The sequence below is a fragment of the Quercus robur genome, chromosome 4, assembly GCF_932294415.1.
Source record: "Quercus robur chromosome 4, dhQueRobu3.1, whole genome shotgun sequence".
NCBI lineage: Eukaryota > Viridiplantae > Streptophyta > Magnoliopsida > Fagales > Fagaceae > Quercus > Quercus robur.
Window position 1 is genome coordinate 46,081,878 of NC_065537.1, and position 288,358 is coordinate 46,370,235.

Consider the following 288,358-nt stretch of genomic DNA (forward strand, 5'->3'; position numbering starts at 1 on the left):
ATTTTGGGTTTGACTCCCTTCTTATTGAAAAGGGCAAGACTTAGGTATAGTACTTAGGTGTTGTTCCTTAGGTTCTTCTTTTAAAATTTTGTCATGTATATTTTTTCTCATGGGATGGAAGTGTATTTTTTAGTTAAGTAGCCACATGGCTAAATCTTAAGAGGGGAACCCAAGGAAAAACACCTAAAGTACTGTATCTAAGTTTTGTCCTATTAAAAAAATTCTCACATTCCTCCCATTTTAAAATAGATTTAAGAACCTAGACAAACATTAAATCTACTGGTGAGGAAAGAGACCTACCCAAATCTATTTCCTTGTAACTAGCTAGCACTTACCCAAAGCATTTACCCAAAACAAAAAGTTACCACTATGAGGTAAATTCTTATCCAATGCCTCTACAAATTTTTACCATATTAAAATTCAATTCAATGTCAGTTACCCAACAACGCTCTTGGTGAAAATGGCCAAATACCACCATTTTCAAAAATTTATAGCAAAAAAGCACTATTTCGGAACTAAATGGGAATCTATCACTTTTTATGTACTCGAGCTCACTAAACTCGAGTTCTAAACGGTACTCAAGTTTAGTAAACTCGAATTCCTAGTTTTATTCCACCATGGCGCTGCTGACCTGGAATTCGTGCAATAAAAAAATGTGGTACTTGAGCTTGGTAAACTTGAGTTCCTTGTAATATGGAACTCGAGCATACCAAGCTCGAGTTCTTTGTAAATAAACTGCTCGGTATTGTTTCTCTAAGGTACTCGAGCTCACCAAGCTTGAGTTCCTTACAATTTATTTATTTTTGGATAATCAACAAATAAACATAAACATAAAAATAAGTAATATGGAACTCAAGCTTGGTAAACTCGAGTTCCTTAAATTTTTTTTTTTTGGATATTCGACAAATAAACATAAACATAAAAATAAGTGGCATAAAATTATTTTATGTTCAGCATTATTTAAAAAATTGTCCACTCTCTTTTCTGCACAAATTATTTTATGTTCACTATCTAAAAAATTGTTCATTGTTTTCTCATAAAAAAACCTAGTGAAAATCGTGATTTCTCAATTTAAAAGTCAAATCTGAATGCTTTTTCATGTTTAAATTTCACAATAATCGAATCTATTTTATTGCATTGATAAAATCCGTTTCTACAATAATAAAATTTTCTATCTGCACATCATGTTTATTGTATATTCAAATCTGCTTACTGCGTTCATAAAATCTGTTTTTTGCATTAATTAAAACTGTTCATTGTTTTCTCATAAAAATTGTTCACTATTTTCTGCATAAACTATTTCTAGGATTTTGCATAAAATTATTTTCTGTTCAGCATTATTTAAAAAATTGTTCACACTCTTTTCTGCATAAATTATTCTCTGTTCACTGCATAAATTGTTCACTGTTTTCTCATAAAACACCAAGTGAAATCATGTTTTTTAAATTTAAACACCAAATCTGAATGCTTTTCCGTGTTTGAATTTCACAATAATTGGATCTATTTTTCTGCATAGATAAAATTTGTTTCTACATTAATAAAATTTGCTCTCTACACATCATGTTTACTGCATATTCAAATCTGCTTACTGCATTCATAAAATATGTTTTCTGCATTAATTAAAACTATTAATTGCTTTCTCACAAAAATTGTTCGCTGTTTTCTGCATAAACTATTTCTAGAATTTTGTATAAAATTATTTGCTGTTTAGCATTATTTAAAAAATTGTTCACTCTCTTTTCTGCATAATTTATTCTCTGTTCACTGCATAAATTGTTCACTATTTTTTCAAAAAATTCCTAGTGAAATCGTGTTTTCTAAATTTAAACACCAAATCTGAATGCTTTTTCATGTTTAAATTTCAAAATAATCGAATCTATTTTTCTGCATTAATAAAATTTGTTTCTACATTATTAAATTTGCTCTCTGCACATTATGTTTACTACCTATTCAAATCTGCTTACTGCATTCATAAAATATGTTTTCTGCATTAATTAAAACTATTCATTTTTTTTCTCATAAAAATTGTTTGCCGTTTTCTGCATAAACTGTTTCTAGGATTTTGCATAAAATTATTTACTATTAAGCATTATTTAAAAAATTGTTCACTCTTATTTTTGCATAAATTATTCTCTGTTCACTACATAAATTGTTCACTGTTTTCTCATAAAACACCTAGTGAAATCGTGTTTTCTAAATTTAAACGCCAAATCTAAATGCTTTTTCGTGTTTGAATTTCACAATAATTGGATCTATTTTTTTGCATTGATAAAATTTGTTTCTACATTAATATAATTTGCTCTCTGCACATTATGTTTACTGCATATTCAAATCTGTTTACTGCATTCATCAAATATGTTTTTTGCATTAATTAAAACTATTAATTGTTTTCTCTTAAAAATTGTTTGTTGTTTTCTGCATAAACTGTTTCTAGGATTTTGTAAAAAACTATTTTCTGTTCAGCATTATTTAAAAAATTGTTCACTCTTTTTTCTACATAAATTATTCTCTGTTCACTGTTTTCTCATAAAACACCTAATGAAATCATGTTTTCTAAATTTAAAAGCCAAATCTGAATGCTTTTTCATGTTTGAATTTCACAATAATCGAATCTATTTTTCTGCATTGATAAAATCTGTTTCTACATTAATAAAATTTGCTCTTTGCACATCATGTTTACTGAATATTCAAATCTGCTTACTATATTCATAAAATCTGTTTTTTGCGTTAATTAAATTTGTTCATTGTTTTCTCATAAAAATGTAAATTGTTTTCTACGTAAACTATTTCTAGGATTTTGCATAAAATTATTTTCTATTCATCATTATTTAAAAAACTGTTCACTCTCTTTTCTGCATAAATTAATTTCAGTTTACTATTTAAAAAACTGTTCACTATTTTCTCATAAAACACCTAGTGAAATCGTGTTTTCTAAATTTAAACGCCAAATTTTAATGCTTTTTCGTGTTTGAATTTCACAATAATCGAATCTATTTTTTTGCATTGTTAAAATCTATTTCTACATTAATATATTTTGTTCTTTGCACACCATGTTTACTGTATATTCAAATTTGCTTACTACAATCATAAAATCTATTTTCTGCATTAATTAAAATTGTTAATTGTTTTCTCGTAAAAATGTAAACTGTTTTCTGCATAAACTTTTTCTAGGATTTTGCATAAAATTATTTTCTATTTAGTATTATTTAAAAAATTGTTCACTCTCTTTTCTGCATAAATTATATTTTGTTCACTATTTAAAAAATTGTTCACTGTTTTCTCATAAAACACCTAGTGAAATCGTGTTTTCTAAATTTAAACTCCAAATCTAAATGCTTTTTCTTTGAATTTCACAATAATCAAATATATTTTTCTACATTGATAAAATCTGTTTCTACATTAATATAATTTGCTCTATGCACATCATGTAAACTGTATATTCAAATCTGCTTACTGCATTCATAAAATTTGTTTTTGCATTAATTAAAACTGTTCATTGTTTTCTCATAAAAATTGTTCACTATTTTCTGCATAAACTATTTCTAGGATTTTGCATAAAATTATTTTCTATTTAGCATTATTTAAAAAATTGTTCACTCTCTTTTCTGTATAAATTATTCTCTATTCACTATGTAAAAAATTGTTCATTGTTTTCTCATAAAACACCTGGTGAAATCATGTTTTCTAAATTTAAACGCCAAATCTGAATGCTTTTTCGTGTTTGAATTTCACAATAATCGGATTTATTTTTCTACAATGATAAAATTCTTTCGTACATTAATAAAATTTGCTCTCTGCACATCATGTTTACTGCATATTCAAATCTGCTTACTGCATTCATAAAATATGTTTTCTACATTAATTAAAACTATTCATTGTTTTCTCACAAAAATTGTTTGCTGTTTTCTGCATAAATTATTTCTAGAATTTTGCATAAAATTATTTGCTGTTCGGCATTATTTAAAAAATTGTTCACTCTCTTTTTTGCATAAATTATTCTCTATTCACTGTATAAATTGTTCACTGTTTTTTGATAAAACACCTAGTGAAATCGTGTTTTCTAAATTTAAACGCCAAATCTGAATGGTTTTTCGTGTTTGAATTTCACAATAATCAGATCTTTTTTACTGCATTGATAAAATTTGTTTCTACATTATTAAAATTTGCTCTCTGCACATTATGTTTACTGCATATTCAAATCTGCTTACTGCATTCATAAAATATGTTTTCTGCGTTAATTTAAACTATTCATTGTTTTCTCATAAAAATTGTTCGTTGTTTTCTGCATAAACTATTTCTAGGATTTTGCATAAAATTATTTTCTATTCAACATTATTTAAAAAATTGTTCACTCTTATTTCTGCATAAATTATTCTCTGTTCACTGCATAAATTGTTCACTGTTTTCTCATAAAACACCTAGTGAAATTGTGCTTTCTAAATTTAAACTCCAAATCTGAATGCTTTTTCGTATTTGAATTTCACAATAATCGGATCTATTTTTCTTCATTGATAAAATTCTTTTCTACATTAATAAAATTTGCTCTCTGCACATTATGTTTACTGCATATTCAAATCTTCTTACTACATTCATAAAATATGTTTTCTGCATTAATTGAAACTATTCATTGTTTTCTCATAAAAATTGTTCACTGTTTTTTGCATAACTTGTTTTTAGCGTTGGCACAGTTATTGCACTTAAATGGTTTTTGAGTTTTTTAAAATATGTAACCATATGAATAATGGACAAGCTCCATGAAGGAAAAATGAATGATTCGTATAAATCACCTTATGGTAAATGCCTCGAATAATTCGAATTTGTAAAAAAGTTCTAATTAGTTGAATGTAGAAATTCGGTAAAAATCGATGGGAAATCAAAGAACGTACCAAATTGTGAAGGTGTATATAATATGTATAGATAGTCTAGACTTGTTGAGAAATTTGACTTCGTTCAAAGTACAAAATAATGAAAATTCAATGGAAAAGAATGTACATTAGTTGTACAGATCATATGAATTTGTTTAAAAATTTGAATTTATTGAATGTAAAAAACCTTGAAAACTCTAGGAAAAATTGTGTACATTCGATGTACAGATAGTACGAATTTGTTGAAAAATTCAAATTCGTTGATTGTGTAAAATTGTGAAAATTCAAATGAAAATTGAAGAACATACCAAAATGAGTAAACTCAATGGAAAATTAATTACATTAGATGTACAGATCGTCCAAATTTGTTTCCAAATTTGAAGTCAACAAATGTACAAAATCATGAAAATGCAATTTAAAACTGTGTACTAATGTACTAATCATCCTAGTCAGGGCTCAATAGTGTCGAGCTGTTGAGCAGCACATCTAGAATTGTTTATTATCTTTGGTCATTTTCAAGGATGCTAGTCAAAACGCTCTTCCCATAATTTGTGACTACTGGTTAGAAGTAATAGCACAAGGGTACTTCTAGTCAGGGCTCAACAGTGCCGAGCAGTTTATTATCTTTGGTCATTTTCAAGGGTGCTAGTCAAAACACTCTTCCCATAATCCGTAACTACTGGTTAGAAATAATAGCACATGGTAAAGCCATCTTGAACCTTGAAACTGAGCTTTCAAACAATCACATCTCATAAATATGTACATTAAAAGCATCGCTTTGCTCTTAGAACCATCACTCTTACAAATTAAGCAGCCCCACAGCCTGAAACATTGAAATATCTCTTGTAATTGTAGCCAATTACTGTTATGCTTCAGATTTTGAATACATATTTACTCAATTGTTCGATCAAATATCGTGGTCATATACGTTTGATTATGGGAGCTAATGGTGGACACAACTCACCCCAAAAATTGGAGCATAAACTTTCCAGGGATGCTCTGCATCCTTGAAAACGGTGCATTGCAAAGGGTTGCATATCTGTGTATTCACGTGGTGAGTCCTTGCTTTAGGAGCCATATGGTTTTTTTGTGAAAGAGTGGTTGGTCTGTGTGGTTTGGATGAGTCTGTATGTATTGAATCTATTAAATTTTGCTACAAGTAATGTACAATAAATCTAATTTGCGTGATAAGTGTTATGTGTGTAACATTTCAAATTACACAAACAGAATATTGAAAACATCAACATATCTAACTGGAGGCATTTCACTTCCTAAGGTGTTTCCTACATTACAAAGCAGAGGACATTGTCCAACCAAAGCACAAGAATCATATGTAGCAACAAAGAATAACAAGGAAAAAATGAGCAAGTGATTTCATATAAACTTAGCCAAAACTAATGAACAGTTAATATTTAGATTTGCAAAAGTTAAATGTACATAATCATCAGTTGTCAGACATTAACAACAACATTTTGTATTGCACAGAACGTGTAGACATTAACAACAATGTCTAATGTTCGTATATAGAAATTTTTGGAAATCATCATTGCTTGAATCTGAGAAATCTGAAATATCTCTTTCATCGTCTAATGTAGTAGCTTCATTAATAGACTTGATGGCTCGCTCTTGCACCTTCTCCTTTAGATGCTTCCTAGCTTTTTGGATTGCATGAAAATGGTCTACTCACCTTTGCATTTGATTGTTCTTAGCTGAGCATGCCTTAGGAACTAGAAACTCATGCCATCGACAATACACCTCTAACTCACACCTCTTCTCGTATAGGGTTGACCATAGTGGTTCTGCTACGGTGAACTCTATTGTGGTGGTATCTATACTTAGTTTTGTAGGTTTGCCAACCATGATGTGCCCAACGCTTCCAAGACTCTTCTACGTGTATATTGGCATATTAAGGAAATCTCTCTTCTTTCCAACCCATTTCCCTCGATAGTGGTTTGTGTATGTCTATAGTTGTTGATTTGTTAGAATTTGTGATAATCCATTCGTTGAAGTAGATCTAAACTTGTTTCGCATTGTATGATTTGATGTTGAGGCGTTGCGGCTCATAGCTTAGTCAATCTACGAAGTTAGTGGGGTAGAAATAAGATCATTATTGTGGTGCATTTATAACCCCATTTCATGTTCCAAGCATTATAATTTTAGTTAGTAGGGCTTGTCATGTCAATACAGGCTAGAAAAACACTACATGAATAGGATTTTAAATGTTCCCAATGTCACAGTGAGATTTGAATATGTGGGCGGTAGTTGCAGTGTTCTTGAACAGAGCATCATATTTAATTGACACAGTGCTATGTCCTTGGCACTAGGGTATGATTATTCATATATTTAAGTATTGACATGAAAGTGGATGATGTGACTGGACAGTGTGTGAAATCGTGTCGAGCTGTTGAGCAACACGTGTGAAATAGTGGTGTTTGTTGGCGCATGTGGTTCGTATGACTACAATTGGTGCTACAGTAGCGGGCTGGTGACGTGTCTTCAAAAAACTACTCATGCCATAGTTGGTGCTACATCATGTTCACTATTTTCTCATAAAAATTGTTCACTGTTTTCTGCATAAACTATTTTTAGCATTCTACATAAAATTATTTTTTGTTTAGCATTATTTGAAAAATTGTTCACTATTTTTTCTGCATAAATTATTCACTGTTCATTAGGTGTTTTATGATCCGGATGCTCTAATACCAATGACTACCAAGGAGAGAGCACAACAATAATATGGAAGCATAAACAATGATAAAATAGATAATAAAGAAGTAAATAGCAAAATAGATATATTCAAAATAAGGTTAAAATGGAGTATGAAATATGAAAATAGAAACTAGTAAAATCTTATTTGAATAAAAACTTCAGTCTTTGATAAACTTGAAAACAAACTGCTGTCTTTGATACAAGCTTGAAAATAAAACCGTCTGAAGAGAAAGGTTACAAGATTACAAGAGGGGGAGAAAGTACAAAAGTCTTTCTGAGGGAGAGGGAAGGCTATTACAAAAGGCCTTCTAGAACTTGGAACTTAAAAGCTTAGAATCTTAGAAACTTGTCTTCTGTCTTCATATTTTGTTTCTTTTATAGGTGAAATGAACCATGGTAAAGTAACCTAAGTAGGTAAATTTAACTCAAGTTAATCTGTTGGTGGTATGGAAATTAGTACTGATGAGTAGTGGTCTGTTTGCGTTTGTCTGGGAATCTTTCGATTATTGTGAAATTCAAACACGAAAAAGCATTCAGATTTGGCGTTTAAATTTAGAAAACATGATTTCACTAGGTGATTTATGAGAAAATAGTGAACAATTTATGCAGTGAACAAAGAATAATTTATGCAAAAAAGAGAGTGAACAATTTTTTAAATAATACTGAACAGAAAATAATTTTATGCAAAATCCTAGAAACAGTTTATGTAGAAAACAGTGAACAATTTTTATGAGAAATCAATGAATAGTTTTAATTAATGTAGAAAACAGATTTTATGAATGCAGTAAGCAGATTTGAATATACAACAAACATGATGTGTAGAGAGCAAATTTTATTAATGTAGAAACAGATTTTATCAATGCAGATAGATTCGATTATTGTGAAATTCAAAAATCAAAAAGTATTCAGATTTGGCTTTTAAATTTAGAAAACACAATTTCACTAGGTGTTTTATAAGAAAGCAATGAACAATTTTTTAAATAGTGAATATAAATAATGTACGCAAAAAAGAGAGTGAACAATTTTTTAAATAATGCTGAACATAAAATAATTTTATGCAGAATGCTAGAAATAGTTTAAGCAGAAAACAATGAACAATTTTTATGAGAAAACAATGAACAGTTTTAGTTAATGCAGAAAATAGATTTTATGAATGCAGTAAGTAGATTCGAATATACAGTAAACATGATGTGCGTACTCTTGGAGTATTCAATAATTTTCCATGTATGTATGTATGTATGTATGAATAATTTATCTTTTGCCTTTTTTCTACCTTTGCCCTTCTAATAAAATGGTTTCTTCAAACTAGACGCATTTGGAATTATGTTATGTATATAGCTAAAATAAATCACTAGAAAAATGTAGTGTTCTTTCCATATGTTAAAAAAGCCTATAAAAAAGGTTATAGGTATATCACATATAAAATTATTATTTTGAAGACAACATTTAAATTAACAAAAATAAAAATGAAATTTTTTTTTTTGAAACAAAATAAGCATTAACATCAACATATATAGAAACATGAGAATAATTTTGTACTCATGAATATCTTTGTTTTGTAAAAATACAAACATTAGAAGACATGAAATTTATTCCATCAACATTTGAATATATTATTCTTTTTTAAAAATTGATAGGCCTCTTTGGGATTTTATTTGAATATTTTATGACATCAAGATATGAGAGGAAATAGTTTTTTCTATATTTGGCTATTTTGACCAGGGGCGGCTCTACCCTTTGTTCAGAGGTTCAAATGAATCCCATGACTTCAATATATATATATATATATATATGTATTTATAATAATTTTTTTGTTAGTTTAATACTTTAATTTATTCTTAAAAATATTTTTGCACACCCTAACTTAAATCTTATACACTCTTATTACAAATATTGCCAACTCTAAGAGTATAAGTGTTTGTGAACTGTAAGTGTAACTCTTTACTATAAATTTATATTATATGTGTGTGAGTGTGTCTAATATTAATTGTGTGCATTACTTTTTGTTATAATGTTATTTGTGTGAATAATGTGTGTGTGGATATTTGTGTGTAAAGTAGAAATATAATATAATGTAATATAATATAATTTAATAATTAGGAAATAGAAAGGGTTTATTACATGTATGTGTATTGTTATCACGTTATAATAACTTTTTGTTATAAAGTCAGAAAAATTCAAGGAGAAAAATTGTAAAGTTAGTGATTGTTCAAGAATTTAATTGGTTAAGTAGACACGTAATGTATTATTTTATGGATGAATGAGTGTGGTTGTGTGCGTCAATAATTAATACAAAGCCAATGAGTTAAATTTATTCATTTAATTTAAAATATTTTTACAAAAATAGTGACAAATTAATAGATAAAAAGAACAACTTATTTTTATGTTTATGTTTATTTGCTGATTATCCAAAAAAAAAAAAAATATTAAGGAATAGTTTTATGCAAAATGCCAGAAATAATGCTGAACAAAAATAATGCTGAACCAAAAAAAAAAAACTAATTTTAAATAGTGAACAGAAAATAATTTATGCAGAAAAGAGAGTGAACAATTTTTTAAATAATGCTGAATAAAAAATAATTTTATGCAGAATGCTAGAAATAGTTTATGCAGAAAACAGTGAACAATTTTTATGAGAAAACAATGAAAAATTTAATTAATGCAGAAAATAGATTTTATGAATGTAGTAAGCAGGTTTGAATATATAGTAAACACGATGTGTAGAGAGCAAATTTTATTAATGTAGAAACAGATTTGATCAATGCAGAAAAACATATTCGATTATTGTGAAATTTAAACATGAAAAAGCATAAAAATTTGGCTTTTAAAAGCATACAGATATGGTTTTTAAATTTAGAGAACGCAATTGTAGGAGGTGTTTTATGAGAAAACAGTGAACATAAAATAATTTATGCAGAAAAGAGAGTGAACAATTTTGTAAATAATGCTGAATAGAAAATAATTTTATGCAGAATGTTAGAAATAATTTTATGCTACTTATTTTTATGTTTATGTTTATTTGTTGATTATCCCAAAAAAAAAAAAAAAATTTACAAGGAACTCGAGTTTACCAAGCTCGAGTTCCATATTACTTATTTAGATGTTTATGTTTATTTTTCAGTTATCCAAAAAAAAAATAAATTGTAAGGAACTCGAGCTTGGTGAGCTCGAGTACCTTAGACAAACAATACCGATCATTTTATTTACAAAGAACTCGAGCTTGGTATGCTTGAGTTTCAACTGAACTCGAGTTTACCAAGCTTGAGTACCACATTATTTTTTTTATTGCACAAATTCCAGGTCAATAGCACCACAGCGGAATGAAACTAGGAACTCGAGTACCATTTAGAACTCGAGTTTAGTGAGCTCAAGTACATAAAAAGTGATAGATTCCCATTTAGTTCGGAAACAGTGTTTTTTTGCTACAAATGTCTGAAAATGGTGGTATTTGGCCATTTTCACCACTATGTCTCATATTCCGGCTAAAAGCTTCTACATCCTTCATCTGCAAAATGGGAGCAATATTACGGTACATTTGCAGCAAAAATTCAAGTATTCTTTCCACTTCCTTCATCTTGTTAGTAATGTTATGAGAAGTGAGAACATCGTATAATTGAAAGAAATTCTCCATTCTCATAACATTAGAAGAAGTTCTCATGACATCACTGACAAGATGAAGGAAGTGGAAAGAATGCTTGAACTTTTGCCGTAAATGTACCATCATATTACTCCCATTTTGCCGATGAACGATGTAGAAGTTTTTAGCAAAAATATGAGAGATAGAAGGATCGTTGAATGGGAGGAGAAGTGCGCATTGTTGGGCAGTTGATATTGAATTGAATTTTAATGAGATAAGAATTTGTAAAGGTATATAGAGGATAAGAATTTGCCTTATAACTTGTTTGGATGGAGGGGGAGTAAAGGGAGGGAGAGTAAGTTAAATTACTTTATTTGGATGTTTTTTAAGGGAGGAGGGGGAGGGATTTGGAAGGGTTTGGAGGGGTTCTAACTACTTCTAACCCCTCATTTTTAATTCCCCCAAATTGGAGAGTTTTGGAGAGAGAGTAGAGCATAAAAATGCTTGATTAAATGAATTACCAAATTTACCCTTACCATATTAACAAAATTACAAACTATTGAAAAACTAATTATTCTCCTCCCCCTTACTTAATTTTAAAAACATTGAAATAAGGTGGAGAATAACCATTCTTCTCTGCTCTACTCTCCTCTCCTCTACTCTCCTCTCCCTCCAAACTTCCAAACATAGCATTAGAGTGATAACTTTTTGTTTTCAGTAAGTTCTTGTTACAAGGAAATAGATTTAGGCAAGTCTTTTTCTTGGCCCTTAAATTTAATTCTTGACTAGTGTTTTGAATTTGCTTAAAAATGAGAGGAATGGGAGAGTTTTTCAATGGGAGGGAAGCCGGACTCATAACTTTTATAGTATTATACTAGCTTTTGAGCACACACTCATGCGCGTGCTTCGAGGATTATCACACTCCTAAGTATTTTTGTGACTGAAAAATGTAGTAATTCTAAGTTATAATTGGTACAAATTATTAAATTTTATCCAAAAAATAAAAGAGCCTCTCACGCGCGTGCTCAGAGGCTAGTTTACTTAATTAACTTGAATCAATGCACTTTTTTGGTGCATTACTAAAATTAATTTTTACCTTTTAGTCTTTAACCCATGCAATCTTGATACAATTCATTATCAATATTTACTTTGCATAGTTGTACTGGACAAATTAATATTTCATAGATAAAATTAAATTTTGTATTCAATACAATTTCATTTGCAAAGTGCTATCGCATCTCTTGACTTAGCTATTGAAATAATCTCCTCTTATACATAACACATGGAATATTACTTTAAAAATTCACTTGGATGCAAATTCACTCGGATGCAAATGCGTTTGGTTGCAAGCTCACCTGGAATATTACTTTAATGACTTAGCTATTGAAATTATCTCCTCTCATACATAACACTTGGAATATTACTTTACAAATTCACTTGGATGCAAATTCACTTGGATGCAAATGAGTTTTGGATGCAAATTCACTTAGAATATTACTTTAAAAATTAAATTGCTAGTTTTCAAATAAGTTACTTTTCCTTAATCAATCTATTCTTTAATGCAGATTTTATTTTAGGAAATGGTTTTGTTCCAAATCGAATTGGTAGAATTTTTCTCAAACTCACTATGTGGCAATTGAAAAAAATTATCCATGTATAATTTTATTTATATGACTATTTTAATGAATCGTGTGATTTATTTAAATAATATATATGGATAGCATTTTCACATGTTTTATGTACTTTTTGTGAGTCTCACATTATTCTTTATCTCAACTTTATTTCAAATAGTTTATGTTTCAATTTTTTGGAAATAAGCCAGTTTTTTTTTTTTTTTTTTTTTTTGGTCTCATATAAGCAAATAAACTATATGTCCGAAATAAGTAATTCTCAAACAGACACTATAAAATAATTTTTTTTTTTAAAACTATTGTACCTTTCATGATTAACTTCCTAAATCTCTCAAAAAAAAAATTAATAAAAAACTTCCTAACCCTCTACACGTGAAGAATTATCCTATGCAATTGTGTATTACCACCCAAATCCAAGTTTTCAACAACTCCATCTGAGGGGGAAAAAAGAAGATGCATTTAGTTGGTAATCTAGTGGAGCCCCAACAATATTGACAAATTCATATTGAAAGAAAAAATTTTGGGGTCCCAAGCATGTTGCCTTATTTTGAAAATTGAAATATATACACAGTTACAACTTATAACTTATACATCACAATCGTTCTTCTTAATCTTCTAGATCAACCTGCTGGAAAATTTATTAAAAAAACTTATAAATAAAGAATATAATTCAACAACAATAGATGAAGATATAAAAATAAAAAAGTATATGTCTCATACTCCTTTGCATTCATCTAGGCTCTTTAATAAAGGCTTATGTAATCTAATCACTCAATGGTAATCTCTTCCAAAATGCGTCTTCTCTCTATCAAAATACATAAATAAAAAAAACCTTTAAAAAAATTATATCAATATGACTCATGAAATATTAAAAAAAAAATTTGAAAATGAAATTAAAAGTAAGAGAGTGTGAGAGGAAAGAGAGTTACCTAATTGTGATTTGTGAGAGGGTGGATTAACTATAGAGTACCATTTAATCTCTTTCAAAATGTGTCTTCTACCTATCAAAATGTATCAATAAAAAATATCCTCCAGTGTTAGAAATATTGAATGCAATAGTATTGTATTTCTCAAATGAAAGAATATACATGAGTGCAGTACAAGTAAGAGTGTAGTACAAGAATGTGTACTATATAAGTACAAGTAAAAGTGTAGTACAAGAATGTGTGCTATACAAGTAATCTAGTTGGGCCTAAAACCCATAACACTATACACGTTAACAGCCCCCCTCAAACTCAAGGTGGATGTGAGACCAACTTAAGGTTGTCAACTAAAGTACGAAGGTGTCCTTTAGGATGTGACTTAGTGAAGATATCTGCAAGTTGATCTTTAAAGGAGACTGAGATTAGCTTGAGAGCACCATGGATAAGATGATAACGGATAAAATGACAATCGATCTCGATGTGTTTAGTCCGTTCATGGAAGACATCATTGTGAGCAATATGAATGGTACTCTGGTTGTCACAATAAAGAGGAGCAGCAGAGGATATAGACACACCTAAGTCTTTGAGAAGCCATCGTAGCCAAAGGAGCTCAGATGTGGTATCAGCAAGGGCACAATATTCTACTTCAGTATTAGAGCGGGCTACATGGGTTTGTTTCTTACTTAAACCAAGAAATCAGAGAAGAACCAAGAAGAAAACAATAAATAGTGGTGGACTTGCGATCAGTGGGATCTCCTACTTAATCAGCATCAGAAAATGCATGGAGAATAAGAGGAGACTAAGCAGAGTAGAAAAGACCATGGAAGAGAGTGCCCTTCAGCTATAGAAGAATGCACAGAACAATAGCATAGTGAGTCGATCGTGAAGCAGACAGATACTGGCTCACCTAGTGAACAGCATAGGAAATGTGATAGTGAGATAAACTAGGCTGCCAATCAAGCGTCTGTAAAGAGAGGGATTAGACAATGGTTTCCCCCCTGAGGGAGTCAGATGTGCATTAAGCTTAATTGGAGTGTCAACAGTCTTGCTATCAGTGAGTCCAGCTCGAGACAAGAGTTCAGAGGCATACTTGGCTTGAGTAATATAAAATCCATCTGTAGAATGAGTGATTTCAAGACCTAAGAAGTAGCTGAGATGTCCAAGATCTTTTATCTCAAATTGCTGACTGAGAAAATCCTTGAATTCTTGAATGCCATTGAAGTCATCATCAGTTATGATCATATCATCCACATACAAAAGAAGTAAAATAGTGCCTTTATCAGTGCAACGAAGAAATAAGAAATGCATTTTTGACATCCATTTGAAAAAGATCCCATTTACTGGTAGCAGCAACAACTAAGAGGGCACGAATAGATGAGATACGAGCAATCGGAGCAAAGGTCTCTTCATAATCAATCCCATACTCCTGTGTAAAACCTTTTGCAACGAGACGAGCGCTCAATGGACCCATCAGAGCTAGTCTTAATCTTGTAGATCCACTTACAACCAACCACAGATTTCCCAGGGGGGAGTGTCACCAAATCCCAAGTATAGTTTTTAGATAATACATCAAGTTCCTCTTTCATTGCAATCTGCCATAAAGGGTTAGTGGAAGCCTCACGATAAGTGTGAGGCTCGTGTAGTGTAGTAAGGACAGTGTAACAATGATAGTCAAGTAAATGTGCAAGAATGGATCTTACCCGAGTTGAGTGATAAGGTGGAATGTCTTGTGCAAGATCTTCAGGTGGAGTAGGAGTAGGGGACCCAAGCTTAGGGTTGGGGTTAGGTAGCTCGTCTTCGACCTGTTCATTAAAGGGTGAACTAGGAAATGGATCAATGATATCTAGTGGTTGGACAGAGAAGTCTACAGGAGAATCAAGAGCAACTATAGGAGGATTAAGAGCAGCTATAAAAGGAATATGTGTCTCATCTAGAAAAAGATCTAAGACAGAGGAGGAAGATAGGGAGGCACAGAAGTGAGAGAGCTCGACAAAGAGGCGATGTTCCCAAAAGACAAAATTGCTGGAGATACGAAGACGATGAGAGATAGGATCATAACACTGATACCCCTTTTGAGTTTCGCCATAGCCAAGTAAACAACAAAGCCTTGACCAAGACTCAAGTTTGTTATGCTCATGTGGCTAAAGAAGAACGAAACAAGCAGAACCGAAGGAGCGAAGGTGGTGATAGTCTGGAGGTGACCCAAAAAGGCGCTCATATGGAGTTTTATTTTGGATAATAGGACTTGGAATGCGATTAATAGTATGAACAACATGAAGAGCAGCTTCGTCCCAAAAAAGAGCAGGAACTTTGGTAGAGAGAAGGAGAGCACAAACAGTGTCAAGAATATGACGAAGTTTTCGTTCGGCTCTACCATTTTGCTGAGAGGTACTTGGAAAAGTTAGTTGATGAATAGTGCCATAGGAATGCAAAACAGCTTGGAAAGCATATTGAGTGTACTCAAGAGCATTATCAGATCGAAAAATTTTGATGTGTTTGGAAAATTTAGTTTCAACCATTTTTGCAAAATTAGAATATAATTGCAATAATTCAGAACAATGTTTTATATTAAAAAGCTAGTTATAGCGAGAGTAATCATCAACAAAGACAACAAAATATCGAGACCCACCAATACTAGAGACAGAGGAAGGCCCCCAAACATCAGAATGAATAAGCTCAAAGATATTAATGGATATTGATTCACTAATATTGAAAGCCAAAGCTGGTTTTTTTCTTAACTGACACGAGACACAATCAAAATTTTCTATAGACACTGAACCTAACAAACCTCTAGAAGCCAATTGTTGTATGCGAGAAGAAGATGCGTGACCAAGGCGAGCATGCCAAAGTGCAAGGGAAGGAACAGAAGAAATTGTAGCAGCTGTAGCAACAGAAACAGGAGCAACAAGTGGAAGATGAAGGTTATCTACGGGAATCATATGCCCAACTTTGGGACCGATCCCAAGCTCCTGTCCTGTCCTTGGATCTTGCACAATACACCTAGAAAAATTAAAGATAATGCGATAACCCAACTCAGCTAATTGTCCCACAGAGAATAAATTGTAAGAAAGGTCAGGAACATTAAAGACCCCAAGAACAGAGAGGTTAGAGGTCGAAACGGAATCTATATTATGACTAGACATTGTGGAACCATTTGCTATGCGAATATTAAGAGGGTGTGGTATAAGTTTAAGTTCAGAAAATAAAGACGAGTGAGGTGTCATGTGATTGCAACAAGCAGAATCCATAAGCCAAGAGGTAGGAGACATACCAGATAAAGCTGAAAGAGAAGAGGAATAAGATGCATTACCAACCATACGAATGACATTAGTGATGATGTTTATAAGGTCATCTCTGGAAATGGTGAAAGTGGATCCAGAAGACTAAAACTATGTAGAGACTAGAGCCATTGGTTGGACACTCTCAGTGTTAACAACAGTAATAGCAGAAATTGAAACAGCTGATTTGTTGCGATGATAGCAAGTCTCAATACTGTGGCCAAAACGTTTACAAAAATTGCAAAAACGTTTACTAGATTGTTGGCAACGATTGTTGCAAAAGGAAGAAGCCTTGTCCTTATTCTTCATTTAGAAGCAAAATATGCAAAAATGGACTGCAAAAATGAAATCTACACGAAAAACTGGGTAAGAAGCACCTGAACTGCAAAAAGTCAACATTGAGAAAAAGTCAATGGTCAACCTTACGAAAGCCAACAATCAAACCCTCAGAAGTCTAACAATGACGTTAACGGTTGACGCAAGCAAGTGACGTTAGCAATGACGCAACTAGGTCTGATATGGATGACGTCAGCGGGAGGGTTGCGGCGTGTGAGGGGTGGGTTTCCTGAAGATGCGGAGCGTGGGAGCGCGTGAGGAAAAACCTAAATGTGCAGTGGCGCGTGGGGCGTATGAGTTGCGGATCAGAACTTTTGAGCGGCGCGTGGTGGAGCGTGCAGTCTCCGATGGCATCGAGGCTTCCACGAGTGTGTAGATCGGCACAAGACGATCTCAGTGATAGCTTCACAAACGTAATCGGAGCAATATTTGTAGTGGTGATGCAAAGGGCAGTGGTTTGTGCAGTGTGAAACTCCTTAACGATGACGATTGTAAGTCCGGAACCCAAGGACAACTACTGGAAGATGTCGGAGGTTCAACATTGAGAGGTTGCGGTGGCTGCTGTGATGGCGGAAGCGATGTTAAGAATGGAGTCACACTAATAAAGACAAGACTACTAAGAAAAGGTCAAAGCAGTGGCTCTGATACCATGTTAGAAATACTAAATGCAATAGTATTATATTTCTCAAATGAAAAAATATACATGAGTGCCTTTATATAGAAGGCATATGAGTGCAGTACAAGTAAGAGTGTAATACAAGATGTGTGCTATACAAGTAATCTAGTTGGGCCTAAAGCCCACAACGCTATACACGTTAACATTCAGAAAAATGCATCAACCAAAAATAACTATAAGAAAATTTTATCAAAAATGACTAAAGAAGAAAAAAACTTGAAAATGAAATTGAAAGTAAGAGAGCGCAAAAGGAGAGAGAGTTACCTAATTGTGATTTGTGAGAGGGTGGATTAACTATGGAGTACCTTTTTTCTCTTTTTTCAAATCAATCAATTTTGGCACTTTCTGTTGAAAAAAAATGATGAATATATATAAATGGAAAATTTTTAGTAGTTATCTTAAATACAAACTACTGAGTTTAGTGGGAGGTGAAAGAGAGGAAAATGGATAAATGGATTAGTAGGATAAAAGAGAGGGAAACGGAGAAGTTTTAATGATTTATTTATTTATTTACTTTTATACGTGATGCAGTGGGTTTTTGGTGGAATGTTTGTTATTATTAGCTAGTAAGAATTTCGGGTTTTCTGAAATTTGGTAGTGTTTGACATTGAGTTTACTTATAAAAAATGCTAAATTTTAGGTACTAAAAAAATGAACATGTAGAAAAAAAATTCCAGATTTTAGGAGTGCTCTGTTTGTCTATTTTACCATATTATTCTTTAGTTTTGTCCCTACTTAAATCTAGGAAAATAGGGGTATTTTGGAACCAAAAAAATCCGATCCAAATAGGGGAAGCCCATTAAATAGTAGTATATATTATATATAACTCAAACATAAAACATGTCTCTAACATAATTTAACATATGTTTTTTTTTTTTGATACATAATCAAAATATTTACATTAAATTAGTTTTTAATTTATACGGTTAAATATTTTTTATCTAGTCATTTGTAAATTGTGAACTATCTATTAAGTCATATTGATAAGGATTAATATTCTTTTAACATTTTAGATCAAAACTTTTTGTTAAATAAATTTGAAATTAAACAATTAGAGTATATTAATATTTTTAAAAATTATGAAACATATAAAAATTTAATCAATTTTAAAATAATGCAAATCTTAAACTTCACTTTATAATAAAGGCATAAACATATACAAGTTAAATAAGAGAAATATAACATTAGTATAAATTAATGAAATACCTTATTTTCATAGATGACAAATGCAGTAAGAATCTCAAACTCCTACCCACAAAATTCACAAATTTTATTTTTTTCTAAATTAAAATAAGAAAAACATAGTGTTCAAATCACTAAATCTCCAAATGCAAAATAAATAAATTAATTTTGGGTAAACTACATTTTTTTTTTTTTGATTGGGGTAAACTACATATTTGGTCCCTATCTTTTATAGCATATTTCAATTTGATCCCTAACCTTTCAATTGTGTCAATTTAGCCCTTAACCTTTCAATATCATATCAAAAAAAAAAAAAAAAAAAAGATTGATTTATCTTTCTATTTCTAGGAATAAATTTCCTTAATATGCTTTGGTTTAATGAGATACTAATATATATACATTTTTTTTGAGAAAATAATGAGATACTAATATTATAAGAGTAATAAGTATAGAAAATATTTCATTAGTCATTTATATAAACTTATATATTTTTAGGAATATATGTGTTGAATGCATTTTGAATTTTGATTTGATCAGCTATGTATGGTAATAATAAGAGGGAAATAATAATGTAGTATCATTTAGATAATTGTGGTATATCTTTTTTCTTCAAAATAACAATGTTTTGAAGTAAAATATTTTCAAACGTAAATTATTTTACATGTAAAAATTTTTCAGTAAAATTATTTTAAGTGTTTGATATGACATGTAAAATTTTTCAAGTAAACCCCCACCAAAGCCACTAGTGCTGGAGGTTCGATGACCAAACTATAGGGACTAGCATATGAAAATGGTGGCTCCAACAACACTTGAAAATAAGAAAATACTTTCAAAAAATATTTTACTTCAAAACAAACAGAGTGATAAAATAGTACACATGGTAATCATGTAGAATACTTATTTGGAACAACCTAAGCTTTTAAGTCCCAAATTTTATTATATAACTAGATAATTTTCTGTGCGATGCGCGAATACTTTGCAAATTCATTTGAAATAATTTTTATGCTATTTAAAACCTATTTTTAATACTCATTTTGTTGTATAATATTTATGTTTTACCACAATATTGTTGAATGCATTGAAACTCAATTTTCTTAAATCATATTTTATATATAAAAAAATTGTTATAGAATTGGTTTTCGAATATTGAGTAAAATTGCTCTACTAATCTCAATTTTTGAGGTTGGAACAGCCAAGATTTTTGGAGATTTCTAGGAGACTAACATATTATAATAGATGTAGACTTTATTTTTTAAATTGATTAAATGATTTTGAAATTTGAAATTTAAAAATTTAAAAATTCAAAGTATAAAATACTTTCATATCAGTGACTCACTATTAATAATCTCTCCTTCTCCTTTCTTTTTAGGTTTTCACACCAATTCTCTCTCAATCTTCAAGAGTTCCTCTTGTCACCTGTTCCTTTCTAGTATCTATACAAGTGCGTGTTTGGATCTTGGGGTAAGTAAGTTAGTAACTCCTCATTGGAAGGTTGAAAATATATGACATCATTCTTGGTTGTGATGCATTTAAGATGTGATGACATGAAGGATTATGAGCGTGTATATATAAAGGAGTAGAAGTGCAAGAGGTTATTAGTATGAAATATTGATCCAAAGAAAATAAAGAGTCAATCCTTATTCTTTAGTAGGAAAAGTCTTAAAAGTAGAGTTTGTGGTGTGTCTTTGTGTTAGAACCTTTGTTTTCCTCTCCATTGTGTGTGTGTGTTTCTCTTAAAAAAAAAAAAAAAAAAAAAACAAAAGTTTCTATATATATATTTTTTCCTTATCTTGTTGTTTTAAAGATTATTTAAATTATCTTCTCAAAGAGAATGCCACATGACAGAACTTCCACATGAGACCTTTGCTTATATGTATTATTAATTATTGATTAAGACCAAAATAATTTATGAAAGGTATTAAAAATTGTAAGCACGTGGCCTAACTAATAAGTCAAGCTCTAACCCATATCGATTAAAACCCATATACTTTATTATTGTTATTAAAAATTGTAAAAGCACATGGCCGAACTAATAGCTATAACCCGACAAAGCCGATTAAAATATATACCTATCATCTTACTTAAAAAAAAAAAAAAAAAAAAAAAAAAGTAAGAAGAATATGATAGTTACAATGCAAATGAGGATTTAAACGTGGATATTTCAGTTGGAAATAAAAAAATGTGGCTACAAGCTCTAAGAAAAAACTAAATTAAATTCAGACTTTCATTTTAAATGTGGGGTACAATTGTGGGGCAAACTCAAGTTATATTACACGATTCAATATTTTATTATTAGATGTGAAATTAAAAAAAAAAAAAAAAATCATTGTTAGATTAGATTAGATGTGAAATTGATCTAAGATTAATAACTAAGTTATATATCAAATGTTTAAATTTCAAACTTCTGTATTTAAAATTGCATATAAAATAGGTTCTTAGATTGAGTAGTAAATAGTATTCTATTGATAACAAACTTGGTATGTGTGTTTAGATTATAAAGAACTTGAATCCAATAGTGAAAATTTTGAAATTTTAATCCAATAAAAAGTTATCGGATAGAGTAACATTGGGTTCAAATCAGACCTTATATATTGTTTGTTTGTTTGTTGAAGGAATAGTGGAATACAGTTGCAAGAAAAACCCTAATATTTTGAATGTGGAGGTACAGGTACAACTGGGATATAAAGAGGAGTTAAAATTTGAGAACGGGGTAGAGCTGGAATAAAAAAAAGAGAAAGAAAGAAAACTTGGATAAAACTAAGAAACTACTACATAAAGGAAAAGAAGCAAGATGGATTCGAACCCAAAGGAAAAAGAGTTTTAACACAATGGAGCCCACCTCTTATGTGAGAGGAGGGAGCATGTAAGAATTACCATTCTTAAAGAAATGAATGAAGAAAACAAGGGAAGACCAGCAACTTGATTGATGTGTGATGGCCAAGAACCCTAGTTGATGTTCAACTCATCTCTCCTATAGTCCTATAATTACATTCCTTTTTTCTTTCTATGCTCTTTTAGATGTATTCCAGCTCCAAATACAAACAAAAACTTGACATTTTAGCCATTTTTCAAAATTCTTGACCTAAGTCACCAAACCAGTCATTATACGTAGCTTGGTAAGATTGACGTGGACAGGGGTGGTGATACCAAATCTAATGTAGGAGTTTCTGGAAAGCATCTGTTGTAGTATTGAGGAAGACCTAGGATTAGGGTTTTAAAGTGAAAAAAAGAAAAAAGAAAAAGAAAAAAAGAGGTTAGATTAAGGTTTACTTACAGAGTAACATGATGAGTATGCTCTGAAGCTCAAAACAGGTGATTTATTGAAGATCAGATCTGATATGGGGCTGCAAACAGTAAATCAGAACTCTACTAGATCTGGTTTTGTGAGCTTGGAGGCTAATAAAAGGTGGGTTGTGCTAGGCTTTTAACTATAATCTATAAAGTTCAGGGTTCTAAGAGTGAGGAATCAAGGTCTGGTTACAAGGTTTACACTTCAAGAGAAAAGTTTCTAGGTATTAAAGGTCGTTTTCCTAAGCATCAAGCTCAGGGTGTCCTTGGCATCACACCTCATAGAAGAAGGGTTGCATCACATAAACTTCAAAGCATACTTGCTACAATATTCTCATACAACTTGTTCTGTCCATTGAATGAATACTATAACATCAATATATGTAGCCATCAATATATGCCATCAATCTTGGTTCTATACTTTTGTGATCTTGTAATATAATTTTTGTGATTCGCTTCGATATTAATGATATTATTACTTTATGTCTTGTTTCCTCTGTTCTTGGTTGATTTGTAATTTCCAATCCCGCTCAATTTTCCCATCATATATTAAAATTTCAAAATCAACAGAAATAAATTTCAACTGATAGTTGATAGGTAGATGTTAGAATGGTTTCATTTCATTTTATTCTCTGAAAAAATAAAAATAAAATAAAGCTTGACAGGAGAAAGTGACATTAATGATGGCGTTGAGATTTATAATTGGTGATTGGAATGCTGCCAGGGAGTTCCTATTGGCCCTCCCCATAAAATAAGTGCAAAAATCGCAATTAGGGACAAGACGGCTCTTCACATTGCTGCTGAAGCTGGACATATGCATATAGTGGAGGAGTCGGTGAACTTGGAAAATTTGGAAATAAGAGATGACGACGGTCTCAGAGCTCTAGCTCAAGCATCTTTATTTGTCGTGGATTTAAATTTTCAAGAATCTGTGTAATTAAAAAAATAAAGGAAAGTGGAACGCCATGTGTGTCAAGTCATTTTTTTTTTTTACGGCCGCACGCGTTTTAAGGTTTGATATTTGAACAGCTAAGAAATTTCCAACCTCGCTCTCTTTTCCCACTATTTTTTCTCCTCATGCATACCTAACCCTTTTTTCTAAACCTTTCTTCCTTGGTTCTCTCTCAGTGACTCTTCATTAATCTCTCCTTCTCCTTTCTTTTTTGGTTTTCACATTAATTCTCTCTCAATCTTCAAGAGTTCCTCGTCACCTGTTCCTTTCTACTATCTATACAAGTGCATCTCTCTTTCTACTTTCTTTCTTCGTTGGTTCCCTCTCAACCTCTCTCTTTCCCCTTTATTTATTCCCCACTAGTGTTTCTCTCTCTCTTTACATCAGTGACTCACTATTAATAATCTCTCCTTCTCCTTTCTTTTTAGGTTTTCACACCAATTCTCTCTCAATCTTCAAGAGTTCCTCGTCACCTGTTCCTTTCTACTATCTATACAAGTGCATCTCTCTTTCTACTTTCTTTCTTTGTTGGTTGCCTCTCAACCTCTCTCCTTCTCCTTTATTTTTTCCCAACCAGTGTTTCTCTCGCAGTGACTCTTCATTAATCTCTCCTTCTCCTTTCTTTTTGGGTTTTCACACCAATTTTCTCTCAATCTTTAAGAGTTTCTCTTGTCACCTGTTCCTTTCTAGTATCTATACAAGTGCGTGTTTGGATCTTGGGGTAAGTAAGTTGTAACTCCTTATTTTTGCACACTACCTACATTCTTGTATTATTCTTTACATAGTTACAATAAATACAATAAATAGTCTTTTTGCTACCATATTTTTTTTTTTTGACCATACTACAATATTATTGGACATATGAGATAATCAAAATAAAATTTTTATTTGGTTTGTAAATCAAGAGAAAATCAAATACAATATGTAACCTGTTGATAATAAAATATTTTAGGATAAATTCCATTAACTACCCCTGAGGTTTGGGCAAATACCAAACAAGTCCAATTTTTTTTTAAAAGTAACAAATTTGGTCTCTCAGCACAGTTTAGTCCTAAACGGTGTCAAACGGACGTTGCTCTCTAACTCTCTTTTCTCTCTCCTCTCTTATCTGTCATCCCTCTCTCATGGATCTCAGACTAAAAATTAAAACCCACAAATCATCCCTAAGCCCCTTCACATACTCCACCATTAGAACACAAATTTGCTCAGCCAAGTCGTCCATCAGGTCCTCCACACCACTCTCCACCGAGCCTAACACCATGGCAACGTTCTTGAAGTCGATTAAGAGGAGCTTGAGGGAGATGCTCTCTGCAATGGACGTCGGCGATGGTCTCCGCAAGGTTGTTGCGGCGAGAGTTGCTTGCAAGTTACCACCACGATCTGCTTTGAATCTTGGTTTCTCTACTCTATGGTTGAGGATTGTCTGGGTATTTGTTGGGTTTGGTTGCTGTGTTGATTTGGTATTTCTCTATGGGTTGGTTTTCTTTTTTCTTTTTGAAATGGTGGTGGTAGTCTTCTGTTTGGGGGTCTTGTTGATGATGGGTTTGGGTTTGAGAAGAGTTGCGTTTTGATGAAATTTCTGGTGTTTCTGGGTGTGGGCTTATGAACGGTGTGTGTGTTGTTTGGGTGCTGTGTATTTCCTGTTTATGTGAACAATTCTTTGTGGGTATGAATTCAAACTTGGCCTCTTTTCTGCTTGGATGCTGTCTGTGTTTGAATTTGCCGGGTGTCCTTTCAGATCTGCATTACTGGGTGGCTGGAATTGGTTTAGTGTGGTTTGGTTTGGCCGTGGATTTTGAGATTGGTTTGATTTGGGTGGCTGTAAGCGTGGGTCTGTGGGAATTCTGATTTATGATTTTGGTTTGATTTGGGTGGCTGTGAGCGTGGCTTTGTAGCGATGGTGGTGAGGTACTGAGGTGGTGGTTGTGGTATCAACTAGCAGATCTGTGGGCTGTGGGTTTTTTTTTTTTTTTTTTTGTTTTGTTTTGTCTGAGATAGAATGAGAAAGGGGCAAGAGAAGCAACAAAGGAGGAGAGAGAGTCGAGAATAGTTAACGTTTTTTACGCCGTTTAGGACCAAATAGTGGCCAGGGATCAAGTTGTTTAGTTTTAAAAAGTTTGGACCTACTTGATATTTGCCCAACCTCAAGGGTAGCTAATAAAATTTACCCACTATTTTAATATGTGAATTTTTCAAAAGAAAAAAATATAAATTATTTAAAATTCAATGCTAGTGATCGATGCAGCTCTGCCAACCACTAATATCCATGTATCCCAATCTCTAAACATTTCGACATCTCAATTCCAAAAATTGTTGATACTGACTTCAAAATTATTATCAAACAAAATTTTAAAAAGTTGATATTAATGCCATGATAATTTGTTAACACCATGCTAAGTTGCATTGATTTCTTTTTTTCACACTTCGGCCTCCTCAATCAAAATCCTGGTTCGTCCCTGGTTATTGTTACAGAAACACATATAGTTCTCAAGGAATTCGTAGCATATACGATATAGCCAAATCTTCATTTATTTTCTTTCAGACACAATTTGGTTATATTGACAGATCAAACATGGAAACAAAGCCTGCCTTCAGTGCAGCTGTTGTTGAAGTTCTTAAACAAGACAATTATCTGGATTGGAATGTTCGGGTGAAGACATCTTTGATGGCTCAAGGTCTTTGGGACATTGTTGAATCAAGGAGCGGTTCTCCTACACCAGAAAATGAAGCTGTCTTTAAGGTTTGGAGCATGACGAATGCCATGGCTTTGCATGTGATCCAGAATTCATGCGGGCCGGACACATTTTCTGATATTAGGGAGATTACTTCGGCCAGAATTGCTTGGGAAACCTTGGCAGGAAAGTACAAACCTAAAGGTCCTGACCCAAGTAGCAGGTAATTTAGATAATTCAATTCGTTAAAAGTCAAGTATCTCTCTCTCTCTCTCTCTCTCACGCGATTTTAAAAACCGGTTTTACTTCGGACAGCATGGCTTCGGTTCCTTTAGAAGAAGACAATCTTGACTCAAATACTAAGTCAGGTACTATCCAGATTTCATCTGATATTAGGGAGATTACTTCGATGGCTTCAGTTCCTTTAGAAGAAGACAAGCTTGACTCAAGTACTAAGCCAGGTATCTCTCTCTCTCAGTCTCTTTTATTTTGTGTGTGTAAAATAGGCTGAAAGATAACTAAGACGACGACAAACTTCAGAAAAAAAGAAAAGAAGAAGAAGAAGCTTAAAAGCATTTGTCAAAAGTAGGGGAAAAAAATGTATATGGAAAAAAATGCATTTGTCAGAAAAAATGTATATTGCGAACCGAACAGTGGATGAGCTTATATATGGAACATTTGAAGACAAATTAGTCGTGTGAGCTTATGCAGTTTAGGATGTGTAGCTTCAGTGCTCTACGTAGAGAGGCAAAAAATGTATCATATTGTCTAGCTAGATAGCATGCATTGAATAGAAAACCAGTGGGTGGCTAAGTTTAACTGCCCACCTTTACTCCTAGCTGACTTGTGCTATAATTTAATAAACATGAGATTATCTTGAAAGAAAGAATGAAAGCATCTATTTTTTAAGTATACGGGCATTTTTTCTCCCCTAAATTTTCTTAAAATTTCTTGAAAGTGTATTAAATATTGGGAGTTTTAATAGTCACTATTATAGTGAGAGTATTATCTCCCGTTTAAAAGATAAACCCAACAATGCATTTTCTATCATCCATAATTCCATATCTTTAGCCCTTTCATTATTGCTATATCCCAAAAGTTTAAATTCTTTGAAAAGTGAATAAGGCAATCTAACGTTAAGTGTAAAAGTTTCAATTAGCAATAATTCTATTAGCAATCTTCAAAAGTGTGCTAACTATTTAACCAATACCAAAGAGAATGTCCTCCATTGTACGGGTTAGATAACTTAGGTTTTTAACCAAACTATTTAACAATTTTGGGTTTACTTTTTCTTCATCGGTTTGACAGGCTATAAGCCCAATTGCATACACAAACCATTGCTTACTTATTTATTTATTTATTGAATTATTCGAACATATTTGGTTCGATGCTTGTCAAATTAAACCATTTACATAAATAATAATTAAAAAAAACAATCAATAAAGATATCTCAACTCATGTGTCCTACAAAGTATGTTACATGGAAATGTATTATTCAAGAGTTTGGAGTGTTTGCTTAAAACACAACTGAAAGTGCACTTTTATTTGTATTTAAAAAATGTCCTCCATCTACTCAAACTTACTCACACACTTTCCGGCAAGGCACTTCTTTCTCACCCACTTTCCAACAAGGCAATGCCTTAACTCAGAGAGCGAGAAAGTCATCTCCTTTATTGGTATTAATGGAGTCTGTTTCTTCTGACCTTCATGATTGTTTTACTAAAGATTTTACTTCTATGAAATAAAACAGACAACAGTCTTTCTTCTAAAAAATTAAAAGAAAAAAGAAAAAAGAATCGTCTGCCATCTACTCAAACTAGCATTGACAAAGATGATTTACTGACTTAAAAAGAGAGTCATGAAGGTGTGTAAAAAAACTCTAATTTCCACTACTGAGGCTGTTCTTCAACCTTACTACCCTATATGAAAATTCTTAGCCTAAGCTGTCCTCTATAACTTCTTGAAATTTAGAGGATATTTCTATTATTTGTTAAAGCTTTTGTACTATTTCTGTTGTTAGTGTTCCTTTAGAATGTTTCTCTTGTTTCTCATTTTACATATATGTGAACTCTTAATTCCGTTTGAGAGTATAGCCCATGGCAACAAAGTAGAAAAACACTTTGTTAGGTTTTAAAAGTTTAGAACAATTGGTAAACTGTGAATACAAACTTGTCTAGATATATATTACTAAGTCTATAGGGTATATTAGATAATACTCAAGGTGTTACAAATTAGAACACAAAAACAAGGAAACTGCAAGTTCAAGGAATTCAAAACATGCCAAGTTTGACCGATCGAAACACGAATTTGTAGAATTTAATTAAGGCCTAACAACTCATTGAGGCCATCAAGTGACCAGGGTTTTAGATATATTTCACTAAGTATTTAAAAGAAACCTTAAAGCATGTTTTGTTATGACTTTGGAGGTGCTCTTTTGAGATAAAAAAGGTACCGTGCCTTCGCTTTTCAAAGTCACTACCGAAATTCCTTCTACACATCATTAGAATCGGTAGATCTGACGTTGCTGCAAACAAGATCAACTACTACTGATGATCTAAACTTTTGAGTGGGATCTCAAAGTCACAAACTGGAGTGTTTGTGTTCAACAAATTCATAATTGAAGAGTTTGTAGATTCAGAGATGCGTGTGGTTGCATGAGTAAATACTACGAGAAGTAGCATTAGATTTAGGGTTAAATCTATTGTAAACACTTCCATTCTATTAGTGAATGGTTGCCTTGTGGATTGTTTAGGTTAAATCCTCTCTAAGTTTTTTACCTTGAAACTGGATGGTTTCATTAGTTTTCTTGGGTCATCATATCGCTTGTCTTATTTAATTTTCCATTTTATGTGAAATGATTGTTATTGTTTAACTTAGATTTGCATAATAAACCTAAGTAATAACTTGGTTAATTAATTAGGTTAAACAATCTGAGTTCACAGGGGTCTAAATATACATAACACACTTCTTCTACTAGATAAGCATTCAAAAAGCATATTTATCATATATTTGATATCTATATATATATTTTATGCTATTCTAGTAATTATTAGTGGTATAATTTCCAAACAAGACACTAAGGCAAATATCTCATCCTAATTAATACCCAATGTTGGGCGTACCATTCTTGGTTTGTATCTCTCTAACTCCCCCCCCCCCCCCCTTTTTTTTTTCGACTCGTCTTCATCTTATACACCATTGTACATCAATAGCCTTTCTTCCATATAGCAAAGTTGTTACTTCCATTTATCATTTTTTTCTATTGCCTTGATCTCTTTGTTGATAACATTTAAATATAATTTCTTTATATCCTATTGGTCCTCAAATAGGAAAAAAACACATTTGATTATTGATATTCTCTAGTTGAATCATTGAGGTCTTGTATACTTCCCATTTACCATAGTATTTCACTAGAACTTCTTTCTAGTGATGATAATGAAAATATTTTTATGAATAGAGATGTTGGTGATGGACATGGATAGGATAGTTCTTCCAAACTTAATTAACATGTTCTTCTCTAGGTAAAGAAAAAAAACTAGATATTTCCATTCTTCTTGGGGGTTCCTATTTCATGTTGATTAATTGGTCCAATTACATGCAATGTCCAATTGAAGGTACAACTACATTGCTAGTCTAGAGTTAAGTGTACTAGAAAAAAAAATTGACATAGGAAATATGGTTACGATAGGAAAACCTTCGCAAGAATAACCTCATTGAGTGATATTTAGGTCACCACTCCTTGAATAATCCGCTAACAAATATTGAGTTTACGAGTACAAGAAATATTACCTAATCCTAAAGTACCTACCTACTTATAGTAGAACCTACTGACCTATCCAATCCCATATCTAACCTAGTTGGACTATTCTTTTTAGCTAACTTCTTCAATGTACACGAATCTACCAATGTGTGGTTGAATCTTACAACAATCCTTGATTGATGCAGTTGATTTGTGCAAAGTTCTTCACAGTAACATGCTCCAATAAAAATGGTAGTAGCTTAGTACAAAACCTTAGGCACACAAAGTTGTAACAACTTCTTAGTATGCTTGTCTCTTCTAAGTGCAGTAGAGATGCAAATTCAGCATTCTCAAGCAATTTCTTGAACAGTTTTCTTCATTCTTCAACCTGGATGTACAATACACTTTTGGACACTGAAAACATAGACTCAAAATACATATAAATTGCATTTTGTAATGGATTATTCAACACATACAATAATGACCCTAACACCATGTTATGCTCCTAAACACATGTAAGTCGAAACTGTATCTTTTGTCCGTTCTAATCTTGGATCATACCTCTTGATCATTTTAAGAATTTATCAAATCATTCTTTCAAGTTTCAGCTATGCCATTTTGATTTGCTGATCTAAGGACTTTTGAAGATGACCAATACTATTTGTTTCATAAAACTCTTTAAATTCATTTTATCTGAATTTGCCCTTCTATCGAATCACAAGGTCTTAATTTCATAACTACTATACCAATCTACTACAGTTTAAACTTTTTAAATAATTTTAAAATCCTCATAATTCTATTTTAGAAAAATAAATCATCCGTTTGACTAAAATCATCAATGAAGAGAAGCAAATAGTTATTTGTACGAAACAATGATGGTTTCGGTCCACACACATTGCAATGAATAAGCTACAGTGGCTTAGTTTCTCTCTAAAAGCTATTTCTTGATTGCTTAACAATGATATATTTTCATAAATTTGGTCAGATTTTCAATGGAAAACAATTCTCTCATCATTTTATTTTTTCATCATAAATTTTAAGTCCAGAAAAATTTAGGTAATGGAAACTGTAGTGGTTCTTTAGAGGGAACTGAGCCCCTAGAGATTAAGAGGGAGAATGAGAGAATTTAGAGACTTAGAATAGAATTCACTTAGTTCTTTATTGCTTAACTTCACTTGCTTAGAAACAACTTCTTCTAGAGTACCAACTGTTGTAATTAACTCTATCTTTCTCCTAACAGCTATCCAACTACTATCATAGCTCATACTAGCACGTGTCCTAATTCAGATAAGCATGTGACTTAATTGAAATAAGTGCGGATTACAATTAACCATATGCCACTAGTTGCACATTAACTACATGCTGTTAATGAGTTGATACTGCTGTTGTACTACTTGCTGCTGCACTGAGCTTGCTGCAACATTTACCCTACAGCAATTGTCCAATCAGTTCATTCTTGACATTTGGCCTAATCTTAAATAATAGTTTTCAAACTGAGCATTTTATTTTTGAGTAAATAGTAATATTTATTAGAACACACGAAAATAGTAATATTGGTGTTTTAAACTGAGTTTATAATAGACATCATAAATAAAATGGCGATCTATATTTTCTAAGCAACTATGAACCTTTACTTTTTGTTTTAAAGGAACTTCATTTGAGTTATTGAAACTTTGAAAGTAACATTTTCAGTTATTGGTTCATCAAAATCTAAAAAAAGCATTTTACTCCCACATATTTGGTTACTAATGCCAATGCCAAAGATGACATGTATCATTCTATTCTTTCTCTACTCTTTTGTATACTAACAACAAAGTCGACTCTACTTCTTTTTTTACGTCTATATCTTCAATATATATATATATATATATATATATAAACACTAAAGGAAGGCCTAAGAGAGAGGGGTTATTCTGGGATTTAGAATTTCATGATAGTTAATATATATAACTTAGGGCCCATAAAATTAATTTGGCTTTGACATTGCCCCTAGCTCTCTTTGTATATTGAAAGTTCTCTTGGCGTGTAAAACACTAGTGAATGTTTAGACCCCCTATTTCAAAAAAACCAACACAAACTTTTATTCAAACAATATATGTGCAGAAAGATAAATATAGCAATACCCAAATTAGCAAGACACTCTAAACCATAATTAATCACAAACACAACAGCAATTAAAAGGAATAGAGTAGGGAAGAGAGAAGCAAACACAAGGATAACACCGAGACGTGTTATCGAAAAGAAAATTGAAGAACTCGGCGAAAAATCTCTACATCGTCCTCCAAGCGGTAAAATAATCCACTAGAAAATTAGTTGGAATACATGAATAGCAATAGACCCTCCAAGCCTAATCTACCGATACACCTAAGTCTTCCAAGCTTTTTGCTCCAATAAGGTTAAGTCTAACCGTATCTTCTCTAACTTTCTGGATCTCGCAATAAGCTCCGTATTGTATCTGCCATCTTCGACTTCTTCCAATGCTTTCCAAACTCCAAAAACACTCTCAACACTTTGAATGAGTGTGGGTAGTGTTTGGATACAAATCTCCTCTCAATGAGTATAACAATGGGAGAAGAAAGGAGAAGAGACTACAAAGATTTCTCTCTAAATATGAGTAGCCCTCTCTCTAATAAGGTGGGTGTTTTGTAGAAACCTCTATTAGGGTTTTTCTCTCATTAGACTCATCTATTTTGTTTATGTGGATAATGAGGGTATATATAGTATGAGTACGAAAAGTTACAATTTTTAGTAAAGCAAGGGAACTTCGTGGGTCACTCATGACTGGTGCAAGTCGCGAATCCAAGTCACAAGTTAACCTCCTGGCCAGGTTGTATTGAGCTAGACACTTGGCTTGACTGTTCAACTTTCTGCATATGTTTCTCATGTAACCTTCAACTGTCTTGAACAAATTTTCATCACTTGATACTAAACTCATTACAAATAAATTCCACAAAAATACAAGAAAAATAAATTTATGCAATTACAACGTTTTTTGTCGTGGAATAAACCAACACTAATGTTATGAGAAAAATCATAACTTAATTTATACTACTTAATTATTCATTAGTAGCATTACATTTTTTCAGCCTTTCACATTTATGTAGATGTGATTCCTAAACACTAACTCATCTTCATAATTATCTTGTTAATAAGAATCATATTTAATCTCTTATAGATTTTTTCCCTCAAGTTTCACCATACTTTATAGGGATGTTTTAGGCTCATATTGCACTGGCTTTGACATGGTATGGCTCTTGTCTGTACTAAATCCAATGTCTCTAGGTGTTTAATTAGTATTGAAACTCAGAATCAACAAAAAATATTAACTGATAGTTGACATGCAGATGTCAGAATGGTTTCATTTCATTTCGTTCTCTTAAAAAAACATTTAATAAAATAAAGCTTGACAGGAGAAAGTAACAAAAAGGGGAACATTAATGATGGCGTCGAGATTTATAAGGACTTAAACAAAGCTTTGAAAATTGGTGATTGGAATGCTGCCAAGGAGTTCCTTAATCGCCATACGAATGCAATTAGTGCAAAAATCACAGCTAGGGACCAGACCGCTGTTCACGTTGCTGCTGAAGCTGGACATGTACATATAGTTGAGGAGTTGGTGAAATTAACGTCTGCAGAAAATTTGGGAATAAAAGATAGTATTGGTTACACGGCTCTGCATTGGGCAGCTAGTAATGGAAACTACCGTATAGCAGAATGTTTGCTTGGAAATAACCAGGACTTGACCAGTATTGCAACTAAGGCGGGAACTATTCCAGTTGTTATGGCTCTTTACAATGGGCATTTAGAATTGGGTCGTTATCTCTATTTGCTCACTCCATTGGAAATTCTAAAGGAAAATAATGGCACGAACGGGGCTTCCCTTCTTTGCGTGGCTATATATAGCAAAGCTTTTGGTAAGAATTAACTCTTCATCTTGACTATCCGTTGGGTGTTATTTCATATAATTCGAAATTTTCGCAATATAATTCTGTTTTATTGATTTATTTCTCTTTCCACATGGTACAACACAATAGATATTGCTTTGCATTTAGTCCAGCTTTGTCCACATTTGGCTGTTGCTCGAGCCCGAAACGGTAGCTCTCCTTTGCTGGAATTGGCTTGTATGCCTGATTGTTTACAAAGTGGATATCAGCTTGTATTTTGGAAACGATGGATCTACTCCGGTTAGTACCCCTTTACTCTTCTCTCTTGCATTTCAATTATATAAATTAGTTTTTAACTCCGTACATGTTTATGAATATACTTAAAAGATATATATTAAGATGCATATATGCTATATAGTATATTAATTCTTACGTATATAATTTAAATATTATTGATAGTCATTCTTATATATATATTTTTTAAGTCTTTAAAAAGTTTGTAAGAATATTATTAGGTAAAAAAATGTAAATTTTCCATTTTTTTTTAATTCTTAAAAAATAATTATGTTCATTAATTTTAAACTTTTTGATTTTCGTAAGTAATAACTTACTTGGATGGATATTTATGATGTGGGCTTATATTTGACTCAAAAATTAAGAAATAAAACTCTCTCTAAAAATAAATAATTTAAAAAACATAGCGCAAAATTAATCTTCAATTGCAGAATCTAATTGGATCTTTTCTAAACTTTATCTATTAATATATAGTAGCTTGTAACCTCATGCATATTCATTGATACATTTAAAGAAATACAATACGATGTATAATATAATTTATATATATATAATTTAAATATTATTGATAGTCGTTTTTATATTTTGTTATCTTTTTTAAAAATTTTGTAAGGATATTATTAGGTATAAAATGTAAATTGTCCATTTAAAAAAAAAATTTTGAAGCAATTTTTCTTTTTCTTTTTCTTTTTTATGATTCATTTATTCTAGGCTCTTTGGTTTTTATACTTAATAACTCACTTGAATGAATATTTATGATGTGGTCCCACATTTAATTCTAAAATTAAGAAATAAAAATCTTTTAAATTAAATAATTTAGGACACATTGCGCAAAATTAGAACTCTAATTTGGAATCCTAATTTGAGTTTTTCTCAGTTTCACCTATTTTTATTATAATATATATAGACTAGTTGCAACTCAACACGTTGCGTGAGATAATTTTTTAGACAAAATACTATTTTAGTCCATAAACTTTGTAGAGAGTTTTTATTTTTTAAATTAGTTTTATTATATTTTTCATGATCTAATCTATAACCTTTTTTTTTTACCATTATTTGGTTGATGATTCGCATAGCAATGACATATATATATATATATATATATATATATATAGAGAGAGAGAGAGAGAGAGAGAGAGAGAGAGAGAGAGAGAGAGAGAGAGAGAGAGATAAATGAAATGAAATTTTCCATCTTTATTTCTTATATAATTTCTATTATTACTAGAAAACATCTCATTTTTAGTTAGGATAGGAATATAATTTCCCTAGTTAGAGTTTAATTAGTTTTAAGTTTAAATTTTGTATTATTATATTTAATTAAGTCGATATAATGGTTGATTTTATTGCACTATAAACTTTTTAATGTCCTCTATATGGTCATCTCTATTTTATTTTTTTACTTTCTTGGCCACTTCTTTATTTTCCATTTAATGGTTACTAATTGACGTTTGATTTCATTTCTTTTTTTCTTCATTCATTTATTCTTTATAACTTTGTATGTTACTAATTTTTATGGTTATCTATAAGAAATAGATATCATGGATGTCTTAAATAGTTATAGATATAGTTACATTAGTGGTATGTGAAAGGGTTTTTTCTTTTCTTCATTTTCAAGAAAATATGAAAGACATTTCTCTTGTCTGGTCTTAATCAATTAAGACATCTAAAATATCTTAATGGAAGTAATAATGAGCCTTAATTTTTTTTTTTTTTTTTAACGTATGAAGTGGTGTGGTTAGTAGTATGTCAAAGTTTTTTTTTTTTTTTTTTTTTTTTTTTTTTTTTTTTTTTTTTTTTAAATCGAAGGAAATGTAAAAAGCCTTTTTTTGAAAACAATTTGGTGACAAGAGTAGGTATATGATTTTTTCTTTTTTATAATTATCTTGTTCATAGATTTCATTATTTAGTTATAAACATTTAAATTAAAGTCGATGAATATATAAATGCAAATTAAAGTAGATGAATATATAAATGCAAAATTATATGCAGAGTTACAACCGCACAAGATGGATATGTATACATAATACTTTTTTTTGTTTTTGATTCTTCATGAATCATTATTTCATTGTTTACTTATAAATATCTAAATTAAAGGGTTTTTTTTTTTTTTTTTTTTTTTGTGTTTTGAGAAAAATCTAAATTAAAGTAAATGAATATGTAAAGGTAAAATTATATGAAAAGATAAAACTACCTAAAATGAACGTTTAATCACTGGCAGATATATGTTTTTTGAAGACTAAAAGAATGGTTGATTGCTTTAACTAGAACTATATAACTATGCAAATATTGTTGTGAATGGTTTCACCCTTACAAAATAGGTAATTCATTTTGAAAAAAAAAAAAAAAAAAAAAAAAAAAAAAAAAAAAAAAAACCTTTACATGAACTCCTCTTTTGTGACAAACTTTTAAATTTTTTTTTTTTCTCTTTTAAATAAACAACTTAAGAATATTAATACTCAAGTTACCACATGTGGTAGCTGTAAAACACATTAATGATATAAAAAATAGAAAGGTTTAAATATTTTCTCAATATTTTATGTATTTCCCTTAAGATTGATATTGTTGACATCCTTTAAAGATGATACATTAATATTTTTGAGAAGAAGATGAAGAAGAAGAAGAAGCAAAGAAGATACAATTACATAATATAAAATTATTAAATTTGTGGCAAACAAAATTAGTATATCTAAGATAAAGGTTTTTATTTAAATCATATATAGTAGTCCGTATTCTTTTAGTCTTGATTCAAAAAGTACACTCTCAATATCCTTTTAAGTCTATAAATTGCTCAATCTATAGGCCTTGATACATTCAAAGAATGCTATCTAAATTATGAATTATATAACTCTTTATCACACAAATATTTTGATTTCCCTAATGTATGGTAAAGGAAGGCAAGTGTGTGTCTAGCCATTTTCTTGATATGTGCTACATAATTTAATGATATGGAGGAAGTGTCTGAATTTAAGTATTGATAAGAAAAAAAAGTAACAATAAAATATATAGCAATAAACATCAAATTTAGTCATGTTTTGTAATATAATAACATTATATTATTATATACTATATATATATATATATATATATATATATATAATGCAGTAGGATAATATTTAACAATCAAAGAGAATAAAAAAGATGACAACTTGAAATAAAAAACTGAATCGCATTAACCAAAAGTAGAGTTCTAACTAACAAAAAAACTTCATCAACCTAAAGTATGGATGTAATAAAAATAAAAAATAATACAAAAAATGAAAAACAAATTGAGAGAGAGAGAGAGGGGTAACCTTTTTTGTGTGAAAAATCCATGCATAGAATGGAATGAAAAATGTCAAATTTATAGTAAAATGATGAGAATAAGAAGAGTCAAAATAAAGGAAGATAAAAAGATAGTGCAGTGATATTAAAGTAGAAAGTTGTGGGGAGATAAAAAGGTAAAAGGAAGGGAGAAATGTTAGAAAAGTAATAATAAATATAATGGTTAAAAGAAATTTTAATTTTGAAATAATTGAGTTTTTAAGTCACCTTAAATGAGTAAATGTTAAAAATATATACATTGGGAAAATTAAAAAAAATTAAAAAATGATAATGACGTGGCTACTAATGTGGCTCAACTGAAGCGTAGTAATAATAAATGTTACTCTTTAGTTTTTAGATATATATAGACTAATTTGTAACCCTATTCATATGCATGGATATATTTAAAAAATATACATTAAGATGATTGATAGTCATTTTTATATTTTTTTTCAACTCTTTAAAAAGTCTTGTCAGAATATTATTAGGTAGAAAATGTAAATTGTTCATTCATTTTATGTTCATTAATTCTTAGTTCTTTGGTTTTTGTACACAATAACTCACATGGATGAATATTTATGATGTGGTCTCATATTTGACTTCAAAATTAAGAAATAAAATTCTTTTTAAAAATAAATAATTTAGAACGTATGACGCCAAATCGGACTTCGATTGTAGAATCTTATTGGATTTTCTCTAAGTTTTGCCTATTAACATATATATATATATATATATATATATGTATGTATGTATGTATGTATATAGATGGATGAACTATGTGATGATATCCCCTTGTTTAAATAAAATAAAAACCTATGAGAAAAGGGGCCCTTGAGGGCTAAGCACATCTATTCCATCTGTAGATCCAATCTAGCCCAAAATAGGGGATAAGAGAAGCGATGGTGCTCTAGGCATCACAAGAGGCCCATTTAAGAGGGAAGGGTAGGGAGGGGGTGTATTTGAATTTTTTTTTTGGGTGAATGTGTTTGAACTTTGAATCATCCAATAATTGGTTGAAACTTGGAATATCATATCTTTCCATTCTTTATATCCAAATTTACAAATCCATATCTTTTCCCCCCTAATGGGATGGTTACACTAGGGGAAGATAGATGTGAACTTTATATGTATCTATTTTTTAAAAATATAAAGAGGTGCTTCCAAGAGGCTTATAGCTTAATTAGTTGGCACCTTGGCACCTGAATACATTTGGGTTCAAACCCTCCATCCCTATTGTAACTACCAAATTAGGAAAAAAGAAAAAAAGAGATGCCAATTAATTAAGTTACAATACTCTTGGCTGTTAAACAACATATCTAATAGTTTGTAACACACAACATTATTAATACTGCATTAGGTAACACTTGTAGGGGTACTATAGTACCATTTTGACGTAATGAAAATGATTTTTATCAATTGCAATATAAATATATATATTTTTTGATAAATCAATTGAAATATGAATATATTTTAGATTATCCATGTCATTCATAAGCCAAAATACCAAATAAAAATTCTAAAAAATCAAGTAGTATTAACAGTCTTAAACATTATTCAAAATTTTTTTAAAAAAAGGGTAATATTTTACGTTAATAAATTTTTGATCTCTTTAATAGCATTATAAGTGAAAATTAGCATTTCAAAGAATGAATTTTGACGTGCTTATGGAAAAAATCATGCAAGAATTAGAAAAACTAAGAGGATTTTTTAAAGAAACTATTTCTATAATCAATAATTTTGTGTATCTATTTTGAAATAGAAATCCTAATTTAAATTTTTGGGAAAGATATTAATTTATTTAAATTAATATGTAATGTGAAATTTTTTTGGGGGGATAATTCGATAGTTACAACAAGCAGGGGAAATTTGAATCTTTGATATTTTGAAAATACCAAAATACTAACCAATTGAGCTAAAATGCTTTTGGCTTGTGAATCTTATTTTAAATTTGTTAGAATTCTTATAAAGACAGGTGAAATGACTTCATTTTCATTACCATATATCTATATGCAAAGTATTAGTTAATCCAAACTTAAATGAAAACTCAAAGAAAATATTTTAATAAAATATTTAAAATTAAAACATTAAATAGATAATAGAATTATAGAGTTAAAAATATAATTTACCTAATTTATTTAAATAATAAATTGTGTAAATTTTGCTTTTATCAAAATCAATAATTAGTGTATATTATAATTTATAATAAATTGTGAAACTTCTTTAAAATTCTTGATAGTTTTAGTAATTGAATTAGAATTAGAATTATATTTTACATTTCTTGAAAAATTTAAGTAGAATTTAATTTATAACAAACTAACTTAATAATTTAATGTTTATATAGCAATACATTGAAAAAGAACGTCTTACAATAGATAATACTTAAGTCAAGTCGCATGGTATAAGCACAATACCTTATTTTTATTATTAATACAAAAAATTATGATAAATGATCAAAATATTTTAAAATATACAAATAATTTTTTCTTTAGATATATAGAAAATTTTTATATTAGAGTTTTAATTAAAAAATCATTTTTAAATCTCTTATAACTTTTTTTAGGGGAAAATCTCTCATAACGTTGGTTAAAGAGTTTCTTTACTTTTATTTTTTCTGGATGAATGAGTTTCCATACCTTTAATGTGCTTATAGTGTGTACAAAATAATATTTTATATTTTATGACGTGTAACACTAACATTAATCGAAAATCAATATATAACATTCTAATAATTTATTATTTTTATAAATGTAAAAGAAAGTGATAGAGAATGTGAGTCAGCACATACAAAATATAACTAATATTAATTACTAATTAACTTGTTTATACCTTAACCACGCAATTATATCACTTTAAGAAGTATTTTTTTGGTTAAGTGTATTGCTTAAAAAGATGATTTAAAAAAAAAAAAAAAAAAAAAGTCACTTAATCGGTTATATTAATGTGTTTGTTTGATTTTTACTTATTATTATTATTATTTTTGATAATAGGAGATTTACTTATTTTAGTAGCTTATTTGTATAGTGTTTATCAAAAGTTATAGTTTTTCTAACTTATATATGAAATGTGCTACAAAAGGATACGGATATGTTGGCACCCGCTTTTTATGGGCTTTTTGCTAAAACTTATTTATTATTTATTAGCTCCAAGCGAGTCGCACAAAAACCCAAGCTTTTTGCATTTAGAGCATCAGCAGTGGGGCTTGTAAATGCCAAATGTTAAGAACATTTGGCATTAAGCCCCAAAACTACTCAACAGTGGGAAGGCTATATTGCATATGCCATTCTTAAATTTGGGATTTAGCTACAGTACCATCTCAAATGTAAGATGGTACTGTAGCTGAATGGTATAAAGAAAAAATATTTTTTAATGCTCACCAACGGTTTTAAACCCGGTAATTTCTCTCTCCTCTCTCATTTTTGCTCTTTCTTTTCTCTCTCTTCCTTCTCTGTTTCTCATCCCCTCTCTCTCTCTCGCCAAATCACCCAAGCCAGATCACCTCTCTCATTTTTGCTCTTTCTTTTCGCTCTCTTCCTTCTCTGTTTCTCATCCCCTCTCTCTCTCTCGCCAAATCACCAAGCCAGATCACCAAGCCAGACCGGAGCTCACGCCTGATCGGATTTATAGATCGGCGTGGTGGCGCGGCTGCGATGGGCGTGGTGGTTGGAAGTCAGCGCGGTGGAGATCGGCGTGGAGACCGGTGGTTGGAAGTCAGCGCGATGGGTTTGATGGTGGGTTTCGGTGTTTGCTGGGTTTGTTTGGGCAGAGGGTGGGTCTTCACCTTTTTCCGATGGGTTTGTTTGCTGGGTTTGGGTCGGATTTGGGTGGCGTTTGGGTGGTGTTTGGGTTGGCGTTGGGTGGTTGGATTTAGGTCCGGTGGTTGTGCCTTTTTTCGATGGGTTTGATGGTGGGTTTCGGTGCGTGCTGGGTTTGTTTCGGTGTTTGTGAATCATTTGTTGGGTTTGTTTGCTGGGTTTGTTTGCTGGGTTTGGGTCGGATTTGGGTGGCGTTTGGGTGGTGTTTGGGTTGGCGTTGGGTGGTTGGATTTAGGTCCGGTGGTTGTGCCTTTTTCCGATGGGTTTGATGGTGGGTTTCGGTGCGTGCTGGGTTTGTTTCGGTGTTTGTGAATCATTTGTTGGGTTGTTTGCTGGGTTTGTTTCGGTGTTTGTGAATCATTTGTGTGTGTGGGTGTGTGTTGGCGGGTCGTGGTGGAAATGGAGTTTGCTGGGTTTGTGTGTGTTGGCGGTGTTTGTGAATCGTTTGTGAATCGTTTGTGTGTGTGTGGAAATGGAGTCCGATTTTGATTTTAATTTTGTTAACCTATGGGTTTCTGGGTTTGGATGGCCATGAGTTTCTGGCTGGTGTTTCTGGGGTTTGAAGAAAATGAATAGTTTGGGTATGTTCTTCGTGGTAGTGGTGGCAGCAGTTGGTTGGGTTTTTGTTTTTATTTGGGTTTAAGGATATATTATTTTATTGTGTAAAAATATTATTTTAATGAGTAGGATAGGAAAATAAAAGTTGGGATGTTGGGTATATTGAAAAATGGTATGGTATAAGTAATAAAGTAGCTTTTTGGGATGGTAAAATAGGATAGGATTTGAGATCCGGATGTGGATGCTCTTAGCGTTCCATGTTACACGTATTCTACTGCAAAGTTTTGGTCACAAAGTCAGCTCCAATTAACTTTTTGTAGGTTTGATTTTATGTGTTTTGCTCAAAAAACCAAAGTCTCTTTTCTTTTCTTTTCTTTTCTTTTCGTTTATTGTGGGCCCTAGTGTCTCATTGTACTTTCTGCTGCCATACTTTTAGTAAAAAAATTGATCAGATTTTTGTTTTTATTTACGGTATTTTCAGTGTAAAATCTTTAGTATAAAACTAGATAAATTGTTCAAAACAGACATTAAAAGCTCATTTATTTTATTAAAAAAAATTTAGTTTATTTGCAACAAAAAAAAAAGTAAAAAATTTTGACACAAAATATAGGTCCTTTCTATATCTTCCCATATATGCATGGCTACTTTGAATGTAAATGGAGGGAGGGGAGTCTTTGGACTAATAATTTTAACCGAATTTAAAAGATGTCTGTCTTATTTATAAATTAATTGAGATAGTTAAAAGTACATGTTAAAAATAAAATGGATAACATTTTTGCCAAAAGTCTTGTGACTCGTTTCTTTTTATATTTCCAAAAAATCATTTTAGATTTAAGCTCTCCTTCAAACTATTCAGTTATAAAAAAAAACAAATAAAAATTAAACATAAAGTGGGTAGCACCCCAGAATTGTTAATGGGACGTTCCTGCCACAACGATAACTTATTTTTTTTTTTTAAAAAAAACACCGCAACTAAAACTTATGTCGCCTATAGATTTTAATATTTTTTACTGTATTACTTTGGATTCCAAATTTCTAATATTTAAACTATGCCAATCAATATTTTGAAGAAATCATCCCACTAATATAATTAGTAGCTGTCTTGATTCTATATGTGTTGCCTTATGAACATTGCAGTTTAGTAATTTAGTATAAGATTTTTTTTTTTTTTTTTTTTTGGTTGAGAATAATAAGAGTTAACTTTGTTGTATACAAACTATTTTATAGTTTTAAACACATCTCATAAGTTGGAAATCGTGATTTTATATCCTACTTTTTTGGATGTGTATAAAAGTGCATAAACCAGTTTTTATGTAATAAACTGTTAAACACTACTCCTAAAATAAAGCCAAATTGTAATTAATTTTATTTTTGAAAATATCAATTTATGCTAGGGCATATTGAAGCTTGAATTATATAATTTTGTGCCTTTTTTTTTTTTTCCTTTAAAGGTATTCATATTCAATCGGCTTGTCCCATTGAGGAAATTCGTTTGAACATTCAAAAACTAGCGGGAAACCGATGCAATGATAAAGATACTAGTGCATCAGGTATGTCACTGTCGAAAGCTCCTTTTCTCAAGATTTGGATTGTGAAAGAGCATGCCTTGTGTCTCCAAATTTTTCTCCAAAGTTTAGACAAGAATTTATTTTTCTTATTTTTGCTAACAATTTTTCAAAATATCAACTTCAAAATCCCAATTTTATAATTTATTTTATTTTAATTTTAATTTTTTTTATTCAACCCACTTTTCAAAATACCGTACTATAATTTTAAAAACAGGACTAGGCTAACTGAATCGGCAAGTTCAACCAAGAATCGAACTATAATTTGGTCTACTCAAAACCTCCAAAACTAGTCAAAAACTGAGAACTGATACATTTTCGGTTCTTTGATCGTTCCAGTTTTTAAAACAATGCAAAGCACCATTTTTTTTCCTAGTTATAAGAAAAAAAAAATATATATATATATATATATATATATAAGATTTTGAGAATAAACAATGCTTTCCTGAATCTAGAGAAGTATTGCATTCGTACCAATTCATGTAGAATAGCATAAAGTTCAACATATAGTCAATAAAGTCCAAAAATCAGCCATATCATATCATGAAACGGTTATGCAAAATATGATTTTGCTAGTGTGTTTGGGCAAATATAAAAGTAACTGTAGCTTATGCAAAACAAATTATTATTATTAATTTTTTTTTGGGGGGCTTTTTCCCAGGGTGAAGAGAGACAAAGTGGATGATGTCTTTTTTGTGTAAAGAGAGAGAATTTAAAAAATCAAGAACAATGATATTTCAATGAAATAATGTATAATAGAAAATTAGATGTGGATACTTTGAAAATAGTTAGCCAAAATAGTAAAAATAGGCTTTTATTCTAAAATAAACAGTAATTTCTGCATAAGTTGGTGTAAATGCTAACAAAATGTTTATTTAGGTGATGTGTAGGGGAGCCAATGTGAGAGTTTTTTTTTTTTTTTTGGGGGGGGGGGGGGGGGTGGGGAAGGAGCGTTCATTCTCTAAATTCTCTTATCCTATTTTAGGGAGACCAATGTGAATGCTAACATTGACAATCAAATTTTTTGATTTTTTTTTTCAGACCAATGTGAATGCTAACATTGACAATCAAATTTTTTGATTTTTTTTTTCAGACCAATGTGAATGCTAACATTGACAATCAAATTTTCTAATTTTTTTTTTCAATAATTACTACTCCATGATTCCCTTTCGTCATAGAAAACTGTAATGAAAGCATTTCATAACAATGTAAAACTATACAGTGGAAAATAATGAAATTTAAATTTTAGTATTTAATTTTAAATTAGGATTAAAATTTAGGGTTTTACATTTATAATGCTTACCGCGTTTCTTATTTTCATGAATATAATTTTCAAATTCACAATTTAGCTTACATTGCAGGGCTATCTTCGTTGAGCCGACTAGTTTCAAATCTCCGAACTCTCTTGGGTATTGTACTTTAGAACTCAATTTTTTTATAAATCCTTAGGTACAATAATTAGATTACATAATTAAATTCAAACATATAATTGTATTGAGTTATATATATATATATATATATATATATATATTAAAATAGTAACACCCTATTGTACTTAAATTTATTTGTTAATAACTATGGGATTAAATTTAATTAGATCACCCTAATGTACTAAACCTAAAAAACTGTATCTAATGGCCTGTTTGGAAGTTTAAAAATAGAGGGGGAGTAGAGTAGATGGAGGGAGAGTAATTTAATTACCTTATTTGGAAGTTTTTTAAAGAAGGAGGGGGAGGGGTTTGGAGGGGTTTTAACCAACTCTAACTTCTCATTTTTAATTCCCCCAAATTGGAGAGATTTGGAGGGAGAATAGAGTAGATAAATTATTGACTAGATAAATTTCCCAATTTACCCCTTCTAGATTAATAATAGACCAATGTTGGAAGTGTATTTTCAAATAGGGGTAAATTTGTCTATTTAAATCATTTTCTCTCCTCTCTATCTTAATTTTTAAAACATCCAAACAAGGTGGAGGGGAACCATTCCCCTCTACTCTCCTTCCCATTACTCTTCTCCCCTCTACTCCCCTCTACTCTCCTCCTTCTCTAAACTTCCAAACAGGCCATAAGTTTTGCACTTTAATTTAATTTCTTTTGTATGTTTGACAATACAAAATTCATAGACTGACATCAACTAAGAATAATATAACTAATTTTTAATTGTTTCTAGTTTGGATATTTTTTTATTAAAAATTTGTTTTATAATGGAAACAAACATATTTACTTAAATAACTAATTTTAAATTGTTATTATTTTTTTCAAAGTTACATTACATTCCCGTCATAATCGAAACTTAAAATTTGTTTCAAATTTCGTATTTCTACCTGAATTAATTTTATATTTGAAAATCTCACATTGCATTCCTTCCAATTGGTTCCTTTAAATTTACATTTCCTTCCATTTTAAAAATATTAACATCACATTCACTTTCATTGGTTCTTTATTACATTCCCTCCAATTTTAAATATATATATTTTTAAATATTTTTACTTGCTTATTTTCACCTAATGAAAATGAAGAATACAAGTGGATAGGATTTGTAGGTGTTAGTCTAAAGCTCACCTAAAAAATAATACTGTTAACTTATTAGGTAATTTTGTTACTTATTATATGCACAGGTACTTTCTCATATTTTGAGACTATTAAACTAAGTCATTTTAAGTACAGGAAGGAATGTTTTGTGTTTTTGTGTTTTAGTTTTAGTTTTAGTTTTTATATTTCCAAAAAGACATTCCAGATTGAAACTTTCCTTCAAACTATTCAATTATAAAAAATAAAAATAAAAAACTAAGTCTACGGGATCTGAAATTCTTTTCTTTCTGCTAAGTAAATGAAGGAGACGAAGTAAATGAGAGTTGTAGATATTATTCCCAAGCTCATCTTAAATTGGAGTGCTTTAATCTTTAAGGTAGCTTAGATAATTACGAGCAAAACAGATTCTTTTTTTCTTTTCTTTTTTTCTCTTTTGGTTTTGTTTTATAATATAGTTAAGTTGTCAATGTTTTGATTATTAACCCAAGGTATCAAGCATCTATATGAAATGAAGTTGGCCCACTTCCGATCCCATGAACTCCTGTGTCGCATGACAGACGCGATGTCGATTTCAAATCATCAACAAAGGGTAACTGGTAGGGTTTCTGATGCCATCCTCCGTGCAACCAAGGAAGGGAATTTTGAGTTTGTTTTTGAGATAGTGAAAGCGGATCCACAACTTGTGTGGAGCAATGGAAAAAACTCAAGAAACATTTTTTCGGTTGCTGTCCAACATCGTCATGCCAAAATCTTTAGCCTTATCTATGGTCTTGATTTGAAAAAGTCTTTGGTAGATTCTATAGATTCCATCTACCGTAATAACTTATTACATATGGCCAGGATGTTAGCACCTTCTACTTCACTTAATGACATCCCAGGTGCAGCTTTGCAGATGCAGAGGGAACTACAATGGTTTAAGGTTCTCTCTCTCACTTTCAATTTCTTGGTCTTTAACTATTGGCTATATGTTACACTTAAACTATTAAAGTTATTAAACAAGCAGTAATAGTAGGGTACAAAATATTACTGTGGCACTTGTGAATATTTTTTGGAGTAGTACTTTCGCTGGTACTGAAATTTACAAAATTTGTCTATATTTTTATGTAGATACTAGATAATAAGTTTTAATTCATTACTTCAAAATATAAATACAGAAAACTAAAACCATCCTAAAAAACACGATCAAAACAAAATATTTGAGAATTACACTAATATAAACAACAACCAAAATAAGAGTGCAACAACAAAGAAATGCTAAAACAATTAATAAAAACTATCAAATAAACTTACAGATTCACATGCAAAATTACAAACGCTTGAAACTTATAAAAGGCTCTTAAAATTTGATTTTGTACTACTTTTAAAATTTTAAAGGCGATTCTTAAAGTTGAGGAATAACCTGATTATTTTGAAAGTTCATGAGGAATTTTTGTTGTTCAATGGTCTTCAAGGGTTTCGTTTTTGTTTTTATTTTTTTGGAATAATTTTGGGAGGTTGTAGGGGCTTTTAAGTGATTTTAGAGATTTTGATGATATTTTAGTCATTGGAGATGTCAAGATTATTTTCACCATTTTGTAGGTTACTTTGGTTATTGTGTTTGGTTTAAAATTATGTTGGTTATTTTGAAGACATTAGGGTATTTTTTTTTTTTGGTCATTTAATTTTTTAGGTTTACTGGGTCTTAATTTAGAGGATTACAATTGGTATTTTTATCAATTTTGTGGTTTTAAGGGTATTTATCTTGAAGGTTTCAAGGGCATTTTGAAGGTTTTGAGAGTATTCTGTCATTTTGGATATTCTAAGGGGATATTTAGATTATTTGAAGGTTTGAGGGTTTTTGATCATTTTGAAGGTTAAAAGGGTATATGGTCATTTTGAAGATTTTAAGGATATATAACTTCATCATAACATCATCATTTTGGAGGCTTTTGTTGGGGGGAGGGGGGTGGATTTCCACTTGAGAGTTGAGATTGACAAATGTTTTAAACTGATTTATTAGGCCTAGAGTGAGAAGTAACACTAGTTTGTAAACCATTCGGGCAAGTGTAAAACATTTGTTAGTTTCAACTCTAAAGTGAACAACAAACTCCCCCCCCCCCCCCCCCCCCTGATTTATTAGGCCTAGAGTGAGAAGTAACACTAGTTTGTAAACCATTCGGGCAAGTGTAAAACATTTGTTAGTTTCAACTCTAAAGTGAACAACAAACTCCCCCTCCCCCACCCCCCCCCCCCCCCCCAAACAAAAAAAAGTTATCAGATCACAAAAACCTCCAAGATGACGGAGAGTTGGGACAAGTCTACTTTTTTGATAATTTGAAAATTTGGGATGATGTGATTTGAGTTCTAGATGTGTTCTTGAAAAAGATCAAGATGTGACAATTGAGTTACAAAACTTTTGGCATAAATAAAATAGTTATTGATCTTTAAATATTTTGAAATTTTGCAATCTTAGAGGGTCTAAGGAGATAATGTAGGCAAGAGCCTTTCGGCTTAATTTGCACCGCCTGTTATTTCCAATGAAGACGTCCACTATTCAAATTCTCCCTCATCTATTGTCATAACTATGAAATTATCCACAAAAAAAGAAAAAAAAGAAGAAGAAAAAGAGTCAATGTAGTATAATTAGTTTTCGAAGTAAGGCTTTTGCAGCACTTTCTCTTTTGAGATTGAGAATTACCTAATCCAACTTAGGTAATGATTTAGACCCTAAATCTTAAATTTATGCCTTAATTACTTTTAAGCTAAATTAAAAATTAATGCTGAATTTAAGTGATTTCAATGTTCATGGACATCAAGGTAAATAGTTGTCGAGGCCTGGTCTTGATCGTAACAGATTGTCGATGCCCGACCTCGATTGGAACGGAGCGGCAGAAAACCGTCGTCGTTGTCATGGGCCTTTGTTCGACCACCCATCATGGCGATAGCTCCTATGCACACAGGGCTTGTTGGAGGCCCCTCTTGATAATATGCTGTTGTTCACACGGAGCTTCGAGTGCTCTCTCTCTCTCTCTCTCTCTCTCTCTCTCTCTCTCTCTCTCTCTCTCTCTCTCTCTCTCTCTCTCTCTCTCAGTGGAGGAAGGTAGGTCTACATTTGGTTTTATGGTAGGAATTTAGGCCAAATTTTAAGGGATTGGCAAAGATAAGTGCAGTCGATACCATCATTGGGTTTTTCTAAGGTGTAATTGGTCACTTGTGTCTAGTTGATTTTATTACCAATCCTAGGTTAAGAAAAATGGAATTTTTCCTAATCTAATATGGGTGGCAAAAAGATCTTGATTCTTAGATCCGGAAGTTTGGTTACGTGTGGGGATGGTGTTAGGCACCCACAACGCGTGTCCAAGGACAGTCTTTTATTTTGATAAAACTTTAATTTTCCGAGATTGGCAGTGAAAACATGATTTCGACATTGGCTTTCGGGCATTGCATGCATAAGGGGCTTTGAGGTTTGGCTTTTGAAATGGCGTGGTCCCAATCTATACTTTCCTATGGCATTCGAGTTGAGTGCCAGATTTCCACGGTGAAAATTTGGCTACACATCACCTTACTTTTGCAGCGGAAATTAGGCATCGTTTGCCTTAGGTGACATGGACTGTAACGATCACACCGAAAGGGGCGAGCAGGTATATATACATACATAATGCACAATGCAAGCACGTAGAGCAGGAAAATAAATGCCTACATCCTTAGAGTATGGCCCAAAATATAAGTGCAAGAAAATAAACAGGGGTCGCCATACTTTAGAGATGAGAACGAATGGTACATGGCATGATATTCCTAATACAAACCATCTAAGAAAGAAAGGGAGGGGGAAGGATAGGGTTTAAATGAGTACATAACCAAATGGGAGAGGCTGAAATCCTAAATCTACTGACTACAGCCACTTGGCTTATATCTGCATGCTTGCATCCTTTCCTCTTTTTACTTGTGTTTGGGAGACCGTGCCCTTGCTCCAAGCGTCCTCGCTCCATGTGTATACATGCAAAGGCAAAGACAAGAAACCAGTAGATAAGTAACGGAAGGAAATCATGCAAAGTGCATATGAAGGAGGCATAAAGTAGATAAACATGATAGACATGGCAAGCATAGCATGTGGCAGGAGATAAGACAAGTAAGACATACAAACAAACAAAAAAGCAAGGTGACAAAAAGGTGAACATGCAAGAAAGCAAGCAAAAGGTAGTTTCCGCAAGGGACAAATGTGGGTTTGGATCGGATGTCCATAACTTCATTTTGTTGAAGCATGGACAACACACTAGCAAACAAGACTTATGCATGGACATGTACGAAGCAATCGACATCATGGCGATGCCTCCCAAATGGTTACATCCATACAAGGCCTCATGGGTGTCGGATGTAACCATACAACCACAAACCCGCTAAGGGTGTCAAACATGGCAAAGCCTATAACAAGAGAGGCTAACACAAGCATAGAGCATAGAAGCAAGCAAGCATAGACATGCAAATAGGAATGATCCAAACCGTTTTGATATGTGCCATGGTACATGGATGATGACAAAGACCATAGGGTCTAGATAGGGTCCGAACCATTAGGCCAAAACACAAGAAAATGCGATAAAAGGAACAAGAAGGCTACAATAGCACTTGGCATGACAAACAAATCCTAGGTCTAAGCATATGAACATGGCAGAGAGTGCACAAGCACATGGAAGATAGCACAAAACATGTAGAGAACATAGATCTGAGCACACAAGCATGTGAAAACATAGATCTAGACATATAGGCATAGAAACATGCATGTAAACATGTAAATGTACGTCTAAGCATGTGAATGCGAGCATAAAAGCATGGGAGAACTTAAATCCAAGTATATAAGCGTGTACGGATGTAGATCTAAGCATGAAACATGGCAAAAAGTGCATATACACATAAATCCGAACAAGACATAGCCAACAACGTCATACAAACATGTGAACATATAACCCTAGCATCAACCTAGAACAAAAGATGCATAAAACATAGGAAAGCATGGCATAAAACCCTAAGCATGTAGATCTAAACATATAAGCATGTAAAAGCGTAGATCTAAGCATGAAACATGACATAAGGTGTACAAGCAAAGAGATTTAAGCTAGAAACACAAATAAAGCGAGAAACATGCTAAAGAAAGCAATAAATCATGTTCTTTAAGCAAAAATAGGAAGATACATGCTAGAAAAAGATTTAGAAGGCTGGGGGTGTGGATGATAGCTAGAAAAGCTACATCCACACTCTTAAACCCCAAATCCAAAGTGTAGAACCAAGGAAAGGAAGATTGGGTATAAGAACAATACCTTGTGTTTTGGTGAAGAGAAAAGATTCAAGAAGCTTTGATGTGTTTTTAGGTGCTTTTTGTGTGTTTTTCGGTGTTTGGAAGAGAAAAAACGTGTAAAGAAACCAAGTAGAGAATAGAAATTCAGAAAAATGTGATCTCTTCCACGTCTAAGGGGTCTGTAGGGCTATTTATAGCCTCGGCACGTGTTTCGAGGCAGCAACCCTTGACTCAAAAGGCCTCTGATTGGGTAGAAAATCCAACAGTAGGATCAAAAGTTATGGCTCTTGGAAGTTAGTGGTGCATCGATCGGTGTGTCATCTCGGTTTTCATGATATTTTGGCTGTTCTAACTCCGATTTCGACCGATGAACAGTCGTTGGAATGAGAATTTTATAATCCTCACAATGGCATTGGTTTCAACCCGTTCTAATAGTTGGATCAAAATTAGGGTTTTTGGGCCTACGTGGGACGACTTCGGGTCAAACTTGGTCAAAGTTGTTAAAAATTTCCAAGAAGCTCGGGTTTGATGTAAAATTGTCAAAAATGTTGTTTTGTGAGGGTTTTGACCTCGTTTGACATTTGGTCAAACCTAGGGTTGATTAGGGCATTTTAGCCGAAAGTGACACTTCGGGTGCTTCGGTGCCTGAATGGGTTAGGCCATGTCATTCTAGATATTCTCGTGGCCTTGTAAAGAGAAAACAATATTTTTGGATTTTTCAGGATCTGACACGCAAATTGAGGGCAAACAAAATATGGTATCAACAACAATTAAAAGCATATGAAGTAACAAAAAGAAGTTGACCACGAGGGCAAAAAAAAAAAAAAAAAAAAAAAAAAACTACAAGATAACACCACATATATTATTGAAGAAAAAAACCCGGGAACTTGGCAATAAAACCTTTTTGCGGAATTTAATCTAAAAATGATCCACTATGAATACAAATTTGCAGTACAAATTCAATTCTTGAATCCTCAACACAAATAAAAAAAAAAAATGCAAAAAATGCAAAATACAAAATATTTAAACATGATTACAAGTAAATATGCCAACACAATACAAAACTTAACAACACACAAGTCAATTGTCTTGGACTAATTCAATTGTCTTCTTCTTCTTCTTCTTTTATTTTTTATTTTATTTATTCTTGAAGTATAAATCTTTCACTTTATAAAATCTCTCTCTCGCTCTCTCTCTCTCAAGGCTCAAGTGTAAATAAACTGATTTCTTATTCAGAAAAAGAATCAATTAAGATAAGATTACAAGAGGGACTCTGTTGCTATATCTATACTATTCCAAACTAGCTATGTCGTAGTATTATTTACACATGTACTATTACAAACTATGCCGGCAACCACTTGAGCCACGTGTTACTATTGGATTAGCCTTGGCATCACATGTGAGAAAGTCAGTTACAATTCTGTTATAACTCATGTCTAGTACTTTTCGAAACGACGAAGCTTTATCACACGTGTGGCTCGCATGGCTTACTTATTCTTTAGTGGAATGCAACCGTTTGGTGTCATGTGTATTTTGGCTTTATTAGAACGACATAGTTTGGCAGACATTTCTTTATTAACTTGAAACGAAGTAGTTTTTTTGGTATTGTTTACATCAAAGAAAAGATGTCATATTGATAATATATGAATGAGGTAAATTTTTGTCTTTCTAATGTTGCGATATTTTTATTTTGGTTTCTAAGATTTTGTTTAACAAATGTAGGAGGTGGAGAGCATTGCTCCTTCCAGGGCTCTGGGATTTTTAAACAAGGAGAATTTTACTCCCCGAGAATTGTTTACGAATAACCACAAGGACATGAGGAAAGACGGAGAGCAATGGATGAAGGACACAGCAACATCTTGTACTGTGGTGGGTGCTCTCATTGTTACCATTATGTTTGCTGTAATATTTACCGTTCCAGGTGGTAATGACCAAAATAATGGCTTCCCAATTTTTTTACATAAAAAATTATTTATGGTCTTTATAGTAGCCGATGCTCTCTCACTTTTTTCTTCCTCAACTTCAGTCTTGATGTTTTTGGGCATCCTCACATCTCGTTATGCAGAAGAAGATTTCCTTGAGTCCTTGCCGAGAAAGATGATAATAGGCCTTTCCACCCTTTTCTTCTCTATTGCAGCCATGATGACAGCCTTTTCTACTGCTCTTTTTCTTATGCTACATGAACAATCTTGGATTTTCAAACCTGTCATTTGTTTGGCTAGTATTCCTATCACCCTCTTTGTATTGATGCAGTTCCCCCTTCTTATTGACATGGCCAAATCAACTTACAGACCTAACATCTTCGATAGGAAAATGAAGCGTTGGTTTTGACATATTCATTAATTGTGCTATATGATGTATTGGTGTCCTGTTAATAATTGGCATATACTATCCAAACATGAAGATTTTTCTTTCTTATTATTATTTTTTTTCTTGGAAGTTTACTACTGTATGTTCATCTCCAATTACATACTTTGTGATTTTTTAGTCTTGTACATATTATAATTTCATTATATAAACCATACATCTATGTTATTGTTTAATATTTATTCTTTTAGTTACTTGGGGATGGATAGAATACTACTTAATATTTCAGTAGATTACCCCCTCAACATTAGGACTTTACCTAGGTTACAAGGTTATCAATGTCCATCATTTAAAAACTATTTTATTTATTTATTTATATAATAGGAATCTTTGATATCATATGTTGCTTATGGTCCAATTTGATATGCTACTATTCTCAATTTTAAGAGGTATTTTTTTATAATAGTTATAATGGGAAGGGAAAATTTGAACGTTGGAAGTGTCAACCAATTGAGGTACAAGGCTATTGGTAAGTCATTTACTAATTTAATGGCTACAAATTCACTTATTTGTTTGCTTTGGTTCATTGTGAAAAAGTTTAGACCCTATGTGATTTATTCAACGGAATTATTGAATTTAGTGATAAATCTTACATGATATGAATTAAACCACACCTATAAACAGTTGACCACATATATCAATATTAAATCTAAAAGTAATAAATATGAAAGCAATGTATGTAAGGCTCCAAATTTGATAACGAAGTAGAAAAACAAAAAACTTTTTCATTGGAAATACTACTTCGAGGACAAAATCTTGTAGAAAATTCACTATAGGAAAAGCAATTAAAATAATCAACTTACAAAATATTTGTATGGCTAGACTCTCTATTACAAACTCTGCAAATTCCCCACTTGCCTTTTTATCTTAGTGATCCTAAAACATCTACAGTCTTGCTAAGTGAATCTTCTCCATGAACTCTTTATTTGCGGAAATCAAAACAGACAAAACCTCTAGCACTCACAGAATCTCCTAGAAGATTTTGTTGCAGTGAACCTCACCATGAAGGATTTTAGTTTACAACTTACAAGAAGGTTTTTCTTAGTTAAGCACAAGGAGAGAAGACCCATGGATTTCTTTGAAAGCTCAATGTGTGGCTTCCTTTTATCTATAGAACAATCTTGCACAAACGAGTCTTGAACAAATGATAGGTGAAGTATCGAGTTACTTTAATATTTCGCATGACCGAGATTCACTCATTTGAGTGAACTATCTTTATCACTTGAGCAAAGATCCACTTTTACTAGAGCAAAATTCTCTATAATACATTTCTTCAAAGTTGCTTTTTAAGGCAATTTGTATCAAACTTCTACTTGAAATAAAATACAGTTCAGTTATTTATTTATTTTAATAAATGATCAGGATTTTACCCAGTGGATACGCAATTTATTAGTTGGGACATGGGCTCAAGTTAGAGTCAATTGTGTGTAATGTTAACAAGCTTAATTAAAGTTCCGACTTTTTCTAGTTGCTTGTTTTTGCGTACAGTGCGTTTTTTTTTTTTTTTTTTCTTTTTGGACAAACTAGAATTTGTTAAGCTGCATTTGAAAATATAACAAAAGTGTTTGTAGCTCCACTTACATCTTTTAGTGTTTTCAAGAAAGTTGTCCAAAGTTCAAGTTTCTTTCCCCAATTATAGTTGCTCCCAAGTTATATAAATAAATAAATTAAATATATATATATATATATATATATATATATATATTTGTAAGCACGCCACACCATTAAGAAATGGACTCCAATAATACATAACAAAAGCATTTGTAGCACATCAATTGATTGTTAAATTCACCTCTAGTAGAGGAAACTATTTTTACAATTATTCCTGTATTTCATTTCATTTTTTTTTTTAATTTTTTATATAACAATTTAATGTTTACGAAAATTTAGCAAAAGAATCCACATTCATTTGTTGGTCAAGACAAATTGGCCTCTTTCACAACTGAAATCCCTTCTATATAACAACATTTGCGGTAAATAACTAAATATAACAGGTACAAATATATAATGGATCACCACCAAACCAAAGTACACAGGCATTTTGTGAAAGAATGAAGACAGTCAAACTCTTATTCAGTAGTTTACATAGCGATTGCATACAATATAAACTGCTTTCTTTTTATTCTTTTCACCAACACCAACGTTTTCCAACAACAGGTAGACACACATCTAATTACCTATAATGCGGAGTAGAAGCATGACAATGTAAAAGGCACCTCTCGGGAACTGAACCACAACTCCCTACAAAAGGAGAGTGATGTGTACCACCAAAGCAGAGGTTAATGGCCCGTATCATCTTCATTTTCACAAACACAGAATGAGAAAGAGATCAAATCTACTGCTTGGGTTCATTCAAGTTCTTTCCCTCAAAAAATTCACCCAACATTCGTTCAATATCCTCCGCTCCGTACTTGATTTACTTTTGGGGTTCTTCCCACTCTCAACTAGAGGCCTGTAACACATTAAACATCCAAAAGAAAGTGTAAACTGCTATGACATATATGTTTCTCATGTTATAAAACATATGTCATGATTTTATGTAATTGACTTATCCTTTGACATAACACATTTTACTTGTATTTGGATAGATTTAGGATGTGTTTAAATACTTCAAGAAACCACGTTTCAAGATCAAGTGTTGAAACCTTCAAGTCTGTTCAAGAAATCAAGCGAGAGTGCAAATTCATTAAAGCTCGACAGTTGGTCAATAGCTTCTCGACACCTCCTATCTGTCGAGGTTTAAGAATTTCAAAATTCAACTATGATTTTCTTGGGATCCGTGAATCTATCTTTGGGTCTTCTTTTCTCCTAACCCTAGACATATAAATGGATTGTTTTAAGAGCCGTAAAATGGTATACAAGTTGCACAAGCATTGAGCAAACTCTATTCAAGCAAATTGTGACTGGAAACAAGGTTCTTGACCTAGTTCATCTCTTTCTCTTGAAGATGTTGCTGTGTATTTGCACCGTAGGGTTTTATGACCAAGCATCTTCCTGATCTTCTTCGTGTGGACGAACTGAAGAACTTTGCAGCCAACAATCTTTTCAGATTGGTGTTTTGAAGTCGCATACTGGGATCCGCGCAACCGTTAGTCACGTACTTTGGAGCCGTGTATCAGAAAGGGGAACTGTCACTGCAGAACAAATCCAATTGGGTATTGGGGTAAGGGTTTAACTATCAGTTGGTAAGGTACTTGGGATTCATTGCTTGTTACCGCTTGTTATGATAATAGTGGAGTTTCGGGAGTGGTGACCTGAAAATCACCCGGTAGGGTTTTTCTCGTTAGGTTTTTCCCCATTTGTAAATAAATCACTGTATCATTTATTTTCCGCTGCATAATTAGTTTATTGGTGATTTGTTTGTGCTACCACGCATTTGCATGATAAATTGATTAATTAATAACTTGGCCTAATTAATTAATTAATTTCTATCACAAGGGGTCATTCAATTTGTGGCCTATTAAGTGGTATCAAAGCGGGTACACTCTGATTAGGTTTAATCTTTGCTGTGTTGATCCATTGACCCCTGTTGTCATGGCTGTTACTGGCTTGAAAAGATCTTTGCTTTCAAATACATCTTGTTTTTCTAATCTCTATTTGTTTGAGTGTTTCAGAAAATACAAGTTTAAGAGTTATTTGAATTCTCTTCTAATGACCATTGGAAAATATCTCAGTTTGACTAAGAAGAAACTAGACTGTCTCAAAATGAAGATGTGCAAAGGAGTTTGTCCGAGAAGAGTGAAAGTTAAAGGCTTAGCTCATATAAGGCAGTTGAGGGAAAGTACCATTCCCACTGATTTGTCATCCAAGCACGAAGTGTGTTTTATGATGAAGTCTGCATTTAAAGTGATGGACACGTGTTTGTGGTACCTAGACAGTGGTTGCTGTAGACACATGACTGGAGACCGATCTCTCTTCAAGGTTTTTGAGTCTAAAAAGGGTGGCAATGTCACTTTTGGTGATGGGAGCAAATCACAGATTAAAGGAAAGGGAATCATCTCTCTATCTGGACTGTCGGACATTGTAAACGTTCTATATGTAGAAGGTCTAAGGGTGAACCTGCTGCGTATAAGTCAGATATGCAATCAAGACTTTATGGTGCTATTCTCCAAGGGAAAGTGTCTTGTCATGAATGAGTCTAGAAAGAAACTCATAAGTGGTGTTCGCACTCTTGACAACTGTTATGGACTAGTTCCTAATACTGATATTTTGTGTAATAGCATTCGTTTACCAAATGAAGATCTATGGCATCAATGGATGAGACATGCTAGCTACAAACATCTTTCTATTGTATCTAAGCATGAGTCAATGTTGGGGATACCAGAGCTTAGTAGAATGAGCAATGTGATATGTGGACCATGTCAGTTAGGAAAATAGACAAAAGCTAAGCATCCTGGCACTCAGACATCAACTACATCTAGACCATTGGAGCATCTACACTTGGATCTTATGGGTCCAACCAGAACCGGGTCTCTTGGTGGTAAGAGATACATCATGGTCGTTGTAGATGACTTTACTAGGTACACTTGGGTCATTCTTCTACGATCTAAGTTTGATGCTCCTGAGCACATTGAAACTTTGTGTACAAGACTGCAGAATGAAAAGAGTTTGAAAATTGATTGAATTCGAAGTGACCATGGTAAAGAATTCGAGAACTCATATATGGAGTCATTTTGCACAAAAAATAGGTATCTCTCAAGAATTCTCTACTTCTATTACTCCTTAGCAAAATGGTGTAGTAGAAAGAAAGAACAGGGTGATTCAGGAGATGGCCAGAGCCATGTTATACAATAAGAATGTGGCTAGAAACTTGTGGGGAGAAGCCGTTAACACTGCATGTCATATAGTTAACAGGGTGTATTTTAGACCCGGTACCAAGAAAACTCCATATGAGCTATGGAAAGGTAGGAAGCCTAATGTGAAGTACTTCAGGATCCTTGGAAGTACCTGTTTCATCCTAAAGGATAGGGAGAATGTGGGAAAGTTTGACTCCCGAAGTGATGAAGGAATATTTCTGGGTTATTCCTCCACAAGTAAGGCTTATTGAGTATACAACAAAAGAACCATGAAGGTAATGGAGACAGTGAATGTTGTTATTGATGAGTCTTCAGACTTCAGTTCTGAAAAAGGTATTGAGGAACTAACTAGAGAAATTATTCCTCTTGAGCCTAGAGTAGTTCAAGAAATTGTTGAACAAGAACCTGTATCTCCTAGTACTCTAGGTACTCCTAATGTTGTGGAAGATTCCGCAGATATAACCACTTCACCAGATTCTGAATCCCATGAGGAGAAAGGACCTTCCTCCAGGATTAAGCAAAATCATCCTCCAAAAGATATTGTGGGAAACATGAATGAACTCACATTAAGGAAATGTATAGTTGATAAATGTGTTGCTAACTTTGTGTCGTATTCTTGTTATTAGTCACAGGTTGAACCCACTAAAGTTGAAGAAGCTCTTCAGAATGAAAGTTGGGTTGAAGCAATGCATGATGAACTGCTTCAATTTCAGAGGAATGATGTCTGGACCTTGGTACCTAGACCGGAGGATGAACATATCATTGGCACAAAATGGATATTCCACAATGAGACTGATGATGAAGGCAATGTGATCCGTAACAAGGCTCGGCTTGTAACTCAAAGATACTCACAAATGGAAAGAGTAGACTATGATGAAACATTTGCTCCAGTTGCCTGTATGGAGTCCATCAAAATTCTCCTTGCTTTGGCTTGCCAATTGAAGTTCAAGGTTTATCAGATGGATGTAAAGACTGCTTTCTTAAATGGGCTTCTTAGAGAAGATATTTATGTGGCTCAACCAAAAGGGTTCATTGATCCACATTTTCCAGATCATGTATTGTATCTCAAGAAGGCACTCTATGGGTTAAAACAAGCCCCCAGAGCTTGGTATGATCGGCTTACACAATACTTTGTGTCACATGGGTTCATAAGTGGAAAGGCTGATCAAACTCTCTTCATCAAAAGAGAAGATGGTGAGCTGATAGTTGCTCAAGTATATGTTGATGACATCATTTTTGGATCAACTAAGGACGAACTTGCTCATGGTTTTTCAAAACTTATGCAGGCCGAGTTTGAGATAAGCATGATTGGAGAGCTGACTCACTTCCTTGGGTTGCAGATTCGTCAACAAGATTCAGGTATATTCCTATCTCAATCTAAATACGCTAAGAATCTTGTGAAAATGTTTGGCTTAAAATCTGCTAGTTCTATTAGAACCCCTATGAGTCCCAATGTTAAACTCACTGTTGACTTGTTAGGAAAAAGTGTTGATCCTTCTCTATATAGAAGTATGATAGGTAGTCTTCTTTACCTTACTGCTAGTAGACCTAACATTAGTTATAGTGTTGGAGTGTGTGCTAGATATCAGGCTAATCCCAAGGAGTTCCACATGACTGCTTTAAAAAGAATTATAAAGTATGTCAAAACCACTGCTGAGTTTGGTGTGTGATACAGCAAGGACACAAGTGATGTATTAGCTGGGTACTTTGACGTTGATTGGGCAGGGAATGCTGATGATAGAAAGAGTACTTCAGGAGGTTGTTTCTATGTGGGAAATAATCTTGTCTCTTGGATGAGTAAAAAGTAGAACTCCATCTCTTTATCTATTGTTGAAGCTGAGTACGTTGTTGCCGGTAGCTGTTGCACCCAACTCCTATGGATGCAAAAACTCTTCAATGATTATGGTATTTGTCAAGAGCATCTTACTATCTATTATGACAATACCAGTGCCATTAACATCTCTAAGAATCCAGTTCAACATTCTAGAACCAAACACATAGAGATTTGACATCACTTCATTAGGGAGCTTGTCGAAGATGGTACTCTCACTCTTGAGTTTATTCACACCGATAATCAGAATGCTGATTTGTTTACCATACTTCTTGACAGTAAACACTTCGAATTCCTTCTTCAAAACATTGGTGTTATCCCCATGGGATGATCTTTTTCTCTCCTCGTCTCCTCTCATGCATCTAGTTTTATGCTTTGCTTTGTTTAACATGTTTTTGTTTTTTTTTTTTTTTTCATTTTTTGTTTATTTTGTTTTTGATATAAAAATAAAAAAATTTGAAAAATCAGAAAAATACAAAAACAATGTATGTTTTGTGTACATTGGTACTTATGTACCTTGGATGGCCATTGAAACAAAGTTTTCTAAACTTTGTATCTCTTGTAACTTAGATGCGCATCTCTATGCACAACTAAGCAAGTGAGCTTTGTGGCTTTTGTTTGTGATGAGTAAGATTGAGTTGTCTCTTATACTTAACACTCGTATCACTCTTTTTGACGGGAATGACTAAAAAATCCTGAGAGAAAGGCATTAATAACCATCTCACCACTGTTGCCCGCCAATCTTGTATGACATCTGTATGTTTCGGCATAGCAAAAGTGTGATGTCAATGACATTTGTGTGCTTAGACATAGCAAAATTGGAATGTCAAATATCATTGGGTTCTTTTCTCTCACTAATAAGCCCATGTATGATAGACTTAAAAGAAAAATATGCAAAGAAAAATCAAAAGCAAAAAGATCAAAAATGCTTTTAAATATGATTGCAAGCGTGTATTCTAGGAGATGTGGGAGTTATAGGATGTACCTTGAAGGTGATAGTCCCCATCAAGCAGTTATGGTTGTGTGTGAGTTAAAGTGATTTTCTCATATCTCAAATCATTATAACATGTATACACTTATGCAATCTTGCGATGTTTTTTACACACAACACGCAATATTCTTTGCTATTCTTGATACACGTGTAGATACAATGTGATTTGGCCATCACAAGTTTTACATGTGTTAATGTATGCTCACTAAACTGTCTTAACTTGGTTTTTGAAATATAAAATTGGTTAGACTTGTTTAGTGTGTGTGTGTGTGTGTTTTGGAGATCCTTGTGCTCAAATTCTTTTAAATTGAGAGACTATTTTGAGAGATTATTGTGTTGATTGGATCATAGGTTGAGTTGTATGTTGGATTGCATTCATGTCTGTGTTTTTCTCCTCCCGAAAAACTGTTTTGAAAAGCTGGCTCGACACCTCCTCAATACCTTGCTATCTATCGAGCTTCTCAAGCCTTTTTCTTATCGCAAGGCCTAGTTCTTCCCACTAAACTTCCTTTAATTTTCTAATCTTGACAAGCTAGGCTTTTTCCTTTCTTCCCTTCATTTCATGGGACTTGAGGCCTGCCCTTTCATGGGTTCTGGGCTTTGAATCTTTTTTTGATGGACTTGGGCCATTCTTTTTCTCTTGTGGTGAGCTTAATCCTTTTATATGGGGTTCACTCACTGTGCTTTTTTTGGGCCTTGGTGTTATAACTTTTTAGACCTCAACAAACTTATACATCGCAATCATTCTTCTTAATCTTCTAGATCAACTTGCTAGAAAATTTATTTAAAAAAAAAAACCTTATAAATAAAAAGAATTACAATTTTTTTCTCACGAAATCCAACAAAGAATATAAGTCAACAACAATAGATAAAGATATAAAAATAAAAAATAAAAAAGTAGATGTCTCATACTCCTTTGCATTCATTTTGGCTCTTTAATAAAGGCTAATGTAATATCGTGTCTCTAATTCATCACCATCGTCAACTATTCCGCAATCAATCTAATCACTCAATGATAATTTCTTCCAAAATGCATCTTCTCTCTATCAAAATACATAAATAAAAAATAACATTTAAAAAAAATTATATCAATATGGCTCACGAAAAAAAAAAAAAAAAGAAATTAAAAGTAAGAGAGCGTGAGAGGAAAGAGAGTTACCTAATTGTGATTTGTGAGAGGGTGGATTAACTGTAGAGTACCATTTAATCTCTTTCAAAATGTGTCTTCTCCCTGTCAAAATGTATCAATAAAAAAATATCCTTCAAAGAATGCATCAACCAAAAATAACTATAAGAAAATTTTATCAAAAGTGACTAAAAAAAATTTTTGAAAATGAAATTGAAAGTAAGAGAGTGCAAAAGGAAAGAGAGTTACCTAATTGTGATTTGTGAGAGGGTGGGTTAACTATGGAGTACCTCTTTTCTCTTTTTTCATATCAATCATTTTTGGCACTTTCTGTTGAAAAAAAGTGATGAATATAAATGGAAAATTTTTAGTAGTTATCTTAAATACTAACTACTGAGTTTAGTGGGAGGTGAAAGAGAGGGAAATGGATAAATGGATTAGTAGGATAAAATAGAGGGAAACGGAGACGTTTTAATTAATTTTCTTTTTCGGATAGGAATGTAGCAGACTTTTGAATACTGGTGACGTGAACAAGCTTTTTTTTTTTTAATAAATTTTTTAAAACTTTTTATTTTACGTGATGCAGTGGGTTTTTGGTGGAATGTTTGTTATTATTAGCAAGAATTTCGGGTTTTTTGAAATTTGGTAGTGTTTGACATTGAGCCTACTTCTAAAAAATGCTAAATTTTAGGGACTAAAAATATGTACGTGAAGAAAAAAATTTCAAATTTTAGGAGTGCTCTATTTGTCTATTTTACCATATTATCCATTAGTTTTGTCTTTATTTAAATCTAGAGAAATAGAGGTATTTTGGAACCAAAAAAATCCAGTTCAAATAAGGGAAGCTCCTTAAATAATAATAATAATAATATATATATATATATATATATTATATAACTCAAACATAAAACTTGTCTCTAAGATAATTTAACATATGTTATTTTTTTTCGATACATAATCAAAATATTTACATTAAATTAGTTTTTAATTTATACAGTTAAATATTTTTTATCTAGTCATTTGTAAATTGTGAACTATCAATTAAGTCATAATAATAAGGATTAATATTCTTTTAACATTTTAGATCGAGACTTTTTGTTAAATAAATTTGAAATTAAACAATTAGAGTATATTAATATTTTTAAAAAATATGAAACATAAAAAAATTTAATCAATTTTAAAATAATGCAAATCTTAAACTTCACTTTATAATAAAGGCATAAACATATACAAGTTATATAAGAGAAATATAACATTAGTATAAATTAATGAAAAACCTTATTTTCATAGATGACAAACGCAGTAAGAATCTCAAACTCCTACCCACAATATTCACAAATTTTCCTTTTTTCTAAAATTAAAATAAGAAAAACATAGTGTTCAAATCTCCAAATGCAAAATAAATTTTTTTTTTCTGTTTTTTTTTTTTTTTTTGAAAATAAAGAACGTTTTTATTAAAGATTGATTTATCTTTCTATTTCTAGGAATATATTTCTTTAACATGCTTTGATTTAATGAGACACTAATATATTTTTTTTGAGAGAATAATGAGATACTAATATTATAAGAGTAATAAGTATAGAAAATAATTCATTAGTCATTTATATGAACTTATATACTTTTAGGAATATATGTATTGAATGCATTTTGAATTTTGATTTGATCAGCTATGTATGGTAATAATAAGAGGGAAATAATAATGTAGTATCATTTACATAATTGTGGTATATCTTTTTTCTTCAAAATAACAATGTTTTGAAGTAAAATATTTTCAAACGTAAATTATTTTATATGTAAAAAATTTTTAGTAAAATTATTTTAGGTGTTTGATACGACGTGTAAAATTTTTCAAGTAAACCACCACCAAAGCCACTAGTGTCGGAGGTTTGGTGACCGAACTATAGGAACTAGCATCTGAAAATGGTGGCTTCAACAACACTTGAAAATGAGAAAATATTTCAAAAAATATTTTACTTCAAAATAAACAGAGTGATAAAATAGTACACATGGTAATCATGTAGAATACTTATTTGGAACAACCTAAGCTTTTAAGTCCAAACTTTTATTATATAACTAGATAATTTTCTGTGCAATGCGTGAATACTTTGCAAATTCATTTGAAATAATTTTTATGTTATTTAAAACCTATTTTTAATACTCATTTTGTTGTGTAATATTTATGTTTTACCACAATATTTTTGAATGCATTGAAACTCAATTTTCTTAATTCATATTTTATATATAAAAAAATTGTTATAGAATTGGCTTTCGAATATTGAGTAAAATTGCTCTACTAATCTAAATTTTTGAGGTTGGAACAGCCAAGATTTTTGGACATTTCTAGAGACTAACATATTATATTAGATGTAGACTTTATTTTTTTAATTGATTAATGATTTTGAATTTTGAAAATAAAAATTTTAAAAATTCAAAGTATAAAATACTTTCATATCCTCAAATTAAAAAAATTCAAGCAACCTCCTAAACAGTTCTTCAACTACTCCATTTTCACAACCAAATATCAACCCACAAATCTCAAACACCCATTTCATTATCTCAACAAAAGGAAATCATTTGTTAGTATCGGCATATAGAGAATGTAATAAAATAAAGAAAAAGATGGTTAAAAACATTTCCATTTGTAAAGATTTGATTATCTTTAGCTAGACTTCCACATAAAATAAAATAAAATAAAATAATAATAACACGAAAAACACTCTAAAATCATCATTGACTTTCACTTTTATCATCATAGTTCATTTCAATATTGCACTAATCAACAGTAAAAAAAACTACCAAGAAACTTAAAAATTATGAGTTCTAAAATATAATGAAAAAATATGCAATCTAATCAATAATCAATTAGAATGTTTCTTTCTATTTCTTATTAGCTCTAAAACAAAATACAATTATGACATTCCCACACTATACACCTAAAGACTCAAAGCCAATCACATCCTTTACAGAACCCACAACATCTGACCTTAATATCAAAACAATAAGTTGTTATATTGTCACTCAATAAAAAAAGTAGGTCCTTTTCCTTGGTTATAGTCAACTCATATAGGTTAAGATTAGATGAGATGACGAAGTTGGAGCTAGATAGGTGTTCATTGGAAGGTTGAAAATATATGACATCATTCTTGGTTGTGATGTATTTAAGATGAGATGACATGAAGGATTATGAGCATGTATATATAAAGGAGTAGAAGTGCAAGAGGTTATTAGCTTGAAATATTGAATCAAAGAAAACAAAGAGTCAATCCTTATTCTTTAATAGGGAAAGTCTTGAAAGTGGAGTTTGTGGTGTGTCTTTGTATTAGAACTTTTTTCCCTTTCCCTTGTGTGTGTGTGTGTTTCTCTCCAAAAAAAAGAAAAAGAAACCAAAAGTCTCTATTTTTTTTTCCTTATCTTGTTGTTTTAAAGATCATTTCAATTATCTTCTCAAAGAGCATGCCACATGACAGAACTTCCGCATGAGACCTCTGCTTATAATATATATATATATATATATTTATATATTATTATTATTAATTATTGATTAAGACCAAAATAATTTATGATAGGTATTAAAAATTGTAAAAGCACATGGCCGAACTAATAGCTCTAACCCGACAAAGCCGATTAAAATGTATACCTATCATCTTAAAATAAAAAAAATTAAAAAATTAAAAAAAAAAAAGTAAGAAGAATATGATAGTTACAATGCAAATGAGGATTTAAGAATGGATATTTCAGTTGGAGATAGAGAGATGCTACGTCCACAACATTTTCACAACAAATCATAGGTGGTTAATTGTTATTGGTTCAAATTTGAACCTAACATTAAGATTACTTTTTTGCTCCAACAATAACAACTAGTAACAACCTACCACTTAGGATTTGTTGTAAAAATATTGTAAAGATGTTGTGGACATATCATTTTTCGTTGGAGATAACAAGATGTGGCAACAAGCTCTAAGAAAAAACTAAATTAAATTCAAAATTTAGTGAGCAACTGATTTTGTCACGTATGGGGGTAGGCAAACCAACATAAACTTTCAATTTAAATGTGGGGTACAATTGTGGGGCAAACTCAAGTTATATTACACTATTCAATATTTTTATTATTAGATGTGAAATTAAAAAAAAAAAAAATTATTGTTAGATTAGATCTTCTTCACATACTTTACATGCATGCAAAATTTCAAAATGATCTAAGATTAATAACCAAGTTATATATCAAATATTTAAATTTCAAATTTCTGTATTTAAAATGCGCATAAAATAGGTTCTTAGATTGAGTAGTAAATAGTATTCTATTGATAACAAACTTGGTATGTGTGTTTAGATTATAAAGAACATGAATCCAGTAGTGAAAATTTTGAAATTTTAATCCAATAAAAAGTTATTAGATAGTGTAACATTGGGTTCAAATTAGACCTTATATATTGTTTGTTTGTTGAAAGAATAGTGAAATACAGTTGCAAGAAAAACCCTAATATTTTGAATGTGGAGGTACAGGTACAACTGGGATACAAAGAGGAGCTAAAATTTGTGAATAGGGTAGAGCTGGAATAAAAAAAGAGAAAGAAAGAAAACTTGGATAAAACTAAGAAACTACTACATAAAGGAAAAGAAGCAAGATGGATTCTAACCCAAACGAAAAAGAGTTCTAACACAATGGAGCCCACTCCTCATGTGAGAGGAGGGAGCATTGCTCACAGAGCATGTAAGAATTACCCCCCTTAAAGAAATGAATGAAGAAAACATGGGAAGACCAACTACTTGATTGATGTGTGATGGCCAAGAACCCTAGTTGATGTTTAACTGATCTCTCCTATAGTCCTATAATTACATTCATTTTTTCTTTCTAAGCTCTTTTAGATGTATTCCAGCCCCAAATACAAACAAAAACTTGAAATTTTAGCCATTTTTCAAAATTCTTGACCTAAGTCACCAAACTAGTCATTATACGTAGCTTGGTAAGATTGACGTGGACAGGGTTGGTGATACCAAATCTAATGTAGGAATTTCTGGAAAGTATTTGTTGTAGTGTTGAGGAAGACCTAGGATTAGGGTTTTAAAGTGAAAAAAGAGAGAGAGGTTAGATTAAGGTTTACTTATAGAGTAACATGATGAGTATGCTCTAAAGCTCAAAACAGGTGATTTACTAAAGATCAGATCTGATGTTAGGAACCTAGAGGTTCCTAATGGGGATGGGTATGAATTGTAGGGGAATTGATGGGAATTGATGGCCATGTGCGTCAAGTCATTTTTTTTTACGGCCGCACGTGTTTTAAAGTTTGAACAACTAAGAAATTTCCAACCTTGCTCTCTTTTCCCACTATTGTTTCTCCTCATGCAGACCTAACCATCTTTTCTAAACCTTTCTTCCTTGGTTCTCTCTCAGTGACTCTTCATTAATCTCTCCTTCTCCTTTCTTTTTTGGTTTTCATACCAATTCTCTCTCAATCTTCAAGAGTTCCTCTTGTCACCTGTTCCTTTATAGTATCTATACAAGTGCGTGTCATTATATTATTATTTTTATTAATATTACAGGCGTACGTGTTTTGAACGCTAGGAAATTTCAAATTTCCAACCCGCTCTTTTTTCCCACTTTTTTTTTCCATATTATATACCCCACGCTAGGAAATCTCTCTTTCTACTTTCTTTCTTTGTTGGTTGCCTCTCAACCTCTCTCCTTCTCCTTTATTTTTTCCCAACCAGTGTTTCTCTCGCAGTGACTCTTCATTAATCTCTCCTTCTCCTTTCTTTTTGGGTTTTCACACCAATTTTCTCTCAATCTTTAAGAGTTTCTCTTGTCACCTGTTCCTTTCTAGTATCTATACAAGTGCGTGTTTGGATCTTGGGGTAAGTAAGTTGTAACTCCTTATTTTTGCACACTACCTACATTCTTGTATTATTCTTTACATAGTTACAATAAATACAATAAATAGTCTTTTTGCTACCATATTTTTTTTTTTTTTGACCATACTACATTATTATTGGACATATGAGATAATCAAAATAAAATTTTTATTTGGTTTGTAAATCAAGAGAAAATCAAATACAATATGTAACCTGTTGATAATAAAATATTTTAGGATAAATTCCATTAACTACCCCTGAGGTTTGGGCAAATACCAAACAAGTCCAATTTTTTTTTTAAAAGTAACAAATTTGGTCTCTCAGCACAGTTTAGTCCTAAACGGTGTCAAACGGACGTTGCTCTCTAACTCTCTTTTCTCTCTCCTCTCTTATCTGTCATCCCTCTCTCATGGATCTTAGACTAAAAATTAAAACCCACAAATCATCCCTAAGCCCCTTCACATACTCCACCATTAGAACACAAATTTGCTCAGCCAAGTCGTCCAAGAATAGTTAACGTTCTTGATGCCGTTTAGGACCAAATAGTGGCCAGGGATCAGGTTGGTTAATTTTAAAAAATTTTGGACCTGCTTGATATTTGCCCAAATCTCAGGGGTAGTTAATAAAATTTATCCAATATTTTAATATGTGAATTTTTCAAAAGAAAAAATTTAAATTATTTAAAATTCACTTCTAGTGATCGATGCAGCACTGCCGACCACTAATATCCATGTATCCCAATCTCTACGTCTCAATTCGACGTCTCAATTCCAAAAATTGTCGATACTGACTTCAAAATTATTATCAAACAAAATTTTAAAAAGTTGATATTAACGCCATGTTAATTTGTTAACACCATGCTAAGTTGCATTGATTTCTTCTTTTTTTCACACTTCGGCCGCCTCAATCAAAATCCTGGTTCGTCCCTGGTTATTGTTACAGAAACACACATATTATTTTCTTTCAGACACAATTTGGTTATATTGGCAGATCCAACATGGAAACAAAGCCTGTTCTTGAAGTTCCTTATGGCGGATTCAATTATTCGGAATGGAGTGTTTGGGTGAGGACAAATTTGATGGCCGAAGATCTTTGGGACATTGTTGAAGCAACGAACGAACCTCCTACAACAGAAAATGAAGCTGCTTTTAAGGCTTGTAGAAAGATGAATGCCATGGCTTTACGTGTGATCCAAAGTTCATTATGGCCAGATAGATTTTCTGATATTATGGAGATTACTTCGGCCAGAATTGCTTGGGAAACGTTGGCAGAAAAGTACAAACCTAAAGGTCCTGACCCAAGCATCAGGTAATTTAGATCATTCAATTCGTTAAAAGTCGAGTATCTCTCTCTCTCACGTGATTTTAAAAACCGGTTTTACTTCGGACAGCATGGCTTCGGTTCCTTTAGAAGAAGACAATCTTGACTCAAAAACTAAATCAGGTACTATGCAGATTTCATCTGATATTAGGGAGATTACTTCGGCCAGTATGGCTTCGGTTCCTTTAGAAGAAGACAAGCTTGACTCAAGTACTAAGCCAGGTAGCTCTCTCACTCAGTTTCTTTTATTTTCTGTGTAAAATAGGCTGAAAGATAACTAAGACGACGACAGAAAAAGAAAAAGAAAAAAAAAAAAAAAGAAGAAGCTTGAAAGCATTTGTAAAAAGTAGGGGAAAAAAATGAAATAGGCTGTGATTGCGTTAGAGCTAGCCTTGAGGTCACGTTTTATGAAGAGTCTCCCACCCAAAGAATTGGAATAGACAGTGACGTGCCACAACGAAATTAAGGTCCAAATAGTACCCATTGCCACCATCTTCTTTCATTGTTTTGTTCATTTGTTGGTTTTGTTTAGTGCAAATAATATTTTGCGCGCAGTTAATGGTTAAAACTTTGGAAGTCCTCTCCATTTAATTAGAAATAATTAGATTCTCATATATTTATTGTTATATAAACTGTTTCTTTATTTAAAATTTTAAATAATGTGATATTAAATATACTTTAAAATTTGTAATATTTAATGTGTGAAACATGAAATTGATCAATCTTAAATGATGTAATTTATGTGATTTACATAAATTAAATTTATTGATGTAAAAATTCAACTAATTGAAAGTTTAAAATAACCTTATTAATTTTTCATATATATTAAAAGAAAAACCCCATTTGGTTTTCAAGTTTAAATTTCACTTATTGTGAACCGTACAGTGGATGAGCTTATATATGGAAAATTTGAAGACAAATTAGTCATGTGAGCTTATGCAGTTTAGGAGGTGTAGCTTCAGTGCTCTACGTAGAGGCAAAAAATGTATCACATTGTCTAGCTAGACAGCATGCATTGAATAGAAAACCAGTGGGTGGCTCAGTTTAACTGCCCACCTTTACTCCTAGCTGACTTGTGCTATAATTTAATAAACATGAGATTATCTTGAAAGAAAGAATGAAAGCATTTATTTTTTAAGTATAAGGTCATTTTAATTTTTTAAAATTTCTTGAAAGTGTATTAAATATTGGGAGATTTATTAATAGTCAATATTATAGTGAGAGTATTATCTATCGTTTAAAAGACAAACCCAACAATACTCTTTCTATCATCCATAATTACATATCTTTAGCCCTTTCATTATTGCTATATCCCAAAAGTTTAAATTCTTTAAAAAGTGAATAAGGCAATCTAATGTTAAGTGTAAAAAGTTAAATTAGCATTAATTCTATTAGCAATCTTCAAATGTGTCCTAATAAGCGCATTCGGTTTCATGTTGTGACTTTTGAGGCCAATACCAAAGAAAATGTCCTCCATTGTACGTGTTAGATAACTCAGGCTTTTAACCAAACTATTTAACAATTTTGGGTTTACTTTATCTTCATCGTTATGACAGGCTATAAGCCCAATTGCATAGATAAACCTTTGCTTTTTTTATTTATTGAATTATTTGAACATATTTGGTTCGTTGCTTGTTAAATTAAACCATTTACATAAAAAATAAAAAAAATAAAAAAAATCAATCAAGATATCCCAACTCATGTGACTTACAAAGTATGCTACGTGGAAATCTATTATTCAGGAGTTTGGAGTGTGCGCTTAAAACACAACTGAAAGTGCACTTTTATTTGTATTTAAAAAATTTCCTCCATCTACTAAAACTTTCTCACACACTTTCCGGTAAGGCACTTCTTTCTCACACACTTTCTGACAAGGCAATGTCTTAGCCCAGAGAGTGAGAAAGTCATCTCCTTTATTGGCATTAATGGAGTCTGTTTCTTCTGACTTTCATGATTGTTTTACTAAAGATTTTACTTCTATGAAGTAAAACAGATAACAATCTTTCTTCTAAAAAATTAAAAAAAGTAAAACAAGAAAAAAAAGAGTCTGCCATCTACTCAAACTAGCATTGACAAAGATGATTTTCTTACTTAAAAAGAGAGAGTCATGAAGGAGTGTAAAAAAGCTCTAATTTCCACTACTGAGGTTGTTCTTCAACCTTCCTACCCTATATGAAAATTCTTTGCCTAAGCTGTCCTCTATAACTTCTTGAAATTTTGAGGATATTTCTATTATTTGTTAAAGCTTTCGTACTATTTCTGTTGTTAGTGTTCCTTTAGAATGTTTCTTATTGTAAATATATGTGAACTCTTAATTCCTTATAAGAGTATAGCCCATGGCAACAAAGTAGAAAAACACTTTGTTAGGTTCTAAATGTTTAGAACAATTGGCAAACCGTGAACAGAAAATTGTCTAGATATAGATTACTAAGTCTATAGGGTATATTAGATAACACTCAAGGTGTTACAAATTAGAACACAAGAACAAGGAATCTGCAAGTTCAAGGAATTCAAAACATGCCAGGTTCGACCGATCGAAACACGAATCTGTAGAATTTAATGCATAATTTAATTAAGGCCCAACAGCTCATTAAGCCCATCAAGAGACTAGGGTTTTAGATATATTTCACTAAGTATTTAAAAGAAACCTTAAGGTAGGTTTTGTTATGAATTTGGAGGTGTTCTTTTGAGATTTAAAAGGTACTGTGCCTTCTCCTTTCAAAGTCACTACCGGAATTCCTTCTACACATTATTAGAACCGGTAGATTTAAAGTTGTTGCGAACTAGATCAACTACTGCTGATGATGTAAACTTTTGAGTGGGATCTCAAAGTCACAAACTGGAGTGTTTGTGTTCAACAAATTCATAATGGAAGAGTCCGTGGATTCGGAGATGCGTGTGGTTACGTGAGTAAGTACTTCAAGAGGTAGCATTAGATTTAAGGTTAAATCTATTGTAAACGCTTCCATTCTATTAGTGAATGGTTGCCTTGTAGATTGTTTAGGTTAAATCCTCTTTAGGTTTTTTACCTTGAAACTGGACGGTTTCATTGGTTTTCCTACGTCATCATATCGCTTGTCTTATTTACTTTTCCGCTTTATGTGAAATGATTGTTATTGTTCAACTTAGATCTACATAATAAACTTAAGTAACAACTTGGTTCATTAATTAAGTTAAACATCTTGAGTTTGCAGGGGCCTAAATATACATAACACACTTCTTCTGCCAGATAAGCATTCAAAAAGCATATTTATCATATATTTGATATCTATATATTTATTTTACGCTATTCTAGTAATTATTAGTGGTATAATTTCCAAACAAGAAACTAAGGCAAATATCTCATCCCAATTAATACCCAATGCTGGGTGTACCATTCTTGGTTTGTATCTCTCTATCTTTTTTATTTATTTTTTACTTTATTTTATTTTTTCACTCTTCTTCATCTTATACACAAATACAATTGTACATCAATAGCCTTTCTTCCTTACAGCAAAGCTGTTACTTCCATTTATCATTCTTTTCTATTGCCTTGATATCTTTGTTGATAACATTTCTTTATATTCTATCGGTCCTCAAACAAGAAAAAAACACATTTGATTATTGATATTCTCTAGGTTAATCATTGAGATCTTGTATACTTCCCATTTATCATAGTATTTCACTAGAACTTCTTTCTAGTGATGATAATGAAAATATTTTTATGAATAAGAGATGTTAGAGATGGACGTGGATAGGATAGTTCTTCCAAACTTAATTAACATGTTCTTCTCTAGGTAAAGAAAAAAAACTAGATATTTCCATTCTTCTTTGGTGTTCCTATGTCATGTTTATTAATTGGTCCAATTACATGCAATGTCCAATTGAAGGTACAACTACATTGCTAGTCTCAAGTTAAGTGTTGTAGAAAATAAATTTGACATAGGCAATATGGTTACGACAGGAAAACCTTCACAGGAATAACCTTAATGAGTGATATTTAGATCACCATTCCTTGAATAATCCACTAACAAATATTGAGTTTACGAGTACAAGAAATATTACCTGATCCTAAAGTACCTACCTACCTATAGTAGAACCTACTGACCTATCCAAGGCCATATCTAACCTAGTTGGACTACTCTTTTTAGCCAACTTCTTCAATGTACACGAATCTACCAATGTGTGGTTGAATCTTACAACAATCCTTGATTGATGCAGTTGATTTGTGCAATGTTCTTCACAGGAACATGCTCCAATAAAAATGGTAGGAGCTCAATACAAAACCTTAGGCACACTAAGTTGTAACAATTTCTTAGTATGCCTATCCCTTTTAAGTGCAGTAGAATGCAAAATTCAGCATTCTCAAGCAATTTCTTGAAAAATTTTCTTCATTCTTCAACATGGATATACAATACACTTTTGGACACTGAAAACTTAGACTCAAAATACATATAAAGTTCATTTTGGAATGAATTTTTCAACACATACAAATAATGACCCTAACACCATTTTATGCTCCTAAACACATGTAAGTCGAAACTGTATCTTTTGTCCGTTCCAATCTTGGATCATACCTCTCGATCATTTTAAGAATTTATCAAATCATTCTTTCAACAGATAATAGTCTTTCTTCTAAATTCTTTTTAAAAAAAAAAAAACGTCTGCCATCTACTCAAACTAGCATTGACAAAGATGATTTGCTGACTTAAAAAGAGAGAGAGTCATGAAGGTGTTTAAAAAAGCTCAAATTTCCACTACTAAGGTTGTTCTTCAACCTTCCTACCCTATATGAAAGTTCTTAGCCTAAGCTGTCCTCTATAACTTCTTGAAATTTTAAGGATATTTCTATTATTTGTTAAAGCTTTCATACTATTTTTGTTGTTAGTGTTCCTTTAGAATGTTTCTCTTGTTTCTCATTTAAATATATGTGAATTCTTAATTCCTTTTGAGAGTATAGTCGATGGCAACAAAGTAGAAAAACACTTTGTTAGGTTCTAAAAGTTTAGAAGAATTGGCAAACCATTAACACAAACTTGTCTAGATATAGATTAATAAGTCTATAGGGTATATTAGATAATACTCAAGGTGTTACAAATTAGAACACAAGAACAAGGAATCTGCAAGTTCAAGGAATTCAAAACGTGCCAAGTTCAATCGATTGAAACACGAATCTGTAGAATTTAATGCAGAATTTAATTAAGGCCCAACAACTCATTAAGCTCATCAAGTGACTAGGGTTTTAAATATATTTCACTAAGTATTTAAAAGAAACCCTAAGACATGTTTTGTTATGACTTTGGAGGTACTCTTTTGAGATCTAAAGGGTACCGTGTCATCTCTTTTTAAAGTCACTATTGAAATTCCTTCTACACATAATTAGAACCGGTTGATCTGAAGTTGCTACAAACAAGATCAACTATTGCTGATAATCTAAACTTTTGAGTGAGGATCTCAAAGTCACAAACTAGAGTGTTTGTGTTCAACAAATTTAGAATAGAACGGTCCGGATTCGACAATGCATGTGATTGCGTGTGTAAGTACTACAAGAGGTAGCATTAGATTTATGGTTAAATCTATTGTGAACACATCCATTCTATTAGTTAATGGTTGCCTGGTGAATTGTTTAGGTTAAATTCTCCCTAGGTTTTTTTACCTTGAAACTGGACAATTTCATTGGTTGTCATCATATTGCTTGTCTTATTTACTTTTTCGCTTTATGTGAAATGATTGTAATTGTTTAACTTAGATCTGCATAATAAACCTAAGTAGCAACTTGGTTAATTAATTAGGTTAAACAATCTGAGTTTATTGGGGTCTAAATATACATAACACACTTCTTCTGCCAGATAAGCATTCAAAAAGCATATTTATCATATATTTTATACCTATATATTTATTTTACACTATTCTAGTAATTATTAGTGGTATAATTTCCAAACAAGAAACTAAGGCAAATATCTCATCCCAATTAATACCCAATGCTGGGCGTACCATTCTTGGTTTGTATCTCTCTACCGCTACATTATTTTTTTATTTTATTTTTTTTCACTCGTCTTCATCTTATACACCATTGTACATCAATAGCCTTTCTTCCATACAGCAAAGTTACTTCATTTATCATTCTTTTCTATTGCTTTGATCTCTTTGTTGATAACATTTCTTTATATTCTATAGGTCCTCAAACAGGAAAAAAAACACATTTGATTATTGATATTCTCTAGTTGAATCATTGAGATCTTGTATACTTCCCATTTATGATAGTATTTCACTAGAACTTCTTTCTAGTAATGATAATGAAAATATTTTTATGAATAAGAGATGTTGGAGATGGACGTGGATAGGATAGTTCTTCTAAACTTAATTAACATGTTCTTCTCTAGGTAAAGAAAAAAAACTAGATATTTCCATTGTTCTTGGGTGTTCCTATTTCATATTGATTAATTGGTCCAGTTACATGCAATGTCCAATTGAAGGTACAACTACATTGATAGTCTAAAGTTAAGTGTAGTAGAAAATAAATTTGACATAGGCAATATGGTTTCGATAGGAAAACCTTCACAGGATTAACCTCAATGAGTGATGTTTAGGTCACCACTCCTTGAATAATCCACTAACAAATATTGAGTTTACGAGTACAAGAAATATTACCTGACCCTAAAGTACCTACCTACCTATAGTAGAACCTACTGGCCTATCCAAGGCCATATCTAACCTTGTTGGACTATTCTTTTTAGCTAACTTCTTCAATGTACACGAATCTACCAATGTGTGGTTGAATCTTACGAAAATCCTTGATTGATGCAGTTGATTTGTGCAAAGTTCTTCAATGTAACATGCTCCAATAAAAATGGTAGTTGCCTGTCTCTTCTAAGTGTAGTAGAGATGCAAAATTCAGCATTCTCAAGCAATTTCTTGAACAGTTTTCTTCATTCTTCAACATGGATATACAATACACTTTTGGACACTGAAAACTTAGACTAAAAATACATATAAAGTGCATTTTGGAATGGATTTTTCAACACATACAAGTAATGACCCTCACACCATGTTATGATCCTAAACACATGTAAGTCGAAACTGTATCTTTTGTCCGTTCTAATCTTGGATCATACCTCTCGATCATTTTAAGAATTTATCAAATCATTCTTTCAGCTATGCCATTTTGATTTGCCGATCTAAGGACTTTTAAAGATGACCAATACTATTTTCTTCATAAAATTCTTTAAATTCATTTTATCTGAATTTGCCAATCTATCGAATCACGAGGTCTTAATTTTATATCTACTATACCTATATACATCAGTTTAAACTTTTTAAATAATTTTAAAATCCTGATAATTCTATTTTAGAAAAAATAAATCATCAATGAAGAGAAGAAAATAGTTATTTGTACCAAACAATGATGGTTTCGGTCCACACACATTGCTATGAATAAGCTACAGTGGCTTAGTTTCTCTCTAAAAGCTATTTCTTGATTGCTTAGCAATGATAGATCTCTCACCATCTTATTTTTCACCATAAATTGTAAGTCTAGCAAAATTTAAATGTCATCGGCTCCTTGATTATCACATTGTTTCCGTAGTCCCTAACCAACTACAATCCTTCAAGAGAATATCAATTTTTTTTTTAAAAGTTGGTTGTTAAGACCTTCCTTAAGGTCTTGGTGGTTTGCTGTTTAGGTAATAGAAACTGTAGTGGTTCTTTAGAGGGAACTGAGCCCCCAGAGATTAAGAGGGAGAATGAGAGAATTTAGAGACTTGGAAGAGAATTCACTGAAGTTATTTATTGCTTAACTTCCATGATTACAAGAACTAGCCTCTTATATACGACTAAAAAAGAGTATTTAACCTTATTAATTTATTTTAATAAATGATTCGGATACACAATTCATGTTGGAATCATTTGCATGAAACGTTAACAAGCCTAATTAAAGTTGCGACTTTTTCTAGTTATTTTATTTTTTATTTATAAATTCTGGTTGCTTGCTTTCGCTTACAGTGCATTTTTTTTTTTTTTTGGACAAACTACAATTTGTTTGGCTGCATTTGAAAATATCACAAAAGCATTTGTAGTTCCACTAACATCTTTTAGTGTTTTAAAGAAAAACTTCCAAAAATTCAAATCCACCATTATTATTACTACCGAACTATCAACCATAAAAAAAATAATAATAAAAAAACAAACAAACAAAATTGTAAGCACTCCAAAGTCCAAACAATTAGAAATGGACTCCAAAGAGTACATAACAAAAGCATTGTAGCACATCAATTGATTGTGAAATTCACCTATAGTAGAGGCAACTATTTTTACAATTATTCTTGTATTTCATTTGATGTAATATTTTTTTTATATAACAATTTAATGTTTCAGAAAATTTAGCAAAAGAATCCACATGCATTTGTTGGTCAAGACAAATTGGCCTTTTTCACAACTGAAATCGCTCTGATATGACAACCTTTGTGGAAAATAACTAAATAAATCTGATAAAAATATATACTTGGATCACCACCTGTCACACTCCAAACCCAAAAGGGTCCAAAGCATGAAAGTCTGAGCCTTCAAGAGGTATTGTAGTGAGTTTTTTTTTTTTTTTTTCTTTCCACTTGATAAAAATAAATAAATATATTGATCTCTCCACAATATGAGTCAAAGCTCTATAATCACACTTACAAACAATACAAACTACAAATCATGTGTCTCCAAATATACATGAAAATCCAAAGCTCCAAATAAATAAACACAAAATCACGATCCTTTCTAAGATATGTAATCTCAACAGAATCTAGGCCTATCATGCCCAAGGCTAACAAATCTCAAGAGCCCAATCTCCATTAGAAATAACTATGACCTCGAATAATTTAGTAAACTAAGCACCAACAATTTATGGCACAAATCTCCCACTTAGCATAGTACATTACAACAAAATGTATTATTAGTGACAAAATATGAATTTCGTCACTAATAATGAAAAAAATTATAATATTTAGTGACGAAAAATAAATTTCGTCGCTATTGTGATCTGAAAAATGGGCTTCGTGGAGGAAAACTTTGGCGCGAGTTTAATTAATCTTTAGTGATGAAATATTTCATCGCTAAAACTAGAAATTTTTAGTGACGAAATATTTCATCACTGTAGGTATTGCTGTGAATAGTATTAGTGACGAAAATCCTTTCGTCACTATAAGGAACAATTAGCGACGAAAAATATTCGTCACTAAAAATAATAATAGTTTTGCACTTATATGTTTTTAGTGACGAAATCACAATTCGTCACTAAAAGTATGATTTAGCGACGAAATATGAATTTCGTCCTAAAAATCTTAACAAAGCCTGGGTCTTTAGTGACGAAACTAAAATTTGTCGCTAAAAACTTAAAATCCTAATTTCAATACCCAACTAACCACAAAACATTTCAATACCCAGTATCATTTGGGTCAAAAAAAAAAAAAAAAAAAAGAGCCAACCAAAAAAACCAAAAAAAAACCGATTAAGTTGAATCGTTGCCAATGGAGCTGAAGCATCGCCGATTAAGCTCAATTGTCACCGACGGAGCTAAAGTTTTACTGATTAAGCTCAACAGTGATGCTCTAGCTGCCGATTGCGACGATTAAGCTCCGTTGGCGACGCTTCAGGTCGCTGATCATGACGATTCAACTCCATTGGCGACGATTCAACTTCGTTGGCGACGATTTAGCTCGCCGTTGGCGACACTTTAGCTCGCCAATCATGACGATTCAGCTCCGTTGGCAACGATTTAGCTCATTGTTGGTGATGATTCAGCTCTGTTGGCGACGATTTAGCTCCATTGGTGACAATTGGCGATGATTCAGCTCCGTTGGCGAAGATTTAGCTCGCCGTTGGCAACGCTTCAGCTCACCGACGATGCTTTAGTTTGCGACCCTTCATCTCCCCTTCGTGCTGGAGACCCTTCGCCTCCCCTTTGCATCGGTGACGGCGACGGCGACTGTGAGGTTCTTTGGTCTTCCTCTCTAACTGGTCTCTCTCACTTTTGCTTTTTCATTATTGCTATGGCTAGATTTGTTATGATTTTTGTGTTTTCATTCATTCAATGGAAATGGGTTTTTCTTTTCTGGTCTCTAATCCTTTTATGTTGTCCAAATTTATCTGCTTCATGTTTGACAAAATGCCTCACAGAGTTGAGTTTGTTACAAGTTGTGCTATATAGTTGAGTAATTGAGTTTATGTTAAATTGTCAGGTCCAACATGGTTTAAAATTTATATTTGTGTAGTACCCTTTGACAATTTTGTTAGAATGTAGAGAATTGTCTGGTTGTCATTTTGCAAGAGAAAAATAAAAATGGGTATTGGAGTTTTTTGACAACTCATACTTGTTTTCTTGGTAATGGTTTTTGTTAGTTTCAGAACCAATCATGTATATGAAAATCTAATCTAAGCAATTCAAACTCATTTTTGAATTAAGAAAAGATAAAATAGAAGCAAGCACCAGTACTACTCTGCTATTTTTACGAGCTTCTTCATAGTCTCATAGTTGATGGTTAAACTCATTGTGTAATGTGTACCTCTTTGAGATGCTAACATATATTTATATGCTTTTTAAATATCTTAGTTTAAAAAGCATAAAATTAGCAAACAAGAAATTAAAAATTTTAGGCACACCGGTGCGAAGGAAGTCAGTTAAGGGTCATATTCTTTGATTTGAATTACTACTAATGAGACTATTTTGTTTTTTTAGTTATATATAGTTGTTTGTAGCTATAGTAGATGGAACACAAAGCTCATTATGGAATCTGTACTAATTTGTTTGTTCAACTAATTAGTCGCTCCACCAATTATTACCATTATAGCAATTTCCACATTCCTTGTTTTTTCTTAACTACTTTTGAGTTTAGTCTTTAGAAAGAGCCAAACCCAACACTTTGTTTTGAAACAGACACAAGTGAAGTGATCTCAAATGTTGCTGTGAACAAGAACTGGACACTAGTTATATATAATCATAAAGGTAAGATTATTCATAGGTCTTTTTATGTTTTGCTTTTCTATACTCCCTTTGGTTGTTATGTACTTGTTATTGGTTTTGTTTGTGCTAAAGCTTAAGTAGGGGGCTAATTTTGGATGAGATTTTTTCTTTGGTGGGTTATCCATTTCTTAGTAAACTAAAAGTTTCTTTTTTTTTTTTCTTTTTTTTTTCTTTGTATGTGGGCTAAAGCTAACTAAAAGTTATCTTTCTTTTACTCCAGCTCTCTTTCTCTTTTGTGGCTGAAGAAATTGTGAGGAACAAGGTGAAGAACACAAGTTGACTTTGGATTTTTTCTGAAAGTTGCAAACTTAGCTTAAGCAAAGTAAGTAAATTCTAGTTGAAAACTTGTAAAACTCTATACTTGTGATGTTGGAAATTGGATTTGTGGTGGTATGTTGTATTAGAGCAAGCGGGTGGCTTGCATGGTGTTATAAGGTGGTTTAAACTAATATTGAGAGTGTTTTTCATTTCTTGCAAATGTGAATAGACCTTATTGATTAAATGTGATGAATAGTATTTTAATTGATTTTAATACTTGTAAACACTCTATACTTGTGATGTTTGTGATTGATTTTGTGGTGGGTTGTTGTGTTGGAGCAAGCGGGTGGCTTGCATGGTGTTATAAAGTGGTTTCAACTAATATTGAGAGTGTTTTTAGTTTCTTGCAAATGTGAATGAACCTTGTTAATTAGATGTGATGAATAGTACTTTATTTTAGCAATTGATCGACGCTACATGGTGTGACTACTTTTTTATAATGCATTATTTGAAACAAATTGTATTATATTACCCTTGAAAATCTATATTTGCTTTATAAAACTTATACATTAGGAGTTGTGATTTTAATTCATTGGTGTGGCTACTCTTAATGCATTATTAGAAATGTTTCTTATAACATAGTTAATGTTTTTACTTTACGATTTTAATGTAGTAATGTTTTTATATTTGTACAAATTTCTTATTGGTGGCTTTTAGGGGATTTACTTTTGGCATTACTTGAAGACATATGAGGACATCTTTCTTTAGTTCTAATTATATTATGCTACACTTTTTGTATTGTTATAAAACATCTTGAGTTATTGTATGTGTTGCAAACAATTATTGTATGGAAGGAGTTTGAATTGGATACTTGTTTTATTTTTTACTTGTGGAATGTATGGATCTTTTTTTATAAATGTGTTGTTGAAATAAATGTATTATTCAAATGTGAGATTTTAATAATGTAAAAACAGGTTACAGGTTAATATTAAAGCCATGAAAAAAATAAAAATGGAAAATCAGTTTTAGCGACAAATTTTTTCGTCACAAATATAGCAACAAAATTTTTTTTTTAGTGGCGAAATATTTCGTCGCTAAATGTAGCAAAATTTTGTAAGAAATGGTTTTAGTGATGAAAATTTTCGTCGCTATATGTACCCGAAAATAGTTTTGATGACGAACTTTTTCGTCACTATATGTACCCGAAAATAGTTTTAGTGATGAAATTATTTGTCACTAAATATGATTTAATAAACTAAAGTGTTGTTAGTGATGAAATATTTTCATCACTGAATAGTGTTTTTAGCGAGGAAAACATTTAGCGACGAAACTTTTTTGTCACTAAAAGTTTTTTTTTTTTTTTTTAAATCAAATCGGACTTTTAGTGATGAAATTTTTCGTCACCAGGACTTTTAGTGATAGGGTTTTAGCGACAAAATGAGTTTCGTCACTAAAAGTCCGATTTCATCACTAAAGGTCCTTAGTGACGAAAAACTGGACTTTTAGTGACAAATTTTTTCGTCATTGAAAATACATTTTGTTGTAGTGGTACTCTAATCACCACCAATAACTAAGCTTCATGCCTGACGTATAACTAATTTATCTGTAAAATTGTTGGAGAGTAGAATGAGCTAAAGCCTAGTAAGTAGCATAATTAATGGAGGTGGGAGAAATGCAAGTCTCATGATAATGGGCATTTTACAAAAATATGTTATACTTTGGGAATTTCAATGAAAATTTAGCAAATCCATTTCCATTGGTAAAATGACAAGAATGATTTAAACGATGTAGCACCAAACTTTCTCAAAATATTTTAACATGAAACTACATACTATTTATTGTGAGCTATCGAAACACCATTCCAAAACCTGAAAATCCAACCTAAGGCCACATGACATTGCCATCACAAAGACAGAACTCATCTGCTGACACAAAGCCAGAACTAATTTGCCCACACAAAGCCAAAATTCATCGCCGACACAAGGTCGAAACTAATCTGCCAACACAAAGCTGAAACTAATAACCATCACAAAGATGGATGCTAAGATACCAAGGTCACACAGACTATAGTATCTAGCTGCGTAATCACCAGGTAATCACATGTCACAATCCAAGGGTAAAAACATGAAAAGCTCACAGTTTAAATAAAATCAAAACACAGTTCAATTCCAAGTAGTTTCACAAAACCTTTGAAATACCCAGTATATTCACAAGGTTCTCAAATTTTCCAAAACCATTTCTTGTCAATAAGATTTTCAATCGATTTCCCAAATATCACAAGATAAACATATTTAGAATTTGCAAATAATGCAATAAATTCATAGAATCCATTCCCAAGAATTTTATAAAAGATGCTTATCTTTTCCAAGCTAATAAATCATGCATTTCCCCATATGCAATATAAACATGATGCGCTTTTCATATATAATCATATATAATAGGGTCACAACACAATAATTTTTAAGAAAACATAATCCCACAAATAATTTTCCAAAATGTGTTTGACTCAAAAATAACGTTTATGCAACAAGGTTATTTTCTAAAAGTTCCATTAAAAAGCTACTTACCTCGGGATGCCAACCAATTTTACCTTAACCGGGCACCATGAAATCAATCAATCCCATCACTAGGTCCATCATCAAAAATCTCGGAACCTAGAAGCAAAATGGTCAAGCCTATCAATAATAATGCCCCTCACAAAGTGCTATCAAGCTTGTCTCCATAGATCGAAAATGTCCCCTAAAATCAAATTGAGGGCCTAGAGCTTAACTTGACTATCTAAAGGCACTTATTCCCAAAGGATAATGAACAAGCATACAAATGGTCTAAAGGACCAAAACACAACCAAAGCATTTTAATACACTATTGCAAACAATATGCATTTATTAAATATCATAACATATCACTTTAAAAAATGAGGTAGCTAGTCTCAAGAATTTATTTTGGGTACTAACTAATAAAACCAAGCCAATATAACAATTTTTATAAATTCCCAAGCATTCACAACAAAACAACCATGTTCAAGTGCTACACTAACTCATGTATTAGTAATGTCAATACATATTACATCATATAGGGATCAACTATAACATCATCAAATCACTTTCAAAGTTCTAAAACTGATTATATACCTCACAAAGTCCAGCTTTGAATTGAATAAACAACTATAAACAATTAAATCCAACCTCATAACTCAATGAGGTAAAATATCAAACACTTGATGTGCAAAAAAGCACAACCTCAAGGCACTTAAACTTTCATGGTTAACACTTTCATTACCCACTAGTTTTAAAGCAAGTTCATAGCACCCAAACCATCAAAGTTTCACATGCGCACCTCTCCACAACTCCAAGACCTCCAAAACCCATTACCCAAGACAAATCGTGATTGGGTGAACAATAGAACCAATGACTCAAAACCAAACCAAACTCTTCATTCCAAAACTAATTTCTTACATAAACCCAATAAACCTGCTCTAGCATAAATTCCATAGCTAGATTTTACTTAGTTTTGTTAGGAAAATAGGAATTTTACCTCATATTCCTTGCTTGGCCAAAAGGGTCCCTCTCTTGCCGAAATCTTTTCTTCAAACTGGTGGTGATGGCTTGAAAAGAAACTCATGGCTGAAGTAGTTTTAGTGGAAGATCGTGGGGAGAGAGAGAGGAATTCGAGTGTGAGACAGGAAGAGGGGTGGAAGCTCAAGAGAGAGAAAGAGAGGGAGACACATGAATGTGAAAGTGAGAAGGGGGGGGGGGGGGTGACTTAAGTGGATGAAGCCTATTTCCAAGCTTGTCCCTCAAATCTCTTGCAAGTAAAATTACCAATTTGCCCATCGAGCTTCTTCCAAATTACAATTCACAACTAGGGTGTTACACCACTAAACCAAAGTACACAGCCATTTTGTGAAAGAATGAAATCTCACTCTTATTCAGTATTTTACATAGCAAATGCACGCAATATAATCTGCTTTCTTTTATTCTTTTCACCTACTTTTTCCAACAATAGGTAGACACATACATGTGATCACCTCTAATGCAGGGTAGAAGCATGGCACTGCAGAAGGAACCTCTCAGGAACTAAACCACAACTCCCTACAAAAGGAGAGTGATGTGTACCACCAAAGCAAAGGTTAATGGCCCGTTTCACCTTCATTATCGCTTAGGTTCATTCAAGTTCTTTCCCTCAAAAAATTCACCCAACATTCGTTCAAGATCCTCCACTCCGTTCTTGATGTACTTTTGAGGGTTCTTGCCACTCTTAACTAGAGGCCTATAAAACATCCAAAAGCAAGTGTAAACAAGAAAGTAATGACTAAGTAACGAGGAATCCTTAGACAGACAATGAAAAAATGATCCATCTACATGTATTTTGCATAGCTTTGGGTTCATGCCCTAAGTCATCTGTAGCTCTTACATTGAGCCTTTCTAGTATTTTAAATAGGAACAATTGAAAATTGTGAAAAATGACAACATTCAAGTGTTTCATTTATCCATTACTATTGTTCGAAAATTTCTAAATAGACCTCATTATTGACTTCGTAATAAACACATCATGAAAGAAACATCTTTTACACATGCACATACAAACACATGCTTGTGTGTAAGGTTTTGTTGTTATTACACACACACATGTTATTTTTAAGTATCAAGATGTTCAACAGGTACTCTCTTGTTTTGTATAGGGATACTTGTTCTTCAGTTCTAGAAGAAAGCCTTTGAAAATTGGGAGTTGAAAAACTTAGCAAAGAGGATGTTTAGAAGCTGCAATGGGAGGTTTTGGAGGCCAAAATTGGGAATTGGATTCATTTCATGCTTATTGTTGTAAGTAATTGTCTGGAATTTGAACAAATTTGGTAGTTTTCATGTTCTAAATATATGGTTATGCATGAACAGGTCAAACTACTTTACGCTGGAGAGCGCATAGTTTGTGATCAAATATTTGAATGCTTTGATTCTCTCATGAATAATATTCATTATATGGTCAGATCTGTGAGCAGGTATGTCATGTACATATTATCAGAATTCTTTTATAAACCTTGAATGATTTTCTTGCTTGTGAATATTGGTGCTTCTTTAATATCTGTTTTCAGGTCAGAAGCCAAGGATTTGTTAGGGGACGATTGGGTGCAGAGACACATGAGGATTGAGCAGCAACTTGCAAATCAATACAAAAGGAATGCTTGGGCAAAGGTAACATTCTACTGAATGAAACCACATCTGAATCTTCTGTTGATATGTCACGTTGCCTAGTCTTGCATTGATCTATTTCTGGAAAGATAATTTTATCATCTTATCTTTAAAAACATATGGCTTTATTTGGGGTGTGTGTTTGTGTTACAAATTTTTGGTCTGAACCCGTGTGAGCAACATTTTACACTAAAGTTCCATCTATCAATTTAATGTCTAAAGACTCTAAACTCTAAACCTTACATGTATGTAGAGTTTCTTTTCTTCTTTATTTGATAGACATGAGCATGGCTGTATGCATACAATAAAGCTCACACTGTTCTACTCATTGATCTGTGTATTTTTGTCAATTCCATCTTAAGTCATAATATATATGAGCATAGTATCACAGATATCTTTGATACATTTTTCTCTGGGATGAGTTGCCTTGTACTCTATATGAGGCAAACAATATATTACTTCTATGAAAACAATATAGTCCAAACTCAAAGAAATTCCTTCTTAACCGGAATACATTTGATTTAGTTTCATCATATGCACCAAAAGTGTTTAAAAAATTCCTCATTTTTTTTGTATTTTTATCTTAGTTAATTTGAGTTCAACAGTTTATTAATAAATGTCATAAGGCATCTGTTAATCATAGAGTCATTATAAAAGAAATTTTTTATATTTTTAAAAATTTAACAATATTATAAAAAATATATATATATTTGAAAAGAAAAGTGTAATAATTTTTTCAACGTTTTTTATATTTTCTATGAAAGGGTTGTTATAACTTTTCTAAAATGTTTTATTTACAAATAAACTAAGGTACCCGTTAATCCTACCTTAAAAATTAAAAAAAAAAAATCCCACTATATTCTAGTATGATTACTTGATATAAGTCAGTTTTAGAAATTTTTGAAAATTGCCATTTCATTTCAGAGCCGTGCACCCCCCCCCCCCCCCCGGTGCTTTCTAACTCATCTCAATGCTGTCCTGTCAACACTGTACAGTTCCTACTTTGACCAGGAAAGGTTAACTCTAATAAAAGAATTTTTTTTATATTTTTAGAAATTTAAAAAAATAATATTTGAAAAGAAAAGAATAATAAATTCATGGCAAAACTACAATGCAAGCTCCTAAAGTTTACCTGATGAGCGTAATTGGTCCCTAAAGTTTTAAGTGAGTGCTATTGGTTTTTAAAGTTTTAAAAATAAACATTATCGGTCTCTTTGTTAACTTCTGTTAGTTTTTTTTTACCTATGTGTCTAACAGAATAATGATGTGTCTTTTTTTAATGACATGGCAATTGTTTTTAGTATTAAAAAATTACATGTCAGCAAACACACCACTCACCTTATGCCAAGTTCTCTCCTCAGACTGCCACTACTTCAAGCCCGCCATAGTCTCCAGTGCCATTGCTAGATCCGGCCAATACTTTCATCCCCCTCCTCCTTGGGTCTCCACCCCAACCTGTCCTTGTCACCTACATCGGCAGTGTCTGGACCCAATACCTACAACCCCAATTTTGCTTACCGCACATTTCTTCTTTGGCCCCAAAAATAAAAGCCAAAAGCCCAATCATTTCCTATTCCGTCGAATCTTGTTCTATAATGTCTATTAATATTGCTATTGTTCAATATGCTAAACTAGCCACCGTCAATTAGGAGCAAGACCAAGTTAGCCCCCCAAAAAAAAAAAAAAAAATAGAGCAAGACCCACCTCTTCGTTTTGTGGTTTCGTGAGCTTAAATGTGTTCTCTAACAGACCCACTTCTTGGTTTCCACCATCTATTTTGTTGCAATTGGGGTTATTGAAAAATGGGTTTTGTAATTCAAGTTTAGATATTGGGCAAATTTTCATCTAATATGGATTTGAGATTGGAATCTGGGTACTATTTGAAGAAATTATTGAGTATTTTTTATGAGACTTATTAGAGATAATCCATATGAGGTCGCAGGAGGTGTCCACAACGAGGAGGAGCGCTTGGGGAGGTAAGTCGAGGAGGAGGACTAAGTGCTAGCTTGAGCTAGAGGTGGCGTCGGAGACAATGGCTGACTTGAGGGTGGTGTGTCTACTGGCAAGTAATTTTTTAATACAGAAAACAGTTGCCATGTCATTAAAAAAAGGCACACCATTGTTCTGTTTGACACATAAACAAAAAAACTAACAAAAGTTAACAAATGGATCAATAATGCTCATTTTTAAAACTTTAGAGATCAATAGCACTCATTTGAAAGTTTAGGGACCAATTGTGCTCAGCAAGTAAACTTTAGGGACTTACCGTGTAGTTTCACCTAAATTCTTCAATAATTTTTTATATTTCTTATGAAAGAGTTATTATAACTTTCCTAAAACGGTTTATTAACAAATAAACTAAGATACTCGTTAACCTATCCTTAAAAATAAAATAAAAAATAAAAAAATTTCCCTATATATTCTAGGATATTTACTTGATATAGGTTAGTTTTTTTGTATTAAAAAAAAGACAAAGTTTAGTTACAATATTGGTTGTGACTTAAGGTATAACTTTACTCAATATCATTAATATTATTACATATTTCAAAAATCTAATTGTTGGATTGCATGTTCTTTACGCTCTTAATACACGTCACATTTTGTGTTTATCGAATATTATTTACTCTATGATTTATAAGATTATATTTTATACATAATTTTAAACTACAAAAACTTGTAATTTAAATAACTTATTGATAACATAACTATTAATCTTTAATTTTCTAGAAATTTTGCAAGTATCAAGGATATAAAAAGAAGATGTAATCCAATGGTAGATTTCAAAATTCACCTCCAATAAAAAGATATTGAGTAAAATTGTAACTTTAGGCTACAACCAATTTTGTAGTTAAACTTTGTCCTTAAAAAAAAAAAAAGTATATATCTAGAAGCTATAGTTAAAATTTTTTTAAAAAAAGTTAAAGAAATTTTTTCCGCTAATTTTCTACCATATTTTTGGGTGACAAGTTATGATTGGATCTATCATTAATGCCATCAATCACAACAATCAAGAAATCAATCCACTGCCCAATAAGAGAGCCTTGTAGCTCAACAATTAGCACCTCCTAATGTGTCTATAATATTTGGAGTTTAAATCTTTCCTCTTCATTATAATTATTGAATTATCATTAAAATAAATAAAAGAAACAACCCGCATCCTCAAGCAACCAGGGGTGTAGTATATTTTGTAACTAATATTTTTAAACTAGCACACACATAAGAAAAAAAAAAAAGAGATAGAGAAAATATTTTAAATTCATTCCAATAGATCATAGTGTAAATATGGCAAGTCAATATAAATTTTTTATTTATTTTGTTTTTTTAATGTGCTTAAGAGTCAACTAGTTTATATTATTGTGTTATCAACTAGAGGGTTGAATATGTTGGGTATAATGCATGAAATATTTATTATTTGTCAAGAACAGTAAAATATGTTTATATGTGAATAAATAAACGAATAAATAAAACTTATAGACCGGAGGAAGACACAATGAGAAACTCAAATCTAATTAAGACTAGTATTTAATACTATGTTTTTAAGACATATTTCGTCTCTTACAATGGTGTTTTTTGACTCTTAGAAATCTATCTCCTAGGATGAAATAATCTATTACATACAGAAGCATCATAGCAATCTATGTACAAGAAAGGTGTTTCCTCTCTCTAGATGACTCTTATACAAGAAAATGAGAAAGGAAAAGTTGACTCGATTGAATGAGCGAACTCATATTTATACACATACGAGCACTAGTTCAGAATAGGGTCAAAGTGAATAAACATACTGTTCTAGAAAAAAAAAATACACACAATATACTGAAATTAAAAGTTAAAAAAAAAAAAATTACAAACCGACAACCAACGTAATTTGATGTGTATGGACAATGCATGTGTTGAGGGAGGAGGGGGAGAGGGAGGGAAATAGAAAACCCACTTATGTAGGTCCTCTCCCTTCCACTAAAGTGTAATTGATTAGAAAAATATCAACAAAACCATTATACCTGTATATAAGCCCAAAAAATGTGTATTTCATTTCTTATGTGAAATTCAAGTAATCTCACTTTCTACCAATGTTTAGGTAGACACTTTATGAGTCAGTTTCACATTTATTCCTTAACCGTTGAGAATAGGTGATTTCATGATATTATTCTCCTCATGAAAGAGAACACGACCCAACTCTAACTACCCTCAAAAGATGTGTGAGCCTCACTTTTATTTTAGCTCAAAGATGACCACACAAATAATTGCAAAACCCAATTTTTTCACAATCCCTCGCATTAATGGAAATTGATTGAAAACAATGTAAGTGATAGTGCAGACATAGAGATGGTAGATTGAAAAGTCATTGTTTTGGGAGAGATAGTTTCTGTTTTGAACCTTCCTTTTGAAAGATTGTCAAATTTATTGACTAACTAGTGAACATGATTTGTTGAACTATTTTGGTCATTTATGTAAACCAATATGATAGAATTCACATATTTTCTTTTCATAAATAGTTTGTTCTATGATTGTATTCATTTTAGTCCAAAACAACTCTTAAATTTAATAAATGCTCTAGAGAATTCAACCTTAAATTTCTCCACAGAGATATTACTAAGTTATCCAGAATTTGGTTGTCCCTTTGAACGCAAGTCTTGGGATCTCCAATTAGCTAGGTAGAGTTGCCATCATGGCGACTTTTAAGATAGTGAGTAGTTTACTTGCTATCTACTCAAACCTTTAGATAATGTATCTGCTACATTATCTTTTGACTTTATGCAGTCAAAGGATTTTATTTCTCTACAGTTCAAGGATTGTGCTTGATCTATGATGGTTGACATTTGCACCATTTGGGTCCGTTTGGATTGAACTTATTGTTGCTGAAACTGAAAACTAAAAACTGAAAACACTGTAGCAAAATAATTTTTAAATGTGTGAATAGTACCGTGGACCCATTTTTAATATTTTTTAATGTATGAACAGTGCTGCTAAAGTGATGAACAGTGCGTGAATAGTGATGAAACAGTGCGTGAACAGTAAAATTTGTCTCATGAACAGTAAATTTTGCTCCCTTAAACGCGTGAAAGCAAAAAAAAAAAAAAAAAAAAGGAAAACGTGACGCAGGATTCAGCGGAGTTTCCGCTGAATCCAAATGCTCACTTTATATTTCCCCTGGAAAGTTGATGCTTCTGAGTGAATATTCACTTCTTTCAGTGTTGGCTCCATGCCTTGGACTAAGGCCTCCGTTACCAAAAGGTCCTATATCCTTTATTATTAGGCTGGCCCAAAATTTATTATAATAAGTGGTTTAAAAAAATTAGAAAAAAGAGGTTGTGCGTTTATTTTCCTCACTTGTAAAAGGCCTCTAAAATATTCGATCAATAGAAATTCAATCCTATTAAAACCTTAAATTATTTGGGAAAACAAATGTTGCAAATGTGTTGAATTATCAATGATGATTAATTTTCCTTAACGGTTTGAGGGTTTAATTTTTGTATACTAATATCCTACACAATAGATTGTCAATATTGGTTATCTAAACTCTCACATGACCATACATTAAACAATCTCATATCTACACCAAAATCAAAAATTAAAAATCATACTACAACTTTACTTAACCATGCATCACCTTATCCAAGATAAAGTAAATCTCACTGTAAACACAAATTTTTCCCAATTGTAGAAAATTAAACAATTGAAAAGAAATATGGTCTACAAATAATAAATTGTATTGATAAATAATGAGTACAATCTCTATTTCAATTCTTGTACAAAAGAATACCTTCTGATTCTATCTTCATTGAACTTGACTAGAACAAGAAATCTTCTTGACTTTAGTTGAAAGATGGATTGAACGGTCCTCACAACAAATCTCTAGCTTTGAGCTTATTAGAGATTTATTGTTCTTCAAGTCTTTGAATATGAAGGCTTTTAGGTTGAAGTTCTTCGGGGCTTTAGAGGCTTGATCCGTTGAGCTTCAAGGATTTGAGGTTTATTGAAATTTATGGAGGCTTTTTCAGCTTAATTCCAATAGAACTTCAAAGAACTTATTTGAATGTTCTTCGTGTGTTTTTGAGGCAAAATTTCTCCAGAGCTTTGGCGTCTTTGAAAAATTCGTTCGTTATGAGAGGAGGTATGCCCTCTATTTATAGTGGTTTCAAAGGATGAGTCCCACTTGAGATTGACTTCCTTGTAGATAATTATCTCTATTTTTATTTATTTATTTTAATAGAGATAATGACTAACTATTATCATTCCAATTTAATTGAGATATTTATCTCTATTTAATTAGAATAATTATCATCAAGATATTTATCTCTATTTAATTAGGATAAATATCATCTTAAATGACACATGTCAACACATCATTTATCTAATTTAATGACATATTAATTTAAATTTTGTCACTAAATTTTGATGTGGCATTTTATGATTGGCTTAAAATTTTGCCTCCTACAAATGCCCCCTCGAGACTTGATTATATCCACAATTTTTAAGTGTGGAAAGTGACCAAGTCTCGACAAATTTCGTGCTTTGATGCAATTAATTTTAGCACCTTTCATACTTTCACAATGATCCCACTGTTGGTTCACGGCCCAAGTAGAGGTTGTCTAATGTAATAGTAGCCACATTCAAATCCGTTGGCCGAGGTATATCAAGACTTAAAAGAGCTCTAATGCATGCAAGAATCCACCCATATAATACATGCAAGACTCCACCATGCAAGAAGCCACGTTTCTTTTTCCTAGTCCAAGCTGAAGAAGAATTCCCTTCCCATGAGAAGATAACTTCAAGAAGGAATCGGTTTCCTAGCCAAAGTGGTCTTGATTGGATGAGTTTTAGTTGCAATTAAACTCTCTTTGACCAGCACTATATAAAAGGGGCAGCTCCGGCCGCACATAATTCACGATTTTCCTCGCATAGCGCATAAATTCGGGAATCTCAAGAAAACTTCTTGAAGAAGGCATAAGATTTTTTTCTTCTTTCTCAGTCAGGTAGCAAGGCATGATCTCTCTTTTTTTCTTTTTTCTTTTTTTAACCTCGTGTATATTATTTCTTTTTTTGTAAACCATGCTCATGATTCTTTTTCTTCTTGTAGCCTAACAATTTTCATTGTTTCTAAAGACCATCGCAACCATGTCAAATTTTGCACAAGTTCGATCATGGAACTTTCTCTTCGAGAGGTACATTCTTGTACTTAGTTTTTTTTTTTTTTTTTTTTTTTTTTTTTTTTTTTTTTTTTTTAATGCAATATTTTCTTTTGCATGTTGTGACTTTCTCTTGGCATACATACTTGAGATGCGGGACTTGGGTTATCCATCTCTCTCAAGTGTGTAGTTTTTTTTTTGAAAGTACTTGAGATGCGGGACTTGGGTTATCCATCTCTCTTAAGTGTGTAGTTTTTTTTTGAAAGTACTTGAGATACGGGACTTGGGTTATCCATCTCTCTCAAGTATTAAGATTTGAAAGTACTCACTTGAGATGCGGGACTTGGGTTATCCATCTCTCTCAAGTGTGTCCATCTCTCTCAAGTGTGTAGTTTTGAAAGTACTCACTTGAGATGCGGGACTTGGGTTATCCATCTCTCTCAAGTGTGTAGTTTTTTTTTTTTTTTTTTTTGAAAGTACTTGAGATGCGGGACTTGGGTTATCCATCTCTCACAAGTGTGTAGGTTTTTTTTTTTTTTTAAAGTACTTGAGATGCGGGACTTGGGTTATCCATCTCTCTCAAGTATTAAGATTTGAAAGTACTCACTTGAGATGTGGGACTTGGGTTATCCATCTCTCTCAAGTGTGTAAATTTTTTTGGAAGTACTTGAGATGCGGGACTTGGGTTATCCATCTCTCTCAAGTGTGTAATTTTTTATTTATTTTATATAGAAATAATTGTGAAAACTGACTTTTGTTTCTTTTCCTCTCTTTTTAGCGTGTTCAAGCCTTTTCCTTCGAAGATTCGTATATTGGCGATGAACCGGCCCTATTCGTTTATTCAGAGAAAGACAACAAGGAAGCGAAGCCTTCAACTCTAATCACCTGTCCTCCCATTATTGGAGAGTTTTCACCAAAATGGGATTGGGATGTATGTCCACCTAACTTGCCGCAATGGTCACAAGCTGCTCCCCAAAATGTTGATGCAAGTGCCACACTTCTACTTGCTTCCCACCACACAAACATTGTGAGTATGAAACCATACTCATCTCTGGGACGAGAAATAGCTGCAGGTCGAACAAACTGGGAGTATTCCTTCAACGTGAATGGAGGAATTTCCTATATTCCGTTATATTGGGAATGGTTGGAGGACATACTCAGTCGATGCAAGGAACCTCTTAAGGCTGCCAACCTTTATGAAGCTGTTTTTGCTTTCTTGTTCACATATGATTTCAATGAACATCTTGTGAAATCATTTTGTGAATGTTGGAGCCCAACAACAAATACTTTGCATACTTTGGTTGGAGAAATTTCTATTTCAACATGGGATTTGCATAAGCTTGGTGGGCTTCCCATTAGAGGACTTTTTTATGATGAAGTGGTTCCCACTGCAAAGGAGCTTGAAGGAGTTGATGATCAAGGGAAAAATTACTTGCCCCGAAGTTGTCGCTATTTGTTTATAGTCTACCATCATCTCCAACATCAAATGAAGAAGCAAAGTAAAGTTAACGTCAATAATTGGATTGCTTTTTGGTTTAAAGGAGATGAAAGACATCCTACTCCAAAGAAACAAGCTAAGAAAGGAGTCCATCCAAAACGCAGCCAAAATCCATCAGGCCTTATCCTTGACCGTGGGCCTTGGAAAGACAAAGAACACGTGGCTCTTTTTGATCTTCAGGTTCCTGAAGACCTTAAGAAAGAAACTCATTTGGCAGCCTTTCTTGCTTGTTGGCTTTGTGTATTTGTTTTTCCTATTAAGGACTTGGGTAGCATTCGTCCTAGTACTTTTAAGATTGCTAGTCTCATGGCTAGTGGTGAAATTTTTGGCCTTGCCGTTCCTGTTTTAGCAAGCATCTATCGAGGGCTCAATACAATCTTTAACAATCCTGTACCAAGCAAGTCTAGCAATGGCTTTGCTGTCCATTATGTCTATGCATGGATAGCGCACTTCTTCAAAAGCCATCGTGTTGTAAATGATGAACTGGGAAAGCCCGTGATGACAAGATATTCTAGAGTAAGCTATGAGGCACCGTTCGATGAAGTATCTGCACGTGACCGCATACTGTCTGGTAAGGATTTCTTTTGGCATGGTACTTCATTCAGGTCGGACCTTGACCTCGCTTTTGAGGATAATGAAGGACTATCTGTTCCAAGACTGGGTTATTTTATGTCTCTTCGCTCTGGATATTTATCTCTCCGATGTGAAGATCATTGTGTTGTAGAGTCTTATAGCCCTCATCGATTTAGTAGATGCTTTAGGTTCTACCAAAACATTCTAGGTGACCTAAAAAAAAGAATTCAAATTGGTACTTTAAAGGAGTTGTACCAATATTATCAATCATTCACCCGTTCCAACACATCTTCCATAGTGCTTATACCATCTTCGTCCACAGACTTTGAAAAGAGAGTTACTCGCAGCTACATGGATTGGTGGAAAAACATTTGCAAGGATGACTTTACTAAGGGTACTGATACATTAGCTAAGACTGCCCTTCTTCTTGCTAAACCACCAGCTAGTAAATCTCGCAAAGGAAAGAAGGAATAAGCAACTATGAGTCCTAGCCATCAACTTCAGTTTACTGAAAATCCTTCTAGCACTACTATCGCTGTTCAAAAGAGAGGTACTAAACGTTCAAGTAATATGCAACATGAAGATACACTTGTAGTTTCTGATGATGATGCAAGCAAGGATTCCGATGCTAACTGGAAACATACAAGAAAATCATCAAAAGGTATTAGTACAATGACCTTAGCTGACCATGTTCCTACTTCAACCCTCAACAAACCTTCTATTGTGAACTTGGAGACCAAAAAGCATAGGGTTAACAATGCTATGGCATCTCCTAAACCCGTGAATGACACAAACAAGGTTTCTTCACAACAAGAACAAGGGATGTCCATGAGTAAACAAGGGGCTTTGATGCTTGGAGACCTCCTTTTGTCACAGCTTTCAGACTTCCCTTCGAATAAGATCTTTCCCAAGGATGAGGTAAGCAAGATTTATCATGGGATACAGAATTTTGGGATTGACCCTCAACCATTGCAGGTGCATGTTGACAAATACTTAAAAGATGTTTCATATTTCATAGAGAAGGAGGACTCTATGAGTAATCATGTGAGTTTAGAGATTCAAACACGTCGTGTGAATGACACTGAGCTTCTTATTACAGAAGCATCGAGTAGGAAAGAATCTCTAGATGCTAAACTTCAAATTACCAATTCAAAGATTGATAACCTGAAGGCAAAGCTAGCTGAGTTAGAACAGTTAGTGCCACAAATAAAGTCCAAGCAGGCTGAAGAGGATGGCATCATAGAAGCTCTGCAAGCTCAACTTGAAAGCATTAAGTCCATTGCTGTGCTTAAAGACCAAGATGTGGAGGCCTTGAAGAAGATACAAAGCACCTTAGAGAGCAAGCGTTCCGATTTGAAGAACTTAAAGTGGATGCCTTGATTGTACTTTTTTTTTTTTTTTTTTTTTTAAGATAGGACATTTGTTTTGTTCAATTAGGTAGCTCAAGGAATTGGAGTTTTTTTTTTTCCTTAGTCATGATGTAGTTTGGAATTTTTCTTCAATATGATTGAACTTCTTAGTTAAAAACTAATTGCTCAGTTTGTAACATGTAATTGAACTGCTTAGTTAAAAACTAATTGATCAATTTGAAACATGTGATTGACTTCTTAGTTAAAAACTAATTGCTCAATTTGTAACATGTAATTGAACTTCTTAGTTAAAAACTAATTGATCAATTTGAAACATGTAATTGAACTTCTTAGTTGAAAACTGATTGCTCAAATTTTTTTTAACAGGCGACAGAACTTAGTATAGAATACCAAGCTCCTTACATACTCCTTGAAAGGGGTTCAAAGCGATGACATAATTCAAAGGGCTTTTGTTTTAACATGTGACTGAACTTAGTATGAAATACCAAGCTACCTACGTATCCCTTGAAAGGGATCAAGTCATCACGTAGTTCAAAAGGAGATTTTTTTTTTATTATTTGAAGATGTGACTGAACTCAGTAAATGATAGCAAGCTGCCTACGTACCCGAAAAGGGATCAAGTCAACACGTAGTTCAGAAGGAGATATTTTTTTTGAAGATGTGACTGAACTTAGTAAATGATACCAAGTTGCCTACGTACCTAAAAGGGGATCAAGTCAACAATAGTTCAAAAGGGGATTTTTTTTTGAAGATGTGACTGAACTTAGTAAATGATACCAAGTTGCCTACGTACCTAAAAGGGGATCAAGTCAACAGTAGTTCAAAAGGGGATTTTTTTTTGAAGATGTGACTGAACTCAGTAAATGATACCAAGTTGCCTATGTACCCGAAAGGGGATCAAGTCAACATGTAGTTCAGAAGGGGATTTTTTTTTTTTTTTGAAGATGTGACTGAACTCAGTAAATGATACCAAGTTGCCTATGTACCCGAAAGGGGATCAAGTCAACACGTAGTTTAGAAGGGGATTGTTTTTTTTTTTGAAGATGTGACTGAACTCAGTAGATGATACCAAATTGCCTACGTACCTGAAAGGGGATCAAGTCAACACGTAGTTCAAAAGGAGGAATTTTTTTTTTTTTTTTGTGCTCTAACTTTTGCCTAGGCCGCCTTTTTAAAGGTTTTCAACCTAGTGAGCTTTTAATACCCTAATTTTTGCTTAGGCCGCCTTATACAAAGGTTATCAACCTAGCGGGCCCCCTTTTTTTTTTTTTTTTTAAAGAACACTTTCAAGAGTAATGGGAAAATATCATATACCCTTTGAGTGTTAAGGTAGGCAGTTTAGGCTCTTACCAAGGAGTGTTTCAAATTTCAAGCATAGTAACGTTTCAAGAATTTGCCATTGATGGGGCCAATTCTCAAACCGTCTTCAGCAACCAACTTGTAAGCGCCATTTGTATAAGCTTCTTGAACAACATATGGTCCATCCCATTTTGACACAAACTTATTCTTGGTGCGATGAGTGATGATGATGGGTCTTCGCATAGTAAGAACCAAATCTCCAACTTGGAAAGATCGAGGACGAACCTTTTTGTTTAAAGTCCTAGAAATGCGAGCTTGATAACACTCAAGGTGTTTTTGTGCCTCAAGCCTTTTTTCATCCAAAGCTTCCAATTCTTCAAGTCGTAGATGAACATTGTCCTCATTAGGGAGGCCTTCTTGAATGGCAATTATTAATGAAGGGATTTGGTGTTCAAGTGGTAACACAGCCTCTACCCCATCAACAAGAGAGTAGGGTGTAGCTTGGGTAGGTGTTCGGTATGTTGTGCGATACGCCCACAAAGCTTCTTCAACTCTTTCACGCCAATCTCTTTTTGACTTCCCTACAACTTTTTTGAGAAGATTGCATAGAGTTTTGTTGAAAGCTTCTGCAAGACCATTAGCTGGAGCATTATACATTGAGGAGTTACGTTGCTTAAAACCAAAGTCACTGCAAAGCTTGTTCATTGACTTGTTGTAAAATTCTTTCCCATTATCAGTGATTATGTAGCGAGGCACACCATACCTGAAGATGATGTTTCTTTTGATGAAGTTCACAACAGTTTCTTTCTTCACTTCTCGAAATGCAACAGCTTCAGCCCATTTAGAGAAATAATCTGTCGCAGCTAGGATATATGAATGTCCACCAGAGGACTTCGAAGTCAATGGTCCAACCACATCTAATCCCCAAGCATCAAATGGCCATGAAGCTACAGTAGGGTGTAAAGGTTCTAGAGGTTGATAAATGAAATTTGAATGGAATTGACATGCTGAACATCTTTTTGCATAATCCATACAATCTTTGACCATAGTGGGCCAGTAATAACCCATCCGCTTAATTTGAAAATGAAGTTTGGGACCAGATTGGTGAGCACCACAAATCCCTGAATGAGCTTCTTTAAGTGCCTTGGCAGCTTCCTCATCATCCAAGCAACGAAGGAGAAGACCATCAAAAGAACGGTGATATAAAGTATTCTTATAATAAACAAAACGTGGAATTCGTTGCCGAATCTCTGTTCTATGTCGAGGATCATTAGGCAACTTCCCATGTTCTATGTAATCAATGATGGGTTGTCGCCAATCCTCTCTTTCTGTCTCAAACACTGAAATTGCATTAACTTCTTCTTCTATCTCATCTTCATCAAAGTTTGGAGGTATTACCCATGTTTGGCATATTGGAATTTTCACCTCAAGCTCTTGTAGAGTAAGAGCTGTTGCTAATTTTGCCAAGGCATCAGCTTACTTATTCTCATTTCTTGGGACATGTGTAATACTAATATGATCAAACCAACCCAAAAGTCTCCTAGCGTATTTGCAATATGAGATCAATTCAGGTTTCTTCACATCATAGTGCAGAAGCACTTGATTTATGACTAATTTTGAATCACCAAAGACTTCTAAATGAGTTGTTTTCGCATCCATTGCCATTTCCAGACCTAGGATTAATGCTTGATATTCTGCAACATTGTTTGAACAACATTCTGTAAGAGTAAATAAATACGGGAGCATATCCCCTTCTGGAGTTACAAACACTACTCCAACACCAGCACCACAACGTTGAGCAGCTCCATCAAAGAACATCTTCCAAGGTTGTGAAATTTCAACAACCATTACTTCTTCATCAGGAAGGTCATCGGACAGCTCCCAATCATTAGGGATAGGATGGTCGGCAAGGAAGTCGGCCAAAGCTTGTCCTTTCACTGCTTTTTGTTGAACATATATTATCTCAATCTCTTGCAGTAAGAGAGCCCATTTTGCTAGCCTTCCTAAGAGAATTGGCTTAGTCATGATGTATTTAATGGGATCTGCTCGTGAGATAAGCCGTATTGAATGGGCATGCAGGTAATGTCGTAGCTTTTGAATGGCAAACATCAAAGCTAAACACGTCTTTTCAATTGGTGAATAATTGAATTCAGCGCCATTTAGGGTTCTACTCAAGTAATAGAGAGCGTTCTCCTTTCCTTCTTCATTTTCTTGAGCCAGAAGCACTCCTAAAGATCGTTCTTGTGCTGCTATGTAAAAAATAAGTGGCCACCCCTGTATGGGTGCTCGTAGAACAGGGGGATTCAGCAAGTATGTTTTGATGCTCTCAAAAGCATTTCTACATGCTTCATCCCACTTGAATGGGACATCTTTCTTCATAAGGCGACTGAAGGGTTGACAGCGTCCGGCCAAGTTAGATATGAACCTCCTAATGTAGGCAAGTTTTCCTTGAAGACTTTTGAGCTCATGAATATTTCTAGGTTCTGGCATCTTTTGAATAGCATCAATCTTCGATCTATCAATTTCAATTCCTCGATGTCGAACTATGAATCCTAGGAATTTGCTAGATGTAACTCCAAATGCACACTTCATGGGATTCATTTTAAGTTGGTACCTACGAAGTCGCTCAAAGACTTGACGAAGGTCTTGCAGATGTTCCATTCTCTTCTTCGACTTCACAACCAGATCATCAACATAGCACTCTACATTCTTGTGAAGTATGTCATCAAATATTCTTTGCATTGCCCTTTGATAAGTGGCGCCCGCATTCTTTAATCCGAAAGGCATAACTTTATAGTAGTATATTCCTTTTGGAGTACGAAAAGCGGTGAGTTCTTCATCTTTTGGAGCCGTGCGAATTTGATTGTAACCAGAGAACCCATCCATAAATGAAAGAGCTTCATGGCCTACTGTAGCATCAACCATAATTTCTGTTAAAGGAAGAGGAAATTCGTCTTTTGGACATGCCCTATTGAGGTCAGGAAAGTCGACACAAATGCGGATTTGCCCATTCTTCTTTCTTACCGGGACAATGTTTGATATCCATGATGGATACTTGACTTCTCGAATAAAGCCAGCTTCAATAAGTTTGTTAACTTCACCTTCAATTTGGGAGATTAACTCAGGCCGGAACCTACGTTGCGCTTGCTTTGTCGGTCGTACCCCATGTCTTATTGATAAATGATGAATGACAATCTTTGGATTAAGACCGGGCATTTCTTTGTACATCCAAGCAAAAACATCCCTATACTCTTTGAGGAGTTCAACATAGGCATCTTCCTCTTCTAGAGATAAACTTGCATTTATAAAGACTGGCCTAGGGTCTTCGATGATGCCAATGTTGACTTCCTTCAATTCATCAACTGTAGCCTGTATGCCTTCTTCAAATGAGGGTGGAGCATCCTCAGTATCATCTTCAATTGGGGGCTCTTCTTTGGTGTCTTCAATGATTGTTATATGATTTACTGAGGTAACCACTTCATCTTCTAGTTCTTGCTTTGTAGTTACCATTGTACGCCTTTTTATAGTCAGGGCTTCTCCAGTATTCACTTCCCAAATGGTTCTACGTTTCATACGAGATGAAATGGAGCTTCGAAACTCATTTGAATCTTGATCATCGATAAGTGTGTTGTTAGCACCTCTAGGGGGGAGACTTGTTCTCTCATTCTGTTCTCACTTTGCCTTCAAATCTTTCGAGAGTCGAGAAGGGACTGCATGACTGAGCCTTGTGAAAACTGAACCTCGAGTGTCAACTTGAGAAGGAGTTGAGTAACCAAGTCTTGTGAAAATAGAGCCTTGACTACCAACCGTAGAGTTATCTCCTTGTGTCCCTAACCTATCCAAGACTGAGATATGGGAAATGGGTCTCCCAATGCGGTCGAAAACAGATGAACTCTTTGATAGGTTTGAAGACTGTTCTTCTTCCTCATAATTTGCTGAAATTACCGAAACATTAGCTTTTCGAATGGGAAAATGAACAGGAGACGATGGTATGTATCCAATTCCGGCCTTAGAACTTGTTATATTGAAACCTTTAGCCTTCAACACCTTATGTTCTTCTTTTTTAGAGGCTTCAGGGATGAGCTTACCCAAACTACTCGGCTTCTCGTGGTCATAACCAGCTTTAGCCATGAGTCTATATGTATTAGGGTCAAAACCCTCTTTGGTTCGTTTGGTGGGCAAAGTCCCATGTTCAACAATCGGTCCTTAGGATGGTCTTGTGAATCCTTTCAATGGTTGGCTTAAGATTTTTGATTTTGTGATTTTAGCAACTGGGAGAGTTAATCCTTGCAGATCTTCCAATACTGACTCTCCATCTCCTGAAAAAGGTGATTGGCCCTCTTTTCTTTTGGTGACTGGGACATAGTGTAACACAGGAGCTGCCTTTGTTGCTTTAGAAACTTGATGCTTCTTCTCTTTTGTGGAAGTCTTTGTTTGCTTGGTTTCCTTCTCCTCAATTGGCTTGGCTTCCTTCTCCTCAATTGGAGAGTCAATCCTTGAAGTTTTAGAGTGGAGGTTTCCTTCTTTGCTAGACGGTGAAAGAATGACTTGTGCTTCTTCTTGCGTATCATCTTCCAAGCAAAATTTTACATCAGCAAACTGTGATTGAGCTACAGTGAAGGGCTTGTGATCAGCTACTATCTTCTTAACTTTCCCATCTTAGAAATATTTAAAGCATTGGTGATACGTAGACGGCACGACACCATACTCATGCAACCATGGTCTTCCAATAAGCACTTTGTAAGTGGTCTTAGCATCAATGACATGAAAGAGCACACTTGATTCCATTTCACCAATAAGCATATGAAGTCTAATCTTCCCAATAACTCTTTGCCCACCCTGATTAAAGCCTTGAATCATCAATCTACTAGGAAGTAGTTCATCCGAGGAGATTTCAAGTTCTTTCAATATTTTGAGTGGGAGGATATTGACTGTAGATCCACCATCAATAAGGATACGATTGACTTCTTGTTCTCGAATGTAGCCAGTCACAAATAAGGGACGATTATGAATCTTGGATTCCAATAAATGATCATCATTAGTGAAAATGATTGAAGACCAACATGCTTTATACACAATAGCTCGCTCTATTTCTTCCTCACTATCTAAAGAGTCTTCTTCACCACTTACTTGATAACATGTAAGAGATGAAAAGATATAATTCTCGGGAATTGGCACTGGGGAGAAAGGTACTTTCACCTCAATAGGCTTAAATGAACCAAATTGAATGATGAAATAAGTAGAAGTAGTACTTGAGGCTACCATGGCTAGACTGGCAGTTGCAACTTCATCATCGAACATGATCTTTCCTTGACGAGCTAGCTCCATGATTTTATCTTTCAGCACAATGCATTACTCAATGGGGTGGCCTATGAGGCGATGATACTTACAATATTTGGGATCATTGGTTTGGTCAGCCTCTTCAGGACGTTTCATCTCTGGTAGTTCAATCAACTTCAACTCAAGTAGATGATCAAACATGTTGGAGATATCAGAATCAGGGAATGGATATTGCTTTTCTTGCATTTCTTGTAATGTTGGTCTTCTTCTTCTTTCTTGAGTGAAAGCAGATATATGTTCTTTTATCTTGGGTTTAACTGGAACTTTGAGAGGAGTAATAGTTACAATCAAAGACTGCTTGTTTTCCAGTTTAGGAGGGAATTTGCCGTCTTTGTGAGCATCTTGTCTTTCTCTCCCTTTGCGAGGTTCTTGAACAGGTAGGCCTTGGTAACCATTGGAAGCAATACTAAGCTCCATGTCATGGGTGCGTGTTGCTAATTCTTCAAATGTTTTAGGCTTTATTCCTTGAAGGATATAGCTTATAGCCCAGTTTATTCCTTGAATACACATCTCAATTGCGGACGCCTCAGATAATTGATCCTTGCAGTTAAGACTAAGGTTTCTCCACCGCTGAATGTAATCAATGACAGGCTCTTCTTTCCACTGCTTTGAATTGGTGAGTTCTATCATACTAATAGTACGTCGAGTACTGTAGAAACGGTTTAGGAATTCTCTTTCCATTTGATTCCAACTATCAATAGAGTCAGGTGCTAGATCAGTATACCAATCAAAAGCATTTCCTTTCAAAGAGCGAACAAATTGCTTGACCATGAGATCCCCATAAGTACGAGCATTGTTACAAGTTTCCACGAAATGAGCTACATGCTGCCTTGGATTGCCTTTACCTTCAAACTGTTGAAACTTTGGTGGTTGATAGTTTTGAGGCATTCTCAAGAGATCTATCCTTTGAGTGTATGGTTTGGCATAGGCAATGGACGATTGACTTCCACCCCCAACATGATCTTTGATGGCTTCCTTGATTAACTCCTTGAGCTGGTCAGGAGAGATAGACCCATCTGCAGAGAGTTTGAGATCTTTTGTTGAACTCTCGGGTTTGTCATTATGGGTTTGTTTTGATGAAAGCCTTCATCTTCACGATCTGTTCCAGATGTATTCCCCATCTTATTCATCAAGAAAGTTATTTGTGTGTCTCTCAATGCTTCCCTCTCTCTCATGGACTTCATTAGCTCTTCTAAGGTCTGGGCTATGGTCGAGACTTATTCCTCCAAAGATGTTGTGTTAGTCATCATGACTAGCATGGTAGATGAACTAATAGAGTGAGGGGATTCTCTAAGCTTGGAAGTAGGAATATTTTCTGAAAAAGAAAATTCAGATCCATCAAGTGATTCATCCTCTTCTTCAACAATTGGGGCTTCTTGTGTTGGCTCTGGTGACAAAGCTGGTTGAGACAACATTTCTTTGACGAGGCCAACTACATCTTTGCTTGCCCCCTGAGTAGATGAGGTTGTTTGTGACTTCTCAGTCTCAGAAGTGTTGAAAACAGACGAGGATTGGGGTATGGGTGTTGTTTGAGCATAGACTTCTGCAAGGCCTTTTATCCTTCCCTTTGTCATGGGTCCAGCATAGGGAATATCAGAGTTTGAATCAAGTGTAGGATCAATTTCACTTGTTCCAAAAAGAGGGTTGTCGATTTGAGTCTTCTTTGAAGCCATATGGCTTCAAAGGAAGTGACAAGTTGATGAAGAAGAGATGAGAGGTAGAGATTGTCCCACCGGGCGTGCCAAAAATTTGTAAACACAAATTTTTCCCAATTGTAGAAAATTAAACAATTGAAAAGAAATATGGTTTGCAAATAATAAATTGTATTGATGAATAATGAGTACAATCTCTATTTCAATTCTTTTACAAAAGAATACCCTCTGATTCTATCTTCATTGAACTTGACTCGAACAAGAAATCTTCTTGACTTTAGTTGAAAGATGGATTGAACGGTCCTCATAACAAATCTCTAGCTTTGAGCTTATTAGAGATTTATTGTTCTTCAAGTCTTTGAATATGAAGGCTTTTAGGTTGAAGTTCTTCGAGGCTTTAGAGGCTTGATCCGTTGAGCTTCAAGGATTTGAGGTTTATTGAAGTTTATGGAGGCTTTTTCAGCTTAATTCCAATAGAACTTCAAAGAACTTATTTGAATGTTCTTCATGTGTTCTTGAGGTAGAATTTCTCCAAAGCTTTGGCGTCTTCGAAAAATTCGTTCGTTATGAGAGGAGGTATGCCCTCTATTTATAGTGGTTTCAAAGGATGAGTCCCACTTGAGATTGACTTCCTTGTAAATAATTATCTCTATTTTTTATTTATTTATTTTAATAGAGATAATGACTAACTATTATCATTCCAATTTAATTGAGATATTTATCTCTATTTAATTAGAATAATTATCATCAAGATATTTATCTCTATTTAATTAGATAAATATCATCTTAAATGACACATGTCAACACTCCATTTATCTAATTTAATGACATATTAATTTAAATTTTGTCACTAAATTTTGATGTGGCATTTTATGATTGGCTTAAAATTTTGCCTCCTACACTCACTTTAAAAAAAATTTCCTTTTCTTTTTGTTAAATTTCCTACTTCAACCACGAAATTTGATTCTTTATATGAAATTAACCTTAATTTGGTTAGCATCAATTCATCAAATTAGTATTTAACTCATCAAATTAACCTTGGTTTGGATATTATTAAACAAAATTATTTAATTGATAGTTAAATATAAAAGATCACACTTAATTTATTGATATTTATTCCAGGATTAAAATTACTAACTAGCGTGATTTAATATTTCAATTAATATTTTTATGAACCAATTAAAATCAATCTAGGATAATCCTATGCATGCATGCCTATGGTAGGATTATGGACCAACTAATTAAATTTAAGCTTTAATAAAACGATGATATTTATACTATTTGATAAAATAAATAAGACTCATTATTCAATATTTTGGGAGCATCATAAATGTGTACTCCCCTCGTCTCACAGAATATTTGAATGGAATAATTTTGTGCTTCATGTCTTCTAGGATTAAAATTACTAACCAACATTATTTAATATCAATTAATATTTTTGTGGACCAATTAAAATTAATCTAGGATAATCCTATGTATGCATGCCTATGGTAGGATTATGGATTAACAAATTAAATTTGAACATTAATAAAACAATGATATGGATGCTATTTTGATAACATGAATAAGACTCATTATTCAATACTCCATAAGTGTCATAAATTTGTACTCCCCTCCTTTCACTAAATAGTGGGTCTCACTACTTTAATTCAAGGTGGATTCCACTATTGAAGTGAGAGAGGTTCACACTTTTATTGTGCTTTCGGAACGCTGATAATCACACTATAACTAGTAAACTTTCTCAAAATTACATTAAGACCATTTAAAGTAGGGAATTTATGGTTAAGGTCATTTTTTGGAATTTTTCACATGTGTAAAGTTACTATTTTGCCCTTGGTTCAAACATGATGAAACAAAAGAAATGAAGAGTTGCAAAATGGGGTGTTTATTACGCTTGTTTCTAGTGGATGCCTATTAGGGTCCACTCAACTTTGCTAGAGTGGGCTTGTCTCTACTCAATCCTTGCTTAAGCAAGGTAAATAAAGTGTCGAAAATAAAGTCTCCAATCAACATCTAAAGAATGTTGATTGAATTGCACACACACAGGCTTTGCTTAAGTGAGCCACTACAAAATTTAATTTTTATTTAAAAATTCTCTTCATCCTTTTACTTTTCAAAGTAAGATTACTTACACATATTACAACCAACATTTGCATATACCAATATACAAACAGTTGAGGCAATACTATTTTCTTAAACCCTATGGGTAAATAATGGTATGACTAAATTGGAAATTGCATCCTTAAAGTGTGGGGTAATTTTTATTTTTCCCCTAAATTTTTAAATTTTAGTTTACTCCCTCAATTGTTAGATAATGTTTGAAAAAAAAAAAAAACCTTTCGTTTATGTCCAATGTTGACGTATCCATTAAGAGCATCCACATCAGTGGATGTAAAACTTTGTAAAATGCAAAAACCAACCAATTTTACACATTTTGCCCAAAAAATCTTCCACATCAGTCTTTCTAAAACTATGTATATTTACACATTTGCTACAGTAACCGTGCATATATACATGGTTACTGTAGATGTGTATCTTATTATTTTATTAATTTCTCATTTGCACCTTTTTTTCTCTCTCTTCTCCATGCACAACGAACTCAGTGACTTCTCCTCTTCTCATCTTCTTTTTCCTTAGATGCACACAAACACACCCACACACAAACAAACCCACATGGACAAACCAATGGAGAGACAGATCGGTGCTTAATCGGAATGATTGGTGCTTGTGGGTCTTGCTTGATCAGTTCTTATAGGCCTTGCTTGAACGGTGCTGATCGATGCTTGTGGGTCTTGCTTCATCGTTATTTGTGGGTCCTATTTGATCGGAGCTCGTAGGTCTTGCTTGATCGGTGCTTGACTGAGAAGGAGTGGAGATTGGGTCTTGTTTGAGGAGTGAGTATGGGTCTTGCTGGTGAGGGGTTTGAGATGGCGGTGAAGCTGTCTATGGAGATCTGACTAAGAGGGAGAGTTGATTTGTGTTCAGAAATAGGTATAGAGATGTGTAGAGAGATGGGTATAGAGAGAGAGCAACAAATCAGAAAAAAATGTGTAGAGAGAGAGCGCGTATGGGTAGTTGAGAAAAATAATAAAAAAATTGAGAAAATTGATTATTCAAATGAAATAGATTGTAAAATAGATGGACTGATGTGGAGGATTTTGAGAAGTGAGTATGTAAAATAGAAAAAGTAGGTTTTTAGTGTAAAATAGATAGGAAATTATAGCCGAATTGATGCAAATGCTCTAAGGGCCACCTAAGTGCATGTGTTACATACTTACATTTGCTATTTGCCTAATGAAATCATGTCACCTCAATTTAATTATTCCATGTAAGTAAATAATCTAAACCAAAATTAAAAATAAAAATCTAATAAAATAAAATATAATATTTGGTTTTGCTGAATAAATAAAATAATTTATTTATTTTTCTGTTTCAGTCAAAATCCTTTTCACACTCCATTACATTACATACTACAAAAAAAAGTTTTTAAAAAAGTTAAAAAAAAAATTACCAAAATTGTACCAAAAACAATTTACACAGCTGCTCAGCCCCTTGACTGAAACAGATTCCTCAATTTCTTCCCCATCTGTCACCATGGAGCCCCTGTGACTCGGCTTGATTATCAAACCCTATTAATTTTTTCTTCCTCATTTTAAATATTCCCTGACCATATTCTGATGTTTCTTCCTCATTTATCACCATATTCAGAAACTCATATTCAAATAATTTTCAAACCCTCCTAGAATTAGACCTGGTTCTAATTCAGCAACTAAACATCTAAGAACTCATTGTTTAGTTGAGGGGGTTCTCGGAGATCAATTACCATCTTCACAAACTACTGATTTTTTTAACATAGCAAGAAATAGAAAAATTAGATCTTAGCCTTTAACTTCGTTGCAAAAACCTTATTTCAATTTATATTTATATATTTGTCTTGAATTCGTTGAACATTTTTTTTTTTCATAGTGCATCAAATTTTTCTTTGGGTAGAAAGTGCATGAATTAATACTATGATTCTATGTGCTCATCAACTAATACTTGTCTTGTCTTTTTCTCATGGGGATGCTCGATGATGATTGATTCAGAATTTATGGGGACTGTGTCATCATAGAGTGAGATTTTGAAAGAAAAAATTGCACGGACATCGCTAAGGTTTTTGTTATTGCATTCACTTTCTCTCTAGTTTGTAATACACTTATCTTACATCTAGTTTGGAATAAAATACCTCCCTTAAAATGCAAATTATTTGCAAAAACCTCCAAGATTAATTAACTTTAAAAAAGACTTTAAAAAATCATAAATTTCTTGTTTTACCCTCAACTTAAACGGTCATCCACACCCATTTTAATAGGAAATTTGGGATTTTTGAGGCCTTTTTATTTTGGAATTTTTAAAAACTTTTTCAGTCATTCAAGAAAGGTTAGTGTAAATAGTTTGCATTTCAGTCATCCAAGAAAGGCTAGAGGTAAGGGTTTTGTTCCAAACTAGAGGGGAGGTGAGTGTAATGAGAAATCCTTAAAGGAGGTTAGTGCAATTTTCCTGATTTTAAAATATGAAAAAGGATAGAGAAAAAATAAAGTGAAAAAAAAAAAAAAAAAAAACCAAGAAAAAAGCAACGTTAACAGAATATAAAATAATGTGGTAAATAATTTTTTTAATACTGAAATTATGTCATTTTGAGATTATGTGGCATTTAATGGCCACTTGATCATTAGCGGATACGAACAAAATGTTTTTTTTTTTTTTTTTTTTTCTCGAATGATATCTAACGTTAAAAAGTGCTCAAGATTTTGAAATTTTAAAGGAAAAATCAAAATACACTGAATTTGAGGGTATGATTTACAATTTAATCTAATGCTAAATTGAAACACCAAGATGTTTGTTCGAGAACAACCAAAATTCAAGGGTCGACATTTTGCAATTTTTTACCAAAATATGAAGTATCCACTAGTACGAATATTGTTAACACTGGATAATATATTACTAAAGTTTTGAATATCAATTTTTCACTAATAAAAATAAATTTATTTTCATCGACATTATGCAAATCTATAATCAAACTATCAGGGGCATAGTCAGAAATTTTTGGTTGGGGGCCGAGGTAATATTATCATATTAATTTGCAATTCAAGAAAAAAACAAAGTATGACATATATACATGTCTTCCTGCATTAGTTTTAGAAAAAAACAATAAATCTAACCAAAATTAGACTACATTTACAAGAAATAATACTTATAGAAATTAAATATAACAAAATTACTATAAGTAACTATAAAATAAATAGCAGTTAAATTCAACCAAATGAGACTACTATGATCAAAAATAAATTTAAAATCAATTTCATTCATCTTAACTAAATTCAAAATCAATTTCATTCCTACTAATTGTCTAATACTGCACCCTCACAGTCTCTCTACTCTCTAATGATAATTCCCAGACCAGTACAACATGTTTTTGAATAGCTATGGGATATGGCCTCACTCATGAAAAAAAAATGTAGAATATGGCTGACATATCTTAGAGAATGAAAGGAAAAGTCAAAAAGATGAAAAGTAGGAATTTGGGGTGGGGCAGTTTTATGGCTACGTATTGGAGGAGGGGCCAAGTTTTTACAAAGCATAACGTGCCTCCGCCCCAGGTTGTCGGATTCTTTGGGAATAGATATGGCACATGTAGTTTCTTTGTAAGGTATTTAGCCAAAAAAAAAAAAAAAAAAAAGTCTTTGTCAGGTTGTTATTTTTTTGATTACCTTGTCAGGCTGTTACATTCTTTAACCGAGTATGAAGAAAAGAATTGTAAAAGTACAGCTAAGCTAATAATAACTACCTCTTAAAGTGTGGAAAAGTTTAGAGCATCTTTCAAATGGGTATGAAGAAAAGAATTGAAAGGGTACATCTAATAGTTCTTCAGTCATTAAATTTTAGAAAAATTCAAAACTATTTCAATTACTACATAGTCGGTGAGTAGCTAGCATATATATGGAATTCGTAGCATATATGAGTGACCAAATCTTCATTTTATTTAGCAAATCAAACTACAGTAGTGGTCACTTAGTTTCTTTGTTAGGTTCTTAAATTCTTTAACCGAGTAAGAAGAAAAGAATTGTTTTTTTTTTTTTTTTTTTTTTTTGAGAAACTACAAGAAAAGAATTGTTAGTGTTAAGCTATTAAGCTATACAGTTTCTTCTTCCTTGAAGTATAACTAAGTTTAGAATTACTTTCAAATGGAAATGACACATCACTGTCTTAATTTGTTGGTACGTAATATTCTCTCTCAGTGACTCTCATTAATCTCTCATTCTCCTTTCTTTTTTGGTTTTCACACCAATTCTCTCTCAATCTTCAAGAGTTCCTCTTGTCACCAGTTCCTTTCTAGTATCTATACAAGTGCGTGTTTGGATCTTGGGGTAAGTAAGTAACTCCTCATTTTTGCACATTGCCCACATTCTTCTATTATTCTTTACATAGTAACAATAATTAGCCTTTTTGCTACAATATTATGGGACATATGAGATAATCAATATAAATTTTTTATTTGGTTTGTAAATTAAGAGAAAATCAAATACAATATGTAACCTGTTGAAAATAAAATATTTTAATATGTGAATTTTTCAAAAGAAAAAATTTAAATTATTTAAAATTCAATGCTAGTGATCGATGCAGCACTGCCAACCACTAATATCCATGTATCCCAATCTCTAAAGATTTCGACATCTCAATTCCAAAAATTGTCGATACTGACTAAAAAATTATTAACAAACAAAATTTTAGAAAGTTTATATTAATGCCATGATAATTTGTTAATACCATGCTAAGTTGCATTGATTTCTTTTTTTCACACTTCAGCCCCCTCAATCAAAATCCTGGTTCGTCCCTGGTTATTGTTACAGAAACAGATAGTTCTCAAGGAATTCGTAGCATATACGATATAGCCAAATCTTCATTTATTTTCTTTCATACACAATTTGGTTATATTGACAGATCAAACATGGAAACAAAGCCTGTTCTTGAAGTTCTTTATGACGAAGACAATTATTTGGAATGGAGTGTTCGGGTGAAGACATATTTGATGGCTCAAGATCTTTGGGACATTGTAGAAGCAACGAACGAACCTCCTACACCAGAAAATGAAGCTGCTTTTAAGGCTTGGAGAAAGATGAATGCCATGGCTTTACATGTGATCCAAATTTCATGCGGGTCAGACACATTTTCTGATATTATGGAGATTACTTCGGCCAGAAATGCTTGGGAAACGTTGGCAGAAAAGTACAAACCTAAAGGTCCTGACCCAAGTAGCAGGTAATTTACATCATTCAATTCGTTAGAAGTCAAGTATCTCTCTCTCACGTGATTTTAAAAACCGGTTTTACTTCGGACAGCATGGCTTCAGTTCCTTTAGAAGAAGACAATCTTGACTCAAATACTAAGTCAGGTACGATCCAGATGTCATCTGATATTAGGGAGATTACTTCAGACAGTATGGCTTCAGTTCCTTTAGAAGAAGACAAGCTTGACTCAAGTACTAAGCCAGGTATCTCTCTCTCTCTCTCTCTCTCTCTCTCTCAGTCTCTTTTATTTTCTGTGTGTAAAATAGGCTGAAAGATAACTAAGACGACGACAAACTTCAGGAAAAAAAAAAAAAAAAAAAAAAAAAAAAAAAAAAAGCTTGAAAGCATTTGTAAAAACTAAAAAGTGGGGGGTGGTGGGGAAATGAAATAGGCTGTGATTGCGCTAGCCTAGAGGTCACGTTTGAGGAAGAGTCTCCCACCCAAAGAATTGGAAAAGACAGTGACGTGTCACAATGAAATTAAGGTCCAAATAGTTCCCATTGCCGCCATCTTCCTTCATTGTTTTGTTCATTTGTTGGTTTTGTTGAGTACAAATCTTACAAATTACACTTTGCGCGCAGTTAATGGTTAAAACTTTGGAAGTCCTCCATTTAATTAGAAATAATTAGATTCTCATATATTTACTGTTATATAAACTGTTTCATTATTTAAAATTTTAAATAATGTGATATTAAGAGTCTGTTTGGATACAACTTATTTTGCTGAAAACTGAAAATAATGTAGTAAAATAATTTTTAAATATATGAAAAATTACTGTTCACTTTTTTTTTTACTATTCATATGCCTTGGTGCACTGTTCATGTCCCATGACATGAACAGTGCACCAGGCATTGGTCTTTAAAAAAAAAAAAAATGAAAACGCACAAAACGTGAAACGTGAATGTGGATCCAAACCGGCACTAAATATACTTTAAAATTTGTAATATTTAATGTGTGAAACATGAAATTGATCAATTTTAAATGTTGTAATTTATGTGATTTACATAAAGTAAATTTATTGATGTAAAACTTCAACTAATTGAAAGATTAAAATAACCTTATTAATTTTTCATATATATTTAAAAAAAAAAAACCCTATTTGGTTTTCAAGTTTAAATTTAACTTATTGCGAACCGTACAGTGGATGAGCTTATATATGGAACATTTGAAGACAAATTAGTCGTGTGAGCATATGCAGTTTAGGAGGTGTAGCTTCAATGCTTTATGTAGAGAGGCAAAAAATGTATCACATTTTCTAGCTAGACAGCATGCATTGAATAGAAAACCAGTGGGTGGCTAAGTTTAATTGCCCACCTTTACTCCTAGCTGACTTGTGCTATAATTTAATGAACACAAGATTATCTTGAAAGAAAGAATGAAAGCATTTATTTTTTAAGTATAAGGGCATTTTTTTCTCCCCAAAAATTTCTTAAAATTTCTAGAAAGTGTATTAAATATTGGGAAATTTAATAGTCAATATTATAATGAGAGTATTATCTCCCGTTTAAAAGACAAACCCAACAATGCTCTTTCTATCATCCATAATTCCATATCTTTAGCCCTTTCATTATCGCTATATCCCAAAAGTTTAAATTCTTTAAAAAGTGAATAAGGCAATCTAACGTTAAGTGTAAAAAGTTCAATTTGCAATAATTCTATTAGCAATCTTCAAATGCGTCCTAATAAGCGCATTCGGTTTCATGTTGCGGCTTTTGAGGCCAATACCAAAGAGAATGTCCTCCATTGTACGTGTTTGATAACTCAGGCTTTTAACCAAACTATTTAACAATTTTGGGTTTACTTTATCTTCATCGTTATGAGAGGCTATAAGCCCAATTGCATACACAAACCATTGCTTTATTTATTTATTGAATTATTCAAACATATTTGGTTCGTTGCTTGTCAAATTAAACCATTTACATAAAAAAAAAAAAAAAAAAAAAAAAAAAAAAAAAAAACAATCAATCAAGATATCTCAACTCATGTGACTTACAAAGTATGTTACATGGAAATGTATTATTAAGGAGTTTGGAGTGTTTGCTTAAAACACAACTGAAAGTGCACTTTTATTTGTATTTAAGAAATGTCCTCCATCTACTCAAACTTTCTCACACACTTTCCGGCAAGGCACTTCTTTCTCACACGCTTTCCGACAAGGCAATGCCTTAGTTCATGCCTCAGCACAGAGAGTGGGAAAGTCATTTCCTTTATTGGTATTAATGGAGTCTATTTCTTCTGGCCTTCAAGATTGTTTTACTAAAGATTTTACTTCTATGAAATAAAACAGATAACAGTCTTCTTCTAAAAAATTAAAAAATATATTAATAAAAAAAAAAAACGTCTGCCATCTACTCAAACTAGCATTGATGAAGATGATTTGCTGACTTAAAAAGAGAGAGTCATGAAGGTGTGTAAAAAAGCTCTAATTTCCACTACTGAGGTTGTTCTTCAACCTTACTACCCTATATGCAAATTCTTAGCCTAAGCTGTCCTTTATAACTTCTTGAAATTTAGAGGATATTTCTATTATTTGTTAAAGCTTTCGTACTATTTTTGTTGTTAGTGTTCCTTTAGAATGTTTCTCTTGTTTCTCATTGTAAATATATGTGAACTCTTAATTACTTTTGAGAGTATAGCCCATGGCAACAAAGTAGAAAAACACTTTGTTAGGTTCTAAAAGTTTAGAACAATTGGCAAATCGTGAACACAAACTTGTCTAGATATAGATTACTAAGTCTATAGGGTATATTAGATAAAACTCAAGGTGTTACAAATTAGAACACAAGAACAAGGAATTTGCAAGTTCAAGGAATTCAAAACATGCTAGGTTCGACTGATCGAAACACGAATCTGCAGAATTTAATTAAGGCCCAATAGCTCATTAAGCCCATCAAGTGATTAGGGTTTTAGATATATTTCACTAAGTATTTAAAGGAAACCCTAAGACACACTTTGTTATAACTTTTGAGGTGCTCTTTTGAGATCTAAAAGGTACTGTGCCTTTTTTTTTCAAAGTCACTACCGGAATTCCTTCTACACATCATTAGAACCGGTAGATCTAAAGTTGCTGCAAACAAGATCAACTACTGCTGATGATTTAAACTTTTGAGTGGGATCTCAAAGTCACAAACTGGAGTGTTTGTGTTCAACAAATTCAGAATAGAAGAGTGTGGATTCGGAGATGCGTGTGGTTGCGTGAGTAAGTACTACAAAAGGTAGCATTAGATTTAGGGTTAAATCTATTGTAAACACTTGCATTCTATGGGTGAATGGTTGCCTTGTGGATTGTTTAGGTTAAATCCTCCCTAGGTTTTTTACTTCCATTTATTATTCTTTTCTATTGCCTTGATCTCTTTGTTGATAACATTTCTTTATATTCTATAGGTCCTCAAACAGGAAAAAAACACATTTGATTATTGATAATCTCTAGTTGAATCATTGAGATCTTGTATACTTCCCATTTACCATAGTATTTCACTAGAACTTCTTTCTAGTGATGATAATGAAAATATTTTTTTATGAATAAGAGATGTTGGTGATGGACATGGATAGGATAGTTCTTCCAAACTTAATTAACATGTTCTTCTCTAGGTAAAGAAAAAACACTAGATATTTCCATTTTTCTTGGGTGTTCCTATTTCATGTTGATTAAATGGTCCAATTACATGCAATGTCCAATTGAAGGTACAACTACATTGCTAGTCTAGAGTTAAGTGTAGTAGAAAATAAATTTGACATAGGCAATATTGTTACGATAGGAAAACCTTCTCAAGAATAACCTCAATGAGTGATATTTAGGTCACTACTCCTTGAATAATCCACTAACAAATATTGAGTTTACGAGTACAAGAAATATTACCTGATCCTAAAGTACCTACCCACCTATAGTAGAACCTACTGACCTATCCTAGCCCATATCTAACCTAGTTGGACTACTCTTTTTAGCTAACTTCTTTAATGTACACGAATCTACCAATGTGTGGTTGAATCTTACAACAATCCTTGATTGATGCAGTTGATTTGTGCAAAGTTCTTCACAGTAACATGCTCCAATACAAATGGTAGTAGCTTAGTACAAAACCTTAGGCACACAAAGTCGTAACAACTTCTCAGTATGCTTGTCTCTTCTAAGTGCAGTAGAGATGCAAAGTTCAGCATTCTCAAGCAATTTCTTGAACAATTTTCTTCATTCTTCAACATGGATATACAATACACTTTTGGACACTGAAAACTTAGACTCAAAATTCATATAAAGTGCATATTGGAATGTATTTTTCAATACATACGAATAATGACCCTAACACCATGTTATGCTCCTAAACACATGTAAGTCGAAACTGTATCTTTTGTCCATTTTAATCTTGGATCATACCTCTTGATCATTTTAAGAATTTATCAAATCATTCTTTCAACTATGCCATTTTGATTTGCCGATCTAAGGACTTTTAAAGATGACTAATACTATTTGTTTCATAAAATTCTTTAAATTCATTTTAGCTGAATTTGCCCTTCTATTGAATCACAAGGTCTTAATTTCATAACTACTATACCCATCTACAACAGTTTAAAACTTTTTTAATAATTTTAAAATCCTCATAATTCTATTTTAGAAAAAATAAATCTTCTTTTTGACTAAAATCATCAATGAAGAGAAGAAAATAGTTATTTGTACCAAACAATGATGGTTTCGGTCCACACAAATCGCTATGAACAAGCTACAGTGACTTAGTTTCTCTCTAAAAGCTATTTCTTGATTGCTTAACAATGATACATCTTCATAAATTTGGTCAGATTTTCAAATGGAATACAATTCTCTCATCATCTTATTTTTTTCACCATAAATTGTAAGTCCAGCAAAATTTAAATGTCATCGGCACCTTGATTATCACATTTTTTCCGTAGTCCCTAACCAACTACAATCCCTCAAGAGAATATTAGTCTTTTTTTAAAAGTTGTTTGTTAAGACCTTCCTTAAGGTCTTGGTGGTTTGCTGTTTAGGTAATGGTAATTGTAGTGGTTCTTTAGAGGGAACTGAACCCCTAGAGACTAAGAGGAAGAATGAGAGAATTTAGAGACTTAGAAGAGAATTCACTTAGTTCTTGTAAGGTTGAATTTATTCAATCATGTGTTGGCTTTATTCCGTGCTAAATTTGCTTGTATTTTAGCAATTAGATACCCTGTATTTAGGTGGAAATTTTGTAAGGGTAGTGTGTGAGAGAGTATGAAGAAAACTCAAGATGTGTGCATTCAAAGGAGTCCCGCGACTGGATCTCGCAATTGGCAAGTCGCCAAAGTGGCACACGTGTGAAGCATGCAGGGAACTGAAGGGTCACGACAGTTGGAGCACTACATGACAAAATGTACAGTCTAGCCAGGCCGTTAGCTCGTGACTCAAACTCACGACTCGTTCCAGTCGCGAGGCCAAGTCGCCAGAATGCCCTATTTAGATAAAAACTGACTTTTCACATTTCTCACGTATCCTACTATAAATACTCTTATATCCACAGAATGTAGAGAGCTTCTAGAGAGAATTTTGAGAGAGAAAACCAAGATTAACTCATCCACAATCTTTGATATTTGATTCTCCAAATTCCTCTACTTTCATCCTCTCCATTGACATATCCTTGAGAGGTATATTAGCTAAATCCTTATCTTATCATATCCATATCAGTGAGGAGGTATTTTGGTGCTTGGGAAGCAGTTCAGAGAGGACCAACTTGCTTGGTTGATGCAATGGGCTGATTGCGGAATCCGGGAAGTTAAAGAAGATAAGGTTCGGCGTAACCCTGTTGGAGCAAGAAGCTTGGAGGGCTTAGGTGCATTGGGTAGATTAGGCTTGGAGGGTCTTCTGTTATTCATGTATCCCAACTTTATTCTTTAGTGGATCATTTGACCACTTAGAGGGTGGCGGAGAGGTTTTTCGCCGAGTTCTTCGGTTTCCTCTTCGATAACACGTGCCCGTGTTATCTTTGTGTTTGCATCTCTCTAACTCTTACTCTTGCCTTTTAATTGCTGCTGTGTTGTGATTAATTATGGTTTAGAGTAGTTTGTTTATTTGGGTATTGCTTGTACTTATCATTCCGCACATTTATTGTTTGAGTATAAGCTTGTATTGGTTAAATTGAAATTGGGGGACTAAACATTCATTAGTGTTTTACACACTAATTGAACATTCAGTTCTTTATTGCTTAACTTCCATGATTACAAGAACTAGCCTCTTATGCTCAAGGCCTGGTTAGAAACAACTTCTTCTAGAGTACTAACTGTCATAATTAACTCTATCTTTCTCCTAACAGCTTTCCAACTACTATTATAGCTCATACTAGCACATGTCCTAATTCAAATACGCATGTGACCTAATTGATTCAAGCATGTGCGGATTACAATTAACCATATGCCACTAATTGCACATTAACTACATGCTGTTATTGAGCTGATACTGCTGTTGTACTACTTGCTGCTGCACTGAGCTTGCTGCAACAATTACTCTACAGCAATTGTCCAGTCAGTTCATTCTTGACATTTGGCCTAGTCTTAAATAATAGTTTTCAAACTGAGCATATAAATATATGATAGATATCAGAAATAAATTGGCGATCTATATTTTCTAAGCAGATATGAACCTTTACTTTTTGTTTCAAAGGAACTTCATTTGAGTTATTGAAACTTTGAAAGTAACTGAAAGTTCAAATAGTGTATAAAACACCCTTGAAAGTTTAGACCCCCAATTACAAAATAACCAGTTCAAGTTTTACGACAAACAACTAGTGTGCGGAAAATGAACAAAACCTATAAACAAAATTGGTAAATAATCTAAGCCAATTAAAATCACAATCACAGCAGATAATAAAAGGGAAAGATAAAAGGGAAGGAAGATGTAAACACAAGGACAACACTCGATGTGTTATCGAAGAGGAAACCGAAGTCCTTGGCGTAAAACCTCTCTGCCGCCCTCCAAACGGTAAGTAATCCACTAGAAAATGTAGTTGAGATACATGAACAGCAATAGACCTTCCAAGCCTAATCTACTCAGTGTACCTAAACCCTCCAAACTTCTTGCTCCAACGAGGTTGCGCCGAACCTATTTCTTTTCTAGCTTCCCGGATTCCGCTACTTGACCATAGCATCAACCAATGTAGATTGGTTACTTCCTAACTGCTTCTCAGAACACCAAACAGCCCTCTCACAGTAATGGATATGGTGAGAACAGGTTTTGGTAAAAGATCTCTTAAGGGTTTAACAATGGAGAGGAAGAGAGTTGAGGAATTTGAAGAGACTCTTATGTAAAGATTGTAGATGAATCAATCTTGTTTTACTCTAGGGTTTTTCTCTCAAAATTCTCTCTGGAAGCTCACTTTCTTATGTAGGTATAAGGGGTATTTATTTTGGGTAAGAATGGAATGTGAAGAGTCATGTTTTTCAAAACAGGGGTGGCTCGCGGTTTGACCTCGCGGCTTGACTGAGTCGCGAGATCCAGCCGCACGATAACAAAACGGCCAGTTATCCTATTTTGTCCTGTAGTGTTCCAACTAGCATGACGCTTCAACTTCTGGCATGCTTGGCACGTGTGCTGCTTCTAGCAGCTTGAAGCCGTGAGTCACCTGCGAGATCAAGTCGCGAGTCTCTGTTTTCTTGCACACTCTTGAGCATTTCAACACTCTATCTCACTCACTACCCTTACAACAATCCCACCTAAATACAGAGTTACTAAATACTGAAATACAAGCAAATTTGGTATGGAATAAAGCCAACGTGATGGTTGATTAAATTCAACCTTACAGTAACATTTTCAGTTATTGGTTCATCAAAATCTAAAAAAAGCATTTTACTCCCACATATTTGGTTAGCAGTGCCAATGCCAAAGATGACATGTATCATTCTATTCTTTCTCTACTCCTTTGTATACTAACAACAAAGTTGACTCTACTTCTTCTTTTTTTTTTATGTCTATATCTTCAATATATATATAAACTAAAGGAAGGCCTGAGAGAGAGAGGGGGGTTATTCTTGGATTTAGAATTTCATGATAGTTAATATATATATATATATATAACTTAGACCCCATAAAATTAATTTGGCTTTGACATTGCCCCTAGCTCTTTTTGTATACTACTTAATTCATTAGTAGCATTACATTTATTCAACCTTTCACATTTATGTAGATTTGATTCCTAAACACTAACTCATCTTCATAATTATTATGTTAATAAGAACATATTTAATCTCTTATAGATTTTTTCCCTCAAGTTTCACCATACTTTATAGGGATGTTTTAGGCTCATATTGCACTTGCTTTGACATGGTGTGGCTCTTGTCTGTACTAAATCCAATGTCTCTAAGTATTTAATTTATATCGAAATTCAGAATCAACAAAAAGTGTCAACTGATAGTTGACATGTAGATGTCAGAGGTTTCGTTTCATTTCATTCTGTGAAAAAAAAAATTCTCTGAAAAAATAATTAAATAATCAAATAAATTTGGCAGGAGAAAGTGACAAAAAGGGAAACATTGATGATGGCGTTGAGATTTATATGGACTTATGCAAATCTTTGCAAATTGGTGATTGGAATGCTGCCAAGGAGTTCCTTAATCGCCATCCGCATGCAATAAGTGCAAAAATCACAGTTACGGGCAAGACCGCACTTTATGTTGCAGCTGAAGCTGGACATGTGCATATAGTGGAGGAGTTGGTAAAGCAAATGTCTGAAGAAAATTTGGAAATAAAAGATATTTATGGTTACACAGCTCTAACTCGGGCAGCTTGTAATGGAAACTACCGTATGGCAGAATGCATGCTTGGAAAGAATGAGCGCTTGATCAGTATTGGAGATGACAATGGAGATATTCCAGTTGTTCTGGCTCTTTTCAACGAGCATTTAAAATTGGCTCGTTATCTCTATTTGCTCACTCCGCTAGAAATTCTAGTGCCAGAAAATGGCACCATCGGGGCTACAGTTGTTTGCGAGGCAATATATAACAAAGCTTTGGGTAAGAATTAACTCTTCGTCTTAACTATCCATTGAGTATTATTTCCTACTTGAAATTTTTGCAATATAATTCTGTATGATTGATTAATTTCTCTGTCCGTATGGTACAACACAATAGATATTGCTTTGGATTTAGTCAACCGTTGTCCACGTTTGGTTGTTGCTCAAGACAGATATGGTGACTCCCCTTCTTATGCACTGGCTTTTATGCCTGATTATTTCCTAAGTGGAAATCGGCTCGTATTTTGGAAACGATGGATCTATTCCGGTTAGTACCATCCCTTTTACTCTTCACTCTTGTTTTTCGTTGACTTGTTTTAGTATTATGCAAACTAGTCGCTAACCCGTGCGATGCACGGGAAAGCTATTAATAACTTAATATGAATATATATATATATATATATATATATATATATCATGGTATAAATTATATACCAAACCAATAAAATCTATTATCTATATATTATATATATATAACCGAAACTTTTGAAGTTCCCACAATTTTCCACGTCAGCACAATATTAAAAAAAAAAAAAAAACTTTTTAAGATTTTTGGGTTTTTTTTTTAGTCTTAAATAGTTTTTTTTTTTTTTTTAATATTGTGCTGACGAAATTTTTGGTTTTAGCCTCTTTTTAGGTTTTGAGTTTTGTTTTTTAAGGGCTGAAATTTTTGGGTGTGTTTTTTTTTTTTCCTTTTTGATAATGCCGGTTTGAAATTTTTGGGTGTTTTTTTTTTTTCCTTTTTGATAATGACGGTATTTTTTTTAGTCTTAAAAAGTTTTTTTTTTTCCTTTTTGATAATGCCGGTTTGAAAATTTGGGTGTTTTTTTTTTCCTTTTTGATAATGCCGGTTTGAAATTTTTGGGTGTTTTTTTTTTTTTCCTTTTTGATAATACCGGTTTGAAATTTTTGGGTGTTTTTTTTTTCCTTTTTGATAATGCCGGTTTTTTTTTTAGTCATTTTGAAGTTCCCACAATTTTCCACGTCAGCACAATATTAAAAAAAAAAACTTTTTAAGATTTTTGGGTTTTTTTTTTTAGTCTTAAAAAGTTTTTTTTTTTTTTTAATATTGTGCTGACGAAATTTTTGGTTTTAGCCTCTTTTTAGGCTTTGAGCTTTGTTTTTTAAGGGCTGAAATTTTTGGGTGTTGTAAGCTCATGATTTGCGTGGAACCGCAGTTGGGTTGGGTTCGCGCGTAAATGGGCCCATACAATATCATTTGTAGAGAGTGGAATCGAAAGGCTAAGTCATGTTTACCCGGCTGTGGTTTTGTTAAGATATTTCTTCATGGTTCCAATCTCTTTTCCTTTGAAGCACCTTTTCTTTTCCGTGGGACTGGAGGCCCCTCCCTTCAGGTTACATATTTTTCTTTTATACTCGCATGCGTTCAATTTCCTTCGTCCACGTGTAGGGTCGACCCTTTCAAGACTGATACTTGTCCCATCAGTTTTAGACCTGAGTTGTTGGGGAGTGGTTGAGTAGGCTAAAGAAACACGACTCTGTGAGAGGCAAAGCTCTGTCTAGGGCAGGTAGTATGGGCAGCCTTTCCTAGATATTTCAGATTTCTTACAAGATTATCCCTATGCCACTTTTGCCCCTTTCCTTAGTGTAGTTCTGGGCCAGCCGAGGGCTGTACCCTCCTCGGCGGCTTCTCTGGCACATTGATGCTTTGCGTTATTGGGCTTGGACTACTATCTTCTTCGGCTTGGGCCTTAAGTCTTCCTGTGAACAGGTGGATCTGGTCCATCTGTTGTCGGGCCCCACAATAGCCCCTCAAAACCATGCTGTCCGACCCCTTAGTTGGATAGGAGGGTTTTGATAATACCGAGCATTTATAGCGGCTCAATAAATTCGGCCCTTGATCAACGTCGGCGACTTTTCACCTCCCCAAGGAATGCGCCGGTCCACGAGATGTTTCCCTCGATTTGCGCGTGATGCGTTTATACCGTTCGGTTATTCGTAGTGTGCTTTTAATATCTTCCTTTTACGAGGCCTCCCAAATCTTACGGTTACTGATAACGTGAGGGAATGGAATGAATGCGCATTTATTCGCAGATTTCTTTGAGGATCAGAGCGGGTTACGTGCCCCTGCTTTACTCCCTTATATAAAGAGAGAGATCCAGAGGTGATTCTTGCATATCTGAATCCCTTAGGCCCTTCTTATAGTTCACTTCTTCCATCTGGTTACTCCTAATCCAATAACACATCCACCATAGTAGTCGGCCATGAATGAATCCTTCCTTTCCCAGAAACGCCATGCCCTAACAAAACTTGAGATGGCTCGGTCAGGGCAAGGATGGCGGAGACTCAAAATTTGTCTCCCCATTCTTTTAGCCAAAATCCGAAGCAGGGACTCGTCACACCTTACTTCCGGTGTGACTGGGTCGGAAACTTCCCTTGTCATCTCCATCCGCTCTCTCATGAGCATACCTAATATGGCTCCCCTTCTCCCTCTTTTGCTCCTTTTACTTTCTTTTCATTGCTTCCCTCTTCTTCTCCTCCTTCCCGCTCATGTCCTCCATCTTCTTTTTCCCTTGCATTCTTCAGTGACAAGAGCTTGCTGAAGTGCTTCCATGTCTTCTAATTCTTCTTCCTTCTCCTTCATTATTTTTGTATAAGGATCTTCTCCTGATATGAACAGTTCTGAGGCATAGATTTCAGAGAGACTTTGAAGGCGAGTTCAGAAGACACTTGATGGTTTACTTATTTGTGTTACGGATGTCGTTACTGTTTTAGCAGTTCATTTTTTTGTATAGGCTTGTTTAAGCCCTTCCTTGTATGTTGTAACAATTTTTCATATTAATAAAAGTGATTGTTACTCTATTTCGTATGTCTTGTTTATATGTTTTAACAAATGTGAAAGCGCTGCTCGGCATAATAGTATAGCATTTGAATCAATAATAACTAAGGCCAAGGTAATCGTTCTTAAGAAGATGCCACGATAACTTTAACAAGATTATTATTCAACATAACAATCCGACCAGTGAGGAGTGAGACTTATCTTAAAATTAACCGTGATGGGCATTAAATGCTCGATAAGGTGTAAGAAGTAGTTATCCGAGGACACGTTACCCACCGGATGAATGGCCTCCTTAGGTTGGCGATCATTAGGTCGTTCTGCCATCTCCATGATACGCGAGCCTTAACCTTTTCCAGTATTTAAGCCGAGAAATTTCTTCATTCGGGCAGTTGACTTCCCAAGCAGCCTGAGTCCGAGGACTTTGCAAAACCTGGGTTTTGTTCAGGACGTATGCGTTTTATCTTATGTACTTGATTTTTCCCCTTAGGCTTGAGTCCGAGACTTGGGTTTTTATCAGTACTGGGTTTTCCCTTTTAGCTTGGGTCCGAGGACCATGCAAGCCTTAGGTTTTGTCCGAGACCAATGTCTGCATCAGTACTTGGTCTTCAATTTTAGCCTGAGTCCGAGGACCATGCAAGCCTTAGGTTCTGTCCAAGACTTCGAGTTCAGATTTTCCCTTTCATTAAGCATTTCCCGAGGTGCCAAACAGGGTGTCCCTGGGCCTTCACGCAAAGCGGGCCTAGGTCGCGAATTCAATGAGCCCGCGAATTAAGAGATATTTCTGCAATCTCTGGCCATGCAGTACTTCTCTGACGCCCCAGAGATCGAGGCGCGCCTTTACGAGGCTCCTTGAGTCTCTTGGCTACAGTTGACGTTGGAAGTTGAGCCAAGACCACTTTGTCTGTAGTGCTCCTTGGGACGCCGCGTGAGTTGACTGCCACTATTTTGTCTTTTCAAATAAATAGGAGGGAGAGAGGGTTGCTTTATATATACTCCCATCCTTTTAGTTTCCTCTCACATCACGCTCCCCATACCCGGAGTTCTCCTTTCTTGGCATAACATGTTGAAAGCGAGGGTTGGGAAGAAAGAACTTCCTCCGCCGCAGAAGCGCCGTGTCTTCATGAGGCTTATAACAGTAAGGTATGGGCACAGGAAGCACAAGTTCAGGAGAGTACTCCATCTCCACCGAGGGGGAAAGGAATCTTCCCCTCTTTTAGCCAAAATCCGAAGCAGGCTCTGTTCATGCCAGCACTTTGGTATGGCAGAAGAAAGATTTTCCTCCATCAGCGCCTCTGCTTTGCGGCAGGCGTATATTTAGAGAAAGCCCCACCACCTCCAACTCCCTGCACCTTTTCCTCAACGGTGTCAGGTTCAAGTTGGGTCTCTTTGGCTGCCTGAGTTATGGGCATGTAAGGGTGCGGGGGAAGAATAAGGTCTCAGAGCTGTAGCCAACCTTTCCTCCGACATACCTCCTCGGCTTTCTCCAGCTTTCTTGTGTTTTCTTTTCTTGCTTATGTAGTAAGCTTTGACGTAGGCTGATTCCAGCTTTTCATTTGTACACTGTACTATTTCTTCATCGTAATAAAAATGAAAATTGATTTACATGCTTTAAGCGTCGATCTAATGGGCAACACAACTTTGTGAACGAATGTGCTCTATATATGTGTTGCTTTGAGAATATTTGTGATAAAGCTACTTTGAAGCACAATCTAATCAAATCTCATCTGTCAGCTCTATCAGGCATTATACCGATAATTTGTAATAAATCAAACTTAAGAAGCTAACCGGGATATCAGTTGGACATTCTGTGATAAGCGCGTGAATGTCGTCCAAGGCTGATGATTTATAAATAATCCATCCGAGCAGTTGACTGGGAGTTAGGGAGCTCCGATGGCGCTTTTGTGTACTTGGTTTCCCCATAGGCTTGAGTCCGAGGACCATGCAAGGCCTTGGTTCTGTCCAAAACTTGTATGATTCTTTTTAAGTAGTTGGTTTCCCCAGAGGCTTGGGTCCGAGGACCATGCAAGGCCTTGGTTCTGTCCAAAACTTGTATGCTTCTTTTTAAGTAGTTGGTTTCCCCAGGGGCTTGGGTCCGAGGACTATGCAAGGCCTTGGTTCTGTCCAAAACTTGTATGCTTCTTTTTAAGTAGTTGGTTTCCCCAGAGGCTTGGGTCCGAGGACCATGCAAGGCCTTGGTTCTGTCCAAAACTTGTATGCTTCTTTTTAAGTAGTTGGTTTCCTCAGAGGCTTGGGTCCGAGGACCATGCAAGGCCTTGGTTCTGTCCAAAACTTGTATGCTTCTTTTTAAGTAGTTGGTTTCCCCAGAGGCTTGGGTCCGAGGACCATGCAAGGCCTTGGTTCTGTCCAAAACTTGTATGCTTCTTTTTAAGTAGTTGGTTTCCCCAGAGGCTTGGGTCCGAGGACCATGCAAGGCCTTGGTTCTGTCCAAAACTTGTATGCTTCTTTTTAAGTAGTTGGTTTCCCCAGAGGCTTGGGTCCGAGGACCATGCAAGGCCTTGGTTCTGTCCAAAACTTGTATGCTTCTTTTTAAGTAGTTGGTTTCCCCAGAGGCTTGGGTCCGAGGACCATGCAAGGCCTTGGTTCTGTCCAAAACTTGTATGCTTTTTCTTCCGAAGGTTTTGCTCCTCGAATAAGGTGGAAGAAGTCGGCCTGATGTTTGAAGCCCCTAGGCTTGCCCATGTCGTTGACACCGTGGAACGTAGCCCCTAGCAGGAGCCTACGTTGGAATAATAACAATGTGTCGCCAGTGGTACGGGCATCCTCATAGTCACTTGTTCGACAGAAACTCAACCTCGCCACCGCTCGAGCTAACACGCAAGCCATCCCCACAGACGGCGCCAATTGTAAGCTCACGATTTGCGTGGAACCGCAGTTGGGTTGGGTTCGCGCGTAAATGGGCCCATACAATATCATTTGTAGAGAGTGGGATCGAAAGGCTAAGTCATGTTTACCCGGCTGTGGTTTTGTTAAGATATTTCTTCATGGTTCCAATCTCTTTTCCTTTGAAGCACCTTTTCTTTTCCGTGGGACTGGAGGCCCCTCCCTTCAGGTTACATATTTTTCTTTTATACTCGCATGCGTTCAATTTCCTTCGTCCACGTGTAGGGTCGACCCTTTCAAGACTGATACTTGTCCCATCAGTTTTAGACCTGAGTTGTTGGGGAGTGGTTGAGTAGGCTAAAGAAACATGACTCTATGAGAGGCAAAGCTCTGTCTAGGGCAGGTAGTATGGGCAGCCTTTCCTAGATATTTCAGATTTCTTACAAGATTATCCCTATGCCACTTTTGCCCCTTTCCTTAGTGTAGTTCTGGGCCAGCCGAGGGCTGTACCCTCCTCGGCGGCTTCTCTGGCGCATTGATGCTTTGCGTTATTGGGCTTGGACTACTATCTTCTTCGGCTTGGGCCTTAAGTCTTCCTGTGAACAGGTGGATCTGGTCCATCTGTTGTCGGGCCCCACAGGTGTGTTTTTTGATAATGCCGGTTTGAAATTTTTGGGTGTTTTTTTTTTTTTTTCCTTTTTGATAATGCTGGTTTGAAATTTTTGGGTGTTTTTTTTTTCCTTTTTGATAATGCCGGTATTTTTTTTAGTCTTAAAAAGTTTTTTTTTTTTTTCCTTTTTGATAATGCCGGTATTTTTTTTAGTCTTAAAAAGTTTTTTTTTTTTCCTTTTTGATAATGCCGGTTTGAAATTTTTGGGTGTTTTTTTTTTTCCTTTTTGATAATGCTAGTTTGAAATTTTTGGGTGTTTTTTTTTCCTTTTTGATAATACCGGTTTTTTTTTTAGTCTTAAAAAGTTTTTTTTTTTTTAATATTGTGCTGACGTGGAAAATTGTGGGAACTTCAAAAGCTTCGGTTTTATATATATATATATATATATATATATATATATATATATATATATATATATATATATAGATAATGGATGAATTTAATTATATAAATGTGAATTATGTGATGATATCCCTTAAAAAAAATCGATGAAAAAGGGGGCTCTTGAGGGCCAAACCCATATTCTCGTTTGTAGATCCAATATAGTCCAAAAGAGAAGAGAAGAGATGCTGCAAGGCTCTAAGCATTACAAAAGGCCCATTTGACATATGGATTTAATTTTATTAAGGATTTTTAGGTAACATCCTGCAATAAGAGTTTTTGTTTATTTAAGAGGGGGAGGGGGGGTGCTTAATTGTTTCATCCAATAATGGGTTGAAATTTGGAATATCATATATTTTCATTCTTTCATATCTAAATTTACAAATTTTATGGTTTCTCAAAAAAAATTTACAAATTTTATGACTTTTTTTTTTCTCTCTCTCTCTCTCTTTTTATATTGTGATAGTTATAATAGGAAATGAGAGATTTGAACTTTAGATACCTCTATTTGAAATATAAAGAGGTGCTGTCAAGTGCTTTGTAACTTAACTAGTTTGCACCTTTGCACCTAGATACACTAGGGTTCAAACCTCCTCTCTCTTGTTGTAGCTATCGAATTTTTATTAAAAAAAAAAAACAAACATAAATAGGTGCCCATTGAATTACAAAAATCTTGACAGTTAAACATAACATATCTATAGGTTGTAACACCCAACATTATTAATACTACATCGGGTAACACATGTAGTGGTACTATACTACCATTTTAATGAAACTAATTTTGCTCAATTAAAATATGAATAAATTCTAGAATATCCATGTGATTCATAAGCCTAAATACAAAATAATAATTCTAAAAAATTAAGTTAAGATTAATAGTCTTAAACATTATTCGAAATTAAAAAAAATAAGATTTTACGTTGATAACTTGATCTCTTTGATAGCATTGGAAATGAAAAATAAGTATATCAAAATATGAATTTTGACATGCTTATGGAAAAAACATGCAAGAATTAGAAAAAGTAAGAGGATTTTTGTAAGAAATTATTTCTATAAGAGACTATTTCTACAGTTGGTAATTGCATGGATCTATTTTTGAAATAGATAATCCTAATTTAATATTTTTGGAGTGACCAATTGAACTAAAAGATTCTTGGCATATGATAAGTCATATTTTAAATTCGTTAGAATTCTTCGAAAATCATTACAGTTAAAGGAATACAAGTGAAATGACGTCATTTTCACTATTATAGTGTACATATGCTTATGCAAAGTATTGGTTAACTTATATGAAAGCTCTAGAAAATATTTTAATAAAATATTTGAAATTAAAAAAATAAATAGATAATAGAATTATAAGGTTTAAAATATAATTTTTCCAAATTATTTAAATAATATATTGTGTAAGTTTAGCTTTGATCAAAACCAAGAATTATTGTAGATTATAATTTATAATAAATGGTGAAGCTTCTTTAAAATTCTTGATAGATTTTGATGGTTAAATTTTAATTGGAGTCCTATTTTTTATTTTTTATTTTTTTTTAAATTTCTTCAAATTTAAGTGGAATTTAATTTATAAAAATCTATCTTAATAATTTTAATTTTATAGTGCAGTATATTGAGAAAGCACGTCCTACAAAGGATAATACTTAAGTCAAGTCGCATAGCACAAGCACAATGCCCAATTTTTATTATTAATAAAAAAAATTATTATAAATGATCAATATAAATTAAAATAAATAATGAATTTTTTAGATATATAGAATTTTTTTATAATAGAATTTTAATAAGAAAAGCATTTCTAAACCTCTTAAAGCTTTGATTATAGAGTTTCTATAATTTTAATGTGCCTATAGTGTGTACACACAGTGAAAGTATATTTTATGACATGTAACACTTACATTAAACCAAAATCATATTGCACAAGAATAATGTGTATCACCCAAAAAAAAAAAACCCCTTCTACTCATATATAACATTCTAATAATTTACTATTTTTAGACATGAAAAAGAAAGTGACAGAAAATGTGAGCCAGCACATACAAAATATAACTAAGATTTATTATAAATTATCTTGTTTATATCTTAACCTTGTAATTATATTACTTTAAAAAAATTTGGATAAATATGTTGCTTAAAAAGTTGATTCTCAAAATAATAATAATAATAATGATAAAAATATTCACTTAGAAAGTTATATTAATATGTCTGTTTGATTTGCTTATTTCTAGTAACTTATTTTCATAGTTTTTATCAAAATGTATAATTTTTGGTAACTAGCTTTTAAATTAAATGTGTTGTAAAAGGTTAAGGCTGCTTTTAACACCAGCTTTTTACTGGCTTTTTGCTGAAACTTATTTACTATTTGTGGGCCCATGCAAGTCCCACAAAAAACTCAAGCTTATTTTGGTTCAAGTTTTGGATTCCATGTTATATATATATATATATATATATATATATATATATATATATATATGTATTCTACTACAAAGTTTTAGTTAAAAAGTTAGCTACAATCAACTATCTATGGGTCCCATTTTATAATTTTTGCTCAACATACTAAGTCTTCTTTTGCTTATCGTGGGTCTAGTGTTCCACATTACTCTTTTGTTATAGTACTTTTTTCAAAAAATCAATCAGCATTTATTTATTTTTTTTTTTAGTTTTTAGCTTTTAGTTACAGTACTTTTAGTAAAAATCTTTCAACAACAACTTTTGTTCTTTTAGGTTTTAGGTTTTAGCTACAAAACTTTCAAAATTAATCTTTTAACAAAAAGCTAGATAAGTTGTTATCATAAAACAGACACTAAAAACTTTTTTATTTCAAAAAAATATAAAAGTTAGATTATTTGCAAAAAAATTGAGACAAAAAATAGTTTGTCTATATTTGCCCATATACGTAAATGGGTAACGTCATTGGACTGTATTAATTTTAACTGATTTTAAGAGACGTCTTAAAATCAATTAAAATTAATATAGTCCAATGACGTTGAAACAAAAGCGGGGAAAATCTGACCTCATGTTCTAGCTACAAGAACAGAGTTTCGTCATGCAATCCCCCCTACCCTTCCCCCCCCCCCCCCCTTACCACACAGACATCATCCTTCCCTCCTCTGCTCCCTTCTCTACCATTGCCTCACAACCAGTCAACTCCTCAATTCCCTGGATTCTTTCCTTTACCATTCCCATCACCTTTTGGTTTTTTGCCATACCACCCTATATGTCCACCTCTTACTTCTTCACTGTCCACCCCATCTTTCTCTGTCCTGCTGTTACAACCACCTTTAGTGCCTACACCAACCACTACCATTTCACCCACACCTCTTCCTAACAATGTGCCTCTCCCTAACTCAGCTCTCAAACCTTCTCCTCAGGTCGCCGGGGGGGGGGGGGGGAGAAAATGTTCTTTTCGCATTGATGGCGGGCGGGCTGATTCTTATGCTATACACGAAAGTCGTCGGAATATTAAAAGTTCCGTTTGGCTGAGTCGTAAGGGTTTGAAATGGATTCTCTCTTATTTTGCCGATATTCATGATTGGGTTCTAGGAAAGGATTTTTTGTACAAAAGATATAGAGAAAACAATAAGTTTTTCGAATTCTGGGGAAGGTCGAATAAGGCTAGTATTTTTGCGAACATAGCTGTGTTTTTTGGCGGAGCTCGATGTGGTTGTGTTATGGTTCCTGCGAGTTCAAACCGGGCTGGGTGGTGTTTGTTTTCAAAAGAATTAGATAGTTTCCTATCAGGTTCTAACATTGCTTGGGTGGAAGGAAGGACTTCCGTTGGAGCTACTGGTGGTGGTCCGACAGTCGGCGGTGGACATGATGGGATGAAATTTTTCAAAACTGGCAACCGGCGGAAGTTAAGGAAATTTTAAAATTCTAGTGTTATTTTAGGACATAACGTATTCAAGGGTGAAACTGTGACTACAGTTTCTATTAAAAATGGCAGACCCACGCATGATTTCATGTTTAAGTTGACTACTGACATTTTGGTGCTGAAGGTGTCTGTACCTGAAGGTGGTAAAAGAGTGGTTTCTTGGATAAACCCACAGAACTCTCATAAGTCCATTAAAAGTGGGAACCCAGAAGGTAAAAGGGTTATCTCATGGATGGATCAAGTGAAGTCACAATGGCCTATGGTAGTGGGGCCTGTGGTTTCTCAAACCCAAGCCCAAGCCTATGTCCAAGCCCAAGCCCAAGCCCAAGCCCACTTAGCTTTCTCGATTGTTAAAACCCATTTAGAGGCAGTTTGTACCTCCGATCCAAATGGGTTGAACGAGTCCTTGGTTTACGATTAGGGCATGAGTGGGTCAGGCGGGACCTTGATGGAACCCGAGGTAGCAGCGATGGAGCCAATGGTGGTTTCGGAGGCTTCGACGGTGGTTCCTGAGGCTCCAATGAAGGCTGAAAGCCTTTCTTGCCCTGTCCCGAAGGTCCTCGCCCCTATCTCGGTGGCTTCCCATTTTGATTGGGTGGTTGTGAGGCAGATCGGGGAAGACCCGAGGCACAAGGTGGACTTAAACAGTCCTGGGCAGCTCGAAGGAATAGAGATAGGTCCACACCTGGGGGTCTGTCGCCGTAAATCATTTCTGGAAGTGATGATCCTCTCCATCAGCATCAATGGAAGGTGTCCAATTAGTTTTCTCCACTGAAACTTTTGGGTAGGGAGGGGGACCCTTGGTCTGAGGAGGTGGAGAAGTATTTACGAAGGTTCAAAGCTTAAGTGATAGTGAGGGGTATGACTCCCAAACAGGTATGATAGCGTTAGTAGATGCGTATGCCGACGGTTTGCACATCTGTGAGTTTGAGGGGCTTAGTGGGGTTGACACCAGAGTTTTGGGTAATGGGGAGAACAACAGCAGTCCACTAGAGCATGTTCCGTTGTCTTGTTGGGTACCTAGGGTGGTTGAGGAAGGTGAGATTGTTGCATCAAAGGTGGAACACTTGAAATGGGTGTCTACAATGATGAAGAGCTTCTGCAAAATGGTGGGCTTTCCTATTGTAAAATATGAAGCTCAGTGTATGGCTTTATTTCGTTTATTAGAGCAGGAGTGTCTCGAGGTAGTCCAAGATGGTTGTTTTCGGCGACCTGTTAAAGCTGGATAGAAAGGTCTTAGGGAATTGCGGGGTTTGTTTTCTTCAGTAAATTATGATAGGACTTACTTTCGGAACAAAGGTTCGTCATCTGATTTAGGGGCTCTTGGTAGTTATCAATGTCCTTAAGACTTCTTTCTTGGAATGTTAGGGGGTTAAATAACCCCCAAAAGAGGGAGGTTTGTAAGAATCTTTTGAACGAATGGAGATGTGATGTTGTATGTTTGCAGGAAACTAAACTTGCTTCTTTAAATTCTGCTCTTGTGCGGAGCTTATGGGGTAGTCACTTCATTGATTGGGCTGTTCTGGATGCGGTTCAAACATCTGAGGGGGTTTTGCTGATCTAGGATAAATGGGTGGTCGAGAAAATTGATGTTTCTGTTGGTCAGTTCTCTGTTAGTGTTCTTTTTAGGGGAGTTTTGGACGGTTTTGAATGGGTCTGCATTGGTCTATATGGTCCTAATGCTGATCATAATAGGGCTATTTTGTGGGAGGAGTTGTCCAGGGTACGTGTGAGGTGGAACACAACTTGGTTTTTATTTGGTGATTTTAATATTATTAGATACCCATGTGAGAGGCTTGGTTGTCAATCTTTTAGCTCGCCATGTTTGCATTCTCGGACTTTATTGAGAGCAATTATCTAGTGGATTTACCATTGGATGGGGCTGCTTTCACCTGGTTTAGAGATGCTGAGTCGCAAGCTATGTCCCGTATTGACAGGACTCTAGTTTCTATGGATTGAGTGGATCATTTCAGGAATGTGTCTCAAAGGGTGCTCCCTTGTGTTATTTCTGATCATTGTTCGCTTTTGGTAGAAGCTGAGGGAGTGGGTAGGGGGTGCTGTGCTTTTAAGTTTGAGAATATGTGGCTCAAAGTTGAGGGTTTTGTCAAGAGAGTTAAACAATGGTGGGAGGGGTATAGCTTTATGGGCTCCCCAAGTTTCATTCTAGCTCAGAAATCAAAGTCTCTTAAAGAAGACCTTAAGAAGTGGAATAAGAAGGAATTTGGAGATTTGGCATTTAGGAAGAAGTGTTTGCTGTCTAAATTATTGGGTCTAGATGCTAAGGAAGAACTGTTGGGCCTCTCAAATGAGGAAGAATCCCGCCGAACTCAGGTTAAAGGTGATATTGCAGCTGTAGCCGCTTTAGAAGAGACTTTTTGGAGACAAAAGTCTCGTGCTTTGTATGTGAAGGAGGGAGATAACAACACTCGATTCTTTCATAGATTAGCGAACTCTCATAGAAGAGCTAATCACATTAGAAGCATCGAGTTTGATGGTGTCTTATATGAGGATGGGTCTTCTGTACAAGCTCAGGTGGTTCAGTTCTATCAAAACCTCAACACAGAGACAGATACGTGGCGTCCAACTGTGGATGGACTGGATTTTGCTTGCATTGGAGAGGATGTCCTTGGAAAGGGAGTTCTTTAAAGAAGAGATGACCCAAGTTTTGATGGAGATGGAGGGGGATAAAGCTCCTGGTCCAGATGGCTTCACCATGGCTTTTTTTCAAAAATGTTGGAGTGTGGTGGAGGTGGATGTCATGGTTGTTTTTGAGCACTTTCACAGGTATTCAGTGTTTGAACAGTCTTTAAATTCCTCGTTTCTCACTCTAATCCCTAAGAAAAATAATGCTATTGATGTTAAGGATTTTCGGTCTATTAGTTTGGTCAGGAGTGTGTACAAGCTGTTGTTTAAGGTGTTGGCAAATAGATTGAGGGTGGTGCTAGATAGTCTCATCTCTAAGTCTCAAAATGCTTTCATTGGTGGGAGACAAATTTTGGATTTAGTGCTTGTTGCTAATGAGTGCCTAGACAGCAGATTGAAGAGCCATGTTCCCAGGGTGGTTTGCAAATTGGACACTGAGAAAGCCTATGACCATGTGAATTGGGACGCATTGTTCTATATGTTGGATAGGATGGGTTTTGGGGTGAAATGGAGGGGGTGGATTAATGCTTGTATAAGTACTGTTTGCTTCTCTATTATTGTGAATGGTTCTCCAGTAGGCTTTTTTGGAAGCTTTCGTGGGTTGAGACAAGGTGATCCGTTGTCCCCTCTTCTTTTCCTTCTTATTATGGAAGTACTAAGTAGGATTTTGAAGAAAACTGAGGATTGCAGTCTGCTTCGTGGTTTTCATGTGGGGCTAACTAACTCTATAGGGGTACGCATTTCACACTTGCTGTTTGCAGATGATACCATATTGTTTTGTGATGCTTCTAGAGATCAGTTGTTGTCCATTAGGCTGTCTTTGACTTGCTTCCAAGCATTTACTAGTTTGAAAGTTAATGCGGGGAAGAGTGAGATTGTTCCGGTTGGGGAGGTTGGAAATTTAGATGCTTTGGCTACCATACTTCGTTGTAGGGTGGGTAGTCTGTCTATGAAATACTTGGGAATGCCGTTGGGAACCCCATACAAAACAGCATCTGTGTGGAATCCTATTTTGGAAAGGATGGAGAAGAAACTCTTTGGTTGGAAGCGTCTTTATTTATCGAAGGGGGGGGGGGGGGGGGGGAGACTTACCTTGGTGAAGAGTACTCTTTCTAGCCTTCCTACGTACTATCTACCATTATTTGTCATCCCTGTAGCCATGGCTGATAGATTGGAGTGGATTCAGAGAAATTTTTTATGGAGAACTTCAGAGGAGTGTTTCAAATATTCTTTGGTGGCTTGGGAGAAGATGTGTTTACCGATAGAGATAGGTGGTTTGGAGATCAGGAAGTTAGTGCATTTTAATAAAGCCTTGTTAGGGAAATGTTTATGGAGGTTTGGTCGAGAAGGAATTCATCTTTGAAGGAGGGTTATTGCAACTAAATATGGAGAGGGTCAAGGGGGGTGGACTACCAAAATATGTAGAAGGGCTCACGGATGTGGTCTATGGCGTGGTATTCATGATGGTTTGGAGAGTTTCTCCAACCATGAGGCCTTAGTGGTGGGTAATGGCACTTGTATTCTCTTCTGGCATGATAAGTGGGTTGGAGATAACTCACTAAAAAGGTTCTATCCTTAGTTGTATGTGTGTTCTAATGACAAGGAAGCTTGCATCTCGGATGTTTTATGCTACTAGGAGGGTGGTAATGTTAGAATTTGGAATTTGAGATTTCATAGAGATTTTCATGAAAGGGAATTAGAGGCTGCCTACTCTTTCCTTGAGCTCATTAAACCTCGAATCCCTAGGGGTGGAGGGAGTGACACTTCTCATTGGTGTCTCAAAGGGAATGGCAAGTTTGATACCTGCTCCTATTATAATATCATTAGGGGTACAGCTACCTCCATTTTTCCGTGGAAGGGTGTTTGGAAAGCTAAGATCCCTAAGAGGGTGGCTTTTTTTGTGTGGACAGCGATTCATGGGTAAATCCTTACATTGGATAATCTTATGCTTAGGGGGCGCATTTTGGTGAATCGGTGTTGTATGTGTCATCGGAATGAGGAAACTGTGGATCATCTTCTCCTCCACTGTCCTATAGCTCACTCTCTGTGGGTTTATATGTTTCAGATCTTTGGGACTCAATGGGTCATGCCAGGCTCTGTGGAAAGCTTGGTGTATTGTTGGAGATTTTGGCTGGGAAAATTTAATTCAGACATTTGGAACATGGTTCCTAGCTGTTTGATGTAGATTGTTTGGACGGAAAGAAATCGGCGCTCTTTTGAGGATACCGAGAAATCCTTGGTTCAATTACAAGCTCTATGCCAAAAGACTTTATTTGATTGGTCTAGGCGTTGGGGCTTCTCGGATTGTTCCACTATTTTGGAGTTTATTTCTTCTCTTAGTATTGCACTATAAGTTTTTTCTTGTTGTTTGTTTTTTTTGTTGCATTTCCTTGTGTTCACCATCATGAACACCTTGTATTTGCTTTCTTCTGTTTATAAGTTTGATTAATAATACTCTTTTTACTTATCAAAAAAAAAAAAAAAAAGAGACGTCTTATATAAATTAATTGAATTAGTTCTGTACCAAAAACAATTCCAATAGTACATGTTAAAATGGGTAACGTCTGGGCCAAAAGTCTTATAGTTTTGACTTGTACCTACTTATATTTCCAAAAAAGACAATTAAGATTTAAACTTCCCTCCAAACTATTAAATTATACAAAAACAAATAAAAATTAAACATAAAATGGGTAACACCTCACAAATGTTAATGGGACGTTCCTACCAGTACCACAACTATAATGTAAGTCCCTTACTTAAAGGTTTTAATATTTTTTACAGTATTACTTTTGTTTCCAAATTTCCAATATTTAAAGTGTGTCAATCAATTGTTTGAAAAAATCATTTCCCATTAATCCAATCCGTAGTTTTCTTGATTCTATATGTGTAGCCTTTTGAATGTCACTAGTAATCTAAGATAGTGGTTAAATTTGTTGTACACAAACTCAAGTCAGGATTCTAGTTAATTTTGGGGGTTTATTAAACTGTATAAAATAGTTTGTATGTAATAAACATTACTCCTAGATAAAGCCAAATTGCAATAGTTAGTGAAGCTTGAATTATATAATTGTGCACGTGTGTGTGTGTATATATTTCCAGGTATTCATATTCAATCGGGTGGTCCCATCAATGATATTCGTTTGAACATTCAAAAACCTGTGAGAAACGGAAGTCGAAGCAATGGTAAAGAAATTATTGGATCAGGTATGTCACTATACAAAGTTCATTTTCTCAAGATTTGGGTTGTAAGAGCATTCATAGTAATAGTGCTAAAAAAGCTAAAAAAGCTATTTTAGCACCCAATACACTAAAAATACCCACAAATAATGTTGTTTATTTGGTTCATGCGTGCTACTGCTTTTTCCTCTCTTTTCTCTTTTTTTACTTCTCCTCTGTTTCTAATTTTCTATCACCCACGCCTTCATGCCTAGCCTTTCCTCTTCTCCCTCTCGACTGAAATCAACTTTCTCACTCTATCTTGTCCCTCTCTCCTCTCTTGGGTTTGCTTGTGGCAGTTGAGTTGGGTTCTGATTGGATTTATGGTGGTCCGATCTGTGCTTCGATGGTCCGATCGGATTTATGGTGGTTTGATATGTGCTTCGGTGGGGCTTTGTGGGTCTAATTGATTTTCGTTTTTTCTTTTCTTTTCTTGAATAATGGTGGTGATGCGGTTGTGGATTTGTGATTTGGTTGTGATTTTGGTGGTTGGGGGTTGTGGTTCTAGGTGGTGGTGACAGTAGCAGTGGTTGTTGTGGCTGTAGTGGTGGTTGAATGGGTTTTGTGTCTAATGAATTGTGGTTTTTTTTTTTTTTTGGTGGTGATTGGTGGTTGAGTGGGTTTTGTGGCTAGTGGGTTGTGGTGGTTCGTGGTTGTGGTTTTTTTTTTTTTGGTTTTCGGTGGTGGTGGCTAGCGGTGGGTGTGGTTGTGGGTTTGCTAGGTTGAGAGCATTTGTTCATCCCAACCCTTTTGTATGAGAGTGAGTGCCTTAGTCTAGAGAAACAAATCTCTTCATCCTTTCTTCTCCTTTTCTCTCATAAATGACATATCCTTGAGAGAAATTTGTAACCTTCACCTCCATTACTAAACCTTGAGTGTTATGAGTTTCTTGAAGGGTTGGAAACTTAGTGAAGGCAAATCAAATCCAAATCCTTTTGTTGTTTTTTGTTGGTGGCTCAATGATGGTGACTCCAATAGGTTAGATGAAGAAAAGACTTGGTGAAGTTGGTTGCTAGCTGGAGCTTGGATGGCTCAAGTACACAAGGAGATATACACTTGGAGAATTTATAGTCATCCATGTACTGCACTGTTCATGCTAGTGGAGTTTTCCGACGAGTGGTCAGTGTGGATGCCGCAAAATTTCTTTTGGTTGGTCGCACATTGGGTCCTTGGCGACGTGACTCTTGTGTGCTTGTGTCTCTAGAGTAGGGGTATGTGTATGTCAGTCCCTTTTTCTTATTTTTATTTTAGGAGTCGCCACCAACCATTGGTTTTGTATCCAATGAATATTTACAAACAAGCATATGAGGTATATACATAGATAGCATGTGTGAGGATATACAAGAACAACCATATGAGTAGAATATTTAATACATAGGTATCATGTGAGTACTAGTTATTATAAATAAACAAACTACAACACACACACAAACAAAAAAATGGAGTTGGAAGAGTAGCACCTTGCTATCATCCACCATTTTCTCATTTTTGTCTTGCAAAAAAAGATGACAAATAAAATTCATTAGTGCTAAAGAAAGTGATAGGGTCAATGTAAGCTTAAATGATGTTCAAGGACTCAAGGGAACGAGCCATGAACACAAATCTGACTACTACTATTCTAAGAAAAGCTTTAGATTAGAATGTATGAAAAAAAAAAGCTTACCACGTTAACTTTTTATTGTTTTGAAAAAGCACATTTTTTTTTTGGAAAAGAAAAAACCTTTTTTTTTAAGGAATTCCATCGTGGTAAAGACTATTTATTATTATTATTTTTAGAAAAATTCTCTTTTATTTTCATATTTTTTAAAAAAAGGAAAGATAGTTTTTGAAAAATTCTTTTTTTGAAAACATTTTTCAACTTGGTAAAAACATATTTTTTGGAAACCCATTTTTTTATTTATTATTATTATTTTTTAATTAAAGGGCGGGGAAAACTTTTTTTGAGGGGAAATCTAATGTGGTAAAAATATTTACTAACGTGGTAAAAAAAACATTTTCCCTTTTTCTTAGCAAAAATTTCAGATTCCCTTTAGGAGGGAAGAGAAAAACAATTTTTTTAAGACAACCATTAGAAAACACCTTCTTTTTTTTTTTAACGTGGTAAGAACATTTTTTTTAAAAACAGATTTTTTTTTAGAGAAACATATTATTTTTAGAACACCTTTAAATTTTTAAGAAAAGAATGAAGGTAGATTTTTTTTTTTTTTGGAAACTTTTTTGAAAGGAAGAGTTTTTTTTTTTTTTTTTTTTTTTTTTAGCAAAGCATCTTTTGGAAAACTCTCTCTCTTTTTTTTTTTTTTTTTAAAGAAAACTTCATCATTCTTTTTGAAAAGGGTGAAAAGGATTTTGAGAAGCACATCCTTAGAATAGTTGGGTAAAAAAGTTGTTTTACCCAAACATATTTATTTTATGGCAACATTATTGACGAGAAAAATAAAAGGACAACAACAATAAAGTGCAGAAAATAAATTTCAAGGAAAGTAAAGTGCAGAAATTTTAATGGCATAAAAGTAAAGAGCTGAAATATTGTAAATGTTGATTGAAAATTTCTTTTTCTTTTTTCTCTCTTAAATAGATTTTAATCTCTTTCAAGCCCCATGGGTCCTTCATCATAAAAAAAATGGGAGTTCTAACTATTAACCATTCTTATTAGACATACCTGTATTGTGCTTTAATGGAGGTTTAAAAACCATTTAAGAGAGAGAGAGTAGAAAATATTTTTATTTATTTAATATATATATATATATATATATATATATATATAGACACACACATATATAAGTGCAATAAAGTAAAGGGGGATGGGGATTGTGCAAGAAAATTAAAGGGATGACCTAAATTTAAAGGGTAGGGGATTGCTTGGAAAATAAAATGGATGACATAAATATAAAGCAAGGAAAATAAAACCCTAGATGCCTAGGTGGGATGAGATTTCTTTTCCCTAAGGGTACTTGCCATACAAACCCTAGGAGATGGTCCAATACTTATCTAGGAAACAAGCACAATATCATAAACAAGCAATGGTAATATGGACATAATGATAAAGAGAGATATTTACACAATAACAAAACAAAGAGACAATAAAAAGGAAACCACTTCATATATAAATAAATATGATGTTTACAAGATAGTAAAAGGAAATGGGATGGGTGTAGTTATTAAGAAACTTCCCCATCTCTACAAGCTTACCCACAAAATTACAAGTAAAAAAAGGGAAGAGGCTTTTTCTATGGTGGGTCTCCTAGAGAGGGGGAAAAGAATTTTTTCAAAATTCTAGGGTATTTTTCTTAGAATTTTTCCACTCTTTCTCTATTTTTTCCTATTTTTCTCTCTTTTTCTCCCTATTTTTTCTCAAAAATGAGAGTATTTATAGGGGGTGAGGGAAATGGTGGGTTAGTTAGGTGTAATATGTTACACCTAAGCTAGGATGATATGTTGTCAACATAGTATATTTCATTAGGGATTTTCTTTTCCTTCATCATCCCATCGTCATTTACAATTTTCTTTAGAGTGAATGGAATTAAAAATTGTTTTAAGAGAAAGCCAAGTGGTGGTTGATTGAGCAAGAGTTTAAAAATTAGACTTTTATTTAGAAAAGAAAAGGGTAGACATTGGAGACTAGGAGAAGAGAAATGATACTGGGCTTGAGAATAACGAGCAAAGAGAGTGGAATTTGGCTTGGAATGAGAGCTACCACCACCACGTCCACAATTGAGCCTTTTTCTTAAGGAATTATCTAATGATCAAAACTAAGGACAATGCTGATGATGATTAGCTGAATCTCTCAAAGTTTCTTTGAAACGGCGGTTTTAGTGGGAAAATGTGCCAATGTGGCAAACTCCATCTCCCGCTTTCTCTCTTACGTGGGTTTGTTCTTGGTTTTCACACACTTAACCTTTTGATCTTCATATGTTCATCTTTTTATTTATTTTTATGTTTATAATGGTAAACGAACAAGTTGGGTAATGGAGGACTAACAAAAGTAATCTTAGCTAGGTAAAGTGATGAAGTCCAAACCACAAATAGGCACTACTAAAATGAGTCTAACCACAAGTTGGTTTACTATAATAACATTTTTTTTTCTTTACTTTTTGCTTTTCCCAAAGGTGAAGGAAGATAGTGAATAGTGGCTACTGTGTGTAAACAGAGAGAGAAACAATTAAAAAAATGTGAAAATACCATTTTGGTTTCTATATTTTGACCTTATTCCCATTTTGTCCATACTTTTTAATTTTACCACATTTAGTCTCTAAAATCAAAAAGTGATCTTGTTTTAGTTCCTACCGTCATCTCACTAACGGAAATTGTTTATGTGATAGACGGAGTACACTGTTGGCACAATAAATGCAGACATGGCCATTAAAATATTGCTTTAAAAAAATTTATTTGGCATTTTAAAAATTCCATGTCTACAATTTAATTTAAAAAATAAAAATAAAAAATTTCTAATTTCTTAGTTTTAATTTAAATTGAATTTTTTTTTTCAGTAGTAAAGATTAGGAAAAAATTGTTTGCAGTAACTTTCACAATTTTTTCTTAAGCTTTCTTGGTAACCAAACACATTATTAGAACTCAAGCTCATATTAACTTCTAGTCAAAAATTTGACCCAACACATATTTTTCAAGCTCTCTCTACGAAATTCTCCAAGCTCTCTCTTTCTCTCTACAGGCTGATTGAAGGTGAGTTCTCTCTCTCTCTCTAAATCCATGGCCAAAAATCCTACTCTCTCTCTCTCTCTCTCCCTAAATCCATGATTTAAAACCTAGCTCTCTATCCCTCTCTAAACCTAGGTGAAAACCCAACTCTCTCTCTCTCTCTCTAAATCTTGGCCGAAAACGCAACTCTCTCTCTCTCTCTCTCTCTCTCTCTCTCTCTAAACTTATGGCTGAAAACCCAACTTTCTCTATATAAATCCATGGTCAAAACCAACAGTGGCTTTCTCTCTAAACCCATGGACTAAATCAGTGGTGGCTTTCGGACTTGGGGTTGGAGGTGGTGTGGGTTGTTGTGTTTAAGGTTGTGTGGCTATTTGTGGTTTCTAATCTGAGGTTTTGTTCATTGATTTGCGATATGAATTTTGTGTTTGGTTTCTCAAAAAACATAGGAAAGTATGGGTTAAGTTTTGTATTTGGTTGCGCATGGAGTCTGAAAATTTGTGTTTGAGTTTTGTATTTTTGTGTTTGGTTTCAAAGCATAAGAAAATCTTGTTGAATGTCTTTGTGTTTTGTAAATTTTTGTGGGCATTTCTTTGTATTTTGTAAATCTAAGTAATTTTATGGGTTTGATTGCTAAGAAAATGCAAGAAAAGAAAAGAAAATCTAGATTTTTTAACTTTATGGGCAAGGTTAGTTGGGGAAGAAAATGAAGAACCTGATTTACTAGGAAGAACACATGTTCTGAGTTCTTCGGAAAAAGGAAAAAACTAATTTAATTATTTTCTTTTCTTTTTTAAAAAAAAAAATAAGAAGGTTAGAAATAATAATTATTATTTTTATCTAATGTGGCTTTTAAATTAAATTGTTAACGGGGAATTTTTAAAATTCTAAATAAAATTTTTAAAATATTATTTTAATGTTCACGTTAGTATTTACTTGTGTCAATAGTGCACTCCGTCTGCTGTATAGATAATTTCTGTTAGTGAGATGATGGTATGTACCAAAACGGGATTGTTTTTGTATTTTTTTATTTTTTTTTATTTATAGGGACTAAACATGGTAAAATTAAAAAGTATGGACCAAAATGGGAATAAAGTCAAGATGTAAGGATCAAAAAGGTATTTCCGCCTTTAAAAAAAATTATATTGAAATGAAATAGAGTATATGATAGAAATTAGATAATGTGGGTGTTTTGAAAAATGGTTAGTTGAAATAGTAAAAATAAGTTTTTATTCTAAAATAAACAGTAAGTTTTGCATAAAATATTGTAAATGCTAACAAAATGTTAATTTAGGTGATGTGTCGGGAAGTCAACATGAGATTTTTTGGGGTTTCATTCCCTAAATTGGTCTCTTGTCCTAGTTTAGGGAGACCAATGTGAATGCTAACATTGACAATCAAATATTGTGAATTCCTTTTTTTCCTCCGCAATTCCCTTTCGTCATAGAAAACTACAATGAAAGTGTGGGGCCCAATAGTTTAGGGGCCCGGCCCGCTCGCTTATGGGGAGTCCACAGGCTCCAAACTGAAGGAGGCCAGGGCCCAAGCTCAAAAATAGGAAGCCCAAAGTGGCCCGAGGATACAGCCGAGGACAGCTTAGTCCTCGGCAGACCCAAAGTCTCATGGATTAGAGTGGAATACAAGCAAACTTGAAAGATCAGAAAATATCTTGGGGAAGTTGTCCTTAATACCCTTCACTGATATGACACTGCACCTAACAGAGCCGGATTCTTAGGCTTTATTGATCATCTCCAACAATTTCGGGATTAGACTGATGGGACAAATATCTGTCCTGGAAAGGTCGACCCTACACGTGGACGAGGGACAACGAACGTAGGCTAGTATAAAAGAAAACGTTAGGTAACAAAGTAGGGGGATCTCCCATCTCACTTCCTGAGAAAAACTTCAGGAAGGAGAATGCCCGGATAATATATGCGCATCACCCCGAAAAACCCACCGTCGGGTAACCGGAGAAAACATTAGTGCTCCTCGGACATGATCCGAGGAGCCAAATCCCTCAAGTTACAAAGGTGTAAGGCCTGAATATCCAGACTAAAGCCTTTTCTTGTCTTGGTTCACCTAAAGTCCGGCCTGAACTAGCGCCCTGTGACCCAACGCTGGCCTTTCAAGCCCGCTCTCTACAAATATTATTGTGAGGGATTTTCTATGTGCGAGCCCAACATCGTTGTTGGGCCGCTAAAGATTCGTGTCCCTACAGAAAGCATTTCATAACAATGTGAGATTACAAGATGGAAAATAATGAAATTTAAATTTTAGTACTTAATTTGAAATTAGGATTAAAATTTAAGGTTTTACATATATAATGCTTACCTCATCTGTTCTTTTTATAGTATGTAATAATTTTCAAATACACAATTAAGCAAGGTTTTATCATTGTAGGGATATATTCATTGAGCCAGCTAGTTTCAAATCTCCGATCTCTCTTGGGTATTGTACTTTACAACTCAATTTATTATATTTCCTTGAGTTCAATAAATTAGATTATATAATTAAATTCAAACATATAATTATATCGAATTATGTTATTTTGAAAATAATAACATTATTTATATTTTATTAGTTAATATAAATGGAAACCTAGAAACCTAAAAAACTAGTATCTAAGTTTTTCACATTAAGTGTTTCACAATTCATATAATCACATCAACTAAGAATTGTTTCGCGTCTGTAGGTTTTTCTTTTGAAAACCCCATGACGGTGAAACAACTTGTTTGTCTCTTAGACAAACCATCTTTTTCTCAGTTTTTGGTGGAATCTTTATTTTTTATTTTTTTTTTCTCTTACTTTTTTGTCTACGCATGCTATGGATGACCTTCAAGGTAAATGGGCAAAGTTGTCACTCAATACAAAGGAAACCCAGACGGTAAACCTTTCTACTAACGTTGTGGAAAATAGTAGGGTTTTGGTGGCTAAGTTCTTTACCAACAAAGGATAAATTTGGAAGCTATTACGAGAACACTAAAGATCATATGGAGGTCTGGGGGAAGTTTTGATATACGCGACCTTGGGAACAATACAATTATGCTTTTATTTGATGATGAAGATTACCCAAAGCGTATATTGATGCAGGGACCATGGTCTTTCAATAAATACATGGTTGGCTTGTTTCATCCAGGTGAAGCTGCAATAGTGGAGGATACTAGGTTTGATACAACATCCTTTTGGGCACAAATTCGTGGGCTACAGATTAGATGTATGACAAGGGAGAATGTTGAGGCCATTGGAAGCACTTTGGGCAAGGTTGAATGCGTTGAGGAATCTGCCAAAGGTAATTGTCGTGGATGTTGTATGCGAGTCCGGATCAATATCAATATTATGCAACCACTGTGTAAAGGTCGGCTAGTGAATATGGGAGGTCCTAAACCACAATGGATCTTGTTTAAATATGTACGCATGCCGATTTTCTGCAATTGGTGTGGGATCATGAATCATGATGAGAAGGACTGAAGTTGTGGGTGAGTAGTCTAGGTACTTTACATAAGGAAGAACAACAATATGGGGCTTGGATGTGTGCCACCATAGAAAGGTTTCAAGTACACCATGTTGTGAAGAATAAGGAAGATTACAATCAAGAAACATCTGAATCTCACTATACGTGCAAGTTAGATTGTCAAACTTGTAAAGAAAGTGAGCTACAGGTCTAATAGTACATTTAAGTGTAAAAGCTCATGAATAATAAAAATGGGAAATTTAACACTTTAACATCTAAAGATTGTAAAGGCAAAACAAGGAAAGTATATATAGGAAGAACTGAAGCTATGGGTGAGTAGTCTAGGTACTTTATAGAAGGAAGAACAACAATATGGGGCTTGGATGCGTGCCACCATAGAGAGGTTTCAAGTACACCATGTTGTGAAGAATAAAGAAGATTACAATTGAGAAACATCTAAATCTCACCGTACGTGCAAATTAGATTGTCAAACTTGTAAAGAAAGTGAGCTATAGATCTAACAATACATTTAAGTGTAAAAGCTCATGAACAATAAAAATGGGAAATTTAACACTTTAACATCTAATGATTGTAAAGGCAGAACAAGGAAAGTAAAGAAGGCGTGTGACATTAGGAAGGGATGAAAAACCACGGTGAGTGAAGGACAAAATATTCTTCACTCTTTAAAGCTTTCTATAATGTGAAAGTTTAAGGTTTTACACATGGTGATGTTCTTCCCAAAAAGCCTCTCTTTTCCTCACTTTCCTACCCAACTTTCTACCTCTCTCTTTCTCTCTCTCTATCTTTCTGTCTCTTGTCCTAATTGCTCAACAACATGTTCCTCTTATAGTATGAGGAACGTTGTTAGGTACATAAAAACAGGTGTCAAGCTCTCATTCCTCTGTTCAAACCCTAATACAGCTACTATACTATACTATGGCTGCAGGAGAGAAAATTCGCCGATGTCAGGGAAGTGGGATGAAGGGTGGCTCTGCTACATCGTGAGGGACAAGTAATAGACAAGGAAAGGGACATTAGAGAGATTAGGAGTGATACACGCGTCCTCAATAGTGGTCTAACACAGCTTCAGCCAATGAGGAGTGTTCTACAGCCTCTAGCTATAGGAAGTTGCTATCTCCCTTTTATGCTGGTATTGGGTGTCCATGCCTGGCACGTACTTCACTCTCCCCAAGGGTAACCACGCCATTGGCATGAGCCTTGGATACCCTCTCTTTGCTAACGCCCCATTTTCTTTCCTTATAGCTTGTTCACGTGTAGAGTCTGGATTCAGCTATGTCAATACTCATGTTTGCCTTGGCTAGTGTACTATACACTCACCAACACACGCTGTCGTCAACAATTCCTCTCTTAGACGGAAGTAATAAAGTCGAAACACAAGCTAGTATACCTAGTAAAACATAGATAGTAAACTTTATGAAGAAATGGAGCCACCAAATGTCCCAATAAATAGAGAAATTCTAAAAAATCCAACACTTTTTTAGGCCCACTTCGAGGAAATTGATATGGACCTGGCTAACTCCCATCCAATTGGCCATGAAACCTCTAGGGATAATGTGAGAGGAAAGGAGAGGGACTCTACTACAAATGAAATTGGTAAAGATTTTGGAAAACCAATGGGGAAATATTGGTATGTTGGCAAGCCAAATGAAGGATTTTTCCCAATTTCAGGCACGTCCAGGAAATAAGAAAAGGAATACGGACCCACAAGTGGAGGGTGGGATGACTAGTGAAGGAGAATTTGGTTCTAGGCATGTTAAGACATTGCTAATGGATAGGAATAAGGATATCTCTACTTCGGACCAACAGAGAGGGAAGTGGAAGTGGTTGGCTCCAGCCAAACAACAATAGGATACAATGGAAGTTGAGATTGAGAGCCCAATGCAGAAGAGGAAATTGAACATAGATGGTGCGTTGAAGGAAACAGATGTGGTAAAAAAGAAAAAGATAGAGGAGGAAACAAAAGTTTTGGGCAAGTTAAGGGCTCAACATTTAGGATCGGCCGTGGCTGTTGTGCAGCACCGCCGGGTCCAATGAGTATCTTAAGTTGGAACTGTCGGGGACTTAGGAACCCCTGGATAGTTAGGGCTCTTAAATGAGCTCTGCATGATGAAGCTCCTAAACTCATCTTCCTTATAAAGACGAAGCTACCACAAGAAAGGATGAATTTTTTGAAACATGAGTTACACTCAGGGTTTAGCAGTTTCTAGTGATGTGGGCGAGTGGAGGCCTAACTTTACTTCAGAAACCGGAGTCGAAGGTGGATGTTTGAGGTCTTTCACATTGGTAATTGACTATGATAATAGTGATGAGGTATGGAGGTTTATAGGATTTTATGGTCATCCTGAGACCAACAAAAGGGAGGAAACATGGACTTTACTTGAGTCCCTCAAACACAATAATCAAATCCCTTGGTTGTGCATTGCAGACTTTAATAAGATTACTAGTAATTCTAAGAAGGCAGGCGGCAATATTAGACCAACTAGACAGATGGATAGATTTCATAGGGTCATACATCACTGTGCTTTCTAGGATCTGGGCTTTGTTAGGTCTTTATTCACGTGGTCAAAAAATAATGGTGACGAGGGGCGGATTTGGGTTAGGTTAGACTGAGCTTTAGAAAATAATAAATGGCAAACTAAATTTCAGGGAGCTACTTTACACCATATTTCTATGTCCACATCTGATCACTCTCTCCTCGCTTTACGGTTTCCACATATCAGATTCCAACCTCAAGGTGGTGTGAAATTGTTTAGATTTGAAGCAATGTAGCTTCGAGATCCACGGTGTGATGAAGTGGTTCAAGAAGCTTGGCAAGAGGGTCTGTATAGACCAGGTGGTTGCCAATTTTTAAATTCCCTAGATAGTTGCATAAATTACCTAAATAGTTGTAGGGATAGGCTTGTGTCCTGGAATAAAATGGAGTCCTTGCTGGGCGTAAGATTGCAGGTTTACAAAAATAGCTACAGAGCTTGGAACTTCAGAGTAGAGGTAATGACAGTAGAGAGCAAATTAAGGAAGTCTATCGTGCATTGAATAGTTGGTTGGATAAGGAATCAGTGATGTGGAATTAACGATGAAGAAATATGTGGCTGGTGGGGGGCGATCGAAATACTTGTTTTTTTCATGCAAAAGCTTCCAATAAACATCAAAGAAATTCTATCGAGGGAACATGTGATGCTAATAGTATTTGGCAGGAAGATGATCATCAGGTTGAGACTATTATGGTTGATTATTTTTCTAATATTTTCAAATCTAATAGAATAATTGATGCTTCGATAGTAGTGGAGGTCGTCCAACCCACGGTGATTGAGAGTATGAACAGGGGGTTAGTGCAAGAATTTCAAGCTACTGAGGTGGTCAAGGCTTTGATGCAAATGCATCCTAAGAAATGTCCAAGCTCCAATGGTATGTCCCCTTTTTTATCAATGCTATTGGTCTTTAGTTGGTAATTGTGTTACTCAGATTGTCCTTGATTTTCTAAACCATGGTATTATTCCCCTAAAATTCAATGAAACTCATGTAGCGCTCATCCTAAAAATAAAAAACCCAACGAAAATCACGCAATATAGACCCATCAGTCTCAGTAATGTTGTCTCTAGGATAACTTTTATGGTTCTAGCCCCGAGGCCACATTATTCCTTCATGGAGTTTGCACCAAGAGGACCCTCTCTCTCCATATTTATTTCTGATATGTGCAGAGGGTTTATCAACTCTTCTTAAGAAAATAGTAGATGATGGTTTATTGAAAGGATTAGCTGCATGTCAAAGGGGCCTTAAAATATCGCACCTTTTCTTTGCTAATGATAGCCTTATTTTTTTGTCGAGCCACAAAGGAAGAATGCTCCAACTTACAGAGAGTTCTAGAAACCTACGAACAAGCTTCTAGCCAACAGTTAAATCGGGAAAAGACTTCCTTATTTTTCAATAGCAATATACCACAAGATATTCAAGATTACATCAAAGATTGTTTTGGAGCAGAAGTAACATGGTAGCATGAGACTTATCTAGGTCTTCCTTCTCTAGTGGGAAAATCAAAGTGCAACACCTTTCGACAACTAAAAGAGAGGTTGGATAATAAACTGTCAGGGTGGAAAGAGAAGATGTTATCCCATGTGGGGAAGGAGATTTTTACCAAGGCAGTGGCCCAAGCAATACCTATGTACACTATGAGTTTTTTTAAAATTCCGAATACTCTATGTGATGAGATGACGAGCATGGTTCAAAATTTTTGGTGGGGGCATATGGATGGAAAAACTAAGATGGCATGATTTAGTTGGGATAAGGTTTGTACACCGAAGGAGGAGGGTGGCTTAGGTTTTCGAGATCTTAAAGCTTTTAATCTTGCACTTTTAGCCAAACAAGGTGGCAACTTCAAACAAATACGTCATCACTGGTCTGTGGAGTTTTAAAAGCTCGCTATTTCCCGGACAGTGACTTCCTTGGGGCTGCACTGGGATCTCAACCTTCTTTTGCTTGGAGAAGCATAATGGCAGTGCAAAAAATTGTCAAACAAGGCTGTAGATGGCAGGTGGGAAATGGAGCATCGGTTGGCATTTGGATTGATAAATTGTTACCTAAATCATCCACTTTCAAAGTGATCTCTCCGCCAAATAATACCTTTGAACTTTCCATAGTTAGTGACCTCATTGATCCCCTGAAGTGTGAATGGCAAACAGATTTGGTGAGGAAAGTTTTTCACCCACCCAATGTTCAATCCATTCTAAGCGTATTTTTAAGTTCTTGTCTGCCATGGGATTGGCTAGTGTGGGCATACACTCCAAAAGGAAAATTCACGGTTTGCAGTGCTTATAAAATTGCTTAGGATGAAGCCATGAATAGCGAGGTGGGTGAACCTTCAAATGGTGATACACAGAAAATTCTGGAGAAAAATTTAGAGCTTGAACATGCTGAATAAGGTGAAGTCTTTTGCCTGGAGAGCGTGCCGAAATATACTTCCCACAAAAGCAAACTTATGCAGAGTGTATGTGAAGCTTGTGGATTGGGTATAAAATCTAGTGGACATATTCTCTGGGAATGTGAGAAAGCTCGTGTAGTGTGGCTACTTTCAAGAATTAGTTTTGATACACAAGGGGTACGGTATTTGGAGTTCATGGATTTAGTGTGGTATTTGATCTTTGTCCAGAATGGTAGCAATGACATTTTGGAGATGCTTCTCATGATAGCTTGGCGCATGTGGTTAATAGAAATGCTATAAGACATGGTCACTCTCGACAATCTGCAGAAGAGGTGGTCTAGTTAGCTTAATTTTCACTAAATGAATTTCAAACAGCAAACCATACTGTTTCACAGGTAAAGGACAACTCGAATGATCCATGGACATTGCCTCTAGCTTTGAATTATAAGGTTAATGTGGATGATGCAGTTTTTGCTCAGGGTCAGTAGGTTGGTGTTGGGGTGGTGATTAGAGACCATGCTGGGAGGGTTATGGCAGCACTAAGCAAAATAGTCCACCAGCCACTGGGACCATTAGAGATAGAGGCCAACGCAATGGAGGAGGGAGTTACTTTTGCTTGGGATGTGGGTATAAGGGATGTGATTTTTGAAGGAGATTCAAAAATTGTCTCTGATGCTCTTATGGGGTTGGGCTCTCCACCGGAGGTTGAATCAAATATCTTAACTGGAGTATCTCAAAGGCTTCAAGGTTTTATGCCAAAGAAGTTTTAAATAGTGATAACTATGTAACTTGGATAAAGGAACATCCAACGCTGATTAAGTCGGCTTTAGCTTAAGATGTATTGAAATTATCTTCTTCTTAATAAGATTACAATCCTCCCATAAAAAAATAGTATAACTTTATTCCAAAAAGAAAAACTAAGAATAATATAACTAGTTTTTTTTTTTTTTTTTTTGGGCTTGGTTATTTTTTGATTATAAAATTGGTTTATGATGGGAAATTGGGAACAAACATATTTTCTTAAATAAGTATTTTTAAATTGTTTTTGTTTTTTAAAGTTACATTCCAGTCATAATTGAAAATTAAAATTTACTATTTCAACTTTCATATTTCTATCTGAATCTAATTTTACATTTGAAAAATTCACATTACATTCCCTCTGATTGGTTCTTTTAAATTTACATTTCCTTCCATTCTAGAAATATCAATTGGTTCTTTATTACATTCCCCTCCAATTTTTCAATTTTTTTATATTTTCACTTGCTTTCTGTCACTTAATGACAATAAAGAATACAAGTGGATAAAATTTATAGGTAATTTTGTTAAAGCTCACCTAAAAAATAATAATTTTAAGGGTCTGATTGATAGGAGGATTTTTGTTTTTGTTTTCAAAACAGTATAAAAACAATTTTCAAAAAATTGAACTTAAAACTAGTTTTCAGATAATAATTTTAATTTTTACGTGTTTGGATCCAACTTTTTATAATAATTTTCAAAATACTAAAAACAAAAAATAATTGTTTGGAAGACCATTTCTATTTTTGAAATTAAAAAAATATATATTTAGAAAAAGTAACATGTAAGAACTTGTAGATTATTATTATTATTTTGTGGGTAATGATAAGGGAATAGAGCTCATCTTTTTATTTATTTATTTATAATGATAAGTTTTAAATTTGAGGGGTAGGATTTTTTTTATTTTTTTATTTTTCTTTTTATATATATATCTTGAAAACACCCCCTTTAGCCATCTTCAAAGTCCTGTTTTAAACTAGGAAAATATGATACAGTTTTTTTAAAATTGTATTTAGAAATATATTAGTCAAACAATAAATTTAAGTGTGGGACTCACCATTTTATAGATTGCAAAACAAAAAACTATATTTAAATACTCTTACCAATCCGATCCTAACTTATTAGGTAATTTTGTTTTTTTATTGTAAGCACACATGCTTACTCACTTCTTTACACTATTAAACTAAGTCCATGGGATCCGAAATTGTTTTCTTTTTTACCAATTAAATGAAGGAGACAAGTAAATGAGACTTTAAGATATTAATCTCAAGCCCATCTTAAATAGAGTACGCTAATCTTTAAGGTAGCTTAGATAATTACAACTTTACAAGAAAAAGAGATTGTAAGGTTTTTTTTTTTTTTTTTTTTTTGGTTTAATAATTATATGTTCATCTAGTTAAATTGTCAATGTTTTGATTATTAACCAAGGTATCGAGCATCTATATGAAATGAAGTTGGCCCATTTCCTATCCCGTGAACTCCTCAGTCGCATGAAGGACCAGATAATGATTTCAAATGATCAACAAAGAACGACTGGTGGGGTTTATGACGCCATCCTCCGTGCAATCAAGGAAGGGATTTTTGAGTTTGTTTTTGATATTGTGAAAGCGGATCCACAACTTGTGTGGAGCCATGATGAAAAATCCACCAGCATTTTTTCGGTTGCAGTCCAAAATCGTCATGCCAAAATCTTTAGCCTTATCTATGGTCTTGATGTTAAAAGCGCTTTGGCAAGTGGTAGAGATTCCTCCAACAAAAATAACTTATTACATATGGCAGGGATGTTAGCACCTTCTACTTCAGTTAATGACATCCCAGGTGCAGCTTTGCAGATGCAAAGAGAACTACAATGGTTTAAGGTTCTCTCTCTCACTTTCAATTTCTCGGTCTTTAAATATTGGCTATACGTTCACTTAAACAACTATTAGTCTTTAATCAAGCAGTAACGGTAGGCTACAAAATGTTACTGTGACCCTATTGAATATTTTTTGTTGTTTGGTTGTAGTATTTTCGCTGGTACTGAAATTTTGCTAGAACATTTCTATATTTTTATGTAAATATTTTATAATAAGTTTTAATTCATTACTTTAAAATATTAATACAGAAAACTAAAATCAAAGTAAAAAAAAACACAATCAAAATAAGAGTACAACAACAAATAAATGATAAAACAATTAATAAAATCTATCAAATAAACTTATACACTCACATGCAAAATTACGAACACTTCAAACCTATGAAAGGACACTTGAAAATTGTTTTTGACCTACTTTTAAAAGGACAAAATTCAGCTACAAAATTGGCTACATCCTAAGGTTACAACCTTATTCAATAAAATAAACATTACTACATATTTGAAAATCTAAACGTTGAATTGCATGTTCTTTACACTCTTAATATACGTCAAATTTTGTGTCAATTAGATATTATTTACTATATGATTTATAAACTTATATTTTATGTATAATTTTAAACTACAAAACTTGTAATTAAAACAATTTATTGATGACATAACTATTGTTTAATTTTAAAAAAAAAATTTCAAGCAAGTTGGATATTGGAAGAATATGTAATTCAATAGTGGATTTGTCAAAATTTACCTCTAATAATAATAATAATATATATATATTGAGTAAAGTTGTACTCTTAGGTTACAACCAATTTTGTAGCTAAATTTTGTCTATTTTAAAATATTGGGGGTGATTTTTTAAGTTTTGAGGAATAGCGTGATCAATTTGAAGATTTCATGAGACATTTTTGTAATTCAATGGTCTTTAAGGGTTTTGTTTTGTTTTTTTTGGTGGTTGTAGGGGCATTTAAGTGATTTTAGAGGTTTTTGAAGGTTTTTTTTTTGGCCATTTGGAGGCTTCAAGAACATTTTGGTCATATTTTATAAGTTACTTTCATTATTTTGGATGTTTTTATTATTATTATTTGGTTATTTTGAAGATCTTAGAGGCATGTTAGTCATTTTATAGGTCTTATTCTAGAGGATGATTTCAGTGGGTACTTTTTTTTTTTCCCTCATGTATGTGGTTTTAAGAATATTTTGGTTATCTTGAAGGTTTTAGGGGGATTTTGAAGGCTTTGAGAGGGTAAACAAATAATTTTGGAAAATTTAGAGGAATTTTGTCATTTTGGAGATTTTAAGGGGATATTTAGATCATTTAAAGGTTTTAGGGAATTTTGATTATTTTGAAAATTAAAAGGGTATTTGGTGATTTTGAAAATTTTAGGCAATTGTCTAAGGCCCACAAGTAGAAAAAGCCCCCAAATTTTATTTTTTTACATATGAGATTATTAATTAACTCATATCTTACTAAGTCTTTAATTAATTGTCTGATAATATACTTATATTGGATCATGATCTCAAAAGCTTGAGTTTGAGCTTAAGCTCGGTTTGATTAATGAATCAAGCTAAACCAAGCCTAGCTTAAGCTTTTGGTATAAATAAAATTAGTAAGAGTCTATTGCTAATCCTTAAGCCAAGTTTGAATATTTTATAGTTGTTGCCAAGCTAAGCTTGAACATTCAACACTTCACAAAGCTCAGCTTGCGCCTTAATTTATAGCCCTACTTTCAAATAGTTGTACCAACTAATTAAAAAAAAAAAGTAGTACCAACTAGATACTAAAAAATAAAAAAACAAAAAAAAGGAGAAATTTTCTTACATTAAAAAATTTCAAGTAGGAGTCTTTTGCTAATCCTTAATTAGCAAGAATTACCTAATCCAACCTAAGTAATGATTTTAACCCCAAATTTTAAAGTTAGGCTTAATATAGGTTAAAATGCAAATTACGCCCTCTAAGTTTGACTGAAATAAATTTCAGTTCTCTAACTTCACTTTCATTTAATTAAGTCCTATTAGTTTTAAATTTATTTAATTCAAGCATTCCGTCCAATTTTGTTAAAAATTTTCCATTAAGGAATATTCTTCTCTCATGAAAATAATCTATAAAATTAATTAAAATATTTTATAGATTTTTTATGGAAGAAATTTTTTATCAAAAATTCTTTGCTATGTTCATTAATTAATTGCATACTTAAAAGTAATTTTTTAACGGAATTAGACAAAAGATCTTAATTGAATAAATTTGAAACGTAAAGGACTTAATTAAAGGAAAGTAAAGTTAAAGGCATGAAATGAATTTTAGTCAAACTTAGAAAGTGCAATTTGCATTTTATCCTTACTTTTAAGCTAAATTAAAAATTTATGCCCAAAGCAATCGAACTTTGAAGTCCAAATTTGAGTTTTACAATGATAAGTTCAACTGTATACAATTTTTTTTTTTCCCTTTTTAAGGGATGAATCATCATTTTTATCATTGCCGACAGAAGAAGGGAAGGAAGAGAGAGTGAGATGAAGGGAAGGGCTTCAAACTTAAAACCCGAAGAAAGTACAGAATAAAAGTATTGAGTACTACTAAAAATAAACCTTAAAGGTTTCGGCTTTATAGTGTGTGTATATGAATTATAGTTTATGATATTTAATTATGAAACTATTAAATATTAATGTTAATATTACTTTTCTTAAATTTCTAACTTCTTTAATGTTGCACTATTTTGGCTTCTAAGACTTTGTTTAACAAATGTAGGAGGTGGAGAGCATTGTCCCTCCCAAGGTTCATGCATATGTAGACAAAGATGGTTTGACTCCCCGAGAATTGTTTACAAAAAACCATAAGGACATGAGGAAAGACGGAGAGCAATGGATGAAGGACACAGCAACATCTTGTACTGTGGTGGGTGCTCTGATTGTTACCATTATGTTTGCTGCAGTATTTACCATTCCAGGTGGTAACGACCAAAATACAGGCTTCCCAATTTTCTTAAATAAAAAATTATTTATGGTCTTTATTGTATCCGATGCTCTCTCACTCTTTTCTTCCTCAACTTCAGTCTTGATGTTTTTGGGAATCCTCACATCTCGTTATGCGGAAGAGGATTTCCTTGAGTCCTTGCCTAGAAAGATGATAATAGGCCTTTCCACCCTTTTCTTCTCTATTGCGGCCATGATGATAGCCTTTTCTGCTACTCTTTTTCTTATGCTACATGAACAATCATGGATTTTCAAACCTGTCATTTGTTTGGCTAGTATTCCTATCACCCTCTTTGTATTGATGCAATTCCCTCTTCTTGTTGCCATGGCCATTTCAACTTACGGACCTAGCATCTTTAATAGGAAAATGAAGCGTTGGTTTTAACATATTCATTAATTGTGCTATATGATGTACTGGTGTCCTATAAATAATTGGCATATACCAAGCAAAGATGAAGTTTTTCTTTCTTTTTCTTTTTTTCTTGGAAGGTAACCGTTGAATGTTCAGCTCCAATTGCATACTTTTTTTATTTTTGGTTTTGGACATATAATAATTCCATTATATAAGTCGTGCACCTATGTTGCTATTCTTTAATATTTATTCTTTTAGTTACTCTGGGGAAGGATAGAATAATGCCTAATATTTCAATAGATTACCCCCTCAACATTAGGACTTTACCTAGGTTACAAGGTTATCAATGTCTATCATTTAATAACTATTTTATTTATTTATATAAAAGGAATCTTTGATATCATATGTTGCTTATAGTCGAATTTGATATGCTACTATTCTCAATTTTAAGAGGTATTTTCGATAATGAAATAGTTATAATGGGAACAGAAAATTTGAACCCTGGAAGTGCCAACCAATTAAGCTATAAGGCTCTTGGTATGTCATTTACTAATATAGTGGCTAAAAATTCACTTATTTATTTGCTTTGGTTCAATGAAGTTATTAAATTTAGTAATAAATCTTACACGAAATGAATTAAACTGCACCGATAAATAGTTAGCCACATATATCAATACCAAATTTAGAAGTAGTAAATATGAAAGCAATATAAGTAAGGCACAAAATTTGATAACAAATTGGAAAACTAAAGAACTTCTTTTGATGGAAATACCACTTCGAGGACAAAATCTTGTAGAATATTCACTATAGGAATAGCAGTTAAAATAATCTACTTACAAAATATTTGAATAGCTACTCTTCATTACAAACTCTGCGAATTCCCTGCTTGCCTTTTTATCGTAGCAACCCTAAAGCATTTACAATCTTGCTAAGCGAATCTTCTCCATGAACTCTTTATTTGCACAAACCAGAAACTCTAGCACTCCAAAGAATCTACTGAAAGATATTGTTGCAGAGAACCTCACCATAAAGGATTTTAGTTTACATCTTACAAGAGATAAGGAACTTGATTTTCTCTAAAAGCTCAATGTGTGGCTTCCTTTTATCTATAGAACAATTGTGCATAGTATAGATTAGGTACACAAAGTAAGGTAAAATACCTTGTTGGAAATTCTAGTCCAAATGGAAATAAAAAAACATGGTTTCCGCAATCTTACACAATATCGAGTTCCTTTATTATTTCGCATGACCAAAGATTCACTCATTTGAGTGAAGTATCTTTATCACTTGAGCAAAGATCTACTTTTACTAGAACAAAATTCTCTACAATACACTTCTTCAAAGTAGCTTTTATTTTAAGGCAATTTGTAACAAACTTTTACTTGAAATAAAAAACATCCTAATGACATGAATTAACCAATGTCATGGAGCTGACCAATATTGAAATCCAAACAATTTGGCTTCAATTGATTGTTAAATTCAGCTCTAGTAGAGGCAAATATTTTACAATTATTCCTGTATTTCATTTCATAATTTTTTCTAATATAACAATTTAATGTTTCAAAAAATTTAGCAAAATAAATCACATGCATTTGTTGGTCAAGATAAATTGGCCTTTTTCACAACTAAAACCGCCCATATATAACAACCTCTGGTAAATAACTAAATATATCTGGTAAAATATATACTTGGATCACCACCAAACCAAAGTACACAACCGTTTTGTGAAAGAATGAAGAGTCACACTCTTATTTAGTATTTTTCATGGCAAGTATTTTACACAGAAAATGCATACAGAATAATCTGCTTTCTTTTATTCTATTCACTAACATTTTTCCAATAATAGGAAAACACATACATGCGACCACCTATAACGCTGGGTAGAAGCATGGCACTGTAAAACGAACCTCTCAGGAACTGAACCACAACTCTCTACAAAAGGAGAGTGAAGTGTACCACCAAAGCCGAGGTTAATGGCCCGTAACATCTTCATTATCACAAACACAGAAGGAGAAAGAGATCAAATCTACCGCTTAGGTTCATTCAAGTTCTTTCCCTCAAAAAATTCACCCAACATTCGTTCAAGATCCTCTGCTCCGTACTTGATGTATTTTTGAGGGTTCTTGCCACTCTCAACTAGAGGCCTGTAAAACATCCAAAAGCAAGTGTAAACAAGAAAGTAATTACAGAGTAATGATGAATCATTAGACAGCCAATGAAAATACAATCTATCTGCATGTATTTTGCATAGCTTTGGGACAAGTACCCTAAGTCATTTGTAGCTCTTACATAAGCTTTTCTAGCATTTTAAATATGACCATTAAGTGTTTCATTTATCCATTATTGTTTGAAATTTTGTAAATAGACCTCATTATTGACTTTGTAATAAACACATCCTGAAAGAAACATCTTTTACACACACACATGCACAAACACATGCTTGTGTGTGTGTTACTTCAAGTATGAGAAAACGCACCCAAAACGTTTTACAAAGGATCTGTAGGCAGGCAACAACACTTCCGCAACTGCAAGCCTTAGAGACTCTCGCAACTCAGTGTCAGGAACTGTCCACTGAGATTGCTTTTGATGAAGTTCCTCAAATTGCATATTGAACGTCTTGAACCTGAGAAATCCCACCAGGTCAGAACATTTGTGACAAAAATTACTTGAAAAAATCCTATAAAGATTTAACTCATTATCGACCTGTCTTTCACCAATGCTCTAGAAACTCCACTACTATTTCCTCCATCACCACCTACTGAACTCCCACCCCCGGACGAGGTTAGGCCTTGGATAGTGAGGCACTGAAGAATCTGCAAAGGAAAAAAGCCCCTGCATTTAGCAATATGAAACCAAGTTCCTTTCCAGATCAATACTTTAAAGGGAAATAAGAGGCATTAAGCATAGTTAGGACAGGTTACATCGAGGGTGTTCTGATTTTCAACCATTAGGACAGCATAAGATGTCAAACTTCAAAGTAAGAACTCAAATTAATTATGACAAAAATACAACAAAATGAGGAATTTTTTAAACGCCTTTGGTGCATATGATGAAACTAAATCAAATGTATTCCAGTTAAGAAGGCATTTCTTTGAGTTTGCACTATTGTTTAAATAGAAGTAATATATTGTTTGCCTCATATAGAGTACAAGGCAACTCATCCCAGAGAAAAATGTATCAAAGATATCTGTGATACTATGCTCATATATATTATGATTTAAGATGGAATTGACAAAAATACACAGATCAATGAGTAGAACAGTGTGAGCTTTATTGTATGCGTACAGCCATGCTCATGTCTATCAAGTAAAGAAGAAGAGAAACTTTCATACATGTAAGGTTTAGAGTTTAGAGTCTTTAGACATTAAATTGATAGATGGCACTTAAGTGTAAAATGTTGGTCAAACGGGTTCAGACCAAAAAATTGTAACACACTGTCACACACACACACCCCAAATAAAGCCACATGTTTTTAAAGATAAGATGATAAAATTATCTTTCCAGAAACAGATCAATGCAACACCAGGCAACGTGACATATCAACAGAAGATTCAGATGTGGTTTCATTCAGTAGAACGTTACCTTTGCCCAAGCATTCCTTTTGTATTGATTTGCATGTTGCTGCACAATTCTCCTGTGTCTCTGCACCCAATCGTCGCCTAACAAATCCTTGGCTTCTGACCTGAAAACAGATATTAAAGAAGCACCAGTATTCACAGGCATGAAAATCATTCAAGATTTAAAAAAGAATTCTGATAATATGTACATGACATACCTGCGCACAGATCTGACCATATAATGAATATTATTCATGAGAAATAAATGGGTCAAAGCAGGATCTTTATACTGCTTAGATTTTCCATCCAAATTGGTTTGAAGAGCCTGCATTATTCTCATTGTTACAGAGGCCAACTGCGAACCTGTTTCATCTTTGTTATCAAATTCTAGGAAAAGCTGCTTCAAGGTTGATTGATAGCTGTAAAAATTTGGTGCATAATCTTAAGTCAATCATTTGATCGAGATTAGTAGTTAAATCAAAAAAATAAATAAACTGCTCAACTCTCCAAAGGCAAAAAATAAAAATAATAATAATAATAACCCAACATATAGGATTATGAAAAGATGAAATCTCATAAAAATATGTGATAATTTGACATATCTGAATTCTTTGTGGGCTAAAGTTCTAGGCCATGGGTCTTTAGTCTAATAGTATGTAAGCTCAGTAAATGAGCTTTCATTTAGCATTGTTTAGTTTCTCAAAGTTAAATAATTTTTTAATTAGAATCCTAATGTCATCTCTTTCTCTCTCTCTATTTTCTTTTCTTTCTTTTTCCCTACCCACCTATTCCCCCTTTAGTGTTACTTTTCACAGGCCTGGACTGCTTCCAGTTTCAGCCTTTTTCTTTCCCTCTTTGCAACCCCAAATCTCTCTCTCTCTCTCTCTCTCTCTTTTCTTCCCACCTATTCCCCCCTTTAATGTTTTTCACAGCCCTTCGACAGGCTCAATTTTCATCTCTCTTTCAACCCTAAATTAATCCCTTTTCTCCTACCAATTTGAAACCCTTAAGCTCCCTGCATTTTCACTACCCACTAGCCACCAAATAGCCCCTGATCATACTGTAGAACACTTTTTTACCCGTGTTTGAAACTATGAATTCTTCCTATATAAAAATGGTCGCCTGTAAATACCCACCCCAAAAAAAAAAAAAAAAAAAAAAAAAGAATTGTTGCTTGTAATTCAAGAGTTTTCCTTTCCACATATTTCTCAAAAACTACCAAAATTGCCCTTCAAGTCTCCTTTCTAGGATCTTCTAAAAGTATTCCTCACAAGGCTTTCTATTGAATTGTTATGTCAGTAAGAGAGAAGCTCTCAACCTTATTTTAAGGCAGTAGCACCTCCCAACATATTAGAACATGAAGCAAAGTCTGAGACAGCTAAAAAATTAAAAGTAAAAGAACAAATGTAAACAGATAAAAATAGAAAATAAAGATATAAACAATGAAAGATACTAATATAAAGATACATTTTTATTTTTCATAGGTGGATACATGTGAAATCATTACGGCTTTAATGGCTCAATCATCAACAACTAGAACAAAGTAGAATGTATGAAACTAGATTTTACCCTGCCACAAAGAATGGGATTATAGGAATAGGAAGAACAGTTAGCTGAACTTACTCAAACAGAAACTTCACATAGTTAATGACATAGCTTGTCAAAGGATGGACAGTTCCATCCAAGACAGCAGTTTTAGTTGCATCCTTTTCAACAGCTTCTTCAAAATCTCCAAAGGTCTCCTGAGCTGTCTGAGCGAGCCGTTTTGTCAAACCAAATGCGGAATCTCTTATTTCACTGCAAGCCTTACCTTTGAAAATCATTTCAATCTGCAAATAAATTCAGTTACCTAAGTTAATAAACTGATTTGTAGCACTATTGAAATATGACTGCATACAAAGGGCAACTGCTAATTAAGCATAAGAATCTGTTATACCTTGAAATCATTTACAAGTGAAATAAAAGGTAGATATTATGTACAAATGAAGAGATAAAATGATTTCATTGAGTATAATCACATACCCTGAATTAGGGTAATGTAGAAACTATACCATTCTATATAGGACCGAAACAAAAGGGAAGCTTGTGGGATGATTTCAAAATTAAAGAATATTTGAATTGGTATCTTTAAAAGATTAATAGGTAATGCCAAAGAATAAAAGGCTATCTGCAAAATTTATCTTCTTCTCCTACCCCTCAAAAATTGTAAATTTCTTTCTTCAGTTAAAAGAAAGGCATTTTGAATTTTTTGGGAATAATTTATATAATCAAAGAAAAGCAGCAGTCTAAAGAACCTAGTAAATACATCACATTTTAAGCAAAATTTATCCACCTCATATTGAATAACCTAGTAAATACAAGAAATTTCTTTAAAGAGGGATTCTTTGAAAACTATGAATGGATTACAATCAAAATGAGAGGGATTGTATGAATTATACAATAGAATGGATACCACTAGCTCCAAGGATCCTAGACTTTTCAAACAACAATCTCAAAAACAAAATTTTCATCTCCATCCAAAATAAAATGAAATAATTATGAATTGTCCCACCTAGCCTTGTCATCTACCCTAGTTCCAATGAGTCATAAGCAGCAATCTTAGTGCAGGTTTCTATGGATTAGTAATATCAACTATACCTCTGAGTGAAGCTCCCGCATTATCTCATACATGTCCAAAAGTACAAATAACTTCTCTGGTGACCTTTTGCTCTTGGCAATTGCATCCCCAAAACTAAGTAGCACTGAAACGCTGCTTGCAGTGACCTCACCAAAACACTGATCCCTGAGAGAATCAAAGCCTTCAAATATTTGATCACAAACTATCCGCTCTCCAGCATAAAGCAGTTTGACCTGTTCATGCATAACCATATATTCAGAACATGAAAACTGCCAAATTTGTTCAAATTCCAGACAAGTACTTACAGCAATACGCATGAAATGAATCCAATTCCCGATTTTAGCCTCCAAAACCTCCCATTGCATCTTCTGAACATCCTCTTTGCTAAGTTTTTCAACTCCCAATTTTCGGAGGCTTTCTTCTAGAACTGAAGAACGAGTATCCCTAAACAAAACAAAAGAGTACTTGTTGAACATCTTGATACTTAAACTTAAAAACGAAATGTGTGTGTGTGTGTATAAAATAACAACAAAACCTTAAGTCTCAAAATTCTGGAGTCCACTAGGGATCTTCAAAAGACTTATCTGGGTTGAACACATGTATTCATCTCCATCATTCTATGCTATCCAAAATCATATTTCTTTATCGCTTCCTTAACTAACATATCCTTATATTATTACTTTCTCCAATGATATGTGTACATCCAATTCTATGCCATATATATTAGAACGCATACGTCATATTGGATTAGATCAATGAGGGAAAATAACAATGCGTATATGTCGATTATCTACACATCATCTCTGTGAATAATCCAAATCCCTTAGAAGAGAATTGTAAATATTAGGTACAGCAGTTCACTAGCAAGCTTTGATATTAATGATATAATTACAATGCCAATGAAGGACCAAGCAAACAACATGGGAATTGCAAATTGGATCAGTTTTAATAATCCTAATATATACACAACCTTCTACTGCAAAACAAACTTAGATTTCCCAATATGAACTTAGCTAAGCATGGTCTACAATTCTCAAATTGTTATCACGGAGTCCTAGTAGTTTATTCCCCTTTTCTGGATTACATATTATTTTATTAGATACTCTAAATTCAGAGTCCTAGTAATCCTGAAGAATCCTATTAGGTAGTTTCTCAAATAAGGTTAATGGAATTTAGAGTAAGAAGATGATTTCCTTGCTCTATCTTCTCTACTCTTTGTTCTACTTCTTTTTTTATAATTCTTATGAAATCTCTATATATATATTTTTTTAAAGATAAACATAAGTCATGCTTCCATAAAAGAATGAATCCATAACCTCACACTCCATCCTTTGTTTATGGGAGAAGACATGTCAACATTCGATGCAGAACAAAGAGATTGGAGCACAGAATTCTTAAAGGGAGTTGCAGGAAAAACAAATAGAACAGGGGAAAAAAAAGATAGAGATAAAGATAAACCTAGGAATCAGCACTTGTGAATCTGTCCTGACACCTCCTTTATGTCTTGCCTAAGTCATTTTGTTTCTATTTTGGTGTTTTGTACGCTCTTATGTTTTATTCTGTTAGGTGCAATTTAATGAATTTCAGGTATGCATAATGGCTATTATGTGGGTATCGTTATGCTCTGCATGGCCTTTAGTAGTTTAAAGCTTAGACTAGTAGTTAACTTTCAAATTTTCTTTAGTTTATAAACCATATATCCTAGTCTGATCAATGATGGGTAAGAAATCAACTTTTCAGAAAACATTGCAAAGAATTTCCACCAGTTTTTTTTTTTTTAATTACTGAGTGTGATTGGTTTTTTCCAAAATCTGATTGCTAAAATAAAATAGATGTGATTTTTAGGTCTTTATATCATCATCCTCCTTTCCTTCAAAATTCCTTGCCAAACAAATCTGATTTGGTGGCTGCACCAAATTAACCCAGAACACTTTTTGTTTATTTATTATTATTTTTTTTTTGGATTAAGAAAAACCAAGAGAAATCAGTCAGATGGATTTGTCACCCTATGCCAAAGCAACTGAGAGCTCTTCCACAGGTGGAATTTGAAATTAGGGAAATTACACTTTAACAACGTAAACTATACCTCATGTTACACTTTGCAACCTAAACTTTTCGAATGCATGTTTTGCACCCTAAACTATAACTCCTGTTATACTTTGCACCCTGTCATTAAGTTTGCTGTTAACGTAGATGAAAATTCAAAATTTAGGATGCAAAGTGTAATAAGGAGTATAGTTTAGGGTGGTAAAATGTAATTTATCTTTTGTTTTTAAAACATTGAGAAGATGGGCAATTAGGTCTTTTCACGTGGTGTCATATTTTTCCATCCAAGTTAACAGTAAAGTGAGTAAACTTAATATCGGGGTGCAGAGTGTAACAAGAGTCATGGTTTAGGATGCAAAAAGTGCATTTGAAAAGTTTAGGGTACAAAGTGTATCATGAGGTATACTTTAGGATGGTAAAGTGTAATTTCCTCTCTGAAATTTGATGGGTCAACCATCACAGAGCATCCTGCTCTCAGATAGTCACATATTAGATATATGACAGAATTGTAATAAGATGGACATTAATTTTGAAGTGCCATAGGGGAGTTTGGTATTCAAAGTACAAGGTGGTCTGCACCTAATATTGCCAAAATGTTTTGCATTGCATTGGCTTGTGGAACCAAAGTACAATACCTTTTTCCTTATCTTACCCATTTTTAAGATAAAAGGCTCCATTTTATAAAAAAAAAAATAATGAAATTATTCCACATCTAAAAGCATCTGTATCTCTGCACTCAAAACTAAGTAGCAATGATCCAGGGAAAAAAAAAGTTGCAAACTTCAGCTGCACCATTACCACCTAAATACTGATGACAGGTGACAGCAGACAGCCTAGAGTTGTAAAGATATAAACAGAGAGGGTTTTCTTTTTTTTGGATAGGCAAAAGAACTTTTTAATTAGAAGAAGAGAAGCACACAAATTGTTCCTATGGTACACAGGTCATGTACCAACGAAAACAAAACATTAAGTAAAAGAACACAAATCTAAAAATTCCCAAAAAGAGGGGATATAAGGACCTCTCAATGCAGTCATCCAATCAAACAGAGTAAGCAAGAAAAACCATTTCAGTTCAATGATGGAATGTTCCTCCCCATTGAAAGTTCTAAGATTATGTTCTCGCGAAATAGTCCACATGATGCATTGTGGAATTGCTCCCCAAATAACTGCTGCCCAACACCTGCCACCCACCCCTCTATTCCAACAAACTAGTAGATCCACCACTTGCTTAGGCATCACTCAAGAAATCCCAAAGAGGCTAAACACAAACGTCCACAAATTATATGCATAAGAGCAGAAAAGGAGCAAGTGACCCACTGATTCCCAAATGTTCTTGCACATGCAACATCTGTTGACAATATAAATATTCCTTCTCAAATTATCCAAAGTGAGAATCTTTCCCCTAGGCTGTCCAAGTAAAATAAGCCACTCCAGAAGGAACTTTCACCTCCAAATACTTTTCCAAGGGAAGGTATGACTTCCTCCAGTCATTAGGGCTCTATAATAAGATTTTAACTTCTAAAGATCCATTATTTGCAGGCTTTTACACCATTTTATCAACCCCATTCCAATCAATATTAGTGGAATACAATAAAGCAAAGAAAGATTGTAAACTCTCCAACTTCCAATCTTGGATAGAATGAGTAAAATGAATATCCCAATGAATAAACCCATTCTTTCCACCCAAAACATCAGCTACAAATGCATCCTTCCTCTAAGCAATCCTATACAATATGGGGAAAGACACTCGAAGAGGAACGTCACTGCACCACTTCATCCCAGAAATGAATACGGGAGCCAGTTACCACCTCAAACTGTACACTGACAAGCTTCTTCTTTTTTTTTGGGGGGGGAAGATGTAAGGAGATATCCTTGAAAGGTAGAAATGATAATGTGGCTTCTTACATTCCTTGAAACTTTGCCAATTCCAATCCCATCATAAATCCCATTCCCCAAAGATTCCATAATTCTTAGCGCCATTGTTCTATTCTAAGGCAGTTTCCTCTCCCCATATTGAGTCCACCAACTGCCCTGAAAGCCACCAGTTGATGTTGGTGATGGGCTGTTGGTCGGTGTTGTTTGCTCTGCCCATCACCTTAATAGGTTCAATTTGGTTGACTAAAACTCTGATTTAAACTGACTACTTACAACCTTAGACCTATATCAAATATTGTTGAATGTTGCAACACATAATTGAGATTTCAACCTTTATTGTATTTGGGCATGGAAGGGACAACGGTTTTTTGTGTTAAAATCATCGCTCTCAATTCTTATATTCTGACTTACGACTCAAGTACATGAAATGTGTCATACAGTAGCAAAAATTTTATAAAGATGATTATTTAACAATAAAAACATAGGCTGCCTATGAAACCTAACCATCAAGAAAGACTTGAATGATAAATCTCTTCTCAAAAATATAAAATGACTAGATGACTACACAACAAGTAGCACATTATACCTGGGGACCAATGATAGAGCTTTTTACCTGTAAATTTTGAGTAACTGCTGTTGGTGACCAGCTTGAACCATTTGCTGAGCTAAATCATGCAGCAATGGCAGAATCCGTGGTGGTATAAGAGTTGGAGGAGTGTAAACAGCATTTTCTGAGATACTCTTTTGCTCAGAATGGTTATTGGAAGGATTCCTGCCACTAGATTCACCATTGGGCCCAGGAGATCCAGAAGATGGCCGCAGTGAATTTGGAAGGCAGTCAAAAAGACGGTCAGGCTCCACAGGCTTGCTGAAATTTTCACACCCAAAATAAAAGAAATAAATAAGTACTTTAATTGGAGCTTCAAGCAAAGCCAATTTAATTTTGATAAGGTAATTTGTCATAACCAAGTATCTTACACAAAGATCAATATCAATATGAAAGCAAATATGACATCTCAAAAAGGTAAATCATCTTTCAATCAAGAACTTATGTAGAAGAATTCGATTCTTTTAATGCAAACTAATTAATTAGAAACTCAGAATATAACACCCAAGAAAGTTCAAAGCACATGGGGAGCAGGATAAGTCAGTAACTAGATAAACAATTAATAATTTGGCTAGACAATATAAACTCGAATTTAACTGTAGCTTACTGACCTTCCAATAAATATTTTTATGCATAAAACAAATGCCAAAACTTTTTTTTGACATCATTAAAGAAAAAATAAATATATTAACAAAACCTATTCCATTTATGCAAACAAATCCTAGAAACGATCATGAAACTGCCCTACAGATCACTAATGTCAGCCTCAAGAGGAAGCTCGAGCAATCAATTGAATGGTTCAGCTTCCTTTCTATCTAAAAAAAAAAAAATCCAACAAAAATAAATGTCACTGAAAGGAAGAACCGGAGATGCTAAATTCCCCAAAAGTAACATTAAGGCATTGGTTGTTTATAGAAGCAAAAGAATTGGCAGTACCCAGGCAGAAGAACCAGAGGCACAATGCATGAGCATCAATGAGCAAGAAAATACAAACCTGTAAGACAATAATCGCTGCTTGAACTCGTCTTCTAGCTTTGAAATAGCTTTAGTGAGTAGATTATTTGAATTGTTGATCACTGCATCGCAACTTCTAAAGCTTTTTTTGCTGCTAAAAAATTGGATATTGCCTTTTAGCTGATCAATAGCTCCTAGATAACTCTCCAAGTCCTCATGTGGCCCTCTAAGTATTTTCGTCTCTGCCTGTTTATTTAAATGATAAGAATATCAACAACTATAAACTAGAAATAATACATCATAAGGAAACATAGAGTGATAGATCAATTAAATAATGCCTATGCCTCAAACATTATGAAGTAAGAAACTAAAATCAAAATTGACATTCACCCATTTTCCAATGAGCATAACTAAGTTCTTTAAAAACGAAATTTTGTACCAATGCAATAAATTCATTTCATTGCAAGGGCCTTGAGGACCATATAATTGTATCAACTTCATAAATGTGACATAACCTAGACATCCCCATCATATAAAAAAGTTTACATAAAGAATTAGTAAAATATTAATGGAAAGGCAACATCAGCACGACAATGGGATGAAAATGTGGTCACCTTTTTATTGCAGAAAGAATAGAGATGAAAATTTGTGAGAAAGAGTGCCCAAAATCACTGGAATAAGGAAAGCTTGTTTGCAAAGTGTAAAATTAGCTCATAGTGCTTGCTTGTCACTCACTGATAGTGCTTATCCATCAATATTTCTAGTTTATTATTTTATTTACTTTTCATATATAAATAGTGTTATAATAATATTATTGATTATTTTAATCAATTTACTTTTTTATTAATTTTATTCCCTTGTATATATATATATATATATATACACACACACACACACATTCTATTTACACATTGAGCACAAGAAAAGGTGGAAGATTTCAGTAGGTTGCCTGCTAGCGTAAAACCTAGTCATTCTATTATGAACGGATCCACACAAAATTTGGGACTTTAGCTTTTGTTGTTGTTGTACATAAATAGAATAATTATATTTTTTATATAAGTATTTGTTAAACTTATTCTATACACAACTATATAAAAAGTAGCAGGATTCTTCCAGAAGAGAGCCACCCTTTTTTTTTTTTTGATAAGTAATGTAAGAATAATATATTATTAATAATAGAAAAAGTGCCAAACCGAGTACATTGGGGATGTACTATGGGGGCACAAATCAAGAAACAAAAGTACAATGGTCAAGAAAAATAGGAAAGGAAGAACAAGAAAAATGAGAAAAGACCACACTCCATTCATAGAGAGTGTGCAAGAAAAAAGACTTAATCTCTAACAAAGAACGTTCACAACCCTCAAAACTTCTAGCATTCCTTTCACGCCAAATGCACCAAATCAAACAATGAGGCACCAATTTCCAAACATCAATGTGACGATGTCGCGCAAACTTTCCTTACCAAGCCTCAAACAACTCAAGAATAGTATGAGGCATAACCCATTGAATACCAAACAAGCAGAAAACCAAAGACCACAACTCCCAAGCTATGGAGCAATGAAGTAGAAGATGATCCACCGACTCCCCACAACTCTTACACAATAGCATCAGTCAAGCACTATCACACGTCTTTTACGAAGGTTGTCTGTTGTTAAAATCTTACCTAAGGAAGCAGACCAAGAAAAGAAAGCCACCCTTGGAGGAACCTTCGAGTGCCATATCATTCTCCAAGGGAAGGAAACAAGATTAGGAGGATAAAAGGAGCTATAATATCCTCTAACCTCAAAACCTCTATTCCTTGCAGGCTTCCAACAAACTTTATCTAGGCCAAACCCCGCACTGTCGAAGAATAGACCAGCCCCATAAACCAATCAAAGGCTTCTTCTTCCCAATCTTGTGGTGGATGACGAAATTGCACATTCCAGTGAAATCTCCTAGCAGACCAACTCATAACTTCAGCCACCGAGGAATCTTTTGACCACTTAGACAATAAAGCTCCGGAAAAGCCTCTTGGAAAGTACAATCCCCGTGCCACACATGCTTCAAAAATTTCACTGTGCTACCATCCCCCATATCAAATACAAGGAGTTTAGAGAAGTTCAAACAGCCACTTCTAATGTATCTCCATAGGCTGACCCCATAAGGACTTGTCACATTTTTTGTACACCAACCACCCCAAATATTCCCATATTTTGCCTCAATAACCCTCCTCCATAAAGCATCAGTCTCCATGCCATACCTCCACAACCATTTTCCTAGCAGGGCAGAATTAAAGCTTCCCAACCGTCTTATACCCAACCCGCCAACCTGCAAAGGCTTACAGACCTTGGCCCAATTAACTAAATGCATTTTAGGTTCACCACCAATCCCATTCCACAGAAAATCTCTCTTTAATTTCTCCATACGCTTTGCCACCTTACCCGGTAAAGGAAGAAGGGAAAGAAAGTATGTAGGTAAAGACGAGAGTGAGCTTTTAATGAGTGTCACCTTACCCCCTTTAGATAAATACATTCTCTTCCAACCTGCTAATCTCCTCTCCATTCTCTCTAGGATAGGATTCCAAATAGATAAATGCTTAAAATTTGCACCTAATGGAAGGCCCAAATATTTCAAGGGCAGAGAAGACTGCCCACACCCCAACAGAACAACCAAAGCCTCCAAATTGTGCACCCCACCAACAGGTACCAACTCAGATTTTCCCAAATTAATACGAAGCCCTAATACCTCCTCAAATCTAGCAAGAATCGCCCTCAAATTAGCAATCTGAGAAAGATCAGCATCACAAAAGATCAGCATGTCATTTGCAAATAAAAGATGAGACACCATCACTGATGGACCAGCTGTACTACCCACAGAAAAGCCTGAGAACTGCCCAGCAGAGGCAGCCACATCCAACATACGACTTAATGCCTCCATCACAATATCAAACAACAATGGAGATAATGGATTCCTTTGCCGAAGCCCCCTAGAGCTTCCAAAGAAATCAGACAGGCTACCATTGATCAGAATGGAAAACTTTACAGTTGAAATGCAATACCTTATCCATTTCCTCCATTTCTCTAAGAAACGACAACGCTGAAGCATATACATTAAAAAATCCCAACTCACATGATCATACGCCTTCTCCACATCCAATTTACACAACACACCTGGAACTCCTGACTTCAACCTACTATCAATACATTCAGAAGCAATCAATACGGAATCCAAAATATGTTTGACCTCCACAGCCACATGAATCACCCCTTCTGACCCATGCTATGGTGAACAGAGTTGCTGCAAAATGGAATATAACCCTCACACACAAAGATGGTCTGTGCCAAGATCCTTGTAGCTAAACTAGTTGACACTTCCTGATATTTCTAATGGAGACATCAACAGTTTGAATCCCCCTCCCAACTATTAATGTATCAAAAAAAAAAAAAACACAAAGATGGTCTGCAAAGACCAATCCTCCGATAGTAATACTTGCTAAGCCTTGGGAAACATTCTATGGTATGACCTACATCAATTGGAAAACAACAACCAGATAGAAGCAAACTTTCTCCAAACTAATCTGATACAACCTTAGAATCTTATACTAAGCCTCACTGTATTCAGTTCAGCATAAAACTCATCAACTAAGGATAAAGTTCAACTAAAAATAAAGATAATGCCGAAGCTTGACCTAAGTAGAAGAATTCTACAGCAACTGAATTCCTATTGTCAAAATGTAGCCTTTCACAACATTTTCATAATGTGAAAATGTTAGTTGGGCAACAACAATGACTGAATCAAACATGCTCCATTTCCAACCACGAGGGTGTGGACTAAAACGAAGTTGGTTTTTTCTTATTGGTGAGCACTACCCAACTAAAACTGAACTTCAAGTAATACTTATACGAAACCACAAATTACATTCAGATTCAATTCTTCGTTGATCTAACAAAAAAGCTGGAAAATGAACCAAACAGGAAAAACGAAATCTGGGAAACGGACCAACCTGACGAGAAAGATCGAATTTAGCAAGAATAACCTCAGCAGCCTTCAAAGTCCTATCAATATTCTCATGAGCTTTCCTAATAGAATGTGTCCTTATCTGTAAAAAAAACAACCAAACAAGATCTCAGATATTTGGTTTTTTTCACTAGTTTTGACAACAAACTAAAAGGGTAGTCAAAAAACATGGCTTTCACTAGTTTTGACAGTGTTAGATTTTGTTTGGTGGGATCTAAAAAAAAAGGGGGAAAGTTACCTGAGTGGGACGCATGGCGGTTTCAAGGGCGGAGAGGCGGTGGTCAAAGGAGCCGAGAATGGTGACGACGTTGTCAGTGATGGTCTGGCTTTTTTGCAGTGCCTCTCTCATCATCGCTGCTCTTTCGCTCATTGAATCTGAGCCCACTACTGCTACCCCCATCTTCTTCTTCTTCTTCTTCTTCTTCTTCTTCTTCTTCTTTCCTCAGCTGTGTTTTTTTTTTTCTCAGCTCTCTTCCTTTCTAGAGAGAGAGAGGGGAAGAGAGAGAAAGAGTTTTTGATATTTTAGAGTTAAAAAAATAGGGTGGGTGAGAGAAGAAAATAAAAAATGAGAAAAGTAAAGTGACAGTTATGAATGAGAATGAATATATAAATATTGAGCAGACATCACTCAATGTCCTCTTTCCTTTGACGAGGTGTAGAGTAAGTTTGAGTCTTTGAGTTGGTCTTGTCTTCTTTTATGTGTTTTATGTGTGTGTGTTTGTTTGTTGTTTGGGTCTCTGTTAAAATTTTCTTCTCTCATGAGGTCAGTTCTACCCTGCAGTAACTGTGGGATTTTTATTTATTTTTTTATTTTTTCTGATAATTGGGGGAGGGAGGATTTGTACTTTGTAGTTTGTATATGTCTTTATGCAAATATTACGGGCAGTTAAGTGTCAACTAATTAAATTACAAGATTTTCGATAAATATGAAATTAAACGATACTTCAACAACAATATGAGTGAGGTGTTTATCAATAAATTTAAGAATATAATTTTTTTCTTTTTATTTTTTGGGTAAAATATTATTTTGATTTCTCAATTTTACTAAATATATTTTTTATTCTTAACTTTGTAAAGAGTTTTTTTAATAATTTAGAAACAAAAAAGTGAATGAAAAAAAAAAACATTTTTAATAGTTTAGAAATGAAAAAAAAATATATATATATATATATATATTAAAGTTGAACGATAGAAAGTGAAACATTTTTAATAGTTTATAGATGAAAGACGAATTTTTTAATAGTTTAGAAACAAAAAACAAACTTTTTAAAAATTTATTGATGAAAAAAAAAAGTTTTGGTAAAGTTAGAGACCAAAATAATATTTTTATTTTTATTTTAATGGGGTAATTACACACCCTTCTCTTGAAGTTTTTATAAAATAATATTTCACCCCAAACTTGAAGGGAAATACCACTTTCCATAAAACCCTCTTCCTCCCAAAATATCCACTACAAGCTCTCCATGAGCTTGTCCATGAGTACATGAACCTTAACCCCTTCTCCTCTAACATATCCAAAAATAAAAAAACAGAAAACCAATATCCCTTTGAGTTTACTCGAAGTGAAACACTTAGGGTCTTCATATTACGCCCTTACTCACGCTTTATCATTTTCTATCATGGATAATGGAAGGACCGAGTTTGGATCATTGACCTAAAGGATGAACATGCTCAAGCCCAAAAAGCCCAAAACAATAAATTTGTAGAGAGTGAGTTGGAAAATTAGGCTAGAATGAGTTAGGTGGCAAACTAAGTGGATTCAAGTGACAAGAACAGAAAGATAAATGGATTTCAACTAAAGCAAGTCGTTCTCGAAGCGGTCCGAGGAGATAAATTCTTGTATCTTTATCTTAAGTATGATTACAAATTTATTTCCTGATTGCTATAGTGTTTCTCTTTTCATTTTTTTCTCCCCCTCTTTCATGGAGGGTCTCTTACATTATATAGTCCCCTTTAAACGATCTTGGTCCTCCACTTATTGATCATTTAAGCTACTACTTGAGTGCTTGTCTTATCGAACACCCCCTTAAGCCCTTTGTGAGTTGGGGTAGCCAAGACAACACTATTCAGGGGTCCTTTTCACATTAATGCAGCTAGAAAGTTAGCTACAAATTATTTAATGCGGTGGCAGTAGCCTTTCCCTCGATGTTTCTGGGCTTCCATTCCTCTTATACGTTTATAATGCACGTCACTGCTAGTGGAATTTCCTAGAAGATCACTTTGAATTATAGGTTATACACTTGACCTATGCTTGGCTTATCCGAGGAGACAATCCTCCTTGGACCACCTTTCCCAACCTTTTCACTTGCACGTTACTTATGGGACTCTGAGCTTAACGCCCTTACTACTGCTTATTCGTCCTTGGACACATCAACGTCCTCGGCCAAAGCCTAAGGCTCAATATACAATCCTGGACTCTTATCTTTACAGATAAATATATTGTTTTCATTCCTAAAGTTTGTATGAAATTTATTTTTTGTCCCTAAACTTAAAATTTATTTTTCATCCCTAAATTATTGAAAGTGTAACAATTTCTTTTTAAAAAGTTGATTTAAATAGTTTAAATGAGAAAATATGTACAAAAAATGACATTTTTTAATAGTATAGGGATGAAAAAGACTCTTTAAAGTTTATTGGCAAAAAATGTAACACCTTCAATAATTTATGAATGAAAAAGAACTTTTTAAAGTTTAGAGATGAAAATAAAAATGGATGCAAACTTTAAGGACAAGGATGATTTTTTAGAATTTCTCTTATTTACTGTAGTTGGTTGGCCTAGGGTTTGGGTTTGGAATTCTATAAATGTACTGGTAGCAGCAGAAGCCTATAATAACTTGGCCCATAAGTGATCCACAACTTAGGCGACACATGCCAGGCCCAATGGAGGAAGAAAAAGAACCTGCAACTCCACTTGAGATTGATGTCTATGACCTATATTTTTTGGGCTTCAAGGCCCTAAACTACAAAAGGCCCAAAATCACAAATTGATGAGAAATTAGGCCACTCAAGCCCAAAACTTGTACATTGAACAAGGAAACCCATTACATATGATTAAGTTAATGACGAAAGAAACCCCACAACAAAAAATAGCCTAAAGAAGGGCCCAATGACTCCCAAGATCACAAAGTAGCCCATGATGTGAGACTAATGATAAGCACCTAAACCGCTCATGAAATGTGGCCTAACTCACAGCCTAAGTGTATGATGGGCCCAACCCATTAATTTACAGCCCCAGAAGGATCAGTTTGGTTGGATTCTAAGTAAAATTTGAGTGGATCGTTGTTTGTCGCATGCCTATGGTTAGCTAGTTAAATGTGTTTGCTAGGGATACATGCACCAAAAGGGTCAAGCCCAGGTCACCCATTGTAGTGCATTTAGTATCCTTTTTTTTTTTTTTGAGAAGGTGCATTTAGTATCCTTGTACTCGTTAAATCCATCTCCCAAATGCACTCTCAACTACTTCTTTTGTCCGGTGAACCTAAGTTGAACCACTTCTAAATTTTGTTGTGACACTGTTCAATTTCGCTGAATGTATATTTCCCCTTACAGTTAGTGCAATGAATTACTTTTCCTCCTTAAATTGCAAATCTCGACAATAAAGCTTATGCCACAAAATTCATTTAGATGCTCATTGTTCTAGACAATTCAAACCAAAAGTGTGCTCCATGGATGGAACAGGCTTCCCCACCACTATAAAAAGGAGGAAACCATGATTTGAAAGAGTGTATACATTATTAGACATGAAACAATCAAAACCCAAAACTACATAATAGAAAATACGAAGTTTGAAAGAGTTCGTTTTCATATCTTGTATAAAATGTGATATAAATTAATTAGATTTTATTTGAATAAAGCATAATACCAAATATATGTCTTGGTGTGTAAATTTCAAGAGGATGTTGATTGTTGAGGCCGTTAACGAAGATATTTAGGCATTAAAGATTATTATATTAGCATGTTTGTTTATTTTTTATTTTCTTAAGTAAAGAAGAGGAAAACCAATGGTTGAAACCCTCCTTTGGTGTTGTTTCTTGAGGTCAATATCGGTCCTTTACAATGGGTTATATATAAATTTGGTGATATGGAACAACATCCGAAAATGCTAACAAGTTTTAGTTATACCATCCCAAATGATCAATTTATTTAATTCCTTTATTATTATTATTTTCTGCTAATGGGAATTTTTCTGCAACAAGGATATCTCTGTTTAATTTGACAATTAGTATGTCCAATCCTTTGGCAAACCTAGCTCATCAGAAAGCTGATGAGAATCCTCCTGGTTTTCCATAGCTTCCTTTCCGTTGTCGCGTTTCTTTTGATTTGCTGCTTGCCCCTTCTTCCCGCCTAAATGGAGAATAATAATATCAAATAAAACTTGTGTACAACTTTATATTTGTAAACATTATAAAATAAATTTAAAAATCAAATCTAAGTATTTTGCAACAATGTGAAAGAAAAAAAAAATTATCATTTAGTTATCTACATGATAATTTCAAGACTCTTTTTGATTTCTGTCTGATAGTGATTGGTACATTTATTTTTTTCAACTTTTTGAAAAAAAAAATGATTTAAAAAGCTGTTCATTGAAAGAAAAAAATTTTAATTTAACAGCATGGTTTTAAAAATTGGACTCTAAATGGTCTAGTAAAATCAGTCAAAAAAAAAAAACTTGACCAAATTCTAGTTCTTTGACCATTCTGATTTTTAAAATTATGTTTAAAATAATTGTACTTTTAAAAATGTAGTTTCAAATGAGATGTAATTAAAGGAGACCAATCAGATAATTAAGTGGATTGATCTCTAATGGAATCACAAGGTTTGAGTGTTATCTAACAAGCCAAATGATAGTGAAATAGTTAAATTTCTAATAAAGGCTCTATTTAATTTGCTAAAATTAATGTAAAACAATGGTTTTTTTTTTTTTTCCTTTTCCAATGTATACTTGAATAGTTAGTAGGGAATTTATATTTTAGTATCAATTCTGGTAATACAACTACCTATCCAAAAAGAATATAAATTCTAGTAGTACAACAAAAAATCTGTCATTGTAGACTTTTATTTCTTGATAAATGTAAATATAGTGTGGAAAAGTTGGGTCATTCTACAAAGTGGACGTTATAGGTTGAAATTATCTCTCAAAAAAAGTTAGGTCCAATTCGACCATACAATCCAAAAAGGATCATTTTAAAGGTTATTAAATAGGTCTTGGTTTAGTGGGTTCTAGTTAGCTCAACTGGTAAAGTCTCTAATGGTTGTATAAGAGATTTGAGGTTCAATCCCTGTCTACACCAAAAATTGATTGGTGTCTTGGTCTAATGATAAAAAACTATCATAAGGAGCAGACATATAAATTGAAACTCACTCAAAAAAAAAAAAAAAAAAGAGTCTTGGTTTGGACTCTGAGTAGATATAAGCCTGAGTTTGATGCTAAGTATGACATCTCTATCGAAAACACCCAAAACAACTTAAAATAAATCTAGAAATAAAATTTATTTTCACAATTATTGACGTGGTTTATTGTAATTAATGTTTAGGTGAACCAACTTAATTTAACAATAAATCCAATAACATGAATTTTTTTAACAATTATTGACTTAACTTACATAACATATTGTAATTTGTGTATAATAAAAGTGATATTAATTTTTTCAAAAAATAAGAAAAAAGTGATATTAATGATATGCCCATATAAAAGTGCAATTATTGCCATCACAAAATCCATATGCTTTTGGTAATACCATAACTTCTCAAAAACCATATTTTCTTCTATTATTAAAAAGAGTACTTTTATAAGTGCATATATAATTGGGTCGTGCTAATGGGTAATTTTAGGGTAATAGTTAATAATCAATTTTAGAAAAAATTTGACATCACTTTATGGAAAATGAAAAAATCTGTCAAAACATTAATTACTTTTTTTTTCTTTTCCCATAAAAAATTTCTTTAAATGGACTCTTAATCATTACTCTAAGGACATCTGTTAGCATTTCCTTATATAATTTAGGATACATAGCATGATCTCACCTTCCTTCCTCTAGAAAGAGGACATAAATTATTTAAATCATCAATAAATGAAATCAAGTCAAAGAGATATTACTAGATTGTGAAGATATCTCATTAATTAAATTCATAGTAAAGTCCACCATAAATATATGAGGAGAAAACATTATATTACCATATTCTGGAAATACTTCATAATTTTTCGGTAGTAATAAAAAAACTATTTAATACATGAGTACAAAAGGCTAAAAAGGCAACACAAAAATTAATGCAAATCTATTTTAGAATGAAAATCATTTGATTGAACAAAGGCACTCTAGAACTACAACCTTTATTATACCATTTTTTATAACTATCCTATGTAGCTGACTATAACAGTCTACGGTCTACTAAACATGAGCATTATGTATTAGGCCGTTTTAAGTTCTGAAGGCTACACAGCCAAGTATCACAAGTGGATTAATACAGGATAAAAAGAGAGTGAAACAGAAAGACATGCAGTTGTAATTGAGATTTAAGAACATATCAACTTCCAGCACATATAAGAGACATGATGTAATGATGAATCGAATTTGTAACTCACTCTTTTTCTTTTTGGCTTTGGTTATCCAAATTTGGTTATTAAGGAAAACCCCAGTACCTCTTGTTGTATCTTTAGGTCCCTTAGAAGAGTTAGTGAAACGGGGAAGAAAGAAACCAGTTCCTCCAGATTTTGCAACAAAGCCATTCACTTCCTCTCTAGCATTCACTGACCACGAGTTGTTTTGTTTCCCAGGAAAAACCGGGGCTCCTTTTTTCCCAAAATCCTAATGATGTAAGACATATAGTAGTGTGAGTACTTTTTCCTAAAAAATAAACCCCAAACAAAAAAAGAAAAATAAAGGGAATCAAGAAGGAAATATAGAACTGAGTTTTTAAAAGTGTTCCACCTGGATTTGAGTTGGATTGAATGAATCATATTGGTGAATATGGCCAGAAACTCGAGGATAGGCACCGTCCCAAGACGCGTAACCGTCAGAAGCTGGTACTCCATTACCAATTGCACCATTGCCATCTGGCTTAGTACCAAGGAAACTGTCATGAGGTTGCTGTTTTATGTGGGCAAATAGAGATGAGATCAGTTCCATGTATAAATCCAGTATGTATCATATAAAAAGAGGAAAACAAATGAAAATTGAAAAAGCTAGAAAAATAAAGGCAAAAAAAAGTACAACAAATATTAAGTTCACATGGAAGTTGCTTCACAACTCACATCAATGGTAACTCTTGATCATATAAGGAAAAAAAATTCAAGAAAAAATAGAATTAAAAAATGCTAAATCTGTGGTATTGTTAATTTGGCCAAACATAACTTAAATTACCACAAAAAAATTTAAGGAAGTTAAATAGTAAAATAACTTTTAGAAATAGAATTATAGTCGTGAAGAAAATGTATTATATTTTTTCCATTATCAATCATATTTACTGTTGTGACAGAAAAACAAATGAATTAGAAAGAAGAAGAGGGAAAAAAGAAAAAAAAAAAATGTGAGACCTCCAAGTTGGGCTGAATTGCAACAGGTCCAACATGATCATAAGTAGCATCATCAATGTCAGTAGAAACAATTTCATGTAAAACATCAGAAGGTATCCAGAGCTCTCCATCTTCAGGGTTTGGAGGAAAGTCGGCAATGGTTCTAGACATGGACAGAAAAACAAGGTACAAAAGGATGAGGTGTTCAGGACTTCGAAGCAGTATATAAAAGTACAGTCGTAACTGCCAAAGCTTTGTGATGAGAAAAGAGAGAAAAGTTTCAGTGTTACTCATATAGACTTTCGGTTGAATCACACTCACCCCTAATTTTTAAGTGAGCATCACACTATTTATTGGATGACTGGTGATTAAACTGAGTAAAAAACCTGTGTATTAAAAGAACTAGAGAGTTGAGAGAAGTCTATTAAAAAATATTATGTAATTTACTAAAAGACTAATTATGAGATAACATTTTCCTATTGTGTGCCGAAGCTTGAAATGGAGGATGCGAGATATAAACCCTAGACGTCATGAGCATACCAGAGATATATCTAATTATGTTACAAGATTCTTGACTAAGCCTATTGAAGTGTAAAACTCTAATGAAAAATAAAAATGTAATTCATGAAAAGTGATGAAAATACTAAAAACAATCTTTTTATAGCCTTTTTCAACTCTTATATGAATTAAAGGAAATTACAAACCACCCAGCTATAAACAAAGAACTCCTTAGAATGCATTTGAAATTGTCACATTCTAAACAAAGTAAATGTACGTAATCTAGAATGTACATTCTAGATTACGTACATTTACTTTGTGCCAAACTCAAAATTAATACTTCATTTTTTAAGACCACCTCATCCAATCATTTTTCTTAAAGAAAGAGAGAGAGAGAAGAAAAATGTCATAATCATATATATGTTTGGCCCTAAAATTCAATTTATTGAGTTTAGTGGCGGCACATATAACTGATGACTGAATCATGAGTGATCTCGAATTATAGTAAATGTGAAAAAGGAAAATAATAAAATATATGAGTGGTTGCCTGAATCAGTTACCGATTGCAATGTTTTGTGTGCATTGATACAGATGATGCAGAATCCCTATTTATGAAATAAATTGATAACGCTTAATGTAGACTACTTCATTTTGTTGTTTTTATAGTATCGTTTCTGAGAAGACGCTTTACTATACGTTACAACAAAACCTGACATTAGGTTACAAGACTAGACTTATATTTTGAGCAAACTTATTACTAAAATTAGGTAAATAACTCGTTCATTGCACAGGATGGGGTGCGTTTAGCAAAATATTTGTTGGTACTTTGTCTTCAAAATGGTTTTCAATATGGTGATAACTTTTAAATCAACAAATTTTCTTCTTGGGCATTGGATACATTTTATTCCTTCTATCTTCTTCTTTTTGGGGGGTAAGGATTATAATTTTATGGTTTGTATTATAAATAATTTTTATAGACTCCGAATATATAAATAATTTTATAAATACCTTCTTTGGATAGTTTACAAAGAGTCAAGAATTTGAATTTGACAAATCCACCAAGGATTTTAAACCTAAAATAACTTCTAAACCAATAGAATTTTAGAAATTTATATAACATACTTAAATATTTATGAATTTGAAATTAAGACATTTCAAATCCATCACTTTAAAATCCAAATCTAAATTCAAATATTCAAATTCAGCCTTCTAGTAGTTCAGCACAAACCCCTTGCTTGAAATATCCCCCCCCCCCTCCTCCTTTAAAAGAAATTCACCAGAATTATGATTTAACAATTAATAAAACTAGCGTTTAACCCGCGCGATGCGCAGAATCATTTAAAATCTCATAAGTAGAAGAAAATACAGGTAATTGCTTTACATATATATTATACATTGTTAAGACTCTTAGTCATTACAACTCTACTGTGTATAGCTATAAAAATGGTTTCATTAGAAGTAATAAAGTTGTAAGAATTAGATATTTTTATATTTCTTTTAAAATAAAAAGGAAGAGAGGAAAAGAACTGGAAAGAGAAATTATTTAATTTTTTATATTTCTTAGGTAAAACTCCATAGTGTTTTATTAAGCAATTGAGAAGGAAAAATAGCACAATTGACATTATAAGGGAAATTTTGATGTATTCAAGCAGATATATAACTGATCCAAACAGCCATAGTACAATTACATACACTATATTGACACACATAACTTTTTACTTTACAATAACAGAACAATAGGGGAAAATCTATTTATTTTAATAAAGCAAATCCTGTTGTCTACATTCTTCATTCAGCTTATACACTTTGAAATCAACCATTTTGGGCCATCACAGTGTCTAACATACCAAATTGTGAAATTTAATTACATTTTATAGTAACGTTGTTCTAATTTGTCAGTTTTAGTCAGTACATTCAGTTTACTCTTCTAAAGGCAAAAAAATAAAAATTAACAATACTATGAAATACGTAAAGAGTCCTAGAGTAAGGTAGTATATACAATAGAGTTCAGTTTTTTTTCTTCTTTGTAGCAATTTGCTTAGTACTTTTTTGACATTTTTGAAGCATTTGGAGCGGCATTCTTTCAGGTCTTTGAACAGATGTTTCTCCTATTTCTATTTTTTGATTGGCTGTGTACTTGTCCTTCCTTGATTTTCTTACAATTTCCTCCTTTGTTTCCTGCAATAATTTGCATTGTTATGTATCAGTTAGATATGTAAAGTAGATTATGTGTAGACTAATCTTTGAATCATATAGTAAGCAAGTTGAAGTAAGTATGTTTCAATCACCTGATGTTCTTCAACTTTACTTGAGTCTTTTTGCTTATGTAAAACTTCCATTTCCAAAATTTTTGAGACTGTGTAATTTTCTTTTCCATACTTCAAATTATATTCATCAAGATGCAATTGGAACAAATATTCATTGCCAATTATTTTTTGAATCTCTTTTGGTAAAGTATTCTCATCTAATTTCAACATCTGTATAAACAAAGTATCATTCTATTAGCAATATATATAAATATACATGCAACATTGGTAAGAAAGTATTAAAACTTCAGTTTTCAGAAAATAAATATATAGGACTGACATTTATATATGAAATTACCTCTTCTTGCATCTCTGCAAGTTCTTTTGCAGTTTTAGAAATAATTTTCTCAGCTCCTTTGTCAAACAATATGAATGTGGTTGATCCGGTTTCATCTTGTACTTGGACTTGTATTCTATAGCTGTTTTAGATACAAAGTTGTTAATAGAATGTTATATATAATTTGTGTGTGTTTTAGAATTTACAAATCAAATTTTTTTTTTTTTAATTACCTTGGGACTGCAAATTTTGGCTCATTTTTACAACGTTCACACCATAGAACTCCTTTGACCTGTTTCACTTTTGTCTTGCATATAAAACATGCAACATAATACCATCCATATTTGTTGTTGATATTAATGATTTTGGCATTGCATGTTACCGTCAAGTTCTATAATACAAAGATTAGTCAGTTTATAAAATTATATTTCATTATAAAATACATTGACAGTTAGTAATTACGATAAATTCATGATGTAAGAATATATTTGATACCTTTGCCTCTGAGTTCCATTCCAAGTTCTTTATTTCAGCAACTGTTTTTTTATTATGTAAGGCCAGTTCTGCATCTTGAATTTTAGTGAGTCCCTTTGGCAGTATATCTTTTACGTTTATGTCTTTTGTGCAATGATCCATGTCAGCAATGATCCATGTCAACATCAATATCTAATAATCAAAAGTGAATTGAAAGTATTATTTTCAAATTTTTATGAAGCAATGTTTACAGAATTTATAAATAGAATGTGGCAGAAAGAGAAACAAACCTCTTGATGCATAAAAATCCATATTTGTACCAGGTGAATGCAACATAGAGCAGTCATGAGTTAATGTTGTTCTATCCTTCTTGTTTTTTTTCCTCTTTTCAGCAATGACCATTTTCCTGGATTTCCTCACCTGGGTAAATTTATTCTGTAATATATTTTTTCCTCTTTTTAATCACGCTTGTTTTGCATTTTCCATTTTTTTTTAAACCCAGAAATGAGCTGCAACAAAATCATTTATAATTATTTAAATTTCAGAAAACATGGCAGGTTTATATAAATGAAATATATTACAAATCCTTTATTTAATTAAATATTCCTTCCTCTTGAATTTTATATAAATAAATGGAATTCATGAAACTTTTCACTCACTATTATGTAATCTTCTATTCATAAGATAAATAAATAAAACTAAAGCATCTATAACCACTCAATCCAAAACACTAAGATACACACAATAAAAATAAATAGGTAAACAAAATAAATAAAGCTAACAACAACATTTTAAAAAGCCTCCCAATAAACTGAGTGTAATAGTCTGAGCAGTACAAAAATTAAAAGAAACAAAGACTTATAAGCATTCTAGTAAATTAAAGACATATATCAATAAGGAAATAACAATAAATTTTACATTAAAAACTCAGTAATTAACATTAAAAATAAAAAATTTTACTTACTAAAAATTACAAAATAATTTTACTCCTCGAACATTCTGTTCTTAAACCATCCATCTTACTAAACGTAAAGACAATCAGAAAAGAAAAGTGAGATAAACGAAGAACCCAAGAAATGGCTCTAACAACCATATATAAAAGAAAAGCCAATAGGAAATAACAAAATGCTATTCTAAATAAGAACCAAGTAAAAGCATTGTTAAATATTATGTGTAAATAATTAAAGATTATAACTTGAGGCCAAAACATTGAATGAAAGAGAATAGATGTCCGGATTTTAATTCAATTTCAAATAACAAAAAATAACGTTGAGGATGTGAAATAAGAACTGAAATTAATGATTACATAATCATCACAAATAGAAATTCAAATCCTTCAAAACTAACATAATGTAATCATTGAGCTGCACTGAATAGTAAAATACCCAAAAAACTGATCCACATATCTTAAGAAATAGGATTGGATGATTTGCAAGTTTTGGCAAGTAACAAAAAATTATTTTGGTCCTTCGGGAATTTTAATCAAACAATCTGGACTCAAAAGAGAGTTTATCAATTAGGAACAGCTACCAAGTTAAATTCAGATCCAAATCCCGTTGAACAAATGTTACCCATTTACTAAGACACAAAAAAAATATATAAATACATGCTTACTAATTTCTTCTTCATCAACTGCTTTCGTTATAGTTTTTTTGTAACATAGACTTTTATCTATAATGAAAACATATAAACTTTTAAAATACCAAGACAAAAGAAAAGGTACAAAGGAATTAAAAAGTGAAGTTCCAAACTTTAAGAAAAATAAGACAAACAATACTTTTATAGGTCAATTTACTGAAGAAAAAAAAATTTAATTGAAACCAAATACTTCAAGAACAATTCTAACTATATTGTGCAAGGAAAAAACTAATTCAAACCCAAAGACATCAAATGAAAAAAACGTAACCCAAAAAAAAGAGAGAGACATTCTTCACGTATGTACTTCTATTCTCCAATAGATCATTCTTCAAAGCAATTAACAACATCATCTAACTATAAAGCTTTTTTGTTTTTTTTAAATAATAAGTAAACTATGATAACAGAGTATAATTTTTAAAAGAACATGCCAGATCAACTGGTTTCTCATTTGATTGAAACTTAATCACATGAAAAACCATATCAAGCTCAGATCAAATGCATAGCCAAACAAACTTCGGATTAGCCAAAAATAATTACAAATTTACTGAAAGAAATAAAAATAAATAAAATCAAAGAGAGTGAAAAAACAAATAGTGGATTGCTATTGGCAAAACAATGTGAGAGGAGATAGGAAGATTGCAAATCTGCATAGAAAAGTCATTAATTTAGTTGAAACTAAAAATAAATCTACAAAATTTATATAAAAAAAAGAAACTAATTATAATCAATTCAACGTTAAATATTTACTCAGAGGAGTTTGAATATGTACTAAATGATGAAGGCCGTGACATAAATTTATATGAAAATGCCTTTATATTGTAAATTAGAGATAAAAGGAGGGAAAGAAACACCTTAGAGGCTTGATGTCAAAGTTTTCATATAGTTCATTGCAGAGAGTTCATCTGCCTCTCAAATCTCTTGTAAACCACTTATGCTAGTGTATGATTCTAATAGAGCCATCTCAATCGACTTGGACATAGCTAAGACACTAAAACACTAATCAGCCTTAACATTGCAAGTAAAGTTGTGGCCCACTCTTAGAAGATATTTCTTCAGGGAGTAAGAAAATCAATTATGACTGTTCTGCCTATTAGAGTTTCTCAACAAAGCAACCAAATAAAAGCATGAGATGTTTCAATATTAATGGTTTGAAAGTATATTTACGTTTTTGGTGAGCTAACAATAAAGAATTAGATAAAGGAAACTAAATGTTACATACCTATTTCTACACCCCCCCTATTCTGCAAAATGCCAGAATAGCCATTAAGATTGCAAATTGTTCACTTTAAAATGGCTGGTTTTGCAAAGTAACCCACAATTCAACCAATAATAGTCAAATTCACAAATTCACAAACTCACAAATTCTTGGGAGCATATCACACTCTCAAAATACAAATTGACTTTAGAAACCAATAATAGACAAACTAAAAGCCAAATATCTAAAGTTGAATTGACTTTACAAATTTACTTTAGAAGTCAAATTGATTTTAAAACTGAATAAAGGTTAAAACGATTCAAAAAAAAAATCTAATGTTGGCCTTGCCATTGCCATTTAAAACAAAAGCACACCCAAACATAACTCTAAATGTTAACAAAAAGAATATATCAAGTATTGAGCACACACTTTACACTAAATTTTTTTGATGATATTATTCTTTCTTGAAACTTGATTATCCAATAAGTAGCTGTATTTTCTAAATTTGTCATAGTTCTATTTTCTCCTAGGCCTTTCCTAAACACATCTATTTTCAATAGGGCGATACTCCCAGTGCTATTAAAAAAAAAAAAAAAGAAGTAATGATGATATTTTGAGACCAAAGAATTCAAAGAAAAATACTAAAACCCATCTTTTTTTAAACTGTTTTTGTTTAAAGTTTTTTTTAATCAAACATTAACGAATGATAAAGAGATACAAATTAAAAAAAAGCAACAAAGGAAAATTAGGCTGGCCTGACCTTTATATTTAATCAAGTAGCTCTTCTTGAATAGATACCAACTGTCTTATAAGCCAGAGCAGAGATGATAGATCTACATTAGCACGTGAGGGAAAAAAAGTCATTGAAAATACAAAATTACTGAGAAGCAACAATGTAAATGAGGCCCTCGAAAATTTGGCATATTTATGAATTATTAGTACTTGACAGGAAAAACTCAGCGAATCTGAATTGCAACAAAAAATGAAAGGGTAAGAAGGTTTTTTAAACTGACAGAAGAGAAAGATGAAAGATAGACACACACCAAACAAATAACCAAAAAAAACGATGAAGATGTGAAATAAGAACTGAAATTAATGATTACATAATCATCACAAATAGAAATTCAAATCCTTCAAAACCAACATAATGTAATCATTATGAGGCGTTTGATCGTATTTAGCTTTGACGGATGCCGATTGTGATGCTCTAAGTCCGGCAGGGTATGGCAGTGGCCGGCCGTACGAATATCCACTGGTTCGCAGAGTCTGAAGAGAAGATCGATAGGGTTTTAATCGCTAAACAGATCTACAATATTCCGTAAATTGACGGAAACAGGAAAAACTTATCCCGAAATCACAGAGAAGTTTCAAAACCGAATCAAAACAACAAAAAATCATAGAGAGAAGGAGAGGGAGAGGGAGAGAGAAAAGAACGTACCTGGAAAACTTAAAAGGGGATAGCGATGATCAATCGAATCTCCACTGTGGCGCAAGTCTTTCTTTTTTTTTCTTTTCTCGTAGCGGAGTTTGATGTGAAAAGATCGCCTCTATCGTAGTATGGCTAGGATTTTTTTTAGAGAGAAAAAAAGTTAAGAAGACTGATGTGTAGAGAGTAGGTTTTTCCCCTTTTTCCCTTTCTCTTTCTCTGTATCGCAATATTGGCAGGGTTTTTTATTTTTTTATTTTTTTATTTTAAAGAAAGAGAAAATGTTAAGTATTCTGAAGAGATAGGCAGATATTTTAAAATTTCTGCGTTTTTTTTTCTTTTAACAGGTTTTTTTTTTTTTTTTTTTTTTTGTTAATATAAAAAAGTACAGCCAAACGGTGTTAATATTTTGAAACAATATAATGTATCGCTTTTTAAAGTTACACATGTCTAAATTTTAAGTAGGGACTTTTCCTATTTGTCATTACCTCCTTAATTCGAGGAACTCATTTTCTCTCAGCTTCTGCAATTATATATATATAGATAATTAATTGACCTTCTTTGGAGAAGGATGCACTTATTCTAACTATTTTGCTGCCATTGTTGTGCTTATATATGTTCTATCTCCAAGCCTCAAATTACCTGTTGTCAAAAGGTTGAATTTATTATTAAAATGAATAATTATATGTTTACATTTTACTAGTAATGTAGATCTTACATTGTAGACTAAATAAATTGTGCAATATAGTAAACATTTGTTTAGTCTATAATATGAATCTTACATAGCAAGTACAATGTAAACTAAGAATTTTCCTATTAAGTAAAAAGTGCAATATGAAAAAAAGAAGAGAAAGTGGTAGAGATTTTGAAAATGGACAGACAAAACAATTTTGGGGAAGTGAGAGGTATGCTGCAGTGAATGATCAGCTAATGCTTCAATTGAAAAATGGTAAGTACTCCACTTTCCTGAAACGACACCGTCTTGCAAAATTTAGTCTTATTGGAATAAATTCACCAAATTTATAAGAAAAAATAATTAATAATTAGGAACTTAAAGGTGGCCTTTTTTCACATTATTTACATGGAAATGTGCTTCTTTTTTTTTTTTTTTAAGTACAGGATCTATTGTGTACGTCCCTATGGGAGAGGCTATGCTAGGGTGTTGTGGTCGACACATTGGGAGTACCTATTGATGGAAGAAAGGCTCTAAGCAATCACAAGCAACAATTTTTCAAAGTGAAAGCCCTTGGGATCATTGAATGTAAATCTGTACACCCAAATACGACTTTTACTGAACTATTTAAGTCTGCATCGATGTTCATTCATCGTAGTGATCATCTAAAAAGGAAAGGTTTGGGAGCTTAATTATGCTTAACCTGCTTGCCATTGATCGAATGAAACGAAGGCCAGTGATTGTACTAGCCGATCTTGTTTGTTTATAAGTATAAAATATGGATTCTTTCATCCTTAACCCTTTTGTTCCAAAAGGAAAAAACAAGAAACAACACTAATTGGATGATAAATTGAGTCGGACTATATGTATGGAGTGGAGAGGGGAAACCTCCATTCAAACTTGTATAGGTTTTAAATCTATCTTACTAATAATAAGAAAGGACCAAGCCAAAACATACTCCTAAAAAGTTGTTGGCTTTTCAAGAGGTTTCTAGAAACCTTTTATAGTAAAAGAAAAAAGTAACTAACTTTTTTTACCGCTTTTAATTATATTTCCTGTAAAGGTAATATTAAAATTTTATTAAAATAGTCCATTAACAAATATTCTAAAGGTATCTGTTAATATGATCCTATATATAATTCTCTTTGACAAAAAATGACTTTAGGCATTCTTTCCTTTCAAGTAATTCTTAAGTACTCTTGGAGTACAAAAAACGGTGCTCCCTCCTTTTATATTCATAGTAGAGTCTACTCATTAAATTCATGGTAATGTTCAACACGAATGTGATAGGAGAAAGCACAATTTCTCCGTACTCTATGAGTACCTAAGAATTTTTCCTTTCCTAATGATGATCTATTTAACCTAAATAGCATATTATATATATTTTTTATCATGTTTCTGATAGTTCCTAAGGCCTTATAATATTCATGAGATTTTGGGTTCGAAATCTCTTGTCTGTAATATAACATTGTTTAAAAAAAGAAAAAAAGAAAGAAAAAAAAGAAGAAGTCTATCTAGTTAGCCAATCAAAGCATTCTCTACACAATATTCAAATAGACACTAATAAAGGAATGATAATAAATGAGAATGTTTAATTAATAATAAGATCATATTAATAAGTGTCATAAGAGCACAAATTAAAGATTAATAAATGCTCAATTATGAGCTGCAATGCACACTTTTCAAAAAAAATAAAATACACATGTTAATGATTTATTGGATTACACACATAAATATATTGTAGTTGTGTGTGTGTGGAGAAAGTATACCATGTTTCGGTAATACTAACTCAGTATCTGTTTTAGTATTTGCTACCCAATAAATGAGTGACACTTATTTCAAAAAACAACATCAGACTATTCCAATAAATGATTAATTTATCTTCCCGATAGTATAAAAGATTGTCATTAATTTATTGGAGTAGTTTGATGTGGTTTCTTGAAACATGTGTCACTCATTAATTGGATATGAAATACCAAAACAGATACTGAGTTGGTATTACTGAAACATGGTATACTTTCTCGTGTGTGTGTGTGTGTTTTTTTTTAGTATAATTTGACTTTATTTTTTGAAAAAATGTATAAAAAATTATTTAATAAAACATTAAAAGCATATTAACTACTACCCTTAATTAGTGTATTCATAACAAAATCCTCAGTGGTATCAAGGGTTTTGATTAGAGATTAGTGTAGTAGACATTCACACTTTTTGGAGTAAGGGAAAATTAATAGGGTTTTAATTAGTGATCAGTGTAGTAAACATTCACACTTTTTGGAGTGAGGGAAAATGTTATTAATACGGATTAATTGTAAGAGATAGAAGGTATGTAATGATGGATGTCTAAATTTGATAATTAATATTTCAACCAAAAAAAAATTGATAATTAATAAGTCTTGTTTATTATTGACATGTGGCAGACACTTAATGTGAATTATTGACATGGACAAATTAAATTGTGCCAAGTGGAAGAATATGTCCAAATGGTCCTAAATCTGGCCAAATGTCAATCTATAGAAGAAGCAAAGATAACACATGGCGGACTCTTAGAGCATTCACATCAGGAAATTGTATCATTTCCTATTTTACCATCTCAAAAAACTACTTTATCAATTATACCATACCATTTTACAATATTCCCAACATCCCAACTTTTATTTTACAATACAACACATTAAAATAATATTTCTACACAATAAAATAATATATCCCAAAATTATATCTATTTTCTCCCATCTCTCTCCTCTCTCTAATTTTTACCTCTCTTCCATCTGCAACTTTCACTGGAGCCTTCATTTCCAGCGAGGTGGTGAAATAGTCCAAAGCCATAATCTTATTCAGCCTCTCTCAATGCCGAATCTAATACAACACACAAAAAAGAGACAAAATCACACACACCAATTATTCAAAATTGATTCAAAACAAAGAGATCGTAGGCTGAACCATGAATTGGAGAAGAATCAAAAGATAATTTTTTCTTAAGACAATTGAATAGGTTCAAGAAAAAAACGCATCAATCAATAAAACCCACAAATAAAAATCCTAAATTTCACAACAAAATCCTAGATCATAAATAACCCAAAAAAAGAAAGAAAAAGAAGAACAAACCCATCATCAATCAAAGAAAGAAAAAACAAATAAATAACATATTTTGAGATTTAGAATCACTAACCCAAAAGGGATTTGTGGGCGTTGGTGAACTCTAAGAAGCATTGGCAGTGTTAGGAATGAGAGGAATGGAGCTCTTCTTGCCGCTCTTCGAGTTGGCCTCTTGTTCACTGATCTTTTGCGTCTTGATCATTCGCTCCATGACGAGCTTGTACTTGCACTTCTCATAGATGTGGCGCTCAGTCTCGCACTTCCATGGGAGGTACAACTCGGCTTGCCTGCACTTGTTGAGAGGAAACCACGCCGCAAACCACGCCAGAAAACGCTTAAACACACTGCCACAAACCACCATACCACGCCAATCTCGCCACAAAAAATACCCAGAAAACGGACTCAAAAATACCTAGAAAACGGACCTAAAAATACCCAAAAATCGCCACCATACCATGCCAATCTCGACTTCCCCAGTCTCACCTCCACGCCGGACCCATGACCCACACCAGAATAGCCTACCTTGAGAGAGAGATGTGATGAGAGAGAGAGGCCGTTGTGGAGAGAGAAAGGAGATGAGAAATAGAGAAGAGACACCACGGTGAGAGAGAGAGTCAGATATGTGAATAAAAAAATATTATTTGTTTTACAATTGAGCTATAGTGTGATTCTAAATATAGAATATTTAGAATCGCACTGTAGCACAATTGCAAATTTTTTTGTAATAGTAGCATTTTACAAGTTCAGATGCAGAGGTTGTTTTGGGCTTTTATAAAGTAACATATGACATTTAGCATTTCGGATGTGAATGCTCTTAGGATAACTAATTTGACAAAGAATAAAAGCATATAAGAAATTTATAATCTTGAAAACTAATTTTATAATCTATTATCAATTGTTGTTAGTACTCTCTTTCAATTTGAGAATATACATCAAAGTTTGATTGTTTACTTATTTATAAATGATCTCTTTTATGAATATCATGCCATTGTTAAACATCACACACTATAAGAAATATCATAATTTATTTTGAAATGCCGTTTATTTTAGACTTGAATTGTTAAAAAATAGGTCTAAGCATTCATAATTTATGCTAATTTCATTGATACTTTGGCTTCAGTCTTTTCATACTTATAAATGTTTTTCATACATGTCTATAATTTTAAATATATGTTTTTAACTCTATTGTAACCAGATTATCTTGGCATGTACTTTGTTATTTGATATTTAAGAATCTTTACTCATTACAAAGTGCCTCAACCATTCATCTTTCAATTTATTTGCATGCAATTATGTAAAAGTCTCAATTGTTTCCTTTAAACTCACAACAAACAATAAAACCATTGTTGTCTTTATTATTATTTTTTTTTTACCAACAAAAAAGTTTTAAAAAATGGTTTGGGTCATGGGTCGGGTTGACCTGTAAAAAATCAAGTCGGGTCACAGGTCAACTTGCTTTTGTTTTGGGTCAAAAAATTCAGGTTTGGGTCGGGTCAGGTCAGGAAATTCTGACTTGTTTTGCCATGTCTACTTAGAATTGATTGTTCAATGCTAGCCAAATCAATATATCTTTTTTTTTTCATTAATTATAATAGTGCATTTAGAGTTGAATGAATTTATTTTTTTAGATGTGAGTAGTCTCCTCGCCTCTCATGTACTGTAGGACTTCAAGAATTTCATAAGGTCTTAGATGTGTGTAGTCTTCTCACCTCACACACTCATGTAATATCTTGAATTTCATAAGGTTTTAGAAATTAATAGACCTTAATTTAGGTCTCTTCGAGCATTTGATTGGAGGTTTAAAGTTAACTAACACCTTGGGGTTAGATCAGTAGACCTTAGGAGTTAAAAGGATACATGTCTAAGTATATCTCCAAATTTTCTCACAAGTAATACCCTCAAAAATAAAATATTTAAAAAAATTAAAACTATTAAAAAAATGCCAAAAAAAAGAAACAAAGAACAATTCAACTGACCATACCAACCGCCTATGTATAAAATGCGGAATGGAGCAGCAAACGCCACGTCGTGTGCCATGAAGCCATGAGAATATCCTCTTCCGTAGCTTCTTCTTCTTCTGCATATTTCCTGAAAGCCTCTTACTCTCATTGTTTTCGGAAGCAATTCAGAGCTTCTTTAGCTACCAACAAAACCTCGGATCAATCCACCATGGAGAAACACTCACAAGGTAGTGAGTAACTTGTCAAATTAGTTTTCATTCAAACCATTTCTGCTTCCTTTTCTGGGTTTCTTTCTTGCTTTTGAAACTTGCTTTCTTTCTTCTTTTTTTGCCTTTGTAATTAAATATGGATTTTTTGACTGTTCATATGCTTTAATTGTGGGGTTTTGAAACAATACAGATCAGATAGATGAAGTGTGTTCCAAGGAAGCATGCGACTTCAAGTCAAGAAAACACAATTCTGATGCTATCATTCCTCACATTCTGCACCTGTGAGTTTCTTTCTCTCTTTCTGTCTCTGACACACACACGCGACCAAGTTTAAACTTTAGATTGCTAAAATTATCTGGGACTTGCTATCTTACCCAAGAAGAATTTGAATATATATAGAGAGTTGAGTTCAAGATACGGTTGAAACTTTAAGTTATCTACATCATCTAATAACATTTTATTAAATTAAAATTTTGAAAATCCCACAATTAGATTACTTAATTTCTATGTTCTTAACATTTTTGCAAAATTTCAAGATGAACCAGTGTCAATAATTGTCATTTATTGATTATTTAAATCTCAAATTTTTGTATTTTAAAATTATGCATAAAAGATGAGTTTTTAGATTAAAGAGTAAATAACATCCATTGGCACGGAATTTGGCACGTAGAAATCATGTAATTTAATAAAACTAAAAAGTTATTAGGTTGTGTAATATTTCTCAAAACTACACTAAGTGTGACTTGAACTCAATGCATATACATTACAATTTGTTTACTGTTCTCTGATTCTCTTCTGCTCCTGGTTCTCTCTGTTGCACAGTGGAGCAATATATTGTGAGGTCCCAACACTAACGGATCAGTGTAGTAATTAATATGTTGGTCTAAATAAAAAACGGTTTTCATAAAAAAGAAAAAAGAAAAAGAAGGGTTTTCAAGGTGTGGCTACAATTAAGCAATCAATTCGTTGTTCAGGTTGGAGTTGAATCATGTTAGACAGGTTGATGGTTTTAGTTTCCCATTTGGGCTTTGCAAGCCTACACATTTAGAATGCATTGCACTGTGATTTTAGTGCTAACAGAATGTTGATGCTAACACCTAAATGTGTTCAATACAATTATAGAAATTTAATGGTTATAGAATGCCCTGATGTTTTCCATTAATAAGCAAAATTTATTTGCTTCAAAACCCATCACTTATGATTTATTTATTTTTTGGTTGGTAAGGTATACATGTTCTAAATGGGTCTTGAACTCAAAATCTCACACTCCACTCCATTGTTAGAAGAGGAAAGAAATGTCATTTGTGCTAAAGCTCATTGTCTTCAAAACCCATCACTTATTATTGCACAAGTTTGATGAGAATTTTGCAATTGATTTTTCAGTTATGGATCTTGTGCAACACCTCAGGACTTTGAAATCTACGCTCACAATGCTTCTTTTGAGGATCCACTCATGTGTGCTAATGGGTAGGTTTTGGCTTAAATTAGTTTATATTGAAAAGAAATATGAGCTCAATGATTTATACACCAAAACTATGCTATTCAGTGGATAGTCATTTCCTCAGATTAAAAAATTAATGTGCTGAAAATTCAATGGCACCTTTAAGTGTATGTATCAATTCAGCTAGTAATAGTGAAAAATTTCTGAAAGATAGAAAATTTTTATAAAAAGATAACCTCCTAGTCAGATTGAAATTAAAGACACCTAAGTCACCATAGTTGAACCTTTTCCATTTGTGCAATAAGTTTGTTACTCTTCATTTTAATAGATCTGGCCTTTGTTTTTCATCTGGTCCCTTTGAAATGTCTTTGCTGCCGAATGGAAAGGTATGCCATTTTGTTGGAAATTTTAGGGAGCTTTAGTTATTTTTATGTATTGCAATAAAAATATGTTGTCACACTGGTATATTTACTGGAAAATGGCATCTTGAACACTGTGGAATCTGCTTTTCAACATATTTAGTGCCAGAATTGTTATATCAGTTTTCTTAAATCGTTGTGCTGCTGTCACACGTTTTTTCAGTTTTTGACACTATTTGCACTAGTAGTTTAGTCCCATAAATTAGAACCTTTAATTAAAATGAGGGATGCGGTTAGCTGTTGGTACTATGGAAAGGATTCTTTGTTCTGTTTTTTTGGAAGACATTTAGAACATTTTCTTCTTTCAATGCTTGTGTTGGGAAAACAGATGACAGAACATTTTGTTCAAGCAAAATGACTTTCATAGTTTTTCAACACACATTGATATGATTTTGAAATTGTGTCTGTGTCAATCATTACTGCCACCATTGATTTGATGATTTCCACTATGGTGCAACATCTCCAATCATACAACATAGGCCCAATAATTTTCTGTTTTCTGTTGGAGGTGCTATTGCCCATTTTATTTGTGTTTGTATGATGCAGCACTTTGAAGGTGAAACTCTTGAGCTGTTTCTAATTGGAGGTCATATTACCAGTTGGTGCATGGATCTTGTTTCTAGCAAAAATTTCTCATCATTTTGCAATCCATATTCTATCAAAGCTATATGAAAAAATAGATCGTTACTTCCAAATTATTTGAATAAGCTGCTTCTTTGTAAAATTTTCACTTTCAGTCTATTATTGAACTGTTTCTGTAGGAATTGTGTAATAGTTAGAAAACGGATCCCAATCTTTTACCCCAAATAATTTAAATACATGCATTTAAGATATGAAGGATTCTTAATTTAATATATCAAAAGCCCTTTTTCACTCTTTCACATGCTAAGGGATTAAAAGAATAAGGATTATACTAATTAATTTGCTTCAAAGCCTATACTGTTTCTACTACTAGAATTCAATTCTCTATGATGTCTTGGATGTTTATATTTTCTGAAAAAAAGCAAAAGATAATGAGCCATGTCTCAATTTCCAGTCAATATTTGATGTATTGCAATGGATTCATCAAAATTCTTCTTATTCTTATGGATTTATTAAAATTCTTCTTATTCTTATTGACAAAGACTGAACATTTTACTTGGTATCATTGATTAATCTGATGCTTACTTCCATGACGTAGTTTGTCTTACATAATTTATATTTGTTGATTTTGCAGGATGAAGCAGATAAAATCAGCATTCTACTCACTTTCCAAGGTTTGATTTTTATGTCTGTATTGGTTACTGTTTTGTGTCTTTTCAAACTTCATGTATTTGAAGCCTATGTTTTCAGCTTAATCAGGATGTTCAATTGTGGAAAATTTTATATTTATAATTGTGGTGATTTTTCAATAGAGAAAACTGTAATAAATTTATATTTGAAATGAAAAACAATAGTTATCCAATACAATTACTGTTGTTTTGCTTTGTACTTCTGTCTCATGGCCAACATTGGATGTAGCCCCTTGCCATATGATCATGTCTATTATGTAGATACAACATGCATAAATAATTATAGTTGAACATTTTGTTTTTATAGCATTTATTTACAACTATACTTAAAATGCATTTACAGTTTACTAAAACTGCTAGTTTTATATAGCGATAATACGGTTGCTTGAAACATTGTTTGATAATCCAAGCACAGTAGATTCTTAGATGGTGCTCAGTGAATGCCCCAGTGTTTGCATATATATGCTGCTACTACAGTTGAAGTAATATGATGTATGGGATGAATGTGAAGTTTATCTCAAGCCTATAGATCGCCATGAAATAGTATTGGTACAAGGGGAAAGTATTATATTGACAAGGAAGTTGTTCACCTTAAACATAGAACAAAAGATACATAATTGAATATTTTACCATCTTCTTGTTCAAATATAACAGAAGTGAGAATTTTAACATCTTTGATGTTCCTTACAAACTAAATCTTATCTTGTTTTAGCCATTTATTCTTTGGTATTATCCAATTTTTGACTGATTAGGTTCTTCCCCATGACTTCCAGGTCTTTAGTGAATCAAGAATTGTGGAGTATAGCATCAAAGAAAATGTAATTTCTCCAGGAAAGCAAGAGGTTAAAAATTTCATTTGCTACTCCCGTCATTTTTTTTTTTTTTTTTTCTCTATTTGGGTTGTCCTTATACATATATATATATATATATATATATATATATTAAATCCATGTGTTTAAATACAGATATTAATTGACAACAAGCAACACTATAAGTTCTTGGGGAATTTAAATCCATGTGTTTAAATACAGATATTAATTGACAACAAGCAACACTACAAGTTCTTGGGGAAAGAGATAGATATTATATCACTCATCAAGTTGCATGTTGTTGATGGGAAAGTTGTTCGCCATGAAGATTGGTATGTGCTTAAGTTCTTCATTGTTGCTGCGTTCCATTCAGTCACTAGTATATATTGGTTTGAAATAACACCCTTAAAACATTAGGTGTATATGAAACACACTCTCCTTGACAGCTAATACTTTTCTGGTCATCCTTTCTCTAACTGTGTTGTAAAGTGATACCCTCTTTTGATGACTTTTCTTGTATACTTGGAACTCATTTCTGTTTATGTAAATTTGGGTCATTTAACAGCAAATAATGGTTCAAACAAAATGGATAGAATGAAGGAAGCCACAAATTAGGGTATTTTTCTATGATCTTTGTTAGACATAAGAGGACTGCACTTGCTACGCAATTCAATTCATAGAAATCAGCATGTATGAATTTTATGAGGATCCCTTCTTCTTTTTCTTTTTTTTGGGCCGTGATAGAAAAGACAGATGTCTTATACCCAAAATCTATATTAATACATTTGAATTTCTAACATTTTTTTTTTCCTGAATAGAAATTATGATTTAAGTTTCAAATACATGGGTAGTTTCCCACCCATGAAGTTGGGTTGCCTGGGAATGAATCTATTCCACATGCTAGTTTTCTATTTGGTATATATGAAATTATTGTCTGTCTATTCTGATGTCTCTTAAACAACTTGCCGTACTTTTCTGAACTTTAAACCAAGCCACTGTGTACCATATCCTGGCTGGTAAATTTTTATAAAATCTGAGAAACAGCAAGTGTTGAAATGTTTTTGAAATTAGGAAGTTTAGGTCTGAGATTCAAATTTATACTATCCACTTAGGTTGTAGAATACTAGAATAAGTGGCTAATAAGTTCTAATGTGAAAAATAATACTTGTTGGACTATCTATAAAACTAGAAAGCATGAGATTTCGGTCTGGGTTGTAGTGCAGCTATGTAGAGCATGATATAACACTGTGGACAAAGTACTCTATGTCTGGGACTCAAGGTTGTAAAATCACAAAAGTAAATATGTTTGGCATATATTCTCATTATATCTCCCCAATGGACTTTAATTCAAATGGAACCTCCTCTTTGGTAGAGCAATGTGGCCTTTGAAAATGTTGTTCAAGACAAAATAAAAAAAAATAAAAAAAATCTTTTCTTACTTTTTAATAATGTTATTTAAATTTCTATTGGTCAGATAGCTATATGAAATTCTGAATAATATGTTCATAGGTGGGACAAGAAGCCTATTTGGAATAGGGAGACCTCAAAGCTGCCACTTGTTGGTCGAATTGCAGAAGTGACTCGCAAGGGTTCAATGCTGGCAACTCATGCAATTATGAGGTTTGGGAAGGATCCAACCAATTAAACTCACTTTTGAAACCAAAAACAATGGACTATGATCTGCTCCTGCTTATGCAAATGGGTTGTGGTTGTTGGTTCTTGCTGATACTTCTCTACACGCCAATTCATTGTGCATGTGGTTTGCGGATTAGGATAGGTATGCAGGCTTTAATCAAACATAGTTTAATTATATCTGCTTGATGACAGATTAGCTTGTGAGTAATTGAACACTTGAGGGTGTTCACTCATTCGCCACCAAGCTTTCCTTTTTATTACAGTTTGCTGTGTATAGGAATTTGTTAATTTTTGAAAAAGAATAAATAACTCTGTACCCTCACAAGGCACATTGAAACTATGCAATAATAAATCTATAGTTATCTGTTATGGAGGTAGCTCTTGCATGCAGTGGCCATTTTGCAGTACTGATTAGCATTCTGTGATTTGTTCATCTTTTGTTGCTTGCAAATATTTCAATGACATAAGGTAACCTATAACATAGTTATGATGCACTAATTCCAAAGGTAAGTGGTTTCTTTTCTTGATATCTCTTTAACTCTCTTTTTTTATCCCTCTCATTGTCAGCATATATATAGCACGCTTGATTGTGACCTGAATCAAGGCATCTCAATCGTCTTTGATTCAAGCATTATTAAGGGCATCATAGGTCAACTATCATTGTATTTATACACAATGTACATACATTGGCAATATATAAAGTACAGAGATTCTAGTAAGAACTTTATTTTGTACTTTCTTGTCTCTTTTGTTTCTCCATGGTATTAGAGCCACGTTCTTGTGGCCTTCAGTAGTCTCCATTTGCATGCACCTAGTCTTCATCTATCTAGTGTTTGTGTTCTTTCTCTGCCCAAGCAGCGCATCAAATATTGAGAGAGGAAGTCATTGATGAATGCTTAGTTGGGACTAAGTTTAAAAATACTCTCCAACCGAACAGAACAATAGCTGAAACCTATTATTTGCATTAAAGATCTACCTAAAGTTGATCAAAGTGCTCTAAATGTTGAGTCAGCTAACTGTGTTTAGAGTGAATTTGAGCAGAATAAGGGATTGTGATTTCATACCTCTGCTTAAGACCACATTTAAATATGTATAGGGTTCTTTTTGGAGGTAGGTATAGGTTTGTGGTCGCCATTGAATCCAAGGGTGAAATCAGTCGCTCCATTCTACTCGAGATATTCAAGGTGAAATGGGTGAAGGACAACACCCTGTTTCAAACTTTCCAAACTACATGACTAATCACCTATTCACCACATTAAATGCAATTGATGGTATTTGTAAATACAAGGGTGAAGGAGGGCAGTTGTAATTTGCACAAATGTTGGTGTTTTTAAGATTATATTTAGAATATTTCATTTGCCTCTCCTTTCCTCTCCTCTCCCTTCGTCCAAATAGGCCCTAAATATTCTCCGAGCGGTTTATTATTTTCCTACCTCAAAGGAGGGGGTTGTCACATGATGTGACTCACATCCTCTCATGCAAACATTACTTGACATGGATTGAATTGGACTGAAGGTTGTGTGTCATTTAGTATAATAAAGGGCTTGTTTCAATTGATTGTGGGCCTACTGTACCCTAAGCTATTGGGCTTGGGGTCTACTATCCTCACCATTGGCCCAGTGCCTTTTATATCCCATATTAACTTTACCCCACCTCCTCTTTTTGTCAGGTCACCCTATATTCATGTCTTTAAACCAGTCTTGAGTCTCCACAATGATGCTAGCTTCTTCCCTCATCAATTATAAATTTTATAAATCTATCTATTTGTGTGTATCAAATATCATGTGTAGGTGGTGGTTGTGGGATCCAATACCGGGTTTTTTTCAGATGATGCCACAAACAAATAGAGAGAGACGATTGCAATTATGTGCACTCATCATTATTGGGAGTTGGAGATCCGAGAATTCCCTTACTTTCATGTAAAATTCACTTGTACCGTAAGAGCTTTAAAAAGTTGGAGCCTTTATAGGAAATAGTTGTTGCCTGCCTTCTTTTCCTAAAGACTGCAAAAGCTTAAGTTATTGAGCTTTAGAATGAAGCTTGTCTGTCATGGCTGCGAAAGTATTGCATTGCCTTTAAAAGTATGTACATTTTGAATACTTTGAAGAATTATTGACCCTTCAAATTTCCCTACAAGAGTAGTGAGATCATGCTTTTGAAATTCTCTTTTCCTTTCCCTTTTTTGTATTTTAGATTATGTGCTAGGAGCATTTGTTGAAAGCGGCGAGTCTTCTAAAACAAATTTCCTAGCTTTATCCCCAAAAATCTTAGCTTGTGGAATAACCTTCACATTTAACACTGCAAAGTAAAGAAGCAACATATCTAGACACCCTAATGATCACCTTACTTTCCGCTTTTAATACAGTCTTACTATTTTATTACTGTTGTAATAATTTCAGCGTGTAAATCATGCACTATGCAAGTTTTTTGTTTTTTTTGGTTTTTGTTTTTGTTTTTGTTTTTTTTGGTTTTTTCTGTTGCACTGCTTCTTCTTTGCCATTATCATCATCATCATCATCATGTGAGTATTATTGACACAAGTTTTCACAATAACTTTTTACAAATGTTGGTATGGCAAGTTATAATTGGAAAAAAAAAAAAAAAAACTATTTTCACGTGAGCCTATAACTGAAAGTATTTTTATTAGCACTAATCACATTAGACCATCTCAACAATTGTAAAAAAGATTGTGACAATTTTTATATTATCTTTGTGCAGTTGTGCTTGTGAGTTGTGATACATTTTATCATGTAAATGGTCTAAGTAGTGGCAACAAGTGTTCGTTTATTAATGACCGTAAATTAACATGCTCCCTTGTTTTCTATGTGATTAGGGCTCCTTTTATGGACAACATTACATTGGACCTTCCAAGCCCAAAAAAACAATAGACGAGATTACATGTCACTGGATCTTCAAGGCCACAAATTCTTAAGTAGTCATTGGGCTCGTCGTGCTTGACCTGGTCTGCCAACTAAAAAGCAAGTTATTTGAACTGCCCAAGCCCATGAAAACTTCAACATACATAAGAGGAGGGTATTGGTCTAGCAAGCAAAGCAGGAGAACAAGTTTTGGTAAAGTGTTAATGAGGCATTCATGAACTTTGAGACATATGTTGCTTGGGTTGCAAAACATATAACCCTTACTTGGTTTTTTAACCGTCGGGTCAATCTATTATGACTATATGTTATTTCATGTGCGAAAAAAAAAATAAAAAAAGAAACTTGATAATAGTATTTGTCATAGAACTCTACTTAACAAAACAAAGAATGAATTATAATTACAATTCTATCAAATTCTAAGTGTGAGCACTGAGCACCCTAAACAATGCAGAGCCTAGTGTGGGCCCATCCTAAATATGAACACACATGAGTATGTCACTAACTCAAGATTAGGGCGAAGAATGAGAGTAGCCACCTAATTTAGATCCAAGAATTGATTTTAGACTCCTATGCAGAAGTCTAACTAACTAAACATGACCTCGGAGTTAAGGTACTAATATAGGAAATATAGCAAGGTGTTACACACTTAAGACAGCCCATCAAGTGGGTTGACCTCCTTTTATGTATGTCATAGCCAAGTATTAAAAAGCCTTCTTACGGTGAGATCTCTGTTATTCATGCAAGAATTGCAAAAAGTAAAGCTAACAACACACATATCCAAAGCACATTCAATGACATATCAAAATGAAGTGATGTAACATGTTCCAAACACGCTCAATCCACATCACAGGCATGTTTCTAACATGTCATTCACATATAGGCTAACGTATCAGTCACACCCTAAGCATGCTTCTAAGTTCTGTCATAATGTCAAAAGCAAGACGTAAAACAAGCTTCATATGTTCTCAAAAAATCATAACTCTCGCCAGTAAAGATAGGAACCATGTTTTGAGCATATACAGTTGAATGTGGTTTCACTAAAACTTACTGTCATGGTTTATGGTTCAAGTTTATAGGAAGGGAAATTTAGGGAAAAAAAGGGGATGTCTCTAATATCAAAAGTGCCGAGAGTGCAATGTTGTAATCATGGAAAGATTTAGAAAGGAAAATTTCTAATTTTGGCTAGTATAAATTATTATGACATGATAAAAGTGTTAGCTACATCTGCGTTTACCTCAAAATGATTAGTCAAATTACAATTGAAAATTCCTCTTAATCACTTACATATCTCAATTTAACTAAATAATACCTTCTGTGAGACTCAATATACACTCACACAAGATTTTGTCATGTGCTTTGGATTTCTGCTAGCATATTTGAAGGCAATTCCACGAAGCTCAGCCAAGGTATATTTAGTTGTTGGGTTTTTTTTTTTATTTTTTTATTTTTTTTTTTATTTAAAATGTGAAGGTACATTTAGGTTTTGATGTTGTGGATTCAATATGTTCTCTATTTGAACCTATGTCGAAAAAAAAGGTTTTAGGTTTTAGATATTCATTTTATGACAATGTAATTTTGATTGAGTCTATAATGTGTCATTAAGAGTAGAAAATAGTAAATTACAACTCCAAGATGTAACTCAAAGAAGACAGAAATTGAAGTTTTCAACAATTCTTCAATCAATGCTCAATTAATCAAACCAGTGTCTTTGATAGCCTTTCAATCGCAGCTCAATCAATTGAAAGAAGGGTCTTAACAATTCCTCGAAAGCGGCTTGATTGATTGAGAATCATGTATCATGGAATCTTTTTTTTTTTTTTTTTAAAAAAAGTCCCCTGTTGTCTTTGTTTTCTTAACCTACATACAAATATGTATGAGGCACTTTAAAGCATGTCATTAGTCGAGGTTTAGAGAGATTTTGTCATGCACTTCAAATATAGAAAACGTAAACCTAATTTTCACCATCTCGTGAGTTTAGAAAATTCTCAATCAATGTTTATAGTTTAGTGATCAAGAGTTGATGCCATAGACTCATCCATGGTGTGTTGCTGTAGAGATAAGGTGGTTCTTAGAGTCAAGAACACAGTTCGTGGAAGGTTTTCAGAATTAAAAAGTTTAAGCTATTTGGAGTTTATCTAAGGATAAGGGTCCATTTCAAATTGCAAGACTTCAATTTTACTGATGAATTCTTTATTGGGGTTAGAGAACCCCTATAATGGTTTTTCCTTCGAAGGTTCTCCATTAATTTTTCACTTTTGTCATCTTATTATTATATTCTTTACTTTATTGTTTAGAGCTTTACACATGGTGAGTTCCATTCCATGCTTGTGTTAATTAATTATGGGTGATTAATTTGAATAAATAATTCATAAGTCCACTAAACTTATTTAATCCGGTACATAATATATACAATGTGATCAAAACAATTTCTCTTTTTCCATAAGTGCTAGTAATAATAGGCCTCTTTCAAAAATAATAACCACATAACACCAGTTAAGTAACTTTTTGTTTTTAATGTTTATTTTTCCATGTTACCTCCTCTTTTTGACTGGTCTTCTCCTACGTCCAAGTCGATGCCTACATACCAGCCCCACTTGAAAGCTAGTCTCACTCTCACACACACTTATTACTTTATAGGAATCTAATTCTGGTTTAATAGGTGTGACATGGAAGTAGAGTTTATTGAGGGATCCAAGACCAGTCTTCTTCAGATGATGGTAGAGAGAGAGAGAGAGATGATTCAATTATACGTTGATTATTGGGGGAGTTGGTGATCCGAGAAGTCCCTTACTTTCATGTAAAATCCACTTAGACAATAGAAAGAAGAGCTGTCAAAAGTTGGTGGCCTTATAGAAAAACAGCCGTTGCTACTGCTTTCTTTTCCTAAAGACTGCCAAAAGCTCAAGCTGTGGAAACTTTGTCTCTATATTAATCCTTTTGCCATGCCCAACACCTTTCTCTCTCTTTAAGTTTGAGGTGTTGAAGCTTGTCTTGGCTGAGACAGTAGTGTTGCAATGAAAAAGGAAAGATAGCATTGCCTTTAGAAAGTACATACGTTTGAACACTGACGCGTTAATGACCCCTAAAAAGAATACAACTAGTGGGTTCATGCTTTTTCATTTTTTTTTTTCTTTTGCTTTTCCACTTTGTAATGATTTCTAGACATTATATGTCGTAAAACGGCTGGTGCAAGATCTTCTTTGTAATTAAAGAACCTTTAGCCTTTAGGACATTGGGATGAGTAGTTCAATGATAGATATTTGCAAGAATAAAATAGTATATTAAGAACAGATTCTTTATAATTGTGTGCAAGCAACAAACTTTTTTTTTTTTTTTTTTGGGTCAAATTAATGATTGCTCTTAAGCACTTGTTAATTAATTATTTTAAGAAAGTTTTAATATTATTTTCATAAAAAATATAATTTCTTTTGAAAAAGTTAATTTTTTTTTTCGTTTAAAAATACTTCATAAATCAATACTCTTAGAATATCCATTAACTTTTCTATTTATTTTTCATAATTAAAAAAAATGAAATGTATACTTTTATGTAATTGAAATCTTTAAATTTATAGTTAAATATAACATAATAACATAGAAAATTACAAAACTTTGCTTTCTAAGTACATTTTTTAAAAAGTAAATTATTTTGGTTTGTAGTTGCATTCTAAAAAATGTACAAAAAAAAAAAAAGGATGAGCATGGTCTAGAACCATTGATATAAGTTTGGAGTCTACATTTGAAAATGGGAAGAGATTAGACACTCATTATGCCCAACTAAAATCAGTCTTCTAGCATATAATGGTCATTGTGGGGCCAGAGAATTCGTGGCCCAGGCCCACCCTACATTAGGGCCAAAGGCCTAAGCCGAGGAGAGCTATTGCCGAGGACGCATAATGAAATCCCCAAAAGAAGCATAAGAATATTGCCGAGGACGACCTCATGCTCAGCACCTCACAAAATGCCTGAAGAAATGGGCAAACTCAGTATAGGGGTAGGACAAGGGAGAAAGCTGCCAACATCGTAATACAGAACCCTGTATCTGACAAGCCCATACTCTAAACCATGCCATTTAACTTTTCCAATGACCCCTAACCACTCTAGATATGGATTGACAGGACAGGTCTGCACCCCAGAAAGTAAAACTTACACGTGGACCCTAAAAGGGTAAAGGAACACTAGTATAAAAGGGGAAGAAAGCGAAGGAGAAAGGGATCCCCAGAAGGAGGAAAAATCCTGCAAAGGGGAGAAAAGGAAGGATACAATGCTCCTCGGACGCTGTCCGAGGACTTAAATCCTGCAACCCGCACTAATGGAAGACTTAGTTAGTCAAGCCAAGTCCACCCATAGATAAACTTCCATAGAAATCCCGATCAAACCGCTAACCTGTGACTAACGTCCTGCCTTTCAAGCCCACTCTCTACAAATCATATTGTTAGGGCCCTTAACTTACGAGCCCAACGTCATTCTTGGGTCGTTAAATAACCGTGTCCTTACAGTCATGATTCATGTCATACAAAACACAAACATAATATATCATTCCAAACATGTGCTGAATGAAAATTATACACGTGATCATGGGAAAATAAAAATTCAGCACGATTGCAAAAAATAGATTTCATGTTCATCATTCATTCCATGCTTTGTGAATATCATTAGAGCATGTTTGAAACCCTAATCTATGGTTGCATGGTCATCACGTTAATCATCTTATGTCGTCAAAGCAAATCATGTTGCGCAGGAAATTTGATAAGCAATACAAAAAATTTAAGCGTGTGGTAAATTATTTTGCATTAAGATTTTATACCTATATGTACGTACGTCTATTGCAAAGATGGAATTGGTGGAGGTCCAATAATGGAATTGAGTCTTCGTTCATAGGGTGCAGCATCTCATTCCTTTAAGTGTTCCATGGATTCATTCCTTGAGCTTCAAGAGGAATTGTGCTTGGTTGGTGCCCTGTTACTTGTTGATCAGTTGAATGTTTGGGTGTCGAGTTGGAAATCCTATGAATTACGGTTTCATGTTTGTGATTTGGAGATGGTTGAGCATTATTTTGGTGGAATTTAAAGCATAAAATTTTTGTGGATCTTACAGAGATTGGTGTTGCTAACATACAGGATTTACAGACACCAATGTCTCTCTAAAAGAATGATAAAGATTGAATTTATTTTATTTTATTTTTTCTATTGGGTAGCCCCCTTTATTTATAGAGATTGATGCTCATAGTTATAGAGTTTGATTCAAACTTTATTTCTAGAGCTATCTCAATTCATATTTATCTTTCAAGTCGATAGGATGAGTGTCCATATCAAAAGATTTGAAGAAAAGAAACATCTGAAAAATCGAGTTAGAGACTTAGAGGCATAAATTGTTGCTGTACCCATTCTAATTGCCGATTGACACTCTAATTTCTAGTCGAAGTGTCAATCGGCACTTTGACCCAGGGTTTCTAATTTCCCACTTATTTTGATTTTGCTTCATATATATATATATATATATATATATATATTGTATTAATTTTTGAGATAATTACGAGTTCTAGATCTGATTTTTAGTCATTTATGGTCACATAATATTCTAAGGGAATTTCAAAAAATATTAAATTCAATTAATTATCTAAAAATCCTTATTATCTATTAATTTTTTTTGATGAACAATTATCTATTAAAATTATGTCACACATGCTTGTACATTCTTATCTTTAATCTTAAACCAATAAGGTTATATTATGACTCATATTTAATCACCCATAATTACATGTTAATCTTAAGTTTCATGTGATTAGGTTAGAGTAGCTTTCTATCTCAAATATTAAAAAAAAAAAGTGAATTATCAGTTAAAACTTGATATGGCTTGATCTTAAGATTTGATGGCCTGATTTTTGCAATTAATGTGTCATTTTGATTGTTAAGACTTAAAATTTTGTTGATTAAGCTTTTGCTTATCCAGTGTTCAAAATGAAAAATTTTCCTTATGTCATAAATTACTTTTTGCTCTTGTATTAGGTTAAACAACGGTTGCAAAATGGGGTAACTAACTAACTGCAACTTGGAATTCAAACCTTTGGTGAAATCCATGTCACTATAGTCCAAATCTACATCATTATCGACCATATCATGTAATTTCACAAATTTGTGTTTTCCCATACCTGATGACAACGATTATGTCCCCAAAAAGCTCTCTCTCTCTCTCTCTCTCTCTCCAAGTAGGACTTCTTGGGCGGATAATTATGTTCAAGAAGCCGTAGTGAATCAGTGATTGTGGAGACAATTTCTGAAAGCAAAGGCTAAATAGATTCATATCATTGTCATCAACCATCCAGAGCATCTCACACCAAGTTCCTTCTCTCACCTTTTTCTAACCCGATTGTCAAGTCCTTGCATAACCCCGTCTCTTCCAAGTCCCACCCAAACCTAGTCATTGCCCAAATCCTCTGTGGGTTCTTGAAGATCCCAAAACCTAGAGATCGAGCTTTGATCCAAAAGCCTTAAGCTGGATTTAAAATCATTATCGTTAGAAGATGAGTGATTATAGTTATTTTGAATTACAACATGATAAGGTCAACAACGATAGAGATCTGAGGACCTTAGTGATAGATCTCATTACAGGTCTAAAGACTAAGGTGAGGAGAAGTTTGAAAGAAATTTACATACACACATGTATATGGATTGAGTTCAAGTTATACTTGGTATAACTTTAAGTAATGTTACACCGGTTAATATTTTTTAATTGGATGCTTTGTATATTCTCCATACTTGCAAAATTTTAAGATGATAAAAAATCAATAACTATGCCATTAATCAATTGTTTAAATTCAATTTTTTGTGATTTAAAATAATGAATAAAAGATGAATTTATGGATCTAATGGTAAATAACAATGATAACATCCGATTGACATGAAAACTATCATGCATGTTAAGAATATATAGAACAAGTAACCTAACGGTGAGATTTTTAAAATATGAATTCAATAACAAATTATTAAGTAGTGTAATATTGTTTAGAGTTACACTAGGTGTAACTTGGATCATGCCAACTAAGTTACATTAGTAATTAGGATTTGGCTTCCATTAGTAATTAGGTTAGGTGAGTTTAGTTTTTCTTTTTAATTGAGGTGACAAACTATGATCATGTCAACTAAGTCACATTGAAATAATTATACCTTAACATGTTGCAAGTGATAAGAAATCCTTTGATGATCCTTCTCTGTTTAATCCAGATTTATTGCATTTTTTTGGTTGTTTGTAATGATACTGGTTTGGGGTGTCTGGCTATTCTTGAGACCCGAAATGGTATGGTGTTGTTGGTCATTATCTTGACAAGGATCAAATATTTTGAGAAAGAACTTTCAGGTTACTCTTAGAGAATGCTTTTTCTCAAGTAGGGTAGCGCATGATAAAAATGCGTAAATACCAATCAAATCTAGAAGATTAGCCTAATGATAGTTCTTATCCCTAGGCAAATCATTCGTACTTTTATGGTCATTAAAAAAAAAAAAAAAAAAAAAAAAAAAAAAAAAAACACTCTGCTAAGTGCTAACAAGAAAAGTATCATTTTTACGAATAAGAAAGAAAAAAATAAATAAAAGGAAAGTATTATTATCTTAATCAGGAAATTCTATTCTTTAATCAAAATAATTTGCAAGACACAGCTCCTTTTCTTAAAGATTAGAAAAGTCATGATTAAGGATTTTCATATCTTCAGAGCATGGTAGGCTAGCACATAGGATAGGAGAGAGTTGTTCGCCTCAAGATTGTCTCCTGGCATGCAATGGAGCTCTCAGACTCAATGGAGTTTGTAATCACCTTTTGTTGAGGTCCACTGATTCATCCTGTTAATGGGAACAAAGCTCGAGGTATTATATTCCTGTGAAAGTGGCCTCCACTACTGTGATTAAAAGGGCTTTTGCTTTTTGATCACAAATCAATAAAATAATATACTTGGTCAAATTTAGAATTAAACCAAATTTGACCAGGCCACAATATGCTGTAACAATTTTTCTTTTTGAAAAAAAATAAAAATAAAAATAAAAATCTTATGCAATCCTTTAATTAATTCGACGACATGTCACTTTCTTTTAAGTGATAGAGGTAGGAATTATAAAGGATTCATGCATTCGAAATTGATGAATTTTTCTTACCAAAAAAAAGAAAAGAAATTGATGAATATAATTTAAATTAAATATTATAATTAAAAAAATATCTATATATGACATTTTCTATGTTATCATATTAAAAGGTTATCCTTGAAATGAACTCTCTCTTGATATAGAGAGAAGATCCTGTTATGAAGATAAAAATCAATATATATATATATATATATATATATATATATTTATATAAAAGTCAAAATGGTCATATACTATTATTTAGCAAAATAATTAGCAACATACCACTATTTGTGAAATATTTAGTAATATACCATTTTTTTAAAACTCGAGTTTGTGAAACTTAAGTTTGTTTTCTAACTCGAGTTCTAGAAACTCAAGTTATTTGAAAAAATAGTCTTCAAATTTACTGTGCTATTTTTTATGGAATTCTAGTTCCTGAAACTCGAGTTACATAAAAAATTGGTGGTTATTTTCCATGGAGCTCGAGTTTGTGAAACTCAAGTTACACGGAAAACTTGAGTTTCACAAACTCAAGTTTTAAAAACATGGTAAATCCCTAATTATTTCACAAACAGGGATAGATTTATACATATTTTGTCAATTAGTATACCTGTCCATTTTGGCATATGTATATATACACACACACAAATAAAAAAGTGGTTAACTTGATGCAAAGTCATGCTAGAACCAGGTCAATGAGCTAATTTATTATTTATCTTTTTCTAGTTAAGTGAGAACATTACTAATAGAAGACCAGCACAATCAAGTAAGAGGTCACGCCTATGTACTAATACAGTTGGTTGTCCGTGATAATGTACTAATGATTTTACCTGCACAACCCTCTACATTTCTTATGTGCACAGTGCTCCCATAAGTACACGTAATTGATCTTTAGACTTTATATGTAATATGTGTAATAAAATATAATCCAAATATTTATTGTGAAATATGGTAGGCTGCTAATGCTCCAGTTCAATGCATGCACTTTACACACCAGAATGGACCAAACCTGTATGGACGAACTCAATCAAGTCTTGTGTAAATTAAGAAAAATCAAATAATAATTTTAATCAATCTTCAAAAATATTATCTCAAAAATTACCAAGCCACAATATCAATCATGCAATGATGCACAAGAACACAAAAATATATGTGAAAAACCTTTTCTCCTTTGAAAGGAAAAACTACAAAATAAACTATATATAATTTCACTATTATAAAATCAATTGCAATATCTAGCTTTTTCAAGAAATCAAAAATTTAAACCCTTTCTCCTTAAAAGGAAAAACTAAAAAATAAACTCTAAATAATTTCACTATTATAAAATCAATTACAATATCTTTTCTAAGAAATCACAAATTTATCCACATGCGTATGTTTCATAACTAAAAAAAAATAACCTGTTTTTCTTTACTCTCATGTACACTCACTAAACTCATTGCGACAATACTGTCTTCTTTCTACACAAAGCTTACTGCGGTTTCTTCTTCTTTCTTCACTTTGCAACATCAAAAAAAACTTCACAAATTTTCTTTGATTTGTACACTTTACAAAAAAACGTTGTCAATAAATCCCAAACCTTGTTGTCTCTCTCCTTACACTACCTCCCAAGTGAAAATGTTTTTTCTTTTTTTTACTCTTGGTTTCATACCCCTTTTTTTTTTTTTCCTTCTCTCCCCATAGTGGAGAACCATGAGCCAGAGCCTTTAAATTCTTTGCAGTACAATTTTTTTTTCATAATACTCAATTCCACAAAGGGAATGTGTTGCTTCTATAACAAAAACTAAGCTTTTCTTCCACTCCATGAAATAGACTTTTCTTCAACACCAAGAAAACCCAATAAATAAATAAATAACAAAATTAATTTTTCCTTCTTCAATTAGGAAACCTAATTTGCTTTCTGAGTCACAATAAAAATTTGAGTCAATTTTCCAACACGGCCGGCCATCTAATGGACAATCAAAGTATATTTCAATACTTGATCAGTAAGATAGACTTAAGTTAAGTATCGTCACTTATGCTATCTGATTAGTTCCTTTTTGACTTTAAAAATATCATATTGAATGTTGTCTAAATCCCATAAGAAGAGATCACTGATACATCTTCAATTAATAATTAATTTTACAAATTGGTGGTTTTAGATTAGTACTCCGTTATTTCTCAAAGATTTTAAATAAAATTTATTAGATAATTTCAAAACATAGTTCTATGCTTAAATATATTAATTATTTATAATAATTAGTTGATATTCCTTGCAATGTATGACTACGAGATATATATATATATATATATATATATATATGATTCAAAAGACTTACTTTAATTACATCTTCATTGAAATACTAACATTTTTACAACAACAAACAATATCAATATGTTTAACAATAACAATAACAATACCAATAAAAAAAAAAAAAAAAAAAAAAAAAACAATCATCATAATACTAAAACCTCCTACAACATAAAAAATAATGAGTAACAATAACAACCTCATTATTTTCCTCACTAAGAAGAGGACCATATGTGACCAAATCCCTATCATTATCAAATGATATTTGTATGTTTAATAATATGAACAAATCAACAAACCAAAAAAAAAAAAAAAAAATTAAAATTATGCATAATATTTTTGCATAAAAGTTTTTCATAAAATTTAATTATATTATGTAAGGTGTTTAAATGTTAGGTGATTGTGGTATGCCCCTTCAGAGTTCCTCTAACTCTTCTTTCTTGTAGAATTTTGTTTGTGATGGTTAAAATCGATATGTTATATCTCGTATGTACATCAAAGACATTGAAAAACATCCTATTAGACGATTTCTACTACCATATGATTAATTATAATCTTTAAACTTGGTGCTAATATTACTATTAGCTACCTAATCAGAAGAAATATGTCTAAATTTAGTAGAATACTCTTCAAAGAACACAATCATTTGTCCAGACACCAATAACAATGCCAATAATTGTAGCGATAGAGATTTGATCTAGAAGGATTTTTGGTTTGGATCATTTAACTGGTGGGAAATATTATATTATATTAAACCTATCAAAATTTTAAAAATTAAAAGCAATTGATATTTGAAATGTCATTGGCAATCTAAGTCCACATCATCAAGGAAACCAAAGGAGAACTCTAAGAGCTGAAATGATACAAACTCAATTTTTTCCACTTATGTCAATTAATGTAATATTACTTGCTATGAAAATAAATGAGATAATGAAAAGAAGTATGCATAAACATTAAACATTAAACATGAACATAAATTGGAAGATAAATCTTCTTAAATTTAAATTGTCATTTAATTTGAACAAAAATAGTTTGATATTATTTGTTATTAATTTTTCTGAATATTAATTGCTAGTTTTTTATTGATATTTGTTAGGCTAAGTTGCTTTGGAATATTTTGAATAAAAGAAAATTAAAAACCAGTCACATTTGTTAATCCAAATCATTTCTTGATCATCTAAAAAATGTTGCAACAATTTAATACTAGATTATTATAATAACAATGTTAGTGTATTCATGTTGATTATATGTATATTTTGAGTAAAAAAAACAAAGTGGGCAAGATGAAAGGGCGAATTTTATAATATGTGCAGGTGGTGTTGCCGAAAAGAAAAATCAAGATCTACTTTTATGATGCTGGAACACGTGCAGTTTTGATTTTTCAAATTAGGGTTTAAAGAATTGTACCTTTGGTGCATCTACGTGAAATAATCAACAAGAAACCTTGAATCCTTAAAGCGTAATTGAAATCCTCGTAACTTAATCTTGGAATTTCCTTGATCTTTACTTCAATGACCATACAATTGCTTGGGGGATTGAGCTCTCATTTTCAAGAACAAAGCCCTTAGCTGTTTGCCTCTCGAAAAATCTTGAAAATATTATTTTCTTTCTCCCTTGGCAGCGGTGTATCACTTAAAGAGAGGAGAGAACTATTATTGGATTAGTTATCAGGCTAGCCTATGTGAGCTTTTAAAATCCGACTTAAAGTGAGACAAAAGGGAAATAAAAATAGAGAAATACTAATGGATGCCCTTAAGGCAATAGTTAACAATCCATTTAAAGAAAGTTTTCATGAAAAAAGAAAAAAAAAAACAATTAATTTTTTGACAGTTTTTTTAATTCCCCATGAAAGTGGTGTCAAAACTTTCATAAAATAAATTATAAATCATTGCCCTGAGAACATTTGTTAGCATGACCCGTAAAAAAAATAACTCTAATGGCCTAGGGCATTGGGTTTACTGTTAACTCATGACAAGTCCAAAGTTATCATTAACCATAATTATCTATACTATCTATAACAGGATTCCCCTTTTTGGACTGGATTTTTATATAGTTCAGAAATGTGCCTAGACCCTAGGTTTAATAGGGACAAAACTTGAGAACAACCCGATAAAAATACATTTCCAACTCCACATAAAATGCTTACAAAATATGATATTCTCCTACTAATTCATGTCTTCAAAACAAACTTATCCAAAAATTAAAATTTAAAACAAAAAAACTTCTCATACCACTTCGATATTTCCCTCAAGACCACATTCCAACTTTGCCTTTTTTTTTTTTTTTTTTAAACTTTATCAAGACTTGCCGATTTCTTTTATTTAATTTTTCTATTTTTTTTTTGAATTTCTAGTTTCCTTAATTCCTAATCTCACATACACTAGACCAAAAAAAAAAAAAGCGCCTCATTGCACGCACAAAGCGCATGTGATGAGGCTAGTTCTACTATAAATTTATGATATTGCACTCTAGGTCTTTATGTGATTTCTTAAATCATTGAAAGACTCCATTAAATAGCATTTAAGCCTTCCATGAAATCATCCATAGTGAAATAAAACCAATGGTTATTGTGACTTTGTAAATCACTACATCTGAAGTCCTCAATTTAATCTCTTGATTATTCTTACATTCTTGTAGAATCAAATTCTATTTAATATAAATTTTAGTAACTCCATACTAAATTAGTCAAGTTGACATTCTAAATGATCAATTCCCATTAAATCTATCTCAAATGGATGTTTTGTTATCTCTTATTGAGATTACAAATTTTGTCTTGAGGAAAAGTGTTTCCAACATGTTACATACAATTACCCAACGTACTGAAGTTTGGCCGTACAAGATCTTACTCTGGCATACATCAAAGTACCCAACATTTGGATTGTTTGAAACAAAGCAACAACTGGTATTAACAAAGAGAGAATTGGCAAAAATAAAGAAACAACAAGTGGCACGGACACAAAGAAGCTCAAAAAGAGACACAACATCAGTTAAAGGAAAATTAGAGAGAATTACAGCGTAAATAGATCATATAATATTTAGTCAGCTAAATTAGAAAAGAGAAACTAATAATGTACCAATGATTTTACTTGCATAACCCTCTAAATTTTCTTATATGCACAATGCTCGCACAAGCACACATAATTGATCTTTAGAATCTATGTATGCATTAAAATAAAATCCAAAATTTATTGTAAAAGTAGGCTGCTAATGCTCCACTTTTATGCCTGCACTTTACCACCTCTTAGAAGTTTTGGTTTTGCATTCAAAAAGTGGAAAAAGATGGAGACTAGAGTTGGGACAACTAAAGAACTGCCCATGTGAAATTTTAAGCTTAAATATATTAATTATTAAGAAATATCATTTCTTAGCATTTTAAGGACAAGCTATATATTGCTTTAGATTTTAGACTCTCTCCTATTTCATGTGGAAATCTCATTGACGGTCAGAGATCACCACTTATGTTTATAACTTCAGTTCAGTTTTCAACTTTCTTTTTTTCCCCCTCTTTTTACTTTCTTTTCTAGACCACTGATTTCTTATAGGCAGGGGAAGGTATATAGAACTTTAAACAAAGCAAAAAAATTTGAATTGAGATGGAATTCTCTACTTCTTTCCGTTTGTTTTGCGCGTCTCACGTCCATGTTTTACGTGTTTTTTTTTTTTCCAACTCAGCGCCTCTTGCACTATTCATGGGACATGAACAATGCAATTAGGCATATGAACAGTAATTTTAAAAGTGAACAGTAATCGAAAAATGATTTTTTGTTGTTTTCAGTTTTCAGCAAAATAAGCAGTATCCAAACGCACACTTTGTTTTCTCTTAAAAAAAAACCATAAATACTAGCTTGACCATAAAGAAAGAGCTCTATTACATGGCCAATTGTTAACTTTTAGATAATCCAGTGCCATATGTTTCTAAACAATGTGACACTTAAGGAATCTGAAACATGAAGCGCACAATTGAGCTTAGGGAATTAGATTAACTCAGAAGCATCAAATAAATGAAGCATATTTGAAAATAATAAAGATGTTGGAAAGAAGCTTGTGTATCTGTCAAAACATAAACAAGATTGTTCAGAACATAATAGATGTAAAAAGATAATGACATCATAAAAAGAAGTAAGAAGAATTTTAAAAAGTAGAGAAATCATGCATAATAAGTGAGGTAAGCAACTCAATGACACTGTATTTCAAAAGTAACATTAAATAATTCTCCAATAATTGTTGTGTATTCCTAAATTCCTTAAACATCTTATAATTTTCATGATTATGTTTGTGATTCTAGTGTTAAAATTTGTGATGATTAATTGCTTTAATCGTGTTATTCTAAAGTAAGAACATATATGGTCTACAGATTAGATGCTTCTCATTGTCTTTATATTGATTTTGCTTATATGTTATTGATTGCCAATACTTTTCAAAGATGAGAATGTTAGGTCCTAATACCAACCGCATAAAGACAAAAAAAAAAAAAGTGAAAATAACCTCTCCATTTATGAAAAGTGATATGCGTTTTAATAAATCTTGTGGAAGATTTTCCTATTCCCTTAATAAAGTAGCCATGCCTTTACAATTCAATCACGTTATGAATCAGTCCTTTATTTTGCCTTTTGATTTCATTTGTTCCCCTTTTATTTCATTTCTGTCAAAGCTTTTTTCTACTGTATATAAGGAACTGTGTGGTTTCAGAAATCGTTTATGGAGTTTTATGTTCAAACAATGTCATAACTTTGTCTCATCAGTTTCTCTTTGCAGTAAAGATAAGAGATTAGGCCAATAAAGTGCTTATATGATGTACCCAATTCCCTTTATAACATTATGCAGTCAATGACCATAGTATTTGAATTGGAAGTACTTTGATTGGTCGAATGTGGCCCAATTGCATGCGCCTTGCCCCCATTTTTTTTTGAAAGGGCATGCATCTTGCACTCGGCTCACTGTTGATACAAGATATACTTCTATGGGAATTTGGGGAGTACAGGAATTGGGAAGGTCATCCAACTTAAAAGAATAGATGGATTTTCCACATTGTAAAAGGCTTTTCAAATCTAATAAACAATAGCAACTTTGCCTCACAAGATCTTAACACAACTACCAAGGGATGCTTTCTTATAATTACTTAATGTAAAATAGTGGATGTAAATAAGTATAAGATGATATTTACCCTTAATTTTTAGGAGTTTTTAAGATATTTTTTTTTCCTTATTGTGAATGGTTAGATACGAGGAGGCATGAGTTGTTTGTTTAACTCTATCAATGAACCTAGTAACAATACCAAGTACTTAATATTTTTCACAATTTTTTTTTCTTCACATTTTGACATAGCTTGTTATAATTGGTGCATCATAAAAATGATATCAATAGTGGATTAGGTGAAAGTGATGTTAAATTTTCATAGATTCACAATAGACCATATCGACAATTATGAAAAAAAAATTGAGAAAAATGTTGTGTTCTTAAATGTTGTGTACAGAACATCAACCTTATTGCAGAATCATATTCTTTTCTGGTTTGACAACTGGAGGAGGAAATGAAGAAAGATTATTTTAGCTGATAAATGGATGTAATTAGAGTCATAAATCCCAAATATAAAGTACATTTGAGAATGAAGCAACCTGTTACACGCAACATGAAGATGAAAGATACAATAATATACACATCGAACTACATGGCTAAATCCTACCCCCCTAACACCGGAATATCCTTTAAAATCTGTATTTTTTTTTTCCATTTTGTTCTTCTATCCCTCCCCCAAATCTATATTAAAAAGTGACAAAGAAAAAAAACATAAGTAAAAACAAAAACAAAAAGTATCAGCCAAAACAGAAGATCAAGTGTTCCCTCCTATGACAAACTACAATTCTTGAATTTTGAAAACAACTTTCTTATCCACAGATTCCAAAATACCACTGTTACCAACTGAGTGTTCATCTCCATTGTCGTCTTCAATGGCAATATTCAAATCAAGTGAGACACCTGAGCTTTTCTCCTCTGAGTCATCCTCATTGTTTTTTTCTTCATTCTCAGCAAGTTTTTGTCTTCTTCGTGGAGAACAAGCTCCAGACACTGAACTGAAACTTTCACAACTGAAAATGATAATGGCATCCATAAGAGAAACAGTTTCACCACCTGGAACAGTTATTCTTCCACTTTCAATTGCTTGCTGAATACCCTTTCGAGAACAGTAATCGATTTGATCCACATCTTCCATGAAGAACACTCGGTGCGGATTCTCATTCACGGCTTCACCAAGTCTTTCAAGATAGCTGCAACCAAGTTCATCTCTTGTCCTTTTATGTTTGGATTCTTCACTTGAATCAGCTCTAGTTGAAGAGAAGCTACTCAAAGGAATGGAAACAAAGTTGCTAGGAGAGCCAAAAACGAGTTTAGCTAGCTCCCTTGAAATCTTTTCTTTGCCATCATTATCAGCACCTAAGAAGAACAGCCAAGTCTCTTCTTTGTTCTCTCTATCTTTCGCATTGCCTTTCCTTTTGTTCATTCCAGACCTGCACTGAAGAATAGTTGTCGCAATCTCAGGAATTATGTCTTTCTGCCAAGAAGCCTTTTTCTCTAATGCATCGCACAGTATCTTCATGTTCTCAGCATTGAGCTCTCTGAACATATGAAGGCCAACCATGTCTTCCATTACTTCACTTGAAGATGCTGAGTTAGGGCTAGAATTTGGATTTGACAGAAGGTCTGGCTTAGGGGCATTTCTCTCAGGCATGAACATTCTTATATCGCTCTCATTGTTTTCATCACTAATTTCAGATACCCAGAACGGCTTTTCTTTCTGCACCAGCTTGGATTCAAAGGTGTGTGGCCAATTTAGGTAGGTCTGATGCAAGTTAGGTTTGCGGTCATGCAAAGAGATTGATGCTGAGGAAGGAGATGATGAAGTCAAAAAGATACTTTTCTCAGCAAAATGGGGTTGCTTATGGCCTGAACTGCAGAATGAATTCCATTTCTTGCACAGATCCCTGACAGTGACACATTCCTGCATTAGAGAGAGAGAAAGAAATATTAGTTTTAAAAGTAATTCAACATGGAACAATATTTTTTCTTTTTCAATGAATGACATTCCGACTCTGACAATAATGACTGATAAATCACCACACATCTCAAAAGTTTAGAATGTAAGGAATAAGTTATAATAAATTACCACGTCCCAAAAATGTAAATTATTAAAAAATAGTAAATTTAATTATTTAATTATTATTCTAATAATGACAAGGTACGAAGTAAACCTGATCACTGCCGGAGTCTTTTCTGCGGTCTTCTTTCTCCTGTCGGAGCCATGAAGGCAAGTTTGAGCTGGTGGAAATAGTTGTGGTAGTCTCCTTATTACGAAAGCTGCTACCAATGCTTTGAGCTTCTCTGTTGAAATTGATCACACAATCCGTGCAGCAAGTTAGGTGCTTATCATATCCTGTCTCTAGCATTTGCCAGCCAGCCCCATTATTGGATACCTTGCTTCTCACCTGAGCTTGAAAATCACTGAACAAAGCAACATCGTGTTAGCATCAAAAACCCACATAGAGAAATTAACAACAACAAAAATTACTAGTTGTTCTTGAAATTTCAGCATAATACATATCAAATTTACCTTTCAAGGTTAAGAGTTAGGCTCAAGCTACCAAGTGGGATAGTAAGAGGGTGAAGCTCCCAGATAGACTCCAGAGAAGGGCGACCTGTTTTACATCTCATGTAACTCTGAAAAGTTGCAATCCCCAAAAGCCACAATCTTCCGGTTTCCCCAATTCCACACACCAATCTTTTAAGCTCCATGATTATTTGCTCCACAGGACAGTAGTAGTTTCTCCTTTCTTCACCATAAGCTGACCACAGCTCAGCAATCCATTTGAGATCTCCCAAATACAGGACAACCTCTCTGCCAATATAGCTTTTCACAAGGCACCCAAGCTCCATTAGCTTCTGTTCAACATCTTCTTTGGATGGGTTCCTCAGAGAAAATTGAGGAAGACTAATGAATTGGGCATACCTCAACTCTCCTGGAACATTGCCTCTTTCAAATTTATCCATCACTCCCCTAACCACACTCTCAGCACTAGCTAGACACTCTCCTACAACAACAATGTTTCTTTTTCTTTTGTTTGACAATTCATTCAACACACTCATTACATCTTCACTCCTAGCTTGTTCAAAGGGCTTAGCTAGTGACACGTTGAACTGACTAGAAGGTGGAGCAAGAGGCAGATTACTACCAAGAACTAGAGGCTTGGTGTTTTCTTTGGAATGGCTACTCATAGTAGGACTTTGATTTTGAGAACAAATCTCTAAAGAAACAGCTTGCTCTACCCTATTTTTCACTTGGGTGCTCGAAAAACCAGCCTCTCTCATGACTCTACTAACACTTGGGTCATCTAAAATAGAGATAATGAGCTGTTCTAACTCTATTTTGAGGGCTAATATGGGTTGTTGCTGGTTTTCAATAGAGCCACGGCGTTGATGTGCCTGTGCACGCTTGAAGGCTGCAACCAAGGCATTGGAGAGGGAAGGATTGAGATAGTGAGGGCCTAATAATGGGCTTGGCGAAGAGGCAGGGAGGCGGTTGAGAGCAACATTGAAGCAAAGCTCTAAGGCCTTGCATTGGAGGGGATGAGAATGGGATTGAAGGCAAGCCCTCCTAAGAAGACCAGTAGAAGATGCAAGCATAGCACTTGCAACATGGAGAGGAGTCACTTGTGCATGACCCCGGCGTTTAGCAAGGGTGACTGCTTGTTTCACTATGTTTGTTGCCTCAGCAGTTAGACCCTGCTGTAAACTACAAAATCCTTGTCTCATCTTGTTAATCAGTATTGAGTATTCACTCCCACAAACCTATATATAAATAAAGAAAGGACAGTTAAGGCTCTAACTGGATGGGCTTGATGGGTTAAAATATGTTTTGGGACAATTTTGCTTAAGTCAGGATAACAATATGAGAAAGTAGTTTACTGGAGTTTGTTTTGGTTGAGAGTGAAGAGGGTGCGTGTTAGATTATAAGGGATGTGGGTTTGTGCCTTTCTTGTTAGTGAGGGAAATTTTGGCTTTGTATGTGAAAGTGGATTGCATGTGATGCAACTTTGCCGCTTTCTCTCTCTCTCATGACATAAAGGAATGTGGATAATTAAAAGTTGGTCTCAACAATATTGTGGGAACTATAAAATATATCTCACAGCACTGAGCTTTAAACACAAGGAATGGAATAATCACTTTTGTTAAGAATAAGCTCAAAACTAGATGATGAAAAGAGAAAGAGAAAAGAAGGTGGAAAAAGAGAAATAAAGGGGAAAGTGTGGGTCGTCCACCAATAACGAGACCTGAGAAAAAGATTGGAGGACTGTCTGTCTGTTTGAAGGGATTGGGAACTGTGGTTCTGCTTTTTTTTCTCTTTTCTTCTGTGTTCTCGAAGAAGAAGAAGAAGAATAATGCCTTTGATGATTGATTGAGGTATGGATCACAAATAACAAACCACTTGAATATTGCCATTAAACCAATGTAAAAAATTAGCTCTCTCTCTTCATTTCCAAAAAAGTATGCTTTGAGGCACCCTTTATTTTAAAATCATGGGTTTTTGTTTGCCGAAATTTTGCATTGACAGTTTGGAAATTCAAGCTTTATTTCTTTCTCATACATGAAAGCATCTTCACACACATTTTGTGCATGTTTATAAACGTCTTTTCCAATTATTAGTTTGTTTTTCCTACAATTTTTTGAAATGTACTACATTCATACAATAACAAACAATAATGAACAACTTTTGGTTGTCATCACCATCCTAACATCATCACAATAATTAACTTCAAATTCCAAATTATTTCCCATGGTCACATGCACAGAGAACCTCTCTAAGACATTAAACCAAATACAGCTAAGGTAATCAAAATATTGGGAAAAAACAAAAACAAAAAACAAAACCAATGCGTGTATGTCTATATATATAATAAAATTCATTAAAAAAAAAAAAACCATAATTGTAAATGCAGACACTCATTTTGTGCCTTGCTAACAATTTTAACCCCCTATTACCAATGATAACATTATAGGAACTGTTGTCCATGTTTCAAAGTATTTGGGTATGTGACACATATCTCATTTTGAATACAAATCTTTTGTTCCACTTTTTATGTTTTATTTTATTCTCCACCAACTATGGTATGTCATGTGTTTAATATATATATATATTCATTTTTGTGGGGGCCGTTTTTGTTGTGGGGTGGGAAACTCTTCAGCTCACGCTTATAAGGCAAAGGGGGGAAGGAGATTTCTTCGATGTGGGACGCACATAAAAAAGTGGAGTGGGAGTACAAGAGTTTCCCACTCCACAACAAAAACAGCCCCAACAATTTTAAACTTGGATTATTTTATAAAAAATGTCAAACAAATATATGATAAATTATAATTGGTGAAATATAAAGAGGAATACAAAAAATGGGACATAAGATTTACGTTCTCTTGCTATAGATACTATTGGGAGTACACATGTGGGTAAAAAGGCTTGCAAGGAGAAAAGTTAAAGAAGTTGAGAATTTATTTTTTTAATTTTTTATTTTTTTATATAAGATAGAAATTCTATTATAGTCTAATTTAAGTGTTTATGTATGTTAAGCTCCCTCTTAGAGACTTGAATTCCGACCCTTGCCCCCCCACACCCCACAAACACTTATATTTGTGGAGTGACCACCAAGGGTGCACAGTTGTAGAAGTTAAGAAATTGATATAACATAATTAGGTCCAAACTCTTTATTTATTTATTTATTTTTTTTTTGAAGAGAGGTATGGGAGAGTATGAGGTGGAGTTCTAACCATAAACATTAACATCACAAATAATGATACTACCATTGGGCTATTACCTCAACACCAACTAGGCTCAAACTTATAGGCTTAAATTTTTATTTAAGTGGTGTTCTGATGTGTTCTTTTAAGACCTTAAGTCTCGTAAATGTGTTAATCTTTGTAACAAGTAACATAAGAGATAATGGTGCTGTGTGGCAAGGTTGTTAAGGTTCTTTTTTCAGTTGATGTTGGGCGTGCATCGTACAAGGTAAGCCCATAAAGCCCATGTGGATGATCTTTGACAATGCCCAACAATGTAGTATTAATCAATGGGGCTAAGATCAAAGAAGAATGATGTAGTGCCAGCTTCCCATGGAGATGGATATTCAAGATTCTCAATTAGGATTTTTCCAAAGTGTTCTCTCCCCAACTGCCCAACATATACAATGTATGATGCTCTTGGAGGGATCATGGGGAATTAATTTCAAACATTATAGAGCGTTGAGAAGTGATCTAAGTACTAAGGGATGTTACTAGAAACCACTCCCCGTGTGCGAATTAACATGAACATTCCCGAGACCCAAAATTTCATATATAAATAGGGATGAAACCTTATCATCCTATATAACCATTGAGCATTCCCTTTGTCAACATATTTTGGTATTTTGTTACTTAATTTTTATTTTTATTTTTTGTTGATACAAGGACGGACTTAATTTTGTTGTAATTAGAATATTAGACCAAATTGTATGAATCAATCAATATATAAAAGAAGAGAAATCATGTGGGAGAGCATGAGGTTTTGACATGTGGCGTTCTCTATAAAAAGAATTGAAATACTCTTAAACCACATCAGAGATAAGAACAAATTTAAAAATAAAGACTCTTTATTTCTTTTAGTTCAATGTTTCAAGACTAACTTTTGTTACATTTTTTATTCAATGTTTTAAAACTACTATTTGTTTCATTTGGTTCAATGTTTCAAGACTTTTGCTCTCTCTTAAACACAAAAAACTCTTTGTATTTCTATTAACCATTTTCATTTCTACTTCTTTATATACACATGCCCACAACCCTTCATGCCATCTCATCTCAAACACACTCAGACCAAAACCGATATTATTTACCTTCAATCTTTCAACAACACCTACATAGCTTTCACATTATCGTACCATTTGATCTTAACTCATATGAGTAGGCTATGACCATAGAAAGGGGCTTGCATTTTTTATTCAACGACGGTGTCTTACGATTTTGATGCTGAAGTTAGATGTTGTGGGTTTTGTAAAGGTTATGATTCACTTTGAGTCCTTGGGTGTTTGAGATTTTAGTTTAGGAAAGTCATAAATGTATTTTGTTTTAGAACTAAAAAAAAAAAATCTACTATTTTGTGTGATATGAGCCATAGTGATTAAAAAAAAAAAAAAAAAATTTGATGATGATTTCAAAGTATTTTCCACATTTGTTTTTAAAAAAGATATGGAAGCCCAACTAAAGACAATTAAATTTTGATAAATTGATGTGCTTTTAGCTAATTTCTCTTTATTTAATCACATTCTCTATATGTTGATACTTATAAATGATTTCCTTAATTTTATTGAGAAATGAATTGGGTGTTTGCAATTGAGGTCTCCATATTTGGTTGTGAGAATAGAGTGGTTGAGGAAGTATTTGGGAGGTTGTTTAAATTTAGATAACTTTAGGATATAAAATTATTTTATACTTTAAATTCTTATTTATAGATTTCAAGATCATTTAATTAGTTTAAAAAATAAAACATACTTTTAACAATAAATATTATAATATGTTATAACGCGCCTTATAGTGTTGTACAATTTTTTTAATAAAATATGAATTAGGAAAATCAAGATTCAAATATTCGACATTATTATACAACAAAATAAATAGGTCTTAATGTATATAAAAATAATTTCAAATGAAATTGTAAAGTAATCCGTGTATCGTGCGGGACATTACCTAATTGTAATAATTGATAGAATGATGTGCTTACATAGCTGGACAAAATACTCACCTTTTAATTAGGCATAATAAAATTGTCTAACCTTAAATTACTTGGGTTAGTTTTTTTGAAATTATGATGAGTTGAGTTGGATTGAGTATTTTTCCCATCTAACATGATTCAGTTGAGTTAAAAAATATATATCAAACAGGCCATTTTTCAACACAATTATCGTTCGAATAACGTTCTGGATACTACAAATGTAACACAACATTTACAAACTACAGGGTGACCAATCAAAATATTATAATTCTAACAATTATTTATTAAGTTTTTGAAATCAATTAATCACGCCATTTTCACATCAGTCTATATAAGTTATGAAGTAAAATTTGCAGTATTGTCGTTAAAATTTAAACTTGAAAACACGTCTGAATAAATAAATAACAAAGAAAAGAAGACGTCTGAATTTATGGTCGTGGGACACACGAGATTGGGAGAGGTCCGATGTGGAAAAGAGTTCAAACATTTTGGGCTTCTTGAAGTAATCACGTCAAGCATCTTGGGCTGTGGCAGAGGGCAGGCTATTGTGGGATAAGTATTGGAAGGAACTACCGAATTATCAGTAACTAGCCCAGTTTTGGTTCTGGGTCTACCAGAAGATTTTCTTGGGCAGGGAGAGTTCCAAATGTGGGCCCGAATCAAGTTAGCCTATTCATGTAAATGCGAGAATACAAATTCTTTGTCTCTATTTGGTTGTTCCAGTTTATACTCAATCAATCACAATTCGTAATGTATTCGTTTGATTTTTCTTATAATATAGTAAAATTTTAAAATGAAAAAAATACTAATTAAAAAAATCAAACACAGCATACCAAGTTCTTTAATTCATAATTCCTGATGCATCTGATTTAGAATTCATTGTTTATTAGAAAATCAAGAAATTTTCTTAGAGATTGAAGGTTGATGATGATATCATGTGCCCCCCAACAAACTTAGATAGAAGGTTTGTTAAAGGAAATTGTGAGAATCTTATGGGGTTTTTAGTTTATGGGTTGGTCTCATTTGGGAGCTGTAAGGGTTTCTGGTGGGGTGCTAATGTGATGGGAGAAAAGTGAGTAGAAATGAAATTTGACCATGTGGGCAACTTCACAGTTTCTTGTAAATGAATTAGCATTCGGATTGTATAAAATTGGCTATTTTACCATCTAAAATGCTACTTTATCTGTTATACCATATCATTTTACAACACACTTAAGCCTAACATCTCAAACACTCTTTTTTACAACTTTATTTAAAAATTCTTTTTTATTCATTATTTACTATTTCTTTATTATTTATTTTCCATCTCTCTCTCTCTCTCTCTCTCTCTCTCTCCTACAAGCAACCACCACCCTACAACCAAACTCTCAACACAGCAAACCCACCGGCTAGTATCGCCACCACAAACCCACATCAACCATCACAACCACAATAGTCACCACCACGCCACCACCAAAACCCATTAAAAAAAATCACCAAACAACCACTCACATTGCCAGCAAATCCACCAACTACCACAAACCCACATCAGCCACCACCGTGCCAACCACCAAAACCCATTGAAAAAAAAAACTACCAAACCAAAACCAAAACCAAAATTGCATTGCAAATTGCACAAGTCAACCACAATCAAACCAACACCTAGCTACCAACAGATTAGTGGAGACCGAACCGAAACCCACAACCCCAATCTTTGCTTCTCATCCCCCATCAATCTTTGCTTCTTTGTTCTATTGGCTTGGAGGCCTAACATCAACATCAAGGGATAGGAGAGAGAAAGAGAGAGAGAGAGAGAGAGTCTGAGATGAGATGACATGAGGAGGGGAGAGAGGTTAAAAGATAGAGAGGGAGTAAAGAGACCAACTGATAAAAAAATGAAGAGAGAGAAAGAAGGCATATATTTTAGGAGAGAGAGAATAACAAGTATTATTTTATTTTTCCAACTTTGCTACTGGTTCTATTTATAGGATGTTATTGTAGCTGTGTTGTATATTTTTTTTACAATTAGCCACCCAGGTAAGAGCATTCACAGCAAAGTTGCTAAAAGATATAGCTTATAGCAACTTAAAAAACTACTTTATCTATTTTACTACCTCATTTTACAAAATACCCTACATCAATGGTTTTATTTTAACATGCAAGACATTAAAATAATATAAATAACACAATAAAATAATATATCCAACACAATAAACACCAATCACAACCACCATTGCCACAATCACAATCACCGCCACAACCACGAAAACCACCACTCTGCCACAACCACAACCACCACCACCCAAAACCGCAACACTCAACTAACCCAATCCCTCCAAATTGCACCCCACCAAACCTAAAACAAAACAACCACCCAAAACCACCATCACTGACATCAGGCCACAACTCCTACAAATTAGAACCCCCACCACCCAAAATCAAATAACCCACCAAAACCTAGCCACACTTGCCAAACCACTGCAAGAACCATGAATTGAACCAACCAAAAATCACTGCGACACCCACTCCCACGTCCATCTAAAGTAAGTAACAAAGTTCTTGGGTTGATGCAGCAACCCATGAACTCGACCCACTCCCACAATCCACAACCAATAGCCCACAAAACCAACTCCAATCGCAAAACTAGCTACAACCACGAGACCCACCATCGCCACCGCCACCCACTCTCACAACCCACAAAACCCACCAATATCAACAACTTGCAACCCACAAACCAGGAACACAAATGCTGTTGCTAATCGAAGTGTGAGAAATGAAAAGGGTTCTGATCCAAATTTTTATTTCATGTAAAGCTCTTGTTTACCTTGTTGAAGGTAATAAAAGTGTAGTCCTAAATAAATACCCATAGTATTCTTTGAGGGAGGTGATCCTTAACTTTTGAGAGAGTGTTGTGCTTCTAAAAGATGTAGCTTTTTATTGTAAAAGCTATTAATGGTGAGATAGACTTAATATTATTTAATAATAATTGGGTCTTAGTGGATCTACTTCTAGTTTCAAAACCAATTGGTTGAAAGCGGTATTCAAAATAAAATATAAAATATTTTGGTCTAAGGTTATTAGTAAAAGGTTTGAAACAAAGAGAAAAGATAGATAATTTGATATCTATGCACTAGTAACTATTTGTATAATTAGTTTGATATCTTTAAAACCATTCATTTAATTTTAACAAAATTCACTATATTTGATTATTCCATTTTGATGTATGTAATTACTATGTGTGTATATATGTGAATTTTAGAATAGTTGAGAACCCAAAACTATAGGGGTTTAGAAACTCAAATTGTGGAATTATGAAATCCATAAACTCATAAAGATGCTTATGTGCATTAAAGATGTGCTTGTATGATGGATTGAGAATTAACATCAAGGGATGTTAAATTCATTGTGGTTAGATTCTGTCATGTGCGGTAGATGTCTCAAAATTTTAATCAAGCACATGTTGTGATTCTATTTTAAAAGTATCTCGTCATAAGATAAAGAGAGTACAAGTGAGTTTATTAAATGAACATTCAAGGATCAATAATTAAAACATTGGGTTGTGTGTCCACATATAATTTGAGTATGCATCATATAGATGTAAAATGACTTTCTTAAATGGTGATTTTGGTAAGGAAGTTTGCTTGAAAACCTTGTGGGTTTTTTCTTTCTTAAATAACTAAATGAAACTCTTTTATGAATGAGAATCAAGTAAAGAAATATAATAGAGATTTGCACTATATTAATCTCATTGTTGAGATTGATGATATCCCATTTTGTTGAGATTAGTTTTGTCTCATTCCTTTGGGAATTGTGTTATCTCATTGTCTTGAGATTTGTATTGAGAATTTGCTTATTAGATTTTAATATCGTTAAAGAAGCAAAGACTTGTTGATTCCAATATAAAATTAAGAGATTACTAGAAGAGCGGTTGCATAGCTTGAGTTTGCTAGTGTATTAAATACATGTTGCGTATCATGCATGGAACAAAACTAGACATTGCCTTCACAATATACAGACTTTCAAGGAATTTAAAATTCGAGGTTGATCATTAGAAAGTAATTAATTGTGATGAATATCGATAAAATAGAATATTCAAAGTTAATTTTGTAATTTATGTGAGTGATAAAATCTATGTCTAGTTAGATATTCACTGCATGTGGGGGTGCTATGTGTAATAAGATGTATTTCTTACTCTACTATAGAATAAAATTGAAAGCATTGGTTATAAATGGTAACGGGAAAGGAAAGAAAATGGCTAAAGTTTGGATAAAGTGTCGTGGTCATAACCATAGTGAGTAATTCCTTGTACTATAATTATGAAACCATAGTGCGTAAACTATACATGAGTGGTATACAATGTGAACATAGACTAAAAGTTCTAAGACAAGATACATAAGGCAAGTAAATTGTGGTTGGAATAGTCCGTTGCCTACGTAAATTCTAAATGTAAAATAGGTCCTTTACCAAAGTGTGTCTCGAGACTTGGTAAGGATAACATCCATTGGAATGGGACAAAAACTCTTCTTTAAAAAGAATCACCAATAGTGGAAACCTAACCTCAAACTAATTTAATCTCAGATGTTTAAAGGGTAATAACAAACTATTGATACATGGTTAGTAAGAGCACTAAATTTGTGTCTCATTCAGGATGGATTAGTGCAGTTTGTTATGATGTTATACAGGATGAGGTTTAAACTCTTAATAAAGCTCATGAATCATAAATGTCTATGTAATAGAGACATAAAGAAGGAATTTCACATTTGTAAACATAGGAGTGGTGCCGCTTCTAACAAGAGTAAAATGGTTTTTTCTTGCAAATTTTCACTAAACTAGAAAGAGCACAAGGCCATAATAGTGCTACTAATAGTGGATTTCTAAATGTGTTATAGATATTCTCATGTGTGTGTTGTTTTTGATTTTAACACATAAGAGTTTTGGTTTAAGCACTAAACCACCATAAACTTTGTTGAGGTCTTGAGGCAATTACACTAAAGGGAGATTTAAGTTGAAAGACACATTCTTTTATGCATGATAGAATGTCAATCAAGTGAGACATATATTATTATAACTTGGTTGGGGATTGCTGTATATATAGGTCTATATAAAGATAGGTTGTAATAATGATATATAAGTTTAGAGAGAATATCATTTGTATAAAATGATAAAGTGGAATTCAAGTTCATGAATTTTCGACCATATATATAGGTATATACAAGGATATGCTGTAATAATGATATATAAGTTTGGAGAGTTTATCATTTGTATAAAATGATAAAGTAAAATTCAAGTTCAGGAATTTTCAACCAATTGAAAATTTTGTTCGATCGATCAAAGTGTTGAAGGAATTGGTTCTAAAAGTTTTTGTGAGTTCTACTGCTGGCTTGATCGATCAAGATTTTTTTATTGCAAGCTCGACACCTAGTTCAATCAATCTAGATTGTGATAATAGTTTTTTTGATGAATTTTTTGGTAACCGTTCTAAACTTTTGAAAAGGTTTTGTACCTAGTAGACGTTTTTTGAAATGTTGTAACTCTCCATTGATGCCTTTTGAAGGGTCATAACCCTTTCGGTATAAATAGTGGTTCATGTTCACTTGATAACTTATATTTTTCTCCCTCTCTAATAATTTCTTAGAAAAACAAGAAATACTGTGAGTATTTTCCAAAATTATTATTTGTAGAACCCAATAAACTTAGTTGTATCCTTGGGACAAATTTGTAGTAACCCTTTAGCAACTCTCGTATGGGAAAAAATATTGTCTAAGGATAACATTCAATTGTACCTCCAAGTCAATTATAATTTCTATTTACTTGTATTCATTTTGTTCTTTTCTTATTACTCCTTGAGTCTAAAGTTTGAAATCCCCAACAGAAACCATGAGAAATATGGAAACAAGAAAATATTCAAAGATGGTTTATCTAAATTTTACTTTTAATATATATTGGAGAGTGATTAATCTGATTTTAGTTGATTGTATAACAATATATTTCAATAAATAAATTCTTCATAAATGTAGAAATATTCTTTGGTACCTTTATGTATATTTAAATTCCCAGGAAAGAAATTTTTTTACGAGACTCTGATATTGATTAAATTGGGAAATTACTTTTTCTTAGTGCTAGCCAAGTCTGATCAAGTCATATAGTTTAGTAGTAAGTAGGAAAAAATGATTGAGATACAAGAAAGCTAGAAGATTCCAGTAATAGTTTGCATAGTTTTAAAGTAGGCAATTTCTAGAAAGTATGGGCATATATACAGGCACGGATATGATATAGTGACATAAGAATTTTTTGAAAAGGTAGGACAAACGTACAACGGCGATATATATATTAATTAATTATTAAAAATATTTTTATTTAAATTTTCTATATATTGTTAAGTATTTTTTTCGAATAATGTTAAAACATATATCAATTTAAGATCAATAGTAAATAATAAAATGAATAACTATTAAGCAAAGAAATAACTAAATAAACCATTCATGAACTCAAGCAAAGGAAAATAGATAGAGATCGAGCAATATTATGTCATGGGCATTGGTCACACTCGATGTTGATTGTCACACTTGATGCCATTGGTCTTTGCTTTGGCCCATAACATGTCATGGACTTGTGGTGCTTTGGCCGGTAACCCTGAGAGAGTGAGAGTGAGAGAAGGAGAGAGATCAAGAGAAAGGATGATCGGATTTTAAGGTTAGTTTTTTGGTTTTAAGTTATACTCTAAACGCAGTGTTTTAGACTTAGGATTTTTAGTCCTGGCCATATCTAATTATTTGAATAAACAAAAAAAGGGGAAGGACACTCATGCAACTGTGTCCTAGGCATACGCCATGTCTCGTACGTGTCCGACACAAGCACAACAAGCAAATTGTTGTGTCCGTGCTTTCCAGGTAGGCTTTGACCTCCAAATTATCAAAGTGTTTAGCAGAAAGAAGTATTTAACGATGCAATATACCATTTACCATTGCTGTAGTATGTAGAAAGGGTGAATTGTTTTGATTGATAGTTTAAAGGGCTTTGGGTCCTTTTTGATCACAAATTAATAAACTATTATAGTTGGTCAAATTAAAAATTAAACCAAATTTGACCTGGCCTCAATTTGCTGAAACATTTTTTTTTTTATAAATCTTATGCAGCCTTTAATTAGTTCAAGGACATGTGTCTTTTAAGTGCAAGAGGTAGGAATTATAAAGGATTCTTGAATTTGAAATTTGATCAATTTTATAATTTAAATTAAGTATTAAAAATTTGAAAATATACAATACAATATTATTTAAAATTTTAAATAATGTAACATTTTGTATATTATCATATTAAAAAGGTTAACCATGAAATAAACTCTCTTTTCAAATAGAGAGAAGATCATGTTATGAGAGAGAGAGAAGTCGTTAACTTGATTGCAAAGTTATGCTAGCGCACCAGTTCTATGAGCTAACTTAATATTTCTGGTTAAGTAAGAACATTACTAATGGAAGACGAGCAATTTGTACAGTCTGGTAAGAGGTCGTATGTTCTAATCCTGCTGGTACGTGAGCTAATTAACTAAATTATCAAAAAGAAACTTTAAATGCACCAATGATTTACCTGCACAACCCTCTGCATTTCTTATATGCACAGTGCTACCACAAGTACATATAATTAATTTTTAGACCCTATATGTAATATGTGCATTAAAATATAATTTATTGTGGAATAGGGTAGACTGCTGATGCTCAACTTTAATACATGCACTTTAAACAACTCTTAAATGTTTTGGCTTTGCATAAAAAATATGGAATGAGATGGAGGCCAAAGTTTGCGAGAATTTGAGAGCTGCACATGTGAGATTTTGATCATTATTATTGATAGGTTAGTAGAGGCCTAGATGGTCTACAAGCCTAGATGGTCATCTATACAGACCAAACCTATATAGATGACCTATTGGTAGACATGGCAAAATGGGTCGGGATTTGCTGATTCAACCTAATCAAACTTGAAGGATAATACCTGAGCTGAACTCGAATTTTTTTACCCAAAGTAAAAATCAGTTGACCCATGATTCAACCCATTTTTTGTGCATTAACATGACCCGGCTAAACCGTGACTTGACCTGTTTTTAATAAAACCTTTCTTGGGTATGTTAGGGTCATATTTTCTATGTATTGGTTAATCCTTTGACAAAACGCACTTTACTTGTAATTAAGTAGATCTAAGTTGGGTTTAATGTATCATCAAGTGTGTGAAGTTTACTTTACAAGTGGTATTGTTAAAGACATGAAGATTTATCCAAGAAACAAATGAAGAAAAACTGTTTCATTAAAGCTCAACACTACTCTCGATACTAGCATCTATCAAGGTTTAATGAGGGAGCTAGACACAAACTTGATCTATTGAGACTTATGAATTAAGAATTCTCAAATCTGAATTTCAGCCCATGATGACTTGAATGATTAGGGTTTCTCTCTATACAACCCTAGTTATATAAAATGGTTATTTTAAAAGTCATGAAGTATGGAAATAGAGACTCAGAACTCATATACTTTGTGAGAAGCTACTGCGTTTGTGCGCCTTAGGATTTTGTAACCAAGTGCTTCCTAATTTTTAACATCTTTGAAGTAAAGAACTTTGCAGCCAAAAACAATCAATCAAGTTACTGGAGTTAGTCATATACTGAGATTTGTGTAAAGGAGTTAGTCACAGATTGGAGATTTGTGTAAAGCGAAGAAATCTATTACAAGATCAAGTCCAATTGGGTATTGGAGTGAAAGTTCAACTGTAAGCTGGTATTTTGGGATAGGCCAAGGTAGTGGTAAGATTCCTTATGCTTGTAACATCTTGATTATTGATTAGTGAATTCTTGGAAGTGGTGACTTGAAATTCACCCAGTAGGGTTTTTGCCTTACAAGAGGTTTTTCCCATTCGTCAACAAATCACCGTGTTATTTAATTTCCGTTGCATATTAGTTTATTTGGTCATTTGTTGGTGCCTTCATAATTTGCATGTAATTTGACCTAATTAATCAACTTGAGTGTTAGGACATATGTGAATCATGTTAAGAACATATGTCATTTAAATTTAGTTAATCTTTTGACAAAACGTACTTTACTTATAATTGGATTGATCTAGGATATGTTTAATACTTCAAGGAACAAGAGTTCAAGTCCAAGTATTGAAACCATGCAAATTTGTCCAAGAATCAAGTGAAGAAGTGCTGTATTTTAAAGCTCAACAGATAGCTCGACAGATATATCTATCGAGATTTAAAATGTGAAGCTCGGTAGATAGCTCGCCAGCTATATCTATCGAGAATTACGAAAATCAGTTTTTCAGATCTGATTTCACGTATATCCATATGTATGTGTTTAGGCTTTCTTTTCTTTCAACCCTAAATATATATAAGGATTATTTTGAGGGCCATCTCAATTGATGCAACTTGATGCAAAGTTATTATTCAAATATATTGTGACTAGAGACATATGCCATAGTTCATCTTTCTCTTGAAGAAGTTGCTGTGTTTGTACGTCGTAGGATTTTGTAACCAAGGAGCTTCTTGATCTTCATCGTATGGATGAACTAAAGAACTTTGCAGCCAACATTCTTCTCAAGTTGATGTGTTAGTCACGTACTTGGATCTGTGTATTGATTGGTTAGCCACGTATTAAGAGCCGTGTATTGAAAAGTAGAGATTGTCACTATAGAACAAGTCCAATTGTGTATTAGGGTAAGGATTCAACTATAGGTTAGTATAAGGTACTGGAATTCCTTTACTTATAACCACTTGTTGTGATAATAGTGGATTTTCGGGAGTGATGACCTTAAATTCACCCGGTGTGATTTTTGCTTTGGAGGTTTTCCTCATTCGTAAACAAATCACTGTGTCAAATTTATTTTTTCGCTGTATTTAACTTATTTGGTGATTTGTTTATGCTACCACACGTATTGCATGTTAATTGACTTAATTAATTAACTTGGCTAATTAATTGGTTAATTTATCACAAGGGATCAATTCATTCATGGCCTATCATTGAGTAATTGAATTAATTAACCAGTGTCAATTTATAATCCAACAGGGTAAAAGTAATAATAAAGCTACCACATTATTGGTTTAATTGTTTGTTGTGAGTTTTATAGCGCACAACTCAAACTCAATTGACAAATATAATGCATGTTATTATTATTATTTTTAAATAAGAAAAATAAACTTTTACAGCATTTTTTGGATAATGCTATTCATATATATATATATATATATATTGGGAGAGAGAGAGAAAAAGAGTGGCGGGGGGGTGTTTAAGTTACAACTGTTGTAACTCTAATTAATGTTACACCATCCAATTACTTGTTATTGTATTCATATATTGAAAATCCTACTGTTGAATTACATGTTCTATATGTTCTTAATGTTAGGCATATTATGGTTCAAGTGACTTAAACCAATTGAAGACTCATGTACTTGTAGAAGAAGCATACTAACCTTAGGTTAGTCTATAGTTAGCCTATGGTTAGACAAGTATTTTTTAGTATATAAACACTACATCGGGTTCATTATAATACAAGTGTTTAATATATTATGTATCCATCAAGAGTTTCTCAATGTGGACATAGGTCGTTAGACTGAACTACGTAAACTTTTATGTGTGCTCTTTCTTTCACGCTTCAGCTCATCATTCAATCATCACAAACAATCACAAAATAATTTTCACAAAGTGCATGTCAATCGGATTTCTTTTTTATATCTTGTAGACAACTCATTTTGTACCGTTAATAACCTTTGGTCCCCAACCCTAATGATGAGCTTAACATATGTCAATCAATGTTAATTAGAGTGTTCTCAATAATATTTCAGATGAAAACACAACTTAAAAATGCTCAATCACTTTGAAAACGATGCTAAAAAATTACCTTTGCACACCATTTTGACCATAACTTTTGAACCACATAGAACGTTTGAATGATAGTTTTTCATTGGAAATTAGACATCCTCGGATTCAATTTGAACACAAGTTTGTCTAATTTCGATTTAAAATGAGTGATTTATAGCCATTTGTGTGAGGACAAAAGGGGGAGTCGCCACCTAGTATTTGCAATGGTTTAAGAACCATATATATAACGTCCTTTTGAGGAAGGACCTTTGATCATTCTACTAGAGTATGGGTTCGGAGTTTAGGTGCGCTCTTGGGAAGGTGTTAGGCACCCAAGATTGCCCAACCCCAAGGTTGGCCTCCCATCATTGTGTCTTATGTCTTAACCCTATTAAAAACCAATTCAAAATTTGCATTCTATACTCACACACACACTAACATGCATCTAACATACAATCATGGCATCTTTATCCCCAAAAAAAACATACTTATCATCCTAAAGCAAGAGAGAGCCAAACCCAAACACAAATAAGAAAACCCTAACATTCATCAAGCATCTGAACACCCTGTCATGCATCTAAACAAAGCAACACCCCAAATGTGGTAGCAAACATAAACATCAATATGGCAGCAAGCAAATCATATTAAAAAAAAACAAAACAAAAAAAAAAAAACAAGGCATCAACTTCATATAAATATATCAAAGGAGGATTAAACAAACAACAGTGCATGTTAATGTGAATTCATGACTTACCTTACTCACCTTGTAGCGTCTCAGCACCTATGGCATCATGAATGGACATGTGAATGCATGTTCATAGCATCAAAGCAAGAAACAAACATAAAACCCTAATCTAAGCATGTTGAAACAATCAAATATATAAGACAAAGACTCAAATATGTATAAACATATGAAAAGGATTTAGAAAGAGACAAAACAAGTGAAACAAACAAACCAAATAATGTGAGAAATCTGGATTAGAGTTTCTATGCAAGTACCTATGTATGCAGCCAGAGGCCTACGTACGTAGGATTTAACCTGCGTACGCATGATTATGCATGCGTGTGTTGGACTCGTTCAAAACCCTAACCCAAAAGCTCAAAACAGAAAAATAGAGCACAAACAAGAAAACCCTAATTCTAGCAGAAAAACATGTTCAGAACATAAAAGAACTATAAAACTAACCTAGGCAAACATGCAAAAATATAAACCAAGCAAAAAACAAGATTAAAACATAGAAAGAAAAGTAGAAAATAAAAAGAAAGTTAAAACTTGATACCTCAAGAAGGAGTTCCCAAGCTTTGATTTTTGACTGTTCCTCTCAACCAAATCTATCACAGTCAATAAACACGTGCTTAGTAATCTTAAACTCAAAAGATTAGGGCTAGAAAAGGTCTCAATCAAATAAAATTGACTTGAGGGTGTTTTTATAAAAAACTCCCTTTTGATTAACTATTTTCTAGTGAATCTTAAGTTTTTCCCGTGGGATTTCTGTGTGTTTTGAAAATGTACCATAGAAGACTTTCTATAGTGGAAAATTTGGGGTTTGGAACAGCTCCCAGAAGATGTGGAATTCATTCCAAACCTCTGCCACTATTGCAGAAAACTAGCCTTTTTCATACTTCTGAAACCCTAGCTGCGTACACAGGAATGTGCCTGCGTACGCACGCTTTGGCCCACGTACGTGAGCCGAAGGCCACTTTAGTCATTTAATTTCTAAAAATAGATTTTTTTTTTCTCATTTAAAAGGTTATATTTTTCATTTTAACACTTCTCAAGTTAATTTGATATCTGATTAAGTTCTAAACTGGCCTTAGGCCTTAGAGTTTGAGCATCATTGGGGAACGGGGGCTTAAGTCATAAGGGGTACAAAATGCACTGTATACAGTTTGAAGTTGAGCCATCAGTGCAATGAAGAATTGCGTGTGCGTAAACACCTTCAAGGGCACGTACGCACCCTCACAACCCTGTGCGTGCACCTTTAGTTCCAGAAAATTTTACTTTTAGCATTAGGGCCCTAAAAATTCAGTATTTGGGTTGGGCTGCCGCCCAGACCCTGAGGAACATCCAAAAATCTCTAAATTAAAAGGCCCCAAAACCCCTAGTTTACTCATCCCCAGTTTACACTAGCATGTTTTTATGTACTCAAAAACCTCTTTCTAGCATTGACATAAGGCAAAAAGTTTGTTCTTAATTTGTTTTTAAAACCCTTTTTCAAATTAGTTATTCTTTAGTTGTGATCACCCTTGCCCTACTATGCTATTTGATTATTATTGCTATTTAATCTCAGTATTGTAGGCTCTAAAGAGTCGATAAAATAAGCTCCAAATCTGTGATTCTAAAGCAAGGTAAGCATTCTTTCACAGATTTGTTCATTTGCTTAATAGGATCCATATCTTTTTGTTGTAGTTCTTTTTATTCTTGTTTTTGACTTGTTTGATGCGTATGATTCTTTAGAAATGTGTTAATATGGTGTAGACACTCCATTTTGCACCCATGATTTAACCTTGAAAGAAGCAAAATGATCATTTTATGTACCCCAAAAATCAAGGTTGCATTTATTCACTAACTCATTCATCAAATATCATGGAAATGATCTTGAGGTTTCAAAGATCACAACAATACATTCGGATTCCGAATCGAATGGTCAAAACAAAAGATATTGCAAAACTAAGTTTTAACGGTCTACATTCATTCATTTGGGTAAAACTTATCACATGTGATTAATTGAAATTAATTTTGATTGGTTGCTAATTATTTTAAAAGCCTAATTACCATTTTGGAATAAATCTTATCATGAAAGTAATCTTAAAATACACCCAAGTACATTTTCAAACTCAAAAAACATCAAATTGGACAAAAATCAAAACTGGGAACAAATTGCCGAAGTGCCAAATCGGCACTTGTGAAGCTTCGATCAGCACTTGGTAAGTGCCGATCAGGACATACTCCAGAATAAAACCTGCCCATTTTGTGTCTACTGAATTTTAAGTCAAATCTAACTTATTATTTAAGTCATTCCTGCCTTTATAAATAGAGATATAAGGGAACAACCATCATTCACTGCCCTTAACCGCTTTAATGTTGGAGAGACTTTTGAAGCTATATTGATATTCTGCTCTTCACTAGACCAGAATTTCTGTGGACATCACCCTTCAAACTTTTCTACATTGTTATTGTTTCCTTCTTAGAGACTAGAGAGATTCTCTCTCCAATTTCTTAGAGGATCCATTTTTTTCTTCTCTAATTCTAAGAAGTTCGATATGTGAATAATTTGATCATGGCAATATGAACATGCCAAATTAATCATATGAACAAAATCTTATTATCATAGCAATATGAATATGTGAAAGAAATCATGACAACACAAAAGAAAGCATGCAAAATATTCAATGAATAATTTCTTTCACATATTGTCATGATTTTTTTCACATATTCATATTTCTTTCATAAATTCTAAATGATTCAGTCATGATTTCTTTCACATATTCATATTGCTATGATGATTAGATTGTTCGTATGATTAATTTCCCATGTTCATATTGCCATGATCAAATTATTCACATGATGATTATATGAATAAATTTAACATCACCCATGCATTAAAATAGATTTAAACTCTATACCTAAGATTAGCTCTTTATTTAGATTTCATAGATCTATGTTTTATATGATTTATTCAGATCTGATATCCCTTTTAAAAATTTATTTATTTTTCATATTAAAAACCAGATAAGAGATCCTTTTTCAAATTTCATTTGTTTTTCTATATCAAAAAATCATATCTAAAATCTCTTTTGTAAATTCATTTATTTTTCTATATAAAAAATCATATCTGAAATCTCTTCTGTTAAAGTATTCTATTTTTCATATTAAAAATCAGATCTGAAATCTCTTTGGTAAAAACATTCTATTTTTCATATCTAAAAACAGATGTGAAATATCTTTTTAAAACTCATCTATTTTCAATATAAAAATCATATCTAAAATTTCCTTTACAAAAATGTGTCTATTCTATATATTAAAATTAGATCTGCATTTTCTTATCAAAGCTCATTGTTTTTCTACATATTAAAAACTAGATCTGAATTTTTTTTTTTTATCAAAACTAATAGTTCTTCATATTAAAAACAAGATCAGAATATTTTTCATTAAAACTCATTGTTTTCCTCCATATTAAAAACCAGATCTGCATTTTATCATCAAAACTCATTGTTTTTCCACATAATAAAAACCATATTTGAATATTTTTCATGCAAGCATAGTTTTCTACATAATAAAAACTAGATCTGAATATTTTTATCAAAAGCATTGTTCTTTTTGCAATAAAAAATACATTTGAACTTTTTCCAAAAAAAAAAAAAAAAAAAATCTTCATTCACAATAAAGTAGATCTACTATTTTCAATTTAAATTCTTTGCATGAAGTAAGGTGTAGATCTATGAATTCTAAATAAAATATAATCATTGATCTAGAAGAACTAATAATTACATATTTCATTTCAAAATTATTGTGTCATATGTCAGTGTACGTGGATACATAAGTGGTCATTCATAGTTTAGAAGATCAGATTTTTTCGGGTTGAGTAAGTGCTTAACACATTTCCATCTGTAGTTTCACTCGAAATCACTTTGTCTACCCATGGTTTAAAAAATATCACTTTACCCACCTGAGGTAAACTCCATTTGTCTCCCGTAACTCATCTCTGTTAAAAACGAGGGTAAATACATATTTTTACACCCTCTTTATGTCTCTCTCCTCCCAAAACATAAAATAAAAACACAAAAAAAAAAGATTAAAAAAAAAAGAGTTAGAGTTCTGTAAAATATAAAATCAAACATAATCAATAACAAAAAAAAAAAAAACACCTTAAAGGCTTGTCTTAGGACTCTATAAATTGATGTTGTCATAGGACTCTATAAGCTATTTGTAACATAGAAACTCAATTTTTTTTTTTAATAAAGGAAATCTCATTTATATTAAATCATGAAGAAAAGAGTACAACAAAACTCAAAATTCAATTTGGGCTTGTTGTCTTCTTTGATGGTGTTTCTATCTCTAACTCTTTCGCCCAAACAGAATCCCATGTTTGAAAGCCTTAAAGGCTTGTATTTTTTTGTCTTCTTCCTTATATATATTGTTTTTGCATGAACTGAGAAATTTATTTGTCAGGTATAGTAGAAGTGAAGTGAAATTTTCAAAGCCAAACATCAACGCAGAACCCACACAATCACCAAATCCGCCACAATGCAATTATGCGACCCGCCAAAAGCGAGATCCAAACCACTAGGAACCAAACTCCAAAGCTAATCTGTTTCCCAAACCCCCAATCTGCTATTTCACCACCATGGCCATCATTTCAATATCAAACCAAGTTAATCTAACCACAAGTCCCACTTTCCAAAACACCATCTAAACCCTATAGAATTGCCCTCTGCCACAACAGGTTTGGGAGGCATGAAAACGTGGATAATGGATCACGACTTAAGTGAAAGGGAAATTTTTTAGGGCTAAAAAAAATTAACTAAAAACATACTAGCATATCTTAGTATAAATAGATAAGAGTTGCTTTGCTAGATTTATGGGCATTGCCTTTTCTTACTCGCAAATAGTATTTCTTAACAACAAGGTTCTCCATTTTTTTTTTCCAGTGAAAGGTTAGTATGTTATGTTGAAATTAGTTGTTCCATCGAAGTTCTTCGGAAAAAGTAAAACAATTTACAAATACCACCTTTTGGTCTTGTTTTCATTGGTTTTGTTATGTTGTTTATGTTTTAACGGAAAAAGTGATGAGGTGGGTTACGGAATCCTAACGGAGCAAACCTCAGGTAAGCAAAGTGACATTTTTCAAGCCCCAGGTAGGCAAAGTGATTTCAGACCTAATCACAGGTGGATTTATTACAATTACCCCTATCATTTTTGTGGTAGATTGTATTAGAACCAAAGGTTTTTATTTATTTATTTATTTTTACGTAGATTGTAACTAGGACCAAAGCAATGTAAACTTCTATGAATTATGAATTTTGGTGTAATATGAAATATTCAACGAAATTTAATTTTTTTAAATAAAAAATAAGTGGCAACTCCACAATTAATTAAACCCAAAGAGTTTCCAATCTTGGTCTCTTCCATATGGCTATAGGTTGATTATAATATGTTGTTAGTGTTTTGTGCCTTTAATTTCTTATGCTAGATTAACATGATCCCTTATTTGATGTTACTTTGATCTTTCACATGTGCTTCATTTGATTCTTGTTTTTTTTTTTTTTTTTTTTTTTTTTTTTTTTTTGATATAAAATCTAGCCATGATGAAATTTTTATTTAGTTTTAGAATTTCCTTTTTTTTTTTCCTCTTTGTTTTAAACTCATATGTATAGTTGATTTAATTTGAACGTGTAATATTCAAGTTTCTGTGTTAGGATGTGTACACATCATCGAGATTGCATACGTAAGGTTTCAATCATGCGTACACATAATAAAGCATACGTACACATTCCAAACACATACTGGGCTAAAAATATTTTTTTAATTTTAATCAATTAATTTCCATGTGTTTTCTGATCTATTTGACTTTGAATTTCATGTTTTAAGTTACTAATTATCGTACAAATCAAGAATAGCAGGCTGGCCCCGAATTATCAGGCCCATATCCATTGGAATAACCTTGACCCAATTCAGGCCCATTTAGCCGAAGTGTGTAGGGCTAGCTAAGTAGATAAGGAAGTCTCCAAGGTATGCCGGGAATAAGAGATAATGCCTTAGGAGAATCTGTCCACCAAGTATCGAGACCCGACGTCTGGCACAAGTTACTAGGAAATCATATCAACAACAGAAGATGGGTCCCCGTTGACAAGTGATATGATATGAAAGGACCCACTGACATGCCAAATATTTTTCCTTTATGACTACCCCACTGAAAGAAGGGTATAATAAGAGGGGAGGGGTAAGAAGAAAGGGTTGGAAATTTTGGGGAGAGAGACACGAGAGTAGTAAGGAGAAACACATCTCGAGGAGAAGGAAATCCTATTCAGATTTTAGAAAGGGGGCTCAGCTACTTAGTAGCTCTCACGACTGAGCCAAAATCAAGTTAGTTTAGTGCCTAAGTGAAACTAGTACCCCATTAGTGACACCAACAATCATTTTTTTGGACCTCCCATTGTGGGATAAACCCAACCCTGAGTACAAATAAATTGGGGGTCCAAGCCCAACAGGCTAAGGTATTTGGGAACAGACCACCACAATTGGTGCTGTCTGTGGGGATCTCCTACTACGCTTGTTAGAAATACAGAATAATTGTATTGTATTTCATCAATAAAAGAATATACATCACTGCCTTTATATAGGAGGCATATGTGTGCACTACAAGTAGAATGTAGTACAAGTACAAGTGTGCTATACAAGTAACCTAATTGGGCCTAAAGCCCATAAAATAATATACATTAACAGCCCCCCTCAAACTCAAGGTGGATGTGAAACCAACTTGAGGTTGTCAACCAAATCACGAGTGCGTCCCTTAGGAAGTGACTTGGTGAAGATATCTGCAAGTTGATCTTTGGAGGAGACGGAGAAAAGCTTAAGAGCACCATGGACAAGATGATAACGGATAAAATGACAATCAATCTCGATGTGTTTAGTCCGTTCATGAAAGACATCATTATGAGCAATATGAATGGCACTCTGGTTGTCACAATAAAGGGGAGTAGCAGAGGAGGTGGACACACCCAAATCCTTAAGGAGCCATCGTAACCAAAGGAACTCAGATGTGGTATCAGCAAGAGCACGATACTCTGCTTCAGTACTGGAGCGGGCCACAAAAGTTTGTTTCTTACTTCGCCAAGAAATCAAAGAAGAACCAAGGAGAAAACAGTAACCTGTAGTAGACCTGCGATCAGTAGGATCTCCTGCCCAATCAGCATCAGAGAATGCACGGAGTACAAGAGGAGACTGAGCTGAGTAGAAAAGGCCATGAAAGAGGGTGCCCTTCAAGTATCGAAGAATGCGCAGAACAGCAGCATAGTGAGTTGATCGTGGAGCAGACAGATACTGGCTCACCTGATGAACAGCATAGGAGATGTCTGGACGAGTAACTGTGAGATAAACTAGGCTGCCAACCAATCGTCTGTAAAGAGAGGGATTAGACAATGGTTTCTCCCCTGAGGGAGTCAGATGCGCATTAAGCTCAACTGGAGTGTCAACAGTCTTGCTATCAGTGAGTCCAGCTCGAGACAAGAGTTCAGAAGCATATTTAGCTTGAGTAAGATAAAGTCCATCAGTAGAATGAGTGATTTCAAGACCCAAGAAGTAGCTGAGATGTCCAAGATCTTTCATCTCAAATTGTTGACTGAGAAAATTCTTGAGTTCTTGAATGCCACTGAGGTCATCACCAGTTATGATCATATCATCCACATACAGGAGAAGTAAAATAGTGCCTTTGTCAGTGCGACGAAGGAATAAGGCAGAATCATAATGACTGGCCATGTAACCCAAATGAGAGATGGTGGAGCTGAATTTGGCAAACCAAGCTCGTGGAGCTTGTTTAAGGCCATAAAGTGCACGTCGAAGGTAACAAACCTTATTTGAGTCAACAAAGAGACCAGGAGGAGGTTGCGTATAAACTTCTTCATGTAAGTCCCCATTAAGGAATGCATTTTTGACATCCATCTGAAAAGAATCCCATTTACGGGCAGCAGCAACAGCTAAGAGGGCACGGACAGATGAGATACGAGCAACCGGAGCAAAGGTCTCTTCATAATCAATCCCATACTCCTGTGTAAAACATTTTGCAACAAGACGAGCTTTGTAGCGCTCAATGGACCCATCAGAGCGAGTCTTAATCTTGTAGATCCACTTACAACCAACCACAGATTTCCCGGGAGGGAGTGTCACCAAATCCCAAGTATGGTTTTTAGATAATGCATCAAGTTCCTCTTTCATTGCAATCTGCCATAAAGGGTCAGTGGAAGCCTCACGATAGGTGTGAGGCTCATGTAATGTAGCAAGAGCAGTGTAACAATGATAGTCAAGTAAATGTGTAGGAATAGATCTTACTCGAGTTGAGTGACGAGGTGGAATGTCTTGTGCAAGATCTTTAGGCGAAGCAGGAGCAGGGGACCCAAGCTCAGGGTTGAGGTTGGGTAGCTCGTCTTCAACCTGTTCATCTTCCACCTGTTCATTAAAGGGTGAACTAGGAAAGGGATCAGTGATATCTGGTGGTTGGACAGAGAAGTCTACAAGAGAATCAGGAGCAACTACAGGAGGATCAGGAGCAGCTACAGAAGGAATATGTGCCTCATCTGGAAAAAGATCTAAAACAGAGGAGGAAGATAGGGAGGCACGAAAGTGAGAGAGCTCGATAAAGAGGCGATGTTCCCAAAAGACAACATTGCGGGAAACACGAAGACGATGAGAGACAGGGTCATAACACCGATACCCCTTTTGAGTTTCGCCATAGCCAAGAAAACAACAAAGCCTTAACCGAGGCTCAAGTTTGTTATGCTCATGTGGCTGAAGAAGAACGAAACAAGCAGAACCAAAGGAGCGAAGGTGGTGATAGTCTGGAGATGACCCAAAAAGGCGCTCATATGGAGTTTGATTTTGGATAACCGGACTCGGAATGCGATTAATAGTATGAACAACATGAAGAGCAGCTTCGCCCCAAAAAGGAGCAGGAACTTTGGCAGAGAGAAGAAGAGCACGAACAGTGTCAAGAATATGACGAAGTTTCCGTTCGGCTCTACCATTTTGCTGAGAGGTACCTGGACAAGTTAGTTGATGAACAGTGCCATAGGAATGCAAAACAGCTTGGAAAGCATATTGAGTATATTCAAGAGCATTATCAGATCGAAAAATTTTGATGCGTTTGGAAAATTGAGTTTCAACCATTTTTGCAAAATTAGAATATACTTGCAATAATTCAGAACGATGTTTCATATTAAAAATCCAGCTATAGCGAGAGTAATCATCAACAAAGACAACAAAATATCGAGACCCACCAATACTAGAGACAGAAGAAGGGCCCCAAACATCAGAATGAATAAGGTCAAAGATATCAGTGGATATTGATTCACTAGTATTGAAGGGCAAAGCTGGTTGTTTTCCTAATTGGCACGAAACACAATCAAAATTTTTTGTAGACACTGAACCTAACAAACCTCTAGAAGCTAATTGTTGTACCCGAGAGGAGGATGCATGACCAAGTCGAGCATGCCAAAGTGCAAGGGAAGGAATTGAAGAAGCTGTAGCAGCTGCAGCAACAGAAACAGGAGCAACAAGTGGAAGACGAAGGTTGTCCACGGGAAACATACGCCCAACTCTGGGACCAGTCCCAAGCTCCTGTCCCGTCCTCGGATCCTGCACAATACACCCAGAATAATCAAAGATAATGCGATAACCCAACTCAGCTAATTGTCCAACAGAAAATAAATTATAAGAAAGGTCAGGAATATTAAAGACTCCAGGAACTGAGAGATTGGAGGTCACAACGGAACCTATATTATGACCAGACATTGTGGAACCATTTGCTGTGCGAATATTAAGAGGGTGCGGTGCAGGTTTAAGGTCAGAAAATAAGGACGAGTGAGGTGTCATGTGATTGTAACAAGCAGAATCCATAAGCCAAGAGGTAGGAGACATACCAGATAAAGCTGAGAGAGAAGAGGAATAAGATGCATTACCAACCGTACGAATGACATTGGCGATGATATTTATAAGGTCATCTCTGGAAATGGTGAAAGTGGATCCAGAAGACTGAGACTTTGCAGAGACAGGAGCCATAGGCTGGACACTCTCAGTGTTAGCAACAGTAGCAGCAGAAATGGAAACAGCTGATTTGTTGCGTTGATAGCAAGTCTCAATATTATGGCCAAAACGTTTGCAAAAATTGCAAAAACGTTTGTTGAATTGTCGGCGACGATTGTTGCAAGAGGTAGAAGACTTGTCCTTATTCTTCATTTTGAAGCAAAATATGCAAAAATGGAGCGCAAAAATGAAATCTACACGAAAAACTAGGTAAGGAGGACCCGGACTGCAAAAAGTCAACTCTGGTAAAAAGTCAACGGTCAACATGGTCAAAGTCAACGGTCAACCTGGCAAAAGTCAACGGTCGGCAGATGACGTCACAGGATGACGTGGCGATGACGTCAGCAGATCAGTGGATGCTGACGCAGCTAGGGCTGACGTGGCACATGTGATGACGTTAGCGGACAGATCTGGCGCGTGGAAGCGCGTGGCAGAAACAGGCCGCGCGTGGAGGCGCGTGGAGGAGCGTGGCGGCGCGTGGCGGCGCGTGGCTGTGACGCCGAGAATTATGGCGGCGCGTGGGGGCGCGTGGGAGGTCCGATGAAGACGAAATTTCACAGAACGGCAGATCGGAGAGACTACTTTCCAATGATGCTATCTGTGGTCTGATCGGAGAAGCGGAAGCAGTGGTGGCGGCAAGGCAGTGGTCTTTGATGTACTGGAGTCGCGGTGAAGGCAGCGGTGCTGTTCACGAAAACGGCTACAGAGGACACCCAAGAAGACAAGACTGCTTAAGAGCGGCACATCAAAGGATCAGAGCAGTGGCTCTGATACCATGTTAGAAATACAGAATAATTGTATTGTATTTCATCAATAAAAGAATATACATCACTGCCTTTATATAGGAGGCATATGTGTGCACTACAAGTAGAATGTAGTACAAGTACAAGTGTGCTATACAAGTAACCTAATTGGGCCTAAAGCCCATAACATAATATACATTAACAGCCCCCCTCAAACTCAAGGTGGATGTGAAACCAACTTGAGGTTGTCAACCAAATCACGAGTGCGTCCCTTAGGAAGTGACTTGGTGAAGATATCTGCAAGTTGATCTTTGGAGGAGACGGAGAAAAGCTTAAGAGCACCATGGACAAGATGATAACGGATAAAATGACAATCAATCTCGATGTGTTTAGTCCGTTCATGAAAGACATCATTATGAGCAATATGAATGGCACACTGGTTGTCACAATAAAGGGGAGTAGCAGAGGAGGTGGACACACCCAAATCCTTAAGGAGCCATCGTAACCAAAGGAGCTCAGATGTGGTATCAGCAAGAGCACGATACTCTGCTTCAGTACTAGAGCGGGCCACAAAAGTTTGTTTCTTACTTCGCCAAGAAATCAAAGAAGAACCAAGGAGAAAACAGTAACCTGTAGTAGACCTGCGATCAGTAGGATCTCCTGCCCAATCAGCATCAGAGAATGCACGGAGTACAAGAGGAGACTGAGCTGAGTAGAAAAGGCCATGAAAGAGGGTGCCCTTCAAGTATCGAAGAATGCGCAGAACAGCAGCATAGTGAGTTGATCGTGGAGCAGACAGATACTGGCTCACCTGATGAACAGCATAGGAGATGTCTGGACGAGTAACTGTGAGATAAACTAGGCTGCCAACCAATCGTCTGTAAAGAGAGGGATTAGACAATGGTTTCCCCCCTGAGGGAGTCAGATGCGCATTAAGCTCAACTGGAGTGTCAACAGTCTTGCTATCAGTGAGTCCAGCTCGAGACAAGAGTTCAGAAGCATATTTAGCTTGAGTAAGATAAAATCCATCAGTAGAATGAGTGATTTCAAGACCCAAGAAGTAGCTGAGATGTCCAAGATCTTTCATCTCAAATTGTTGACTGAGAAAATTCTTGAGTTCTTGAATGCCACTGAGGTCATCACCAGTTATGATCATATCATCCATATACAGGAGAAGTAAAATAGTGCCTTTGTCAGTGCGACGAAGGAATAAGGCAGAATCATAATGACTGGCCATGTAACCCAAATGAGAGATGGTGGAGCTGAATTTGGCAAACCAAGCTCGTGGAGCTTGTTTAAGGCCATAAAGTGCACGTCGAAGGTAACAAACCTTATTTGAGTCAACAAAGAGACCAGGAGGAGGTTTCATATAAACTTCTTCATGTAAATCCCCATTAAGGAATGCATTTTTGACATCCATCTGAAAAAGATCCCATTTACGGGCAGCAGCAACAGCTAAGAGGGCACGGACAGATGAGATACGAGCAACCGGAGCAAAGGTCTCTTCATAATCAATCCCATACTCCTGTGTAAAACCTTTTGCAACAAGACGAGCTTTGTAGTGCTCAATGGACCCATCAGAGCGAGTCTTAATCTTGTAGATCCACTTACAACCAACCACAGATTTCCCGGGAGGGAGTGTCACCAAATCCCAAGTATGGTTTTTAGATAATGCATCAAGTTCCTCTTTCATTGCAATCTGCCATAAAGGGTCAGTGGAAGCCTCACGATAGGTGTGAGGCTCATGTAATGTAGCAAGAGCAGTGTAACAATGATAGTCAAGTAAATGTGTAGGAATAGATCTTACTCGAGTTGAGTGACGAGGTGGAATATCTTGTGCAAGATCTTCAGGCGGAGCAGGAGCAGGGGACCCAAGCTCAGGGTTGGGGTTGGGTAGCTCGTCTTCAACCTGTTCATCTTCCACCTGTTCATTAAAGGGTGAACTAGGAAAGGGATCAGTGATATCTGGTGGTTGGACAGAGAAGTCTACAAGAGAATCAGGAGCAACTACAGGAGGATCAGGAGCAGCTACAGAAGGAATATGTGCCTCATCTGGAAAAAGATCTAAAACAGAGGAGGAAGATAGGGAGGCACGAAAGTGAGAGAGCTCGACAAAGAGGCGATGTTCCCAAAAGACAACATTGCGGGAAACACGAAGACGATGAGAGACAGGGTCATAACACCGATACCCCTTTTGAGTTTCGCCATAGCCAAGAAAACAACAAAGCCTTGACCGAGGCTTAAGTTTGTTATGCTCATATGGCTGAAGAAGAACGAAACAAGCAGAACCAAAGGAGCGAAGGTGGTGATAGTCTGGAGATGACCCAAAAAGGCGCTCATATGGAGTTTGATTTTGGATAACCGGACTCGGAATGCGATTAATAGTATGAACAGCATGAAGAGCAGCTTCGCCCCAAAAAGGAGCAGGAACTTTGGCAGAGAGAAGAAGAGCACGAACAGTGTCAAGAATATGACGAAGTTTCCGTTCAGCTCTACCATTTTGCTGAGAGGTACCTGGACAAGTTAGTTGATGAACAGTGCCATAGGAATGCAAAACAGCTTGGAAAACATATTGAGTATATTCAAGAGCATTATCAGATCGAAAAATTTCGATGAATTTGGAAAATTGAGTTTCAACCATTTTTGCAAAATTAGAATATACTTGCAATAATTCAGAACGATGTTTCATATTAAAAATCCAGCTATAGCGAGAGTAATCATCAACAAAGACAACAAAATATCGAGACCCACCAATACTAAAGACAGAAGAAGGGCCCCAAACATCAGAATGAATAAGGTCAAAGATATCAGTGGATATTGATTCACTAGTATTGAAGGGCAAAGCTGGTTGTTTTCCTAATTGGCACGAAGCACAATCAAAATTTTTTGTAGACACTGAACCTAACAAACCTCTAGAAGCTAATTGTTGTACCCGAGGGGAGGATGCATGACCAAGTCGAGCATGCCAAAGTGCAAGGGAAGGAATTGAAGAAGCTGTAGCAGCTGCAGCAACAGAAACAGGAGCAACAAGTGGAAGACGAAGGTTGTCCACGGAAAACATACGCCCAACTCTGGGACCAGTCCCAAGCTCCTGTCCCGTCCTCGGATCCTGCACAATACACCCAAAATAATCAAAGATAATGCGATAACCCAACTCAGCTAAATTTCCAACAGAAAATAAATTATAAGAAAGGTCAGGAATATTAAAGACTCCAGGAACTGAGAGATTGGAGGTCACAACGGAACCTATATTATGACCAGACATTGTGGAACCATTTGCTGTGCGAATATTAAGAGGGTGCGGTGCAGGTTTAAGGTCAGAAAATAAGGACGAGTGAGGTGTCATGTGATTGCAACAAGCAGAATCCATAAGCCAAGAGGTAGGAGACATACCAGATAAAGCTCAGAGAGAAGAGGAATAAGATGCATTACCAACCGTACGAATGACATTGGCGATGATATTTATAAGGTCATCTCTGGAAATGGTGAAAGTGGATCCAGAAGACTGAGACTTTGCAGAGACGGGAGCCATAGGTTGGACACTCTCAGTGTTAGCAACAGTAGCAGCAGAAATGGAAACAGCTGATTTGTTGCGTTGATAGCAAGTCTCAATATTATGGCCAAAACGTTTGCAAAAATTGCAAAAACGTTTGTTGAATTGTCGGCGACGATTGTTGCAAGAGGTAGAAGACTTGTCCTTATTCTTCATTTTGAAGCAAAATATGTAAAAATGGAGCGCAAAAATGAAATCTACACGAAAAACTGGGTAAGGAGGACCCGGACTGCAAAAAGTCAACTCTGGTCAAAAGTCAACGGTCAACCTGGTCAAAGTCAACGGTCAACCTGGTCAAAGTCAACGGTCAACCTGGCGAAAGTCAACGGTCAACGGTCGGCAGATGACGTCACATGATGACGTGGCGATGACGTCAGCAGATCAGTGGATGCTGACGCAGCTAGGGCTGACGTGGCACAGGTGATGACGTCAGCGGACAGATCCGACGCGTGGAAGCGCGTGGCAGAAACAGACCGCGCGTGGAGGAGCGTGGCGGCGCGTGGCTGTGACGCCGAGAATTATGGCAGCGCGTGGGGGCGCGTGGGAGGTCCAATGAAGACGAAATTTCACAGAACGGCAGATCGGAGAGACTACTTTCCAATGATGCTATCTGTGGTCTGATCGGAGAAGTGGAAGCAGTGGTGGCGGCAAGGCAGTGGTCTTTGATGTACTGGAGTCGCGGTGAAGGCAGCGGTGCTGTTCACGAAAACGGCTACAGAGGACACCCAAGAAGACAAGACTGCTTAAGAGCGGCACACCAAAGGATCAGAGCAGTGGCTCTGATACCATGTTAGAAATACAGAATAATTGTATTGTATTTCATCAATAAAAGAATATACATCACTGCCTTTATATAGGAGGCATATGTGTGCACTACAAGTAGAATGTAATACAAGTACAAGTGTGCTATACAAGTAACCTAATTGGGCCTAAAGCCCATAACATAATATACATTAACAACGCTAAAGGTCTAGAGGTGGTGGAGGCAACTACTCGATAAAAGGGCAACATGCAGGTGAAGGGTCGATAGGGTCCGATAGGAACTGATCTAAAGGCTCATCCTGAGTCCCTAGGTTGGTGGACCAAGAGCGCAGGAGGGAGCGTTGCAACCACAATGGACATAAGACTCAAGATGACTTACATTTAGCGTTGTCTAGAAGAGAAAGGACGATTTCATACGTGTCGGAAGGTTCATACCATAGTGATCATAAACTAGAAAATCTGCGATGGCAGGTTAAGGAGATGGAGTTAGAGGCTAGGAGCCGGCGCCAAAGGAGGTCCCTCGAAGGATCGTCCCATGATGACGACTCAGGAAGTAGTTATACTGGGAGATCATCGCATCAAAGTCATTCTCAGCTATCCAGGGACAGGTTGGATATCACCAATGAGAGAAAGGGATGGGTGCCCAAATGCCGCCATGAATGCCATGACCCAAGCATTAAGGAGGATAGGCCAATCACACTTTTTTGAGCAAATAGAACACACCAAGATACTAAGACACTTCACTCGCTTAATGTTCACTTGTTAGAACGGCAAGATGGATACGGTGGAGCACATAAGCCATTTTACCCAACTTATGGCTCCTTATTCTCGAAACGATGGATTACTATGCAAGGTGTTCCCTTCCAGTCTCTATGGCGATGAGATGATTTAACAGTCTAAAGAATGGATCCATCTGTAACTATGTCAAGCTCATCCAAGCCTTTGGGGCTAGGTTTGTAACTTGCAGTTGAGAACCGCAGCCTATCAACACGTTGTTATCGATGACCATGGGGAGTGGGGAGACTCTCTGGTCCTATTCAGATAGGTATTAGGAGCTATATAATGAGATCAAGCGAGACAACGAATGTGTGGCCGCAAGCACTTTCAAACTAAGGCTACCCCTTCATTCCGAGCTAAGGGACTCCTTGACCATGCAACCTCTTGAGAACATGCACCAGTTGATGAGGTGCATAGAAAAACACAAGAGACTAGAGGACGACTAGCTACAAAATAAAGGGAAGGCCCTTGTTGTGTTTCAGTATAAAAAGGAATCTTGAATTGGAGGCTTTCAACAAAGGCCCAGAAGGGAGTTCGGGGGACAGAACCATGTTAGCAGAGCAGAAGGGGTGAACGTCACTTTTAAAAAGCTTGTTCATAGAGTCTTGAAGATGATCAAGCATGAGTCTTATTTCCACTGGCTCGGTAAAATAAGCGGAGATCTGATCAAGAAGAACTAGAATCTATATTGCACTTATCACCGAGAAAATGGGCATATTATCTAGCAATGTAGAACTTTCAAGGATTACTTGGAATAATTAGTCAAAACGGGACATTTGAGGGAGTATGTAGCCGATTAAAGGGGCAATACTATAGGATAGGCGTCAAGAAGCTGAGGAGGAGAAATGCCACCTCCCTTCGGCATAATCGAAGTCATACATGCCACATCAATCAGAGTTAGCAGTAGGCGCCTAAAGGGGATACTTAGCATAACTCCCCAACAGGAACATGAGGCAGTTGACCACCCTAGGAAGAAGCTAAAGTTGAGTAGGGAAAAGATAACTTTTGATGATGATGACCTTGAGGAAACTACGCAACCGCATAATGACGCGCTAGTCATAACCTTTAGGATTGGAGGGTTCCTCATGAAGAGAGTTATGATTGACCAAGGGAGTAGGGTGATATAAGGGGTTAGGTTTGAGAGATAAGGACCTCACCAAGTATGATACCCCGTTAGTGGGATTTGATAGGAAGATGGTGATGCCCGCAAGACAAATCAAGCTCCCTATAGTGATAGAAGGGAAGGAAGAGATGGTGAATTTCATAGTGGTTCATGCTTTCTCTCTGTACATGGCAATCTTGGCATGACCATGAATCCATGCCATAGGGGTTATACTGTCCACGCTGTACTTAAAGGTGAAGTTCCCTACTGAACAAGAGATAGTAGTGGTGAGGGGAGATTAGAGTGTAGCTCGGCAATGCTTGGTGGCTGCGATCAATCATGAGATCAATAGAAACACATCCTGGGGAGAAGGAAATCCTCTTTGGATTTTAAAAAGGGAGCTCAGCTGCTTGGTAGCCTTCACGGTTGAGCCAAAATCAAGGTAGTTTAGTGCCCGAGTGAAACTAGTACCCCATTAATGACACCAATAATCACTTTTTGGACCTCCTGTGGGATAAGCCCAACCCAAAGTACAAGTAAATTAGGAGTCTAGGCCCAAAAGCCCAAGATATTTGGGAACAGACCACCACAATTATGGTTATTTTCTCTTCATATTTTATTTAGCTAATCTTACCTTGTTTGGTTTAATTTAAGATTTTTCTTTATGTGGTTGATTTAATTGTTATTTCTTATTTTTAATAATAATCTATTTGATTTGGTTTTAATTTGTTTCTTTTTTTGTTATGTAATCTTTAACATGTTGTATGTGTTCCCTTAAATTAAATGCATGATGTATGTTTAGGTTAAGGATTATACCTCATTTAATAACATCTTTATTTAAATATGGTCTATCCACACATAACAGAGGCCAGCCCATAAGCCAGGTAGTCTTGGGTGCCTAACACCTTCTCAAGTTATATCCTAACCCCGAACTCAATATCTGGTAAATAAGACCTATGTAAGTAAGAGTCCCAATCTAGTTCCTATACATAGACTAGATGACAACTCCCAAATATTCGCCTCCTGTCCATTCGGCTGAAGTGTACTCCTAATAGGGCAAAACCAACGTGTGCATGTCAGAGCGCTCACACTACTTGATCCATAAACTTATCTTTTATACATTATTTTAACTATAAAACTTGAATTTAAATAATTGATTGATGATATGCTTATTGGTCTTTGATTTCCTAGAAATTTTGTAAGCATGGAGAATTCACGAAAATAATACAATCTAAAGGTGGATTTCTCAAAATTCACATTCAATAAAAAAAAATTAGTGGTGTAAAATATTCATAAAAGATTATATTTTCAAGAGTGTGTTGCTTAACAATAACATGATATTCATAAAATAAACCATATATAAATAAGATCAACTTTGACATATATTCTCATACAGAGTGTCAACCGTAGTTGAAATTAGGTTATGAAGTTAGTTTTTAAGATGGTAAATTTCTTGTGTTTTTATTCTTTGTCAAATTAGCTATCCAATAACGCATTTGTAATTTTATTTTATGTTTTGGAATGTTTATATTGTGTAGAAGTGAAACTTGTGTGTTTCTTTCAATTGGACTTTCAAAGGATGGACTATACTCCTTTGTAGTCGTGTTATTTTGTTTTGGTTAGAAATGTTGGGAATTGTATAATTTTATGATTATTGAACAAATATTAATTTGAGCTCATTCTTGATGTAGGTGGTGAATTCAAAATAATATATTCTACACCAAGTAATTTGTAGCATTACTTAATAATGTGAAAAAATTGAGTCAACCCAATTTAACGCATTTCTAACCCGCTCAAAATGACCAATTTTTTACCTAAACCCAATTGATCCAACCTGGTTTTCCCATTTTTCCACGTCTACCTATTAGGTCTCAATCAAGTCTTGTGTAAATTAAGAAAAATCAAATGGTAATTCCAAATTTATCCCCCTTGTGCATGTTTCATAACTAAAAAAATCTACTTATTTTTCTTTACTCTCATACACACTCACTACACTCATTGTGACAATATCTTCTTCTTTCTACACTATGTTTACTACGGTTTCTTCTTCTTTCTTCACTTTGCAACATCAAATAAAACCTCACAAATTTTCTTTGATTTGTACACTTAAAAAAAAAAAAAAAAAAAAAAAAAACATTGTGAATAAAACCCAAACCTTATTGTCTCTCTCTAGGCACTACCTCCCAAGCGAAAATCCTTTTTTCCTCACTTGGTTTCAACCTCAATTATATTATATTTTTTTCTCTCCCCATAAGGGAGGACCACTGGGGCAAAGCCATTAAATTCTTTGCAGTATAATTTGTTCATAATATTCAATTCATATTCCTTTGTAGAAAGGAAATGTGTTGCTTCTATAACAAAGAATAAGCTTTCCGTCCATTCCATGGAATAGACTTTTCTTCCAAGCCAAGAAAATCCCAAAAAAAAAAAAAAAAGACCAAATTAATTTTTCTTTCTTCACCTAGGATACCTAATTTTCTTTATAAGTCACAATAAGAATTTGAGTCATTTTGCCAACATGACTTCTCTTCTAATAGACAATCAAAGTACATGTCAATGCTTGATCGGTATGATGGACTTAAGTATCACCACCTAGGCTATCTAACTAGTTCCTTTTTAACTCTATAGATATTGTATCGAAATTTTTTTTAATCCTATGAGATGAGATCACTAATACATCATCAATTACCAATTGATTCCACAGATGGGAGGTTTTAGCCAATACTGCTTTATTTCTCAATGATCTTCAACAAAACTTATTAGACAATTTCAAAACATAATTACATGCTTAAATATATTAATTATTTAGAATAATTAGCTGATGTTCCTTGCAATATGCGAATTCAATATATATGATTTAAAAGACTTACTTTAATTACATCTCCTTTGAAATACTAACATTTTTAAAACAAAGAACAATATAAATATGTTTAAAAATAACAATAACCAAAAAACAATAATCACAATACTAACACCTCCTACAACATAGATAATAACAATAATAATAACATCATTATTTTGCCACCAACAAGAGGACCTCATGTGACCATATATATCCCTATCATTATCAAAAGATATTTTTATATTTAATATTATGAAAAAATCAACAAAAAAAATTACAACAATGCATAACATTTTTTACATACAAGTTTTACATAAAATTTAATTATATTGTATAACGTTTATATATTAGGTGATTGAGGCATGCCTATGACATTGCAACATCTAAGAAAAGTCATACTTTAATTAATTAGTTTTTACTACCTCCTTTGTAGGTCTTGTCACTCATCTTCTTAGTAGGAATGTTGTCTTTTTTAACCGTGGCAAAGAATTTGAGTTTAAAATTTCGGTAAAATATAAATTAAAGGCGCCAATGAAGTCATTTTAATAGCGACTTTTGTGTCAATGAAATCATTTTAATGGAACCCAATAAATATACAACAAAAAATAATCTTTGAACGTGGTACTAATATAATTATTTGCTACCTAATAAGAAGAAATATGTCTAAATTCAGTAAAATGCTCTTCAAACAACACAATCATTTGTCCACGCACCAATGACAATGGCAATAATTATAGCAATAGAGATTAGATTTAGAAATGTTTTTGGTTTAGATCATTATTCAAATGAGGAATCTTGTATTATATTAAACCTATTAATTTTGAAAAATAAAAGTAATTGATATTATAAAAGTCAGTGGCATCCTAATGCCACATCATCAAGAAAACCAAAGGAGAAATCTAATTACTAAAAGGATACAAACTCAAAATTTTTTTTTCCACGTACGACAAATAATGCAGTGTTATTTGTTAAATATTAATGAGAATGAAAATAAGTATACATAAATATTAACATAAACATAAACATAAACTTATGTATCACACAAACTTCAAGAAATACTAAAGTACGAAGGAGATGAATGTCAATGTTCCTAAGGATTTTGACAAGACATATGGTATAGTTTATGCAATTCATTTTATTAGAAGAATTATAAGGTAAATCTTCTTAAACTTAAATTGTCATTTAATTTGAACACAAAAATAGTTTGATATGTTCTTTTGATATGATTTGTTAATTTTCTAAATATTAATTGCTGCCTTTTTGTTGATATTTGTTAGGCTAAGTCACTTTGGAATATTTTGAATGAAATAAAATTAAAAATTAGTCACATTTGCTAATCCAAATCATTTCTTGATCATCTAAAAAATGTTGCAATAATTTAATACTATTTTATTATAATGACAATGTTAGTGTATTAAAGTAATGAGCAAAAAGAACAAAGTGGGCAAGATGAACGTTTGAATTTTATAATATGTTCCTGCTTGCTCACTCCCAAGTGTAGGAGATCATAGCAATATAATTCTTGTAGTATCGAGGTCAAGCCACAAGGAACGGGGTAAATTCAATGACAATGTAATTAAACAACACTTTTGGTGAAGATGAAAAATAAATTTTTTCTTGGTGATTGTCAACAATTAAATAACGACTGGTTTAAATCAATATTTACCTGGGCATCGTGGTGTTTTCCTATATCGATATGAAATTATTTGTGAACTAAGAAAATATATACTTCATAATTGATTCTTCTTAAATAAGAAAAAACCTATGATTCAGTTGAACTGAGACAATTCAAGAACGCATGATAACCTAGATTAATAATGTGTTTAAAATAGTTTTTAGAAAAAACCATTCACTTTAAAACCTAATTTCTAATAAGAAAAACATGATTGAACTTATTGAAAGCATGGAAGAACTAATACATCAAGAGAAATCTAATTGAACAATCAAATATGTTGTCAACTCAAAATTTAGGAAGAATCACAATGAACATTCATAATGTATAGAAGAAACATAACCCTTAACCTTAACTAAGATTTTAGGCTGCCATTAGAGAAAATAAAATACAAGTTTCTATCTGTAAAATTCGTTCTCCACAGCCCCATTCAAAAGCCTACGCTCAAATTGTGAAAATAAAACTTTTGATTATTTAATTTTCATCTAGATTTTCAATAGCAACTTGTGAGTTAAGTTCGGCCTTCAAAATGAGTGAATTTCAAAAAACTAAAAATTGAAAAGTTGTAGATATTTAAGTCACAGTTCCAGGCCATCTGACATTGAGTCAATTGGATTTTTGAGGAGAGAGATATGCCCAAAATACTGACTAGTACTCAAATCTGATTTTTCCTTTTCAGATTATGCCTCTTTGAGTTCTTTCCTTAATTTGAATCTTCCAAACATGGTAAATGACCCAAGAACTCCAACGCCACCCTCTTAGAAATTTAAGCATGGTCATTTAGCTCCTTTTTAATTATAGTTTGACCTTCATTCTCACACAAACTCTTGTAAGTTTATTTTTTCACATGATTTTCTGAAAGTAGAAAATTACGCACAATGAATGACATCTTATTCAAGAAATTATGCAAAGATTAATAATAGGGATTAATACAAATCATAGCTTAATAAGCATGGTCCTTTAGCTCCTTTTTAATTATAGTTTGACCTTCATTCTCACACAAACTCCTGTAAGTTCATTTTTTCACATGATTTTCTGAAAGTAGAAAATTACGCATAATGAATGACATCTTATTCAAGAAATTATGTAAAGATTAATAACAGGATTAATGCAAATCATAGCTTAACTATACAAATTAAGAATAGTAATAAGGAGATGACGCCCACATAAATATATAATAGATATACATTTTAAGGCTTTATCAATCCCACACAAGGAAAGATGAGTCTTTTCTGACTCTGGCTGTTGAAAAACCATATGCATCTCATACATATCATGTGCAAGAGGTGCAATGGGGGAAAAAAATCAAAATCTACTTCTATGATGCTTGAACACATGCACTTTTGACTTTTCAGATTAGGGTTTAAAGAAACATACCTTTGGTGCATCTACTTGAAATTATCAACAAGAAACCTTGAATCCTAGAACCATAATTGAAATCCTATTAACTTAATCTTGGAATTTTCTTGATCTTAATTTACTTCAAAGACCATACAATTGCTTGAGAGAGTGAGCTCTCATTGTCAAGAACAAAGCCCTTAGTCGTGTGCCACTTGGAAAATCTTGAGAATCTTATTTTCTTTCTCCCTTCGTAGCTATGTATCTTCTCTTCTCACTTTAAAGGTGTAGCGCAAAATATCCATTTTATACTTGGATTAGCTATTGGGCCAATGTAGGCTTTTAAAATGTGGATTTAACTGAGACAAAAGAGAAACAAAAACACAAACTCTAATAGGCATTAGGCCTTTTGTTAACTCATGACACGCTCAAAGTTACCATTAACCATAATTTATTCTACAATAAAATCATAGTTGAACTCTAGGTTTTTATGTGAATTCTTAAATCACCCAAAGACTCTATCAAAATAGCATTTAACCCTTCCATGAAATCATCCATAGTGAAACAAAATCAAAATTTGTTGTCACTTTTTAAATCACTATATCTTAAGTCCTTGGGTCCCCAATTTACTCTCTTGATTATTCTTACATTCTTATATAATCTAATTCCATTTAATTTAAATTTCAGTAAGTCCATACTAAAATAGATAGGCTGAAATTCTAAATGATCAATTCCCATTAAATCTATCTCAAATGGATGTTTTGTGTCTCTTATCGAGATTATGAATTTCGTCTTGAGAAATAGTGACCCCAACACACTACATGCAATTACCCAGGTACAAAATCTTACTTTGGCAAAAGCTGGCACGATTTTAGAGTAGGCATTGAGCTCCTAAATATCAAAGTGCTTGGTAGAAAGAAGTATTTAAACATGCTATATACCATTGCTGTAGTATGTAGAAAGGGTGAATTGTTTTGATTGATAGTTAAACATGTATCAAGAGTGAAGAGTGTCCCCTTTTTTTTTCCGGTCTAAGATTTCTCTAATTGGAAGGATTTCATCAATAGATTGACGGGTTGATTACTTGATTGTGGTAGCTTTCTTGAACTTTTAGAACCAAATAAATAGATGTCACGGAAGTACTAGCCAAGTTTGAACTATACCAAAAGGCTAGGCATAATTAGAGGTCTCTATAGTCATTTGAGTAGTTCATATTGACGTAGTCTACATCTGATGTGGGACTTGTTACTTGTTAGTTGATACGTTCTCACACAACATCTTCATAGTCCAAGACCATATAATCCGAGATATTACAATACTTGAAATAAAACCTAATGGTGAGCTTTTATCTTCGGTAAGAAATTGGTGTAATATTCTAATAGCTTGCTCTACATTGCATTAACCTTTAGTTTTGACACAGATTTCAATATCCACGGCAGAGAATTTTATTTGCTCACAACAAGTCTATGTCAGGACATAAAAGCAAAAACTAAGCCAGATATATATGCAATGGTCTGAATTCATCCTTATTCACACAATTCTATCCGTAAAAAGAAACAACTTCCAATGATCTGCCTGTTTTATTTGCAACAATTTTTTTCATTTCTTTATGAGTTGTAGATATATGTAACTGTCATTATGGAAAATTATATCCTTCTCCAGGACACCATTTTGGTGCCAATATAAGCAACACTGGGGAACATCTGTCTTTGATGATCCAATAGCTTATATGAACTATATAGCTATTGGTTGTTGTCATTTTAAAATCTATCAACCTCATTAACATGGTAGCGCAAGATTACTGTTGTATAGTGGTCCAAATATTATGGATCCCACCACAATTAATTTCACACATACGGGATAACCATTGATGTAATTAGAACATGCACTAACCTAATGTCCCTGGCTGTTGTGACAAAGTGGGGTCTTACTTGACAAGACCTGCCATAGCCGTATGCTTTTGTTCCATTCTTGGGGTTGCTATGGCATGGCTAAGGCGTTGTGATGTGCCTAAGTTAAATTTACCTACAACATATCTTTTTCAGATCCTTATGCCTTCCTCTACTTTTTTCGCTGAATTTATTGCTATATTTTGACTGGTTTTGATTGTCTTCCAGCATTCTGATTGTTCATCTTCTGGAAATGGCAGAATGATCAGTTTTGATACGTTAGCTTCTCTGTTTGCAGGGAATTCTTCAATGTCAACAAGATTGAAATTGTTTCATCCCTCTCTACTACTGCACAGTAATAATATCAGTGTAATTCCCAGAAAGCAAGTTGTATAAAAGAGTTGCAAATATTATAACTAAATGACTATTGTCATTTTGAATGAGGGATTTCAAATTTAGTTTTTGTTTTCTGTAAATTATTAATAGGAAACAATTTTAAGTGATTTAATCTTTCTTACAAAAACAAAAACAAAAACAAAAACAAAAACAAAAACAAAAAACAAAACAAAAAATTAAATTACTTGATATAAACTGTGGTACCCAAACTCGTTGGTACTTGCTTGATAGGGATTGGGCTCCCAATTTATTTGTCGGTGGGGATGACTAAAGTCCTACTATGGTAAACCTAAAATGCTGCCTTGAAAGCCCAACTGTAAAATACCAGAACTTTCCCTTTGTATTGCTTTCCCTTCCCTGATGTGTTTCCCTTCTCACCTTCTTTCCTGTCTCTCACCCCTAATTTTTGCCAACCTCCTCTCCTCTATCCTACCTTCCCTTTTATAGTCACCCCTTAGTAGGGTCTTAATAATTACCTTTCTACCTTTTTCTCACATGGTCCCCACTTCTGCCCAGAATCCCTAGTAAATTGGTCTTTTTCAAGGATTCTCTTGAAACTTGCACTTGACACCGAATGGTACTCAGTAGCGAATTCTCCCAAGGCACTAGCAATGCTCAGGGGGTCGGTTTAAGTATTGGCTTCTACCCCTGTGGCTAGCGCCGACCAATTCTATGTTACTGGGCTAGGCCCAGCCCCATATTTACAGGTCACTACCGAGCACCGACCCTATGTCCACACATAAACTATTGAGATCATAATCTAAACCATACCACTTATTCAAAAATAAATAAATAAATAAAGAGGGTACCATACCTCTCAGGTATCATAGAAGAATCCATATTTCAAAAGATAACCACAATTAGATACATAAGAAACATTTATACTTAAGTTTAATATTATTGATATATTTTTTTCAAATATTTGCCAACTTTTAAAAAATCTCTATAAGGATATCATTTGATAGAGCATGTAAGTTGCTTATCTTGAATTGCTCTGTTTCAGTGTGCATTCGGCTCCAAATTAAAAGACCAGTTTATTTTACTATTCAGTTTAATTTTGCTACTATTCATGAGCCCCACTGCATTTTTTGATACTATTTATGAGTCCCACTGTACTATTGCAAATAACTTTTAGTATTTATCTTTAGTATTTTCAACAAAAAACTTTCAGTTTCAACAAAATAAACGGATCCCAAAGAGAGTACAAAAAAGAAGTGATTTGTACTTAGTTTTACTTTTTAACATAGTTTTTATTTTTATTTTTTTAAAAGAACTTTGTTATTATTATTTTTTTTTTTTTTTTTAATTTTTAAAAAAGAAGTTATTAAAATTTAATGATTATAAAAATTGAAAAGTAGTTTCAAAATGGAGGAACACTTGAAAAAAAATTAGAGCAGATTATCTTAATTATCTGCTTGATCTTTTAAGATAATTATTAATTATTTAGCATATTTGAGAATCATACATAATTGAGATTCGTACATATTCAAGGGCACAGCTTTTGTGACAAAAGTCTAGTGCTGCCACATATAATGTCCTGCACAACAAACATGAGAGGTTATGGTGTCTCAATACAGGAGGTCCATTTACTTCTATAGCGAGAGCAACAGCCTGTGCGACACGTACAGCTTGCAAAGTGGATGTCTCACGTGGATATCCATACACTAATTTTTGTGTAAGAGATAACAACCGCTAAGACGACGGGTTTTATTAATTCTCATGTAAGCCTTTTTATCATCTACAGTTAAGAATGAGAAATGTTAATGAATACCTTAAGGTATATATTAAAAAAATATTTTTGGAAATGTTTTATTGAAAAGAAAAAAAGTAATTAATTTTTTTACAACTTTTTATATTTTTCTTAAAAGTAGTATTTAATTTTTTTTTTTTTAAATAGTTCATTAACAAATGTCTAAAGATACAATTTTTAATAATTTGTTATAAATTATGCTATGAGTCTAGATTATTATTGTTCTACAATTATTCAAGCTGGAAGAGTAGCTGTTCCTGCCTGTCAGGAAATTATTTTTCAGAACGTTGAAAATTACGACCTAAGGTACATTGGTCAAATTTTCATTCAATGTAGCATGTTTCTATACAAAGTATCACACGTACATTCTCTTATTACTCACACGTGTGCACCCATCCCACAAGACCATTGAGAAAAAGAGATCAAAAATAATTAACCTTTTTCAGTTTCATTTTGTTGTCTATGAAATGGAGTAATGATAGTTACATATTGTTTATTACATTTTTACCGTATATATAATGCCACATGAACTAAAATAGTGTTTTTAAAGTACACAATTTTAAAAAGTGCACAATTTTAGTTGAAATTACAAAATTACGAAATAGTGTTTTCTTAATTTTATTGAAATCATGTTTTTAAAACATGATTTCTAAGGTCCGTTTTGTAATTGTGTTTAAACAACGAAAACTGTTGTTTAAACACCACAACACGTATTTCACACACTTTTTTTACCTATACGTATTTTCACAAAACTTAAACAACATTATTAGAAATTTTTTACCAAACGAGCCAAAAGGTTTTAAAAACAGTCTTAACAGAAAATGTGTGTGAAATGTGAAATAATGAGTATGAAATAAAATTTACTGTAGGAAAAAAAAAATCAGGATTACTATTCTAAGTTTTGCCAAACAATAATTAGACCTAAGAGTAAGACCAATACCCTTCCCACCCACTCTCACCCCCTTTGCAGTTCAGGGACAGAGCATTGATATTGCATTTAAGAAAGCAGTATAAGTCATAGATAGAGAAAGAGAGAAAGCGAGAGAACTTTGATATCTCAATATATTGTCACTATTTTTTAACCTGCTAAATATACACAAAAGTGATTGATACATTAAAAACTAAGACATTACCATCTGTTGTACTTCTATCTCTTCTATCTCATTCTGGCCCACAGAAGAACATAATGGAGAAGAAGGAAAGGAAGAAACAGCAGAAGAATAAGAAGTTGAATCAGAACAAGAAGTGGAAGAAAGACTAACAAGCAGATCCACAAAGGCTCCAACTATGAACCCATGATTCTTCTTTCCATTCATCTTCAAATAGCACCCTAGCAACTCTTCCAAGCACTCCCAATCTTTCAGCCCATGAGTTTCAACCATCTCCTCCATTGACCTTCTGAAATCAATGTATGGATCGTCAGAGTCCATTGCCAACACCACACTTTCTTTAAATGGAATCCCATCATCCTTTGGTTTCACCAAGATCGAGCTTGTGTCCTCAGGCTCAAAAAACAGCCTCTCAGACCTCACCCCACGAACTAGCATCTCCAATGACTCACCATTATCCAAGTCCTCAGACTCGGTTGAAAAGCTTGCAGACTCAGAAGAGGTTGTGAACCAAGACTCAGGTGTTTCAACCCCATCAATATTAGGGTCAAAGAACATGGAGTTCACAGTCTTGAACATGTCATCTCTAGCTCGGAAAGAAAGGGTCCTTGGCTCCTTACATGAGGGCCATTGCCATGGCTGCTTTGTTGTTTCTTTGTTCTTGAAAAGAGAAGGCAACTTCATGATCTTCTTGCTCATTGGATCTGGAACAGCTTGTAGAGATGTGGGCTTGAATGATTTTTTGGGATTGTGAATGTGTCTTGTTTTCAATGGGGGTAGGTGTTAAATGTGATCGGTGGGAGGTTTTTCAGTATGATATTTAAAGGAGAAGATGATTGAAAATGAGACTGGTAGGGCCTGAATTGCTGTGTGTATTTAATTGTAGGTTTGAGAAATTTAATGTTATTTAATGCTCTCTCATACCAACCGAAAAAACAGTACTTTTGTCAACTTAATTTTTTTTGTTTTAACATTGAAATATGATTAATGCTACAATGCATTATTTATTTTATAAATTAACGTTTTATAAATATATAGTTAATATGGCTGTTGTGACATAGTAAGTTGCAGTTATCAAAAATTCAACTCATGGTTTTTGACATAGCCCCATGTTTTACTTTCGTGTGTTTCCTGATATCAGTGAATACAACATAACCCATGCGGCCATGCCTCTAAATTTTCTGCCTCATACAGTGGTTTAGAGCTAGTATTGATATTTGAAGATGGACTTTTTAAAATAATAATAAAATCAAGAGTCTTGTATCTCAGTTGTATTATCTGATTCTTCTAATAAAAAAATTTTGGATTCAAATTTTCCTCTCACTTATTGGTAACCGGAACCACATCCTTATTGACAAATAATACATAATTTTGTTTCATTGATAAAATATAACAATATCTCTTGAACTTGAAGTAAAGACAGGATTACTTAAGGAGAAAAATTTAACCCATGAAATAAATGTTTCATTGTATAGATGTTGTGGACGTTACTAAGGCTAATGTCTTTGTTGAGTCAATTTAGTTCCAATTTTAAACAGCTCTTCCTTTTAGCATGTTTTGATTATTATAGAAATTGGAAATGACACAAATTGTCATTTTTCCAAGTTCATATTGCAAAGAAGAGAGCAGATATTCCTCAAAAACAAAACAAGAAGAGAGCAGATAATTTCTTTAAAGGCTCAGAATAAAGGAAATTTTGAAGAGGCATAATTCATGTGAGTGGTTTAAAAGGGAACGGTTGAAATCACATATACATGTCCTTGCCCATATATTTATGAGGAGGGAAGATTGAATCCTCAGAGACAGGGCCTCTCATTTATTAGGTACTTGCTATTGTTCTACCTTATTCCCCTCAAGGCCACGTTACAAATCACCACCCCATGTCTTTAATAACCCTTTGGATTTTATTTTTCTTTAATAATAGTAACTGTATGGAAAGTGAAATTTAAATCAATGACCACTGTTATTAGGTATAATCCCTAAGTTATTGTGAATTTAATTAATGGTAACTGTTGTGTTTATATCATTTGTTGGGGACATTGACAACACACTGAATAAGTGACTCAACGGTTAAAGATTAATAAATATCCAATTATAAGTTGTAATGCACATTTAAAAAAAAATAAAATACAAATATTAATGATTTATTGACTTACACGAACAAATTTATTGTGGTTGTTTCTGTCATTTTAGATATGGAGAAAGTTAACAACTGCCCTAACCCTAAGCTTAGGGTATTCATTTAAATAATATTTTTAAGGGACAAAACTTATGTATAATACATTAGGTATTGTTCTCTAGATTCCCTTCTTAAGATTTTACCATATAGCTACTTAACTAAAAATCACATTTCTATTCCATGAGAATAATCACATGGCAAAATTTTAAGAGGAGAACCTATGAAACAGTACCTAAGTACTATACTTAAGTTTTGTCCATTTTTAAAAGTTTTTTAAGAAAAAATAATAATTAATTTTTTAACAACTTTGTATATTTCTCATAAAATTAGTGTCAAAATTTTTCTAAAATTATAACAAATGAGTCTTCTTAGAGTGTGCATAACCAGACCACATATATATATATATATATATATATATATATATATAACTATTTTTTTTTTTTTTTGTACTTTTATTTTTAACTTATGTGAATCTTATGACTGGTAACAAAAGTTGACTCTTTTGCCAAATGGTATTGCATCCGATGTGATACCCGTATTACGTCTAAATCGCCCTTATACAACTCAATCAGTGTCATATGAGGTATCAAAAATTATCACCATGAACCCTTTTGTTTTTTAATGTTTCACTCCATTAGTTTGATATGACATTTTATATTACTAAAACTAATGCGTCATTTTGATGACTTTTTTTGTTTTGATGGCATATTGATATGACTTTTTATGTCAACTAATACTAAAAATCCAAGAAGTCTAAAGTCACTCTAAACAACTATTTGTCTATTTCTCCACCTTAATTTAATGTGCTTCAAATTTCTACAAAATTTTCCACTTTACCATATTTTGGAGGGGCTTGATTTTACAAAAGTTCATACGATGTATTAGCTTACGTTGATTACTAATTGTTTATTGTGCTTCTTTTCACAATTCTAGCCCTACTTTGGATAAGTCACTAAAATTCTGTCTTCCGATTATAATATAAAATGTTTTTTTTTTAATTTTTTTTAATTATTAAGTGGTTATAGTTATAGGTGGTGTGTATGCGATACAACTAAAATTGTGTTCTCTAAACTTGATTTCAATCAATGTGTATGTACGATAGTATATAACTCAGTGTATAATAATAATTGACATAAATTTATACACACAATTGGTCAGTAAGGATGTGAAAGAATCTTTGATACCTCAAGATCGACAAGCCATTTGCCAAGTCACCACCATCAAAATTTGGAATAGGCTTTTGTTAACGAGTGTTTTTGTGCACTCATTAAGAAAGTTTCAAATGGATCTCACCTACATTAAATAGCAAAAGTTAATTAAAAAAAATACTCTTTAAAATAAAAGTAACTAAATTTTTATAAAATATTGTGGTAATAGTTACACACTATGTATATCAATTGAAATCTTATTTTGAAAACACAATTTCAATTATAATTATAGGATCGAATCATGTTTATAAAACACAATTTCACAATTATAATTAAAATCATATTTCAAAACATGATTTTAGTTGAGTATGTACAATAGTGTATAACTGAGCATGCAAAACAATAATTAGCGCAAATATCATGAACATAGGACCCTTTGAATAATTTTCAATCTTTGTGTTAGTTATAGGCCATCCATTGCTGGCATTACTGCAACCATAGTTCTATCGGACTGATAGGATCTACCAATCAAGTTGACTCCTAGAATAGTTCTCTTCTGGACATAGAAACTCTATACCCTACAATTACATGTCATTGTTTAGAGATGTTTCTGTTCCTTGTTGGTACGTATGTTTGTAATTGTACACATTGTTCATGTGCATGGGCCCCTGTATTCTTTAATTTATAGTTATTTTTGTTGTACATATGTAGCCACTTTTCCATCACCATATTGAGATTGAGGGTGACCTATAGTGGGGCAACCCCGATTGTTAGCTCATCAAATCATAGAGGAGTCCTTGGACAGTGCCAAAAAATGGTGGAGCCTCGCACATTATGTCACAGACAAATCGTAACAGATAGTTTAGGAATACTGGCGAATTACAATGCTACATGAAAGTAATCGTCAGAAGATGACCTTTCTAGTTTCTACTTGTGGACAAACACCATGTGTACAATTATAATCATATGTGTGTGTTTGTGTGTGTGTGAAAGTGAAAGTGAATGTGAAACTAGTTGAAAAATAACTGGTTAAAGTTTGTTAAAAAAAACGTATAGAGCTCAATCTTCTGGTTGTAATAGATTGTCTTTTAATTTTTTCTTATCTGTCTTATTACTTGTTTGCTTTACTGGTTGGAATATTTTCAGTGCTGGTAGTGTGTCATATTGACTTTTTGAATTTTGCTATTGCTTGAAGTTTGACTGTACGTTTGAGAGGCTTCTGTGCTGATAATTGTTAATTTCTATGGTGTTGCTGTTTTTGTGGCTTTGTATTTGTCCAGTGCTTTAATAAAATTTTCAATCACATTCATCTAAAGATAATAATAATAACCGGTTCATTTTCAAGTATATGTCATGCATACTTTATGAACTATTATCAATTGAGGAAGCTTAATTTATTTGCAACTCAGACTATAGAGGAAAGTGTGGTTAAACAAAAGAGACCAATTAGTATATTTTATGGAAACTTTCCTATTATTGAATGAAGAAATGAGATATGGGATTTGGGATCAAATCCTGTGAAGTGTGGGGGTAAAGGTTAGGGTTCAAGTTTCCAAGAGGGAGTTTCACATACATATACATTTAAATTAGATTATAGTATAATTTCTATCTTGTATGAAAAAATATATATTTTTCTTGACATGATACTAAAAGGTTATTATTATAGAATAGAAACTGAAGAGTTAACTCCTTAAAACTGGGCCAATAAACAAGTTGTATCAAACAAACTCAACGAGTTATTTAATTAACTTATTTTTTCTCATACATAATAAACACTGTGTGACTAAAAAAAATTGTGGTACTCTAAATCTACATTAATAATTAATGATTAAATTATAGTTGGAATTATATTATTTGAGTTATTTAGATAAAAGAGGTTCTAATTAATTTAATTGGTAAAATCTCTTGTTATCAAATAAGAAACTTAAAGTTCAAACTAGTTTGTTTGGGATGTGATGAATAGTTTAACTTATTTGAGTTTCTAGCTTTTTTGTACCATTCATGAGTCTCATTATAATATTCAGTTAGTTTTTAACTTTTTTTTCTACACTTTCAACAAAAAGTTTTTAGTTTCAACTAAATAAGTTGTTCCCAAACGGACTAGCCTTTGCCAAAAACCAATTAGTGTATTGGACTTAATGATATAGAGTAATCATTATAAAGTAAGCGTCATAGATTGAAATTTTATCGCATTTATATAAACAAATTAATAAATAAGAGTTATTTAGATCATATGATTTTCATTTTTTAACTTATAAAAATTAGATTCACCAACCTTGTATTGTCAAAAATTATATATAATTTATACGATAGAATTGTCTATATAATATCATTAATAAATTACAAATATTAATTTGATATGTTATGAATATATAACAAATATACATAATTCAAATCTCAAGTTTCCATGAGCATATTTTTATATATGTATGAGCATATTGTTATATATGTATACATATAAAGATATATATTTATATTATTATAAACATTTTTAAATCAAGTCTTATATACTCGTTAGCTTGTTTGCAAATACATCATTATTTTTATGTTCAGCTTGTTTAAAAATCGAATCCAAACTTAAGTTTAAACCTAACTAGTTTACTAAATAAATAAATATAAACAAGTTTTTTTTTCAAAGAAAGCTTGAGTTGGATACATTTCAACACTACTTAAAACATCCGAAAAACTATAAATAAACTATCATATCTTAAAAAGAAGAAGATTAAAAACAAAAAATTGAAAGATATTCTATAGACATCGGCAACTGAAGCGGTTCCTTAAAATGTTAAGAAATTAAAACTGTAAATAAGCTAGTTTTGGAATTGGATTCTTATAATGATTCTCTAGCTCTTGTTTTCTACTTCTGTCTAAGTCTGCTCACTGCTGTATAATTATGCATCTACAAATAGGTCATTTCATTTTCATAGGTAGTTGTTTATATTACTGTTTGGTCGCAGTCATTGAAATAGTGTTTCAAGCTTTGTTCTATTCTAGGAAGTTTCCTTTCAATTTCAAGTCTCACAAATTGCTTTCCAAGCATTGTCTCACATCACATCACTACAAATTGCTTTCCAAGCATTGCTCAATGCCACATAAGTTCACAGCTTTATAATCTTACTAAATAAAGGAATTTCCAAAGGGTACATTATATTACATGTCGTCTCTCTAATGGATTCTATAACAATCATATGTATTGGTACATCCAAATATATACATCTCTATATATAACATAGTGAAAAATTCTAGAGATAAAGGGGGAAAATGTACTTATTTCTATACCAATTACACAGTCACATAATTGATGAATTATCGAGTCTATTTTATTGTCGAAATGCCGATGAGAAAAAGATCCATATCTAAATAGAATTACCCTAAGAAAACATATTAAATTCATGCTCGTGCAATTAAGATATCCTTGTGTCGGAATCTAGATCATATTGTCTTCCAAATTATGGATTAATCTTGAAGCGAAATGATTGTAATTGAACTGTGTTGTCTCCTGTCTACCACATTCATGATTGGCTCAAGGCATCCATGGATGGTGCACATGCTTCGTTGACACTCTATGATTGACTGCTAGCCATGATTTTTTAAGCAATAATTTACTATGCAAATTAAGTTCAATTAATTTTCTTAGAGATTATGAAAGACAACCACCAAGCATATATACGGTCCCAATTTGAAGATTTGCTTCCAAGATCCTCTTAGCCCCAAACAATGCATTGAGAATACAGATATATTCTGTGTACAAATCAATTCAATGAATTGGAACTTAAAAGCAATAAATGACCAACAAAGGCACTGGACCACACTTTAAAATTTAGTGGTAATTTAATCCAAGAGGTTGGCTAATTGCATCAAGTCTAAAGTTTAAAACTTTCAAAAGCTTGGTAGCTCAACTGCCACCTCTCGGTGTCTCTAACGAAAGCATCTAGGATCATTACCAACTCAACCCCTAAGCAATTCAAGCAATTGCCTAGGACCCAAGTTAAAAAAAAAAAAAAAAAAAAAAAAAAAAAAAAAAAAAAAAAAATGCCCCATAATTTTGCTCTTAGGTTTTCTTTTCCTATTTTTGTTTGGATGGAGTCGGTTCCACTAGACCTCCATGACTATCATGTTGCCGATTTAATGGCTTTTAAATAAAATAATGTGATGCATTTTTCTTCTAAAAAAAAGGTATAATGCTATAATATTAATTTATATTACAACCCAAAATAAAATATATTACATATTTAGTTTTTCTTTTCTCTTTTGAGAAAAGTGTTTTTCTCCCTATCTCACTTACAAAATTCATTTCATCATTTACCCCAAAAAAAATCCTTTCATATTTCCATGAAAAATACTCAATAATTAAAATATAAATACACAAGAATATTTCACTTAAAATATTGTTGAGGTGGCCAACCTAACTAGGATTCAAATTCCCCTACCCTCATTGTAACTATCAAATTATCGAAATTTAAAAATAAAATTCAAAATTTATAATTTCAAATTATTAATGTTAACTTAAAATAAATAAATTAAAATAAATTTTTTAAAAAAAAGGTGAGTTTATGGTGAAAACTACCACCTGCTCTTGTAGACGGGCCGGTATTTCCACATGCACAAGTTCAAGGGAGGCGAGGGGTTCGAACTAAAAAAACAAAACAAAACGGCCAATTCATATGTAAATAATATAATAAATAAGCTCAATGCAATGAATATGCCACCATAATTTGGGATATTTTGCATCTAGAAGCATCAACTGAACTAAAGGATATAACTTAGCAGTCTTTTAGTGTCTAAATAAGCCTTAAGTATAGTTTGCTTCTTCTTTCTTTTTTTTCTTTTTCTTTTTTTTGGGAGAAAAAAGTATGTATAGTTTGCTTTAAGTGTTCATTATTTTCTTGGGGGGAGGGGAGTGAGGAGGGGGAAGCTAGAAGTAACTCGGCATCGATACAATTGAGACTAAAGTCAAAATCTATCATTTATTTTGTAATTATTTCTAAACTTTATAGGGCTTTCTGACCAGATTCATGGCTATAACCATCTCATGGGATTAGCTTGGTTGATTTTTTGGGTTCAAAAGCCTAAATTTTTTACCAAATTTAGATTCTTACTCAATCTTTAATGGCTAGTTTGGATGGAGGGGGAGAGATTCTAATTTTTGGCCAACTTTACCCTACTCCCCCCAATCAAAATGGCCATAAAAAAATTGTCATTGTCCTTATAATTACTTGATGTGTCAAATGAGGGATCAGTGTCGAGAGATTTATTAAATTCTTAAAGACCTTTCGATAATGCATCAAGCCAAAAAGAAAATAATGAAAATTAAGTCATTTCCCTAAAACTTTTGTGGTGGTTTTAAATTAAATTTTAAACTTTAAGAATTTTCATTTAAAATTAATATATTTCTAATTCATTCTAATCCACTCCGTCAATGAATTCACTACAAACCAAAAGTAAAAGAAAATTTTTAAGTCAACTGCATTTGAAACTAAAGGATGTGTACATATGCACATGAAGTCGAACCGGTGCTTTACAACCCAGGAAAAAGATATGACTTACAAAATAATTACATTTTCATTAAGCGGTGTTTACTATTAAAATTTTTAAGTTATATAGGACCCGTTTGGTATATGTTTTTAAACAACAGTTTTCAATTTTTTTGAAAATATGTGCAAGTAAAAATGTGTGTGAAAATATGTGTAATATTGTTTAAAAACTAAAAACATATGTTTAAACACATATATCAAACAGGGCCTTAATCCTTTTAGTGCCAGAATATCACATACGATTCACATGAAAGGATTTTCTGCAAATGAACTCTAATTATAGTATAGTTGGATTTTGGTTCCTATTATTTAATAATGATCCCTAAAGGGAAGAATTGTTGTGACAATTTTCGAAATTTTAAAATTTTGATTGAAGCAATTTTAATTTCTAGGATTTTATTCGAAATAAAATATCCCCCAAGTATGGAGAATACCGGAATAGTATAATCAATCCCAAAAGTCTGTGTAAGCTTAATAAAATTTTGATTCTCAAAAAAAAAAAAAAAAAAAAATCCCAAAAAAATAGAAAGAAAAGAAAGTGAAACAAATCAAAGTTGGCATGCGGCAAGGTAGAAATTGCACGTGCTAGGCCCTCTACTGAGTTCTGACCAGATTCGGACATACATTTCAAGAAATTCATCCTGACCACATCTAACTCGGTTTTCGCTCCCACTGCAATAGTTTACCAATCATTATAATCTTTTTTTTTTCTTTTCGTAATAAATCAATCATTATTATAATATAATCATGTAAAGTTGTGTATTGGCATAAAGGTACCCGTTACTCTAAAATCATCATGTATCTTACTAATAAATACGCAAAAATTAATAATAATTATATACATATGTTAGCACAAAATTTCTCCTAATCGATAAGGACAAGTGCAAGGGGTCCTAAATAAAGCACAAGTTGCCATTTTGAACAATGACTTATTCGTCTCCGAACTCCATGCAAAACAAAATGAAATCATCAATATATATTTGGATTCTTGGGATTCTTTTTTAATGATTATTATTTCTCTAATTTCTAAATTTTATTGGCTTGATTCAAAGTACATGCTTTAAGTCAACGGTGATGTCCTGACTGTGCATTATAAATATTCATTAAGCAGAGAAATAATCAAACATCCCATTTCTTTTTGTACAGGGAGCACGTGGAATGTCTAAAGAAAATGGAAATAAACAGTAATTGGTGGAAGTGCAAGAATATGCAGAATTTCCTTTGTTAAAAAAAAAAAAAAATGAACCAATTCGTAGCTGTACATAAATAGTTTAAGCTTTGATAAATAGAAAGCTCATTCATATTTGTTTGTTTATAAATAAATTAAGTTTTAATTTTAGTTTTAGGGTTTTTTAATAAATGAGTCAAGCCCAAGCAAAAACAAAAAAAAAAAAAATCCTTCACAAACAACTAAGCCTAAGCTTGTTTATAGGTTGATAAATAAATATATATCTTACTGAGCCTTTAATTAATTGGGAGTTATGACACTCAAATTTTTAGACTTTTTACAAGCTCGAGTTTGAACATTATTCCTAGACTTAGTATGAGCTTGAACTAAGCCTGAACATTTTACTTATGTCATTAAGGTGAGCTCCAGCATTCACAAGTTACAAAACCTGGCTTGTGTAGAGTCCTACGTGGGTGGTGAGTTTAGTAGTCTACTCTTGAGAGTTGAGACGTTGACATCTTTCAGAATATCTCACTAGTAGTTAAAAAGTAGATTAGTTTGACCAAACGGCTAGGATACCACTTACCACTTCTTCGATTTTTTTTTTTTTTTTTTAATATAGGAAATGTTAATAGATACTCTAAATCCATACATTTATTAGCAAACCATTTTAGGAAAAATTTTATGAAAATAAATAATGTTTTGACAATTTTTTCTATTTTCCGTAAAAATATTGTCAATTAACTTTCTTAAAATGAATTGTTAACAATTGTCCTAAGAACAACCTATTACCGGGTTTGGAACCAAAAAATATATACACTTTCAACGATTTCAGCGTGCATTCAAGGAAATCTGTTTTCAAAAGTTCATTGAGAGGTGTAGAAAGAGATAAACATACTGTAAAGTTCAGAATGATATTTATTCAACTTCATGGAACCCAAAAAAATAAAATAAAGAAGGAGAAGAAGAAGAAAAAGAAGCAAGGCAATTACTCTAGCAACATGTGGATTAAATAACAGCATTGAATTATCAAGTGCGCTGTACGTACTACTATTATTGCCAGCGTTAATTAAGGCTAGCTCCACATGGTAGCTAAGAACATGGAGAAAATAATGTCCGCAAGCAAGAATGTTCACTGTTTTTGTTCTCCTTATATAATTTTATCTCTTTTGGAAATTTGGCACCTTTGAATAATTCAATTATTCTATATGAATCGCATAAGAAGCAAATTCGACATGTCTGCGCAAGAAGACAAAACAGTTCGAGCATATCAAAAAAATATTTATAAAAATAAAAATAAATAAATTATCCTTTGGTTCGGTAAGTATATGTGCAAGTTAGATACGTTGTCAGGAAACAAGTTTGTCTAACACAGAATTAAGAAATAAGAAAGAAAAGTCTCTCTTGTAACACTGACACGAATGAACATTGAAAACAATGAGGAATTTAGTTTAAATTTTCTTTCTCCCTTTCTTTCTAATGAATATGGCTTTAAGAAGATCGATTAACCTGGAAATTTATTCTTATATTGTTAACTTGCATTTGATAAATTGTCACTCAAGGTTTGGTTCCTATGTTTTTCATTTGAATATATATATTCTCATTGAGTCATAGTTTAGCCACAAGTTGCTTTACCACCCTATAGAATCAGCCTACTTTAATTTAGTGATTTGCACTTAAAACTTATTGTGACAGAAAGATGCTTAAAAGGAAGAAAACCCTGCCTTCGCAGATGACACATGATTCCATGGAGTCTGTACCTAGATAAGATTTCATAGTGTGGTGTTAGGGACTCTTTATTCGGAGAAGGAATCTCATATATGTTTGGAGTGGTGGCTCCAGGAATTGTTTTTAGTGGGATCATTAAAAAAACTTGTATTAAACTTGTATTAGTTGAAAATATTGGCATCATCAAAAAAAAAAAAAAAAAAAAAATGCAATTATATGAAGTTTTACAACTACCTTCTATGAAGTTTCATATTTTAAAATTGTTGCATAATAGTTTTATTATTAATAATACTAAGTACCAACTATGTTTCTTTCAATGTATACAACTGAGCAATTATATTTATTCCTCCACTAATCTCTTATTCGATTGCACAGTGCATTCCTCCACTATTGTTTTGTCTACAGCATTACTCAATTAAGAATTTTTGTTGTGGACTTTTTCCTTTTGCTTTAAAATGTGAAGATAAAACTTGGTGTTGAATAGCAAATTTTTATTTTAGAGTGGTCAAAACAAAAATATAAAAAAATTTATATATAAATTTTGTTCTTTTAACTAGCCCTGGGTTCATTTGAACCCTGAGTTGAATGTGGCGCCACCCTTGTATCTGACAATATGTTCATGGATTTTCATGTTGTAAAGATATAATGTATATTTTAGATGCATGAGTAATTATTTATTAAATCAATCTGAATCACAATTTGAAGGACAATTACCACCTTTTGACAACCAATGATTGAATTGATGGTGCTTATTTATAAGCCAACCTAGAAGCTAGTAATTTCTCAAAAATAAATAAATAAATCTAGAAGCTAGTAAGAGCATCCACAACAGTGGAGCTAAATTTTTAGCAATTTAGCTCCACCAAAAGTTACTTTATCTATTTTACCTATACACATGTTACAGCAGTGGATATATTTTAACTTTTAACATAATAAAATAATATAAACATCACAATAAAATATTATAATTACTACAATAAAATAATATATTTCACTACCAAAAAAAATATTACACCACCAACCTCAACCACCTCTACCATCAACCACAAACACAACCACCACCAACACCACCACCACCACCACCACCACCACTACCGGCAGTCCACAGCCAAAAAAAAAAAAAAACCCACAACGAGCACAAGCCCACTTGCCCACATCAGATCGGAAAACACCAACACCACCACCACCACCACCACTACCGGCAGTCCACAGCAAAAAAAAAAAAAAAAAAAAACCCACAACGAGCACAGGCCCATTGCCACAAACACAAACACAAGCCCACTTGCCCACAACAGATCGGAAAACACCACCACCACTACCACTACTGGCAGTCCGCAGCAAAAAAAAAAAAAAAAAAAAAAAAAAAAAAAAAAAAAAAAAAAAAACCCATAACGACGGCGTGGCTGGGCTGGGCTGGAACGGCGACGGACGGCGTGGGCTGGGGCTGGGACGGCGACAGTGATGAGTGCTTGATGGAGTGAGAGAGATGAGTGAGGGAGATGGAGATGAGTGTTTGATGAGTGAGGGAGATGAGTGCACAGTGAGAAGAAATGGAATAGAGAAGAAATGGAATAAAAGAATGAAAATAATAAGATGAGTTTTATTATTTTATTCGGTAGTGGGAATAAAATTTTTTTTTTTTTTTTAGATGAGTGCTACAGTGCACATCTATAGATAGATGTGCACTGTAGCAAATAAGCTAAATTTTATGGATCTGGCTCCACTGCTGCAAGCCATTTTTGCTATATTGGTGGAGCTAAAATACCATTATAGCTTTTTAGCTCCACTGCTGCAAATGCTCTAACTAGCTATAATTACATATGTAAAATTACAAACAGATATTGCAAGTTAGTTTGCCTCTCTATAAATGCCAAAATCGTATGCATATGTTTTACACACTGTATTTTTCCCATACTCTTCTCATTAATGCAGTTGATTATACTATAAAGAAATATAAAAATGCTATCCATGTAGAACTAGCCTAAATAGCTTAGAGGGTGTTTGGTTCAAGCATTTTCATCAACCAATACTTAGTTTTCATCACTCATTTTCAAAATTTTGTGGGCCCCACACAAACTTGCTTTGTTTAGATTAGTTTCCTAACTCAATTTTCATAACTTAATTCTCAAAAAATTGAGTTTGAGTTATGAAAATTGAAAACAACTTTTTGATGTTTTCAAGTTATAAGAATTGAGTTTCAGTGGCATTTTGTAAAACTAAGCAAATGAGTGGAATCCTTATATTGACTTGTCTAATCACAATGGGTTCAGTTGGCCTCAAATCAATTCTAACCTGTGCTTTCCCTTATCTGCTTCTTCATTTTTTTTTTCTTCTACATAGCTCTCCACCAAACCTCCACTGCTCATACACAAACCACCAGTAACCGCTACCACAAGCCACCACCATAAGTCTCTCGGTTCAAGCTCAACCCAATTGGGCCAAAAATCCTAAAATTTGTCATCGCCACCACTTGAACTAGCGGTGATTTCTTGCTTTCTCACCTTCAGCTTCTCTCTCTAAACCGAACCACCATGGTCAAAAATTTTCCCTCTTCCCACTCCTCACTTTCAGTTCATCTCTCTCTCCTCAATTTTGTAACTTCATGATGTTGGATCTTCAATCTAAGGATTCCTGAGTTTGGATTTGCTATGTTTGTGGGTTTGGGTTTTTGGTGTTGGTGGGTGTGAGTCACAATTTTGGATCATCGATCTATGTTGGTAGGTTTGGATTTTTGGTTCTGGTTATGATTGTGGTTTAAGACTTGGGCTGTGATGGAGGTGGGTTTGTATGGCTGTTGGTGTGGCTGTGGCTGATGGTTGGATTTTGTTTGGCTGTTGGTGGTGATGATGGCTGATCCTACTAGGTTTGCTGTTGTTGATGGAGATGGAGCTAGGTTTAGGTTTGTTGTTTTGGCTGATGGAGCTAGGTGTGGATTTCATCTTCTTCTTATAGAGTCCCACGGGTAACAATTGAAAAAAGTTTGACCCATGTGAATTGTGGGCTCCACATGTTAGAGGTAGAATTGAGTTTTTGTAATGAAATTTTTGTACCCAAACAAATTTCAAAGTGAGTTAAGGTAGAAATAGAGAAGAGATATGAGATATAAGTTTAGACATTTGAGTTATAAGAATAAAGTGATGATAACTGAGTTAGAGTGATGGGCTAAACCAAACAAGCACTTAGATGTTAAGTTATAAAATAAGATATGCGACATTTCCTTGATTTTAGCCACCATCCATTGTGGCATAGATAAACTCTTAAGCTACGAGAATTTTGTAACTTAATCAACACTTCTTAGAATTTCAAACAAACATGACTATGGGTGCAAAAAAATAAATTGAAATTCATTACTCTAAAGGTTTAGGATGACATAAGCTAACCAAAACAATGTAACGGCTTTGAATTTAGGAGGTTTAAAGTAAGGGTTTCTCAACCCATGTTGTGGCATAAGGCAACAATTTAAAGTGTGAAGAATTATTAGTTTCTTCCAATATCTCAATGGTGGTACTTATTGAACATGTCTTTGCAAAAAGTCATCAATTTGATTTTTTTTTTTTTTTTAACAACTTTAGTCTCAATTGAATTGGTTTATTTGTACTAATACCACCATGATCATGCCAAAATCATCAACAACCATGTTATTAGCATGTTAAATGCCTTTCGTACAAAATATGGTCATACTTTTATTTAAAATTTTCAAAGTAATTTAAATAAAGAATAAAAAGTTTTAAAAATTGTAAATGTTAAACAATGACGTTTTTATTGAATACCTCAATTCAGCTTTAAACAGATTTTTTTTTTTTCAAATCTTACTCAAATTTATGGTTTGCAAAAATAGCACCTAGTCTAGGGCCAACTTAATACATTTTGGAGTCGAAGGCAAATGTAAAATATATTGTTATAAGCTATATATGAATTAGAGAGAAAAAAAAATCCAACTTTATATATAATTTAATACAATAATTGGACTATTTTTTACATATATTTATAAAACATATTTTAAAACTTTTAATTATAAAAATATCAAAACAATCCGTATCAAACTAAATATCATATTTTAGACAATCATTGTCTCTCTTAGCAATATTGGACTTCAATAATTGAACAATGGATTTTAATAATGAATTTGTCTCAAAAATTATTAATTCTAATTCTAATTTTGATAGAGAGAGAAAGGAAGAGTGAAAATTTTGGAAGATTTAAATTTTTTACACTCTTAAACTACCCTAAATATAGTGAAACATATTAATAAAATGATAAACAAGACATTTTATCAACTAACAGAAGATATCTTTTTTCTTTTTCTTTCTAAGTGAGAGATCTTACTTTTCTATTAATATAATATCTTTTATTTTAGGAGGCCTTCTTTTATTTGGAGCCTTAGACCATTGCCTAAATGACCTAATGGTTGAAACCTCCTTGGTTTAAATATCATATTAGAACATCCACATCAATGGATGTAAACATTTGCAAAATACAAAAAGTAACCAATTTTACACATTTTACCCCAAAAATCTTCCACATCAGTCCTTCTAAAACTGTGCATATTTACACATTTGCTACAGTAACCATGCATATGTACATAGTTACTGTAGTTGTGTATCCTATTATTTTATTAATTTCTCATTTCAGTACCTTTTTTCTCTCTCTTCTCCATCTGCAAAACCAACTCATACTTCTTCTCTCCCTCATCATCTTCTTCTTCCTCTGATACACACAAACACACCCACAGACAAACCAACACAGAGACACACAAAACCCAAAACCCACCATCTCTCACTGTCTCATAGAACCTGCGAGAGTACCACCACCAAAACACAGATCCCACCATCCACCCCACACCGTCCAACCATCACCACCCAACAGTCACCACCATCACCCGTTAAAACAATCACCACCACCAAAACCCGTTAAAACAACGGAAACCCAAAATCAACCCAAAATCCACAAAAAATCAACTCAATATTAAACCATTAACTGAAAACCCTTAACCCAAACCCAAAATCAAAATCAAATACAAACCCAATGGTAGTAGAGACTTAGCGGATTTGAGAATTAAGGAGAGAGACGAGGGATTTGAGATGCAGAGACTTTAATGAGATTCTGCTCTCAGATGAAGAGAAGGGGGTTAGAGATCTCTCTGAAATCCGCAACCCCTCTTTTCTCTTTGAATGCATATGGAGCCGATGATTTCCTTATGTTTCAATCATCTTCATCTTCTTCATCATCATCATCTTCTCTCTTCCTTATAGTTTTCAAATTGTCAAAAAAAATTATAAAAAAAAAAAGATGTAGAGACTTTGAGGGATGAGAGAGAGGCAAAGGCTTTGTGGGTTAAGTGGGGGTATGTGGGAAATAATAGAAAAAGTGAGGAAAAATATTATTTTAATAAAAAAGTGTGTATAATGGATAAACTAACGTTGGTATTTTGTAAAAGTGATAGTGTAAAATAGAAAAAATAAGTTTTTTGTGTAAAATAGACGGAATCTTTTAAACATACCAATGCGGTTGCTCTTACATCCCTTCTTTTTAAAGTCGAAAGCCAAGTATGACAAAGGGTTTAAATCTTGGAACTTGAACTTCTTCCAACAGACCTTTAACCCAAGAGCCCCCCCTCCCAAATCTGATGTCGCCACATTTTGATTAGGAGATGTCATCCCAAGCCTCTAACCCAATGGCAGTGATGGTTTGTTTCTCTTGTCATGGATTAATCAAAGGTCCCAAGTCACACACCCCTAATCCTTGGGGTAAAGACTAAAGACTTAAAAACAGTCCTCATCCACCATAAGTGGGTGCCCAAAATCCAAGAAGGATAGCTTGCTCAACAAATGAACCAAGCCCAAACTGACCTAGGCTTCTTTTGTTTACTCCTCAGCCCACATTGATGTGAGCTTCCCAATCACCCAGCCCATCTCTTATCAGTACCAACCCAGCCATCATTGATCATACACCAAAAAAAAAATTCCCGCAGAATTCTTTTCCCTCTCTCTCTCTCTCTCTGTGTACTGAAAGAAAAAAAAGTCTCCTGGGCTTATCAATAGCAATGAGTAATCCTAGGTTTACCACACGGGCCTTATCGAGGCTATCGGTCGAACCTTTCTCATAGTGAAACAAATATAACCCACTAAACCCATCATAAACCTCCTCCATCAGACTCTCACCACCACCCCTTTGTCCATTAAGCACCAACTCAACTCACCCACCCCAACTCTCCAACCCCATTGCCACCATTTCAACACTCGACCCAGTCACCCAGATCACCTCCTCCAAGTCTGCACAATTCCTTACCAGAAACAGCACTCCCCAGACCCAAAACTCCACTCCAAGCTCCACTCTTTCCACTCACACCCAACGAGTTCTTCCTCCAAGTCTGCAACAACGAGTTCTTTCAGTACACAGAAACCAACTCACCACATTCACGTTTCATTCAAACCTCTGTCTCCTTCAACAAGCTGCTCAATGTGATTGGTAAGCAAGAAATAGAGTTTTTTTGGGAACTTCTTCACGAGATGGGATGGCGGCGTCTCGCTGATGATAAGACTTGTAGGATTGCGCTTAAGACTTTGGCAGCGGCGAGGGAGTTGAAAAGGTGATTGGAGTTTTTCCACTCTATGAATTCATTTGGGTATGAGTATAGCTTGGAGACTTTGAATAATGTGGTTGAGACATTGTGTGGGTAATAGGGTTGTTGAGGAGGCCAAGTTTGTGTTTTACAAGTTGAAAGAATGGATAAAACCAAATGGGGTTACTTATAAGTGTTTAACAAAGAATTTTTTTGATGTGCGTGATTTAGTTGAGGCTTCAAAGGTTTGGAATTTGATGGTGGATGAAGGTTCCAGCTAGATATTGATGCAGGATGGAAACCCTTTTCAAGATAAATAGGTTTGATGAGGCACTGAAGTTATTTCAGATGATGAGGATTAGATGATTTGGGTGTTTCAACTTATAGGCTTGTGGTTGAGTGGACGTGCGTAGGGGTAAGATTGTGCAAGCATACATGGTGTTTGAAGAAATGCGCCAGAGAGTTGATTCAGGCCGATAATCTGACATTTGTGTTGCAAGTTTCCTGGCTTTTGGAGAGAATGAGAGTTAGAGAGGCTTATAGGGTTGTGGAAGGGATTGAGAAACTGGATATAAGCATGTACCATGGGTTGATGAAGGGGCTTTTGAAGTTGAGAAGGGGAAGTAAAGCAACAAAAGTGTTTAGGGAGATGATAAAAAGGGATTTGGATCCATGGCTGAGATTTAATAAAAATCAATCTGTGGCCTAAAATATGCCACGTCATTTAGGGTCTGTTTGGCAAGTAAGTTCTAACACACATTTTCACATTTTAAACAACATTATCCATATTTTCACACTTTTTTACCCACACGTATATCAAAAACACCCAAACAACATTACTCAAACTCCTCTATCGAACAAGCCCTTAAAATATACTAATTTAACATTTCAAGGAGATGTGAGTCTACAATGGCGTTTCAGGAAGAGAGTGAGGAAAGGAACTGACTCACTCGTGAATTTTGAAACTATTTAGAAGCCACCAAGTATGTAGAGAGGACTTGAGGTGCCTGGATTTGATTACAATAAGTTTTTACATTACTATTCAAATGAGGAAGTTCATGTTATGCTTTTGGAGGTGGCAAAGAAATTGAGAGAGGCAGGGTTGTTTGATTTGGCAGATATATTTGAGAGATATGGGCAGAGAATGGCTACGAGAAACACAAGAAGAAACAGAGCAGTTGAACTTTGAAAACACAATGGAATTTATAGATTATAATTTGCTTCAAGGAGGTTATATCACAAACAACAAATTAAGTTGATATATTGAAAATTGATTTATCAGGAACCTGGTTTTTTATGTTATATTTTCTTAGCAAACTCTGGTTGGACCATCCATTATTGAAACAAAAATCTATCACTGGCCATGTTTAGTGCCGAACTGGTTTAAGGAATTTGTATTTGAAAAACAAACAAACAAACAAACATGCCTAGAATGAACAAATAATTATAAAATAAAAATTGATTCTCTTTTCATTTTCACATATATTTTGTAGATCATTGCAAATGATTATATACCAGTGAGAAATTGTTAATCATATTCAAGTTGAGAGAGATGACACAAGGTTATAAAGGAATAAAGAAAATTATTAATTTCTACTGATTTGATGGCAATAAAGCGAAAGCCCTCTTGATCTGATGGCAATTCAAGGAATTGAGTAGTTATTCTAGAACAGTGGGAAAACCCCCTTAAAATTTCACAATCTAGAGAAAATTTAACATTTGATTGAGAGCTTGATAGAGCTTGATCTCGAAGAAGAATTTAGAAATCCTTGGATATTAAATGGACCAAAGAAGTACAGTAATTTAGGGTTTGAAACAACTTGGCACCAAACAAAACAAGATCTGGCTTAAAATTTATTTTAGTGGATCTAAATCTAATTGTGTATTAACTGTCATGTCTTTTATTTTAAATGACATAGTAATCTGTAGTTTTTGTGTGCCTTTAGATTTGTAAAATTTAATTTAAACTATAAAATGAATCTGATTCAAATGGAGAGTATGTGTTTTGCTCCATCCTTTTGAAATTTTAAGGGATTGATGAAATGTTGAGAGCTCAATAAAGCTTGATCAATAAGTGAGGCTTGAGAAATTCTTTAAGGCGCGTATAGCATCAGACTAGGAAGATTAAAAGAGCTTTTTGCACTAAAAGAACCTCAGTTCGTTTGGCGAAATTGTAAAAGAGTTTTTAACGGGTATATACTATATACTAGTAAAAGAGCTCTATGACGAATTTTGAAAAGCTCAAAGTTTGAAAGTTAGAGCCTATTTGGAACTTTCAGTACTTGACATTTGGTGGAGTGTTCAATTCATTAGAATGAAATGGACTAACAATCCTACATGACAAGCAATAATTGGTCCGTATCAAATACACTTGACATATGCCAATACATTTAATTGTAGAATAAATGTATCATTTAAATTTACTAACTATAGGTCTCTAGCTATTGTCATTTATTTACTTCCTTATCTATATATATATATATATAACCGAAACTTTTGCTGGCACCACAATTTTCCACGTCAGCACAATATTTAAAAAATAAAAAATAAATAAAAATTATAACTCCTCAAAACCCTAGCAACCTTACCCCTCTCTCAAGTTAAGTTAAGAAATATAAAGCCACCGTTTCTGCAAACTCTCTCTTTCTCCAGACGTAGGAAACCCTAAAGCATTCAAGATCTACAAAACCCTAGCAACCTTACCCCTCTCTCAAGTTAAGAAATATAAAACCACGGTTTCTGCAAACTCTCTCTCTCCAGTCTACAACGCACGGTATAAATTTTAGCTTATAAAGTTCAGCTTTTGTAAGGTTAGTTTTGTTTATATATTAATTAATACATAGTACTTTGTTCACCATTGAATATTCATATAATCAATTTCCAATTCAGTGTTCAAGAATTAAACCAAAATTCTAACTACGCTATCATAAAATATTATTATTAGTATGAATTTTATGGAGTTGCAGTGTTCAAGAATTAAACCAAAATTCTTTTAAATTATCTATAATATTTTGTCCTCTGAAAATTTTATCTCTTTGATTTTAGTATATTGTGTTTCTTAAGCTATAGAGAGATTTTCTTTGGTTTTCGCAAACTCTCTCTCTCTCCAGATGTAGGAAGCCCTAAACGCACGATATAGCATTCAAGATCTACAACTCACGGTATAGATTTTAGCTTATAAAGTTCAGCTTTTGTAAGGTTAGTTTGTTTATATATTTAGTCCTTACGTTTAGGTTTAGGTTTAGGTTTTAAGAGATTTATATATTACTACTATGTGGCTGAATTTCCCGTGACATCAGTTTTATATTTTTAACCAAATACATCAAGAAAGCAAGAGAAGGCGCATAAATATTTAGTCCTTACGTTTAGGTTTAGGTTTAGGTTTTAAGAGATTTATATATTACTACTATGTGGCTGAATTTCCCGTGACATCAGTTTTATTTATTTATTTTTTTTTTTAATTTGTTTTATGTAAGGTTAGTTTGTTTACATCAGTTCTTTATCTCAAAGATAAGGCTTTTATTTCTACCGCAAGAACTATTTAGGTATGTATCCCTTGCAAGCACACATGAACTTAAATTGGCTTTTAATATATGCATGCTTTATTATTTTCTAATAGTTTTCCCGTGCATCGCACGGGTTAGCGACTAGTTTTCATAATGCTTAATGTCAAGAAAAAAAATCCTTATTGCAGGTGCCATTAAGTGCTAAGGTTGTTGCACTAATTGCTTGTAACGGGTGGGGTACAGTAAAAGAGTAATTATTCAGTACTTCATGAGTATGACAATGTGATACCCTCTCTTCTCATATAATACTAGAAATCCTAACTTCTTTTTTTTTTTTTTTGAGAATATCCTACTAATTAAATTCATAGTGAACACCATTATTCATAAGAAATGAGGGAGTCTTACAACATGACTTGAAATTACATTAATTTTCTCTTACACCATGATTTTTTAATTCAAAATGATGTCTATTGTAACAAGCGCTAGTTCATTTTTCTTCTTGCTTAGCTAATAATTTATTATGGTTGACGGTTACTCGTCTTCAATTATCCAACGACTTCTATTCAACCAAAACTGATGATTACTCTATCATCATCATCATCATCATCATCATCATCTCTCTCTCTCTCTCTCTCTCTCTCTCTCTCTCTCAAAATTAGAACACAATCTCTATCCATCTCCCTCCATCCAAACATAGGGATAAAACCTTTTCAATTCTTTCAAAAGACATAATTCAATGGAATGCTTTCTCCCACTTTCTCCTCTTCTCTAAAATGTAAAATCTACTCTCACTTTCTCTCTCTATTTTTTTTTTTTTTTAAATTAAGATCTCATTCTGAAGTTCTTGTTTGGTAAGTGACTGTGGATGTGATTGCGAGTCTCCCACTCTTTCTTAGCTTCTCAAAACTGAATCAAAATGAAAATCGAAGAAGGGAAGCTACATAAAGGCGGGAATCTAAAGTGGATCTATGTGTCTCTCTTATGTACTTAGTACTTTGTCATAAATACTGGTGAGATCATTTTCCTCTTAGACTTATCCTTTGTGGTAATTTAGACATGCATAATCATCTACCTATGCACAATGAATAAAAAGTTTCAACATGGGATAACTTTGAGTATGCAATGCATATATAGTGGTTTATGTGATTAGAAAAGGAAGAAATATGAAGGTTTTGGCACTTGCTACAACATAAGTAGTTGCAATTACAAATTTTTTTGGGGTCACTAATAGATCTTTAAAAGAATAGTCCGACCACATGTATTCTTTTCCTTCATTTTAGTCTATTTGAATTCATACTCTCATTTAATTGACATGTCTTTTGTAGCACTTCTACTAATATTGTTTTTGGTCCTCATCTACCTTTTTTCCGTCCCTTAACCTAAATACGCTCACTTTTTCTTACCAGTGCATTAATCGATTTCTTCTAAACATAACTAAACCATCTCAAGTGATTCTTGCTCATCTTTTCATCAATAGTGCCACCCTTATCTTTAAGCCAATTTACTTGTTTCGAATATCTTTCTATGTATTTTCACTTTAAAATTAACATTCTCATTTTAGCTACACTCATCTAATGAATTTGTTGTTTCTTAACAACTCTACATTCAGTAACATAGAACATAAATAATGTTGTAGAAATCTTTTATATATATATATATATATATATATAAAACTTAATAAGTACTCTATGATTACACAATACTTTTGATACGCCACTCTACTTCATCCATCTACTCTTAACATAGATTCAAATCCTCTTCGTTATCTCTCCATCTTTAAAATTATTGATCTAAGATGTTGGAAGGACTACTACCAAAAGGAAAAACTATTTTGATATATCAATCTTCTAGCATAATCCAAAAATAGATAAATAATTCCAACTAAAGAGAAGGCAAGAACATAGCAATGGTTTTCAAGTTTGAAAAGATGTCATAGGAAGTGATTATACACTGATGTAGGAGAGAATTTGAATGTAGTGTTGAAGAACAAAAATGGTATTAATTTGCTAGGTTTATGTCCAATACTCCAATGCAAGAAGTGGGATACAAAACGTGACATGTATCTATTTA

The 288,358-nt window shown here is 33.5% G+C and overlaps 7 protein-coding genes and 1 pseudogene across 8 annotated transcripts; 4 read left to right on the forward strand and 4 right to left on the reverse strand.

The window, feature by feature from the left end:
* Positions 1-20,552: 20,552 nt before the first annotated feature.
* LOC126722286 (ankyrin repeat-containing protein ITN1-like) lies at positions 20,553-156,498 on the forward strand. The gene is made up of 9 exons (XM_050425444.1): positions 20,553-20,638; positions 111,588-111,905; positions 111,986-112,137; positions 120,419-120,922; positions 121,040-121,189; positions 137,233-137,337; positions 144,406-144,453; positions 152,616-153,046; positions 155,783-156,498. The coding sequence occupies exons 2-9, from the start codon at positions 111,595-111,597 to the stop codon at positions 156,389-156,391; spliced, it is 2,310 nt and encodes a 769-aa protein (XP_050281401.1). The 5' UTR covers positions 20,553-20,638; positions 111,588-111,594; the 3' UTR covers positions 156,392-156,498.
* LOC126722284 (ankyrin repeat-containing protein ITN1-like) lies at positions 23,916-53,521 on the forward strand. Its single transcript, XM_050425443.1, has 9 exons — positions 23,916-24,138; positions 25,960-26,312; positions 26,405-26,550; positions 33,239-33,742; positions 33,863-34,012; positions 43,128-43,226; positions 44,603-44,650; positions 46,261-46,691; positions 52,764-53,521. Exons 2-9 carry the CDS (start codon positions 25,990-25,992, stop codon positions 53,370-53,372), a joined length of 2,310 nt encoding a protein of 769 aa, XP_050281400.1. The 5' UTR covers positions 23,916-24,138; positions 25,960-25,989; the 3' UTR covers positions 53,373-53,521.
* Positions 156,499-158,078: 1,580 nt separating the features above from the next.
* Positions 158,079-172,570, reverse strand: LOC126722288 (exocyst complex component EXO70A1-like). The gene is made up of 12 exons (XM_050425445.1): positions 172,249-172,570; positions 171,997-172,092; positions 168,055-168,260; positions 167,067-167,321; positions 162,838-162,976; positions 162,553-162,765; positions 161,539-161,744; positions 160,134-160,334; positions 159,941-160,040; positions 159,062-159,171; positions 158,835-158,981; positions 158,079-158,502 (listed from the first exon to the last, which is right to left on the reverse strand). The coding sequence occupies exons 1-12, from the start codon at positions 172,408-172,410 to the stop codon at positions 158,385-158,387; spliced, it is 1,953 nt and encodes a 650-aa protein (XP_050281402.1). The 5' UTR covers positions 172,411-172,570; the 3' UTR covers positions 158,079-158,384.
* A 9,392-nt stretch (positions 172,571-181,962) lies between these two features.
* Positions 181,963-183,425, reverse strand: LOC126721990 (replication protein A 70 kDa DNA-binding subunit A-like). The gene is made up of 6 exons (XM_050425129.1): positions 183,369-183,425; positions 183,100-183,270; positions 182,838-182,995; positions 182,626-182,746; positions 182,310-182,498; positions 181,963-182,199 (listed from the first exon to the last, which is right to left on the reverse strand). The coding sequence occupies exons 1-6, from the start codon at positions 183,423-183,425 to the stop codon at positions 182,029-182,031; spliced, it is 867 nt and encodes a 288-aa protein (XP_050281086.1). The 3' UTR covers positions 181,963-182,028.
* A 9,690-nt stretch (positions 183,426-193,115) lies between these two features.
* Positions 193,116-199,220, forward strand: LOC126722292 (uncharacterized). Of its 2 annotated transcripts, none has more exons than XM_050425448.1 (7): positions 193,116-193,297; positions 193,467-193,557; positions 194,660-194,743; positions 196,353-196,392; positions 197,181-197,249; positions 197,439-197,548; positions 198,726-199,220. In XM_050425448.1, the coding sequence occupies exons 1-7, from the start codon at positions 193,150-193,152 to the stop codon at positions 198,859-198,861; spliced, it is 678 nt and encodes a 225-aa protein (XP_050281405.1). In that variant the 5' UTR covers positions 193,116-193,149; the 3' UTR covers positions 198,862-199,220. The 2 variants fall into 2 exon arrangements, with proteins under 2 accessions (XP_050281405.1, XP_050281406.1); XM_050425449.1 differs by having other exon boundaries at positions 193,118-193,294.
* Positions 199,221-217,689: 18,469 nt separating this feature from the next.
* Positions 217,690-221,243, reverse strand: LOC126722296 (protein SMAX1-LIKE 3-like). The gene is made up of 3 exons (XM_050425451.1): positions 219,738-221,243; positions 219,379-219,628; positions 217,690-219,128 (listed from the first exon to the last, which is right to left on the reverse strand). Exons 1-3 carry the CDS (start codon positions 220,934-220,936, stop codon positions 217,986-217,988), a joined length of 2,592 nt encoding a protein of 863 aa, XP_050281408.1. The 5' UTR covers positions 220,937-221,243; the 3' UTR covers positions 217,690-217,985.
* Positions 221,244-264,378: 43,135 nt separating this feature from the next.
* On the reverse strand, positions 264,379-265,302 carry LOC126722305 (transcription repressor OFP13). The gene has a single exon (XM_050425459.1). It carries the CDS (start codon positions 265,160-265,162, stop codon positions 264,476-264,478), a length of 687 nt encoding a protein of 228 aa, XP_050281416.1. The 5' UTR covers positions 265,163-265,302; the 3' UTR covers positions 264,379-264,475.
* Positions 265,303-282,340: 17,038 nt separating this feature from the next.
* Positions 282,341-284,004, forward strand: LOC126724465 (putative pentatricopeptide repeat-containing protein At1g26500; annotated as a pseudogene).
* Positions 284,005-288,358: the final 4,354 nt, after the last annotated feature.

Coding starts and splice junctions, on each gene's coding strand:
- LOC126722292 (XM_050425448.1), top strand. CDS start 193,150: ATGAGAATATCCTCTTCCGTAGCTTCTTCTTCTTCTGCATATTTCCTG. Junction 193,298..193,466: donor GGAGAAACACTCACAAGGTA/GTGAGTAACTTG, acceptor GAAACAATACAG/ATCAGATAGATGAAGTGTGT. Junction 193,558..194,659: donor ATTCCTCACATTCTGCACCT/GTGAGTTTCTTT, acceptor TTGATTTTTCAG/TTATGGATCTTGTGCAACAC.
- LOC126722286 (XM_050425444.1), top strand. CDS start 111,595: ATGGAAACAAAGCCTGTTCTTGAAGTTCTTTATGACGAAGACAATTAT. Junction 121,190..137,232: donor GAAACGATGGATCTATTCCG/GTTAGTACCATC, acceptor ATATATTTCCAG/GTATTCATATTCAATCGGGT. Junction 153,047..155,782: donor GAGAACTACAATGGTTTAAG/GTTCTCTCTCTC, acceptor TAACAAATGTAG/GAGGTGGAGAGCATTGTCCC.
- LOC126721990 (XM_050425129.1), bottom strand. CDS start 183,425: ATGACTGCTCTATGTTGCATTCACCTGGTACAAATATGGATTTTTATG. Junction 182,747..182,837: donor CCAAAATTTGCAGTCCCAAG/GTAATTAAAAAA, acceptor TATCTAAAACAG/CTATAGAATACAAGTCCAAG. Junction 182,200..182,309: donor GTAAAGTTGAAGAACATCAG/GTGATTGAAACA, acceptor AAATTATTGCAG/GAAACAAAGGAGGAAATTGT.
- LOC126722284 (XM_050425443.1), top strand. CDS start 25,990: ATGGAAACAAAGCCTGCCTTCAGTGCAGCTGTTGTTGAAGTTCTTAAA. Junction 26,313..26,404: donor GGTCCTGACCCAAGTAGCAG/GTAATTTAGATA, acceptor TACTTCGGACAG/CATGGCTTCGGTTCCTTTAG. Junction 34,013..43,127: donor GAAACGATGGATCTACTCCG/GTTAGTACCCCT, acceptor TTTCCTTTAAAG/GTATTCATATTCAATCGGCT.
- LOC126722305 (XM_050425459.1), bottom strand. CDS start 265,162: ATGAGCAAGAAGATCATGAAGTTGCCTTCTCTTTTCAAGAACAAAGAA.
- LOC126722288 (XM_050425445.1), bottom strand. CDS start 172,410: ATGGGGGTAGCAGTAGTGGGCTCAGATTCAATGAGCGAAAGAGCAGCG. Junction 168,261..171,996: donor AATTCGATCTTTCTCGTCAG/GTTGGTCCGTTT, acceptor TTAAATAAACAG/GCAGAGACGAAAATACTTAG. Junction 162,766..162,837: donor TTCATTTCATGCGTATTGCT/GTAAGTACTTGT, acceptor ATGCATGAACAG/GTCAAACTGCTTTATGCTGG.
- LOC126722296 (XM_050425451.1), bottom strand. CDS start 220,936: ATGAGACAAGGATTTTGTAGTTTACAGCAGGGTCTAACTGCTGAGGCA. Junction 219,629..219,737: donor CTAACTCTTAACCTTGAAAG/GTAAATTTGATA, acceptor TGCTTTGTTCAG/TGATTTTCAAGCTCAGGTGA. Junction 219,129..219,378: donor AAGACTCCGGCAGTGATCAG/GTTTACTTCGTA, acceptor TCTCTAATGCAG/GAATGTGTCACTGTCAGGGA.